General features: G+C 39.5%; 16 protein-coding genes across 22 annotated transcripts; 7 read left to right on the top strand and 9 right to left on the bottom strand.

Moving 5' to 3' along the window:
• Nucleotides 1-1,989: 1,989 nt before the first annotated feature.
• Nucleotides 1,990-52,007, top strand: LOC115060172 (zinc finger protein 385C-like). The gene is made up of 9 exons (XM_029528024.1): nucleotides 1,990-2,051; nucleotides 17,430-17,720; nucleotides 40,510-40,664; nucleotides 42,627-42,734; nucleotides 46,179-46,356; nucleotides 49,279-49,632; nucleotides 49,782-49,984; nucleotides 50,155-50,253; nucleotides 50,681-52,007. Exons 1-9 carry the CDS (start codon nucleotides 2,033-2,035, stop codon nucleotides 50,909-50,911), a joined length of 1,638 nt encoding a protein of 545 aa, XP_029383884.1. The 5' UTR covers nucleotides 1,990-2,032; the 3' UTR covers nucleotides 50,912-52,007.
• A 1,249-nt stretch (nucleotides 52,008-53,256) lies between these two features.
• Nucleotides 53,257-60,138, top strand: LOC115059803 (dnaJ homolog subfamily C member 7-like). 2 transcript variants are annotated; one of them, XM_029527496.1, is made up of 14 exons: nucleotides 53,257-53,340; nucleotides 55,094-55,182; nucleotides 55,419-55,543; nucleotides 55,660-55,773; nucleotides 55,924-55,998; nucleotides 56,239-56,357; nucleotides 56,585-56,738; nucleotides 56,996-57,160; nucleotides 57,358-57,449; nucleotides 57,546-57,619; nucleotides 57,706-57,852; nucleotides 57,960-58,115; nucleotides 58,565-58,639; nucleotides 58,783-60,138. In XM_029527496.1, exons 1-14 carry the CDS (start codon nucleotides 53,270-53,272, stop codon nucleotides 58,818-58,820), a joined length of 1,494 nt encoding a protein of 497 aa, XP_029383356.1. In that variant the 5' UTR covers nucleotides 53,257-53,269; the 3' UTR covers nucleotides 58,821-60,138. The 2 variants fall into 2 exon arrangements, with proteins under 2 accessions (XP_029383356.1, XP_029383357.1); XM_029527497.1 differs by having other exon boundaries at nucleotides 58,565-58,633.
• A 713-nt stretch (nucleotides 60,139-60,851) lies between these two features.
• aclyb (ATP citrate lyase b) lies at nucleotides 60,852-75,831 on the top strand. 2 transcript variants are annotated; one of them, XM_029527020.1, is made up of 29 exons: nucleotides 60,852-60,997; nucleotides 63,314-63,495; nucleotides 63,646-63,768; nucleotides 64,787-64,849; nucleotides 65,305-65,495; nucleotides 65,750-65,829; nucleotides 66,065-66,195; nucleotides 66,334-66,452; nucleotides 66,572-66,708; nucleotides 66,946-67,007; nucleotides 67,235-67,352; nucleotides 67,457-67,611; nucleotides 68,019-68,112; nucleotides 68,929-68,958; nucleotides 70,178-70,319; nucleotides 70,768-70,936; nucleotides 71,032-71,136; nucleotides 71,309-71,505; nucleotides 71,672-71,753; nucleotides 71,885-71,995; nucleotides 72,088-72,215; nucleotides 72,334-72,427; nucleotides 72,737-72,891; nucleotides 73,012-73,162; nucleotides 73,290-73,433; nucleotides 73,554-73,667; nucleotides 73,886-73,968; nucleotides 74,292-74,368; nucleotides 74,446-75,831. In XM_029527020.1, exons 2-29 carry the CDS (start codon nucleotides 63,337-63,339, stop codon nucleotides 74,538-74,540), a joined length of 3,309 nt encoding a protein of 1,102 aa, XP_029382880.1. In that variant the 5' UTR covers nucleotides 60,852-60,997; nucleotides 63,314-63,336; the 3' UTR covers nucleotides 74,541-75,831. The 2 variants fall into 2 exon arrangements, with proteins under 2 accessions (XP_029382880.1, XP_029382881.1); XM_029527021.1 differs by lacking the exon at nucleotides 68,929-68,958.
• Nucleotides 75,832-76,509: 678 nt separating this feature from the next.
• On the top strand, nucleotides 76,510-81,826 carry klhl11 (kelch-like family member 11). Its single transcript, XM_029527022.1, has 2 exons — nucleotides 76,510-77,248; nucleotides 78,619-81,826. The coding sequence occupies exons 1-2, from the start codon at nucleotides 76,698-76,700 to the stop codon at nucleotides 80,204-80,206; spliced, it is 2,139 nt and encodes a 712-aa protein (XP_029382882.1). The 5' UTR covers nucleotides 76,510-76,697; the 3' UTR covers nucleotides 80,207-81,826.
• Nucleotides 81,827-82,309: 483 nt separating this feature from the next.
• LOC115059523 (7-methylguanosine phosphate-specific 5'-nucleotidase-like) lies at nucleotides 82,310-86,585 on the top strand. The gene is made up of 10 exons (XM_029527024.1): nucleotides 82,310-82,459; nucleotides 83,000-83,074; nucleotides 83,204-83,302; nucleotides 83,552-83,621; nucleotides 83,788-83,834; nucleotides 84,005-84,090; nucleotides 84,202-84,291; nucleotides 84,624-84,786; nucleotides 85,242-85,442; nucleotides 85,548-86,585. Exons 1-10 carry the CDS (start codon nucleotides 82,457-82,459, stop codon nucleotides 85,665-85,667), a joined length of 954 nt encoding a protein of 317 aa, XP_029382884.1. The 5' UTR covers nucleotides 82,310-82,456; the 3' UTR covers nucleotides 85,668-86,585.
• A 567-nt stretch (nucleotides 86,586-87,152) lies between these two features.
• fkbp10b (FKBP prolyl isomerase 10b) lies at nucleotides 87,153-91,636 on the bottom strand. Its single transcript, XM_029527023.1, has 10 exons — nucleotides 91,324-91,636; nucleotides 90,985-91,130; nucleotides 90,432-90,621; nucleotides 90,018-90,163; nucleotides 89,614-89,803; nucleotides 89,340-89,485; nucleotides 88,765-88,954; nucleotides 88,515-88,657; nucleotides 87,998-88,161; nucleotides 87,153-87,690 (listed from the first exon to the last, which is right to left on the bottom strand). Exons 1-10 carry the CDS (start codon nucleotides 91,521-91,523, stop codon nucleotides 87,496-87,498), a joined length of 1,710 nt encoding a protein of 569 aa, XP_029382883.1. The 5' UTR covers nucleotides 91,524-91,636; the 3' UTR covers nucleotides 87,153-87,495.
• Nucleotides 91,637-92,815: 1,179 nt separating this feature from the next.
• Nucleotides 92,816-114,137, bottom strand: adam11 (ADAM metallopeptidase domain 11). Of its 3 annotated transcripts, XM_029527906.1 has the most exons (27): nucleotides 113,840-114,137; nucleotides 113,488-113,639; nucleotides 111,425-111,501; nucleotides 110,854-110,920; nucleotides 106,458-106,540; nucleotides 106,047-106,104; nucleotides 104,763-104,826; nucleotides 103,778-103,917; nucleotides 102,656-102,730; nucleotides 102,471-102,542; nucleotides 101,731-101,897; nucleotides 101,012-101,096; nucleotides 100,772-100,862; nucleotides 100,314-100,365; nucleotides 99,936-100,035; nucleotides 99,753-99,824; nucleotides 99,326-99,418; nucleotides 99,126-99,206; nucleotides 98,961-99,011; nucleotides 98,811-98,874; nucleotides 98,605-98,710; nucleotides 98,399-98,518; nucleotides 97,812-97,980; nucleotides 97,585-97,699; nucleotides 96,607-96,697; nucleotides 95,234-95,251; nucleotides 94,467-94,613 (listed from the first exon to the last, which is right to left on the bottom strand). In XM_029527906.1, the coding sequence occupies exons 1-27, from the start codon at nucleotides 113,895-113,897 to the stop codon at nucleotides 94,598-94,600; spliced, it is 2,337 nt and encodes a 778-aa protein (XP_029383766.1). In that variant the 5' UTR covers nucleotides 113,898-114,137; the 3' UTR covers nucleotides 94,467-94,597. The 3 variants fall into 3 exon arrangements, with proteins under 3 accessions (XP_029383764.1, XP_029383766.1, XP_029383765.1); XM_029527904.1 differs by lacking the exon at nucleotides 96,607-96,697 and having other exon boundaries at nucleotides 92,816-94,613; XM_029527905.1 differs by having other exon boundaries at nucleotides 94,487-95,251.
• An 891-nt stretch (nucleotides 114,138-115,028) lies between these two features.
• dbf4b (DBF4B-CDC7 kinase regulatory subunit) lies at nucleotides 115,029-121,214 on the bottom strand. Its single transcript, XM_029528374.1, has 12 exons — nucleotides 121,065-121,214; nucleotides 120,407-120,589; nucleotides 119,916-119,966; nucleotides 119,711-119,780; nucleotides 119,411-119,475; nucleotides 119,235-119,271; nucleotides 119,078-119,123; nucleotides 118,203-118,325; nucleotides 117,878-118,016; nucleotides 117,665-117,798; nucleotides 116,125-117,577; nucleotides 115,029-115,101 (listed from the first exon to the last, which is right to left on the bottom strand). Exons 1-12 carry the CDS (start codon nucleotides 121,212-121,214, stop codon nucleotides 115,093-115,095), a joined length of 2,460 nt encoding a protein of 819 aa, XP_029384234.1. The 3' UTR covers nucleotides 115,029-115,092.
• Nucleotides 121,215-123,585: 2,371 nt separating this feature from the next.
• Nucleotides 123,586-124,944, bottom strand: LOC115059998 (gap junction gamma-1 protein-like). The gene has a single exon (XM_029527786.1). The coding sequence runs from the start codon at nucleotides 124,942-124,944 to the stop codon at nucleotides 123,586-123,588; it is 1,359 nt and encodes a 452-aa protein (XP_029383646.1).
• An 8,721-nt stretch (nucleotides 124,945-133,665) lies between these two features.
• Nucleotides 133,666-138,790, bottom strand: LOC115059896 (probable phosphatase phospho1). Its single transcript, XM_029527642.1, has 2 exons — nucleotides 138,551-138,790; nucleotides 133,666-137,060 (listed from the first exon to the last, which is right to left on the bottom strand). Exon 2 carries the CDS (start codon nucleotides 137,022-137,024, stop codon nucleotides 136,260-136,262), a length of 765 nt encoding a protein of 254 aa, XP_029383502.1. The 5' UTR covers nucleotides 137,025-137,060; nucleotides 138,551-138,790; the 3' UTR covers nucleotides 133,666-136,259.
• Nucleotides 138,791-140,528: 1,738 nt separating this feature from the next.
• LOC115059894 (synaptic vesicle membrane protein VAT-1 homolog) lies at nucleotides 140,529-151,457 on the bottom strand. The gene is made up of 6 exons (XM_029527641.1): nucleotides 150,834-151,457; nucleotides 148,017-148,224; nucleotides 145,857-146,027; nucleotides 145,586-145,675; nucleotides 145,134-145,372; nucleotides 140,529-143,684 (listed from the first exon to the last, which is right to left on the bottom strand). Exons 1-6 carry the CDS (start codon nucleotides 151,227-151,229, stop codon nucleotides 143,499-143,501), a joined length of 1,290 nt encoding a protein of 429 aa, XP_029383501.1. The 5' UTR covers nucleotides 151,230-151,457; the 3' UTR covers nucleotides 140,529-143,498.
• A 2,509-nt stretch (nucleotides 151,458-153,966) lies between these two features.
• Nucleotides 153,967-181,840, top strand: LOC115059818 (rho-related GTP-binding protein RhoN-like). The gene is made up of 5 exons (XM_029527517.1): nucleotides 153,967-154,258; nucleotides 155,306-155,393; nucleotides 174,503-174,612; nucleotides 178,298-178,432; nucleotides 180,843-181,840. The coding sequence occupies exons 1-5, from the start codon at nucleotides 154,154-154,156 to the stop codon at nucleotides 181,095-181,097; spliced, it is 693 nt and encodes a 230-aa protein (XP_029383377.1). The 5' UTR covers nucleotides 153,967-154,153; the 3' UTR covers nucleotides 181,098-181,840.
• Nucleotides 181,841-192,426: 10,586 nt separating this feature from the next.
• LOC115059927 (breast cancer type 1 susceptibility protein homolog) lies at nucleotides 192,427-212,400 on the bottom strand. 2 transcript variants are annotated; one of them, XM_029527684.1, is made up of 22 exons: nucleotides 212,329-212,400; nucleotides 211,655-211,747; nucleotides 211,084-211,178; nucleotides 210,882-210,935; nucleotides 210,674-210,754; nucleotides 210,442-210,530; nucleotides 210,319-210,355; nucleotides 210,111-210,241; nucleotides 207,441-209,960; nucleotides 207,179-207,252; nucleotides 206,220-206,355; nucleotides 205,587-205,644; nucleotides 203,455-203,552; nucleotides 202,853-203,058; nucleotides 202,686-202,773; nucleotides 201,344-201,421; nucleotides 201,124-201,164; nucleotides 200,607-200,690; nucleotides 198,074-198,131; nucleotides 196,003-196,076; nucleotides 195,439-195,499; nucleotides 192,427-192,619 (listed from the first exon to the last, which is right to left on the bottom strand). In XM_029527684.1, the coding sequence occupies exons 3-22, from the start codon at nucleotides 211,155-211,157 to the stop codon at nucleotides 192,525-192,527; spliced, it is 4,137 nt and encodes a 1,378-aa protein (XP_029383544.1). In that variant the 5' UTR covers nucleotides 211,158-211,178; nucleotides 211,655-211,747; nucleotides 212,329-212,400; the 3' UTR covers nucleotides 192,427-192,524. The 2 variants fall into 2 exon arrangements, with proteins under 2 accessions (XP_029383544.1, XP_029383543.1); XM_029527683.1 differs by having other exon boundaries at nucleotides 203,443-203,552.
• Nucleotides 212,401-212,939: 539 nt separating this feature from the next.
• Nucleotides 212,940-217,406, top strand: becn1 (beclin 1, autophagy related). Its single transcript, XM_029527487.1, has 12 exons — nucleotides 212,940-213,081; nucleotides 213,247-213,379; nucleotides 213,477-213,541; nucleotides 214,094-214,152; nucleotides 214,275-214,365; nucleotides 214,504-214,640; nucleotides 214,730-214,924; nucleotides 215,019-215,165; nucleotides 215,322-215,471; nucleotides 215,560-215,620; nucleotides 215,716-215,858; nucleotides 216,649-217,406. Exons 2-12 carry the CDS (start codon nucleotides 213,253-213,255, stop codon nucleotides 216,815-216,817), a joined length of 1,344 nt encoding a protein of 447 aa, XP_029383347.1. The 5' UTR covers nucleotides 212,940-213,081; nucleotides 213,247-213,252; the 3' UTR covers nucleotides 216,818-217,406.
• A 162-nt stretch (nucleotides 217,407-217,568) lies between these two features.
• LOC115059549 (serine/threonine-protein kinase tousled-like 2) lies at nucleotides 217,569-228,279 on the bottom strand. The gene is made up of 21 exons (XM_029527057.1): nucleotides 227,843-228,279; nucleotides 226,386-226,480; nucleotides 225,194-225,265; nucleotides 224,781-224,853; nucleotides 224,560-224,597; nucleotides 224,263-224,355; nucleotides 222,972-223,079; nucleotides 222,436-222,528; nucleotides 221,890-222,000; nucleotides 221,556-221,692; nucleotides 221,317-221,469; nucleotides 221,018-221,084; nucleotides 220,821-220,918; nucleotides 220,629-220,710; nucleotides 220,350-220,441; nucleotides 220,116-220,205; nucleotides 219,774-219,943; nucleotides 219,413-219,551; nucleotides 219,121-219,232; nucleotides 218,890-218,997; nucleotides 217,569-218,583 (listed from the first exon to the last, which is right to left on the bottom strand). Exons 2-21 carry the CDS (start codon nucleotides 226,476-226,478, stop codon nucleotides 218,410-218,412), a joined length of 2,103 nt encoding a protein of 700 aa, XP_029382917.1. The 5' UTR covers nucleotides 226,479-226,480; nucleotides 227,843-228,279; the 3' UTR covers nucleotides 217,569-218,409.
• A 1,393-nt stretch (nucleotides 228,280-229,672) lies between these two features.
• Nucleotides 229,673-245,355, bottom strand: itgb3b (integrin beta 3b). 2 transcript variants are annotated; one of them, XM_029527056.1, is made up of 16 exons: nucleotides 245,339-245,355; nucleotides 245,112-245,225; nucleotides 244,088-244,173; nucleotides 243,447-243,651; nucleotides 243,051-243,303; nucleotides 241,551-241,713; nucleotides 241,140-241,301; nucleotides 240,808-240,903; nucleotides 240,101-240,190; nucleotides 239,371-239,505; nucleotides 237,715-238,159; nucleotides 234,413-234,635; nucleotides 234,211-234,311; nucleotides 233,948-234,067; nucleotides 231,455-231,621; nucleotides 229,673-230,743 (listed from the first exon to the last, which is right to left on the bottom strand). In XM_029527056.1, the coding sequence occupies exons 2-16, from the start codon at nucleotides 245,182-245,184 to the stop codon at nucleotides 230,675-230,677; spliced, it is 2,388 nt and encodes a 795-aa protein (XP_029382916.1). In that variant the 5' UTR covers nucleotides 245,185-245,225; nucleotides 245,339-245,355; the 3' UTR covers nucleotides 229,673-230,674. The 2 variants fall into 2 exon arrangements, with proteins under 2 accessions (XP_029382916.1, XP_029382915.1); XM_029527055.1 differs by lacking the exon at nucleotides 245,339-245,355 and having other exon boundaries at nucleotides 245,112-245,332.
• Between the last annotated feature and the right edge of the window lie 2,374 nt (nucleotides 245,356-247,729).

A 247,729-nucleotide genomic window follows, 5' to 3' on the forward strand; every position in this document is an offset into this window, starting at 1 on the left:
TTATAAACCACAACTGGTAAAATTGCATGTGCAGCGTACCCCTTATCACAACAGAATCGCAACAAATTGCTCTTCCCTAGCACCCAACCTCCCCCACCCTCCCCTGAGCTTGCCTCTCCCCAGACACACTGAAATGGATTTCTGCTTAAGTCCACCATCAAAGATGTAATGGCTCTTGGGCTGTGTCATTACGAGTCAGATGACAGTCTCCTTCACACAGTGGCAGCTTAAACCTGCCTTTGGACTGATAACTGTGATCTTTATTTGGCTGCTTAGAGGTGAGGACAGGGCAAAGCCACCTCCCCAACTCTCTCCTGATCCCTCACACCCCACCGCTGTCAGCTGGAGCCTACAATGGAAAAACAATCCTTCAAGGTGCCATGAAAATGTCAAAAAGGTAACAAAAAAAGATCAATAGATGACATGTAATGTCACATCACAAGCCGGTCAATACTTGGCTATAATAAACTGAAAGCTGAAAAGAGAGACAGGATTTCTGTTTATGAGACACAGTCACACATTTGGTTACACCTATGGTAAGTTGTTTTCTCAGCTCGTATATCACTACACTGACAGAATGAATCATCTTCCCTGGGGTTAGATCGTCAGCATCCCTGTTGGGAAACCATTTGTGTATGGTGTTGGGCTTGTATGAAAGGATCAGGATCCATCTGAAGATAAAGCAGCTTAACCACGGAGTGTAACGAAAAACATATTTAAATGCAGTAACACTAGTTAAGTACAAACTTGACACAAAAACACTTTTTTCTTTCCTCCGTCTCGCACAAGCAAGCTCTTGTGTATATAACAGGGCCTCCTGTCATCCTGTCATCTAATGTCAACTACACAGGGTGCTAAAATATACACAGACGGTACGCATAGCACAGAGAGTCTCCTGATTTCTGAGTGTCCCCTCTTTTTTTTTTAAGAAAACGTTAAGTTGCCTGTCAACTGTCAGTCAAATGCAGTAGCCACAGTATTTCCAAAAAGCTGTTGACTGGTGGGAGAAAAAGCAGCACGTCATATTTTGCTGCATTTTTGAACACAAATGTACATTTGGAAACAATTTGTTGATTAGCCAGTTGATCGTCTTGTTTGTAAAAAGTGTTTTGTTTTTTTTTTGTATATAATACAGCAACACAAATGGGCAGTTGCTCTTTGTGTCCTCATCGTATGCACAGAGAAATGGGCAGACACCTTGCGGGCTGTGTGGGAAGTAGAATTTTTTTATTTTTTTTTTTACGGTCCATTACCTCTTCATTCCTCTGTGGCTGGATTGCAGGTACAGATTCAACACAGCAGGCAGCAGAGGGAAAATGCTCGTCTTTTTGTGTGTGTATGTGTTGTGAATATAGATGTGGGCGCCCACATGCCTATGTGTTGTAGTAGACAGACGTACACCTGTATGCACATTTAGTGAGGATCTGAAATGGCCAGATCATTTGCTTTATAATGGACATGGACAGAATTCTTCAGAAATTGTGATTTTGTATGATTTCACTCCTTTTTTTTTTTGTCTATAAGAATAATTTCAACTGCTTGAAGATCAGAGCCATCACTGTCAGGTCAGTTTCTGGAGATTAACCTTTGAAGCTTTAGGCCTTGTAGTGAAACAGGGTGTACTACAAAAAATCCAGGAAATCCAGGGGAATTATTTAATTTAAATTCTTAGCGTCATTTGGTTTTCAAGGTTAAATAGAATTTAAAATGTTAATAGAAAAGTGCTTATGCTTTGTTTTTTATTTATTATTTTATTCTACTCAATGTTATCGGTAGTGCTGAACATGTTCAGTGCCTTTGGAATCAAAGAGTGTGGGCAAAACTGGCTTTGCTGGCCAGAGGTGTGATTGATGAAACATTTGTTATGCCGCTTGTCTCGTGGCATATCTAGTGTCAGTGATAATCATTCACAGAACCTTTTTAAATTCAGAATGCATCTGAAAACTTGTCTGTTATTGAAAATTTACTTATAGGACAAATTTGTGGAAAAGGCTTGAAGCATGTTCACGATGTACACCAACTGGATGCTTCGATGTCAACAGAAGAAAAATGTAAGACTTGCTACTCCAGGGCTGGTGTTTTGTTTTGTTTTTTTTTTTAACTTCCCAAGTTCTTAGTTATTCCACCAACACCACAGTTACCAGAGCAGGGAAGTGAATCCCATAGAGAAGTATCTTAACGGTGTGTTGTTGCAGAGGAGTTTTCCAACTTATTGCATATTCCATGTACTACCCGGAGGGAACTATCAGTATGCATGTGCTATGTATGTTTCTGCAGTGTAAAATGGGATAATTAATAGAGAGCTGGTAAACACCATTTTATAAAACAGCATTGGTGTGGGCGTTTGTTTTAGAAACAACTCATTACGCTTAAGATACAAGTCGGTACAGTGTTGTGTTTTTTGTTTTTTTTTTCTCTCTCTATTGACACAGGCTAACACAACAAGCTTGTTTATCTATATATAGATATGTACTGCAGGCCAATGATGTTAATGAGAAAGTATTTAATTTTCCTTCAAACATTATGAGAAAATGGTCTTTAAACCCAACAGTAAACCAGATTAAGTCGTGCACTGCTAATGAAATTGGAAGCCAGTTTGTTTTTGACCAAGAAAAGGCGCGACTCAAAGCAATTTTAAACCCTTTTTCATCCCCCGTGGATTTCCATGCATCAGATAATTTGACTTTGTACCTGATTTGTCATTTAGCCCCCTATTCTGTAATAAATTTGCGTTGTTCCTCCAATAAGTGCTGTTATATTCTCTCTAATGGCCATTACTGCTGAACACTGACCAGTCAAGCAGGCCAAATTAAATGGTCATTAATTGGAGGAGCCATTATAGCACGGCTCTGGTGCTTGTATAGTGTTGTCTGTTTCAATCATAGCTGAATCACATAGTGCTCATAAGGGTCTGTCATTACTGAATTAGAGATTTTGTGACATTTTCTATAGTAACCTCTTTATGGGAGCATAAATGTTTGGTATATTTTCTGCTCCCGTACATTTGGAGCTCTTCTTTCCTAGGAAAGCTGACACTGTAGAGCGCTCAGCTGCTGCAGTTGTCTGTCTTGTAATACAACTGAAATATTGCACTTAAAATGTAGATTTCAGCACAGAAGTATGTAGATACTGAATTTCTGCACCTTTTCAGTCTCAACTGTCTTTCATTAATTTTACGTACCACTCTAGTCCACCTAAGAGGTTCAGCTGAAACAGGAAATTCTCCAATGTCCCCACAATATTTGTTTTATTCATTTATTTCTTTTATTGAAATGCCGGTGAGCAGATTTATGAACCAACTCTGCAGTCTGAGGTTTTAATGGCTCGCCATTGATTGTCTTCCTTTTACGACTTGCTGCTTTGTTGTGTATGTTTCCCTAGAAGTTGTTTCCAGATGGAATCAGATGTTTTAAAAAATCCATGACATCTACCAGAGCACTAGACAAAGCGTAACAAGTAGTTAGTTTTCATCAGTTGGCCACTTAATTTAGTTGGTTAATCATGAATTTAACTACTGAGTCCACATATTATCTACTTTTATCATTATACATAAGTGTTATTACTTTTCCTTCAGAGGCCTGTAAGATATTTACTCTAACAGATTTAGACTGATTTATTTTTTGCAAAATCCAGGTGCTCCTCCTTGCTCTGCCACCAGTGAGATAATTACACACATTTTACCATGGGAGTGTAGCTAATTAAAAGTGAATTCAATTTAGCCTGTTAGCTTTCCAGTAGGAGTCAGCACAGATAAGACTTTGCAGGATGGCTGATTAGGGGAACTGAAGCGAGAAAGAGCAGTGATCTTATCTGCAGTCATCTGTCAACGTTGGGATGATTTGCTCCAGAAATAAAATGCCATTGAATTTCTTCAGCATGCGATAAGATACCTCAGCGATTCTCTTTACAGAGCAAAGTAATTTAATCTGAAGTTATTTTGTTTAATTGCTAGTGCAGTTCGCAAGGAATCAACACATTATAACATATCACTCTTAACAGGATAACAAACCTTCACTTTTGAGGCAGAAGCTTGCTGTGTTGTTTTTGTTGTCCGCTGATGGCGATTACCGCCCAGCACTGTTTTCCCCAATACCACATTGGCTCCAGCCCCACATGACCCTGCATAGTAAAGCAGAAGAAAATAATGAATGTGAGCTGAAGCAATTAATCATTGATGAACAGATAATTTACTAGATAACATTTCATTGGAGTAATCATTCAAGCCATTTATTAAGCATTTTGGCTTTGTCTAAAGTAAAGGTTTGATATTTTGAATGTGATCCTCTGCCTCTGGACTGTTGGTTGGATAAAACCAACATTTAGACAACATTTTGTCTGTCATTTTTGTAAAGGACTAATTAATGAAATGATCATACATTAATGTATAATGAAAGTAGTCATTGGTTGCACAGTTAACAAGCATGTGGCAGTGTTTGTACGGTTTGTAAGAGTTTAAATTCCTGGTTTTCATAAAACACTGAGTAGCCATGTTGTGAACAGCACTACGGTTTTTCTGTTGTTCATGCTTCAGATACATACAAAATGAAACATTTACTTGGTATATTGGTGTTTTCTTGAAAGCTCCACACAATGTATGTCTTTGAACTGGCCTAGACAAATCACATGGAGAAGCACCCTGACCACATCTTTAGTCATCCACATTAGTCATCTCTGCCTCCTCCATTCTTCCCTCCTCCCACCACAGCATACGTTTCCCATCCAAATGGAAGGATTATCTGCTTGGTATTTCGTCATTTACCATAAATGTAAAGTTGAAGCTTTCTGATATATCCTCGTCATTGTGATTAAGACGTGCAAGTCCATGCTGTAAAATCAACGTCATTTATGATCTGAGGGCTGTCAAAATGGGCAGAAAGTGGTTCAGTTCACTCTGAGTCTTTGTCAATGTAAATGTGTTCAGACACTCGGCTCAGCACTGGTTGAGCTCAATAGTGTTTTATAATAGCTGCCAGGATTTTTTCATTGCCCAAGTTATTTGAGACTTTATAGAAAAGTGTAATAATGCACCAAACAACATGCTACCTTAACAGGTCGATTTATGCATTTTTTTTTTTTTAAGGTGGCATTTGCAGTATTTGTAAATTGGAAAAAAATTAACAATTAAAGGAGAAATACTTGCAGGAGAGTGGATTGTGAAGACAGCAGAGCTTTCACAATTATGTCTTAGTAAATGTTGATTTTATAGTTTCATTATTTAACATCTGATAGATGTAAAGCAAAACCACGGGACGGCATATTTTGTAATGTAACCAGGGATAATTATTAAACTGCTGAATATTATTGATGGCTATTCAATTCCTCACCTCCAAATGGAACAGACTGGCACTTAGAATCTTCAACACTACAAACTCCCCAAAATTAAACGATTAAGCAATTCAATCTGAAGGAAAAACAGCAAATACCTTTAAACATACATGTTTCCATGGGAAACCGTCCGAATTCTCAAAATATTGAATGTGCTTGTGCTTATTAGCAGGATGGATAGCAAAACCAAAATTGTCACTAACATATCGCCTGCTGCGTTGGATTCACACATTTTATTGGCATCATGTAGCTATAATAATTTTTGCATTAAGCTAAATATATCTAAAACTATTAACAAGAATCAGGTCAGGTCTTGTTTTGAGCGTGAAAGGAAGGAAGACGAGGATTATAGATCCCTTCAACAGCCCACATCTCCCTGTCAGAAAAACAACACAGTTGTCCCAACTAATCCATTTCATTGTTATCTACATTCTCACCATATTTCCCCCAACCTTCCTCAAAGCTATTTTAAAGGAGCCATATTTTTCGTCTATTTAAAGCATTTACTGACACAATATATTAGGTGGTTTAAAATCACCTAAGATAACATTTGATATATGTAAAGCAAAGATCCTCCACCAGTGACAGGCAATTATTTAGGCAATAATTGGCAATTTTATTTATTATATATATATATATATATATAATTTTTTTTTTTTTTTTTTTTTTTTTTTAGGGATGTTTCAAGAAAAAGTTTCCCTTTTCAGTTAATTGGATTATCAAAATTCATATGAATATTAATTTGAATTGAAAAAACTAATTCTCAAATTATCAGAAAAGCAAGTGGCCTGTCCAAAACAGAAAAATATCTCAACCAATTTTTGGCCTGGACTAATTGTGACACACACAAACTGGTCCTACATATGACAACCTGTAAAACGGCATATAGTCAGGTTTGCACTAGTTACACTAATTATTGAACCTCAGATGTGTTTGTGGATTTCTTTACATTTGAACTGAGCAGGGTCAGGGTTTTTTTATTATTTCTAGTCTTTTTGCAGAAATAATCTCACTGTCTGCAGATATGAATTTATTACACGAGTGATTTTGAACTACTTCTCAGATTTTTTTTTTTTTTTTTTTCCAAATAGCAAATCAAGTAAGCACTTCTTCCAAAATATGCTCTCAGTTTACTTCACTATAAGTTCTGACGGCACCCCAGTACTCTGCAGTCCTTCATGCTCGGGTCACATTTGCTTTACTCCCCACTGCAGCCCTAGGGCTCTCCCAGATGGCCAATGACAGATGCCCACAATTGTTGTTGCCCTTGGTTGGAGTACAGTATCTCCCTCCAGATTAAAAAAATCTGGAGGGAGACTGTCCTTTAGCACTTTTCCCTCAATGTCCTAGTTTACCCATTTTCCCTAACTCTGATTTTTAATCATAGTTTACATTCTATCATCTTCATTTTGTTTATCAGTCAGTCTATATAGTGACGTTAGTTTGTGTATACAGAAGAATAGCCCAGCTCATTTATCACATTTTTTCAAAACACCTTTCTTCTTCTGCACCTTCTGACTGCACTGCCCCCTGTCCTTGACTTGATCCCATGTCTCCTGCTTCTTCTTCTTTTTTTATCTCAGAATTTAATGCATACCAAAAGCTTTTGCGACAGTGATGTCAGCTCCTTTATCCCCTATGCCCTATCACTGGGTAAAAAAAACAAAAAACAAACCACATGGCAGAGACTCAATGAATATGCAATGTATTGAAATAATGAAATAATAATGTATGCCACTGCATTGTTATGTTTTATAATGAAAATGCATTTATGTGGTGTGGTAACAGCATCATGATGCTGAAACATCGAACTTCTTTAGTAAAAGTAAAGTTGTCCAAGATAAATTCTGTTGTGCCCCCCCCCCCCTTCATATGACAGGAAATCCAATCTGTCCACCTGGCCCTGAGTTTCACTGACTCCACCAGGGTGAAGGAGATTACATTTTGTCAATCCTAACAATCCTGTGGCTTACCTCAACAGTGTTTATGTGTAGCACAATGCTATCTTGAATTTGAACGTGTAGGGGTTTTTGCCAAAAGGAGATTAGGTGCAAGACTGAGATTCATTTTAAATGAGCATGTCAACTGGATTTTTCTGATTATAAAACAGTTTTTGTTTAAGTGCTAACATTAGGTCAGTTGAAAAGATGCCATACTGTTAAGCTCTGTATTGTTTGATTGTTGCAATTTTAGTTGATTGTTTGTTATTGGCATGTTATGATGATTGAATCTATGGTTTGTTCCTTTTTAAAAAGGGATCATCTATCACTTCAACACAGATAAGTTGGACTCAGATACTTGTGCTTCAGAAACTTAGTCTCCTGCTGAGAGCAGGTCTTTACCTTTGGCATAAGGCTTCATCAGAAAGGCCCTTCTCCATATTGAAGGTCAGAGGTCATAGAGTGGTATGTGCTACCATGCACTGTTCTTTTGTAAAATGGTCTACTTTTGCGCCAGGTCTTTGCATACTCAAAATCATCACACAACCGTTCACAGGCGGCAGCTGCCTGATCTGCGTTGTATGTGAGCCGGACGAGATCGAAGAGACTGAAACAAAGGACTGTACACATTACTGTAGCTTCTCACAGTAATGTGACTGACCAAGGTGGGGGGGGGGGGGGGGTTAGTGCTTGATGGTGTGTAAAGGTACACGTGTCTTTTTATTGAGTGGTTACATGATGGCCTATACTTTCAGCTTGGTTGGTTTAGAAACAACTGGCTATTCAAGGTGTCTATCGTTTATGGCACTTGGCTCAGTGAAAAATCCCGGTCATCAGCAATAATCAGGTACTGAGAATGGGTGATTTCCCAGAGTGACCTTTGGGGATTCATTTCTTAGCATCTAGTTGGTATTGGAAAACAAACAATTTCCTTCTTAAAAAAAAAAAATTGTGTTGCTTATGCTGCATAGAACTATTGCTCTACTGTGTGCAGTTAAAAATTGGTGCTTAGGATTTTACATCTGGGCAGACATGATGTCATCTTTTCTTTTCTTTTTTTTTTGTATTTCCAAACTACGCATTTTCTTCAATAGCCATCACTGAAAAGTTACCATATTGAAATATATATTTAATTCATAAACAGAAAATGTATTAATAAGCAACTGGAGGATTTGGTGAAACATAGATTGTCTATCATCTCAATACCTTAACCATCTAATAGCTGAAAAACATTTTAAGCTTTGGTCATCATGTGTCACTTTTTATGCTTTAAAGATGGTCCTGGCAGATACTTATATTCAGGAGGGTAGTCATGTATGAAAAAGGGGGACGGCTAAAAATGCCATCATAACACAGTTGGCAATGTGGCGCTAGCTGTATGTGACCAGAAGCAACGAGCTAACCTAACAGGATAGCAGGAGGCCAACACATGAACAAAATATCAAAAAATCTGTGTCCAATACAAAGTCCTAAATAAAAATAATTAGCATACAAGTACTATCGAATGTTAAACATTGATGGTGGTTGAAAAGAAAGATGATGTTAAGCAGAAAGCAGTAGGAGAGGAAGCGAACAGCCGCTGTCAGTCATTGCATAATTAATTCATCCAGAGTCTTGCTGGATATTAATGTTCAGCAAGCCAGTTGGATTGTTTGAGTTCCCTGTGTTGGCAAATACTGTACAGTAGACTACTTACCCCAAGAGATGGTATGCAAAGCTGTCTGCTCTGTGGAGCCTCGTAAAACATCTGATAAGGTGGCAGCTGATTGGGTGCTCCACTTCCTATCTGTCACTGTGACAAAGATTACACAAATAACTTATTTATTAGTAACACAAATAATTAACTATGGAAGGAAATTGAGAGTTTGAGCTTGAGTGTGCGCATTCAGACCTTGTTCTCTAGCGTGCGTGCGTGCGTGCGTGCGCGTGCGTGTGTGTGTGTATGTGCATGTAAAGTGTTATCTATGTCCTCAGATACCAGTGGTCTAATTAAAGAGCTGGCATGTTGGAAACCAGCTCTGCCTCTTTGTTTAACATTGGACTTAATCTCCTGTTACAGATAGGTGTGTGTGTGTGTGCGTGCGTGCGTGCGTGCGTGCGTGTGCATGCGTGTGTATGTGCTAGTGTCTGCATTTACATATCACTCCAACACTGGTAACACTCAAGCATCAGTGGACCTGCTAGCCCATCATAGGACATCCAGGAGGTCTACATCAGGAGCAGCAGTCGTGGAAACGATTTGGGTTCAGGTTGGCTTTCATGAACCAGGTAGTGAGAATATGAAGACCTTGGATCTCCCAAAGGTCTCCCTCCTCTAATGATCAGTTTGGCCAGACCTTTCTCTTATTCCCTACGGTAATTGGATTTAACACTTTCTTTTGGGGTTGAACTGAAATTGTTCTTCAATTTCCTGAGGATGACGTCCAAATGAAAGGACAGTCAGAAGCTTTATGAAATAGTCCCTTTATTAAATAGTTGCTTTTTGTAGGCTATAAGAAGGGAGAGAGTGAATTATTACTCATATCTTCTCACAATAAGTTGTAGGAAGCTTTTGGAAATTATTAGAATATCTGTTAGATCCCAGTTTGGCTTTGTGAATTTTGTCCAACACCAGAGTATTTGACCAAATGGCTCAAAGTGACTGATTTTTTTTTTTTTTTTTTTTTTAATTAATAAATTTTTTTTTTTTTTTTGGTCACACATCCGGCTGAGACTCTGGGGCTCTCAGAGATGATGCTCAGGTGTCTGGTGTTGGTAGGAGAGAAGTCTGTCTGTGTCAATGCTGTGAGGTGTCTACAAGATTGATGCCAGACCAGTAATGCACGCCCAGAGGAGCATGTGTACAATTTTCTACTTGGATTTTCAAATATAGTACCCCAGCTGATGGAGCTCAATGGTGTCTTATGTTTAATGCATATTTATATTCACACAGTCACATACATACAATATTAAGATTAACTGAATTACTGCTATTGTTGCTATTATTTTTGTAGAACACACAAAATCTATTATTACATGGTATTTTCCAGAAGATACATCCGATTATCACTTCAGTTTTATTTTAACTGCATACCTAATGAATTTCTGCACCCAATATATGCCACAGCTCGAGTGAGAATTAAAGATATAGTTTGGCATTAAAGTAGCATTCAAGAAAACAGGAACTACTCTTGGGATATGATTCAAATATGAAAACTAAGAACCTAAATTTTGAAAAGATGAACAACTAAATACATATACGTGGTGTCGTTGCCCCATGTTCTTCAACTGGCTGAGTCCAAGGGAAATATAGACTAAAAATATGCACCCTCTTAACAGCTCCCACTCACTTACCTAACAGAGTGAATCACTGCATTATGAGTGGAACATTTGCAAATGACCTTGTCATCATGATCTGACACACACTCATGCCGTGGGATTATAAATGCTACCACCCTTGTCTCTATATGGCGTGCACATACGTATTCAGAATACAGTATATAGGGAGTGTTTTTCTGAGGGGTATTCTGTGTGTTTGTGAATGTTAATGTTTTGTATCTTTTATTCTTCATTGAGCTTTCCAGGTGAGTCATGCTTCCTCTTGGTCATCCTTATTTTACATGCCCACCAGAGAGAAACATTCACACACAACGAAGAAAAGATATTCTAACACTTTGTTACATGGCATACTTTGTTTATATGCCGCATTGGTAGATTACCTTTAAAGAAATTCAGTGTCCTGAAGAAATACTAACCTATATTTAACCTAACATATACTACACTGCCTCACCATTAAGATTGGCCTTGTTGTCAGATCATATATTGTGCTACCGTATCTAGAGAACCCAGCTTCTTGTTTTGTATCTCACTTAATTTATTTATTTCTGCATTTTTGTTGTTTTCTGTGCCTGACTGCTTGAGTCAACCCCAGCCCTGACTAGAGACCAAGTCAGCCCACTTCCTCTGGTTGTTAATAAATTGTCATGGTTAGGTCTAATACTTGATTGAAACGGGAAAGTGAAGGCAAATTAATAGGATAAGTAGTAAAGCTTAAGGACAAGAGTTGACTTTTGAGACACTACACAACACTTCACACTTTACCAAAAATGTTGACTACATGTTCCTCCAAAATTGCCAATAGAATGATATCTTTTGTAGTTTCAGCACCCAGACAACAGCAGCCTGAATATAAATATTAATTTCAAATGAGCAGTTGTAATAGTTTCCTTGAATCTTTAAAAGGACAGATGTTGGGCCAGGTGTTGGAGAATACTGGCTGAAAATGGTCAGCAGATGTGTGAACTGCACAAATATTGCTGTATTATATAATCTAGTTCACGTTACAGACCAGAGATCAATACATCATAAATTTTCAGGCTGTACTTTACGTCCACTCAAGTCCAGCAATCTGCAGCCTCTTTGTGTGTGTGTGTGTGTGTGTGTGTGTGTGTGTGTGTGTGTGTGTGTGTGTGTGTGTGTGTGTGTGTGTGTGTGTGTGAGACGTCTTCATCCGCTATTCTGTACGATTGGGCATTTTGTCCATTTCTTTCTCTTTCCTGTGCAAATTGCAGCATAATTGAGCTGCAATTTGTGTGGAAATGGTTCAAATTCATCTTCACATGGGATGTACTGGGTTGCCTAGCGACCCAATTGTAATTAACTTGAAGACTCAAAAGAACTCTATAGGTGCTGGGGTTTTGTGCGGGGCATTTGTGTGTAAAATTATCAGAATTTTTTGCACTTTGATACACATTTACAAAATATATGCTGCTATTAAGAGCAAGATTACTCATATTACTCTCCTGTCCAGTTTTTCCGTGCTAGACCAAAAGCATAATCTGCTGTCGTCTTTAGTCGACGTAATGGAACAGTGGTGACAGGTGGGGCAGCAAGGGGACTTGTCTTGGCCTCAGTGTCTGGAACAAAGCCATTTTTGAAAGAGCATATGTCCATATGAAAACATCTCATTAACAGCTGCCTTTGTATATCTGCTATTAGGCATTAATCCACCTCCTTAGCACATCTGGATTTGACCTGTTTATTTCCAGAAGTTTCCTAGATCTTTCAGCAGAAAGAGGTGCAAATGTTCACACACGGAGGGGAGTTTATGGCCTGAATTCAGTGTTTTAATTTTTAAAGGCTAGTCTAAATATAGGACTTGATTCTTTGAAATATAGTCGTAGGGCACCTTGATGTTATGTGCAAACAGAAAACTTTGTGTAGCCACATAGCATTTATAGTGTAATAGATATACTGTTTCAGGGAATTAAGGGCAGCTAAATATAGTGCGTGGGGTACTGTGTCTGTTATGAAAAATTATAGATGATGACGATGATCTACATGCTGACAAGTGAGATATATATATATATATATATATATATATATTTTTTTATCATGTGGAAAATGCTAAAAAATTAATGAAAATTAAGGTAACAATACACTGTCATGTTTTCTTAACATTAGCGAAAATTCAAGTTATTCCACATTACTCTTGGACTTAAGTGTTGAAGCTTTTTGAGCACTGAAAAACAAATTCGCCCTCAGCATGAAACAAAAGCACATCAAGGCAGGAAACGCATCATACAGATGGGCAGAGCAGCTTGGGGGAAATGGGCTGAACAGCCAGCAAGGTTTATAGATGCCTGTCAGCTCAGCATCCACTTGGCCAGACTGAATAAAACTGTTGCTGTTTGCTGCTAGCTTTTAGCCTCTATCTCCTCAGACTGTCAGCTTAGCATTGAGACGACCTTCATGGAAGCTTTAATAAAGTAGCAGCGCTAATGTCAATATAAAAGTTGCAAATTATAATTTTTTAGGTTGGCACTGTATTTTGAAATAACATATCTTGGCTTTGACTTCCTGTTTCCATTTGATTCTCAGACTTCTACTTGGTTAGCTCTCTAACTAAATCCCAAGATGTGTGTGTGTGTGTGTGCATTAGATTTAAACTTGGGTTTAAGGCTGACTTTAACTGTCCAACAAAATAAATTCAGTCACAGACCATAAAATAAATTATTAGTCACTTATGAAGGCATTGATGTGGAGAAAATAACACTGGAGCTCTGAGCGAGTCCCTTGATGGAGTAGTTATGAAGTTGACAGGTCATTTCGATGCTGCTATCTAAGGCCATAAAAAAAGGTGTTGAGCACACTGTTGGCAGGGAATGTTAGTGGAGTGCTAAACAGATGAGACATGCAGGCAAGTGAATTTTTTTTTTTTTTTTTTTTTTTTTAGGATCTGCTGGGTTGATTGATTGTTGACAAGAAGAATTTGTCGGAATCCTTTTGACAAAATGCACCATATGGCCAATAAAACCTAAAAAAAAAAACTACCTAATAAAATGTCTCACACATTTATCACGTATCTGGTCAAGTTAGCACACATCTCCTGTGGTGTGATGCATATTCGCTTATGGTTTCGACTTCACAGTATGAGGGGCATCAGGTCAAAGAGACTAACATTATGGAATCTTTATTATATCAGCTCTGATGCAGCTTTCCTCATCCTGGACCAACATCCAGCCAAACAGGCTGATGACTGCTGGTATTTAAAGAGCAGCTGGGGGCCCATATAGCTTCACTACAAAGAGGACAACATGACTGGTAGTGCATTTACAGATAAAATGTGGAGCTGATGGCGGAACCACCTTCAGATGTGTACAACTACCCTCTTAAGGGATCGAAACTGGACCTATTAAGTCCAATGTCGCAATTTGTTTTACTGTGTCATTTCAACACTGACAGAATTTACACAAGTTAAAACTCTAATCTAATCTCCTACAAGATGTTATTTCCTCTGAAATATCCCAAATTGTTGGCATGACAGATGAATTCAATCAATGAAGGACCTAGAGAAACACCTCCAGCACTGCACTACTGTATTTTTTCCTATACTTTTATTATGAAGTGCTGGAAATCTATGTGGAGTCTTTAAAATCAGAATTTGAGTTTATGAGTTCTAAAGTTCAAGAATTTAAGGTAAAAAAGATCATTTCATAACACAATTTAGATGTTTTTATGAACTGGACACTTTGCGCATTATGCACTGAAGAGTAGAAGAGCTGCTGAAAGTAAAAAGTTGAAATATAGTGCTAACCTTTTGTGAAGGAATTTAAGTCTAATTTAATGGGCCATCAGCTGTAGACTGCAGGTGCCACAGCGCAAACTGCGGAGCACCAGTCATTTAAGCCATTTGGTCCTTAGCAGAGGCCAGCAGCCCAGCTGCCCATTCAGGTGCCAAATAGGCAAAGCAGCCCTGGCTGCGGTACAGAGAATCAGCAAAAGCCCAGCAGCTGCTGGCTGCCGGCAACCTGTTAAAAGTTGTCTTGTAATGGGGCTGTCGGGTGATAACTCCAGCTGGCCACATAGAGATGAGTAAGTGGAGCAGCTTGAGTGTTTCCAATGAAAAGGAGGGCTCACACACCCATGGAATCAATGTACAGTATTAGACATTAGCCAGAATGAGCTCAGTTTGCTTGACTCGGCTGAAAAACAGTGCCAGCGCTTAAACCAGTGGCCTGAAGCTCATGTTCCTTCAACCTTTAGATCATACCATAGATAATATTTTACAGATGGGCATTTGCAAACATATTTTACTGTCAAAAAGTCATCAAAGCCACACATCCAATAGATAAATTGAGTCTTTTTTTTGGATTTATTTAAATATCTGTGTTAGACCTCAGCCTGTTTCTTACCATGCATTTGTTGTTGACAGTCTGGATAAAAACAAAATTTTTCTTGCAAATATAGTGTTACAAAGGGTTTTCTTCAGCAAGAAAATTGCACATAGTCTGTACAGTAAATGTCCATTTATTATGTTAAATTTAATTTAACTCAATTTCTGTGATTGCCTAAAAACAAATGCCAAATATTTTCTAATGTATTTACAGGATACTGTGGCGTTACCATGAATAGTGTAAAGACATTAGTGCCAACGAACCATTATTGGGAGACAGAACAGATAAAAAATATTTATGTTTCAGTAGTTTGCAAGCTGAATAAACGGAGTTTCTGTGGCTTTGCTCATGTATTTCATCCTTGAATAGAGGCAACTGTCAATGCAAACTACCCTAAAGTGAGTTAGACGGACCGGACCTCCATCTCACTGACCCTGTCTGCTGTCTCTCAACATCAATACTGCTCTGTGATGGCAAACCATTTACTGACAAAAGACTTTGGAGGCAAGAGTATAAGTCTGAGCTCTTATCCAGCAGCTGTCGGACAGAACTGAGACATATATTGTACTCAGACATTTGGAGAGCAGCTTCATATTTCCTCTTTGGGCCTGTAGCTTGTTTTTGTCTGGAAAACAATTGCTTTATCACGATAAGTGTATCTGTATTTATTGGTGTATAGGGCCACTTCATGTACTTGTACTTGAATTTATTACTCTATCAAGCATAAGTATCAAACAATTTGTGTTTATTTGATTTTGTATTCAAAGATTGTCTTGTTGCTGTTTTATGTTATTGAATGGTAACTTGAAGAATAGTCTTTGTTCTCTCAGATAATCTTTTATTTTCAGTTTTAGACTCCAAACATCATACAGCTGAGATGCTTTGACTTGAATTTGAATGTAAATAATTGAAATTAAATAAATATTTTGAAAATTGGACAGATCTAAACAAATGTTCATTCATTATTCATGCTGCTTGTACGTGCAGGGTCTTGGTTGGGTTGGAGCGAACGACCTGTTCTCGTTACAGATCTCTCAAATAAAGGACTAATGGACTGAAACTGCTTTTTTTTTTTTTTCTCCTTTCTTTTTGCTAAAAGCAATGGTTGTTCTAAACCAAGCCATGTAATCTTGACAGTCTATCAACAAGAAAAAACCAAGGCACTTTACACTTAATTTATTATCCATTACATTTTGTTGAACATGTTTTGTTGTTTTATACTTTTAAACTAAAATGTTTAATCATGAAGCATTTTACAGAAGCAGCAGTCAAATTTAGTTGTATTAACAATAAAGGCATTCTGATTGAAACATTGTACAAGAGCGATGTAGACCCTGAGCAGGGCACCAGTCTATCTCAGGGCTGACATGTAGAGACAACAATTCAGTGACATCTATGTAAATTTATAGATGAAGTATTTAATAGTGGTTAGATTTGAATCTTTAAAAACATAATTCCTAGTTTTGAATGAATTAATAAATGTTGTGGTCAGAGTTGAATTGAACCGGGGATTTTTGTTGAAACCTGTTATTCCTCCACCGGCTTCAGAGTTCCTCATTGACTGTCATATTTTCGTTTCAATAATTGTGTTGGGCTGCAGCTTTGAAGTCCATATCGCTGGTTGGAGGCTGATGAATTCCAGTGAACACATTTCCATTCCACTTTCATCTTTTTGCTGATCAAATTGAATTTTTATAACAGCAAAGATTTGACAAATAATGGTTCCTGTGTGGTGGTGGCGGTGTGGGTTACCTTCAGTCAGGCGGAGGATGAAATGTCCAACACAATGAGGACTTAATTGATGCAATTATCATATGAACAGCACCAAAAATAAAGAATTCAGTTAGACTTTGGGTGACATTTCTACATTCACAATGGAGCTCGCGTTTAGCTGCAGCTTGATTTATTCTGTCGGTCTGCTGTAACTGCTCAGCCATTACAGGTATTAAGGCTGTGTGCGCTCACAAAGAAACATGTCGCTTTGTTTTCCCCCCGGGAACCAGCTTTTATTATCTGATAAATGGAGAGATGCAGGAACATGATACTTATCTACAGACTGTTGTAATGCTGTGACGTGTGAGAGAGAGAGGCCGTCTTTTTCAGCTAATGGATGTCTAATTCAAGCCCTTTGATGGGATGTCAGATTTTTTTTAAACGTGCATTGAAATATATTGAAATTTGTGAGCACTCTGGTTAAAAGATGTGAATAAGTCTAAGTGATGAGTATCCCTTTTGTATGGCTATGAATTCTGGGTTTACATTTGCTCTACATTGGTTGACACATGAAATTGCAGTTTGAATCACATGAAAAAAGAGGTCAATAGTTGTCTGAATGCAGTTATGCTGCTCTGTTGCCCCCCTGTGGGGGCTTCAACAACCTACATTCCACAATATTCATGTAATATCTCGTAACTATTCACAAGAATTTCAACACTTGTTACACAACAAATTTTTTAATCAGATGATCTCTAATTAATCTCTTCATTAATGATAATTTTTCTGCATCCAGATATGAAACATCCAAATTGGCTAGACAGCAGCCCTCCCTGCAAGAATCAGGAGGAGCAACAGGAGGAAGATGACGACGAAGAAGAAGAAGAGGAGGAGGAGGAGCAGGATGAAGAGGAAAGGAAAGTGAGGACAGGATACAGGGTCAAACGGGAGCGACGCCAGAGCAGCAGCGCCACCATGTGTCAGGTGTGCAACATAAGGCTTAACTCCAGTGCCCAGGCCCAGATCCACTACAAGGGGAAGACACACCAGAGGAGACTGCGCCGACTCGCAAAGGCCGTCAGCACAGGTAGGATACGTTATTTCCATCACCTGAAACTAAACTTCAATATACAACAGTGTTGGCATTATATACAATGGTAAGCAGGCCAACAAACACCAGGTGTCAGTCACTTTGGGAGCAGTGTCTCCTAAAAGTTCAGTTAACCAGTTTACTGTTGATGATGGGTAATACTTTTACTTTGTCAGGTTCAATCCCTCGCAGTCCAATATTGATTCATATTAAGAAGAATACTAAATAAGAATAAACTGTCGGTACGCTTCAGCAGACATGTCCTTTCCTATAAGTCAGTGTAATGAGGTCAGGCAGTCCGTGCATGACTGGACCTTTCTGCCCAGGACCTCTCCCCACATTTTCACCTGTCAAAGGAAGAAAACACCAGGTGATGGTAATGAAATGAATGATGGCTCCATTCGATCCGATCCCACTGAGGCATGTCTGTGAGACGTCAGTCCTGCAAGTAGGGCAGGTAGATGGAACAGAGCCACCATTTCTGTTATTAATTACACCTGTTTTATTCACCTGATGGCAAGTTAAATGTCTGCTGCATTACTCTCATATCCTGATATATAATACTGGAGGGACAAGCCTCAATACAGCTCACTGAAAGACTCATAACTTGATATTTGCTTGATGACAATACACCCTGCCCAAAACACAGTTTAATCAACAGCTTTGCTGTAAAACAGCACATTGTCTGTTTACAAGTGGTTGAAATAGATACTGTCGAGTGTCTGACTCTACTGCCTCTTGAAACCTAGAAAATGTATTCCAATACCTGCAAACCATGTGATTGTCGCATGTTGTGGTGAAGATTTGTCTTTATCTGCATCATCAGAGGATAAAAAAAATGCCATAAAATGGCACGAAAACTGAATAAATAAATGCTTTGAAGAAACTGCTATCTGTCAGAAGATAGTTTTTTTTTCCTTTTGGTCTCTGCAGGATTTCTAGCAAGAGTTTGGCAAAAAAAATTGAGAAATAGCTTAGGTCTTGACTATGGCAATGTTATGTCAGATGCTTATTTATTTTGACCAGCAGTGTCTTACAATCTTGTAAATGTTCACATCGGCAAACCATGAGGAGGTGTTATTCATTCAGAATATATTTGATATTCCAGAAGAGCCTCTAGCCGTTTTCAAGCATTTCCAGCACACCTGTTTGGCTAAGGAGCCATTAATCACTTTCACTCACCACCACCTGTGTCATTCTGCCGCGCTGACCAGCTTGATCAGTCAGAATTCAGAAAAAAAATAACCTCTAATCTACAACTGGCTAATAAGAGAGGGCTTTTTAATGTTGATTTATGAGGCCGTCTCCCTCTGTAGGCTTACCACACATATTTAGCTGTTCCACATTAACTTTGTGCTTGGAAAATTAAATTAATACTGCTTCCAATCTTTAAATTCTCCTTCATTTCAGCCTCATTTTGTTATCATCAGAATGTTATTGACTGTTTTTCAGTCAGGTAATGGCATTTGGAGATCATCATTCATCCTTAAAAGTGTGAGACTAATCAGGAAAAATAAGGAGGGAAGTGGCATGTGTGCGTGTTACATATTTGCTAATTTACTTTAATGGAAATCTGGGTCAGTTGAGTGAGACAGACACCTGTGTGAGAGTTACTCAATTTCTATTCAACCTGTATGAGAGGATCTGTACATTCATAATCTAGACTGCTCATCCTTCAGTTTTGTGGAGGGGGCTGGAGCCAATCCAAACTGACGTAGGACGAGGCTGACGTCCACCCTGGAAAGGTCGCCAGTTTACCACATGCTGATGTACAGAGGCAAACAATCATTCATGGTCACACTAAGTCATGGTTCAGTTTGGATTCAAATCCTGCTTGTCTTTTGACTGTGGGAGGAAGCTGGAGTAGCTGGAGGGAACCCACGCAATTATAACATGGAAATTCCACACAGAAATGCCCCAGAGAGGATTTATGTCTGAAATCACCCACTCATCTATCCCTGCTTTTAGCAAACACATACTGATCACTTGACGGCATTTCTGCACCCAAAGCATATCCATTCTCTTTGTCAGTTTGTGAAGGTGCGAGTTTGCTTTTTTATACTTGTGGGAAAATGTTTTAAACCTGTTGAGTAAGAGTAGTGTTTGGAATGGGATTTCATCAAACCTTTCTGTTCTTCTGGGGCTTTTTCAGGCAAGACATTATGCCATGTAAAAGTACGATAAGCCCAAATCTAAAATAAATAATGCATGAATCCCACCTTGTATGGTCCTTGTATTGTTGATGCTCACTGTTACTGCTGTGGAAAACATTCACTCAGGGTTAGAAATAAGTGAGCAGGCCTTTTTTGAAATAAAACACTGTGACACCACACTGAAAACTATGGATTTTCAAAGTGCATGCATTTTATTTTTTCATTTCCCCCAAGTGAAAAAAATAGTCAAAATCTGTTTGAAGGAAGTTTATTATATGAGAATAGGAATAAATAAGACTGGGTTTAGACTGTGTGAGTATTTGACAGAAGATATATGCTAGTGCCTTTCAATGTCGCAACAAACTGAAATACTCTGTCTGGGTGTTATTTATTTATTTTTATGACCTCCATTTTGCTCCAGTTTGGTAGCGAGACTGTAGGGAGCAGTTTGTTTTCTGAGGTGAAATGTAGCCCTTACCAGCTCATTTCTGTAAAACAAACCACATTGAAAGACTGAAAGACTTCCATACTGTACCATAATCAATAAACTCCACATTTGCGCAGAGATACTGATGTACTGCATTTCGACATGTGAACTTAACACCATTGTTTTTAAAAATTATTTGTTTACTGTGCAGACTTTTTGTGGTTTAAACTTCCCACCATTATACTTGAACATCAACAGGATTAGCACTGACAGAGTTGAAGCACAAAACCTCCTGTAGGCCACCATGTCAGGCCCATCTCGTCCACTAATTGACAGAAAGTCAGCCATCGGCAGCTTGTGTCGGCCCCGCGGGTGAAGAGCCTCTTGCTTCCCCTCACAGGCACAGAGTGATTTCACACCTGCCATGTTTGAACTGGTTAAATGAACCCTACAGGGTTTGACCCCTTTTGTTTGGGTGGTTGCAAAATTGGCTATACCACAGCAATCAACTGCCTGACCCTAAAATTATTATGAAAGGGATTATTTGAAGAATCACTGCAACTAGTCTACAGACAGGAAAATGATTTTACTTCTGAATATTCAGTATGTCAGTATTTATTTAAATTTAGTGATAATCTACCAAAAAAAAGAGAAATCTCAAAATCATGGAAATAGACATATGGGGAAAAAGCAATCCAAGAGAAGAAGCCATTGAATGGCTTGTTTTGTTTAGATATGTAATTTATTATCTCATAAGACAAAAAAGTTAAAGAAGCTAGAAGCAGAGAATATTTGTAGCTTTTGATAATTGATATTTAATTCCTTCTATAGAGGAAGGGTAATGATCTGTCCACTAATTAACTGCAAACAACGGTCTTTTGTAGTGTAATGTTGATGATGGCCTAAAGTCATATGCTCAGTTAAACTGTCACATCAAACTGGATAGTGGAAATGCGGTAATCACCAATAAATTTAAATAAAATTCAAATATAAAAAAGCATTTTGACAAACCATCCCGAGGAACAATGTACCTGCAATATAAGGATTTTCCTGTTTAAAGGACAAGGCATTCCCATCATTTTGTGGAACATAACAGGTTTTAACTGGAGTTTAGAAAAATGATAAATAATTGTGTAAACATGTGGGAAGGAAATTCCTACATGAAGTCCCGAGTAATGACAGCTTTTGTACAGAGAGGAGAAAAGGAGGATGGACCAAGTCTGTTAAGGTGACTGTTGGCAGTGTGTGTTGCGATGAAACCAGCCTAATAATACCCACCTCCTTCTCACAGCTGAACTAACATTCCCTTTATTTAGCTTCATGAAGTGATTGCCCAAATGAAAATAGGGTGGGGTGTTTCTCACTGGGGGCTCTTTTAAAAAGAGTGGAGCAAAGCGCTTTCCATTTCGTACATGCCACATTAAAAGCCTGCTCCGTGACTGAGTCATTGCAGTTCAGGGGTTATACTTTTCTCATTTATTGGTGTGAAGAGCATTCCACGGTCCATGAGCATCATGTGTACAGACTTCCATGAAGGGACATTTGTCTCTATATAAAGTATTCAAAACTTGAGGAGGTCAGGAGGTACATTAATGGATAAAACATGCATTTTGAAAGTAAATTAGCAATATTCAGTTTCATTTGACAGTATCAGCCCATTCCAGACATGTAATTATTATTATTATTAAAACTTCAAGTCACCAACTTAATGTACGGTCCTTCTGAGATGGCGATAACTAATTACAAACTAACTAAACTAACAAAATGTCGATCTCATTGTTTCCTCCTGGAGATGCTACTTCCTCTAAGCTTTTAACTCCACATTATTGTCAGACAGTTTTGAATGTTGAGACTGTTCATGGAGAAAAAGTAAGGGGAAGTCTGTTAGTTGAGTTTTATGGACCGGTTAATTCATGGAGGACTATGATATGGTTATAATGTGATACATGCCAGTGTGACTGCACTGATGTGTATTTTTGGCTATTTTTAACTGTGTGCAGAGTGAATCTCTCTGCCCAGAGGGGCGTATACATCATGTATGTATAAATTATGTTCCTTTGTCATATACCATTACACCTCTGGCAAAAACATCCAAGTTTCAGAATAACCTAATGGGGCTTTAGGGAAAGGCTGTTTGAACTTACCTACCCTAAAAATATGTAATTTCCTATACTCTGGAATGAAAATCAACCCTCTCCTGCAACAAAGCTTCCTTTCAGATAGTTTCTTCTGAACACTGAATGTTTTTTTTCTTGTGTATAAAAATACAGTACATACACGGTCGCCCCAAAGGCAGCCATAAAAGCTCTATTCTCATAGACATTACATTTAGTGAGTTAACACGTTTATCAGCTGGAATTTCTGCTGCTTGGCCTCATTTCACATAGCAAGAGTTGCTCAGCGAGATTTTTTCAGCTGTCACTTTATCTGTCATTAGTGATACTTGTGCACAGTCTCTCTGCAGAAGAGAGCATCAGCTGCAGACACAGATGCCAAAACAGAAAAAAGGCGGGCGATGGGAGCTTGTTCACCATTTCGCAATTTTCCTTAGGGGACAATGGTATTAAAGCAGACACCTGTTTTACAGTATTCCCAAAGGCTGCATCCTGTAAGCAGGTTACAAATTACCCAGGGAGCTGAAGCTGGATTTTAGACTGAAATAAAGCAAGTCAGTCATTCTTTCTTTTTATCGTAGATGGTGGTGCTCTGTAGTTGTCTATGTGAACATGAGTCATTATCCTGCATGTGAAGAAAAGTTGCATGAAGCATCGGTGAGTATTTGAAGGCAAAACTGAGTTTAACTTTTAGTGATATGGCTGTCTTTTGAGATCAGATGTTTAGCAAGATTTAATAATGATGTGAAGGTATATCAATAAATTTGTTTAGGGAAGCGTGCTTACTATAAAAACAAACAGGCTTTGTGAATCATTTCCTATTCCCTGACCTTCCCTGAGTTTGATTCACACAAGTAACTATATACGTACAGAGTCCCCCGTAGCTAAATGGAGGTATGCATAGCTGATATATACTGTAGTACGTCCACTGACAAATGAAAGCATGCTGTGCAGAGCCGCCATGACTATTGTGCTTGAGGCTGTCTCCTTGCTCTTTCATTTCAATACAGCAGTCTGAAATCAAGTGTAAAACTGTCACGATTTGTCAGTGTTGTGCTTCCACCCCACACTTATTCAAGTGGACAAGGAGCCAGCAAGGAGCACACAGGGCAGACACAAGCTGTGTCTGTGTGCGTTTGTGTGGGTCTTTGTTTGTATGTGTGTGTTTGTGTGTGTCTGGACAACACTTGCATGACATTTGAAGCCAGGTTTCCAGTGTAGAGACTGTGCGAATAATTGCATTTATTTGAAGTGATTATAGTGACTGTGGCATGAATAACAATGCAGTGAAGGCCAGTCCTCCCCAGTGGCACATATAAGACCCTGTGCTGCCTCCCAAAATATGAAGCTATGTTCTTCTGTGAGTGAAAATCTTCCTCTTCAGCAACTAAAAGCACAGCGCAATCGTGACAAACCATCATAAATGTATTGACATTAACCTTTTTATATGTGTAAAATATTTTGTAGTTCAGCACTTACAATTTGTGGTGGAGTATCACAGTGCATCAAAAAAAACGTCGAAACTCAACTCTGCTGTCTAATATCAACAGAGCGATCAACAAAAGAATAGGCAGAAAAATGAGCAAACTGTTAGTTGAACAATAATCTCCCCCACTTGCTCATTAAAACAAACAGAGCTGAACACTCTTGGTTGCTTAGTCTCAAATAGTTAAATTCAGCACTGAGTGTTGAAACAGCTGTACTATTAATATGCTAAATTTCCATTTGACTTTTGTAATTCATTTGAGTGTGTTAACCTTCCAGAGTGAGTTACATTGCACATTTTTGGAGGCCCGGGGTTATGTTATAATATTGGGAGTGTAGTGTAAAAAAAAAAAAGTAGATATAATGCTTAATTAACTGAAGAAATATATTTTCATGGCTATTGGTTATATTTCTGTAGCTACATATTTGTACCTATGTTATATTATAAATGGCCTGATCTTGGCAACAATTGAAAAATGTATTGTAACCATATGGCTTTTAACAACAATAATAATACATCAAAATTATAGATAATTGTTCTTTAGACAGTCATTTTATTTTGCTCACAAGGAGAAATAACACATTTCTTTAAGCACAAAGTGTTACAGCTACGAATATATGATGACTAATGTTGCTGACTGTATGACTTAAAGTTAAAAGTAAAAGTCACTACAATGGAATACTATAAGATGGTATATTTTGACTTAAAATAAATGCACTGTCTATGGACAATTTATTGATGTGTTCAATTAAATCTGCAACCCATGAACAACACAGAAAATGTGACGTAGTGTACATTATGTTTTCATTAAACTGAGTTTGCTGGAGAGAACATTTTCGAATGATGTCTCAACTGTTAGGCTGCAAATAACCTGTACTTGTTAGTGTTACAGTCACTTTGCTAACACTCCTGTGTCATTACAATCAGCCCAACCCCTCCATCAGATATTGTGAATTTTTATCATTCGGTGGATATGGGGTAAAAAACGTTGAGGGTAAGCCTATAAGAACAATCCAGGAGCTCATGTTACTGAGGTTTACTTGGGCCGAACATTGAGTGGCTGCTGTTTGACTATGGCGGTAATTATGCCAGGCACTAAAGTGTTGGTTTAAGTATATATATAAAAAAAGGCTTTGTGCTGCGTGAGTGACTCAGGTATTTTCACTCAGTGCACACTCAACCTACTCGAAACATAGACCCGAGCACACAAAGAATTGCAATCACACTGCAGGATGAATCATAACGGTATCTAACCTGAGTTTATCAGCTGAGGAAAGCTCTGAAAGCTTTTACATGTTTGTTTGTTTGTTTGTTTGTTTTTTGCCCTTGTGTCCATGATGTTAATTACTCTGGGGAAACAACACAGAATGGCTGCATGTCAAACTGAACAGAAACGGATTGATAAATGGTGCCCATTGTTGTTAAGTAATGCCAGGAAGGAAATTATATTTGAGTGCCCTTAAGGTAGCATGCAGGTGTGGAGACTGAATGTTGTTGGTCAAAAAAAGAGAGGAGGGGGAGATAAGGGATGTTGATGTTATACAAAGTGAGTCCTCTGCCAGATTGCTCGCTCGCTCTCTCCCCATCCCTCTCTCTCCCTCTCTCTCTTCCTCTCTCTCCCTCTCTCTCTTCCTCTCTCTCCCTCTCTCTCACTCTTTCTCTCTCCCTCTCTCTCTCTCTCTCTCTCTCTCTTCCTCTCTCTCCCTCTCTCTCGCGCGCTCTCTCTCTCCCCCCCCCTCTCTCTCTTTCTCTCTCTCTCACTCTCCCTCTCTTCCTCCCTCTCTCTCACTCTCTTTCTCTCCCTCTCCCTCTCTTCCTCCCTCTCTCTCGCTCTCTCTCTCTCTCTCTCTCTCTCTCTTCCTCTCTCTCCCTCTCTCTCGCGCGCTCTCTCTCTCTCTTCCTCTCTCTCCCTCTCTCTCTCTCTCTCTCTCTCATCAGCCTCTTTCTCACTCACTCTCTTGCTCTTTCGCTCTCTCTTACATACGCATACACAGAAGAATACAGACTTGCTCTTCAAACAGCCTCTTTTCCTTTTCCGCTGCTTTTCTCTCGTTCGTTTCATAAAGGGCATTGTGATCAGCAGAGCATGGGGCTTTTAATTGAAGCACACATGTATCATTCTTTAGCTGCAGCTGTTTGGATCAAAGCCAGGATGTGTCACTGACTGAGGAAAGGACTGCCATTTCACCTTAGTTAGGGAGTCAAAGTGGGAGGGGGGGGGGGGGCAGATACGGTATCGACAGAAGGTTATCTGCGAGGCGGCACTTTGTTGGCTTTGGCTCAACTTCTCTGATGGGAGATAAGCTGGCAGGAGAAGCCTAAGTCAAACACAGAAGGAAGTGGCAAACACGTGGAGATGCTGTTAGGTAAGACTGTTGTTTACTCTTACAGTACTGTATGTGTCAGTACCATGTATTTATAGGAATGCAGAGACAGTTTTACAAGCTTTTTTTTTTTTTCGAGGTTTTACTTGTGTTGAAATGTGATGTTTTTGTGGAAGCACCAGCCTAAATGCAAGTGAGTACTCCCCTGCCAATGCGTGTTGTACAACACTGTCTTCAGCATCATCGCTCAAGGGCAGGCTCGGTCTCCTGCAGACCATCTGCCCCCCTCTCAGTTCCTCTGCATCCACAATGAGTCCCTGGACAGTTTGTTTTTCTAATTGACCCCGTTTGATGAAGCCAAGTCTGGAGTTCAGACTGATACAATGTTGTCGTTCCCAGATGTGTCAAGTCATTTTAAAGCCACACAAGAACAGCACTGATATCACTGTGTAGATTGCTGGCAATTATGTCTTTGCCTCCCTGGGGAAATATGCCCAGATTAGCTTGCATAATTGGAGCCTGTTAAAGATAAAGGCACTGTGGGGATTTTCAGTCATTTGTGTTCGTTTTATTGGGACAAAATGCTTATTGCATTTAGGTCTTTAAATTTAGACCAACCTTAGTTTTGCCAATTTTACAAGCACACATTGGCAGTACATGTGGTAAAATATAACAGGCTCAAGTTGCTTAGTTTGACCCCTATATTAATAAATATAAACTAAAGATTTAGCAAGTGCAGAAATTACTAAAGCGTTGAAAAGCAGCAAAAGGCAACACTTAAGATGATTTGTCTCTGCCCAATTATCAGCAAATAAGCCAGAGTTTTTATTTTTAACCAATGTGTTTTATATATTCATAAACATCTCACCTTGGCCTTTTGGGAGCTGCCATGAACTTGTATTTTTCTCCCTTCTGGAATTTTATCAACAAAATAATTAATTGCTGCTTAATTAAAAAATATTCAGTAGAATAATAATCTACATACAGTATTTTCAGCCTCAGAAGGGTGCTTTTAATTTTGGCAAAGGTTCTTGCAGTGTGTGCTTGGATGGTAATTCTGAGAAGTGTCTATGTGGCAGCTCGGGTTGCTTTCTTCTTTAAATGGCAGATTAGGGAGATCAAAGGGAAACAGTTGGAGAGGAGATAAATGTAGAGTTTTGCCTGCCGGCCATGCTGCAGCTGTTCCCACCCCTCCACCCCTCGTCAAGAGCTCGTTTTGAAGCTGCTGTGACAGGCTATGTATATGATTCTCACTTTTTGTTCATCATAATGCATGTAAGAGATGTGACAGCATGAGAAAATCCAAGACTAAAGCACAAATGTCTTAGTCAGGAGATTTATATCTTTCTCACTAGTCTGTTAATGATGAGGAGGCAGTAGAAACTACAGCTCCAAATGTTTTGTCTTACCTCACTAAATGGAATAAAATCATTATAAGGAATCACAGCAGGAGCACAACATTGTAATAATACGCACACTTGAGACTGTGTTTCCATGTATCATACCACGTACGGCGCAGTGAGTGATGCAAATGGTCACCTACAGTACGACATGGTGACTGGTTTTGGTAATTACGTGATCAGAGATGCACAGCACAATTGCACCTCAGTTGGAAATTAACGCGCTCAGTGGTATAAGATGCAGAAGATAATGCACATTGTTCCCTAAAGTCTGGCTGGGAATCTTTTCAGAAACATGAGTTTGTAAGCGTATGAACATGAGACAGAACTAACATGACGAAGCTAAATGGGTAATGAAACAAATCACATGTTCATAACAGTATGAACCGTCAAGATTTAGACTTTTAGAAACCGAAGAACAGGCACTCTTGAATCAAGACAGAACAATAAAACGTTAAAAGCCAGAAAACCCACGTGTTTGATATTTGAAAACACTGACAAATTAATTCATTCTAATATTGCTGAATAATTAATTTCAAAGCTCTGGGGCAAAGTCTTCAGTGGTCGACCCCCTGTTCCTTCTCCTACATGTTTCTCCTCTAATCTACTGTCAACTAGCAAATGCTGAGAAGATGTATTTGAACATGGAAGCAGGGACGGGGCTTGTGAATAGAATTAATAAATGAATGCACTGTAACACAGGCTAGCTTAAGTTGTTGCAACTCACCTGTTTTAATTCTCCATTAAAACAGGTGACAAAGCCAAAGCCTGCAGTCAAATAAAATCCTGTTTGTGTGAAGCTGTACTGTGCAATTTCATGAAAATAAAATCCTGAAATGCAATTTACCACCCACACGCAGAGAAATTATTTGCTATATATTAGGGGTCTAAAACACTGGGAGATGGCTTTAAATTGCTACAAATCACAGTTATCTGATCAGCCTAAAATAACCTAGTGCAAGGTTACAAATTACCTTGTTGATTGTGAGCCACAATCTGCTTTGTTTATCTCATGGTGTTAAGATTTAAGATTTTTATTTTAGCTTTTACCAACCTGAAATCTTCCTTTTAGAAAACACAAAACCGTTGAAAAATATGTACTAAGATCATCCTGATAAAAGGGATTAAAAAATTATTCATAATAGCTAAACACCTAAGTTAAATATTTATTTTTGCAGTGACTAATTGCCATATTAGCACATATTGCTGAATATTTCCCTTTTTTCTGATTTTAATTCACAAAACCTCTCCCTGTCAGAACCATGATGGGTTCTTTATTTGCAAAATTTTAGAACTTGACATAAAAAAAAAGTGATTTTCACTATTGAGTAAAAACACGTCTGTATTTGAATGTACAATACTAACCCTCAGTAAATTAAAAATAAAAGCTTTAATTTGCATTAATCTGATTTATCTTGAATCATAAAGTCCATTCATACAAGTCAAATGTGCCAATCTGATACCCAGCGTACTAGCTGTGAGACATTAATCAGAGAGAGAGACAAATGTGGTTGTTTGTTTGTTTTCAATGTTATGGAAAAGTTTCCTAAATGTCTTAGGAGCCAGAAGTTCATGAGTCAGTTTAGAGGAGACCATTGATTTTCCTGCTGGGGCTCATATTCACTATCCAGCAGTGTTAATGAGTCATTATTCTAATCGAAGGGTAATGAAAATGGTGAAGTATAATTTTAATTGCAGTACTAATAGTTCAGATTATCTTGGAGAGCAAATTCAATTAGTCTGCTGTACTTTGACTCTCTGCCTTGAGTCAGTGAGAGCATTTTAATTTATTTGTGAAGTTTTTGATTCTTGTCAGCAGAACTTAGTTAAGTTTTGAAGTTTGAAGTCAAGTCTTAGTTTTGAAGTTTAATGCAAATACATTATGCATGCCAGTGCAGTTTTGCAACTCCTGTTGTGATTTTGTTAGAGAATACATGCTCTTTCTACTTGTATACATTACATACATTTCACCAATCTTTCAGATTTTCAGGACATCATTTTCATCAAATTAAAAAGAAAAATGTGGCAGGTTGCCTGAGTCTGTGTGTTTTCCAGATCTTTGGCTGATGCAGTAGAGTCTGTGTCCTCCTTTACCTCAGACCTGCTAACAGAGACTGACAGCCCCAATCAGTCATTGATTGATGTGTTGGCAGTGTGAGTTTGATTAGCTTGGCTGTTAATGACTGTGGGAGATTTCTCACACACAGGCGCGCGCGCACACACACACACACACACACACACTTGTCTTAACTTCACTTAAGAGGACATGCAGAGCTCAATAAACTCTGAACCAAACTCTAACCTCAATCTGCAGCTAATCTTAGACAAATTAGACCAATTTTACTTCCCTGGTGACCATAATCACCAGGAATCACCACCAGGATCATGTAATGTAATTGGGCATGTTAGTGACTTATCGATCTTGGACTGTATGACTGTGTCTTGGTAAGTTGCAGGGTCAATTTTTGAAGGTAGAGAAGCTTGAAGTAAATTTGAATTGCAAGATCCTCCTGACATTCTTAATGAATCACACCAGTTAAATCTGATTTATCAGGAGGAGAAAATCTCTTCAGACAGGAATCCCTACAGTTAATGTGATGCAAGGATTTATGGAATGATTCTCTGATGTCCAGGCTTAGTAACTCACATCCTGCATCAAAGTGAGGGGAAAAATTTCCAAATGTATCCTTGGAATTGAGCCTGCATACCATTACCCACTAGATAAGTAATTTTAATGAGTTAATCAAACGCCATGTATTGCCGTTACATTCTGAGTTTGCTTATGCAGCTTCAAGATGTCTGGTGACCTGGATCTGCCACAGACCAGCCTAGGACGAATGCCACCATATGACAGGGCGGTCTTAGGAGACTGTGGAGGCCACGAGGGCACGCTAAAATGTTTTAAATGCTTTAAAGATAATATCATCTCCTGTGGTGTCTATTACTCAAGTCAAATCAGGTTTCTTTATTAGCACAGAGGCAACATAATGGAGATGCAGAGTAGATACACTGTTGACGATCAGGGAAAAAGTGTTGAAATATTAGAATTTATAATTTATTAAATCTGGTTTTCAAATCTGGTTTTCAATAGATTTGATTAAATCTCAGGCCTGCTTCATCTATCACTGATACTTTTTGCCAGCCCATTTCAAAGCCTCCACCACTGCCAAGGTTACTCCAGAGGTCAGTCACAGTGTCGTGATGCACTTCAATGGATTCTTAGAATGAGAAACCATTAGCATGTAACCAGTAAATGTAAAGAGGTAGGGCCATCTCTATAATTCAACAACTAATAAGAAGCTTAATGAAGAGATGAGTGTGTCATGTTCTCATACGATCTGAAATCTTTTTCATCTTTGCGATGAAATTTTTGGTCAACCAAGACACAAGGCTGATCATACTTTTTTGATGCCGCCAAATAAATGTCTGTTTGTTTTCCTAAAATGGACAGAAAATTGGCAGTAACTGCAGACGAGGAGAGTGAGTTACTCATGAATAACACACCCAGGCTAATCCACATCTACTTGTGTCTTTCTAGTGACTTTGTATGCGATAGTGCCACTTATACATTTTCTGTGGCCAGATTGTAAAGGTGCTGAGTGGATGAAAGGTTATTTGGTGGAACACTGGAGAACCCACTTCGGTGTTGGGATAAATAAACAGGGGAGAAACTCCAAATAATCTCACTGTACAAGCATCTGAGGCTCTCCATCCATCCAATCCAACTTTATAATGCTACGTGTCCAAACTGCTTCAGCCTCCTGTGACTGAAATATGCAGCTTACACTGTATGCTCACACTACTTGATATTCATAAGTCTAATTTTATTTATTTGCACAAGTTTTGCACTGCATATGTTTCTTTAAACTCTGTGTGCATGAGTTGGCACATTTTACTGTAATTGACATTATAAAAGTGTCCATGAAGCAAATGTTAATCCCCGCTGGCTGTCAATGCTTCAGAGGATGTTATTTTCCACTGCTTTGGGTTAGATTGTCATAAATGTATTACTGCTTTTTTTTAATTTAATTTAATTTTTTTTTATTTAAGTTCCATATTTGTTTAGCACCTCAATTCAGTCAAAGTTTCACCCCAAACACTTTGTATCTTGGAGACAAAAAGTATAATTTCCCTGTTTATTGGATGTACAAAAGGAAACCACTATTTAACAACTATTTAACACACACTGAATTTTGAGGAAGAATGTCATGAGAAGTGAATCAGTAATATCACATTATCTGTTTGGCTCTTATTTTTATTTACCAAGCAGAATCCAGTGTCCTCCTGAGATGTTTTTCTGATATGAAAAAATTATGTCCAGTTTGGTAACAGAACTTGTCGAAATTGAACGCACTGTGGTAAAATGACAATGGGTTCAGTTAAAGCAGGCTTTTTCTGTGTCGTGACCGCTGGGTGATGAACTCTTGAGGACCCTGGCACTGATAAAATTTCTATTTCACATCCATCAAACTGGAGTTGTTAGCCTGTGGCCTGGCCGTCTACATGAACTTTGAGGTAAAGCACAACAGTTACAGTGAAATCGTTTCTCTTCTTGGATGGGGCACAGCCAGGACTGCTAACACTGCAACCCGTTAACTTTTTAGTATGTCTTCCTCCTCCTGGCCATTGTACATGACCAGTTGCTGACTGAGAACATTCCCTGTGTTGTCTTAATCTGTCTTTGATGTGATGACAAAGGATTCAGGCCATTTGTTACAGGAACTCTGAATTGGTGCAAAATGGGACTCGGCTTCAACGTAAGAAATACTCACACTGTGAGATATTCAGACATGCAAACAACCTGCACATTCTGTCAGCAAAATGCATTCACGTCTTGGTATTTTGCTGAATTGCTGACATGGATGAAAATAATCTAGTTCCAGTTTGGGCAATGTGCCTTGAACATCAGGCAGAAAATGCTAAACCTGTTAAAATACATAGCTGCTAGGAGACATCACATCGGCCAAAGAATTTTGAGCACAAATTGTGTGGATTCCTGCAGCTCATACCAAAATGTGCAATTATGGTTAGCTGTCGTGACTTATGTAAGATTTAAGGTGAGTGGTGTTAGATAAACTGGGTTAAAACCTTTTAAATACACAGCATACAGTATCTAACAGGTCTCAGGCCAAGCATCATCACCAGATGATAAATGAACCAGCATGGAAATAGAGCAGAACTGCTTTTATATTACAGTTGGGAGGTAGTTGGTCCTAATATTGCAGGTTTAAAGATCTGACCGTATTTTATTACTTACTGATATCACCTCATTTGGCTTCTTAGTTTGTCTGACTGGATTTCGCAGTGTGAAACTGTATTACACAGGATTTGTGCAATTTTTAACAAATTTATTATTATTTTTTTTTTTTTTCTCTTTTAGCAAAACCTGTAACTCCAGAAATGAAATTACGTAGTTAAGGGAATGCTTATGTAACAACGGAAAGTAACAAAATAATGGTGAGGTTGTTTACAGCAAACTGGTTAGCTTGACCTGTTAACAGTGTGCTACAGGAAAGATTTCTAAAACCAAGAAGCCACTGTTAAAATCACATTAATCACACTCGGAAAAGGAGTGATAACTTCAGGATTGGTCTACAAAAATACATCTTCCCTGCAGCAATCTATTGCAGCTCACATAAGAGCAGATAAAGACACAATCTAATCCATTTCTTACTCTTCTGTTCGGAAAGAACATCACCCTCCAATCTCTTAAGAAATCGACTCTTTATTACTCTTTATAAGTATATTTCTGGGTGCACCAGTATGCACACATCATGCGATCCTCATCTCGGAAGCCGTTAACGTGTAATCCTTCGAACTGACATCATGAGGCAGCCAGCCGTCCACCTTCACAGCAGCTCTGGGAGAGAGACAGAGAGCTGCTAATTATTAAGTTCATGAGGCGGATAAAGCTGCACACAGACTTTAAATATCGATAAGTATGTGTTGCAGCAGGCCTCATTGGACTTGGGCTTATCTCAATTCAAGCAGATGGTGGCAGTTTGTTTTAAGTGTGCTTGATACAGACTCATAGAAAGCTATGGAAGGGCAGAGGGTGGATAAAGGAAACAAACAGAACACACACCAACTGCTCAGTCTGAGCAGTGCTGATAGTGTATTTATGGTCATTTCCCTAACAAGCTTTATCTTACAGTATTTGTTTGCCCTTTTGCAACCAGTACAAAAGATTCACTGTAAATACATTTTGAAATAAAATCTGTGCATTTACTTTGATTTCCTGTTTACATGTGTCACAAGCACAACGTCTTGGTATAAACACAATATGGAAATAAATGATCATAGTGTGGGTAACACAAATGATGCTTCACCTGCTCACACCAGAATTTCCCAGACAGGGCAAGTTCTCTTTAATGAGATAGCATTAGCCTGCCTCTGCTACTGTTTTCTGCCAGCGGTGTAGGGAAAAGAGCAGCAAAAACATGATGAATTTCATCATCTCATCATTTAAGCTTATAAATGTGTGGACATTAGATCTACTGCTGCTTGCTTTTTGCAGAGAAATCAGTTTCCTGTGATTTTTCTTCCTTGACCAGAGAACAACAGTCCTGGATATCCCATTGAACGAATTCAATAGAAGTTTATGGTCCCTGGGGTGAAAATAGGGCCCACAACACACCAGTTGAAAGTAGGACAGATTACCATGGGGAGCCTGATCTGGGCTGGATGGTTCCCTGCAGGTAGAAATTCTCATTAAGCCACTGGCTCTGCCAGCTGCGGTTGTGTGAGTTTAAATAGACAATGACAGTCAGCGGGAGAATTTGCCTGTTGGCTGCCAGTCGTGGCCTAAATGTACTTTGTCACAATAAAGATGATTTATTTAAAGACCACATAGTGCAAGACGAGGGCAGCATTTTAAGCCATTGTGGAAATTAGACTTTCACTCTCCACCTTTTTGTTTCCAGTGGAGAGAGCTTAGCAGAGCTGTCAATGGCAGTTTTAATGGATGCTAATTCATCCAACAGAGCTCATCATAAATGCCAAGCTCTGCTTGTTGTGTGAGCAATGAATGGCATCACCATTACTGCAGAAGCACCAGTGCATTAACCACTTCTGTTTAAAAAAAAAAAAAAAAAACCAAAAAAAAAAAAAAAACCTGTGAGCTTCTTGCTACTTTGGAGTGGAAAACATACCATTCAGTTTTTCATTATTTGACAATGTGTTTTGGAAGGTTAACAAAAAAGCCCTTGTCAGGAAAGGTCGAACTTTTAGTATTTAAATTCCTCATTCCTCAAGACTTTCTTATTTTACTAAACAATTTGTTATGACTGGGTGTGACACTACAAATAGAAATATAATGTTGTTTTCAGATGGGTGGTAGGGTTTTCTCATTTGAACTGTATGCTCCAAGGACACTGCAGGAGTTGCCTATGATGGCTTTGTGTTGGGTATGAGAAGCAGCTGAGCGGAGGAGTGAAAAAAGTAGTTGGGTTTTTTTCAGTGAAAAAAGCAGTTCACATTCATCTATATCCACGATATAGATGGTGGTCATAAAACTTTTGAGTTGTTTTTGTCTGTGTAACACATTTACAGGTGACATTTACAGTGACGCTGAATACTGCATGCTATTAACTGCAGAACACAACACACTATGTGGCCAAAATACTCCTTTCACATATAAGAATTTTATGAGTGTATTTTCTTAACAAGGGTTGTAAAATATATCGGGTTTGGTTACAGGCTTATTTATTCAGTGCTCAACAGCTCATTAAAATGGCACCATAGGTCTATATTCAGATTTAAAATGCACAAAGGTGATGATTGTAACGTCAAATATTACAGTAACATATTTCCACATTTGTGGTTTCAAAAGGAGGAAAGCTACATGCTTTGTGCATCGATTATAATATAAACTTACTTGGTTAGACCCAAAGGAAATATAAATGTTCAAGTTAGTGGACAACCTCTGGGGTTAAATCAGGTCAAACTGAGCTTGACATTAGAGTCATAGCTCGAATAAATATAATGTGAAAAATATCCCTATAGGATTAACATAATGTGAACTCTGCTGATATTTCCCTTATACGAATAGATTTGCCTGCTTCACACTTTCTCTGGTCTATTGCACTCTGAAAATCTGCTTCCATCCTTCAATCAATCTCCAGAGATGGATGATTAACGTATTTTCACAGTGAGAGTGTTGCGAAACATTTAAGATTCATTTCGCATTGAATTCAGCACTGCCCTAATTTAGATATTTAAGTCACAAATCATTAACATCACACCAAGGAGGCTCATCAGGCCACGTTGGTGTCAGAGAAGAGACTTTGCCTCCACGCTGCCATGATGTTTCAGGCTGAAGACAGAGAGCCTACTTCAGACAGATGATCCAAGGAAATGCATTCACCATGAAATGAGGCAAAGCAGCCTTTTCTCTGATGCTTTTGCTCTGATTTGCAGCTATGAAAGCATCTCACCTCCCCTCCTTTTCTGCTCCTCATGGAAAGATGCCATTTCTCTCCCTCTGTGATTGCTATGATGTTGAGTCACCCAGAGACTAATCCTGAGAATAATAAAGATTAAGCTTTTCTGCCTTTTTTTTTTTCCCCCTATGTACTATAATTTCTCCAGCTCATAATCTTTTAGCCCTTCTCAATAAGGGGAGGTTGGATGCTGTGACCTACACTCCCAGCCTCCATGAGAAAAGTAATCTTCCTGCAAGCCAAAAAAAAAAAGAGAGCGAATACAGATTAGAAAGTGGGAACTGTGGAATAATGCAAATAACATAGGGGGAAATCAAAAGCGACTACTCCCTGCTCGACTGACTGTTTGCTGTGAGCAAATGTGTAACGGTTTAAACGGTGTGTTTGCCCGTTTGAACCTGCCATTGTTATCATGCAGCTAACTAGCTTAGTACCTGCAAAAGAAACAGCTACTTCCACAGCACTCGGATGGTTACAATTCACTCTAAAAATAATTAGCATTTCCCTCCTTTGTGGCAATTATGTTGCTGAATGGAATCAGAATAATGGAGATGAACTCCAGCCAACACATTAGACCTTGTCCTAGAGCTGCGTCATTATAAGTAAAAACAATCAGATTTTACGTTTTTTCCCATTTTGCCATTTTAACACTAAATGAATAAAGCTAGTGCTACACTTGTAAATTCAAGACAGGCTCTCCAGCATATTCACCAAAGGATGCACACTAGACTCCTTCACCAAAGGAACCAAGTGAAACACCTACATCTGACTTCTGCCAACTGAGTGCACTTCTTACCTTTGGCTTTCCACATTCATGTGATAATTTAATATTACGTTCAGTGTTAGATGACAGTGTGCAATGCTACATTTTAATATAATTTATATATTTACAACAGCTTCGTTGTCCTGTAATTGTGAATGGTTACAATGGTTCCTATGCCAAAGTACATCACATGATGAATGAGGAAATTTTGATTCCTGCTCCACCACCAAAATTGCTTGACTGCCATTGATGTACTGTGTTACAGGAATGGGATAATGCACTCATAGATGGCACCAACTCACTTGAAAGAAAATGGCTTGGCTGGCGCATCAGCCAAAAACCTTTTTCTAGCTTTTAGGCTTTGCTTCTGTGCTGTGTGACCACCTGCACGGATTAGTTTTTCTGCCGGTGGTTATAATATTGGTCCCTGAGGCAAAAATTATTTTTTTTGACTGAATATGGTGAGTGACCCACACCAATGCTCAGTATGTCATATTCAGCTTTTTAATATATCAGTGTTCACATCCCGTCTTTGTTATTGGGGGGTGGATCTTATCAAATGGTGGATTTCACTGTAGTTTTTCTTTGTTTGTTGTCCTTGAATGTGGATTTACCTTAAATACTAAACCTTATTATTTTAGGCTGTGTGTGGCATTTTAAAGTGATGAGTGATGACTGTTTATAAAAACTAATCAAAGCCTGCTGGCTAACAAATTCCTAGCATGACTAGATGAAACTAATATACCCACAGCCTTAGTCCATCTTGTCAAATTACTTTGACAGCAAGGCTTTTTGACACTTTCAGAAAACAGACAAGATGGCTAACTTGAGAGGTGCACCCCTGTCAGATTCATGCTGCTCTTGCCGCCTAATGTTGTACAAACTCTCACAGATGATGGCAGTTTCTAGTTTGTTCAGAAAAAAATGCAGTTAATTAAACGTCTCGCCCTGATGTGTTTTGTGAATATATGCGTAGGAGATTAATGAGATCAATTTCAGATTTGTGTAGGAGAGGGAATCAATGTCCCCAAAAGTCATCCTGACAGGCAGATTAAGCACATCAGCCTAGCAGAGGGGAAAAAACAGTCGCTCATCAGCGTGTGGTTGTCTCTCAATGTCTCTCTTTCACTTTCCCTCATTTCTCGCTACTCTGTCATTCGCTCTTGAGTCATTCTAATGCTATTCAATACACTTTACTGGCATCAGCGGTACATGAACAATCCTGGTTGAGCATTTAAATGAAAATGGAATTCATCAAAAACAAATTGAATCTGCGTGTGTGTGTGTGTGTGTGTGTGTGTGTGTGTGTGTTTTCCAGGAGATCTGTGATGCTCATAAAACATGCAGGATCAAATAAATACTAATAATTATAATCACACGTCTCATTTCAAATGCTAATTTAAATACTTGCAGTGAGTTTAAATTTCCCCTATAAACAGAATAAACTAAAATAAGACAAGATTTAAAAAAAAATCTAATCAAATATTTGTTTGATAAAGATTAAAATGATGCTTTTATCCATAAGTCACAACCTTTTAATGATTATTAATCTTTGGTCATCCCCTCGGCAGTTGGGAGATGCTGGACATTAACAGCTGCTCAAAGCAACACTGCACCACATGGAGCTGCTAACATTGTTGTTAGAATTACATTTTAATATTTCCTTTCTATATTCTATCATTTTGGGTTGATCTGAATTAGATTTAAATCAAATGTTGGCAAGACTTTACATGTTTTCTATATTCCCAGCCTGAGAGAAAGAACCCAGAGTCATTTGTAACTGTTGGCTACGATAAAACAAGATGTATTGTGATGCGTAACGCTGTCACTGCTCCATTTGTATTTGTCTGTAGTTAACATGCTAACAATCAAACATCTCGTGTCTGTATTTATTCATTTATTTCTTGGCCTCTTTGAATCTGAAGGGTGTTGTTTCTTTTCTTCCTCCTCTGTTATCTCTGTCCTTGCTCAGGCCACCAGAACCCTTTTGAATTTGAAACCAATGAAAAAAATAAAAACATGCTAATGCTCAAGGAGCTTCAAATCTACCTTATCCATCAGATAGAACATCAAATCATCAGGGGAGTTACTCATCTATGTCCGTTTCTGTACTACATGCTGAAACATTCCTTTACATTATGTATATTTCAGTGAATTTATAGCTCAAATCCAGAGTTAGTCATCTTCACATCATCAGTTACTGTCGAAACTCTACTTTCTACTTTCTGCATTTAAGACGATAATGTACATAGCTCCCCTTCAGCAGAGTTATTTAGATATTTATGTATATTTTAAAATCTTATTTTTATTTAATTTCTTTTCCTTGTGCAGTCAAATCTGTTGCTATTTGTCACGTGCAAATGTACTTCTTAAATCTTCAGCTTTCTACATTGGCGTATCCACCAATCAGACCAACCCCTTCCTACTTTGCTTTAATATTTTTTACTTGATTATTTTCTTGAAGATATTTCAAGCACAGTGAAAATTGAGTCTCGGTGGCAAAAAGCAGAAAAATACTCAACTTTGGATTAAGATTTCTTCTTTGAAGTCAGCTGCTCATAATTCAGACATTCAACAGACATACACAGTCTCCGGTTTTCTCTGCACCATTGCTTTCAAGCTGTGCAGGTGCAACCCAATTTAATTAGATGCATTAATTCTCATTTTCCAGGATTCATTCTTCATTTAAAATGAAGGGAATGACCTACAGAAGTAAATTTGGTTAAAGAAAAAAAATCAACTCATTAAAAAACAACTGAAGAAAACTAAAATGGTCCTTGTTGCTATAATATTGCTTGCTATTTCACTCCTATTGCTGAATATCTAATTGATTCAGCTCATTTATTTAAAAATCCTTTATTTGCATAAATTTGTTTTAATTCTTTATTCTTCTTTATTCCAATTTGACCTTTTAAAAGTAACCTCAGGATGTTTACCATACAGACAAATCACCATACTTATGTGAGACTGAGGGAATTTTAATGTGAGCAGTCCAATGTTTACTTTAGGTCTAGACAAAGGTCAGTACCATGATGCTCTTTAAAGCGTGTGCAGTCTAAAAGCATTTAGGGCAGCCAAAATTAGGTGCAATGAGATGAGAGGTTGTGCGGAAGGAGATTTCAAAGCGAAATGTGACCGTAAATTGCCGTGGGATTCATAAAAGAAAGGCGCATCTGCGGTGAAATTTTGTATGCAAGGGGAGTAGCAAAAAACAAATGTGTGCAGAATGTACCAGCTACCACTCCCCTTAAACGTAAAAGGTAAACTCCATTTACTCTTCATCTTGACTGACCCATCCACAGGATTTCAGGAAGGATCAAAGCACACAATTACACTCACACTAGTGCTGTGTTTAAAGGCCAGGGGCATTTGTCAAGATAAACTATGGACTTGTAAAGCAGTAAAAGGCCATACACCTCACACAAAGGCTCTCATCATTTATGCCCTGCTATTACCAAACACATTAAAGCTTTACTGAGTGAATGATTCACTGTTGGAGCAGCTCCTGATTTCATAGGCTAAACTCTGTTTATCCTTGTCTCAGTATAAGGTTGTGTAGCTTTTGTGGCTCTGCACAAATCCACATATTTGGATTTTGGACAGAGAAGAATATGGAGGATTTGGATGAACAGTAGTCGGACTGATGTGTTTATGTGAATGTCATCTACCCCGATTTAGGTGCACTGTCCCAGAGCCAAGTCCACCCACTTCTGGGTTCCCTGCCTCTGCCGGGTAGGGCCCTGCAGCCGCAGACTCATGCCCAGCTGGAGCACTTCCTGCCGCTCAGAGTCAACACCTCCTCGCCACTCAGCCTGTTTCCCAATTTCAACGCGGTGAGATACCACAACATATTTCTCATGTGCACTCATCATGCAGGAGGCCCAACAGAGCCTGAACCATTTTGGACCATCTGTAATCTGTCCATCTATCGCCACAACTTTCAGCAGGATGGCATGTTTTAGAAAGTCAGCAAGAAGCTGTGATTACGTAATTTGAATTTAAAAATGGAAACAGCAGATCAAGCTCTTGTGACGCTTGCAATCCAAGTGGTTACTATTTGTTTGCAAAAGTGAATTTTAAGAATTTTATTTCATGTTTTAAATAGTTTGATTTATTTAAATCAAACCCCATAAAGGAAATCTGTGAAGCTGAAAACTTGAATTGTTTTGTATCTGTTATTCAAATAACTTTATTTGTGTTCATCTTATAAGGAACTATGGCACTGGCAGAGCCTCAGTGTAACTTGGCTCTGATTGGTGCTAAACATATGATGGAGACATCCCATATACAACACTTCTCTCACACATACACATGTTGTATATGTTTGGTCTGGCTCTGAACAGCAGACGTTCATCGTCTACATTTAGCTTTAACCCTTAATGAGGGAAATGAGAGGCAAGGTGCTAAATGTATCAGGGATGTGGGAGGTTGGGAAAAGATTGCCGTCTGACACCCAAAGCTAAAATTATGACTCAACTAACACTACTGCGCTATAGGGATTAAAAATATGGATAGCGTTGCTATTTCAAATGTGTGAACTTCACTTTTTTTAATAATTTATTTTGAAGAAATATTGTGTGCTTTCAGCAAAGACATTAATCTTTAATAATCCATTAAATCACTAGAGGAAAATCTCTAACCATATTTAATGAAACAAAATGCAGAAATCAGCACTGACAAGTTATTTCTCACTGATCTGATTGATGGTGTTAAGTATTAATAAATAAAAATTACATGGACTTCATTCATATAATTCATACTCCCGTCTGCATGCTAGAATAAAACATGTCAAACAAGGGATGTGAGTGACAGTTACAGAAAGTAATTTTAATTTTTCATTATTTTTTATTTCAATTTGAAAATTAAAAAAAGGTCTTCAGCATAATGACATTTTAATTCAGTCCTTTTGTTACTGATACAGTAAATATTTGTTAGTAGGGGTGGGAATATTATACTATCTCATGATTTGATTCAAAACCAATTTTTGGGGCAACGATTTCATTCATAATGATTTCTGCTTCAATCTATAGGTGTGCAAAGGATCTACTCCAATCTACAATCTCCAATTAAAGTGTCTTTCACATTTATTAAGTTTGAAACATTTATCCATGCTTATTGGAATTGTTGCATAAAAGCAATATCACATATTGCTTAAGTAACAAAGTATCTCTTTATAAAAAAAAAAACACAAAAACATGGTCCCTCATTTTGCAAACGTTGCACACTGTGAAGCTCAACCTGTCTTCTAAACCTGTGAAGCTTTGGTAAATAGGGCCCTATAAAATCCTCGATCACGGAATCAGACATTAAAAACGGAATTCATTATAAACACAGAATAACAGTCCTGGCCGACATTTTACATAAGTTTTTTTTTTTTTTTTTTTTTTTTTTTTTCCCCCCAGAATAAAAAGGAACGTATCTGAACAGCACGGTGGTGTATAAAAAAAAAAAAAAAAAACCATAAGAAGGGCACGGTGTAAATCTATGTGGTGGCCTGCGCAGCACGGTGGCGTAGTGGTTAACACTGACACCACCCAATAAAGAAGGGCGTGGTTCGATTCCTGGTCCATAAATCAATATAACGTGTTATCTGTGATTTTTTTTTTTATTTTTTTTATTTTTTTTGTTCATTGTTCCTGATTTACTAAAAATGTTTGCTGTTTGCTCTTCTCTGTGACACCATAAAATATCACTGAACTTTATTCTGTTATACTGAAAGATGAACTAGAAGAAGCCTAAAGGAAAATGTAAAGGACAACGTCTCCTTGTATTTTGTTTATGTGTGTTTCTCATAGATGGATCCTGTGCAGAAGGCTGTGATCAACCACACCTTTGGCATGTCCCCACCCAAGAAGAAACCCATCATCTCCTGCAACATCTGTCACCTCCGCTTCAACTCCACTGTAAGTCGCATCCTTAATCAATCCTTTGATACCACAGAAGAGAACTGTTTGATTTCTTTCAGCTTTCATCAGATGGAATCTCAACTCCAGGCTTTGATTTTGGTTTTGGTGGAAGACCAAACTGAATTAAGTCTAAGGTATGAAACCAACTTGACCAGATTTTGTTTTGATCATTCCTGCAGTCAGGCTCCTATTTATTTGGACCACATTCAATACATTTGTATTCTGGTCTAAAACCAACCACGAAAATGTTCCTCTTATCAGTCCATTCGATCACCACACTAATATTGCTTCCATTTTCTCATTGACCACTGGATTCCTAAAAGAAAACCAGTCAGCTAATTCTTTGTGGTTTTTTCCTTATCGCACCCCTCTCTCCGTATTAATTTGGTTCCCATTCGTGTGGAGTTTGTTTATGTGTATTTGCATTTATATTGTCAGGAGGAATCTCACAGAATGACAATGACTCTTAAACTTGAAGGAGCAGAGATACTATAACAAGACCAGTATCCTTCACTTACCTCCTCATTTGTCTCTTTCTCTTTCTCTGCTCTTCACTTTTGGATGTACCGTGATCATGTCAGGACTCTGTTTTTTAGCTAACAGGCTATCTCCTCCTCCCCTCTGCGGTGCCTACAGCTGAGCTGAGAGAGCTGGTTGATCCAGGAGGTGGATGCCAGGTTTCAGGCAGGTACCAGGTCCCAAAAGGGGGCAGCACTGAGCGACTGGAATTTGCACCCCATCGAGAAAACTGATTAAAGGAATAGTTCAGAATGTTTGAAATCTATTTGTATTTTATACCTGCCACTTTTGCAGTTCATAGGAAAGGTGGTTTTCTCTGTCAACATCCACCTTCATGTATCATATTGGATATGCAGCTTCAGCTAAATCCCTAAGTGCGTCCACTTAGCAGCAAAGTCATTTGGTATCATATGAAGACAGAGTGACTCTTTGACTTCACTTTATGTGGCCAAAGACCAGGCCCAAAATAAATACTGTTAGCTTCACATCTAAAGTGTGTTGCCAACAAATTGGATGTTTAATGGGAATAGAACATAATGTTATTTGTCAGTTTTTTGATTTTTATGATTTACAGCCACTTTCACTAGCTCCCTTCACGAATATTAACGATGGTATACTGTAAGTACATATGTTTGATTAAGAACTTCGGTCTAATAAAAGCTGAAACTGTTTGTTCAGTATATAGACACAATTTAATGACTACAGTGTTAAAGGTGTGTCTTAAAAAAAAGAATAGACTAGAAAAATTCAAAATTATTCCTTTAAGGCTGTAAACTCAATGTTGTTGCCCTTTTGAGAAGGACGGTGACTGTTCACTGCTTATGAGGAGTTTGGCCGTCATAAAGCTGCTTGAGTTGAGGTCAACAGAAGACTCCTTCAGGTGTCTGTAACTTAGGATCTTTGTCTTCTCTCCTGGGATACTTATTCCAGAATTAGTTGTTGTTTGTTTATTTTAAACTTTTTTTAGGTTACTATGGTAGAACATAGTAAATTCAGACTGGTTGGAATGCCGGACTATTTGGTAGCATGCAGATGAGAACAGCTTGATCCCTCTGAGTCAGTCCAAAATCACGCTGAATGGTTGGTGTGCACTGACATTCAACGTAGCCAAAGGGGTCGTACACCCTTTTGCTCAGCTATTTATGCCCCACCGCACACTTTGACCCACAGTGGTGCCTGTTCTGTTTATGTAGCAGGCCAAGCTTTATGCAAAGTGTTGATGTGAAGCCTTTTTCTCCCTCCACTGTCACAGTCACTAAAAGATCACCAACACACTATGAGTCTGAATGTATGTTAGGTAAGGCTGTACAGTGTGTGTCTGGAAACTGGAATGGATAATTTGAGCAGTGACAAATTATCTAACAGCCTTGTGTGAGGCCAGCCACTTGAAGTCTTGTTGCACTGTTCCAAACTCAGACTTTTTTTTTTTTTTTTCGACTTAGGAAGTGCGTTTGTGTGTATGTTTCTGTTTGTGACAGAAAGGCTCTAGTGTTGCAGAAGTGTGTGCTCTAAAAGAATAAGGCTGGTTATGCTTCTATACTTTCCTTCTTTTTAACTAATTCCATGAAAAGAACAAGACCTAAGTGAACCTCAAGTCCACATTTAATACATAAATATTTAAGAATTTGTCGCCAATTCTACTTCATTTTTAAAAGGGCTAAATAATCTCCCACGTTTTTATTTTGTTCCTGTGATGGATTTACACACGCATTAAATACGGATACATACTGGTTTTGGTCTCTTTTGAGGATTTGTTTAAAGTAAGAAAAATACAGATCATCACCAACCTTATATCCTTTATAACTTCTGCTTCATCTCTACACTTGCTGTTGTGAATAGTTTGCTGAGGCTCGACTAAACGTTTCACCTTTAGAGAGTAGGTCATGGGCCTTTTTCAGAGGTGACTGTGCATGTCAAAGTAGTAAAGTTACAGGTGTAAAGAATAGAAATGAATGATGACTGAACTACGGCCATGTCACATGGAGACTGAACACAACAGAGCTATGGTTAGTGTTACAACTAACACCTCTGATTGTCTTACAATGGTAGTTGTCCTAGCTGTTTGTGCATGATAAAAGCAAAAGATCATGTTTAATGAACTTTGAACCAAGATTAGTAGCAATGATGATAGAAATAAGAGTAATGTTAATACCCTCTTATTATCAAAAATTAAAATATATGAACCATATAAAGTGTATTTGTACTGTAGAAAATGAGATACAAAGCAGTTTAAATGATTTATCGCAGCAAAGCTAAGATGTTCCTACAAAATTGATTTGATGTATTTTATGGAAATAGAAATGTGTGTATGGATTTTCAGATAACTGTGTTTTGCTTCAGCTGCTGTTGTTACTGTTGGTGCACTCCTCTTTGCTGGAAGCTGATCTTTCTCTGTAGAGCACGTCTTGCTTTATCTACAGCCACTCAGCCTTTTTTTGGATTCAAGTCTGCATGCATCTATTGTCACACTGCCACAAATGTGTTTTCTCTTGCTGTTGAAAGGCACGGAGGTTATTTTGTGTTGCCGCAGAATGGACACGGGCCATTTTGTGTCAGAGCAATTCAGTGGAAAGATGATCCTGTGAGCTCAGAGGATGGCCATGAGATGCCATGAGTCCAACTGATGCTCATTTGTGCACAGCCATGACGACGATAGTGATGATCAAAATGGTGACTTCCTCCGAGTCAAATGCTCAGTCGCATATATTTCCTCCCCATCTCCATAGAAGCATGTGAAGCCAGGGAGATGGAACAGATGGAAAGATTACAGTTTACTGATTTCATGCTGTCCATTTAATCACTTTAATTTAATCGTGATTCAGTGCATATAGTCTGTATTGACTTTCTCCTCTGTTTGTTCTACTTGCTTGTACGTGTCTGTGTGTGTCTGCCTGTGTGTGTGTATGTGCATGTTACGGCCAGACCCAGGCAGAGGCCCACTACAAAGGTCACAAACACGCTCGCAAGCTAAAGGCCTTGGAGACCCAGAGGAGCAGACAGAAGAACGGACACAGTCCATCTAAAATGGGAAAAGAGAGAGAGAAAGGGATTGTGGGAGGAGGAACAGGACCAACAGACTCACATTTGAATGACAAAAAAGGTAGAAATCTTTCTTTTTTTAAAAGCACCGTCCTCTGAGTAATTAGTGGTAATTGGAAAGATGTAAGCACTAAGGCCTTAGTTGCTGTCATTCAGCTGGCTAATTACCAGCTATTACCTGTCCTGTTCTCATTGGATCTTTCAGATGGGTAATTACTCCCATCAAGAGAAATGTGAAGCCTTAAAGCGTTTAAAAAGAGCATTCTGACATCTGATGTCTTAAACTTGTCAAAGGAGGTTCATTGGGTTCCTTGTAGGACATCAGTAGCTCCCCACAATACAGAAGTACACAAATCTAATCAATGACCTTCCACCATTATCCATATACCCATACATACCCACTGATTTTAAATTATGAGTATACCTAGAATTAATCTTCAACAAAGTGAGATTTTTAAATGGCTTTTTCTGTCTGGCTGAATCTCATATATTGAATTCATGATGTCATGCAGCAAATCTTAACATGTGATTAAAACCACTAATGAATCTGCAAAACTGATACTAATTCATATTCTTTTTGTCAGTAAATCAATATCCTTTTCAGCTCTAAAGATGAGGCATGTGTAGAACAAGGTCTACAAGTTACTTTGGTGATTCAGTGTGCAACTCAATAAGGAGCAGTGCAGCGAAATGCACTCCAGACTGATGTTACGTCAGGACATGGTCCTCATTAACCATGGGGGGGGGGGTGTTTAGGATATTTTGGGTGAATAACGTGGTTATTGTGACCACACCTTGAAAACACAATCCTAACAGCAGCCTGGGGATGAGTCTGGGGATGGGAATGAGAAACATTGATAAACTGGCGGGTTCATCAATGTTTAGTATCCCCTGGAAACACTTTTATTGTGTAGTGAGTATTTGCAGTACATTTGTGTTGTGCATTTGTGTGTTCAATTCTGTGTATTGATAAAGATGCTTGCACTGTGTTGAGCTGCCAGGGCCACCATAAGAAACTGAGTATGCTACACACAGAATATAAGCTCCAATCAACTTGAACATTACTCTGGTGAGCCTCCTATTATTTCCTGATTCAACTATGAGGGGCCAATGCACATATCCATGTTGGGTTATTATTAAAGGTTTTAAGTACACAAAGTACACATTCCTGTATATTGGTCATTATGACCCTGGACTATGTTCAAAATAAAACGCAGTATATGGGTTGATCCAAAATATTCACAGAACTGAAAGGATGCTCAGGTCTCCAGTTCTGTGAAGAAATCAATGCAAGCTGATTTTTATTTTAACATACTTTGCGGTTGGGATTAAAAAAGAATAAGGTGAATATAACGGGAAATGGTGACCTTGACTTTCCAGAATCTGACACCTGATGCATTCTCAGCATTAAAGCCACAATGTGGTCGTACCCACGACCAGCAGGGACTGAACATTATATGATCCCTCCCCCTCCCCTGAGCTCTGATATTCTAGGAATTTGTTGCTGAGCCAGCACCACGCACTCAGTAGTTTAATAATGATCTTCATAGTCCGAGCGCTGCCCATCATTTATATTGCACTTTAACCTTTTCGTCTGTGCAGAGTGCACTGTAATTATCTGCACCAAATCAAATGTGTGCTATGATATGCCCTCATTGACCTGGTTCACATTAGCTAACTCTGTTGCTGTAATTGTGTGAAAAAGCATTGGCTAGAGTCTATTAAACCCACCATGTAACTTAATTGCGTGTTTAAATCCACAAATTCCGGGACAAGTGTCTTTTACGGTGGCCACAGCCCAGGATCCTTTCCATATTTTTCATGTTAGCCTTCATGGTTCCTCAGCCTCCCTCCGTTCCAAAGAGCTGCTGTGAAACTTTTAGGACTTGTCTTTCATTTCCTTTCAGTCACTTGGCTTCTCATTCAGCCTAACTAAAAATTTCACCATCTTCCTTTTCTATACTCTGTCAAGCTTTCCTTTTCACTATTGATCTCCCCCTCCCATTTTCTTCCAGCACCTATCAATTTCCCTCTAACCACATAATGATAAGGTTGTTACTTTCAGCAGTTGCCATGGTTGTTGATTGATTATGACAGAGGGAGCTTCAGCTGAGGGAGCAAACAAATGACACAGAGAGGAAGAAAGATTGAGACGGCAGAAAAGAGGGAAAAGATATGAAAATTAAAGGGAGCAGAAAATACAAATAAATACATACGGAAGATGTTAAGTTTCATAACAAGGTTATCTGAAAGAAGGGGTAAAGAAAAATGACAGGTTGGTCACACGAAACGACTGCCAAGAGCGGAAAGGAAATAGAGGTCACGCCTCTCTTCTTGCATTAATCAAAGAAGTATTTGGACCTTGTTTGTGTAGAATTCATGTGTTGCCATGATATAAAACTGCTTTCAGATTTATTTATAGGCCATCTCTACTGGCAAGCTTAGGTCACTCAGGCCAATGTAATAAGTAGCAGCCCCCAGTCAGGAAATCACAAAGTTTGTTACTTTGTTAATCACAATGCTTAAAAAAAGCACAAATGCTGGTAGCTTAAAGCTAAATGTGGATTTGGAAATAAATGTATTAATTAGTATATGTAAATATCTAAAATATTTAGTTCCTGTCTTGAGAGAGCATACAAAGAGAACTTGACGTGAGCAATTGATTCAGCACTAAATAAATAAAAAATGACTTGACTGTCCAAGGCAAAGATAACTAGCTCTTGGCATCTGGAGCTATATTTAATGAGTAAACATGATTAGTGACAGTCTTCTAATTTTCATCAAAATGGTTCTTTAAATTGTGTTTGTGCAGAATATCCAAATGGCTAATGGTTTTGTCTCCATGTTTCTGCTCAGAGAACACAGGTATTCATTCCCAAAAAGTGTATAATGGTATATTTTACATTTAGAGATCTTTATCCTGATTTGGATGTACAGCATTGCAATATCACATTAATAGGCTGTTTTATCTTGGCTTTCTCAGGCCTAGGCATTCCTCAACCTGCACAGCTGCAAGCTGAGCCAGCAGCCAATTCTTCCTTGCAGCCTTCATCCAAGGACTCCTCCTCGCTCCACTCCCCTCAGCTGTCCCCACAAGTTTCCCCTAGAGCTACGCTTCCTTGTCTGGCCCCAGAGAACCCGCCTGTGGAAGGCTGCAGCCCAGCCACCAGCTCAGCCCCATGCTCTGAACTCCAGGGAAGCTCCATGGGAGGTGAGGAAGAGGTGGCGAAGGGTGACGAGGCTAAAGCGACCAAGAGTAACAAAAAACAACATCTACACTGTCCTACATGCAAAGTGACAGTTAATTCCAGCTCCCAGTTGGAGGCTCATTGTAGTGGTATGTACTATGTGACACTATATCACTTCAGTTTACATTTCTGAGGTATCTTGCCATTTGATTGTAGTTGGGAAAATGTTAAAGCAATTTTTATGGTTAACAAAATTTCAATCTGACATTGTTCCCTATTTTCTGATTGGCTTAATCAGGCTCTAAGCACAAACAGATGCTGGACGGTCAAAACAACAGCCACTCACCACGCAGGGTCAAGATGACATCATTACCCAGACCTGCCTGCCGAATTAAGCAGCGAATGGGCAGCAAACCCAGAGCGGTTGTTGGTGTTTCCAGCCAGCCCTTTCACTGTGAACTGTGCCAGGTGTCCGTCAACTCGGAGACACAGCTGAAGCAGGTGTGTAGGGTGACACAAAAATGACAAATGTGACTTTTCTAATATGTAAACCCCTAACTACGTACTGCTGAAACCAAAAAAGACAGAAAGCCTCACCTTTATATTTTACAATTTAAAAACAATTTAGTTTGTTAGCTGTGTCCTCTCTGAGTATCCCTGTCCCCTCTTAGCACATGAACAGCAGGAGACACAAAGAGCGTTTGGCTGGGAAGCCTGTCAAGACAAAGTTCACCCCCTATAATAAAATACAGCCCAGTGCCGTCTTAGCGGTAAGAGTTTGTCACTCACATGTGTACACACACACACACACACACACACACACACACACACACACAACTTTCATTTGTATTGTGTTTGTACACAATGTACTTAGAACATGACAGTATGACCCACATACAGAATTCAGTAGATACAAATAAAGGCTGTGTCTGAAACCTGTCGACACACTTGCAAGTATGATAGTTGGTGAGTGGTTGATGGAATTAACAAGTATGTGTCTTTATTTCCTATTTTAATTCAAGTGCTTCATTTTAAGTCAGGATGCTACAAAATGAAGTTTATCTCCAACAGTCTGCTACCCTCATCTTTCTATTCTAAAGACGAGTAATGGAGCAGTGGGTGTATATTGAAATAGTGCTATTTTCAGTTTTCAGTGTGTGTTTGTAGAATTTAAATTAGATCTAATTTATGTCTCAGACTAAACTGGCCCTACAGAAGCAGCTGTCCAAAGGCCTGCCAGCAGGTTTTCTGACCAGCCCCCTCAATCCAGCTGCCTTGTGTACCATGGCACCTGGACCCTTGGCACTAAGGCTACCACCAGGTCCCACAGCCATCATCCAGGGTCCACTGATCAGCCCTACGCTCTTCAGGCCTGCACCCGGACCCCTGAGGGCCACACATGCACCCATTATCTTCTCTCCTTACTAAAAATGAACCGGACTAAGCTGAAGGCCCTACAGTATAGTGGATTTAACCTACCCAAAGCTGGACAAAGCAGGGGACCCACTGAGTGACAGCAGGACACTATGCAGCGACAACAAAGGCAACATATCAGCATGTCAAGTTTGGCAGGTTCAAAACATGAGAGCAGTATGGACAATCTCCTGGTGTGAACTAAGAAATCAGCACTGACCGGCCAGTGTTTCAATCCCTTAAAAATCAAAGGACCATCACTCAGCTGTTTCCTCTGAACAAGCTGGTGCGTGCATGTTCCCCGGGGTCTGCACCCCTCTGGAAGCCATAATGAAAAGCATCTTTAGTTTTACTTATAAGACTGTAATAGACAAATACACTGCGGTGCGTAAATGTTACCATGTGTTTGTTGCCAAAATTCTGGCTTTGGAGAGATTTCTAGTTGTACTCTGGAAGAGCAAGTACAATAGCCCATCGCTGTATTTGTTTTCATAACCAATGTGAATAAGAAAAATCCAGATTGTGTAACTCTGTAATGAATCTGGCTGCTTCCATACAACCCCCTCCACCTGTGTAAAGACAATTGAGATCCATAACTTTGGATTGCTGACAGTGTTGCATCTGAACAAATGTATGTCTCTGCAGCCAGTGTCTGATATGAATGGTTTTTCCTTATAATTTCAGATTAAGATAGATTTATTTTTTACCCCCTTCCTCTCCGTGTTATGAGGTGACAATCAACCACCGCCATGATAGTGATGCCAAGAATAATTGCTGTATGCAGACATGCTACATGTAATGCATACGATCACACAAATTAATTTCAAGCTATAAAGTTTAACATGAGCCATTGTAACATCTTCAGGTGATGGCTAGATAAATAAGTTAAGATTTTACACCAGCTTAATTCTGTATGTGCAATATGAAGAGACAGGCTGATGTTTGCTGTTGTCCAACCTTTTAAAGCTGTAACCACATTTTTTATGTGTCTTTGGCATTATTGAACATGTTTTTTTAATAGTTGTATAAAAAAAGTTATTTCTTTTCAGAAATCCTTCTCCCACCTGATTGTGCTGAATCATCCTAAGCAATATGTATTTTTGAAGTGTCACCTGGTAAAATGAATGATTAGTGTAATTGTGCATAAATTGCAATAATGTAAATTATTATGTGCTAAATATGTCAATATTGTATTCTATATGAGCTTATTAATAGTACTGTTTTTTTACACATTTGTCGTTGTCTTTTCTTTATATGGCCACAGCAGGATATTTACTGTTCACTACAGATGTTTCTATTCAGGCACACTCAGTAGTAACCCAAATCATGAGTATGAACCTGTTATTTCTGATTACTTAATCACAAGCCCACAAAGGGGAGAGGGTCCAACGAGGAAACAGAAAACAAGAAAGAGCCAACGACTTCCAGGAAAAAGAAATCTGAATTTAAAAGACAATATCAGGAGTGCTACTTAAAATAGGGATTAATGGCTTCAGGTGTTTCTGCTGCAGAGCCCGCTCCGCATCATAAGAGGTGGCGGGCTAAGAAACGACAAATTAAACCTTCAAAACTGCTTCAGCACGTGGAGATGAACGCTTCAGCAGCGCTGTGGTCACACCTCATACACTCAGCTTAATGGCGACTTTTATTTTTATACACTTTGTTCTTATTTGTGTCTTTGCCAGTTCGTGAACACATAGTTTTATATGAAACCGGTCAGGACACCGCTGCTTTAACATACTCTGGTTCCCTCTAGTGGTAAGAACTATATAATTCACTTATTTATTTATAACAGCGTAACAAATAACTGTTTATGAATAATACCACTCTTTGCATTCCAGTGATAACGTGATCATTATTAATGCAATCTAAATATCCGTGTTAATACACTCATGGGTAAGTAATATTAGATTATTTTTATGTATTTATTTTTTGTTTTTAGGAGGCATTCGCGGAAAGTTAAGTATTTGGTTGGATAAAAACGATTAAATACTAAGATTAAATTCAGATGAACAGCGATTGTTGACACGATGATGCTTCCACCCCATTCTTCACTGCAGCTACGACTACCATGAAAAGACTTTATGATAATAGTGAAAATAAAAACCACTAATATCTATAATTTATAAAATGTTCCACATACTGTTAAATTGTTAAATGTTCATGGTCATAACTGAAGATTTCATGACTGAATGCATGTATCAGAAGTCCACTATTGGAAATAGTCTGTTCTTATTTTTTGGATGGACTGGTAAGGCGGGAGGAGCCGTGCTGCATTGTGGGAGATGTAGTTTGCAGGTTTACCCGCCTCGGGGATGCTAATCCTGCTTGCGGACGTGACGTCACTCTGCGTTCGTCCTTTCCAGAAAAAAAATGGCTGCTGTTGACATCGACGTGCCGGTGGAAACAGAGCCTAAAATCCACAACCAGCAGGACCTGGAACGGTAAACACGGAGCTGTATGTTGTGATCGATTGTTCGGCGACTGTGAGGCGAAAAGTAAAACCGACTGAATTGAGCCGTCGGTCCCCTGACAGGGCTCGGAAACCGGTCCACGGTCAGCCCGGAGACCGGCTAACGGGGCTAGCTCACCGGGAGTAAGGCAGCGTGTTTCACCTCCGCTGCATCTTTGTCATTTCTCTTTCTATGAATGGCGGCCGTCGTTTGAATTATGCTCGGTGGTTTAAATTATTCCGCAAGTAGTGAACTTTAAAAAATGCGCCGATTGACCGGCTGCTGGATCGAGTCTGTCGAGATAAATGGTCCGTATTGTCCCGACACATGCTCCGCTGTTGTGCTTTAAACCTGTTTAAGCTGACCTTTGACTTTCGGAGCCGATTTCACACCTTTAAAACACAACACTGGAAACAAATCATCGCCTGAGTTTCTCATGCTCTTAACTGTGAGTGACTCACCTCCATCGAGAAACATCCACATGACACATCCGGGCAGCTAGAGCTGAATTGGCCTTTACCCTTAACTCGTATTAAAGTCTGAAGTTGGTCGGTTATTTAAACGTAACATTTCTCAATGAGGCACCGTGGTGTTTGATAGCTACAGCAAAGCTATCAGCTTTAGATGGCTAATATTAATGAATCAGGTCACAGGAAGCACACTTCCCGTTTCAATCCAACGTTGAGGTAACACATTTCTCCCGAAGAAAAACATATAAAACTATACTTGTACATTTACAGAATATACAAACAATACTAGAATGAGGGTGTCAATGTTGTATTGTTTGTCATGGTGTAGGTATGAGGGTTGAATATTGTCAGTGTTACAGTTAAAAGTATATCTTAGCTTTAAGATTTTAGAGCTCAAAACGTTATTTATTATACCTTAATATAACCAATAATTGTGTTCTCTTGTCCACATTATAAATGTCATTAAAGCGTTTACAGTATAGCCTGGAAAAATTAGTTGTAAAAAATGGAGCTGAATCAATGAAACCATAATAGAGGTTTGGGTCAGAGCCATTATGACCGGTAAAAATGCTTTTACATTTCCAGTTCCTATTTACTGATCAAAAACTGCCAAACATTAAGTAGGAAAGAGTTGGGAAGAACTTAGACATTGATCGGTCCAGAGAATTTTGAGTCCAGACACCATGACTCTACTCATGGTAAAACTTCTATTGTCAGCACTTGCCTTGTCACGGGTGTTTAATGGCTTTAATGGCTTTGTCTTATTTGGTTTTTCCTTTGGTTGTGGTTTTGGACAGAATGATACATGCCTTTCAAAGAGTCCTAGGTGCTGAGTCTTACTTGGGCAAGTGTTTTCATACATCATGGCCTTGGAATCAAAACGCCTACACATCTCAATTATTGGTGTGGCTTCACCACAAAGGTTAGCACAACAACAGAACCTTATTTGAATCAGGGTTGAGCTACCCTTTAACACTGTCCAACAGGACTGCAGCAGGAGAATCTCACTGCTATGTTTAGTATCAGAGCTGTCAGGACTATGTGTACCCTCCTGCTGACCCACTTCCAGGTGTAAAACGCCACAGTTGTGTCCTCTCAGACAAACCCATTCGCTGTCCCACCTGGAAGAAATTGAATCACAGATGGAACTAACTAATTGAATAGGGTCTTGCTGAATTGTTTGTTTGATAAGCTATCCATTTTTTTTTTTGTTTTTGTCTTTTCACAATACCGACTCCACCTTGACATACGTTTCATTTTCTTCCTCTTTCTAGTCAAGCTGAAGGCTTCAAAGAGCAAGGGAATGCACTCTACAGCAAGAAAGATTACTCTGAGGCTTTCAACTATTATACTAAGGCCATCGGTGAGATTACCACTTTTTCTGTTTTTGGGGTGGTGCAGGGGGGCAGGTTTGGGTTGTTGTATACAGCACCTGCTGACGTGTCATTGTTCATAGCATTGCGTTTAGAAAAGTTCATAATCAGCAATTGCTGATCATGTCTCAGTAATTCATAAAAAATTATGAACTTTGTACTTACAGATGAGTCATTATTAACATCCTGACATATTTATCAACACAAATTTTTCTCTCATATTAAGATACTTGCCCCAAAAATGCAAGTTATTATGGCAACAGGGCAGCCACCCTAATGATGCTATGTCGCTTTCGAGAGGCCCTTGAAGATTCTCAACAGGCTGTGCGGCTTGATGACTGCTTCATGAAGGTTGGTGCGGGCTGATTTTCAAATCAAGGGCCTCATTCTTTATTCTCAGCTTTTGCTTACTTATCTTAAAAACCTGGTTGTTATTCTGGGATACATGTGCCCTTTCTGTCCCACAGGGGCATCTTCGTGAGGGCAAGTGTCACCTGTCTTTGGGGAATGCCATGGCGGCTAGTCGCTGCTTTGAAAAGGTTCTGGAGATGGAGCCCTGCAACAAAGAGGCCCAACAGGAAGTAGGCATCACATTTTTAATCAAATTTAAAAAAAGAAGCATTCGAGTTATATACCTAGCATAGCCATGGCTCTTGATTTGCATGACTTCATCCTTAAATTCATATAGTAAAATTTTACAGACACTGCTAATAAATAATTGTTTATTTCAGAATAAGAATGCAGCGACTCTACTGGAGTATGAGCGAATGGCAGATTTTGGCTTTGAGAAGCGCGATTTCAGAAAGGTATTTTATGAACATTTCTCATTTCACAATTCACAAAAGCTTTTATGAGTGCTATTCATAGTTTCTTAAGTAGTTGAGAAGTTTTTTGCGAAAAAAAAAAAGACTTGTTAAAAGACTGATATCAATATTTTGTTTCATTGGAAGAGCAGCGTGTAAAAAGTACCATATTTAAATTTCTCTCATGTATAAATGCAATGATGGCATGTAACAGACATATGTGTGACTCCTCTCCTAAACCAGGTGGTTTACTGTATGGATCGGGCCTTAGCTTTGGCTTCTGCATGCCACCGCTTCAAAATCCTTAAGGCTGAGTGTCTGGCTCTGTTGGGACGTTATCCAGAAGCTCAGTCTGTGGCAAGGTAGGAAGAGTTGAGGTTTTATTTTGAAGAAGTTGCTTTACTTTGTTGGGGTTATGGTGATTAGTCTGTTACAGTGACACGTTTCATTGCTTTATAGTATGAACTTCTTGGATTCAGACAAGATTTCAAATATAAATATGACGTCTGTTTTAAGTAGATTTCCGGTAAGAGGACTGAATTTTATTCAGTCTTCACAACAGCTTGTTAAACAAAACTTTCTTTTCCAGTGATATCCTGCGAATGGATTCCACAAATGCAGACGCACTGTACGTTCGAGGCCTGTGTCTTTACTACGAAGACTGCATTGATAAAGCTGTACAGTTCTTTGTCCAGGCTCTGCGTATGGCACCTGACCACGAGAAGGCCCGGTTAGCCTGCAGGGTAAGACCTTTTGAAATTTTGTCTGGTTGGCTTAAGTTTGTGATGCAAAATCTGATTTATGTATTTATTTATTTATCAATCCTTTTTTTGCTTTGAAATGTGTAATGAACTGTTTGAACACACAAACACACATTTTAGTTGTTTACAGGAGAACATCAGAACATTTAAGAAAGAAGAATTTACTGAAAAAGTCAGTTTGTTTCAGTTCATGTATATATTTAAAAGTAACGCAGGGACTTGGTCGCTTCTTCATCCAGAATGCCAAAGCCCTCAAAGCCAAGAAGGAGGAGGGCAACCAGGCATTCAAGAACAACAACTATGAAGCTGCCTACCAGCTGTATTCTGAAGCCCTGATGATAGACCCCAACAATATCAAGACTAACGCTAAACTTTACTGCAACAGAGCCACGGCAGGAGCGAAGGTAAAAGACAAGTAGTCATTTCAAGTTATATACTATATTCATTGGCCTGCACTGTCACCATCTCAAATATTGTGTGCAGTTGTTTGGAAGGGTGTCACTCTTATCACATCTGATCAGTAATACTTCAAAATAAAAACCCTGTGTAGCACATTATCTCTAATAATTTTTTACTGTCATCGCTTCCTCTTCTTCAACAGCTGAAGAAGCTAAATCAAGCCATTGAAGACTGTACCAGTGCAATAAAACTAGATGACACTTACATCAAGGCCTATTTAAGAAGAGCTCAGTGGTATGCTACAGTCAATATGAGTATGATCTTCCTTATTTCTGTTTTGTAGTTCAACTTTTTACAGTTTGTTGAGTGACTTTGTGTGACACTTTGTAGTTACATGGACACAGAACAGTATGAAGAGGCTGTGCGGGACTATGAAAAGGTTTACCAGACAGAAAAAACTTCAGGTAAAGCGCTGTCTTAAATTTCTCATATTAAGCTGCTTGAACAGATTGTAGCACTTCATTGCTTGCTTTTTGTTGTGTTACTGTAGATCACAAGCATTTGCTGAAAACAGCCCAGCTGCAGCTGAAAAAGAGCAAGAGGAAAGATTACTACAAGGTACTTGGGGTTGGCAAGAACGCCACTGAGGATGAGATCAAAAAAGCGTACCGCAAGCGAGCCCTCATGCACCACCCAGGTAGCCCTCATTTTTTTTTAACCTGCATGCAGAATACCATTTGATCATATTTGTTGGCTGTCTTGTCCTATCTTAAGCTCTCTAAGTCCTCTACTATTATCTTGCAGACCGACACAGTGCAGCAACTCTGGAGGTGCAAAAAGAGGAAGAAAAGAAATTCAAGGAAGTGGGCGAGGCCTTCACTGTGCTCTCCGACCCAAAGAAGAAGATCCGCTATGACAATGGGCACGATTTGGATGATGATGGTGGCTTTGATGGTGGAGGTTAGATTTGTGGCTAGATTTGATCTGCAAGTCATTAGCGGAATGCAAGAGAACAGGTTATGATAGGAAGTGGAAGAACTGGCTTGATCACATCACTGGAGAGAATTCCTTATGAATTTTCACAAAGGTCTTAAATTGAATGTAGTCACATGAAAAGAGTTAATTATTTTCACTCACTTTACAAAATGTCATGTCAAGGTTTTTTTTTTTTTTTTTCCCACAGAACTTGTTTTGAGATGTCAAAATAGCTGTTATATGATACCTGAAATATATTTAGCCACTTGTGTTTCGAGGTGTTTCTAGTGTCCATGCATGCTTATTTTGACAAGCTCTATGGGACAGACGAATTTCCCCATTTTGTCCCTCAGTTTATGTCCATTTTATTCTATCTTGTTCCCAAAGTTCATCATTATTTGCTCATCCAGTATGTATCTTTCCTTTCTCACTAGATTTTGATGCAAACAACATCTTCAGGGCTTTCTTTGGTGGCCACGGTGGAGGATTTAGTTTTGATTCCAGTCCAGGTATGTTTACTTTTTTCCAATCACAGACATCTTCATGTTTATTGAAATGTTGAAAAATCTGAGAAGGAGCATCTTATCTTATCTTTTGCTCTCTCCCTCTCTCTCTTTTTTTTTTTTTTTTTTTTTTTTTTTTTTTTGTAAAGACTCAGGGCCTGGAAATTTCTTCTTCCAATTTGGCTAAAGCAAAGGACCATGTGGGATGGTTCATATAATGAAGTTGACCCACAGTAACATTGTGATGCTCATACTCCTGCAAAATCTCCCAACAACTTTCTAATTTCTCAGACTAAATTCACTCCTTATTTTGATCCTAACGAACATTGCGAAGGATGACTCAGAAGCTTTAGTTAAAATTTAACATAAAAATAAGTGCATAAGAAACCTTTTGAAATAGGTTTGGATCAGCTGATTCAGAGCATGCCAAAATTCTTACTTCTAAGTAAATGAAATCTAATTTTACAAAACTGCCTCAACCTTCAATAAGGTGATCATTAGCAAGGAATGCTCCAGAAATAAACGTAGCATGGTTGACTATCTTTTATAAAACATAAGAAGGCATCCATTTAAATAATCTCCTGGGACTGCAGGTCTATTGAGCAAGATTCAATGTACTGTAGAAGTTTAATGTCAAACTGACCTCAGGACAGCCTGTTGAGGACAATGCTGGTGTCTTGCAAATGTTTGTCCAGGTTTTATTTGCTCACTTGCCAAATTTGGAATCACTTTGCTGGGATTTTGTTTCTTTCGCTCTTTTCATTGCTGCATTGTATATTTGATTCAAATGTACAGCATTTTGTATCCATAAACTTTTATTTCTTCAGTCTTCCCTCAGTTTATTTATATTTATTGTACTGTGTATTTGAAAGTGTATGCAGCAAAATGTCATTGTCTCCGTCTTCCTCCTTTTTTTGTTTTCAAGAAACTCATTCATAAATGTTTTACATCATGAGCTCAGATTGTGAAAGTTTTGTTTTTCTGAAACAGGCCAAACTTTACATATGTGCACCTTCAGATTTTGCTCGGTTTAAAGCACCAGCCACTCATCTGTCCTACTGTCCCATTGAAATTAAAATGGTGCCTTACCAGAATGAGCAGATCAGTTTACCTTCTCATAGTGAAACCAACATCAAAAGCAGTAGAGCAAGCCACCAAATGGCAACATTCCCACTTGTATTGCAATCTTTGGCATTTTCATACAAAAACCTTTTGTCACTGGGCAGTAATTTTGCAAATAAATTCTGCATCCTGTCAACCATGAACGATATTCCACTTTGTCATCAAATTGTCCACCACACCCAGCAATCCCCCAACTATACTTGTCATGCATGTTAAATCATTGCAACCCTTTTCATTGTTGTTTTACCTGTTTAAAGGGCACTGGCATTAGGTTGGACGTTTCTGTTTTGTCACTGATCTGTGTATCATTTTTAAAAACGTGTCACAGTATTAACAAGACATGCTTTTCTTATTGCGTAAATAAAGGCTCGTCTTTTACTGTACTCTTGGACTCTTAATTTAAGTAATAACTAATAATTACTATAATAACTCGAGCACTCTACTTAAATGTACTTGAGTGTTAAATGTTTACTCTACTTTATACTCAGAGCTTGTAATGTCTCTCCTTTACCTTAGTTTGACAAAGTTAAACATGGACATGCTGTTGGTTATTAAAATGATGTCATAGCTACTCAACAGTATGTACTGTAAGGAAATATTGTGTTAAATGTGATACGGACCAGTAATAACGACCCAACAGCAGGTAATACAGTTTGGTGAAAGGACCAATTCTTCATTATGAGTCTTTTTTTTATTTTATGACTTATTTTTATGTTGTTGTAGACATACTTACATTATTTTAATTACACTTGTATTCTGAAGTAAAAGTATCCCATCACTGTCTAGAGATTTTATGTTATCAAATTGACCATGAAAAACTCACTGCAATACAGGAGTGAAATTCACTACACAAGCCTTTTTAATTTTTTCCTTAAAGTTGTGGTTTTATCAAATCAACTGAAGTCTGGACTCTAAAACAAGGATAATGGGAGTATATTTTTTTGAAGACCAGTGGTTATATAAACTCACACATTTTAAGGTTTTATGATGATTTATTGTGGGCAGTTTCTCATTACAAAGCCGTGGGTGTGGCTGACATCACACACGTGACCAGGTCTAAACCAATCAGGAGGCGGCAGTGATGTGTAATCGGTCGCCAGATTATGGTGCGACAGGAGGAGAGTGAGGTGACGACTGGCAGGACCAGACTCCGGTACTAGAAGAAGTCACCCGTAATCTGTGCCCTTTCCCGTCGAGACACCGTCCCTGGACTTAGGGCAAGGCGCTGTGTTCACCGACAAGGTAACCCATTTCACTCAGTTTTTGAGAAAATCATCGTAAATTGGCTTTTTTTGGTGAGCTTGCTAGGCTACAGCTGCTAGCCTGCCGAGTTTAGCTCGTACGAGATGCTGCGTGGTGCTAAACCTGCAGGCGCTGTCATCCTGCAGCTGTCTGCTGCCAGCTTTTCCTTACATGTTAGCCTTTAAAACTGACTAGCTACTGAAGTAGAAAAAAAACTGTTAACGTCACCTTAAATCAGCAAAGACCAACCTCTGTCTCCGCCAGTTCCCCCTCCCATCCACCCCCCCCCCCCCGGATGTTATGCTATACCGTCAATGTGACTCAAATTGTCTTCCTCTTCATCTGTATGTACTCAGAGGGAGTAAGTTTTGAACTTGCCTGACACGTTAGTTCAGGGGGTTAGTGGGTGTGGTAGCACAGAGTAGGTACAGAGCCTCATTCATTTTAATAGTGGACTGACGCATATGATGTAGCACGGTGAGTTCATGAAACAGCAGCTGTGTCTGAAGCAGCCCCCCCCCCCTTTTGCTGGCCCCTGTGTTGCTCCATCCTCCAAAGACAGCTTCTGTCCATCTCAGAAAACTGGACTGTGAGACCAATTTTCACGGCTTGGTGGCTTCAAACAATCTACTGGTCCACTGGATTATGGCAGGATAAATACTGGGACATCTGTCCCTGAAAGCATGGCAGGACAAGCTGCTCAGCCAAATTCACCGGGAGAGATCTTCCTGACATCCTGCTGAATTATGTTCTGCCTTAAGTTGCTGCAGCGGGCAACAAAACGTAGTTCAGAAGCTGCAATAAGAGATAAGATGCCATTATCAGGAGTCACTGCTTATCTGTGTTTGTTTTGTGTTGGAGGATTGAATGGGTACTTTATTCACCTGTATGGGCTGTTACCCATGCTGCTCTCAATCCCTCAGGGTTGTTTGTATCCTCTTGTAAATTTCAGAGATATGATTTACTTATGAGTGAGTGTTTAGCGAATGCTGAAACAGCGTTGGTGGCAACTGGCTGGGCAGGTCTGACCACATGCTGTGATTTTTAAAACAGGATTGTCAGGGCCATCATTGCAACAGTTTATCTCTGTGTTGACATCATCTCAGATACAGATATATTTGAAGATTCCTGGATTTTAGAGTTTATGTTATGGGTTAGGGTTAGGGACAATGTGTATGGACTGAGACCTACACTATTAAGAGAGATTCTTGTCTGACTCAAATGTGGCAAAAACAAGATCTTGTTTTTGCCACATCTGAGTTTTAGCTTTGGTAAGATTTAGTCATCTTTTTGGGTTTATGACCAAGATTTAAGGAATTTGCCGTAGTGCATCATAAGTTAGTGTTTATGTAATTAGATAAGGCAGTAATCTTTTATTAGTCCCTCAGATTGGAAGTTTTGTATCTCTGTTGCTGTGTTTTGTGACTGGAAGTAATAATCATTAATTCTTTCATTTAATAACCTAGTCATTGTTAAAACTTGTTGGCCAAAGATTTGGAAAGTTGCAGAAGGCGAGCAAAGTTAACTCTGTAAACATAATTTGAGGTGGGGCTCTGTGATTAATGGGTTGTTTAAGAGGTGTGCCTGCTATTAAAAAAAAAAGAAAAAAAAAAAGGCTACAAATCAGCTTGAGTATTCACTACTTTTTCTTTTGTTAAAGGCAGTTGATACCAATCTACAGTTTCAATTGGTAATCATGACATCAGCAGACAGATTTATTTATAACATGGAACTTGTGACATGTAGATTTTATCTTATGTCTAAATAATTTTTTGTTTAGAAATTGTATTGAAGAAAATTGTTTTCAGGTTGTAATACTCAAAATTATCTGTTTTGAAGTCTCTATGCCTTGCAGAACAGCTGCAAGAAAACGTAGCATAGCATTGCCACTAACCATAGAAAATTATACTATAAACATGTGGCTGTGCAACTGATAGTTGATACAGTGAGTGATAGTGATACAGTTTGTCACAGTGGTGTGCAGCAAGGGATTCATCATGGCAAAATCTCACGGACAGATAAGCATTACTGAAAAGTCAAATAAAACTAGGCCTCTTAGCTGGAGTTCAGTAAAACTTGTCAGCTGTTAGAATAAAGGTATTAAATCAGACTAAGAAACACTAGAGTTTAACTGTTTAATGTGCTAATGTACATTAAATCGCAGCATAATGTAACACACACACAAAGTTTCAATCTTCGTTTCTACCTGCTAAAAATACATGTATTAAACTAACTTGTTGCTAGTTATACACCAGTATAAACATATCAACATGATGCCTGCACTCTGAGGTTAATCATTGGCTCCTTCCTCTGAAGGTCTTGTGCTAACCACTGCTGCCATGTCGGCGAAAGCCATCTCAGAGCAGACGGGAAAAGAGTTCTTGTATAAGTATATCTGCACCTCAGCAGCCGTACAGAACCGCTTCTGCTATGCCAGTGTCACTCCAGAGACCGACTGGGACCGGCTCACTCAGGAGCACCCATGGCTGCGCACAGAGGTAAGGCTGGTGTGTCCTTAACGCCAGAACCTAATACCTATATTTGAACAACTTCTCATGATTTTTTTTTCTTACGACTCTGATATTGGGTAAGTTGGTACAACAGTCTGATACAATGCTGAATGGCTTTTGTGGTTGTTCTTCCTGTAGCGGCTCGTGGTGAAGCCTGATCAGCTGATCAAGCGGCGTGGGAAGCTCGGGCTGGTGGGTATCAACCTGGACCTGCAGGAAGTTCAAGAGTGGCTCAAATCCCACCTCATGAGTGAAACCTCTGTAAGTTAACTGCAATCTGTCTGTCTTAGAGAGCGAATGAAATAAGTGTAATAGATCCATGAGTTTATGATAGGGAAGAAACCAACTTCTCTGGAAATTCTTGATTACTCGGTTAAACACAAAACAGGTTTTTCTAACAGTTGATTCACCCTGTGGCAGCCATTTATTTTTTTGCTTTTGCCTGTGTCAACACAGTCATCTCAATTAGATGACTTCACAGAATTTTTTGCCCTTTTTCCCTACTGTCTGCCTGAACACACCTTCACAGCACAGTATTTCCATCCAAACGAAAACAGACAGTTCCTCTCTAAAGGACTAACAATTCTGTTTCTGTACACCATCCAAAATAAAATAATTAGCAGGGATCCATTGTGTACTATGGTCTGCGTCCATTATCAATTGCTGTGAATTTGCTCTCACTCTATTGACTATTAAACACAAAATTTCTTTATCATTAGTCTTGGCAGCCTTAGTATTGGTAGTGTAGTGTATCTGAAAGGTCTCAAAACTCATTGCATCTTCCTTTTATCACATAGTCCCTGCTTTTCAAATTAACTCTCTGACTAAATATGTCATAAATTATGAATTCATGTGCATCTGTCATTTGACTAAAGTAGTAAAGAACAAGTTTCATATTGTTTTGCTCAGTTAAGGTGTGAACATAAGCTCCAGCCATTTGCTTTTATGGGTATAAATATGCTGCTTCTAGTACCAGAGGCCTTGTGCTTATGTTTAGATCTGCTGAGGTTATGTAATGTCACTGGAGGATGTGATCTATTCTGGTCCACCAAATATATAGACATGCCATCCAGCTCTTCAAACAGGCAGTGGCCATACCTGGAGCAATGTCATTGGCTATTGCATTATTTACGTTATCAACAGCCAAGACAATAAAGATGAGACTGGCATCAGAGTTTGTAATCATCTACTTCTGTACACAGTTGATTTCCTGCGAAGAATAACCAGAATAGTCTGACATGTTTGGGATTTGTGAAATCAAGTTTACTTTCTTCAATAGGTGGGAAAAGCAAAAGGTGTGCTGAAGAACTTCCTCATTGAGCCTTTTGTCCCACACATACAGGTACTGTGTTCAATATTCAGTTTCTTATGTTTGAAAGCCATAGCAAACACACATGTATTGGCTTTAATTGTGCCTAACATCATTGGAGAGCTATACTAACCCAGTCAGTCCACTCTGCAGAGCAATGAATCCCCAGGGCCTTCAGCATACAAGCTTTTGTTATGTGAGTCTTTTATGCAGCTCAATGTGCCCCTTGATTGCTTGGCTGATCACTTTATAAGTTTGTGAAGTGAGCAGAATACACAGTGGAGGTATCATTTTTATTGTCACGTTTCAGGAAGCAAGTTTCTCTGTTTGTAGGTCTGTTGGGTTTAGAGAAAAACTGGATATGGTTGAGGTCTAATTTTCTAAAAACTAATCAGCTTCTGTAAAACTGTGACGAAACACACTCAGAATCTTTAGAAATGTCATTGCGTGTCCTTGTTTTTACCACAACTCTCTACTTGGCCACCCAGGAGGAGGAGTTTTATGTGTGTATCTATGCCACACGAGAGGGCGACCATGTGCTTTTCCACCATGAGGGAGGAGTAGAGGTGGGTGATGTGGATGCTAAGGCCCAGAGGCTGATGATTGCAGTGGATGACAAGCTGAGTGAAGACCAAGTCAAAGAGCAGCTCCTGACACACGTTCCTGATGATAAGAAAGAGTACGTTTTGTTGTGTTTTTGTTTTGTTTTTTTCTGGGGGGGGGGTTGGAAAATAAGACAGTTTCTTTTTTTATTTATATCTCATATGCCACCACCGTAGAGGTAGTATGCTGAACTTTCTTTTATGCAATATTCTTTTCATTTTTTGGATTATTTCTTATTTCTGCCTTTGGAAGCAATGTGTAAACCAAATGTAAATGTAAACTAATGCTCTTCTACGTCCTTTTGTCATTGGTCTGTTTTTCTCCTCAAAGAGTCCTGGCCAGTTTTATTGTGGGTCTGTTCAACTTGTATGAGGACCTCTACTTCACCTATCTTGAGATCAATCCCCTTGGTAAGGTTTTCTTTACTTCAAAGAGCCACATTTCTTAATGATCCAATAACTTACTCAACAAGAGCCAATATTGGTCTTCACTTTTGCAGATAGGAATGTTTATTGCTGTAACAATACCATTTGTAGATGTATGAGTTTTCAATGGATTATAATTTAGGAAAGAAGTTACATATCATTGTGTGTAAATTGTCCACATGATGGTATTTTATTTTATTTGTTTTTTCCTTTTAACCAGTTGTCACTCAAGATGGAGTGTACATCCTTGACATGGCTGCAAAGATTGATGCCACAGCCGATTACATCTGCAAAGCTAAATGGGGTGATGTGGAGTTTCCACCACCTTTTGGCAGAGAGGCCTACCCAGAGGTGAGTGCTAAAGGGCAAAGAAATAGACTTGTTTGTGCCTGAAAATATTTATTGTTTGAAATTCAGTCCTTGTCTCTGTCATCAGCCTTGTCTACTTTCTACACAATGTAAAGCTAGAATACGATTTGTCACTCGCAGGAGGCCTACATAGCAGACCTTGATGCTAAGAGTGGTGCCAGTCTGAAGTTAACTCTGCTGAACCCTCGTGGCAGGATTTGGACCATGGTGGCTGGCGGGGGGGCTTCAGTTGTCTACAGGTATTGATTTGGAGGGTTTTTTTTAAGAGATCTCGTTGGCTGTCAGGATCTGCAGAGACTAATTTTCGTTAATGCACAATGAGGATGCTGTACTTGACTGTGCATCATCTCTTTTTCAGCGACACCATCTGTGACCTGGGTGGAGTGGACGAGCTGGCAAACTATGGTGAATACTCTGGAGCACCAAGTGAACAGCAGACGTACGACTACGCAAAAACAATCCTCTCCCTCATGACACGTGAAAAACATCCTCAAGGTGAGTTCAAACAAAAAAAGTTGGGAAAAATTCTTGACTGCTTTAGATAACTGGGACATTCTATCTGGTGGCAGGTACAAGCTTGTTTGCTTTAAGTCTGCAATCATAAGGCCACTGTTCAATGTGTGTATGTTGCCAGCAATAGACTTTCTGGTTACTTAACTATGTCACTGAGGTGTCAAATTTCAGTCACTGACATATTTTTAACTGCTCACCTCCACTCTTTGTGTCCTACAGGGAAAGTGCTGATCATTGGAGGGAGTATTGCCAACTTCACTAACGTAGCAGCCACATTCAAGGTGAAACACAGTGATATATTAATCTGAAATGCCGTTAGAGGAGATTAGATAATTTTAATTAAATTTTTTAATTTTGAATGTTACTACACAGGACCACATACAGTCAGTTAGATGTGAAGAACCAAGTTTAATGCAATTGTCTTTCTGAAGCTGAAGAAAATGGTGCTTTGATTACCAGTTATTAGAGTAGTAGAGCTGCTACAGCTTCATACCTATCTCATCCTCAGGGCATTGTCAGGGCCATCAAGGACTACCTAGGCCCTCTAAAGGAGCATGAAGTCACAATCTTTGTTCGGCGTGGTGGACCCAACTACCAGGAGGGGTTGAGGGTAATGGGAGAAGTAGGTGAGTGAGATGAGGGTCGTAGGGAAGAGCTGCACCCAATTGAATGAATACAAGTCTGAAAGACTGTAGCTTTTTGAGTGGTTAAACTCTGTTTTCTTCTGCAGGGAAGACCACAGGTATTCCTATCCATGTGTTTGGGACTGAAACCCATATGACAGCCATCGTTGGAATGGCTTTGGGTCATCGGCCAATTCCTAACCAGCCCCCAATGGACGCGCACACCGCGAATTTCCTTCTCAACACCAGCAACAGCGCAAAGGTATTTTTATTTTGTACTTGCTTGGGAGAAATAGGTTGCTACTCTTCAAAACAAATCAGTTGTTGCATTGCTTTAGACATGAATGATGATTTCACATGCTGATAAATGAAATGTTTTAAAGTAAACTGTCCTGCACACCCACTTCAGTAATTTTACAGTTGCTGTCATTTGATTTTTGCAGTTTTGAACCTGAGTTAATGATAAGCTGCTCTTAGCTGATTTTTCTCATTTGCTGTCCTCATTTGTGTTAAACTTTTCTCCTACGTTTTTGTAGAACCGCATGTTTTAAATGTAGAGAGCATACCGAACTATCACTGCTGCAGCTCTATATTTCATATGTTTCTAATATTCTCTTTCTCTAAAATATTCTCTAAAAATGCTTGCCTGTCTAATCAATATTGTTTCAGACTCCAGCTGCTACAAGGACGGCTTCATTCTCTGAAGCTAGGACGTCTAATGATGCCACACCAGCGAAGAAGTCTAAAGCTGGTCTTCCAGCAGGTACCCAATCTCGACACTCACCTCTCCACCGCTTCTTATCAGCAGGACTCCACATGTACTCATATACTTCTGCTTATTCCCCTGTATCCCCCTGCCCCTAATGCTGTCACTGCTGTTTTGCATTTTAATTTTCTTTCTATCTCTCTCCCTGCTCCTCCTCTTCTTGTTTTGCTGCACAAAATGTCCGTTCATGTTTTTCATACTTGTTTTTCTAAGACTCTCTTCATTCTATACTGTGGCCGCTGAAGAATGTGGTCACAGATGATTGGAAAGGTAAGTTTTTAGCTGTGCCATGCCCACACTGTGCTTGGCTGCCCGCACACTCCGTATTGGTTTGCCCCTTAGTCCTCTTTACCACTCAATCATCAAATTTTAGCATAAAAGGAGCGTGTTTGTGTGTGACTCCTATTTGATTGTATCACCTCAGAAGTTTCGTAGGTACATTAGTCTTCAGCAAACAAGATTTTTGTCATTTTTTACAAAAGTTATCTTTTATTTGGATTAGCATTTGGAAATATTTGTGGGTAATCCATAAATTACCATATGATCAGTTTTCTAAAGATGAGGAGATTTGCAGATTCTGATCATAGCTTGACGATTTCATAAACTGCTTTTTACAGCAGTGCATTATAAGCGAGCTCTGTAGTAGCTGAGCTTTGCATGCTCTTTCTCCTTGGCTTTTTTCGAGTTTTGTCATGTGTTGCCACACTGCACTCACATCTGTTAAATGAATAAAATGCAGTTAAGATGAACTCATTTATTTTTCTCTTTTGTTTATTTGGTGATAATTTGGGTTTCCATCGTGTGGGGTCACAGAAGCACAAGCCTCTTCAGGCTGCAGTGGAGGTATGGAAGGGTGTGAAAAACCTGTCTTCCTGCCTCTCCATCCTCTGTCTACTTCCCTCTGCCTTTCCATTATTTTGTCTGCTCTGATGTTTCTCAGCAGTCTGTCTCTCTATTTTGCATTTGGTGGCTTTTGCAACACCAAATTGAAATCAATTGTTTGAGATTTTTATTTTATTTTTTTTTATCTTTTGTATATATAATCGCTTGAAAAAAAATTTTCAATCTACTCCAATCGCTGTATGTGACCAGCTACATGTAAAATCATACTTTTCACTCAAGGGGCAGTTATGAATGCTGTGTGCAAAAATGATAGTAGACCAGATGTAATATCAGGCAGTGAGCCTGGGCAGAAATGAGGAGAGACCTGGGAGGACTGCAACAAACGTGTGAAGTCGTGGTGATTAACAAGATGAGAAATACTTCAAGCCATATTGTGCTCTTAAGTTCTGCATTGAAAATAAGGCTCTTTTCAGATCTGATGCACATTAGTGTCCCTTTTTATGATCTTTTAACTCAGTTTGAACATAGACATTACATTTCTCAAATCAGGAAAACATTTCTATGGGATTGAATTACTTCTGGGTGGCTGTGGTGTTTGACATGTATAAATACAATTACCAGGACCAGCTGTGTCATCAGCACTCAAAGGTCATGCTTTTCAGACAGAACTACACAGTATTCCCATGTGATGATGGGCGAGTGCTGCATTTCTTGAGAGCACAAAGCACCTTTTTACAAACCTATGGTCAAAAAACTTTCTGCAAAAATAATAATCCTTTTAAGATGCACGATTGCAAGTTCTGATTTGAACATTGTGAGGCCTCAAAATTAATCATTTTTAACAGTGTGACTTATAGGGGGTGGACAAAATAATCAACTTATTGATCAATCATACAAATCTAAGTTATATTGGGCTGAATGCTAATTGGAGCATTTGTGCAAAATCATCACAAACTGTAAGATGCATATTCTACAAAGAAGACATGACCTGCTCCAGCTTCCTTTCGAAATTGAGATTTTGCCACTGCAAAGTTTTAGAGTTATTTTCTCTACCTCCTGTGTATTGTCCTCAGAGATTCTCTCTCTACTTTGCCTGTTACATCCCTGTTCCGAGTGTTTTCCTCATCTGGACCTACTCTTTTCTGGGATTATTTTTATCTCTTCCCACAGCTCTGATTTGAATCTCTCTCCCTGTATTTCTGCCATCTCATTCCTTTAGCCAAAGCCACCACTCTCTTCAGAAAACACACTAAGGCCATTGTCTGGGGAATGCAGACACGTGCTGTGCAAGGCATGCTGGACTTTGATTACGTATGCTCCCGGGATGAACCCTCTGTGGCAGCGATGGTGTATCCCTTCACGTAGGTTCTCCAAAATCTCACGCTTGCTTCTATTACAAGGCCTGATAATCCAGACATTCAGGACCTTTTTAATTATAAATCACCACAAAAATTTTGAGAACCATGATGGTGATATTTATTGAAAAACTACAAAGACCACAAGTGAGGTTATGTTGTTTACTAGTGTTCCGACTGAGGATATGTGTTTTTTAGAAACAGTTTTTTCTAAAATTTTGTCTTTGCGTCTGTTGATTATATATAAATAGAACATCCAGGCCAAAAACACATTTTTGTGGAAAAAAAAACCGAAAACATTGTATTCAAACATTTCGGGTAATAATTTAGCAGTTGTACCTATTGATGATTAGGAAGCATAACAGGAATATAGGTGACAGCAGGTCTGTATGTTGGTACATTTTTGAGATTTGTTTTATTTATTTTCTCATCCTTATATGCCTCTGTTTCCCAGTGGGGATCACAAACAGAAGTTCTATTGGGGCCACAAAGAAATCCTCCTGCCTGTCTACAAGAACATGGCCGATGCCATGAAGAAGCATTCAGAGGTGGATGTCTTGATCAGCTTTGCTTCACTGCGTTCAGCCTTCGACAGCACAGTGGAGGCCATGCAGTACTCACAGGTAGAAAGACTGTAAAATCTGTCTATGCATCACTGCATAAACAAGTTACTCATAGACAGACATGAAAGTCATGACTATGATCTGATTGTTTCCAGATCCATACTATTGCCATTATAGCTGAGGGCATCCCTGAAGCACAGACAAGGAAGATTATCAAAATGGCTGATGAGAAAGGTGTCACAATCATTGGCCCCGCTACGGTATGCAGTCATACCCCCCAACACACACACAACTGCACTCTTTTCTGCAGCAAAATAGTTGGGCATGTCTCTGTCTGAGTGGATGGATGGATGGATGGATGGATAGATAAATAAAATTCTACCTTTCAAGCGACATACACAAATTCATTTGATCCTCTTTTCTACTTCCCAGGTTGGTGGCATCAAGCCAGGCTGTTTTAAGATTGGCAACACTGGAGGCATGTTGGACAACATCCTGGCTTCCAAACTGTACCGTCCTGGCAGCGTGGCATATGTGTCCCGCTCTGGAGGCATGTCCAATGAGCTGAACAACATCATCTCTCGTACCACAGATGGTGTCTACGAAGGTGTGGCCATTGGAGGTGACAGGTACAAGAGCCTACTTGCATATGTACTTAGCTGGAGAGATGGCTGTCATTTTGAAGCTTGCTGGGAAACACTTTCATGATAGATTTTGTCCTATTTTCATAGACATTATTTATTATCTATAAGCCTCCCTTCTGTTAGTTCATAAACGTTGTTCTTTTTGTTCCAGATATCCAGGCTCCACCTTCATGGACCATGTCCTTCGCTACCAGGACACACCAGGGATAAAGATGATAGTGGTACTCGGAGAGGTAAGTGTAGCTCTGAATCTTCAAATTTTCATTGTAATACATCAGATTCTGCCTTGCTGTCATATTTTCCTGTGTTGACTTTTTTTTAGTCATGCTCTGTTTTAAATGTTGTTCTCTCTGATTGGATCCAGATTGGAGGTACTGAGGAGTATAAGATCTGCCATGGCATCAGAGAGGGCAGGATAACCAAGCCTGTAGTCTGCTGGTGTATTGGAACCTGTGCCACCATGTTTGCTTCAGAGGTTTGTTGATAAAATAAGTTTGCATCTGCTTTTTTTTTTCCAAGGTGAGGCCTCAGGTTTTTGAGTTCAGTTTGTCACACTGTTGTCTGCAGGTCCAGTTTGGCCATGCTGGTGCTTGTGCCAACCAGGCCTCAGAGACAGCAATAGCCAAGAATCAGGCTCTGAGGGACGCTGGAGCTTATGTTCCCAAGAGCTTTGATGAGCTGGGGGATGTCATCAGGTGAGAAGGTTTATCATATTGCCTTACTACCACTGATTTGTTGTCAGGGTTTGTGTGTGTGTTGTTGTTGTGTTTTGTTTTTTTTTTACTGATATTATGTATGTGTATTGTGAAACAGAACAGTTTATGATGAACTGGTGGCCAATGGTACCATCATTCCTGCTCAGGAGGTTCCTCCCCCAACAGTGCCTATGGATTACTCTTGGGCCAGGGTAAAAAAGATGATCACACCGAATAATTGTTCAGTCTCGTATATGAACCATTTATATACTGTTTTTAATTAAAAAATGTCACTATATTATCTTGTGATATTTATTTATAACCATTATCTTTATGTTATAGTCATTGCTTTAGATTGACATACAGTTGTGACTGTTATAGCTACCAAATGAGAGTTCTGATAGTATAAATATAAACGTGTATAAACACGTAGTCTGTAGAAGTATCTACAACTCACTGTAATTATTAGCAGCATGTTTGAACCAATCTTTTTTGTTTTGCTTACATCTGGGCTCCTTCAGGAGCTGGGACTGATCCGTAAGCCAGCATCATTCATGACAAGCATCTGTGATGAGCGAGGCCAGGAGCTTATCTACGCCGGCATGCCAATAACTGAGGTCTTCAAGGAGGAGATGGGTTTAGGAGGTGTGCTGGGATTGCTGTGGTTCCAACGCAGGTTGGTGCGATTTGATGTTAATAGGCTATTTGGAGAAGACTTGTGGCCCATGTATTTATATTTTAAAAATATATATTATGAATGAGAGAGAAGAATTATGTCAGTCTTCTCTCTGTCTAGGTTGCCACGCTACGCCTGCCAGTTCATTGAAATGTGCCTGATGGTAACTGCGGACCACGGGCCAGCTGTCTCTGGTGCACACAACACCATTGTCTGTGCTCGTGCTGGCAAAGACCTTATCTCAAGCCTCACCTCTGGCCTGCTCACCATTGTCAGTATTGATGACACGCAGACACTTGTCTAGCCCCAATAACACTTTGTCATGGTTAAAGATAACAGAAAACCATTTCTGTTTTGAAACAAGATTTTTTTTTTTTTTTTTTTTTTTTTTATTCCAGGGCGACCGTTTTGGAGGGGCTCTGGATGCAGCTGCAAAGCAGTTCAGCAAGGCATTTGACAGCGGCATGCTGCCCATGGAGTTCGTCAACAAGATGAAGAAGGATGGGAAATTGATCATGGGCATCGGCCACAGGGTCAAATCGGTATGTGGTGCTCAAAGACAAATGATGAGGCAGTGTCATATTAAAGCAGGAAGAAAAGTAAAATGAAGATGAAGCGTTACTGTTCATTAAAGCAAGATGACATTCTGTCTTTGTCTTCAGATAAACAACCCAGACATGCGGGTGCAGATCCTCAAGGACTTTGTCAAGCAACATTTCCCTTCCACCCAGCTACTTGACTACGCTCTAGATGTGGAGAAAATCACCACCTCAAAGGTACTTGTTAACTAAAGGAGCTGTAAATCTGCAACTAAAATGAAATGGTCTTAAAAGATGAGCATGTCAGAAAAAAATGACCATCAGAGCTAGCAGATATGTGAAGGATCAAACATTTTGTTTCAGTTTCCAACAGTGTGTGGAACCTTTCTTCCATTTTATGTTAAATAGAGGCTGGCTAATTAACTTAAAATGTATTTTTATTTTTTTTTTTAAAGAAACCCAACCTGATCCTCAATGTAGATGGCTTTATTGGTGTTGCTTTTGTGGACCTGCTCAGAACATGTGGCGGCTTCACACGGTAAGAATAATGGTGAATGAGCCATGTAAATCCAGTAAAATAGGTTTTTGGTAGATTTCTTCTAAAAGTGCTGGAACAGGATGCACTATTTTGTTTCATTGAATATCTGCTTCTACATATGCCCATGGGACAAGTATAGTTGTTGATAAAAGCATGAGTGGCTAGGTTAATAAACTTCAAGTGTTTACAAAATGTATTATTTACATTTCGGGGAGGAAAGAAAGAAATCTGACGCTAAGAGTTCACTGTCTGCATTGTTGCTCTCTGCATTGATAGCACACTGCCCAGTATTGTTTCTCATGTAAATGTTGAACTGGTTCCAGAGATGAGGCTGACGAGTTTGTGGAGATCGGGGCATTAAATGGGATCTTTGTCCTCGGCCGGAGCATGGGCTTTATTGGTAAGTCCCATGTAGACTGAGCCATGACACTAACTGTCAAAGAATACGAGAGGTCTCACTTGTCTGTCTCGCATTAGGCCACTACCTGGACCAGAAGAGGCTGAAACAGGGTCTGTACCGCCACCCGTGGGATGACATCTCCTACGTGCTTCCTGAACATATGTCCATGTAAACCCCGCAACACAGAATGGGAAGTACTTCCTGATGTGACCGCCCATCTCCTTAATGTGCATTATTTACTCTCCGGTTTTGACAGCTGCCTTCAGGCAGGATGACTCTCGATAGGAGAAGTACTGTCTCACTGAGGTATCTAGGTACAAGTTTTCAATCTAGTTTTTACGGAGAGAAAGGGGACATATATTTTTAGATTTAGTTTTTGACAAATTATTTAAAAAGTCTGAGATGTAACTTATTCAGTTTTGAACAAAGAGAAAACCAATGCAAACTACAGCAATTACAGGGGCACAAAATAACTTGATACTTAAAAGAACGCCAAAAAGCCTGTTTTGCATAGTTGATACGAGGGCAGAATTTAAAGCACATTTCAAGCCTGACTTTGCATTAGAATCTGACTAAATTATATCTACAGCTGCTGAAATGTTCAAGCTCAGCAATACACTAACATTTCTTTTCATCACTTGCAAAAATTAATTCATTTATTTGAATTTTTTCCACTTCTGGGTACAAGAAAGTGAGCTTCAGCATGCTTTCTAAGCATTGCACCTTAGTTAACATACTAGCACATCTCGACTTAATGACAAATTCTTTCTTCAAGTTTCACTCCCACTGAAAAACATTTATCATTTAAAAAAAAAAAACCAAAGTTATTGTAAGCATGTGTTGTCTTTGTTGAAAGTTAAAGCAGTGTCCAGTGGTAGATAATGCAGAGCTAATGTAGATCTTATGTTTTGAGAAGGTAGCATCATAAGTGGAAAAAGGAATTAAACAATCACAATGATCCAAGTGTCACTCCACAATTGCCTTTCTTACAACAATTATGTTTACAACCTCAGTTGTAGACATGTAATTGAAGTATATCAGCTACTGTAAATAAGGTGCAGATCTAAGGATGATCAAGTCTTTTACACCGAATTTAATTTAAACTACTTGTGTTGCTCTTCTGAATAACTGTGAGAAAATGGGGAAATGACGAAGCATCAAAAGAGTTAAAAACAAAACGCTTCATGAATGAGCCCTGTGAGTCTTGAAAGTATCTTTTGGTGAGGGACCATGAAAGCAGTTTGCTTTATTTTGGGAAATGACTGCACATTAAAAGTGTTGTCAGGTCTGTAAAAGAATCTGACTGATGGCACCAACTCGAAACGCTTTGTAACTGCCCACTGTATCGCCTGCTGTGTTTGAGCTTTGTTTTGCTGTTTTTATTTAACTGTGGAAGAAATTCTTTTTGTAACATGCCGTCATATAGTAGTATAATAATAAAAACCTTATTGTTTTACTTTTCATTTTGGCTTAAGTGTGTAATGTCTAGATCTGTGAGCAGATTTGACGAGGCCTGAAATCAGACAGGACATCTGTATTTACTGTAAATGACAGCATTTGTCAGGCGTTATGAGTTCTCCTTGACATATTTTAAATTGTCATACATTAGCCTCTAAATATGAATCATAGGCTCGTTAATACACAGTATTAACTTTCAGCCTGTAAATGTAGCAAGAACACTGCAGATACAGAGAAATTTTTAAAATTAGACCAGATTACATTTTTAAAGTTAAGATATTCCCATTCAGTTCAAAGAGCTGTTTAAATAATATGACAGTAACCATCCTGTGTTTCTCTTCAGTAATAAGCGTCAGGACTTTGCTGGATCATGACATCACTGTTAGGACAGTGTTAATATCTACTTTTGGGTTCTGCCTCTCAATGTGTCGACTTTATTTTGTAATAAATCAGGTCATACAATAATCCATCGTTAACTGGTTTCCCTCCAGAGTGAGATAAGGAGGGAAAAGAGTCATTAAGGAGGATTTTTCACAACTTGGCAACCGGGAAGTTGTCCTTGATAGGCTCATCGCTTACTTATGTGTCAGTAACTGATGTATAACCCAATAATAAAGCCGCTGGTTGCCGTTTATAATGTAAACATTATTGTTCAGTGAAGTTGGATGTGCGCATGTGTAAAGATGGTGAGTCCCTCGAACAAAGTTAAATTTCGCTCAAACACAGACGCGTCTGTGCGTCGCCTCGGCGTCAGAAAGAGTCCGACAGCTGAGCCGGTCGGAGTCGACGTCAGGCCGAGACACCGGCAGGTTTCCCGAAGGCGGAAGTGAGTGTCCGCTTTTCCAGCCGGGGCCGTGAACGCTTCGCATGCATGTCCGTTCTTGATTGTTTGTTTACTTGTGTTGTTTATGCCTACGAGCTGCTGCCGAGGATAAGTCAGAGCTTCCATGCGCCGGTGAGACTCGCCTCCTCCTGCGGCATGGCGGCGGCGGACGGGCCGGAGGACGGCTGTCGGAGCGGCGGCGCGCAGGGAGCGGTAACAGGTGACCGGGAACCGGAGGAGGCCGAGGAGTTCACCTGCCCTGCCTACTGCTCCGAGCTCTCCCGCCGGCAGAACGAGCAGAGAAAGGCCGGGCTCTTCTGCGACCTGACGCTGGTGTTCCGCTCCGGCGGGCCGTCCGGGGAATCGGTGCAGACTCTCTCCGCCCACCGCTCGGTCTTATCCGCGGCGTCGCAATACTTCGCCCTGCTGCTGGGCGGACACTTCTCAGAGTCTCTGTCCGGCCGAGTGGAGCTGAAGGAGTGGAGCTCGGAAACCGGGCCGGACCCGGACACTGTGAGCGGTGTCATACAGTTCATGTACACGGGAGAGATCAGAGTAACCACCGCAAACGTGCACGACGTGCTGGAGCTTGCCGACAGGTAATTTCCACATTTAATCTGAAGCAGAATAACATCTGTCAGGTCTTTGGTTTCTAAAGGTGAACAGGCCACACCGAGACCTGCAGCCAGTCTGGATCAGCAGGTGCATTTGGTCAGATGTCTCTGTGGTGTCTTAAAGGTTATTTGCATTCTTTTCACATCCATTCATTGTTGCCTCACATCCTTTTGTGTCTTTTTTTTGTTGAACTTAGAGGGAACTTTGCCTCTCTGTGTTCATTTAAGTGCACTTGCTTTGTGTGTCTTCGTAGTGGTTGCATGTCTGCTTATCATTCTGTATGTCATCCATGCTGTTGTGTGGATGTCTGAGATATTTTGCAGAAGTCCAGGGTCAAGCTGATCCTTCGGGCCTGCTTAGTCATCCATCCACGCAGTTAATAGAATTTAGACAGTGACAAGTAATCCATTCAATCAGATCATTTTTCCCGCATTAACCAATTGTTGACCCTTTGAGATGTCTAAACATGTCAAAGATTTAATATTAAAAAACTGAAATGATTCATCAATCACCAAAGTAATTGCCATTTTGCTATTTTCTACAGAGACAATAACTGACAAATTAGTTGCATGCTTCAGCTCTATTATCAACGACTGCCAAAGTGAGTCTTCTGAAAGTGGATGAAGCTTGTACTTTATATCCATAAAAACGCATGTGCTTTCATTTTGGCTGAGTGGTTGTTTAGTGTTTAAACAACGTGCTGTACTGACCACTCCCTTATTCTCCGTTGATGTTGGTCCTGTTAGGGTGGAACAAATAGTTTCTGTTTTATTCATGCATGGACATAACAGACCTCATGCAACAAGTAGAACTGCTCCGCCCAAGTTACATAAAACTCATTATCAGACAAGAATCTTATCTGTCAAGATTCAAGCAGCACTGAAAGCATCTTCCAGTCAGTGCTTTTTAAAAGAAACTAAAGGAAAAACACAAAAAAAATCCCTTTTAACACTGTTACCCTGCTAATAAACCGTTCCACAGCAATATTTTCTTCCATCATGAAAGAGATTTCATAATACTGTGCCACCCATTAGGGAAGTTCAATTAGTGGTGACGTTAAAGTGATGTGAAAGTCCAAGTAAATTCTAGGAGTATAGATTCAGGACACTGCAAGAACACCGAGGCAATATGACGAAAATCACAACATTAAGGTTTTCTTACAGATTCTCTTCAGAATCTATGTTTTTACAAAGTTAGCTGTAGATGATGAATTTTTACTTGTCGGTGAATATATAATGTTTCACAGCAGTCAGTTGATGCAGGTGCTTCGTCTATTTTTATATTTTATATTTTACAAATAGCTGTCAAGGCTTTTTTACTGGGTTGTTTGATTCTGACTTATTCATGCTGTCAGGTTCCTGCTGGCGCAGCTAAAGTGCTTCTGTGGGGAGTTTCTGATGAAGAAGCTGACTTTGTCCAACTGTGTGGCCGTGCACAGCCTCGCCCACATGTACACTCTGGACCAGTTGGCCGTGGGAGCTGCTGAGACGATTAGAAGGAACTTCCACAAAGTTATCCGCAAGGAGGAATTCCACACGCTGCCGTTTCACCTGGTGCGAGACTGGCTGTCAGACTCAGAAATCACAGTTGATTCTGAACAGGAATTGTTTGAAACCATCGTAAAATGGGTGCACCAAAACATCAAGGAGCGGGAGAAGCACTTTGTGGAGCTGTTTAGCCTTTTGAGGCTGCCGCAGATCGCCCCCACCATCCTGACACGTGTGGTGAGAAAGGAGCCTTTAGTGGTGAACAGTGCACCTTGTCAGAAGTTGGTGTCTGACACACTTGAGCTCCAGGCTGTCCATTTTGAAAGCCTAAAGTTAGCTGGAGATGTAGAGCTGCATGACTCCTGCACGGCAGCGATCCAGCCACGTTTTGGCCAAAATATGGATGTTATCATGGTAGTGGGGGGTGTTTCAGAAGCTGGAGAGTACCTGAGTGAGTGTGTGGGCTACTTTGTTGCTGAAGATCGCTGGGTCAACCTGCCACACATTCACAACCACCTTGATGGACATGCTATTGCGGTCACTGACAGCCATGTGTATGTGGCAGGATCCATGGAGCCGGGCTTTGCCAAGATGGCGGAACGCTACAACCCCAACCTGAACATCTGGGAGCACGTCAGCAGCCTGGCCTCCCGCAAACACTCCTTCAGCCTCATACATGTCAAAGACATACTGTACAGCATCGGTGGTCATGGCAACTTCAGTCCCGGCTTTAAGGACGTTACCATCTACGAGCCTGAACACGATGAGTGGCAGAATCTTGAGCCAGCGCCAAAAATACTGCGAGACGTAAAAACAGTGAGTGTGGAGGATCGCTACGTGTACGTGATGGCCAGGACCCCTGTAGACATGGACAGTGGGGATGGACTGAGCACTGTAACCATTTGTTATGACACAAAGAGTCACAAATGGAAGGACGTGGACTCCTTACCGCTAATTGATAACTATTGTCAGTTTCAAATGGCTGTTGCATCCACCAACTTCTACCACACAGCCTCCTGTTGCCCTAAGAACTACAAAATAACAGTCGAAGCTGCACAGCAGAAAATCAGCAGGAACATCTCAGATGACATCCTCGACAGCCTCCCACCAGAAGTCCTTGGTATGGAGGGCGCTGCCATCTGCTACCTGGGTGAAGACATATTCATCATCGGCGGGTGGAGAAACAACAACAACATGGACAAGCAATATCGAAAGGAGGCCTATCGATACTGCACAGAGAGGAAGCGTTGGATGCTGCTGCCTCCCTTACCTCAGCCTCGCTGCCGAGCCGCAGCCTGCCACGTTCGCATCCCATACCATTACCTGTACGGCTGCCAGCGTTACCCCATGCCCCAGAACCTGGCTCGACAACGAGACCGCATGCAGCAGATGCAGCAGCTCCACCGACGCACCCTCACTCTGCGGAGACAGTTGCAGTCTCAGATTGAATGTTGAGGTCTCTTGATCTGCTGAGAGATGCCTTGTTTTGCCTTCATTTGTTAGACACATCTGCATGGGGCTGAAGATCACACTGTTCAGAGTTGCCAATATTGTAAAAAAGCAACATTTCTAGCTAATTCTCATCAGTCTCTAATAATCATTTTGGCCTTACACTGTTAGCTTACGCCTTACTTTTACTCTGCTAGTAAATGATACTGTGATTGCTGTGACATTTTATGAGAACAAAGATGATTTCACTGTTGACTTCGCTGGCTTTGCTTTTATATGGCCTTGTTTTGTTTTATATGGCTTGTTTTAGCACCCAAGGGGAAGTGATGTCAGCATTTGTTGTTGCGCAGTTTAGATTATTTAGAGTTTAGAACATTTATAGATGTTAACTTAACAAATGAAATGATGTCAACAGTGATTGTGATGTCAGTTATAATTGGACATACTGTGATAACCAGCTGAGAAAAGAAAGCCTTGAAGTTTTTACTGCTCATGCTACCTTCATCTAATTTCTACCTCAAATTACCTTTTATTTCTTTGGCATAGACAGGATGAAATGTCAGCTTGATAGATTTACGATATTTTGGGTTTTTTTGTTTAGTTTGGTTTTGTTTTTAATTTGTGTGTGCTATATGAAAGGGATCCTTTTTTTTTAAGCAAAGCATATTTTGGGAAACAGGGTGTTCTGTGATTCACCCTCATTTTATCACTTGAATATATGTATTGAAATAGTCAGTACAGATTACAAAACACACAATGCATATGCAACGTGTCTTAAATACCTAAGTCAATCAAAAATGACTTTATTTGATATTCCAGTTTTTGCAAAGCTTAAACGATCAGGCCCAATACCGGCATAATAACAACAAAACCTTTTTTTTTTTTTTTGGGTGCGAGATCTCAATTTCTTTCTTGCTTGCTTTTTCTGACTGTGTAAATTTGATGATGCTATTAACATGGAATTTTAGAGTTGTTTGGCCTGTTGCCTTGTAGACACATATTTCAGAGTTTGCTTTGCATTTTGCTTCAAGTGAATAAGAGCACAAGTTCACTATCTGTGAAAAAGAGGCTGCTTTTTGGATAGTGCCCAACTATTCCCTCAAAATGCACTTGAACTGATTACATTCCCTGAACTAAAGGGCCCTAAGAGTTGACTTTAGCAAAAGTTGTTTAAAAAAAGACCCTGTTAGTGTTGTGTGGACCATTGCTGAGCTCAGTGTGTTTCTGCTACTATAAACGTAGTAAGTGTATGTGTTATCTCCAGCCAAGCTGTCAATAACTAGCATCTCAGTAATTTTTCTGAACCTGCCATTTTCCACAATATAATGTTACCACTGTAGATTGATGAGAGATTTGATTCAGTTATGTATGTGGAAATCACTGGGTTTACTGCAGAATGAGAGTAGACTCACACAGTTAGATTTTAGTTCCTGACAACAGCCAAAATGGCCATCATTTTGGCCAGTATTGGACATTTTAGGCTGGATTTCAAGTCTAGATTTTTGTTCCAGTTTGACAAGAGTTAGTTTTAGGTAATCATGATGTGTCACTGCCATACATTCAGATCTCATGCAGCCAAATGGTGTCATTCCATTTCTATGTGCAAGTGTAATAAATGTTAATGCACTGAAATGTAGTTTGTCATCTCTGAAACACCAACCAATCAATTTATCTAATTAACCTTATCATAATACAATTGAGCTTTCCCAATGTTGTCAGGGTTTGGGTTATATTCCTATATTGCCTAAAATAATGATTGCATTTCCGAAAAAAGAAAGTAAAAGACTACCAACAACTAAAAACACACACTTGGATACCCTCAAAATTAGGAGAACTTTGGTATCATATGGAATTGATTCAGAAACTTGCTTAGATAAATAGCAGTGATTATATTTTCTCCAGTTTTATCACAATTCAGCACTTAGAGAAGAAATTTTCTCACTTAATTAATTTCCAAACAGGACAAGAAATTCAGACTAGACGGAGCCGGAGTTGTTCCGCACTGAGGAAGTAGGAACAATTATGCGTCGGAACCAACGCGCTTGGTACACAGAGAGGGGGGGGGGATACTGCAGGTGCAACACACTGGGAGAACGTAAACAACTCAAAGCAAATAGCTGCCGGCTGTGCTCCGTTTTTATTTACCTGGTTATTGTTTATTTCACACAAAGAAAGCTTTCCCCTTCACACGATGCACCTTTGACGCTGGACTGCAGTTTACGCCTCGCTGACGTCGTTTCCTGTTTCTGCTTGAAAATGGTAATTTGTTACGGCCGGCAAACATGCGATTTAACTTGCCATATCGTTTTTGTGTAAACTAAAATAATGTAATGTGGAGAAATACTTTGGAGATAAAAAAAAAATATGCGGTGTGATAATAATAATAAAAAAAAATTCTAATGTGTTCGAATAAATCAAACATAGTCCATGTTAGCATACCGGACAAAAAATGGTGTGACACCTTAATGATGATCATGACTGTCAGCTGTGAGCGGATTAAGGTGGCCAGTTCAAGTCTTTGTATTTTAATTTGTGATAAATTCGTTTAAATTTTTAAATATGTAAATGTCAATTGTAATTTAGTTGAGGGATATTTGCAGAAATTTCCGTTTTAAATTTTATTTTCGAATTTTTATTTGGATCATTGAATTAAATGCTTGCCTGTGAACAAATGTCACATTTTTTTGGATGTCTAGAGGACAACAAATATTGGATTATTATGTGGTACTTCAGTAATAAATTATCCAGTTGTTTCATCTCATAAGATAAAAGATGAGCTGAATGAGTTTGCTCCTGCAGATCTACCATATTCCCTGGATCTACACACCGCTGCGAACCGTCATGGCCATATGGCACCAGCTGATCAAGACTGAGGTGAAGAGCTCAACAAAAATAAAAATGATTTCTTTTTTAGAAAGCTTGCATAGCTAAGTAAATTATGGTTATATGTGTGTTTCAGCAGGGATTGAAGTTAATTTATCTGCTGTATTTCCTTTTGTTCAGATTCCAGAGCTGTCTAAGGGCTCTGTGCTGATCAGAGAGCGCAGCAGAGTGGAAGAGACTCTCCAGGCCATGAGGCGAGCTGGAGTGAGCAGCCTGCAGGTGCGAGCACATTCACACCATATTTGTTTGGGATTGAGCCCGCTGCAGTGTAAATCTCTGTCCACAAGATCATCACAATGAAATACAGCAAGTTATCTACAAACATTAATAAAGAGCAAAAATAAATGTTAATATTCTCAGAGTTCGACTATAAGTACTGCATATTTAATTTAAATGTGAATTTGGTTGCTTGCTGAGTTTGGCAGCACTTTTAGTTCTTTCACTTTGAAATAATAAATGTTTTCTCAGGTGATCTCAGACTTCGACAGGACCCTGACCAGATTCACTCACAACGGCAAGACGGTGGCCACCACTCACAGTAAGTACACAGGCCACAAAGATTATTTGCATAATGGACAAACAGAGTTCAGACGATTTGGTGAATTTCCACATCTGGCTATTTTGATTTCAAAGATTTATCATTTGACCCAGATTGTGTTTGTGCATGTTTTACTTTTGTTACCTGATTTCTCTGCTTTGTACAGACATCCTGGATAACCGGTTGCTGATGAATGAAGACGCCACTAGAAAGGTAACTGAATTATTGTCATGAATGCAGTTTCCTGACTTTTTACACTAGTTCCTTCCAAGGCAGTAGCTGTTTGTTGATAAATTTGGATTCACATCATAATTTGCTGAACATAAATCCTATGTGATTCATCTCTAGATTACTGTTCAGTGTTTGTTGTTGGCTCTTTGCAGATGAAGGAGCTGTTGAACACTTACTATCCTATTGAGATTGATTCCAACCGGAGTGCTGAAGAGAAGCTGCCTCTCATGGTGGAGTGGTAAGAATCACTCTTTATTTGTTTTCTTTTTTTGGGGGGGGGGTTACACTAAAGTGAGAGGAATTAGCTGAGGATTGTTTAGCCCCTGATGTTCCCTCCTGCTCTTCACAGGTGGACTAAAGTTCATGAGCTGCTGATTCAACAGAAGATTAGAAAGGACATGCTCACCCAAGCTGTTAAGGAGTCTAATGCTATGCTGAGGTACCGTCTGTTTGAGTTTGCCAGTCACATCTACATATTTAATAATGTCTTATAGACTTTTGACATTAGTATTTTCCTCAAATCGTGTGATTAGATATCTTTAGATATATGAGGCACCATTGCCTTTTTAGATTGCTTACTGACTTTGCACAATAAAACTGAAACATCTGAACTGATCTACAAAAAGAACATTTAAAAATAATTTAATAACTAATAACTACAAATACATAACTACAAATCATTTTAACATTGTAGATTATACATGTATTTTTTTAATAGTTGCAATTACGGAATGAGTGTAATCTGATGAGGGGTGTGTGTATTTCTTTCAGGGATGGCTACAAAGAGTTTTTTGAACATCTGGCTGAGCACCAGGTTCCTCTGTTGATCTTCTCGGCCGGTGTTGGAGACATCCTGGAGGAGGTAATCCGACAGAACCAAGTCTTCCATTCCAATGTCCACATCATCTCCAACTACATGGACTTTGACCAAACTGTGAGTTGGGCCACAGCTGCCTTTACATGCATTTTATATTCATTCCAATGCTGTATGAAATTTTGAACTGGCATAGATAACCTTTATTAAAATAAACGTGGGACCAGTGATGCAGCTCATAAAGGGCCAGAAATGGTCAACTACAACAGTTAACAACAATCCAAATGGGCCATAAGAAAGATTCTCTCTTATTTTTAAAACGATACTAAAACCAGGTTTACTTCTTTTCCTTCGGCATAATGAACCTGCATCTGCATCTGCTGATTTGCAGCAAAAAACATGCGCAAGAATCATTTTAATTGTAGTGGCTTCTATCAGAAAGAATTTGTTGTTCCAGTGATTGTGGTAAATTTCTTAGTGAAATAAGAAAGCTGTTAGTCACAGATTTGTGTGCTGGTTGTTACCAATATTAAAATATTACTCTGCCACTATTTCTTGAACATTATGTTCATAAGGGGGTCCTGCAGGCCTTCAAAGGCCCACTGATCCACACTTTCAATAAGAGGGAGGGCGCTCTGTCACACGCCGCAGGCCTCAGGGAGCTTCAGGGCCGGCCAAATGTGCTGCTGCTCGGAGACTCTTTGGGAGACCTGACCATGGCTGACGGGGTGTCCAAGCCCCACAACATCCTGACCATTGGCTTCCTGAATGACCAGGTCAGACCACGGTCACAGATACTCAGGTCGCTGCTGGGATTTCTTATGTTGACGCATTGCGTGGTAGACATTGTGTTCTCATTGTCTGTGGTTTGTCTTTCTCAGGTGGAAGAAAGGAAGGAGCTGTACGCCAACTCCTTTGGCATCATATTGGTGAAAGACGAGACGATGGATGTTCCAAACGCCATCCTCAGATACATTACCTCATCAAGAGACAACAAGTAAGGCACACAGATGGACTCATTCACTCAATTCTCCGTGCTAGCCCGTCACACATCATCATTTACCTCAAAGCAGTCCTTAAAAATTTGACTTTGTAATCTGCCTCCACTCATGTACCATTAAGTGTCAATGGTACAAATCATACAGTCTGTAATTTTTTTTTTAAGTTAATCACTTTCATCTTATTTATACAAAACAAATAGCAGGAATGGAACAGCAAAACGGCTCTCCTCCTGAAAAGAAACAAAAAACACAAAGACCTCTACTACTGACTTTAAGTGAAAGTGCAAATCATTTCTGATATTTTGATTTTCACTCCTGTCAGCACAAATGTGATTTTTTTTTTTTTTTAACTCCATTGTCTAACAGTATAAGAATTTAAAATAAGCTCATCTATGAGAAGAGGTGTGATGTTTGCTAACAGTCTCTAGACCACACATACTGTACTCTACACATGGATCCTCGGTTATGTGCAATGTAGAGGAAACATAACGTTATCAGTCTTTAAGCTATTTCATAATTTTAAGTTGTTCTAACAGTTTTAACTTGTTAGAGTGAACACAAACGTATTAATACGAGCAATAGATGGAAAGATACACAAGATGTGTGTTTAACACTGGCTGCTACACAAGTAAACTTAATGTGAAGCTAGGTGCACTGTACTATAGTTACTATACTTAAAAAGAACAGTCAAAGGTATTTGATCCCAGTAAGATGTATCTTAGTAACAGCTCATTGATTTCCATCAGTTTTATTGGTATTGATTGCCTCCAACATATTCCACTCCACTTGAACTGTATGAGAGACATCATTTAAAATGGTACTGCTAAAAAAAACCATTGATTTTCAATGATGTACTTACCTTGCAGTTATTTTTCTTTTGCAAAAGTCTTTTATGTCACAATTTTTTTTATACGGTGGATGCTCAATTGTCAGATGCTTTTTTTTTTTTTTTTTTTAGCAGGAAGCAATTCTTGAAGTCACACAGGGGCCAGTTAGCTTCCTGTGTGATGATCCTGGTAGGTAAAAAAATCAGAAATATGTCACATGCTGGTGATAGAAATAGAAATCAATATGGGTATTGAAGTTATTTAAGATAGCATTAACTAAGAGCTAATAGAATTAATCAAAGTAACAGTTCATCCAGATTTGGGCTGTAATATTTCTTATCACCACCATGTGGCACCTTTTTGGCCTTTTGGGTGACCACACAAATGTGACTGTTTTACTTGAGAGTACTCAGTAAATTTAGGAGTCCATTTTGACCAGTTTTTGAAAAATGTGATTTTTATTTTTTTAAAGCACAGTTCTTTTAGAGTCCAAAGTAATCCCCACAAACCAGGAATATCCTGTTTTTGAGTTGGGTGTGTTATGCCCAGGAGCAAACAGCCTGTGTGACCTCAAGAAATGTTGCACTGCGCATCTTGCTTTCAGAAGAATTACTTTGTGTATTTTCTTTCCTTTAAAGATGTCTGCCATTTTGAACAGATTGTGTATTAACACTCCTCACATTTTGTTATGAGTACAAAGGTTATTTCAGGTTTCTGTTTTTTTTTTTTTACGCAGTGATACAAGACCATGTTCTTTTTCTTACCGTTTAATTAATGTGACTTTCAGGGACAAATAAAGGTGCTTGTTTTTTTTTTTTCTGAATACAACTGTCAAAGACACTCATACAACATAAAAACATAAAAACATCCTTTGCATTATTTTCTCATTTAAAATACTGTCCAATATTAAAACATTGATGCTGTGTAGAAAACGTCTCTCGTTGCTTGTTTTTAGGGTGTCGGGGTTCATCCCTGAGAGAGGATTGAAGCATTTGTCCTCATTACAACTCCTCGTGCCTTTTTTCTTTCTTTTCATTGTCCTCATCTACCTTCAGTTTGAGCTCTTTCTCTGTGATCACGCCATCTTTATCTCGATCCTGGTTATGGAACATGTCGGCAATCACCTGCTCTGTGGACAGTCCAGGCTTCATACGACCTTTGCCATCTGCCACCTGCATCTTGATGAACTCTGCAAACTAAAAAGGGTCAAAGAAGAATGTTAATAACATATGGTCACAGTCACTCTTTGAAATTGTTTTTGAAATCATGTGTTTGTGCTGACGTGATACTATCAGCTGAGTATAGATAAAACAAACACCAGATGGCACCAGAGTAAAACTGTATACATCTCCAGTTTGTTTTTCCTCATATTTAGGGCAGATTGAGCTAAAGCAGTAATTTTATACTTAGATGTTTTAATTTCATTCTACTTTCTGAATCCATTTACACAAACATAGTAGAGTGAAACCACAGAGCTACTTTGGATGGTCAGCAGGAACGTACCTCCTCCTGTGGAACCTCTTTGTTCTTGTTGATGTCCATGGTTTCAAACAGGTTCTCAGGCGTGTCATTTAGCCACACAAACAGGTAACCAGGGGGCACACCCTTCTGAAAGCTCACCAGTTCAATATCAAAGACCAACACAGCGCTGCCTGGAACACCAGTGGCTGAAAGACAGGAAGCAGGAACGACACTTTTTAAGTCAGTTTAAAGCTTAGAATATATAAATATACACATTCTGTTGACCCATATCTAAAGTTTGTATTGTGAAAGCAGCAGACATCTTAAAATAGAGGCTGCACATTCTCAGCCACTGAGCTGTTTTTTTTTCATACTGACTTACTTACTTACTTTCACGGCTTTAATAAAAAAAATAAAAAAACTTCAACATAAACATGTAGTCCATAGAAAACACAGTTTTATGGGTAAGTGAACATAAGTTGTGGATAGTAAATAATCTTTCTGCTGATTTAAAACGACAGATTGTGGTACAGTTGGGAGCTTTAAGCTTCAGTCCTACCTCCTCTCTCTCCATGGCCCAGATGAGGAGGCACTGTCACCAACCTCTTCTCTCCTGCACACATGCCCCTCAAACCCTCGTCAAGCCCGTCGATGACTTTGTCCATCCCCAGCACGGCCTCTGGAACGTTCCCATAGTCGTGTCTATAGACAGTGTTGATTACATGTTGGGCAAATGAACGTGGGTGTGTGTGATGTACATTTGTGTCTTGCTAAAATTGCAATAATGTGGGGATGAAAGTGTCACTCACGAGGAAAAGAGCACCGTTCCATCCATCAGGGTGCAGTTGTAGTGATAGTGGACGAGGTCGTTCACCTCCGTGGTGTCATTACATTCCTCAGGTCTGTGGATGATCTTGATGTCCACTTTGTCGTTGGGATTGTGGAAGTCGATGACGTGGATGTCAAACACGAGCACAGCTGACGGGGGGATGACATTACCTGGAAAGACCACAGAAAATAAGGGGTTTTTTTGGAGGGTTGGAAATATGATGTACACATTCAGGGTCATACCAAAAGTAGACTATAGATTAATTACAGAATATAATAATGTGTTGCTCTGTTATTCATAACCAGTCAACTCAGGGACTGGTTATATTATCAGTCCAACAACTGAAGATATCAATTTACAATGTATATTTACTGAACAAAAGGAAAAAAATGCACTTTTTATTGTGCATTTACAACAAGAAACTTTTCCCTTTCTGTTACAGCTTAGTTTTTACTCTACTGACAGAACCAACGGTTTTCTTTCCCAAATATAATTAACTGTCACTTTTTGTCTTTCTTAAAAAGAGAGCTTGTGAGGAAAGCTGCAGTAAATCACCTGCTCCTTTCTCTCCATACGCCAGGTGTGGGGGGATGATGGCCCTCCTCCTCTCCCCAACACACACCCCCAGCAGGGCCTGGTCCATGCCTGTGATCACGTACCCCATCCCGATGTAGGTGTTGTATGTGCTGTTCCTCTGGTAGCTGTGGGGGGGTCACAGAGAAAACAGGAAAATGTAAAGACAATGTAAAAAAAAAAAACATATACATATAAATGAATGTAAACACTTGTATTTTCTTGTATAATCATCTTTTGTGTGACCTGAGCTCACCTGGTGTCAAAGGTGACGCCGTTCAGGAAGGTACCGTTGTAGTGGTAGCGGATGTAATCCCCGACCACAGACCTGCGGGTGCAGGACTCCGGCACTACCGGGTCCTCGATGGTGATGTTGTCTTTTGGGTTATGAATGTCCATCAACAGGACGTCATACACCAGGGTGGCCTGGGGGGGGATCTCCGTACCTGGGGAGCAGAATGTGGAGAATTAGAAACTCAAAGAAACCACAAGCTGTTTGATATAGAGAAAATTTTCTTTAGTGAGCTTTTAATTTTTTTACCTAATTCATGTTAAACTGTTACAAGCAAGTGATATATATCCTGAAAGTTATGATTTTTAGGGAACTAGTTTATAAGAGTGGTGATGTCTGCCCTCCACACAGATACAGAAATCACTCACCTGATCCCTTTTCTCCGTAGGCTTTAAAGGGTGGGATGACAATATTTCTGATCTCTCCCACACACATACCCAGCAGGCCTTCTTCTAGGCCCTTGATCAGCCAACCTTCGCCCACTAAGGAATCATGAGTCTGCATCCTGACGTAGCTGCGTAGGGCTCATACAAGCGCAAAGTCAAACACTCAACTTCACACAGACAACATACCTGGATGACAGTACAAAACACACAAGAGCTGTCATTCGGACAGGGCTTTTGTTTGGTAGTCTGAAACACACATCTCATTGTATTTTATCCCACTAAAGAGAGGAAGAAAGATTAAAAGCTCAGTACTTTGTTATATAATTCAGTAAATATGGAAATATGGAGTAGAAACATCTCCAGCAAGCACCAACACTCCCCAGAGCCAGAATTCACCTGGACTCAAAGACAGTGCCGTCGAGCAGAGTGCCGTTGAAATGGTAGCGCACAAAATCAGTGCGCATCACAGAGCGTTTGCAGTCTTTGGGAGTTGTGATGGTTTTGGTGACGACCAGGTCAGCTTTGTTCCACAGGTCCAACAGATGGATGTCGAATACCAGAGTGGCATCTGGAGGAATCACATCCCCTGAAAATAGTCGAGGCACATTTCCATTACACCACTAGTGGGGATCAGAGAGTCATTGACAATTTGTCAAACACCAGGGAAATATGACCCTTTTGGCTTTCCATACATTTCTGTGCCGTGTTGCATTGCCTTGGGATAATTTGGTGCTCCATCATGTTTTATTTTAATCATTTATCTGTATTTACAATTCTCAATATTTTCCCACTGAGTGGAGAATATTGCCAAATAAATTACCACTAAATCAAATGACCAAAAAGTAATATAGATCCTGGGATCTTTTTCCAGCCACGACTGGACAACCTCAAATATGAAAAGGTTGGTGCCGACAGTAAGACAGACCTTTTTCTTTTTCTCCTTCCTTACCTGCCCCGGTGCTGCCGTAGGCCAGGTGCGGCGGGATGGTCACCGTCCGGCGCTCATTCACGCACATGCCCCGCAGACCTTTGTCTATCCCCGCGATGAGCCGCCCCTCGCCCAGCACCCCGACCTTGGCGGCTCCTCTCTGGAGGCTGTGAGGCGTTAAAGACGAACAATCACACACACTTTTCCACCAACAGCTCGTTTCAGGATGATGCAAATCGCTGCTTTTACGGTCCCGCTGCAGCTCCGCAGATGCGTTCACGGCCTAGGACTCACTTAAAAAAAAAAAAAAAAAAAAAAAAGTTCCCGACTAAAATGACACGAAAGTGCAACAACGCTCACCTGGAGTCAAACACTTTCCCGTCCTCAAACGTGGCGTTGTAGTGATAGCGGACGTGATCTCCCTCTCCGGCCTCTCTGCCACAAACTTTGGGGATGAAGTATCTGTCCACGACTACATCTGCAGCCACCGGACTGGGATTACAGTCCACAGAGGACCGAGGGACCAGCAGGAGCAACACAACAACACAACACACAAACATCTCCGCACAATGACTGGGCTGATCGAAGCGGATGGCTGCGGCTCATCTGCAGATGTGGAGGCGTCGGAAGGCTGTAAACGTGGACAACCTCCAGGTTACTGAAAACTTTTCTTTTTTTTTTTTTTTTTAACCAAAGGGAAGAACACTGATTTGGGAGAGGGAGTCGCCTCTGACAAATTCACCAAAATAAGACACGAAGTCCTCTTCCGTTTGCAGACAGCTGATTAACGCCACGTGCATCCATTTGCTGCGAAATTTGGGAAATTTTGAATGAATTAGGAGAGAAATTAATGTTATCATAAAGCCGAATTGCAAATGTTTTTATTAATTTCTGGATCACCTGCTACACAAAGTGTCTATGGTGAGTTAGATTTCATAAGTTGTGTGATTGAATACTTTTTGTCCGTCCGCTTTTATTTTGAAAGGAAGCCGGCCTCTGGTTTCCAGCCCACAGCTGCAGGACCAGACGGATCCGGATCCGCCTCCTGATCGGCCCATTCCTCTGGATTCAGCCTGCCAGAGCCGTAAACTGGCCCGAGAGCTTCACGAGGACCAGCTTTTTCACTGATGCCGTAAAGTTAAGGCAGGAAACAACTACGGGAGCCTGTAGGTTACAATATCACTGCAAAAAATCCCACCAATCAAACCAGCGACCATTTCTGCAATGAATCCGAACTGCAAAACTAAAGTTGCATCACCAGCAGACAGGAAACGGATTGAATGTCAACATGAGCTGAACAAACACACATACTTCATTCAGTTCCTCTGCAAACTCTTAAGACTCATCACTGACTTCCAGTAAATATTTGAAAATATTTACAAATCTGTCTAATCACTCAGGAAGAAAGAAAAAACTATGCCATAGACGTAGAAATGGAAATATCACAGTCGGTGGGATACATCAGGTATCAATCAAGACCACAGAACATCCTGCAGTTGTTGTTGTTGTCTGTTTTAGCACAGCAGATCACACAGCCACTGGTATTCAGATATCTTTTAATATGTATTTTGAAATACAGTAAAATGAGTATTTACAATGAGACCTTATACTGGTGACCTTCATGAAGGACTAAACAAGGTTGACATCCACAATGTACATAAATGGTGCAAAATCCTTGGAAGAGTCCAACTACGATGTGTTATCACAAACAATGGCAACCTGAGCTTTCGGCTTAGTCTGTCCTTGAGTATGTTTTAGGGTTTTTGTACAGTTTAGGGAACATGTGTAGTGCAAGTATGATTCAAAGGATACACTGGCATTTAAATTTAGTTAATGTTGTCAAATTCTAATATTTAAAAGACCTGTATTTCTTTTAAATCATGATCTTATTCAATGAGGAATGACATTGAGCTTTTTTCTTTTTTTTTTTGTTCTATAGACCTGATTTCAGCGGCAGAGACTTTCCCTGAAGAAGTCTGTCTGATAGACTTCACCTCAAAATGTCTACAAATTCCTCTAATGCTACTGTTGGTTGACTGGCAGTGTTTCTTGAATCATTTCTTCTGGCACCTCTGCTATTCCCCTCTTCTTTGTACTTAGTGGTGAAACATCGGAGGTGTATCATCCTCTGATCCTGATATAAGACACTGACTCAGAGAGGATGAACTCAGCCGATGCACATAAAAACTGCAGAATTTTTTTCTAATTTGTTGGGTCACACTGAATCGCAATCAGAAAATCAATTTTAAAATTTTTGAGATATTTATTGCTTGTTAAATGGATCTGGTCAGCCATGATTAATCTTTCAAATTGTGCCACTTAGTGATGGAGCAAATTTGGTTTTAGAAAAAACACTGATTTCCTATTTTATGCATATCTATGGGAGTGCATACAGTAGAAGCCAAATTTAAATGTCTAAACTTAACGTATAGATTTTATGCATATTAAGGGAGGTCTTGTGTTAAATATGGCTTCTGCATCATAACTTTGAAGTTTGAGTCTTTTTCGAATCTCTTGTATGGATATAAATGAAATATAGTACACACCAGGCCTGATGATAAGATAAGAAGCTGACAGCAATTTTGGAAATCTAGAGGAGCTCCAGATGAATTCCCTCGTGCTAATTCAGTGGTTAAAATGAGCAGTTTTAGGCTGAAGGGCAGGAAGAGTTTTCTTGTGCTTCCATTCAGAGTGGCAGTGTGTCACTGCTCTCTAAAGAGTCAACCCTATTATACAATATGTACATCAGCACCCATGTTCAGCATACTTGTATGCATATTGGTTGTATATGTATTAGATTTCATACAGCGGGAGAAAACATTCGGTGTAAATGTGCAACTATTAAGTTTGGCTTCAGTAAAGTACAAAGTACTCAGATGTCATCAGCACAGAGATGATACAAGCTTCCTCGCAGCCTCGAACTTTACATTCATACATTAATGCATATAATGTTAAAGCATTGATTTAGGATGGACTACCACATGATCACTGACAGCATAATAGAGAAAATATGGATATTACTGTGGAATGTTAAGTCCTAGCACACAAAAAGTAAGTAATCTAAACAGCGAAGATATCAGCATTCACTATTCTGTGTGATATTTCTATATTCTATTGCAGTAAAATTCAATACTGAGAGGAGGGGGCTCTTCTCTGTATGAGGTTAAGTATGAATTCTGTGTAACAAGAGGCTACTTTAAAAAGTTCAGGAAACTACCATGAAATCACTTAAAAGGGTAAAGCAGAATAACAGTTGATGTGGCAGAAGATCAGCTCTAACCAGGAGGAGGATAAAGAAAACTAAAATAGCTGCGTAAACACATTTTAGGTGCAGCGTATGTGTCCAGGACAAAAATAGATCTGTTCAAGCAGCATGAAAACATATGAAACATGAAACAGGAGGCAAATTGGACGTTTGTTAATGAAGAGCAGTTCAGGTCTGTAGGAATGTGCCCTCAGGGTTTCCTCTAGCACAGTCAAAAATTAATTGGACTATCCACAGAGAGAAAATACTGATGGAGGCAGCAGTGAAATCAGAAAAAGTGGGGAAAAAATGGAAGACATCATATTTTTTTGTCTCCTCAGAGCAGACTGGACACAGTGTAAGGAAGACAGGACAGTAGAGAAATAGGACTCAAACTCCTGAAGATCTGGAGATTGAAGGAAGAAAGGGACGAAAAAGATTAAAAACGCTGATGTAGAAAGAAACATGTCACATAATTATTGTCACTGAAATTCATGTTCAGATTTTTTTGTGTTGCTAGTGACCATAGTGATGAATCAATGATCATAAATTTGAGTAGACTGATCGCAAAATAATAAGGAAACCTAAAAGATGTTCAAATTTTATTATTGAAATACTTCTGAAATTAATATTATAAAGTCAACACTGCAGCTATATTGTATGAATGGGAGGCAAGTGCAAGGCAAAGCAGTTACAACGCATGAGAAGCAAAGTAAGGTACACTGACATGTTTCATGAGTTGTTGCAGAAACTAAGTTGCGGTGGAGCTGCATTAGGTTTGTGTTGCACACATTACATTGATGTTGTGGTATGTGACATTGCCTCATACTGCTTAATACTTCATACTATGTAAATAAAATGTTAAATAAAAAAATCTGGGAAAGATAACAAAACAGGGACATGTGCGTGATCAGAGGATAAACCTGATAAAACAGGATAAAACAGATGGCAGATAATTTCGACATAATTAGCTGAGATGTTTTAGATGATAATGTTTTGGATCAGGACTGAAATGTGGGATCGTACCTTCCTCTCCGGATGTTTCTGGATTCCGCAGTGATTCAGAGACAAGATGGAGGGACAAGACAAGAAAAAGACAGAACAAATGAAATAGAAAGACAGGTGAGAAAATTTTTCTTTGAAGTTAATCAGAGGTTGAATTAATAAAAAAAAAAGCATGCAACAAACTCTAGGCTTTAAGAAGCAAAGTAGTTACAGCAACAGCGCAATGATTCTCTTCTTGTTCTTTTGTTATCAAGAAACACAGAGCTTGCCAGGCATAACTATCAAGGCAGCAGATTACAGTCAGAAGAAAGATTTTTTTGATTATTTGCATGCCACAGCAAAGGCAGCATGAGGCAAGATAGCATAGTCAAGAATGAATGAAAGAAAATCAGCCAAGAGTCAAATCCAGCTGTGCAGCGAAGACAGGGGATTTGTTACAACTTGCTGATGTAGTGAACCGTTTTTATATATCCATTTATTATTGGGCACTGTAGGACATTTATATAATATGTCAGTACCACAGCTACGGGTGTCCTCCTCTGATTTAGCATAGAATAAGTTTAATGTCATTGCACCAAAAAAGCAGTAGCTATAACGAAATATAACAGCGCCTCCTTAAAAAGCATCAAATGTCCATCAATGACGTCAATCAAACATATCTCAAGCATACAATACCAAACAGTCCAACTCGTGATGTTTACTCCATTCACTCTCTCTCCTTGTTAAAATCCTGTGCCTACATTACCCACAATACAACTCAATGGCCGTCACTGATTCAAGCCACACCACTTAAAGCAATCTATTGGTCTTCGCTCGGCTCCAGCGTGAAAAATTAAACCTAACCCAAACACAGAGATATTCAGCTTACAATTATAAACAACTTGCTTTATAGACTGACAGCAAGATTGAAAGGTTTGAATTCAATTTTGTGCAACTTTATGTCTGAGATATTCAGTATACCATTAGGGAGACATAAAATAAGATACATGAACATTTGGCAGGATAGAACCGGTACATTTTGCACATTTTGCTTCATCATCTTAGCTTATTGCAATTTTTTACAGGAGTACTTCGATAGTTGTTCGATGCATTTCGTAGATACTACACCAATGCCAATCATTTCATGCTATAATGGAAATTTCATTAAAGAGCATAGCAGCCAAAATACTAGTGAGGGTTTATAGGTACAATCATTAATGCTTTTTTTCCAAACCCACATAGAAAACCATCCACTGCACATCCATTCGCATTAATAATAAACCCACATGGTCTTTGGTTAAGTATGGATCAGACAGCAAGCAGAGGAGCATTCAGCAGCGAGCCGCAGGCATGTGTATTAGCTGACAGAGGAACACAGCAGGCACACACACATGGAGGCATGCCAGAGCTCTTACTTAAATCCCCAGCCAGTTCCCCCCAGGACTATCGCTGCCAGCAGAATTGCACCAGCAACCGAACCTATTATGATATTGGTACCACTGGGACCTGTGGGAGTGAAGGAGTGAGCCAGCGAGGAAAACAAACCGCATGTTAAAGCGCTGTGAGTGCCAAAAATATTTGTGGTTATTCTTTTTATATCTTCTGACTGTACAGTATCAAAAAGTGGTGAAGAGCTATGAAATATTGGGAAAAACCAAATGAAAACAGCAGCGGTCTGTGTTAGATAAGTGAAACTTTTATGTAATGTTGAATTCCCAGGTGAAGGTGAAGTTTCATGCAGCAGCAATGTTTTGCATTGTCAATATCTAATAATCAGTCATTTGTGGAATAACAGACGACGGCTTACATATGGAGACATACATGTGTCTAAAAAAATATTTTTTATTTTAGTACATCAAGTATATGTAAAGGATTTACTTTGAGAGAGGTTCAAGCTTCAGTTTCTTTGTTGTCTTTTTTTTTTTTTTTTTTTTTTTTACATAGTAAATTAAGCTTTACAGTGCTACAAAAACTAAATTATCTTTTCAAGATGTAAACATTTGGAACGCTTGGTATACATTACAATCCTTGTAAATGTTTTTATTTTAATGTTTTAAATAAGTTTTGATGTTAATGCAACCAAATTAGCGACTGCCCAGAATATGTGACTCATTGTGTCACGTAAGCTGCTGCAAATAAATGTGACAGGTAACGTGCATGATAATTAGATTTGAAAGGTTTTACTTCTGGATAGTTTTCAGCTGTTCATCCAATGCAGTAGCTGTTCTAACTGCAGTTTTTAGACCACTCTGGTTCATTTTAATTGTTTTGGGAAAACCAAAGGAGATACGTTTTGGTCAGTTGGCAGTTTGTCATCAGAAGTGAGAATCCACTGTAGCTGTCCTGTGGTGGTCTGATGAACGGACTAAAGTGTGTGGGCTCAGTGTGGTTACCTCTGTACTTTTCGGGGCCCTCTGGGGGGGTGGGGATGGGGATCGGGTCAAGCACACTACAGTCCTTCCCAGTGTAGTCTGGATCACAGATACACTTCACCTCATTGCTGCACGTCTGAAGTACAAAGAGGAGAAACATTAGGGGAAGAATGGCGTGTTTCATCTGATTATCTACAGACAAGCAACAGTTTGGTGGAAGCTTTGTGAGGCAGCAGAGATACACTCACCCCGTGATGGGAGCAAATGCGCGAGGATGAGGAACCAGGGCAGGTGCTCAGGTTGAAGGTGGTGACAGGGAGGCAGCGGCGCTCCAAACACATCATGTTTGGCCCACATGGCGTCCCATCCTCCACATAGCCCATGTCCAAACCATCGTCCAGTACTGCATGGCCTCCTCTGAAGGAAAAGCAGAGAAAGAAAATGATGTTCATCCTTTTACAGCTGCACTTTAGTCTAACTGAACTTGAATTATTTCAAGCACCTGGAATCTTATAAGTTAGGATAAAACCAACATATCTTTACTGAGTCATAGTATGCTATAGATTTCTCTCCCATTGTTTCCCTGTGTTCTCTTGCCCAAATGAGGTGACGCCGTTTATTCTACCTCTGAGGCGTGAGGTTTGATTTTGGGATTCATTATCTCTCCTTCACATTGCTTTCTCAAATCACATTTCACCATCCTTCTCTCCTTTCACTTGGACTTTTATTATTTCAATCATATTTGGGATCCATATCCCAACAACAACCTTATGCATTTGTTAACCTTTTACTTGTTGCGCAAAAGCTGAAAGTTACCCAACAAAAGCTACCTCACCTGCAGTCCAGGTATCTGTTCTGATGGTGGATGGTCAGACTAGTGATCTTCCCATGCAGCTCACCAAACCTCGGCTTCTCTGTCAGATTGGTGCACAGCAGCAAACCGCATAAAACATCTCTGATGGAAAGAGAGAAAAGATGCATCAATAAGTAATGATTAAAAAAAAGCTCATTAAGTGTTTAAAGTTTATACTGTTCACTCACTGCTTGTTGCACTGCACCCATCCCTGACCACTGGAGTCTGGGCCACAGTTTCCTTTATCTGTGCCCTCAGAGTTCAGCTTCTCATAACAAAACCTGTCAGCTGAGTCTGAGAAGAGAACAGAATCAGAACTCACTTTAACTGTTACACAGCTCCAATCTGAAAAAAATGAAGCATTCATTCAATTTAATGTCCAATCCAAACCTACTGTAGCCCCACAGAGTCCTGCACTGGCCATCTCTAGTTTTACAGCGTCCTCCATAACAACGACCCTGAAGATGGAGGGGAAGAGGGGACTAATTTTGATGACTGTAACAGGACAAAGTGCAAAAAGGTTTTGATGTAAGCATGCCTTCACCTGGCCTGTATCACACATGTACCCATCCAGTTTGTGGACATTATGAGGACACTGAAGGAGGAAGGAATACACTTTTATCAATTTTTGTGCATATATATATATCTTGATAAATGCACAATGTGTTCATGTTTGTTGTTGAGTTTTTTTTGGTTTGTTTTTATTTACCTGACTGGAGTCTCCTGTACAGGTCTCAGAAATGTCGCAGTCATTAACAGCATCACGGCACGTCACCCCTCTCAGCTCATACTGTCATAGACAACCACAGAGAAGAGAGGATCAGAGACAGATTAAGAGAGCGGAAGGAAAGCAAGCTGTTGGGGGTGGATTTTTCAGGAGTTTAACAGTGATGTATAAACGCCGTTCACCCTGCAGTCCCTGCAGCAGAGCCCATTGCTACACATGGCATTGTGGGTAAGCGTACACTTCTTACAGCAGTTGGCTCCATTTCGAGCACACTCCTGCAGGACAGAGATGATTTGCAGTCAGTCTGATTGAAGTCCAGCACTACAGGACAACACTCACCAAGAAAAGATAATTATTCTTCTCTCCATTTGACAGGAAATAATCGAATCAACAGCTGGTTGAATTAGTTTTGACCGAATAAGCCCCATTTTAGAGTTCTGATTTAAGTCATCTATTAATTATACTAAATTATAATATATTCTCAGACCAACTCACGTTGGACATAACCTGCCATCATGGCAAACATTTGTAAACAGTCATTAAATCTTTTTTAACCATGTACACATGTCTCAGTACAGACAGTTTAATCATAGATTACTATATACTCACCACTAGTGAGCCACAGTCACATTCCTCTCCCACCTCTACATATCCATTACCACACTCTGGTGGGTCTAATAGCTAAAGACAAAAAGACAAAAAAAAAAAAAAAAAAAACGTTGTAAGGAACTTTGAGGATGTCGTGTTGAAACCGTGGAGGAGAATTTCTGACAACAGCTGACTGACTCTCACCTTGCTAGGCTTATTGAACAGGCAGCTGCCTCCTCCCTGCTGGAGGAAACGAAGGTACTCATCTATGCTGCAGCGAGAAAACTTCCTGGGCAAGTAATAGCTGATTGACCAAAAAAAAAAAAAAAAAAAAGAAAAGAAAAGGAAAAGAAGAAGAAATTAATCAAACAAACAGAAATAATATGAATTCAAACAACATTGTGTGAATATTTGTTCTAAGTATTAACTCAAAAGGTCAGGTACTTTTATAAGCTATATTCATAAAAATAAGAATGCAAATAACAACTTATCATTAAAACTTTTAACTAGAATGTTTGACAAATTTAAAATGAATAAAGGGCAAGGCACTTTAAACCAATTCAATATGAAATGGGGACTGACCCTGTATCCTCCATGATGCAGCCCAGCCATGGATCTGGACACCTGCAGTCACCTGGATGGAGACACACACGCACACATTTCTGTGATCAGGACGGGCCATGACAGCGGACGATGCTGACTTCTCACCACTTGAGGGAACTGTTTGTGCAGCAGAGCTGGGTCGTTTTTCAGCAACAAATATAACGTACTTCCCAGTGGAAAACCAAATGAGTGCTCCATAATAAGTTTATACAACTTGTGTTTGGTATCGGCACATGTCAAAGACAGATTACAATATAAGATATAAGACAAAAAAATTCTGAATTTAATCAGACATTCAACAGTCTGTATGTGTTAGTAAAAAGCTCATATAGCCTACTATCAACATGACTCCAACTCTCTGTCTCTGAATCATGAAGAGGATGATGTCTGCTGTCCGTTAATATACCATCCTTGTGCGAAGTTTACTTTGTTCTTACTTGCAGCTGCCCGCTCCTTGTTCCTCAGCATACCAATGTTCTGGCCAAGACTCTGACACAATGTGATGGCCATGGGGCCCACACCGCCAAACTGAGAAAACATACAAAACAAGTAAAGAAAAACTAAAGGGTCATGAAAAGATTTGACACTTACATAAGTAAACACTTTTATACAAGTTTGGAGAACAAAAACCAACGTTTTCTCTCAAGTCCATAAAATGTTAGAGGTACAAGTCTCACCTCATTAACGCCTCCACCCCTGGTGAGTGAACAGATGCCCCCGATGTAGGCTGCCTCACTGCGGCTGCTCATGAACGTCCTCCCACTGTAGTAAAGACAGGGAGACAACTGTAATAATAGGAATAACAGGAGAAGTATATGGTAGGCATGAGGAAGAGGAGGGAGAAGAAGGCAGAGGATAATGTGTTGGAAGTGAAGTAGAAAAGAGGCAAAAGACAAATAAGAAAAATAGAAAAAAGAAGACAAGATAAGGAAAAAGGCAGGAGGAGAAGGGGTGATAAGGAAGAAGAAAAGAAAAGGAAGGGGAAGGAGGGGAAAAGAAAAAGAAGAAAGGGGAGGAGATGATGAAGAGGAAGAAGAAGAATATTAGCACAAGGTGAGGAGTGTTGGCGGAGGAGAAAATGGTAACAGAAGAGGAAGAAAAGAAGAAATGGCAAAGGAAGAATGAGGAAGAGGAGAGGCAGATGGAGAGGAAGGAGAGGGGAAAGGACCAGTTTGAGAAGAGAGTGATTGGAAAAAAAAAGGAAGGAGGTAATGAAGGAGGAGGAGAAACAAATAAGGACAGCAGAAGGCTGCAGATGACAAAGAAAGAGAGGAAGAAGAAGGAAAAAGAGGAAGGGGAGAATTGTAGGGTGAACGTGAAAGAGGAGGAAGAGAAGAATAAAAAGTAAATGGATAATAAGAGCAGCGATAAACTGAAATCTGGGAATTGAACCCACGACAAAAGGTGCACAGCATCACAGCGTTCCTTGATGCTCTCTTTCCTGTACTTCATGAAGTCACGCAGAGTGAGCAAGGCGTCGTCGCCAACGGAGACCCTGTTTTCAGACGACCAGGTTTCCATGGCCACCAAAACGATGCGAGTGTTGAGCTGCTCCTTGTAGATCTGGACAGATCAAAGGGGGAAATCACAAGCAACAATTATGCAACAGGTGAGACTGAAACACATTCAGTCACTTTGTGATTATGGACTGAATGATAGACGACTTACAAATAGGGAAGAAAATGTGTATTTAAGAAAGGGCTTCAGCAGAAACATATAAAAATACAGATATGACTATGTGGACCTATTTCTGCCTGGAGAATAAAATGACCACAAAATACTTTTGATTGAATCCTTTATCACTGTATTGTGGAAAGAAAAAATAAATCTGATACTCAACAGATGTGAAAACAGTATGAGACCAGACCCAAGAGGCTTAAAATAACACCACACAGTTAAAAGTCCTGTGCCTTTTAGTGAATAAGGGGTGGCAGCTGTCCCAAACAGGAATGTCTCATCTTTAGGAGAAAAGCTAAGAAATTTGGCAACTGTCCCGAGTAAGAGATTCTCTACAAAAGATTCCCTGTGAACGGGTGTCACGGCTATAAAAATAGATGAGAGAAAGAGGAAACTCATAGTCAGCTTATTAATATTCCCATTTCTGTGGATTTTATCAGCCATTTTAAAGTCACTCACTGCATCGGCCATGTTCACTACGGCTTTGGCAAAGTTCTTTGTCTGAGTGGTCGACCGGCGGAGCTGCACAAACTGACAAAAGAAGAATGAAAAACTGCGTTAGTGCCTTATTAGGCAAAGAGATAAAGTTAAAAAAAAAAAACAAAAAACAAAAAACACCACAGTGCCATCGGCTTCAAACCTACCAGTTCATGGTCATTGACCACCATCAGTTCGATGTACTTGGTCTCAGTCTGCACAGTGCGCTGGCCTCGCCGCACCTGGAGGGGGCAAAAGAAACCCACACAGCCTGAGTTTTGAGCATGCTGTCGTAATAACCTTCACACAGGACAAGCAGACACATGAACACGACATATACACGAGCACGGCAGGGGAAAAGCATTAATCACACCTGTGCTGATGCCGGTGAAACTTAGTCTTTGTCCTTGAGTACAAAACAATACTTGGAAAGCAAACATCACTCATTCATTAAGAATACTGCGCCATTTCTCAAATGATAAATAGCAGCTTGTCAAGAAAGCCAAGTGTGTGTTCCTAAAAAGTTTAAGTCTAGAAATAAACATTTTAGAAAATATTATTTCAACTTTTATATTTAAAAACACTGATTCCTGAGGACTGTGTGGGTGTTGTTTAATTACATTTGGGCTTTCATGGATCAAACATCTTTACAAAATGCCCACAACTGTCAGATCTACCCAATAATATCTACATTTTTTAATAATAGACTCAGTTTTTCATGCAGACTTTCCATCAACCCATTCTTTCATTTTCCATACCGCCTATCCATCAGGGTTGTTGAGGGACTGGAGCTAGTGCCAGGTGTTATTGGGTTAGGGCCCACCCTGGACACCACGGCAGTCTCTGGGAGGGCCAACAACTCACGGCCAATTTAGAGTCGCCAATTAACCTGAACGTACATGTCTTTGGACTGTGGGGGGAAGCTGGAGAAAACTGGAGGGAACACACACAAACTGAAAAAGCTTAAGGCTTGGAAATCAAACCCAGAACCTTCCTGCTGTGTGAACCTTCTTGCCTTCTTGTTCTTCTTCTTATTTGAACAATTGCATGATTCTATTTTTATTAGCATGAAATCTGAGACAAGCTATTAGCTTGTGTGGAGATTTGGTATCAACTGACAGGCTTCTCTCTAAAATATTTATTGTGTTTGCATATCTAAACTCTAATGTTTCCCTCATGGTGACACTTTCTCCAGTGCGGGCAACGTCTTCTTGGCAGGATGTCTGCCTGGTGCACACGGAGGTGTGCAGTGGGAGAAAGCGAGCTACACAGGTTGCGTGGCCACTGACTTGTCTTTTTGAGCGTTTCAGTCCTGCTGTGACGACGGGCTTCTCTTCTTTAGACCAGACGTCTCCATCTTTCAGCACTCTGTCTCCTTCACTGTGGCCATCTGGCTGCCCCTCGGGCTCTGTGCTGTTCACCCAGCATCCTGGGACACACACACAGATGGTACAGAGGGATTGAGAGGCACGGAGTGAGTGAGAGTGTGATTGAAAAGTGGCTAGTCATCAGTCTAGGGATGGATGTAACCATGTATTTTAGTCCACTGATCTGCAGCAGAAATCAATATCACATAGCCTGCAGAGGAGAGTGGAGGAAAGGGGAGAGTCTAACAGGACATAATGGGGTGAGCGAGGGGGTTAGGAGGCAGGGAGGGAGGAAGAGCGGAGGAGGAGGGGTAACACAAAGGAGTGAGAAGAACCCAGAGACTGTCAGGGTCGGAAAGGAGAGTCAGGGACGAGATGGAGTGAAATGAGACGTTAGTAAGGATGAAGAGGACACTGTACGCTGTGGAGCGGTGCCCTTACTGTGAGAACAGGAAATGGCAGAGGAGGCGACAGGAAGCATGGAGATAGAAGGCGATAACATGCAGCATAGGTCTCCAGGTCAGAGTTTAACCTGGGAAGCTATGATAACACGGCATGCACACTAACCACTTGACTACATGCACTGCCTTCCTAAAAGATTAACTTTGGTTCTGACTTTGAACTACAGCACCAATAAATTAGCTTTTTTAACAGCAAACAGAGGAAATATCTGTCATAGCACAACTTCGAGCGGAGACATTTGAAATACCATAAATAATTTGCATCGAAGCAGGATTTGTGTCACTTAGGCTTCAGATTTAGAAAGAAAAGATATGAGCCAGGGATTTTTTTGCCTTTATCATCAGATCAGGAACGACTGAAGCATTTTCTAAAGCTCAGTTAAAATCAATAACTGTGAGGAGTCTTTTTGTAAGCTTTTCTTTACTCAAGGTGAATAAATTCCTACCTGGACAAGGAGGTGGGAGGAAGTTAATGTCCGGCATACGATACACAATGTGGTCATTGTGTTCCTGGAGTAAGTATGAAGGATGGAGAAAAAGAAGTTTATCATAAATCATATTTTTGAATAACCATTACCTGATTTATTTATTACAACTTAAGCAGAAAAGTATAATTGTTTTCTAAGATTTCTAACTTTTTATCACTCTGTTTTATGAAGATTTAATTATTAAGGGTCCACAGAGTAGCTAGGTTTGGGTTTACAAGTCATTTTTGCCCCAAACAGAAGAGAACTTCATAATAAGCCAGAGAGAAACCACAGGCAAAAGAGAATCACGTTACAATGTCTGTTCTCTTTGCCTTTTTATTTTTTATTTTTTGAAATTCAGCTGTAATTTTCAGTTGAGGAAAAATTACTACAACTTATGCACAGAGGAGCCAGATATGGCAGTTAACCAGTCCACGGCAAATGGAGCGTTGCAGCATATAGTTGTAAAGTTGAACACGTTTTGATAAAAATCTTTGGTTTTAAACAGAGCATTTTGCAGCATTTTATTTCCGTTATAAATTTAAAAAGCATACAAGGCTGTAAGTTGCTTCTTCGTAATCCTGAACTAAAAAGCTTTCTAACTGAGGAAAGTGCAGCCAGTGTCTTTGGAGGTACAGACGGATCAACAGGAATGAAAGTGCTCTGATGCATAATTAATCAATCACCGGGCTGTCATAATGGCAATAACACTGCTGGACACTGTGGTACACTTGAGCTGGGAATAAATACTTTATGAAAATGACCCATCTGATATAGAGAGCTGAGGAGAGAGAAGGAGAGTGAGGGAGTTTGAAGATGAGCTGGGAGGCTATTGATCCATCTCTCCAGTCTGTGTAATTGAGCTGTGCTTCGATTACTGTGGGTCTTAATGGAAAAAATCTCCAGCCTCTTCCACTCTGCTGTATATCTATTTCATTTTAATACTATGGCTTAGGACTAGATTTGAAAATCAAATCTGAACATTTTGGAAAGAGCTAAAAAGCCTATTTTTTTAATTTAATTTTTTTTTTACATGCTTGCCCGCTCTCTGTCAGGTGATGTCTCCCTTTGGATACGAGGCAGATGTGTTTCACTCATGGCAGATTGTGTATCAACTCAATACTTTCCATACAGCAACTCAGATTGAGTAACACTGTCTGGACTGACTAAGCCGTGGAGAGACTTTGACTTTGCTGCTGCTCGGGTTAGATGTGTGTGAAGTCTCTGTTGACTTCTAACCACCTAACCAAAGTTCTTACTGACCTCTCCACTGCCAACAGGTTCAATCCCATAGGAGATGTTCCCATCAGAAAACATCCCTCTGAAAATATGTAACAGTAGGTGGTTACAATTCAATACATAAAAAATTTAGGTCATCTTCGCTTAATTTAGCACAACACCTGAAAACAAAGTCTGGTTCCAGCTTTACAGGCATCCAGCAAACTACTCATTGAATGTTTGTGTATATTTAAAAAAAAAAAAGATCAAGACAAATCATTTTCATTACTTCCATGAAAACTTTTAGATTCAGTTTTTAGATTCCTTAATTTGTAATGTTTATTTTTATTTACAACGATCTTTTAATATTTTATTCCCATCAGTCAAACAAAACAAATTGCTGCCTCGCAGACTGTAAGTAATGAGTGAATTGACAGTGAAAAGTATGAGACTCACCGCAGTCCATGGCAGGTTGACAGAGCTGCCCAGGAGCACGGCAGCCCTCGGATTTGCCCATGGTAGTAGCAGTGCTCTCCCCCCTGACAAACAAATCATTGATAACAGTGAACCGGCAAACCCACCATCTCCAGTAACATGGCCATGGTCACATTTCAGATGAAACCAACACCTAGCCCTTCGCCGTCTTCAAACTTCCGGCCCCACCATAAACACAGAGCAGGTATTTACTGTCAGCCTGAGGCCGTACAGTCAACTGAAAGATATCAGTTGACTACACCTGTGGAGGCTGCAGCTGAGTTGGGTTTCAGCAAGGAAAAGCTGCATGCACGCTATATGTGTGTGGGATCGAATGATGGAGAGATCAATTTAAGTGCAGGAAGTCCAGGGGTCAAGTGAAAGAAACTTTGCAGTGGAGTCCAGTTTCAGTGTAAGGTAAGTGCATGTAAACATGAACACTTTGAATTAAAGCCAGACTTTACCTTAAAACATCACAGTGTCTAACAACAATGGCTCCGGATTTATTTTATTGTCATTCTTCAGAAACTTTAGGGACTTAAAGATATAGACGAGGAGACGAAAAATCAATGCAGCAAAGACCGGGATCTCCTGGCTCCGACACACATCCTGGATCATATATTTAAACAATATGCAACCTGATAGCATCTTTCCCTTGATTGCTCCTGGCTGGTAAACTGATTTTGACTTATTCATTTGGAGCAGAAGCACTTTAATAAAGGTTAAAATAAAACCTGTCGCTGTGTGTGTGTAAGTCTCACATCATTTGGCAGAGCTTTTTGAAGGCGTTATCTTTATTCCCTGTTTACAGATGCCATCACCTGATTATTCATAAACCCCTAAAAGCCTCCACCTGGTTGATTATGTTTTGAATATAGTGTTTCTGAGCTGCTTCTTGCAGTATGGGAATGATCAAATCGCAGGTGTTTATTTATGTGAGCCATCAAAAGCTGCGGAGTAGGAAATAAATTGTGGGTGGTAGACAGAAGTGCACTCAGGAGAGGTTTTTTAATAATCAAACAGGCCTCATCTAAGTGGATGGAGATTACAAGCAGAGATATCACCTCTTTGTTTGTAGCTACTTAGACCTACTGTTTGAAGTGATGTATGAATGTGAGCCTGTGTGTCTTGTGAGAGGGCCGGTTTCAGTTGTTTGTAATGATCCCCAATAATGTCCTGTCTGCTACCTGAGACTGCCGTTGTCTGGCAAAGCCGACAGACCAGAAAGAAAAGAAGCACTTCTTTATGCATCAGCAAACTTTACTCCGAATTATCAATAAAAAGCTATTTCTCATGAACCACATGGCTTCTCTGCCACTCTGACAAAAAAAAAAAAAAAAATAATAAATAAGCTGTCCATCATTTATTCAACCATTTCTGCTGGGATCTAATAGACTAAAATCATACAAAGTCAGCCAGGATCCTGTTAACGAGAAATCAATGGCTGACCTGGTTCTCAGTTAACCGTGGTATTATACTCTGGCTTCACATTAGCACATTTTTTTTAGCTGTGGGGGGAAGCTGAAAATCGGAGATGCCTTATTTTCACATATTAATTCAAAATAGCAACCTCTGAGATCAGGTCCTGGTATTTATCTGAACATATGTTGAGTCAGCACCAGCACAAAGCTGTTTTTTTATGTTAGGAAGGAAAGGACTCATCATTCGTATCGCTTAGTTAGACAACCTACAGCACTTAGTCCGGCGCAAGATAATAAATAAATAAAAGGCAGGATTACAACGCTAAATGGAGGAAAGTGCCTGACACAGCAGACATGCTCTGGCTGTGAGTGTACTTTTCAGAGGAGATGTATGAGCTTTATATAAGGATCATTCAAAAAATGCAAACAAATCATGCTGAAAAGATATTGTGAATTGATATTGTGAAATCTTTTCAGCACTGGAAGGTCAGGGACATATCAGCTAGATGCTACATTAGAAGTCGATAACTACAGTATATGGAATGACAAGATTGCTTCCACACACAAAAGGAAACATATAAACATTAATGTCCCACAGAGACGAGCAGATTGAATTTGAAATCATCAACTCTAACTGAATTAGACAAGCTGCAGTTTACGCCATGTCTGAACTTTGACTCAGCATTGTGCAGCTGAGAGGAGGAAAGAGTGGTGGAAAGGTAATGAAACAACTGGAGCTAATATGCAATCCTGAGAGAATGTGTGAAACATTGTCTATTACTCCATTAGTAAATGATAGGCTACAAATTTGATGCTCTCTCTATTGACATCTTGCATGTTCTGTGCCAATTACAACATCTGATCAATAGCCTGCCTTGTGCTCAGACTCAGGTCATTTAAAATAGATTTTATGACTGAAGACAATGAGAAATTAATCTGCTGATGCTGTCAGAGTTGATAGAAACGTGTATATCAGCAGGGCACTGGCAAATATTTGAAACAGTCCAATCTCAGCTGTTATTTATCCTTAATTCAATTCCTCCTTCAGTCCGAATGAGACGGTCACCAGTTTAGTGGAATAGCATAGATCCACTGGGACCAATAAAAAGAAAAAAGAAAAAGGAAAAAAAAAAAAGTGACTCACAAAAGATGGATGAATTTATAGGCATGTCAATAAAACTAAATAAATCGAGATGGAGAAGGTGGTGGTGGGAGGGAGCGGGACTGCTTCTAGTTTACTGAAAAGAAATTGCATAAGTAAATTATGTTTCCCTAGATGTACAAAGTGAAAATTAGCAGGCATATGTTTTAGCCTGCAAATAGCTTTAAATCTGCTTACTAATATTAATCCAACCATAGTTCTCCATATATTAAACTCTTTTTTGATATATTTCTATTTTTTTATGTTTAAAAATGTACTTACAAACACAAGAGCGATCACTTTGATTCATGGGCTCGTATGCCACTCTGGGGCCAATATTATGCAATACCTTATGTATATATCACCTGTCGAACTAATATAATCATCCCATAAGATTGGCTCACAAAAAATCTTTCATTATTTTTCTAGCAAAGACGTAGAGAGATATTTCAAATACAGACAGCCAACACCAAGTTAATATAGCACTATTATAAAGCTCTATTGGCCCATATTTGTTTTCCATACAACGAAGAACAAAAAAGGTATCTTGCTAATGAAAATATAGTGCTTTGCTGGAAAAACAATAACATTTGTAAATCATAACTTTTTTTCTTATATAATCTGTACATCTATGATTATATGATTTATTTTTTATATAAACAAGATAGAGATGGTGCCAATTTGAAACATTTCCAAAACTCAGGTCAGAGGGTGGCTGTAAGATTTGGATTAGTTGTTTCTGGGAATGGGCATAATTTCAATTCCCCTCACGACACCACAAAGTAAACCCATGTTGCTGCTGCTGCTGCTGCTGGTTACCGTGGCAACCATGTACTGATCTGATTGGTCAGGTGCTCTTTGGCCTAGGAAAATAGGAAGTGAATGAGAGACTGAAAGGGTTAGTGAGACAGACGGAAAGGGGGGCCATCTCCCAGATGCTGTTGAGAGTCAAGCTGTCGGCATTAACTGCGTACACGTCTCGCAGAAACTCAGAAAATCCTTGTAGAGCGGGTTGTACAGATTTCTACTGCATGACAGAAGCAATTCAATCATTAGTCCTTATGAAACTGCTGCTAGATGATTATTTTTGAAAAAAATTCTTAAGATTTAGGATGAGGTGTGTATTTAATGGGCTGAATAAAAGAGTCAGAAAATATTTTCAGAGCATTTCACACCACTCTCCAGTAGTTCTAATAGAATAAATAAATAAAAATTGCACAATTATTATTATTATTTTTTTTTATCTTTCCCTGTAAGTCAACATAGTTATGATTGATTCTTTTCCATTTCACTCAGCAAGAACACCAGAAACATGTTCCAATATACCCTTGACTAGTGTTGTAGGCGCTGGCACACAATCAATTTCTATTAAGTTGACTTGGATGGAAAACTACCCTCTCGACAGTTCTGACAGAAATGTGGATGCTAACATTTAGTAGCAGGAAGAGCTGGGTAGCTAAGCTTTTCAATAAAGGGAACTAGGTAGCCTGCTCCTGTTTTATATATTTTAGATATAATCTCTGTAAACCTGCAAACCATTTCTGCACAAGCCAAGACATAGATTTTTACTAATTTGATGAACAAGATAAATTAGTTGATTAAATTAATTGAAAGGCAAATTTTGACAGCTCCACATGAGCCGTTTCTATGCTGTGAGTTTGAAATGCTGAGTTAAGATGGTGCAGCTGCTAGCTCTAGTGTCACATTAAATGCCAACATATGAGAGTGGTGCCAATTTCCTCGACTAACAGCTGGCAAGACAGCAAATAAGCAAATTTTCTATCATGGTAAAACAGCTCATATAAAATACACCCACCATACTCTGTGACAGCTGCCCATCCTCATCATAGTGACGCTCCACATAGTCTGTGGACAGGAGATTACTGCAGAGAAGAGGAATGAGAAAATTGGAAGAATAATAATTATTTAAACCTGAATTCCACACTTCCATAATAGTTTGAAAAGGCAAGACTGGTGCACCAATGTGATTATTAAAGTCCATTATAGGTCATTATAGTGGAATGCTATTTTACAACATAATATCACTCAGCATCAAACATTGTGACTCTCGTTAGTCTAGAGCAACAAAAGACTGATTCATAGGACCAAAATATGTGAAGATTCATTTATCCTAAGTGCTAAGTAACAGCCAGTGAAAGGTGTTACATAAATGGAGTCCATTAGAGGAAAATATATGGTGAGCGAGAAGAGGGGGAGGGGAGGTGAACATATAAAGTGTCGTTTAGCTGGAAAGCAGTTTGAGAGATTCCAACGCACAGGACATACAGTAGGTGGGCAGTCGAGACACAAAGACACTAAGAGTGTGCATGTGAGGTGACTGCTCTCATCACTGAAATGATGATATTGTTGTGTCTGTGTTGACCTACTGGTTGAGTTCAAGGTCAAGGACAAAGGATGTGCCAAACGCCTTCACCAGGAAGCTGCTCTGGGCCAAATGGACCGGCTGAGGGATGGACGAAGGAAAAGGCGAGAGGAGGAAGCATGAGAGATGGAGAAAAACAGAAGGAGAAATTGATTTAAATACTACTCTGAACTCTGAATTGACAGAAATATTTCTTTTTCTACCCATTCATGGTTTAGAGGAAAAGTGGGCACTGAAGTAGGACAAAATTGTTCAATCAATACTTAGTAATATTATTTTTATAGTGCACCTTCAAAATCCAAGGAATCACCAGAATAAAATATTTTACACCAACAGGAAATTATACAATAGAAATAATTGTACCCTTGGATGTAAATCAAACAGCCACAACCAATTATACTGGGCTTAACCTTTAATTCACTCGTCGTTTTATTTTTTTTTTTTTATTATTTATGCTCACATGCCCTATGCCTCGTTTCATTATAAAATTTTACGGAGTCCCATTGACCTCTTTGCTGTATTTGAAAACCTTGAGACACGCATTACATTTTACATATTTACTTACATATTTCTGGCTGCAGAACAGTATAAAACTGCTGTTTCAAATATTTTTTTAAATGATTTTTTGGTTTAGATTTGGTTTTCTGTGGCGTTGCCTGAGTCATTTCACCACCATCTACAGTTCATTAAACGTTTCCCAGCCAGAGCAGCTTCCCCATCATGTTTTCATTGTGGGGAAAAAAAAACCCCAAACTGTTCTTTTATGGCACAGACTGTTTTTAGAGGGCTATTTTATTTATTGTCATATTACCATCAACACACTACATGCTCAAAGCCAGATAGGAGAATACGGGGCACTCCAATTTTGTCCCTTACTTGTACATCACCTTGTTTTAAATTAATAAACGCAATGTCCTCAGTAAGTATTTTGGATGGTTAACACTTACTTTTATTTTAAAACTTAAAATCTTGTGAAATGCTGACATATACAAGTGACGTGTATCACTTTTTAAGCTCTGATTTGGTCTCCACAAACACTTCAGGAAACATCTGGCTCTTCAACAGCTAGTCACGGCACTGAATTCAGCCAAAGGTGGCGACTAAAAAAAGTAAAGTTGAAAGACACCACCACAAGCAGAAACTTTAATCATTTGGCCCATTATTAATACAAAACTGTCGGTCACTGCACATTTAACTCTGGACAGAAATTACTCTTTTAATGGGCTTATGTAACAGCACTAAAGTGGCGTGATCCTCCCAAAAAACTCTAGTCTCAGGACAACTCACAGAGGGTGGCCCAAGGTCAGACCTGGGTCATATCCACTGACCAGCCTGTCACCTTCTGACTGACAGGCAGCATTTATAGTGAAGGTAATGAGAGAGGACTTGGTAGAGGTGTGAAATATAATCTAATGAGGTGGACTGGAGCTGGTGCCTGCTCTGGTCCAAACGGGGCAGCTTGATGTTGAGGGGCGTCACAGGACTGGTGACAGAGATAGAGGACACCCTGAGGTGAACCTGGACTTTACAAACAGCAGGCCAAGGAGAGACGTAATTCCAATTTGTTTCAAAAGTATTTCTACTAATTATATAACTTTCCTTCTGTCTTTTCAGATATTTATTTTTCTATTTTCAGGTTACAGAGCAAACACTGCAAAAATAGGAGCATGCCCACACTATGTTGGAAAAATAGTATCTTTGGAGATTTACTGACACGCCATTTCCGATCTTCCCATTTCAGCTCCTTTCTGCATAAATAGATTTCCCTGATGTTTCACTGTTGGGGTAATGTGTAAAATAAACTCGAGGAAATCTCTTCATCATCTCACCTCGCTAAGACAATCCAAACCCTCTTTCAAAGGGCGCATCAATCTGCTCCCCTTGAAGCTTAATCAAACTAATGTGATAAGTCCTTGACTCTTAAGAAGCTTGTACAAAGCCCATTTACTGAGGAGACCTTGGTCACAGTTTCATCTGAGCGATTTAGCGTGTGGAATGAGGTTAAATGAAGGGGAATGATAAACATGTTCTCGGCTCTGGTGGCTGTGTGCAGCGGGCAGAACTCACCTGCGCTTTGGCAGTGTGGTTCTTGACTCGGGTGTCCAGGCGGCTGTGGAGCAGTTCCTCCTGGGAGTGGATCTGTTGCAGGAGCCGCTTGGGCTGAACGACCTCCTCTGCAGGCAGCAGCCTTCCGTCGAGGCTCCCCCATTCCTCCAGACCTGCAGAGGACAGAGGAGGCGCCTCGGTGCTCAGCAGGGTGGATCTCACGTTAAACGTCTGCAGCTGATCGTGAGCTGCTTGTTGACACCGATGCAACAATTTCCACACAATTTCCCAATTATCGGAGCGCACAATGTGTGACAGCCATCTCCTCGTTTAAACTAAACAAACTACGTGCGAAGGTGAAGCAGCTTCTTACCTGTCACGGCGCACCGTGCACACACTGCAGCGAACAGCAGGCATCTCACAGCCAGCATGGTGCTCACATAGTCCCGGTGATGTCCCCGGTACGCGCCGTTAGATGGACGGAGAGGAGCCGTGAGCGGAGCGGCTGCAGCGGGACTGTTGTTGTTGTTGGCGGACGCAGACGCAGGGGGGGTCCGTCATCTCTCTCCTCCAGCGACTTCACCGCAGCCCGACGGCGTTTCTCCGCTCAGATCCAGCTGCTGCGCGGTGTGTGTGTGTGTCCGCGCCGCCGAGTTTCCCAGCTCCCTCTGTGTGTGTGTCTGTACCACACACACAAACACGCGCGCGCGCGCTAACGCACACATAGAAATGGGCAGCGAAAGGAGCGGGTGATCAGCACGAGCCCTAAAACATCTGAGAGAGATCCAGGTCCACAGAGGTCCGACCGCCCGGATGAATGAGCAACAACTTAAATACTGAATGTCTGTGGAACCGTTTGGTTGTAGCAAATATTAGTCAGATGGACTCACGGGAATTTGATGACTTGGTGAAGATGATGAAATCAGGGCCTGGACTCCAAAAAGGTCTCATGGATCAAATCTGAAAGGCCACAAAGGAAGAAGGGTATTTTTCCACAAACTAATTTCTTTCATTTTCTAATAGCATGTACTTTAACAGCTCATCTCCACAGTAAAGCTTTACCATGACTGATGATTGCTCAGAATCACAGTCACAACATAAATGGATGGTAAACCAACTTGCAGTTGCCCCCAGTTTTTCAGAAATTGCTACCTTCTTATCATTTTTTTTTTAATTCAAAGCACTTTTCACTCATTCTGCTTATTTACCAATCTGCTGAAACTGACAAGATGGGAAAAAGGGAGCTCTTTTCTTTTTCACCTCAGCATTTGGAAGTACAACATAGATTATATCCAGCAGTTGTGCTTGTCAAGAAAAATGTACTGTCAACACTGACTACTTCAGACTGCAACCCTTCACACCAAATCCTATTAAACGGGTATGTGGACAGATGTGTGTATTCTTAGACCAGAACAGTTGGGATTTTGAGCTTAGCATCTCTGAACTTGAACCCACAGCTCCCAGTTGAAAATAACACAAGACACATTTTTGTTATTTTCCACTTGCCTTCTTTGGAGTGCACACAAACCAAGAAGTCTCCAAAGTTAAAATCTGGGATTGTTCTTCCTTTTGTGACAAGCAGCTGCGGTCCTGTCCAGGGCCACTCATACAAAGGATCCCTTCATTTCACCAAATCTAGAAAGTTAAGGGTTATACAACAAAGAGATTAGATATCAAATATTCTTTGTGTCAGCTGGAAGCTGGACTGAGCCAAACAGGACACGTCGACCCGTTGTCCTTGCTCCATGCCTGACTCTTCTTTTGGCTCTCATTTACTCTGAGCTGTGTCAGCATTTATGACAAGAACTTTTTTTCATGCATCTTCTGCAAAATGTTTGAAGTTAAAAACATTTATTTAAAAACCTCTGTACAAGATTTGACTTTACATTCTCCGATAGGACCTGCACATCATCCACACACTAAAATCATGTAAACCCTTTGCTTGTTGCATTCTGCACCTGTCAAATATCCATTAACTACATTCAAGTTGCGTGATTTCAAGGTGTCACGAGGTTTTGAGTTTCATCTGCTATAATTGGTTTTTAATGGTAAATGACCTTTCGTTCCAAAAACTGACAAATGAAGATTATAAATAATAAAAAGATAATACACCTATAGCTTCAGTGCACTGCTGTGAAGCTCTGTCTCTTTACAAAGTCAGTCTTTTGGCCCACCAACAAAAGGCAGGAAACACTGTTTGAGATTAATCAGACTTTGTCTCACAGGTTGTGCGCAGAATTCTCCACTCCTCTAACGCCTGGCATGCGTGACCATCAACACCAGTGAATTGGGATCTGATCCAGCCGCAGCACTTACAGTAATTGAGTAATGCCCCCTTCAGAAACGCCTCATTAAATTCTCAGTACCACCATGTGTTCCCGGACATAGCTGCTGCTGAAAGACTGCAGTCAGCACAACATACAGAATATTGCCTGGGTTTTGTGCTCAAGAATTGGGGGAGGGTAAAAATAATAATGAACGCTCTTTAAATTCATGAGAAGTTGCAGCATCCACCCCAACAATAAGTATGCAAGTCCAAAAACAGTTGAGTATTACGTTTAAGTTCATACAAAGTTTTAAATATTAACTAATTTTCTTCCAGTAGTATATATTCCAATTTTTTTAAATGATAAAAGACATTAATCATCAGTGCTGAACCTCCACAATCTGCACCACAGTCCTTGAAAACACTGAGGGATCCATTTCCTCCCCACATGATGAAGTTGCTGGAGTCGATGGCTGAAGCACATTGTGCAGACGTGACTCATAGCTGGTGTCGTGCATCCATGTGCAAGACTGGTGAAGGAGCTCCTTGTCGAGCTCAGCCTTGTCGTCCTTCTCAGTGGGTGGCATGGGCGTAGCTGAAGTCCCATCCAGCCTTGACAGTAGGCCACAGTCCCAGTCAGAGTCTGAAGATGAGTGTGTGGCTAGGTCTGGTATCAGGGCTGAATCTATGCACAAGGAGGTGGAGTGCAACAATGAATGCTGTGTGTCTTGGTTGGAATACACACTTGGATAGTTGTCTTTGGGGAACGGAAGTGGAGGATCAGAAGTCTTCGTTTTTGAAAAAGCAGCTACAGAAGCGCTATCATGACCCAAAATGTCCATTTGACTTGAGTTCAAACTCTGTACAGTGGGAATACAGACTGTGGTAAAAGACTGTTTTAAGTTTAGGGTTTCCACCACACATATAGAGGCTTCCCTTTGGTGAGGACTGCCCTGGATGTGAAAAGATGCCTTATCAGATAAACAGCCCTCAGGCTTTGCAATAATATCACTTTCAGGTTTTTTAGATTCATGCCCTTCAGTCACTCCAAAATCTGAGTTAAATTTCCCCTTAATCTTTCTCCTTTTTCTACGGCTGCATTCAGGGCTGGCTGATCGACAGCGTTTTTTGGAGTTTGGCTCTGTAGTTGATGGCTGTGGCAGGGAGCGGGATCTACACAGAAGCAGTTTATGACATTCCAAACTATTTCTCTCTCTGTTCACTAAAATAACATCTTGGTTTGGTGCCTTCACTTCCTCTGCATTTGCCACAGCCACAAGAGTAGGATGTGAGATGACGGATGTAACTGTAGCAGAAGAAACAGACTCAGACACACTCTCTGAAGTATCCATTTCACGGTTGACTCCTTCGACAGCCTCCTCTGTAATGTATGGTTGAGGACTGAGGACAGGCGGCTCAGAGTACAGGCTGTTCAGTATGTATGAGGAACAGGGGAACTGTGGGCTGAGGACCGGGGGAAGGGAGTATGGGTCAGGGGATGGACATGGGTTCTCCGGGAGGGGGAACAGTGGCTGACTGGCTGAGGTGTGAGCTTGTGGTTCAACATCCAATACAGGCATTACTGGGCTTGAAGCATTAGCCTGGATATCAGTGAACTGGCACTTCGTAGGAGTAAAATACTGGATGCTAACAGGTGGAGTTTCTGGATTCAGGTTGGGAAACTGAACTCTTGCTGATAGGTTGTCAGGGCCCCTAATAGGGCTGGCAATGTGAGTATTGAATGATGACTCTTGTCTGCGCAGAGCCTGAACAGCACACTCTGTCTCACCATCTGTGAGAGGTTCCAGTTCACAGACATCCTGAATGGACAAAGGAGTTGATGGTCTAGGAGGGAGAGATCAGAGATGTTTTTCATAAAAAAAAAACAACAAATTGCATAACTTATGAAATAGTGCTAGGTACTAATCATACCTGTTCAATGTTTCATCTGATTGTTGAGGTGGATTGGGGTTGAATCCTGGAAGCATTTCAGCCACAAGTTGGTCCACCCCACTATAGTTGGAGGAATCCAGCACAAACGAACGGTGCTGATCGGACTGCAAGTGCTATAAACCAACAAAGACCCAATCAAAACCATGCTGCAGATGTATACAACAAACCAACAAAACAAAAAAATGGCTTCACCTCCTCCAGATTAGTGAATGGTTGATGACAGCATTCACAATATGATGTGTCCTTTTTGTGTGGCCGCCATGGTGAAGGGTTACAGTCCAGTGGGGTTTGGGAGTTTTCCTGAAGACTGTTTTCAACTTTTTTCTTCCCTCTAATCAACAAGAAATAAACAGTTGATAATGAATCCTTACAGACTGCTCTTAACATAGTTGAACAAACTTTCTAAGCAGATTAAAAAAAAATCTCAATTTTCCCCCCAGTAAACCTGAACTGTTTATCAGGAATAAAATGGTCTATATCATTCAAAAAAAAAGTAAATAAATAAAGTTGAACTAACCTTGCTTGTTCTTTGTGCTGTGTGTTTTCAAACTGAGGAGGGGGAATTTCAAAGGGACTAAATCGACCCAAGTAGCACAGAGATGGGAAGGTCATAGACTGCATATGCAATGGCTTGTATTTCCTGGTTAGATAACAAGATGGCACCAAATAATATTTCAGCATCAAGAAAGACCAGAGGGGCAAAAAACACAATACAATGAAACTACACATCTGAATGCAGACACAATATTATGGCTATAATTATTATCACCATTACTGGAATCTCACTGAAAAAAAATTTACTACTCTGCAACCAACTGGAAAGAGACTACAGATCTGAAATCAATACCAGCTGGACTAATATTCAACTGTTTCAGATGTCATGGGCTTAGTTTCCCACACCAATGGCATGTGCATTAGCCAGAGTACTTCAATTAACTGAAATGAGAGGGCAAAATGAAAAGAACTGTTAACACAGAGATCCCCAGCAGGAACAGGCAGTAAAGCTTGCAAAGCCTCATCGAATAGAAATCGAATCCGCTTGACCGCTGTGCTCCTGGGGAGAGGCTTCACTGGGGGGCATGTCACATTACACAATGGGACTCCTCAACAGTTTCAATTAAGAAAATCATCTGGACTGAAATGTAAACCTCCAGAATTGGCACCCAGTGGGGTAGAAAGGGCCGAAACACAGACAGGTCATTGCTGCACATTGTCATTTCAAGAGGAAAAAAAGAAGAAAACAAACATACAAATTAACCATAATACAATTCTGGCAGGCCTAAAATTGATTAGATGGGGAGATGAAAGAAATTTTTGAGGTAACCAATGAGCCTAGTATTACACCTGTTGTATTCAAATTCCCTTCCTGTGCTGAATGAAGGTGAAACTCACTTGCTTGAGTCCTCAATTTTGAGAAATGGAGACTTTAAAGCTGCAGCTGTGGACCAAGAGACAGAAGAAACAGAAAAGACAACATTACCCCCACAGCAACAAAAATATGATTTTTAACTGCTAATGTTTTTATTGCCCAAAAACATGGTAAACATACCTTTGACAACATGTGGACCTTGTTTGGTGCAAGGCCTCTGCATTGGAAAAAAAAAAAAAAAAAAAGTTGAAAATGTTACAGGTCAAATCCCAATGTCAATATATGACAGCAATTTAAAAACATTTGCTTGGTTTATTCTGTGAAAGTGCATAACCTATCATAAAATGAAATCATACCTCTGACTTCCTGTGTTTCATGCTGAAGCCCTCTCGAGTCAGTTGTTTCAGATATATGAGCACATCTGATATCACATTAAGGAACAACACATTATTTTCAAACACTGTTCTGTCATATCAAAATTGCATTTCTATGCTTGCCCAAAGCACTTGCAATGGTTAGAATAAGAAATAAGCACTGTTATGGCGCCATCTGCTGAAAGAGGAGCTCCACAGCACATACAAGACAGTTAAAGTGTTCCTGTGAAATCTTTTTAACCTTTTCATTAAGAATTCCTCTGTGATTTGACGAAAGGATACCATCCACATATAAAATCTTCACTCCCCATGATCGAGCGTTGGCCAGAACACTGCTACCCCGCAGCCGCTCCTACAACACAGATGCACTGGAATCAAATCAATCATAACTACATCATTTTTCAATATGGCCACTTAAATAAGCAATATCACCAATACCCCACAAGAAGCTCTCAAAGCTTGAAAAGTCCTGGCTAAATTTACTCACATTGTTGCAAATGGCTTTTTCAAGCAGAGCCTTCCCCCGACTGCCACAAACCTGTGGTGACAAATACAGATACACACTATATTTAAATCCATCTTATATTTTAAAGTAACATCCAGTTTAAAGTAAAGTTTTTTTGTCTGCAAAAAGGTCAAAGAGAACTCAGAATTTTCCAACATTACGTTTTTGATTGTCTCACAATTTCACATGACCATGAATTGTACAATTAAAAAATAACATTTGTTTTTAACAGCACTGAATACCATCTGAGCATCTTAGTATGGTAATTCGAGAGCCAGAAAAATTGACAATAAATATAAAGAAATATAGAAATCTGCAATTTTTTCCCAGCAAAACACACACAAAAAAAAACATATACTGTAGCATTTTAAGATGATTTGTCTGACGGCAAGATATATTTTTTTTAGGAAAATGATTCCAGATGATAGATTTATTTATAAAGCTTTTAGACATGTGCTACTGACGTTCAGTACCATTGGTCTAGGAGTTTCAGGTCGCTGTTTTTCACTGCTGAGAAGACTCTTCCTTCCCTTCAGAGGATGTTGGGCTTCTTCACTTGTCCCTTCTTTATTGCCCACACATCTCTCCTTCTTTAGACCTTCTTGGCTTCCAGTCACAACAAAGTTTACATCCTTGTGCAGGAAACTCTCAACCCTCTGCAACAGCAAAAATAAAAAGATGTATTCATCAGTTTCTCCAAGGGACAATAAATTTATAATTGACCAAAACAACAGAATGAGTTCAGTCGCTAATTTTTTGGCTAATACTCCACTATCTACTAATAACTTAATCATAATTATTAATACAAACTATACTTTACTGTTTCAATTAGTTAATATTGTTTCATTCAGCAGGATAAACAGTAACAGAGACTAGCTCAGTCAAATGCTAATTTTAAATCAATGTTGTACTCCATATGCCTTTTTGACTCTTGGGTTTTAATAATTTTAGACAACACTAAATTACATTTTTCCTACTGCCATTTTCCTATCAATTTTTTTTTACATTTAGATTTTATTACAGGGTTTAAAATTTCATATGATAAAGAAAGGCAGACAGCCACACCAAAGTGCTATCTGTGGCATTTTCTGATTCTGTTCACAACATCAGTAAATCTCTACACAGGCTTACCCCTCCTAGAAGACATATGGCCTCCAAAAGCAGGGCTGTTGGGCATTTCTTCACATTGTCCAGGTAAAAAACCTTGCCCTCCAGTATCTTTTCCCCAGGATACAGTTTGCCCAGGAAGCCTCGCTCCTCAGAATATTTCTGCCTGTGCATGGTCCCGGGGCACTTAGCTGTCAAAACACCAGTTCTTAAAAAAGACGAGAAAAAAAACATAATGGCATATTTGACGTATTCATAGCCAAAATAAAAATAAGAGCCATTGTAGCCTATTAAACACGGCTACTGTAATAATTTTTTAGTAATTATTCATACTATTTTTTTACTCTATTTACAATTCTGTAAGTAATTTATTACAAGAACACCAAAGTGAAACATTAAATAAGTCCATAATAGACAGTTAAAAAACAGAACGCTTTTTTAATTTGCCATGGGAATGTTTCACAGAAAAACCCTGCAACATTGACAGCTTTCTGCCAAACATGACGCCAATAACGCCACCTTGTTCTTTGGCTAACACACTTAGCTGTGTGTTAGCACGGACGGTTAGCTTAGCTTTCCTCTTAAGGGACAACGGGCCCTCGGGAAGACAGACGAGAACTTTTCTAACGAGCGTGGCTGGTCCGGTGAACAGCTTTCACAACCTTGGAGAGGGGATCATGAAAGACTTACCTTTTTGTTGGTAAGTTAGAGAACTGAGATAAAGAATCAATCTGAGTTAACTCGCCATAAGGCGAAGGAGCAACCGCCGCTTTTTAAAAACACCGGCAGAGACGTCAGCCTGAAGTCGACGTAATATCCGTTAACATGCTGCGTTCACGTACATCCTGTTATTAGTTTGTCAGGTCATCGTTGGAAGTGCGGCTTCTAATTTCAGGTTAAGTTTTGTGATAGCACCCTAAACGCAACACAAAGACAGTTTTGATTTCTGAACTACTGTCAGGATGAGATGAACTGATTTAACAAACAGAAAAAAGGGGAAATCGTGATTTATTAAATGTGATCAGGTACACTGATTGTTGAAAAATATGTTGTATGAAAGTGACTATGAGGTAAATCAAAATTAAAGTTAACATGAGAAGGAGATGAAATAGAAACTTGACTTGAACAATAAAGCTTGAAAACTGAAAAGATTTGGTAACGGGTGTGTATTCAGTTTTGGTTGTTGGTTTTTTGCTTTTTCTCTGAAAGTCTATAACATGAAACCAACTGGCTGAAAATGTCCTTTGTCAGCTGGAGCTTACCACAAAGAAATGCATACTGTACTTGCCTCTTGCTGTGCAACAGAGGGCAGTGTGCCTGCAAATAGTCACCCCAGTGAGAGGTGCAGTGGCATATAAGGACCCCCTACTTAAAAGTATTAATAAATAAATCAAATATACTCATTATAAGTTTGAAACCCCCCCAAGCATGATGCAAACTTTAATTAGTGTTGTATCTTACAGTCTATCATGTCCGCATTTGTAAAATCACAGGAAACATCAAGACAAATGCAAATTCTTTATTCAAAACATGCATTTTCATGTTCAAAAATATTTTATTTATAAAGTAAACCTTTAGCCAAGACTAGCCTTAATGACACCTGAATATAAATACTGAAAAATATAATTACAGATCAATGATGAAGGATTCTTCATAATAACCCAAGAACTAAAATGTCCTCCATAAATTCCAGACATAATATATTAAAAAAGATAACAGATTAACAACAAGACACTGACAGCAGTCTGAACAATGTCTCTATGGAGTCAATGGAAATTTTCTTTCTCCAAATTAACACAAACATTCTCAAATTACCAGCCAGAAAACATGTTTCTTTATATCCACAGATATTATCAGTCCAAATTAAAGCTGTTTTGTTGTAAATATAACTGGAATCCTGCGTATTTTGACCTCCTATGGTAATGAAACTCATCAATGACTTGGCTGCTGAAAAAATTGTGATGCAGTATGAGTACTAAGCAACTCTTACACTGTAAATAAGGCACATAAGGTTATTTTACAAAAGCCACTGTATATTCATATTGAAACGAAAAAAACATCAGGAACATCCTCCAGCAAATGCAAATTACGTTATTTTGAGCTGTTATACTCAATAGTGAACCTGTAAAGCGCAGTCTAATACTTAATACAGTGAAGTCATAAACAAAATGTTCAATATACAACAATATACAGATGTGGAGTGTCTTCTTTAATCAGAATTAACATGTTTCTATGCTAATGAAACCACACACCTTTTTGCAGACTCATGTAAACTGTATTTGCATCAGAAACAATGTGTGTGATGGATCCACACTAAATATGCTATTTATTATCTGGAAGATGTATAAGTCCAATTGTGTGACATTTTTTTTATTGGATTGAGATATTATTGGGCTGGTAACAGGCAGTTCTTCACACAAATTTTTGTTTGCTATTTTAATTCCCTGGATGAAATTAAAATACAGTGATGGCCCTTATATAAAATCAGTGTGAAAAAGAAGATTTGCTATTGTTTAAAGAATAACAAAAAGTCTTAGTCTGTTCTTCAGATCCACTCAGAGCCCTTTATCACTCCATATTTGCTGCTACTACCGGTGGTGCCGCTGCCTCTGTCTGCATCTGCCTTGCTGCAGCTGTGTTTGTACGGCTGCCGTTGTTTACGTTCACATTGAGGTTTCGTGTGTTGACTCTGAAGTTGGCTGTAGGCCTGACCATCAGCCTCCAGCATTTTCTGAGGTTGGTGGCTGTTCTTCTGAACCCGTCTGGGGGCATCTCCCATGGCCAGGTTGTCATTATTATTCGTATACTGTTGGCGCTCCTCCTGGGCAATGTTCACATGGTTCTGCCGACAGGCCATCTTGGCATTAGCAAGATCGGTAATGGGAAGTGGTTTGTCTTGGTTCCCTGTAGAAACCAGAAGGGGCTTGATGGCAATGTTGTACCCTGGTGGAGCTGATGGTGTATTCCACGAATAAGGGTAGCCACTATAATCTTCTCCTCTCACCCGTGCCTCTTTACTCGCCCCTTGTCCTTGAGTGAGTCCACACAGCTCATCATCAGGGAGTGGCACCCGGCGAGAGTGTACGATCTCACAGATGGTACCAATCCCCAAGTGAAGCATCTCCCATATATTGAGTGCAAGACACAGGAGGGAGACTGCATACATGATGAGGAGAAAGATAGTTTTCTCAGTGGGCCGGGACACGAAGCAGTCCACACTGTGAGGGCAGGGCAGGTCTGTGCAAACGTAGGTGGGAGGTACTGTAAATCCATACAGTGCATACTGTCCACACAAGAAAGCCACCTCCAGTGAGGAGCGGGCCAAGAGCTGAAGTACATAAATGCGCATTAGTCCATCTTCCTTGATACGCTGGCGTCCATCATGTCGTGCCTTGGCCTTTGCTTTTCCCTCTCCACTGCCTTCTTTTGTTGCTACACCACCATCGCTCTCCACTTCAGCCATTTCATAGATCATTGGATCTTCCTCTTGGTCATCCTCAGCCTCTTCAATGCCCCTATGCTGCTTTCTGGCTGCAAGATAGTGCTTCTTTTTCCTCCGTGAAAATCCCCTCACCCCACCACTGTTTCCCCTCTCCTCTGCTCGTGCAATCTTGTTGACAGCATAGCCCAGGTACATGAGTGAAGGTGTGGCCACCAGAATGATTTGAAAGACCCAAAAGCGGACATGAGAGAGTGGAGCAAAGGCGTCGTAGCAGACATTCTCACAGCCCAGCTGACCGGTGTTGCAGACAAACTTACTTTGCTCATCATAGTAGATCGACTCTCCTCCTACAGCTGTCAGCACAATTCGGAAAACAATGAGGACAGTCAGCCAGATCTTTCCCACAAATGTGGAGTGGTTGTGGATTTCTTCCAGCAGGCGGGTCAGAAAACTCCAACTCATGGTCGCAGCATGGACACTACAGAGAGAGGCAGCATACACCTCCTTTTACTGACCTGGGGAGAGGGCAGAAATTGTTTGGATCTTTAAACATATCTACATTAATGCACATAAATGAATTCCCTCCTCATAGTAAAACATTTGAACTGTTTAAAGATTTGGAGACCAGCCCAGGAAACAATTTAAAAAATTAATATTTAATAATCCACCCTGCAATTGACTGGCAGCCTGTCCAGGTTGTACCGCACTCTCACCCAATGTGAGCTCAGCATTTCCTGCTGCCTGGAAACGGATAAGCGGTAGAAGATGAATGAATGAATGAATGAATGAACTATTTAATAATTTGTCTTTTTGTATGTCTCTTAACTGATCTCTTTCTATGAAGACATACAGAATTAATAGACCAATTTTAACTATATAAATACAGAGCTATCCCATTGCTCTACTGTATGAGCTCAGTTTTTTTCAGTCCCCTGTGTTAGCAATGAAGTGCTTTGTCTGTCTGCCAGTAGATAATTTGCACGCTTATAAACTACCACACATAGCTCACTGTTGCACTGGTTTAAAATGCAAGAGACAAGCACTTTGTCTTTCCTATACATGGTTATCAAACTGTGTATTTCTCCACAATAACAACACGTTTATACTCGGTTCTTTTAATAGCTGTCCTCTTGAGCTCATGTGTAAACACACCCTTGGCAATAGTACACAAAGGGAAGAGTAATGGTGACGATGGAATGTCTAACCATAATTGCTATTGTTAAGTGTTAAGTTTCATTTTACATTAGCTGATTAATACATTGAACAACTTATAGTGATCAACCGAGTCATTGATATAACCATTATGAGTGTGAGAGTTTGTGTGTGTGTGTGTGTGTATGTGAGTGTATATATGCATATCCCTGTGTAATAATAAAGAATACAAGTCTTAAATGCTGCCCAGTTTCATCCTAGCACAGTTCTGTGAACCATAATTGGCTGAAAAAGTGGGGCTGGCGATGCTCTCAGGCAGTAGCACACTTGATTATGTGCTACGTTAGTTAGAGCTAGCAAAAGCTGTACATACAATAGGGAAAAAGCAAAGGTTGAACCATCCTGTCTGATTGAAATTTGTGCATCTTTTACACTTTCATTGAGTTCTTGGTTGTACTATTTTCTTGTTTTGTATACCTAAATCCCCAAACAGTCTATGACAATAAATCAGTCAGGGATTTTACTATGGCCAAAATTCAGCACTTTGACAGAAGCAGATCTCACTGCAACTAACACAAGAGTGTACAATGTTCTTCATTTTTCACCCTGTAAAGAAAAACAACTCCAGATTGTCTCATTAAGAATCACGTGCCCCCCAAAACTGCACATCTGGCCATGTTGTGTAATGTACTATTTGGAGTCCCAGTAGCACAGCTATCACCACCCAAACACAAGTCTAGCGGATGACAGAAACTCTCTCAGCTCATTATCAAAGCCTGTCTATTGCTGCACAAAATTACAGTAAAGCAGGTTTTATTGCCTCCCACTAACATGTTTTTTGGTCACAAACATCCTGTATACAATTTTGTAATGCGCTCTTACTACTTGTAAAAGCATATAAAAAACAGAAATGTAGGTCAATTGCTCATATTAAAAGAGCATAATAAGCAACTCAGATCATTTCTACTCATCAGAGAAGAATACTGCAGTTTTTTCATTTACATGCTTATTCCCAAAATCTACCAACTGCTCCATAGCTCCGGTTTCTAGCAGTGCCACAATGTGTGCCTGAAGTGGGTACAATTCCCCCTCTCCAGATGTCTTCCAGCCCCAGACTAACAGCCTCCTGTTTCCTACAGTGCCAGTAAAAGACCCATTTGAGCAGTGTAAGTTAAAAGAGCAATGCTCTTGAAAATTCCTCTCTAAGAAGGCTTCAAGCTGTGAATATGAAGGGCTGTGGTTAAGGTTCTGCTGAGCCCCAAAACTCTTTTGAGTATGAAATGTTTCCCCCATATTACCTTAAAAGCACACAGTGAAATCCTTTTAAAAATATTTTAGGATGTTTTTCATGATGGGATACAGCTCACACAGAAGAAAGCTAAAAGGGTTAGAGAGTAAGTCGCATGCAGCAAAGGACCCTAGGTGGGCTTGAACCAGGTATGCTATGATCATATGATAACAATCTTAAAAATAAATAAAACACCAGTCATGTCATGCAGACATTGTCAGGATACAACAGCAGTGATACAGTTTAGGACTGCATGGCTTAACATTTAAAATTAATAATGATGACTGGATTTAAAAAAATAAAAAACAATCAAATACAGATGCACACTCCACATTGATAAATTTTAATTTCAAGTCTTGCCCAGTTTACTGGAATGAAATTATGATATTCACCAAAGAAAAAGAGCTACAACTGTATTCAAAGTTTAGATTCAGCAGTTTTCACCAACGTAACCCGTCTGAAAGACATGGTGCGCCTCTGGTTATTTTGGGGTCACTCTGTGAGCCATCCACTCAAAATTGTCAAACCATACACAGATGATGCAGTATGTACAAGATAATTTAATGTTGACACACGCCTCTGGCAAAGAGAGGTACTTTGTCTGGCTGTATAAAATCAATACAAGTTCACTATGACTGCAAACCCATCAATTATCCAGCTACATAGCTGCAAACTACCAGTATTACTACAGCGGCTACTGTAAAGAGAAGAAGAGCACCTCAGTAATAATTATTATATAGTCAGCTTACCTCTTTGTGCCTCCTTTGTTAATTTACCCTTTAATTTGAGTACTGTTAAAATTTTTGTACTTGATACACAGTGTAACACACGAAGGCTGATGAATATAGATAAACACTTTTCCAACATGCTACTTTTTTTTTTTTTTTTTTTACAGTGACTGGCACTGGCTCCTCTACTTCTTCTCAACTCCTCCAATGAAGCACGATAATTAAAAAACATAATTAACATGCTCCAAATGTTCATGTCCTTACAGCACCTTTTACTTGGAGTCACCTTATCCTCTTTGTCTTCCTTGCCAGAATATTTTCACAGGGAAATTTCAAACTTCAAGCAATCAAGCAAGCTATTGAAATAAAGTAAGCTTTCAAACAGCATGTGCATTTAACTTTGTTCACAAAATCACTAAATAAATTGATTACTTACGGCTTTGTTTTTATATTATCTGTCTGGATTTTGTTTACAATTCTTTCATTTCTTACTGCTGAAAAAATATTGCAAATATAATGTTTTCAAGTCAAAAAGATCTGTATAGAATTAACAGGTTAAAAGTTTGTGCTATCTCTGATCAAGTCAGTTTTATAATGATAAATAACTAGTGCAAACTTTTATGTGAAGTTTAATTTATAAATGTCACATTGCTGCTGTTACTGATTGCAAATGAATTAGAGGATCAAAACTATTTTATATCAGGGTATATATTTTGGGTTTATGATTTTTATTTATTTTTTTTATTGGCAAAAAGAAGTTTCACAGAAAGATTTAATTTGATTTCACAGATAAATCGCTAAATTGGGACATTCAAAGCTAGCACTGGACCATTAAGCTAATGTAGATATGGCTAAATAAAGACTTAATGAAACTGCTGTAGTACTTTGAAATGGCTATTAATTATTCTTATTTTTAAGTGCATATTTGGTTTTAATGCAAAATAAAGAGCTTCTAACCGAAAGTGACAAAGATTTTTTGGAGGTAACCGAAACACTTATTAAGCTAATTGAGCTAACAGCTAAGTCGAAGTTCATGCTAGGTGACCTGGAGATACACTCATCTCGTAGAAATTACAATACCACACATTTTTTATTTTATTTTTTTACAGCCTGGTGGTAATTCTTCTTTATAAAAGAAGTAACTTGACATGGACATCCTCACCGTTTCAGAGCTGACGTTAAGACTTCGACCATCAACGTGCTGCTTCCCAGCAGAGGAGACAAACCTTCATCCAAGAGTTACAGCCAAAAAGTACAATATTCTCCACAAACACTAAAAATGTCTCCAAAAAAAAATTCAGGTGAGTGAGTGTCTCCTTGGTGAAAATGTTGAGATCAGTTTTGCTGGTGGAGGCTGAAGTGGACGGGCAGAGAGAGCTGGACTGTCTGAGCAGCAGAGCATGGAGAGGCTGGTGGAGAGAGAGAGGGGAGGGGGGGCTGTGTGTCTGTGTGTCTGTGACTGAGTGTGTGTCTGTGACTGTGTGTCTGTGTGTCTGTGACTGTGTGTGTGTCTGTGACTGTGTGTCTGTGACTGTGTGTGTCTGTGACTGAGTGTGTCTGTGTGTCTATGACTGAGTGTGTGTCTGTGTCTGTGATTGAGTGTGTCTGTGTCTGTGATTGAGTGTGTGTCTGTGACTGAGTGTGTCTGTGTGTCTGTGACTGAGTGTGTGTCTGTGTCTGTGATTGAGTGTGTCTGTGTCTGTGATTGAGTGTGTGTCTGTGACTGAGTGTGTCTGTGTGTCTGTGACTGAGTGTGTGTCTGTGTCTGTGATTGAGTGTGTCTGTGTGTCTGTGACTTTGTGTGACTGTGTGTCTGTGTGTCTATGACTGAGTGTGTGTCTGTGACTGTGTGTGACTGTGTGTCTGTGTCTATGACTGAGTGTGTGTCTGTGACTGAGTGTGTCTGTGCGTCTATGACTGAGTGTGTGTCTGTGACTGAGTGTGTCTGTGACTCTGTGTGTCTGTGACTGTGTGTGACTCTGTGTGTGTCTGTGACTGTGTGTGACTCTGTGTGTCTGTGACTGTGTGTGACTCTGTGTGTGTCTGTGACTGTGTCTGTGTGTGAGTGTGACTGTGTCTGTGTGTGACTCTGTGTGTGTCTGTGATTGTGTGTGTCTGTGACTGTGTCTGTGTCTGAGTGTGACTGTGTCTGTGTGTGACTGTGTGTGTCTGTGTGTGACTCTGTGTGTGTCTGTGACTCTGTGTGTCTGTGTGTGAGTGTGACTGTGTCTGTGTGTGACTCAGACAAAGCATGACCTACAATCAGTAAGTGGCTGCATATGCCACCCTTTATACCTGCTGCCTTAATTATGTTTACAAATATCAGTTCTACCACCAAATCCATTTCAGAGTCTATTGGTGTGTGGAGGTTATCAGCTAACATCTTGATCTTTGTCTTCGTTCCTCATTGAAATGAGTTTATCCAGTGACAAATCCAGACTCTGTCTGTCAGACACTTTTATCTACTCCTGGCTGGCAGTCAGGTCGTACATGTTCTGGTTTATGAACGATGCAGGGAAGCATCCAGTAAAGCAGAGCATTTCGAACACATAGATAAACGTGCTAATAACCTACATCTTTTAGTTTGTCTTCAATGCCCTCTAGTCAAGTTGAGTCATGAGTTGGGTTTCATGAAAAGCACAAGAGTTTTCATTCACACATACTTTGTATTTACCACATTGTTTTCTTTAGACTGAGCAGACACCAACAATTTATTTCATCGTCTCCCATCTGGCATTGGATACAAGTCACCGAGCTGTAAATTGTGTTTTATCAGGAGCTTTTTGCCTTTTTCCATCACACAATGCACTCAGAAAACGATGGTGCGTCACAGATACCCCAGATAGAAGTTAGTTTACTAATCACAGGCAAATACAAATCTGAGACATGTAATGTAGTCTGCAGTTCTGATTTACCAAAACTCTTTGGATACTTTATCCAAAATATTTGGCTGTAATATATTTAAGATACATATTTGACCTTCCATAGCTCATAAGATAACATATTGTATAGCCTTAATGTGTGAAAGGGCTCTATTCAGTTCGCCTTGTACAGCTGCAGCAGATAACTTGTGAATACACTAGAGCCTTATTTGTGATATTGAACATCTTCAAGGACATGTAGATACAATTCAATCATTGTTTTTTGCTTGCGCTTGGAAAAAAGAGAAGAAAATGGGCAAAGAAATCTCGACTGTTCACCTCAAGGACACTTATCAAATCTCAGCACACACAGCCCACACGTCCCTCTTCATTCCCTCTCCATCTGTTGCTACCTGAATGTATCTTTCTGGGAGCTTGACTTTTGGCTGGCATTGTATTCCTAAACTATCAGCAGAAGAATCAAGCTCAGAGGATTGGAAACACTCACAATCCTAATCAGCCTGATAGCATTTTGGCAAGGAAGCTCCCATCCTAATTCAGTGTGACCTCGTACAAACCTCAAGTCCCTTAAGTAAGTTATCTTTCACCTCAGAAGACATAATTGAATGGAGTAAAATCAATGAGGTCATCCATAAAAGCAATCATCGGATAGGACTGGCAATTTAAAGCATTTCCACAGTTCAGTGTCGACTGTTATTGGTGGGGGGAAGGGCCGTATTAACTGGAATCTGAGTATTGACAAAGAGGTACAACGAGAAGCATTGACGAGATCGAGATCCTCAAACACGATTCGTCATCAGTCTGTAAAAACTGATGTTGATTGGGTTTTCTATCCATTCACCTCTGGAGGTCATTGAAAATTGGGTTGGGCAGTAAGTTATCTTTTGCCTCTTTAACCATAATAGACACAGCACACACTCTTTCCTTAACAATGTCAGCGTCAATGACTTAAATTGGAGGATCAATTCTGTGTGGATCGATTCAGCTGAGAGTTGCAGAAGCAGAGAGGGTTTCCAAAGACTGACGGCTAAATCATATTGGAAAAAGAAGAGGTTGATGATATGATACATACATAATAGAAACAGAATGAGTTCGGGCTTCAAGTCTTTCGTACAGCCTGCCAGTGGCATAATTTCTTTGTGCGTGCATTGACTTCAGTGTGTGCACAATGACAATGAAAGATTCTTCTTCTATTATTCTGTGTCCTGGACTGACAACAGAAAATATAATGGCAGACAACAGCAATGACGTGGAATCACCTGAGGGATGCGCTGACAGAGTAAATCAGGGAGACCAAACCAGATGTGGGGAGAGAACAATGTTGAAGAGATTGAATCCAAGGATAGATGTCAGGAATGTGTTTTATCTGATCTGACAGAGGCCAAACTAGAAAGGAAGACAGTGTGGGGGAATGCAGAAAAACAGGGATTAACAGGCTTAATGGACAGACGCAGAATGGACCAAACTCCTTACAGGTCAAAAAGCTGAATCAACATGTTACTTGGCTGACTTCAGCAGCTTTGCAGACTCACTCGACGACACAAACACCACATCACTTCCACCACCACAAGCCTTTGAGCCATGGCTGTCATATTGTCAGAGAGTAGCTTTGAGAACAAACAGCAGCACCATGTGTACGCCAAAGGTTACATCATTCTGCTGCAACAGATCTCTCTGATAGCTTGAATGACTGGTTTATTTCAAGAAGTGCTGGAAGCCACTGCCACTGTTTCTGACAAGCGTCTTCAGTTTTTATGCTGAGACACAGATTTAGCGCCATCTTCTGGTCAACAGATGTACACAGGGCCTACACAGTAAGACTTACACAAGCATTAAACCAGTGGCTCTAAGTGAAACAGAAAGATTTACTTGAAGGTTTGAGGCTTTTTAGGCATAAGGAGGTGAAAGTCAAAATATATAAGACAAAAAGAAAAAATACATGAAACATTATGAGAGAGGTATATATTTTTTCCCTCTCAAGTGTTGAGGTTGTTGTTACCTCTCTTCTATGCTTGGCATTCGTGGTGCAGAATGGCTTATGTGGAGAGTTTGAAACTAAAATGCTGTTTGCAAAGCCAAATATGGAAAAGCCATAAAAGACAAATTATTATTTAAAGCAGAGGACATGTCTGGAGGGGACTTTAAATCATCCTCATGTTTATCCTGGAAAAACACCATAAAATCCTACAATGTAAGCTCAAATCTTAAAAGTCAGAACAGAATTGAGGAGTGTTTCATCAAATGATTTTGGTTAACAAATACAATGGTTGTAAATATCAGTATCATACAAATGCAGCTTTAAAATGTTGGGGAAGAAACAGTAAAGAGGCACGTGTTATATCCACATGTCAAAATGAAGCAGTGTCTCGCTGAATAATAAGTCTCATAAAATAACTCATAAAAACAATAAAAGGCCTTTTGTTATTGTTCTGTGTCATCCATTCGCCTCCGATCCAACACTTCATCTGTCTGATGTCCTGCAAGTTGAGGAAGTGGTTTGGATGACTCCCCTCACCGCAAGTCTCTTCTTCCGTCAGCTTCTGCCTCTGCTCCTAAATCAACATGCTCACTGTCACTGTGTCTAAATCACTCCCTCGTCCTGGTTTTAATTATTTTGACTGGATTCCCATTGTCTCTCCCGAAACTTACAACAGAGACAGAAAATACATATCAGCATCATGCCATTTATTTTCCTTTCAAAATGCTAGACCCAAACTGGCCTCATAAGTTATTACTCTTTTAAAAATGCTTCTCCTGTATTTTAATGTTGTCATCCCACACGATTTTCATGCAAACAGCGACCTATGTCCTGCAGCACAGCTTGTAGAATAGGTCCCTCTTCCTGGAAATAAAGTTGCTAAAGTTAAAGAATTGGCTCTTTTACTGGCATCACATGATCTACTTTATTCGAATGTGTTGGTCATTTAATCTATAAAATTTCCCAGTCCAAAACAGAGCTGCAAAAGAAGCAAATGTTTATAGTTAGGATCAATATTTGGATGTTTGACAATTGACAACTGATCTACAGTTTATACCTCTTTCACCTTTGATGTGTGTTATACAAAAAGTATAATGGTGATGATGAATGGTGATACTGATGGCAATGACAATTAGCCTGATTCACACTTCTGGGATAAAACTGTGAGTTAATACTTAAAGAGTCACAGTTATGAAGCATCAACACAAACAGATGAATCAAATAATGGCTTTATATTCCTCTTACAATGATGCATTACATGTATTCTTAAAATTCTGATTAAGGTATATCCAGGCAAAGATACAGAAAACAACATAGAAGGCAGCATATTAGTCCAGCTGAGTCCTAACAGCACATCTAGCTTGATTTGGTTGTTGTGATGTCATTTTTAAAATCATATGAAAACACAATAGTTTGGGGATGTGGGGTCATTTCACATCCCTGAAAATGTAAAATATCAAGTTCTCTTCCTGTTTAAGCTTGCATTTTTTTTTAAAATCAAGTATACTGCATTTAAATTATTGCACAAATCTCCATGGAAGTTTCACTGGTACACAGACAGTTTAAGTCAGCTGTGTTACATTTTCAACAATTTCAACATCAGAAGGAGGAAAGCTCAAAGAACTTTAGTCTCCTAATCACAAAGAATGAATGGATTTGACTTCAATCTCAAAGAATTTCTGGGTCAAACTCCACCTACATTGATTTTGAATCACAAGCAAACTCTTTGTTCTTAGAGCTCCAACCTGAAAGCGCAGATAAACACATTTCCACAAATAAAGATCATTACTTCTTTTTGCTTGATAAAACTGTCTTTTCTACTCCCTGAGAAATTAAAACACTATATAAGGGAAATTTCCACCACTTTTACAGTATCAAGTTTTTCTTCAAGGCTAAAAGTATTAGCACTTATTAGCAAATGCTTTTCATTAGCATGCAAACTTCCTTTGTGATTATTACTTGTTTAATGAAGATGTGAATGGATTTGAATTGTCATAAGTCTTTCAAATACAAATTTAATACAATATACACTTAAGTATTCCTACTAGTTCTGGCCTGAAGTCACTTAATAAGATCAATGTCAGTAACCTTTAGACAGGATGGAAAAAATGTAGGAATTTAGATCACTCATTGTAAACAAGATGAAAAAATGACAATAGGACCCTGCAACACAATATTCCATTAGTCCCTGAATTTTAGAATGGTAATAAAATGTTAAAAACTGATTAACTGAATACATGTAGACTTCTATGTATTTTAAATACAAGTCCCAGTTCCTGTCATAAACTTAAGCAATATGAGGTTACATGTTGAGTTAATCCTGCAAACATAAAAAAGAGGCTGATGCCAACATCATTCTTTCACAACACTGTACTTTAACTGGAAATCCCATCAATCATAGAGAGGATATTCGACATTATGAGATTATATATCTTAGCCAACATAAACCACCTTTTATCAAAACTAATATTAAGTACGAATACAAGCAGACTTTAAAGTCTTCAATTAATTATTTTCATTGCACTACATTTCATTGTTTCAGAGACGGAGAGTGTAGTAGTTGGGTCCAAAGTGCAGGTATATGGCTACAGTGCTCCTCTTGGATCACATGCTGGTGTAGATTACTGCTGTGTAATCAAGCCCTAGACTCGGTATCGGCATTAAGTGGTTGAGTGCACAGGTAGTGTGCCTAACTCTGTCACCTTATCCCTGTACTACATCGTCCTTGTCCTTGCCTGACACAACATGTGTGGTCTTTTGTCCCAGATAGTGCTATAACATCTGATACTTTTTATGTTTCCTTTGTTGAGGCCTTGGCTGATGTGTCGTGTGTTTTGAAAAGAAGTTATTGTTTTTGGTGACAAAAAGGTCTTCCTTGTACACACATGTAAGCCAAAGTTTCACAGGTAGTGCAGCTCAAACGCAGTGAGACACTGTAAAGTATAAAGCAAATATAAAGTAAGGATGTTAAATGAATTGGCTGTATTGTATTAAATTCTATTCCAGAACAAACCACACATACTTTTGGTTAAGGAGAGCTTTTGCATCTTGATCAGGCTTTAAAATCAAAACTTAGTGCATCAAAAATTCAGCACATTTCTATTGATAATCCTGATAATGTTAACTACTGCGTTTATCTATTTGCATTCCAACATTAGTCCTGTTTTGTATACTGTTAATACTGTATACACACTTATTACCCCGTAATTAAGCTCTCTTCTACACTTAAAGAAATACATTTTGGGAAATATGCTTCTTCGCTTTCTTGCTGATGATTATTTTGGATACCACTCTCTTGTCTGAATGCTAAATATACTGCTGATTAGCTTAGCATAAAGACCTATAGTTTAGTACTTGGATGACTCTGTCGTGGCGATTTCTTCACTGGAGTAGTTTCCTGGTTGAGATACTGGTTTTATATCAAGTCTATTTTACAGGTGCTATCAGGGAGATTGTACGACCTGGAGAGCGATCAGGCTGATTGTTTCCCCACCTTTCCATTTTTGTGTAATACTTAGGTAATCAGCTACATATATTTAGACAGAAGAAGAAAATGTCAAACTATTCTTTAAAAAGCTGAATTCAAATAGATGCACACCATTTGGATTTATCTTTATAAGTTACAACAAGTGTGGCCAGTGTAAAATCATGCATACCTGCTATTCCCCTGTACTTGGGTTGGTGCAACTTTTCTATAACTTTGCTATAACTTTGCCCTTTCCACTCTTTCACACACAGACAGACATTTCTCATCTCTCCTTCATTACTTTCTTCAGGCAGTCCATAATGTCTTCACCACTATCCCAAGGTACTATATTTGCTTTGAACTGCTGCATCCCCTGCAGCAGCCTGTGCATGGGGAAGCCCCTCCTTGGGAAGGCTGTGTCCCTGGGCCCAAGAGCCAGAGAGGGACAGATATCATTGGCCCCATCTCCGACATAGAATACTCTCTGGAAGGGTTCACCTCCTCGCTCCTTTTGACGGCCCGCCAGATACTCACGGAGGATCACCTGCTTGCACATGTTGTCAGGGCAATGGGAGCATGAGTGGGAGTGGAAAGGGAGCAGAACAAGCCGGCCAGTAGCATCAAAACTGGCTGGGTTAGTGAAAATCTTCCGAAAAAGACTGCGAACTCCAGCGCGCTCTAGCCACGTCTCTATGAAGTACATGTTGGCATCAGAGATCACCACTAACTCAAAATCATTTTGGTGACTCTGCAGATACTGGAGTAGGTTAAGGAGACCAGGTGTTGGGGGGATCTTCTCCACTGCTGAATGGATGGATCCCTTAGACACGCCCTCCTCCGCCATGTAGGCCAAGACCTTCTGCATGTGCTCGTTGTAATGCCCCTCCCTGTAGCAGTTCTTCAGCCAGTCAGGGAGCCGCTGTCCCGGCAAAGCACGCACCACTGCATCATCACTGCTCTCGTGGATAATGGTCTCATCGAAGTCGAACAGCACCAGGAAACGCTGTCCCTGGTCCGCTGCATGGGTCAGGCTTGATGGCGCCGTCATCTTTGGCGTGTAGTGAAAATAACGAATGTTCCCTTTCTAAGAAAAGGAAATGGGAGAAATTAAACACTGTCAGTGCATTTTTTTCAGCACACTTTTATAACACCCACTCTAAAAATAAGTTGTAAAGACAGGATGCCAAGAAAGCAAATGCCACACAGTTGTGTACAGAGAGTTAAACAGCACTGAGATGGCTGCATGGCTTGATGAAACATGTTAATAGCATGTTGGTTAATTAATTAGTTAGCAATTTTGCAAATACGTAAACAGGAAGTTCAACAAATTCAGTGGGAAACAAACAACCTGCTCAACTTGTTGCGTGACATGAAGCACAGTGATACACTTTCTTTCTCCACGTCGCAAGGACGTTTGTTCATTAATTGAGATTTGAGAAGAAACATCCCAAATCTTTATACATCTTTATAATACAGTATCTCGGCCAGGCCACAGGCCAGCGCCAGCTCCATATTAGCATAGCAGATATGTATTTGTAGCACAGGGTTTCCACTGTTGAACACGTGTTGTAACTTGAGTGAAGAGGGAGCTGTTATGTCACAACATACTTTTACCGTAACTGGAACAAACATCAACGGTCAAGCACACCGCAGAAGTGCAGTAAAATTAGATATCAGTATAAACTCGGGCAACCTGTTTAACACAGAGTGTAAACTTTGAACTGGCTTGACATCAAAATAGGCTAAAGAAAATATCACATATATAACAAGATCTTCATTCATGCTCTTCTAAGCCCCTGCAACCCGGAATAAGCAGTTGAAGATGAATGAATGAATGACTGTTCTTCTAAGGCGCTAGAGTTCACATAAAAAAACATGATAAAAAAATGACACATTGTAGTATATATATATTATACAACACTAAGAGAGTATAGAAGATAAAATAATCTCGACCTCATGCATAGACATATCATTAATCATCACTTGTAATTATAAAATAATGGCATGGTAATAGTCTTCTTCAGGACAGCCTTGCTGTTGGTACACTTGATATCACGCTTACTTATAAGTGACATATAAATATGTCTCTGCTGTACAAATGTCAAGTCATAATTTTGTGGGATAGACAAACCAGATGGATGGATTTTATGAAATATAGGAATTAAACACAAAGACATAACAGAGAAGGGACCTGCCCCTGTCCAAATCCACATGTTTTATAACCAATGAAGAGCTTATTGCTTAGATCTCGTGTAATATACGGATGCATGGCCTGCCGGGACATGATGAAATTAATTGAGCAACATACCATTCAACCGGCAGCTGCAGCTCTCCTACAGCCGAGCCGGTTCTGCGTTATTAACACTCACATTTACTCATTTAAACACAAACATCTCATTTCAAACCGCACAGCGCCGTTTTATGTAAGAGAGGTGGCCATCCAAAGTCCCGATCTGTCAGGAGTCATTAGGCTGAGCGGCTGGAAGGATCAGCCCGTCCGACCGGCACAGATTACGGCAAAACCTCACCGAGTCCCGGCGGCTCGGGAAGAAAAGCGGGAGGAACGGGCCTTACCGGCGGGGATGGTCGGCTAAGCCCCCGGCCCCGGAGACTGCATCCCAGTCGGCACACAGATCTCTGAAGGAGACTCCCTCAGCCGCGCTGGGTTTTCCCACGTAAAGCCACCCTGGACAGCCAGCGGCGGACATCCGGCGCTGCCTTTCAAAGTTAAAGCTCACCGGAAGCACGCGCGCGTTGGAAGTAATTCACCTTAGAAAAGAGAGAAGAAGAAATAAAAATCAGGGGAGTTTAACATTTTATAACATAACAGTGATTTACGATTTAATTGTGTGTATAAAAGCTGCTGCTTTAATGCAAGCAAAGTGGAGGAAAACGACAAAATAAGGAAAAAGGAAATGAATTTTACAGTAGATTCAATTCAGGCAATCCAACATTACTCAGCTCTGACAGTGTTGTGCTGGATTTGACATACATCAAATACAAAAGAAATTGTTTAAGTGAAATTTGAAGTATGAGGCTATTTTTGTAAGTTCTTGAAATGTATTACATTCTCAAACGATCACGTAAATCAAATAATACATTTACTAAGGTCATAAAAAAAAACAAAACACTAAAGGACAGCCGTAGTACTATTTCTCTTTTACCTGAGATTTGGTTTTTACCTACTTAATTTAAAAAGCATACTTCCAATTGTCTTTTGTGTCACTGAGTACTTTTGGATCAATCCTTTACCTCCTTCACAGTGCAGACACTGCAGCTCAGTGCCAGTCGTGTAACAACGCCAAAACGTCATTTATATAGTCTGATTAATTCACATTCGTGGTACGTTTTAGTCCAATAGCAAGTATACCAACAGGCCTAATCGTAACTGACATGATTGAAGATCAAACAGCTGTTGCATTCTTGCGTATACTGTACTTGAAACACATGCTGTCACTTGTGCTTGAAGTGTTCATCTAAAAATACATGACAGCATTTCTTTCAGCCTGAGTAAGCAGCAGCTACAAGTAAAGGACTGTTGAAGGTTTAACAGCTGAGGGTTTAATAAAAGGACATCTACTAATTTCCAAAGACTCGTACAAACAGCTGAAGAAACTGAGATAAATGTTCAGTTTTACCTTCTGCTGATTTAGAGAAGCAAGATAAAGAGCAGAGTCATCGTTATCACCGCATAGCACCATCTCCACCCTTTGACTTCATATGAACTTCATGTTCAGGCGTTCAATGCCACTAATCTCTGACTCTACAACGACATCCGGGAACACTTTGAACAGAAATATAAACTAACATAATTCCATAGATCTTAAATTTATTTTGGATGAATCTGCAGAGGTTCTGTTTGCGACTTTACTGTCTACATCTGAGCTTCAGTGGGAGACAGCTCCTGAACCTGACCTGCACATTTATCAAGGGCAGAAGGCAACTCCATGCTGTTTCAAGTGTCCTTAAGTTACTGGATGTCTGAGTCATCTGCACATATTTGTCTGTACTGTGTTCACATTTTATGGCATTTGTACTTTAGACCTTTAAACGTAACATTATTACAGATAAGCGGTTGAAGATAAATGAATGTAACATTATTTAAATATTGATTGCTATTCTTCAGTTAAAAAAAGTGAAAAGATTTTTCTGCCTCATATAAAAACATAAGAACTTCAGGGTTTCACACAAGCCAATAAATCCAACAAATCTTAATAAAAAATGTGTGGCATTTACGTGATTGTTTCCCAGTGGCACGTTTGTTTTCATGAAACTGCCCAACAAATGAGCTCAAATAGAGGAAAGCTGTTATTGTGCTGAACTGTGGAGAACTGTGACTTTTTGAATTTCTCAAAATTCATAAGTTTGTCATAAGTTGTGTTTTTCCAAGAAGAACAGGAAGATACCTCAGAGGTGGCTAAGCAGATGTGTCAACATTAGACAGAGAAACACAATTTCAAGTCTAGCCAGGTCTGATTCGTACTGCTATATGACCACACTGAACACAGAAACATTCAAAATGGTGTACATGAAAAGCAAAAAAAAAACAAAAAACAAAAACAAACCTGTTGCTTTACTTTTTAACTGTTTAACTATAACAATCCCAACTCAGTTTTATTTAACATACCTCATAGCTTTTATTAAATGTAGGTATATCCTTATAAAAATTATGGTGTTGTATAAAACTGTGTCAGTAAATGAGTCATACAAACATCAGTGTGTCTGTTGAGACGGGACAACCCATCAGCTGACAGTCACTCTGCATGTACATACGTGTAAGAATGACCCCTGCTGGTTGCCATTTGATTGTTATAATCAAACAAAAAAGCAGCTCTTTGTGGGAAAACGGATAAAGGTCATTTAAGTTTGTAAAATTAAATGTCACATTGACTTTGCTTCGATCACATACACCCTCTTTTTCCACTGCATTTTTGTATTTTGTTGATTTGGGATGACTGGGATAACCCTAACGACAAACATAATTTTGCAAGCTTTCATTTAGTGTGGACATATCGATATAAATCCTCTAACTTTTAACATTTAACTAATTCTTAGTGATATGAATGAGAATTGCAGAACAAAGGGGGAAAAGTCATCATCTACTCAAAGCCACACAACAGAGTAAATTCAGATAGCTTAGATTTGAACATCGACACTTAAATATATGATATATATATGAATTCTCACTGAATTTAAGTGTGTATAAAAAATGAAACAGGCACCATTGTTATATCATAAATGCAGTAACATGACAAACCTTTCAGCCCTTTATATGAGTGGTTTAGAATCTCATGTCTACCAACATGGGCACTTTGGCTTTAGTAAAAGCTAAAACAAAAGTTTAATATGAATCATTTCTGTAAGTATGTCTGAACAGGTAAATGTGTGTTATTTAAAAGACTTTATCATGGGTAAATACTTTATTTGGCTCTGTGAGGATTTCATGGTGTATAAAACATTTGTACAGACTCAGGACTATCACCTGTAATAGGCTTAGTTTGCTGTGGACCATATATATATATATATATATATAATTTATTTATTTATTTATTTATTTTTTAAACAAGGCACCGTTTTCAGTTGAACACTAGATGTCCTTCACTGCATGAGTGAAAACTCAGATATAAACTACTTACAGCATCCTCCTTGGAGGAAACATGATATTCGTCTCGCATTTTAGATTTGGATGGCTCGATCTTGACACGAAAGCAAAACCAGACATCTTTGATTTAAATATTACAAACCAATTTGCAGAGACGATTTAGCAGACTCCAGTTCCCCCTGATAGTCCACATCAGGTCTTAGTGCATGCTGTGAGAAGGAAACCTGGCCAAACTTAACAATACATGTCAAAGTGTCCAAAAGGGATAGAAAGACACATATGTAAATGACATAAAGCATTATATGTTACTCTTTGTTACAAGTATTCTTCATAAATCAAAGCAACCTTTCCTGGAGAGGGGATCAGGACAAAAGACAGAAAGCAGGAATGAGAGGGTGGAGAGAGGAATGTGAGGAGGTGGTCTGGTGTAAATGGAGGGGAAAGTCTTTCTTTTGCCTCAGCTTCTGCGTCACCGCATTGAATTACACCCACAGCTGGACAAAGCAATTGCATTACTGAGCCCATACGGCACTATTATACACTATCAAAAACTGAGGCCAAATAATCCATCACTATTTGCTGCAGGACCTTCAGAGATGAATATTGGATGAGCACGGAAATACAAGCTGCATAAGAGGAGTCACTAAGTAACACATGTCGTAGTATAGTTCTGTAAACAGAGCTCCATTCAATTTGAGTTTGAAAAGGCAAGAAAAGCATTTAAGCAGCAGCAGAGCCATAGGACAGATCGGGGGGAGAACTAAACAAAAACCTGCTTTCAAAAGCAGTTTTAGCTCAAGTTCAGCCTGACATTCTTTTGGAAGGATATCTGCCAGTGACTGCCAAGATGTGGGAGTCCCGTTAAGTTGAGGTGAAAAGCTTTAAACTTGGCACAAAGAAGTGAGGAAAGTACAATGAGATAGTGAGCTGGGCATTCCCAAAAGAGACTACAGTATGACAACATACATCAAAGAGCTCAGCATGCAAAAACACTTAAAGACAAGAGTGCACCTCAACCTGTTAAACTGGATTATGAGTGACCACTGTGCTTTGTAATTAATGTCTGCTTCTAATTACTTACATCAAATTTCTACTTTTTAAAGGATTCAGTTAAAGGCTGAGGCTCAGAGCATTAAAATCAATTTACTTATTCGTGAAAAAAAAAAAAACAACAAACAAACAGGGGACCAAGATGAGGAAATATATTTGACGTTTACGTAGAGACTTTTGAAGAACCAGAGCTAGAGTTTATAGGACCGGTCAGAGATGTCAGATGTATCACATGAAGTTACTCCGTCCTTACTCAGATAGTTAGGAATAGGATCAGAATACAGTTCATTCTAACCCTACAGTACTGTGGTTCTGCTCCATGTTAGATAACCTGAAATCAACTATTGAATTCAACTGAATTCAATGAAAAATTCAACTTTGAACTTGCCAGTAAACTTTTTTTATGGAGGTGCTTCATTTTTAGCTCAACGTCTGCATTCTTTCAACAAATTATGCAGATGGTTGAATAATACAGGAAGCCTGTCCAAACAGTCATCATTTGAAGTTGTTATGTCATGTTCACCACCAGATGTACATAAAGTCTAAGGGCTCTAAGAAGTTCTTAAAAGTGCTTTACACATCAGGGCCCATTTAATGTTATCAGTTTTATGTTATAGCAGAGCTGTATTGTTTCTGGACACGTATCAGCTCCTGTGCTAATATACGAGAAAACAGGGGATTTTTTATTTGAAAGTGTTTCCAACACAGACGGCACTTTATAGACATGTTGCACCACAGAACTTTTAAAATACTGAAAAACAATTCATGGCATCTTGCTTCTTCTCTTTTCATTCCTTGTTTTTGACAATCAAACAATATGGAAAATCTGAGTAAGTGTTTTAAAAATACCATCCACATGAACCCTCTTACTCAATCCTTCTCCGCTTTAACTTCCTCTTTGGCCTCTTCTTTTTTCTCACTGACAGCAGCTTCTGTTTTTTCCACAATTTCTCCTGGCTCAGCATCGGGCTTGTCTTCCTCCTTTTTGGGTTCAGGAAGAAGGATGACTTTCCCAATATTTTGGCGCTCATGCATGCGCTTCATGGCATCAGTTACCTGAACAAACACAATATGTGCACAAAAAGGTCATTCTCAATCGAATGGCTGTTGTGACACATTAAAATTCAATTAACTGATTTTTGGGCTTCCTAACTGGCAGAACAAAACTCGTTCATCATAAAGATCCAATGAAGGACCTGCAAGCGATGATGACGATGTTGAAAGTGAATGAGAGCAGTTACAGTAAGTTGGAGGTCAAAGCAATGACTGAAAGATGCTCAAAAACCCATTAAAGTCTGAGGGAAACTGCTGAATCATTTGATAGGTCTTTTATATTATATATCATCATTTGAGCTGTTGTAAACCAGAAAACATTAATTAGAACATTTTTAAGAAGCCATCGATGAGCTACTTAGCGTTTGTTGTACTTGTAATTGTTTGATTTGTCTGTTTTTTCTGTCCAGATTTTAATATTTTGTAACCACTAAAATCAGACAGAAGACCGAAAGACAGAAATGTGTTTTCATGAGACATGTTATCCCCCATAGCAACAGTATGTCCTGATTTTATTCTCTATGCCTTTGCCACATCTGAATTTTAAAAAGACAATAATTATTTGAGCAGCTTGCTCATGAGGAGGGAAGATAAATGACATAACATCAGTGGGTGTCTACTGTGCTGCTCTGTATCTTTCCCATAAATCACCTGCACTCTTTGTTCTTTCCTGCCTCAGTTATTGTCTGTATCCTGCTCACGGACACACAGATGTCTGACAGACTGTCTTGCATCAGACCCCTGCCTATCCTTGAAACAAGCCACAGAAAGTCAAAACACTGACATCCCGACTTGTAATGGATGTCACGGCAACAATTAAGATTGTCACCTAGCAACAACCCCTAAATATGATCATCATCTGCTGGGAAGATTGAGGTTTATACATCTATTGCAGAGAGAAACACACTGGGGGCAGATTTTCTTGAGCTGCGTCGCAGAAGAAGCATCAGAGCAGCTACTGTTCCATTGCATCACCTCTGTGAATAGTTTCCACAGTGATGGAGGAAGTCAGATCCTTTACATATGCAAGTAAAAGTCCTTCGTTGAAAAGTGTGAAGGTATTTAAGCACAATCAGTCTGTGCAACTGTCACACTACAATATATCACCAGGTGGAATACTCCCACGTCAAAATGTTTCTATTATGGATTTGGTTCATTTTTGTTTACTTTGATTATCAAATTAGTCAACCATCAAACTATTTGCAGATTAATTGACATTTTAAGATCTACTCATTTAATTAATAGGAAAGCATCATATTCAGTTAATTCTTCATATGTGTGTGCAATCACTTGACCTGTAGTAGTAACTACAGCAGACAGATAAATGTGGAGTAAAAACTAGTATTATTGCTGTTGTTAAATAGCATTCTTCTCTTTGAAATGTAGTGGAGTAGAAACTGGCTGTTTCTGGCCTTTATCGCCGTATTTACAGTAAAACATGATCAAACAAACCTCCTCAAAGTGATAGCAGGAGTCAATGCGGGGCTTGATCTTTCCCTGCCTGTAGAGCTCCAGCAGCGTCACCATAGCTCTGCTGATGAGCTGCTCATCGGTTATGTAGCCCAGGTGGAAGCCACAGACGGCTTTGTTGGCCTGCATCAGTTTGAGCATGTTGAGAGACAGCTGGTTGTACCAGGTCTTCGCCATGGCCAACAGGTTCTTCTTCTGGCCTGTCATACAATTTGCTACACCTGAAAGGAAGGACAAAATAATGGAATCATGTTTGCTGTGCCGTAGAAAATTTGTTTAAAATATGAGAAATTCTTCCACATAATCACCTTCTACACAGTTAAAAATGATGGGAAAAACTATTACAATGAATAAAACTGAGTAAAATTGAAGTCGTTCGGGTAAAAGCAAAACAAATGTGCAAATATATTAAGAATTGTTTCTTAGTCTCTTACCAAAGACTATAAGTGTTCCCAATGGTTTCAACAAATTAAAGCCTTTCTGGGTGTCTGAGCCACCAAGAGGGTCAAGGACGATGTCCACACCTGCAGAGAGACAAGGACACAAAGTGAGAGGATGTGGAGAAGAATAAAGGTGAAGAGCTTTTTATGTCTCCAAATCAGGTTGATATGCAAAAGAAAGCAAGACTGGTAAGTAAAAAAAAAAAAAAAAAAAGGAGGGAGGGAGGGGGGTGTTCTCATTTTGTGCTTAGGAGTCTTTTCTCACCCTTCGGGCTGATTTTGCGGATTTCCTCCACATAGTCTTTGGTGCGGTAGTCGATGGGGTGGGTTACCCCTCCCTGGGCAATGGTCTCGTGTTTGGAGGCTGATGCTGTGCCAAACACCGTCACGTCAGGCACCGTCTGGCACAGCTGGGTAACAGCAATACCTACACCGCCTGCAGACATGAGAACAGAAGCAACTGTGGGTTTTTTCCGCTTTCAGCCGCAGAGCTTTCATCTGCTGTGTGATCCATCTGTGATTTAATCATCAGGTAATGAACTTAGACTGGCTTTAAGTGATGTACTAACAATGCTGATCTCATAGAAAGAATCATTTAGTACAGCTACTTCCTGCCTGACTCAAACTTGTTCGTTTTTCATTGAGTTCAGTGACTATATCTTTCCACTACCTTACTCAAGGACGATAGGGGAAGTCAGATTCTTTCAGTGAAGGATCTCAACTAGCTTTTTGATTTCAATGTATTCTTTGCCATGCTGTTTTGATGAAAACACATATAAAACATGGAGAGGTGTACAATAGAGCCAACTGCTACCATAAAAACGCTATACTCTTTAGGAAAATAATTCGTTTTTGAAAATCCCAAACTGATTTGGGATTTCAACAGGTTCGATAATCATTTTTCTTGGCTGCAGGGAAACTTTTAAATATATCAACTGCAAGAAGTCCAGCTGAACTTCGGGAAAATGTGATTACAATCAAGCACATGAAATGAGGTGATCATAAAAACATCTGCAGATTTTCCTCTGGATGAGTATCATTTAGCACTGAAACAAAGAAGATATTGAATAGGCTGACAGTCAGAGTAAGATGAAGGGAAAATAAAAAGGGAAAGGTGGACTTTAAGGGCTTAAAGTCATCCATGTATGATAGTGTTTTGGTTGACTAACGAACAAACAGCATTTCCTGGTCTGTATGGCCTTCCAGCATTGAACAATGAAAGATTTTCCTTTTCACTGTGACGACTGACTGGTTGTGCAGAATCCCAACTAATCCTTTCTGACCCTTTCTTGACCCTGAGCTCATGTGACCAATGTGTGCAGGTCAGCTGACAACCACCAACTCAACAATAACTCATACACACAAAAGAGCACCAGACCATGATGGCGCATCTTAACATGCTCTACACTTTGACAACAAGTTGGTGTCCAAGCTCAAAGGTCGCTCCTACCCAGAGGCTGTTAGACCGCTAAACTCCATGCCTCATTGAAAACACTTTCAATTAGTATAGGATTTATTATTAGATTATTTTTGTACACTGCTGGACCTGAGTACAAATTGTCATATGCAAGTATGCAAATGTCAATAAATCACACTTGAACCTTGAACACTGACCTCAGTTGTAAAAGAAGATGTACAGACCAAATACATCTGGGACCACTATTTCTGTTCATCAAGCTATTATTTTAAAATTCAATTGGCTCAGACACCATTGTCTTATTAAGATACTTTTACACATTACAGTGAGAGATAACTGAGGATATGAAGAATTGATATTTTGTTAAAATAGCTCTATGACTTTTAAACACATGGCAAAGCAACAGTGTTTGCTTGCCATATGGTCTCCCAGATGATTATTCCTCATCACAGAGATGAAGCTACATTTAGAGGAAGGCTTAGAAACCTGGAGCTGTTTAACTTGAGCATGTTGCCCAGGAGACTTGTGGAGATGTTTGTTGGATTTATTAGACTGACACAATTAAACTGTGGGGTAGATGTGAATGCTGTAGAGATAAATTCTCAACTTCGATTAATTTCTCAAAAGAGTTTTAAAATACAGTTATTGCAAATTTGAAGAACCCTAAAATGTTTTCCATTTGCTTGATTTTTTTGGTTATTAAACCCAAGAAAATGTCCCAAACAAATATTCAGTCATCAAAGTTGTGGCCTAAATGCCACAAATTCTGTAGAATATTTCAAATATTGAAAAAGAAGCAGTCAGAAGCAAAAGAAAGAAGATATCTAAAATTGTACTCAACTTTTGACATAAATTCTGACATAAAATTGTCATGTGTTCTGTTTTTTGCGTGACACTGATCAGAGAAGAGCGCTTCATAATTTGTTTGCACATCATGATGTCAGACAAGACAGGTTTTATTTTGAAAAAGACCAGAGGGAAATAATGTAGCATTAAATACTCAATTACCTGCAGCCATGTGCACAAGAACACTTTTGCTCGGCCTCACATTGGCCATCTCAAATAGCATCATGTACGCGGTGATGTAGTTGACAGGAATAGCAGCTCCTTCCTCAAAGCTCATCTGCTCGGGCATGGGGAAGGTGTAGTTGGCAGGCACGATGACCAGCTCCTGCCACATCCCGCTGCGGCTCATCGCTATGACACGGTCACCCACCTAAGAGAGGAGAAGCAGGAAGAGATCCATTAGAGGTGTGAAAACATGACTGTTCTTCACTCCAGGAGAAATTAACATCGACACAGATTATTGAGTATTAGACAATGTTATGTGTTCATGTGAAAGAGAAGTAATTGCTTTTTCTATTAGCTCAATTTTTCATCATGTTGCTCTTGAGTATTGGAGAGCGAGAAGCAATTTTTCTTCCCACTAACAGTTCATCTGGTGGCATCGAATACCAAATTGAGGTCAAGGAGGCACGAAGCAGGAAGTCACCTGAAGTGCCTTTGCTGCTGAATGACATAAAAACAACAACAACAACAACAACAACAAAAAAGGCCCAGATTCAACCTTATAGAAAGGACCAGTAGATGACAATAGATGCATCATTTTACTGTAATTAGTGCCATAATGAATGGTCACTGCCATTAATGATTACTTTTCCCGTTTAATTGTTTTTTCCTGCACAGTGTGCTGCTTCCTCTCACAGAGAAGTGTCACTGATGGAGCCAAAAAAGTGCAGGGCACAGGAAGTAAGTCTAATCTGCCTGCAAATACTGCGCTGCTTCCTGTTAAAGCAGCTTCAAGAGCTCTGAGACACACCCACTTCCTGCTACACACAAACCCACGGCCACAAATGTTTTTGTACATAAATATTTTAAAACACCTATCTATCTATCAAAAATATTACTACTACTACTACTACTACTACTATACACACAAATACAATCTGTAAATGACAGTTGCAGTGAGATAGCCTTTCATGGGTAACCCTCCATCCTGATGACAGGCAGATTTTTAGGTTCCTGACATTTCACAACTCCTGTGAGATGACTGTATGAATCATCACTCTGAGAATGCACCCACATTCTCTCTAACGATTCTCTCCTATTTTATTCTTAAGTTTATCTGTTGTTGCACTTGCACATTTGAAATCATTTGCCATAACTCAATCCATGTGCTAAATTTCACTCTGCTTCTCACACGGGTCCATCTAGTATATTTGCAGTTTCTCATGTTTTTCTGCTTCCTTCCAAAAAAGAGCTGTAGGAATGCACCGCTCTCCTACAGGATTCCTGTTTTCTGAAAATGCAGAGATGGTTGAAACAGGAATGAGAGTGGGACAGGAGGAAGAGGGGGAGTGGATTCCACAGTGACACTGAAGGATGGGGAGGGGTAATAAAACTACTGGACCAGTTTGAACCGCTTTGGTATTAACAATAAATTTGATTACAGGATTTTTAATTCCCAGATGCTCTGCCAAAGTTTAATAAATCAGGAGGGTCAAAACTTATCACTGACCTGAAGACTTCTACAAGAATCTGGATGAAAATATATTCCACTGGTAGCAAAGTTTTCATACCAGTTCATGATTTATTTCTAAATCCTGTTGGATATATTCTTCATTTTGTTAAAGATACAAACACAAATGCATTATTTGGAATGTAAATATAAAATAATGGGCAGTAACATATATAAATATACCAATATTAGCTATCAGGAATCTTTTCATTTCATTTCAAGGTTGTGAAATGCTGAGGCACAGACCAAGGTAAGATGCTGAGATCTCCATACACAGCAAATACCAAACCTCCTACCAACCAGTGGTACAGCTGAAGAGTCCTGTTACGTATTCAGCTGTGGCTGCTTTCTGTCTTTCTTGTGCATGGAGGTGCCAGAAAGCACCTCCTGTTCAAAATCAACAGTTGTGGTACGACAGATCCTCGTGCAAAGCAACACACCTGAACCTACAAAAACTAAGGCGCTTCCAAAAAGCAGACAAACAAACAAACAAACAAATTAGTCACTTTTCTTTCATCTTCTGTATGCTGGTTTAACCTGTGCTGCCTCGGGTTTGGAGATCAGCTCTGCGGTGACTGTAGAAAATGTATTTAAACTAAATTACAACTCTCCTCTTAAAAGAGAAATGAGATAAAAACAAGTTCAAAGCTCTTATGATTGTACATTCACAGGAATCTAAAGGAGGCGTGGAAACACACCCAATACATATTCTGTACCTTTTCATAGACCTAATGAATTAAACACCCTTTGGTCTTATCATGGCACATAAATGTAGGCCATTGTTCTGCCAGATAAAACGCTTCAAGGACACATTGTAAATCAAACACGAATATTTCAGAATGGTGGGATGTCACATTTTCCAATGAGACAGCGACTTTCCGCTAAGTTTTTACAACATGGAGACGACATTAATGGACTGGACAGATACAGCACGTCTGCTTTTTCACACTGCATATTAAACTATTACATACACATGTTCTGGATTTTGTATACATTCTTGAATCTTGTTTGTGGTTTAGAGAGGAATGAAGAGTAATAATTGGGGCATATTTCTGTAGGGAAGTAATGATTTCCTTCCCAGAGAAAACAATGAATGGCTGTTGTTTTCAGGATTTTGCCACCCAAGGCTAAAAATGTTTGTTGGCTTTGACTCTTTGAAACCTCTCACAAAATAAATGAAGCCATTAGATGAGAGAAGCACTCTGAAGTGGTCAAACCCAGCTGCACTCACACCGTCAGTGAACTGGCCCAAACCTCCATCCGGTCCTCTGCCCAGCACCTGTGGGTGCCCAGCTGGCCTCACTCACCTTCCTGTCCTTCACACCCTCCCCGACCGCCTCGACCACCCCGGAGCCCTCCATGCCCATGGTGACCGGGGGGGCGGGCAGCAGCTCGTACAGCCCCTGTCTGCCCAGCAGCTCGGCGAAGTTCAGCCCGCACGCCTTGACCCGCACCAGGACTTCTCCGGCCTTCAGCCGCGGCCTCTCCAGCGTCTTCACCTGCAGCCGGACTTTGTCGTAGCCCCCGAACCCGGTCAGGACCAGAGCCCGGCAGGAGAGGGGCTTCTCCTCGGCTGCTGCAGCACCGGACTCCCCGGGAGCATCCGAGGTGGCCGCCGGTGCAGACTCATCCGGTTTGTTCACCTGCTCGGGTTGTTGTTGTTGTTGTTGTTGTTGTTGTGTTGGAGCCTCCTCACCGGACATGATCACTGCTGGAGATGTGCTCTCTGTAGCTCCTCAGTCCAGATCAAATGTTCGGCCTGACTGGGGCCTTTCTGAGGAAATACAGCTAAAAACACAAGGAGGAAAAAAAAGCAAATAAAAGATGCAAGTCAAAGGAAAATGTCCTTCTGAAAACACTTTCTGAAATCTCTCCTGCTTCAGACTGCCAGCTCTTCACAAACTGAGTTTGAAACTGCGTGGTTTCCTGTTTGAGCTGCACTCAACAAGTGTCCAAGGTCAAGACACACGCAAGAAAAATACTACTTCCTCTTCGGCTTTTCACAATAAACACATCCACTTGCCACAGCCCGCCTTTTGATTTCGATGAAGAAATCCTAAAAATGCGACGAATGGCTCGCCTCGCTTTCGTTTCAGGGCGATAATCTCTTAATTTATCCACGATAATACAAAACAAGCAAATCATTAACGAAAGGAGGTGTGCATCCCACCACAGAGGCATCCCACCCAAACATGGAAAAAGAAATAAAAATGCACAGATTTTGTATATGGCACCATCTCTGGTCTCTCAATAATGTCGTAAAGTCCTGAGCAAAACCACACCAGACTTCTATATATATATATATATATATATATTTCCTGCTGAGTTTATGTGCTGAGAAGTATATATATATATATAAAGGCTTGATAACATAACATTGATAACATAAACCACAACCTTCATGATCAAATGTTGACAGCGGGTGTTGAATCAATTTTAAATTAGAAGAGTAACCAATTACAATCCTGTCAAAGTCCAGTTACAGATGTTTGCCATCCAATGTTTGTGGAGGCTCCGCGCTCAACGCCGATCTGGTTTTATTTTGAACGTCAGCTTTGGTAACTTCCTGTCCATTTCGAGCTGTTTTCAGTTGACTTGATTACAATTGGTTAAAAAGTGACCAGCCCGCTTCATTGGCAGAATCTTAGAGATGCAGAGCCAGTGATCTGCGGGAAGATTAAAATCCCGGACAATGGAGCCCTGCAGAGAAATTGGATCTTTTGAGTACACGTTTAGTTCAACAGCTGGTGCAGCTATGCAACTAATTTCAGGACATTTTGATGGGATATTCTCTGAGGGGTGTACGTGAAAAAACTTCCACAGATGTTTCAGAAATTCTCCAACTGTATTCACTAAATGTGGCAAGAAATGTTTCTTCAGGCGAATTTGAGAAAGTGTTTCATGAGGTTCTCTAAAGGCACCAAAAATTAAACATCCAAAGAACTTTTATTGAGCCTTAAAGGCAAACGTTATCAGTTTAACCTTTAACCTTTCAGAGAAAGTTCTCTGAAGTTCGTGAAATGGTTTTCTGAAACTCTTTGGGAACATTCACTGAGGGTTAACCTGTAAGGAACTTTAAGAGATCGTCACCTGAATCTGGACCTTTCTGCACCTTCAGGGAACATTTCCTAAAGTTTCATCTTCAGTTAATTCGCCCATAAGGTTTTTTTTAATGGCTGAAAAAGTTCAGATTTCAGAGAACAATTACACAACCTTTAGGGAACTTTCTCCAAAGGTTTCAATATAGAGTCTAGAACGTCTAACTTTCAGGGAATGTTGTCAAAAGATTTTATGAGCTTTGCACATTATAACTTTGTGTACTTCAAAAACTTGTATACAACCTTGAAGGAATGTTTCCCTCCGAAGGTTGGACCAATTTTACCTTCAGGTTCTCTGAAGGTTGCAGAAATGTTACCTTGTATCTGACATCAATGATGACCTTGAAAATTATAGACGAAAGTCTTCAAAAGTACTTAAAATTACACATAATGATTTTTACTAATGCATACAATTGAATAATGAAGTGCAGCAATATTATACAAGTTAACTGCACACTTTAATTTTGTAGGAGTTTTGAAACGAAGACCTGGGCAGGTATTTGTAATTGTGTATTTTCCCATGGTGGAAATCGTGGAAGATCCACGTTTCCTTGACATTGTTGTGTTTACCTACTTTTGACCAGAAGATGGCACTAAGGCTCTTCTCTGGTTTGGTTCTGTTGAGCAGCACCAGCTCACTGATCTCATTCAAGCGACAAACTGTCGACGATAAATCGAATGATGTTGTTAGACGTACAGTTATTGAGCCATAAAAATAATCCAAACATAAATACAACCAATCCAATATGTTCCCATGTGCCTCTGTTTGTGTGACCACAGCAGAAATATATCAGTTTTTTCTTTCCACTTGGCTCATGGTGATAATGATAAAGCTAAATCATTCTGTAGATAATCTCATATTAAAGGTTTTAATTTGAAATCTGTCAGATTGTCAGTGCTGTGTGAACTGTGATCAGTCTACCTGAACAGCAGATGCACATTCACATTTCATCTGATACTCTAAACTGGATGGGACAGTTCATATAAAAACAATAAATAACGACATGCCAATCACTTGTGACGACTACATTAAATCAGAACCAGAGGAAGACCAGAGGTCAAAGGATTTTCCAAGTAAAAGCATTATTACTGCCTACTGTAACAGCGACGGTAATAATAAGAAGAACAACAATAATTCTCATCATCACCGTCGTCATTCATTCACCCATTCATCAACCTCTCTCAGCCTCAGAGATACAAACATCCAAAACATTTGGCGAAGGCATTACAAGCAGCTGACTTTTAGGCATCAGCTTGCAGCTTTTATTTTGAAACCTCCCAGAGGAAAGCCGCTTTTAAGGGACGCTGGTTTGACAGAAACCGTCCACATGCCTCTGTGTACCTGGAGGAGCGGAGGAGCGCAGCATTACGCAGAGCATGTAGCCGAAACTACATCAGTCTGTTCACCTGAAGTTCCAACCCCGATTCCTCCACAACATTTCGACCATTTCCCTTCGCCCCTCAACTTGTTGGGAGCTAAATGAGAAGAAGGCAGAGACACGGAGGCACTCAGTAATACTCGGGGCACGATGGAGAGCAAAGGATTACTGCGCTGTAAGGTCGTGGTGGTCGGTGATACGCAGTGTGGAAAGACGGCTCTCCTTCACGTCTTCGCCAAAGACTCGTACCCAGAGGTGAGAACACTTCACAAACACATGAGCGATGACCGCAGCAAGTGCGAGAAGTCCCTGACATCGCAATCTGGTCTGACATTTGCTGCAAAACTTTAAAAAAAATAAATAAATAAATAAAAATTAATAAAATAAAATAAACCTTTTCACGTCATCAGTTGCGAGCGGAAGAATAACATGTCTTTATTTATTCTGTGTTTCTTCCTTATGTGGAGCTGACACTGTAAACTAAACCAGATGTCAAAAGGTGGCTTCCTTTAAGGTTTTATCTTATTATTTATTTATTTATTTGTGAAAATTGGCCAAATTAAATAATGATAGTCTCCTTCAGGCTTTTTCTTTTAAATCCAGTTTGTGTATTTGCCACAGAAATCTGGACTCGGTGCGCTTTTGCGCATCAATCTGGTCTGTAAAATACCAGACCGACACTGAGTCACCGCTGTTTTCATATGAAAACCAAATGTGTAATCACAACAATAAGCACACACCTTCCTCTCCAGGAATACTTCATCCTCACTGACGGACTGCTCCTCTTCACGCTTTTTACTAAAGATAATAAAAATAGAAACACAAGACATTAATCAGCGTCCAACTTCTGAAACAACATCGACAGATAGATAGTGGAATATCTCATTTTCATCAAATCTGTGTTGTGCTTTCGCCAACAGCACTTACTGAAATCACTCAGCCAGTATTGAACTGAAAAACATAGAAATTGTGCTCTTGAAAGACCAAAATGTCCTTTGTAGCCGTTGAGATTTATTCATTTGTTCATTTCTTTCAATTTAGCTCTCAAATTGTTGACAATAATGAAATCGGGGCTTGTTGACCTAAATTTCTGAATTGTGAAATAGGGCAAAGCTGAGAGTTGGCTTCATCTACTGTCCAATCACCACTGCACACCACAGCCATTTGAATTAATTTGGGTTTTTCCCCCACTGTCACATTATCTTGACATCCTTGTATCATGTTATTGAAATCACAACAAATATCCCAGGCAAGTAACACACCATCCACCTAATTTTAGCCATCCCTAATGTGTCATTGCAGAACTATGTCCCCACGGTGTTTGAGAATTACACGGCCAGCTTTGAGATTGACAAGCAGAGGATCGAGCTCAACATGTGGGACACCTCAGGTAGGACGTGCTTTTGTGTGGCGAGATTATCATGCCAATGCGATGACAGCTGAGCCGCAGCACCAGCCTGCCGAGCAGAAAAGTTGTCCACATGACTCTGCAGAGTGTGGGCACGAGAACACGAGCTGCTGCTGCTGCTGGCATGTGTGGAGAGCACCGAGCGATATTTCTCTTGGGATGCAGACGGCCTCTGTTCGTACTGCATTCATATAAGTCCAGCTCCTGTCATCACCTCCAGAGTCAGCGCCACACTTGCGGTTCGTTTAGCACAGCCACTCCACAGTTACATCAGCTGTGTGAGCAGAAAAACAACTTGTCATTCAGCACTTGGCTGCTCAGAGTAGCTGTCACAGCACAATCAATACTTAGCAGCATGTAAAAGTGGCCGCACGTTCGACTTCATTACTAACATTTGGTATCGTGATCAAACACTTGTAGCATGGCAGATTTTCTCGTGTTAAAATTAGTTGATTTTGTGGTTTGAGTTAACTTAAGCTGCTTGTTGACTCTTAGTGATATGGCTTTGGGTCAAAAGGCTTTGGCTGTAAAAAAATATAAAGTTAAGGCGATTATTTGATGCCTTGATGTTGATTTCTAAACACAAAGTCAGTTGTCATTTTGTATGTCTGGGAGAGAGAGAGGGAGAGTTTGTGGAGCTCGAACAGTCAGATTCTTTGACTTACTCCCTTTGTCAGCCTTTAGGCCCTTTCACATTTAATTTCCACTTCCACCACACCACCCGAAAACTTGTTCTCACACAACCAGGGAGCAGCTTTAATGCACAGTGCTCTGTCAGCCTCCACCCATGCAGACAGACAGAAAGACCAGCTAGACGAGCTGGAGATTAAGAGCTGCGGCGACCGAGGCCGGTGCTGGCTGCTGGTTCTCAGTGGGTGAGGCGGCTCCACTCTGTTTGAACAACACCCATTTAAAATGATGGGTTGTTTTACTTATATACACACACACCTACCTTTCTCCAACTGTTTAACAAGGGCTTAGATAGTAATTTACTCCTGCACACTGAAAAATTCCATTCACTCTGCCGGAGGCATGTGCCATTCATGATTTTAATATGGGATATTAAAACAATAGCGACAGTACATAGTGGACATTGCATTCGCAGGTGTGATGATACTTTTATGGGGAAGATTTAAGGTGATTCTGGAAAGGAGCCTGCATGCTCAGCGCAGCTTTACCAAACCATAAATACCTTTAACAACGGTCCATTTCGATCTGAGCATGTGGGCTTCTATGAAACAAGGTAGACTTTACTTTTTAATAAGTAATATTTTATAGGGGGTTTTGTGATCATACGCGTTAAGCTATTGAATTTTACACCCTCACGACAATGTTGAATTTATTAAAGGCTTCTTACTTCTTTAGCAATAATAACTGATTAATTCAAAAACCAAACCAAACTGGCAAAGTGAACACGTTGGACCGTCCCTGCAAGCTATTCGGGGTCAGTCTCGGCAGACAGTAACTGTCTTTTCATACTAACAACTGGATGACAGTCACTTGGCTTGCTTACAAAGATGGTTTTGTATAACCCCATGGTGCCCTTGAGTTTTTATGCCTCTGCATATTGTGGGTGACAGCCAAGACAAGGGCATCAGGTTTTCTGAAATATACCACTTTGTTAGTTCGTCTGTTCACCCCAGTCCAGTAATAGCTCAAGGTCCTTTCTTTAAATTTGGCACAAACATACAAACATTGACTGAAAGATGGACTGATTAAATTTTGGTGGGAATAGATCAAGGTCAAACTTAGCTCCTGAAACTAATTTTTGTCCACAAGTAAAAAAAATTCATGGCCTTATTATGACAGGTTACCACACATACTTAACATGTAGAATGAAATTAAGGAAGTGATGACTGATATCAAAATGGTCCATGTGGTCAACTTCACATCATGAGCTTCTGTTAAACCACTGACCATCATTAAATGCTGAAAACTTGTGACCATATTGGGTGGTGGTGGGGGTAATGGGATTTAACTTCTGGTCCTACATTCATTTCCTGTTCTTATGTATTCATAGTTTTGTCTGTGTATGTGTTGCGTGTATATTCACAAACATGTGCAAGCATGCGTAAGAGACAGGCGGGTAAATGTTTGTAAGCATTCATCTCATCTGTGCGAATTGCATATCATTGTGAAGTTTGCATGACAGCAGGTGAAGTGGAGCAGTGGAAATGACGGCGTGCTCAGAAACCCGGACATCCAACAGTAATCACAAAAAAAAAAAAAAAAATCTGTTGTTTTCATCACCAAATGACTCAAATAGTTTTTTTTTTGTTTTTTTTTGAGTGTATGAATTGACAACAACATCATATGAAGCTACATTAACAAACCAATTTCAGTCTCAGTGCTCCATGAAATTTCCAATTAGTACTGCTACCAGTAAGCTGTTCAGTTCACTCAGAAGGTGCCTTTAACAACAGAGGCTTTGGAGGATCTAAAGAGAGAGAAAAAGATTTTAAAAGGACACAAATTTCCTGATTTTCAGATGTAAGGTGTGTGTGGATGTCAGTAGGAAAGATAAGATTAGACAGGGCAGATTAAGAGGAGCACGCTGAGGGTTGCTGTAGTTGGGCGAGGTGCCAGGACGAGCCTCCGAGCCTCTGAGCTCCCCGCTCATCGTGCAGAAACAAACAGTGGATTTAATTAATCAGGCACTTGCTGTGCGACCACACTTGGCCCCTTTCTCCCTCGTTCTTCATCTTACTGCACCACCCACTGCCTCCTCGAACCTCCTGCCTCCTCCCTTCACATCCTAACATGCTCCCTGCCTCGTAGGTTAAACTCTACTCCTTCATTTTTCTTTCCTCCTGCCAAACTAAATTTCTCCTTCATTCTCCTTTCGATCCCTCTGCCATCTTCATCCCTCCCTTTCCTCTTCTGTCTTTCCTGTGCGGTCGGTGGCACTGACTTGAGATTAAAATCAGAGCAATACCAGTCAAGCTGAGATTCAAAGTCCATCCTTGGCCTTGAAAACAGCCGTTGAAAAAACCGCCTTTGTTTCAAGGTCACTTTAGATATTTTTTGTGGCACATTCAGTCGTATCACAAGACCTCACCCTGCAGGTAGCCTCTGTAGAGTTTTCATAGCATTGCAGATGCTTAAATGTTCCTTTTACCAAGAAATTGAAAGACTTTTCATCCATGCTGGGATAAAAATTGAGACTTAAAAAGTTCAAAAATGCTACTGTGACTCGTCTGGCCTTCTTTTGTAACAAGAGGTTCAAGTGCTCCAATGCCAGGATAACTGAAAAAGCTACACTGGGAGGAAATAAAGCTTTTAGCCACGATTTCCTCATTGGAACTTTGAGAGCCACGGCCTGATTATCACAAAAAAATGACACATACATCCCACAAACCCTCATTGTCAGTCAGCACAGGGAGGGACAGATATATTTGCTGATGCTAAAGTTGTTATTCCTGTACTCTGACTTGCCAGAACCTGTCAAGTTGCATCGATGTCATTTATATCTGCTGCCATTTTTGTGCCATTTTCTTTTACGTGACATTTCACTGGATCTGCAAAAAGAAAAATTCTACAGTAGGAGTTTTTATGACTAAATAGTTTCATTCGAGTGAAATCGGACTGATGGTGATTTGGGGGCAATGGAAACCTCTGAAATATTTAGAGCTACATTTGATTTTGTGACCAAAAGCAAAAAGTTGTCAATGTCGAAAAAAAAAAAAAAAAGTGCTAAAAAGAGCTGAATGGAGGAGGATGTTGTTTTAGCCGTAATGTGCTCGGCCAGTTCCATAATCAGGACTAACACTGCCTTGGCTGAATAGGAAGTTAGCATGCTGTAATGCCAAAGTTTAGTGTCACAAAGTTGCACAGAATGGTTTTACTGGCACAATGTCTTCCTCTAACTAATTACTCAAGCAGTAATTCTCCTCCATCAGAAGCTTTTACACTTTTTTCTATGTGCAGTTGGCCTCATGGAGTCGTCAATTCAAAGCTCATTGTTAGATCAAATAATCATAAAACAAAAAACTAATTAGGCTCATAACTGCAGTCATTGTTGATTATGATCACACAGGAGTCGTGCACTGAAGAGTTGCTGCTCTCCGAATAAAAAAAATAGAAGAGCCAGATCTGAAAATCTGAACCCAGCCAACCTCTTGTGCCATAGTGGAGTTTCCATTTCTTAATTTTCTTGTGTCTGCAGTTTTTTCTCCCCCCTTTTTAATTTCATCTATTTCAAATATCCAATTCTGCTGCCAACCTCTTCCCAGTCTATTTCCTTCAAGGTCAAGAGTCCCACTGTCCTGGGGCAGTGCCCTCTCAGCACTCTTGCACATGATTAGCTTAGCTTGCGTTTTCTTTGTCCATTTCTCTGTCTGTTTTTATGTCTCTCCTTTACTTCTCACTCAATCTTTTTCTCATTTACTTTGAAAATCCCATTCTCCTTTCCTCAGTGCATCCTCACACCTCAGACACCCTGAAAGCTCCCTCTAATCTGTCTTGATGTCCTGTAACTAAAACAGAAAACTTGCTGCTGAGGATTGTTGATTTGTTTCTGGCTGCTGTGTAGCATCAAATGATGTATATGAAGCTCATGAAGACGTGTCTGAGGTGTTTTGTGGACACCTGTGAGCTGCTGGCTGTCAGGTCTGTTATCTATAAGCTCATATTTTTCACACAGTGGCTTTCATGCATTTATTCCCCTTGGTAGCTGTGTTCGAATCAGAGCTGCTCTGACTTTAGCCTAAAGGAATTCACTTTTCACAATGTGCCAATGTGATGCTTCAAAAGGTCATAAATTACATTAATACACTGACTCCAAGGGTGACCTTTAGAGTCTAACTTAATCATCTAGTGCTGACTTTGAATATGCCCCGAGATGGCTGTTTTCCGGGATAATTAGAAGCCATCACAGACGTATTGCGGCACCAACAGGTTTTGTTGTTTGTTTTGTTTTTTGTTTTTTTTGTACACAGCACATTGCACAGGAGAAAATGTGTTTACAATGTGGTGCAAATGCCACCACATGTAGCTCTGCCTGCCCCATGTGTGAATTAGCAGCTGTTTGCCATGTGATATTGTGTACGGTCATAATAACATGTCAGTGTGATGCTTTTAGAGCTTATTTCCACTGCTACTGAGGACAAAGGAAAAAAAGCAAGTTTAAAAGACAACTTTACTGAAGCTCATTTTAGCAACGTAATTTATATTTCACCTTTAGTCGAGTGAATAATCATGGTGAATAATTAGTAATTATCAACTTTGCACGTGATGAAGTAATGCACAAAACAGCGAGTGGCGATTTATTTTCATTTCGTCTTTTTGGATCCATGAAGAACCAGCGCGAAGAATTCTGAAATATGTTTCCCGCTTTGGCTGATTACAAAAATTGCTTTCATGTCTGCAGGATACCTTTGCTACAAGAACAAAACCTTCCAACAGATGCAGGGTTCACAGCTGAGAATGTGAAAGTATGAGTTAACAGTCAATCCACAACTGGCTCAACCTGCAGTGTCACATCTTTAAAAAAAAAAAAAAAAAAAAAGCAAATACCGTAGAAACGCATTGATATCTGCCGCCATGAACTCCTCGTCCTCCAGGCAGCTTCATGTCTCGGAGCATGAAAGCTGAATTTTCAGTGATATTTTCTTCAGGGCCAAGCGAGTCAATAAGAACATGTCCCAACATGTTTTCAGACACATGTATTATGCACATGCAGCTCATTCCAACCCATACTGTGCAAACATCGCCAGCTCTGTGTGCCCTTTGAAGACCCTCCGGCATCCCTCAATCCATCCATCCTTCCCAGGTCAACAGAGTCTGTGGCAGAGATTGCCTTAACAATCCATCATTCATTCATGAGCAGCTTTTATGACTCCAGTTACCCATTGGCTCCTTGAAAGCACTATCCAGATGTGCCCAGACCGAGCATCTGTGTGTGTGAGTGGCACCTGGCTCCATGACAGGAATGAGTGCAGAAAATGTCTTGTTGTGTTGAAGCGTTTCAGAGGCTTTTTGGATACAAGTGCAGAGAACTGGGTCTTCAGTCCAAGTACTGTTGAATTTTTCTGCAGGCTGTGTGCATTAGTGCGTAAGTTAGTGTGTGAGCGTCAAAAAGTGTATGAATAAGTGTTCAGCATGATGAGAAGAGTGCAAAAATATATAAACAGAAACACTGAGGTAGACAGGGATATAGTGTGAAAGTCAAGTGCTCACTTTGAAGTGCTCATAGAGAGGAGGGAGCATGCTGAGGGGGAGTTAATGAGAGTCAGTTGGTTTTCATGGTGTCGGTCTGTGGTTCAGTCAATCTGTTCTGTTTCCCTCCTGCTCATGCAGCCCATTAGAAGACCAAGAGTACATTGAAAATCAATGGCCTAGATGCATCTCCACTCTCATTCCCAGGGGACACTCCAGTCTGTCTTTCAGCACTGGTGCACATATAATTCAGCTAGTCTAGAACAGCGGTCCCCAACCTTTTTTGCACCACAGACCGGTTTAATGTCAGATAATATTTCCACGGACTGGCCTTTAAGGTGTGGCAGATAAATGCAACAAAATAAAATGATACGATCGGTATAAAAACTGTGCTATTTTCTGAATTTCATAATAAACCTGAATCCACTGTGCACTCGTATGCAACTTTATTAGCAGCGTCCTCGTAATATCCCGCCAACAACATAACACAAGTAACATCCTCTCTGCCCCCTGACCCCGAACCTAAATGAAGCTTTCTTTTTCATGAAAAAAGACGGTGACCGAGACAAGCGTCTTGACGTGTCAAGAATGAGTCATAGACGGATGTAACGGAGAGAATCTGATGATTTTTCAAAATAAAACATAGTTCAGATTCAGATAATAAATAAAACATAAATAATGTAAGTTATTTATTCTTTCTGCGTGGCCCGGTTCAAAAAAGACCACGGACCTGTACTGGTCCACGGCCCGGGGGTTGGGGACCGCTGGTCTAGAAGACACCAAGTCTGGATGGACATGCACACAGTAAGACTAACTTTTACACATGACCAGCATGAGACTCTTCAACAAAACAACAAACATCTTTTTTTAAATTATTAACTTAAAGCTTATTTTACTCATCGGTGCCTAGAACACTTACAACTCACACCTGACAGATAGAGGACAGGTAAGCCCAGCTAACATTATACCCCAGAAATCTGCTTCCTGAACTGTAAACTTACAATCTGTTTCCAAACTTTATATGTGCCACAAAAATTATTTTTAGATATATTCAACCACCAATCACAAAGACCCAATCCAACATATCAGGGTTTGGTCCAAGAATAGCCTAACATAGTCAAAGTAGGAGTCCTTTATAGTCATGCTGGATATAAATGCCAAGTTAAAAAAAAGTATTTAGAAAGTCTCCAGGCTTAAAAGGAAAAAGGGAGAGACATGAGAAGATAACAGATGACAAATTCAAAACCAACACCAACTACCAACAGCTCACATGATTTAAATCATTAAAGTAATTATATATTTTTGATAGTACATCATTCAAAATGTCACCAGGACTTGACTGCCATTTGTCATTTTTCAGAGCGGGAGTTAAAACCTCAGGCGCTCTGTTGTGGTATTACATGACTGGAGAAGGGTAATTAGACTTTGTAGTGCACTTTCTTTAGACACACAAACGCACACAGCGGGCAATCGTGGTGTCCATCCATCCACTTAAGACTGTCTCTCCCTTATCTATAATGCAAGACATAACTATGACCACTCTATTCAGCCCCCAACACCTCAGCTGAGATCACTGAGAGGGCAGGAAGAGTTGGAGTGGCGGTGACCCCGTTTTCGACTGTATGGAGACAGTCTATCATGTTTTACTGTTCAGAATAACTGGTATTTTCTTTTCACGTTTCTTTAAAAGACTCATATATATATATCGCAATCAGTGACCAATAATGGCAGATCAATAACGGCTCAAAACAGTCCATGAGCTGTTGGAAAAGGTTAGCAGAAAAAAAAATCAAAAAGTATCACAAATTGATCCATTACACAGTTCAGTCTGGTAAAATGAGCTTAAGCACCTCCTCATTTCCACCATCAATATTGTGATACATTTTTTGTTTGTTATTTTATACTGTTGATCACTGCTCTATTTCTAAAGTAAGAATCTGTTTGTCGTGAGTTAAAATAACACTGCAAATAACCATATTTTTTATTATATATTCACCATTATAGTTTTTATTCTTTCCCAGTCCATTACATCGGAAAACAGATAAAAACACCCACCATAAATTTAATGTCATCAGATTTTGTTTTGTCCAAGCCAGACTATTGATTGAAGTCTATTGATTTACGGACCAACTAGCAGGGCTACAATAATTGGTATTTTTAAGATAAAAAATAGATACAGCCCAGAAGCTTATATAATTTCTTTGGGTTTGAGCTGACATTCAGGGCGACTTCAATGTTCTGAGCACAGAATCACAACAGGAGCTGTCAAGCTTTAATGTGTAAGGGCAATGCCCAGATGCCAGTCACTTCCCTATGCCATTAATTTGAAGGAATCTTGCAGGATTGCTGCTGATTTCAGGCATAAGTGCACTCGCTGGCATGGCTTCTGTGCCAACTGTGCTGGAAACATGCCAGAACATCCCATAGAAACTCTCACTAAAAAAAGGTCTGATATTCAGTTACTGATCTCCTCTATACATCCAAAAGTTTTAACACTTTGGTCAAACTTAACTAATCTGATTAAATTTAAGAAAATCATAACGGAGATTTCAGCGATGATTTATCAAACTGAATAAAGCCCATAATATACTGCCCACATCTGCAACATCTGCGTGTGTGGTATGAAGTTAGCCTCTAAGTCACGTTGTTGACAGGCACATTGTGCAAACACTGTTTGTCTCTTAATTTGATTGGCAGCAATGCATCACTCATTCCTCCATGCTGCTTTTCAGCCTATTGTCTGCTCTTCAAGCACCGAAGTGAACATGACAACAAGCACAGTTTAAGTTTGGTGTAACTACATTTGGTAGCTGCTGCAGGAGTATGGGGTGAGAGGGTCACTTTTGAGGGCCATAAGATCTCTATTTGCTCAAAGTGAGAGTTGTGTATATATACTCATTGGCCTCTGCAAGGGCTGTGCCTTGTCTCTAAGTCTGTTTGTGATATTCATGGACAGAGTTTCGAGGTAGAGCCGTGGTGAGGAGGGGTTGCAGATCAGTAGCTGAAGGACTGCATCGTTGCTTTTTGCCTTTGGTCCTTTTGGCACCATCAGCCTTAGATCTACAGTGCTCACTGGATTGGTTCACAGCTGAGTGTGAAGCAGCAGGGATGAGGAATAAATTAATGAATTAATGAATTAATTAATGTGGTGACTTGAGTTTAGTGGGTGGGGTTCGGTTCCTGGTGGGGGCACCTGACTTAATTGGTACATGAACATAATTGGTTAATTGGTAACGAGTGATGGACTGGGCTACAGCAAGGAAAGGCGACTAGACCAGATCAAACCAGATAAGAAACTGGACCATCCAGAGACCCCACCCCAGAAGAGACTAGACTAGGGACCAGACCAGACCAGACTAGACCAGACCAGACTAGACTAGACTAGACAAGACTAGACCAGAGACGGGACCTCCCCAGAGACTGGACCCCTCCAGAGACTAGAGACTGGACTAGATCAGACCAGACTAGATGAGACACCAAACGCCCCTTCAGAGACTAGACATCAAAGCACAGATCTATCTATATTGGTAAAATTCTCAGATGGGTCACTAATAATGCACGCTCCCACCAGTGAAGCAGCCGTCTGAGTCAAATGAGAGTCACTCGCTGAGTTTAACACAAAGAGGTTGACCATCATGTACTTCAATGGAGATGTCAGTAATCGGTGGAAGACGTATGTTTCATTGTTTTATTATTATGTTTTTGCTTAAATGTGTGGAATCATCACAGTTTTCACATTTAGGGTTAGTGTTAACCCTCATGCAAAATGGAGGCAGACAGGCTGTGGATTTGTTATATTTTTTAAAATTAATTTTGAATTCTGAATCGTAGTAAATGAAAGTCGCGATTCTTATATGAATCAATTTTTTGCCACAACCCTAATATATAGGCAGATGTGCTCTGTCATTTCCCACAATGCAATTGAATGTAATTTTTTCACCCTTATCTAACCTTACAAAAGTAAATAAAGCTTACAAAGCTCTCACCTCATATGCCCACTTGTCTGCCAGGTTTTCTGTAAAACATTTGAAAAACAAAAATGGGAAAAATATCTCAGTTAACAACTTAATGTTAAAATTAGGTTTGAATGTAATTGTGTGCAGACAGAAAAACAAGCAGCACATTGTCTGCTCTTCACGGCGTTCTCATAGTGTTTATGCATATACACTGAATGATTAGCCACATTACGATAATCATCTGAAAGTACAGACTGATTTCTCCTCTGTTATTTACCAGACAGTCATATTGTCCAACGATTTCACGCAGCGCAAGTATGCAGCAGTAATCCTAAATCTCAGTAGGTGGCATTTCAGGTGGCGGGGAAAAAAAAGATTGAGAATATTAAACTGTACGGCCATGTCCTCTCTGGATGCATTTCAGGAAATGAAAACCTTAAAGAAGGCACTATTTCTTTATAAGGGCATAGCTGGGACAAACAGGATTTTAATATTAATGAACATGCCTCTGCGGTGATGGAAGCTGGCATACAAAAATGCTGTAAGAGAGGATTAATAATGATTTTGTCTGCACCCTAAAGTGTGTGTGGTTTTCCTGAAGCACACGGTGCTATGAACACTGAGCTACGTCATGCAGTCTCCACTTCGCGGCTTTGAGCTTGACTAACGAAATAAATTTCCTAAAATACAACAGTGGATGTTTAATAATGGACTAGAAGTGATTAAGAAAAGGGAGATATATCCAGAGCATTAAAAATCACTAACAAGATTTACCATATTTAATATAGAATAGATAATATGACACCTCATTTCATGATTAAGAAACCTTCCCCTGTGGGACTCATTAAAGGTGGCTCATTAAGAAAATTTCCTTCATAGAAATCTTCTCTACCTCCAAGCTCAATTTGCAATACAATCCTGAGCATGCACACACCTTTTCACACAGTGTTGTCAGTGTTGGAATCATAGATTTAGGAAGTTGTGGGTCCAATATGTTTATCTTTATCATGCAACATGTGTCTGAATATAGAAAAAGCTCTTACTTGCACCTACTTATTTCAATTGTATTCTACACAAACAGAGGTTTGGTGGTGTTCTGCTATTTTTTAAAATATCTTTTTGTTTTAAAAGGTTCATGGAAAAGGGACCACAGACTATTTAATAAATATTTATTCAGATTTCTGAACAATTTGAAATTGTTTATATTATCCCTTTTTCATTCTGTATGTGACAGTAAGCTGACTGTGCCTTGGGCTGTTGGTCAGAAAAAAATAAGCTTTTTCTGTGTGTCACTTTCAGCTCTAGGACATCAGGGTGATGACAGTAATAATTTTTTTGCAGCCATAGTTTCCTGAATAGCAATTTCATAACATTGACACATTCTCTATATCCCACCTTTCTACAGTAACACATTTTTTCAGCTTTTTTTTTTCTGGTCAGCATCTGTTGTCATTGTCAAGTTTAACTTTCTGCCACACTTGTGTCCTGCACAGAAAGGATGATGAGGATTCAACCAACTAAATACGAATCTTTCAGAGGTAGTATTTCTCTGTTTCTGCGCAACATACCGGGCTCTGCAGGAGAGGAACTTCTTCCTGTATAGCTATGAAGACGCAAACACAGTTCTTAGATTGAGATGATTATACAGTAACAAAAACATAGAGCAAACCATCCTCCATTCCTGCCAGTAGACCCACCTAAATCTTACAGATTGGTCCCTTAGGCCTATGTGTGTTTTCACTGGCATGTGGCAAAATTAAAAGGATCTCAACCAAAAGGAATCGTGTTACACAAAGAAACAGGACATACAAGCCCTGGATCGAAATACCAAGGGGAATGAAATACGACAAAAACTTCAAAGTATGATATTGACTCACCTACAGTTCAGACAAAACATTACAAGTCTTTAGATCAGGGGTGTCCAAACAGATTTGATGAGAAAATGAATAGGCTTTATCAACCGGTTTCATAACACGATTATATTTGAGATGTTTGGTGCTGAGAACTTGGTGAATAATACAAAGGAGTTTCATATCTTTACCTGCTTCCTGGCTTGTTTACTTTCTTTCAGATGAGGGTTGATGGCAGCTGATCCATCCGTAATAATCCCACCATAGTTTCATGTCATCCACGGCCGAAAAGACAGAAACCCGTTTCTCTTGTTTGGTCCATTGTGCTCTGAAGTTTCATTTCATCATCCACTCCTCTAAAAAAAAGAACAAAACAAATAGAAATAAAAAATCTGTCATTTAAGCGGTGCTTTCATAGTAGGTCTAAATCCAGTCTAAACCCAGTTTTAGATAAATTCCCCGGCGGTGAAAGGTTTGCAGTATTCAGCAGTTGCCTCAGTTTAATGTCTCTCTCCTGCTTTTGTGGAGAAGATGCTGTGAAGTGAAAACATCCTCCAGCTGCCTGTTAGCTGTTAGCATGTTCCGGCCGGTGGCGTCTCCTGACGGTGAACACCTCATAAACAGCCACAGTCTTTTAGAAAACTGTGAAAGTACAGTTGTTTCGTATTACAGAAGGAAAAATACCCCAAAAGTCCACCTGTCCCGGAAGCGGCGGCCATTGCTGTCAACTTTATTATTATTATTATTATTTTTATTTTTTTTTTTTTTACAGTCGCCATTTTAGAAATCGCCTGTAAGGGTCACGGTGGGGGTCAAACAGCCGGAGGGCGGCAGTGCAGTTGTCTTTTGTTGAATGCTGAAATTGTATTTTGTACGCGTGTGTTTTGCATAAAAAATTATCCATTTATTATCCATATTAACGACAAAGGCTGTATGAATTTGGTCAGATTTTGGATGTGCCTGCCTTACAGGCAGGACACAAGTGGATTACATAAAAAGGACAGAACACAGTACAAGCCTACTACTGTGTTGTTCACAAAAACCAAACAGACAGGAGAAAAAAGGAAACATGGTTTTGGTGGCATCACATATCAAAAGTATGACAGCTCCATGTGGAGTAAAGGCGCAAGGATTCGGTCTCCCATGCCACACATCACATTGGCTCCTTTTTGGAGAAGCTTAAATACAAATGTTTATATCTATTGGTAATCAGTTTCAGGTCAGTTATAATGCTAGCAAGCATTTAAAAACATTGCTAGACAAAATTTTAATCCAATCCAGTATGGGTGGCGTGAACATTGAAGCAAACGAGCTTGGAACATTTTAAATGGCACTCCTGTCGTCCCATGGGAGGAACTAAAGACATGCAGCGGTCTAGAGGCTGAGTGTCTTTTAAAGGTTTGTGCTGGATCAGAGGGTTTCAGACAGAGACAGATGGGTTGAAGTTTCTTTGTGCTGCTCCTACAACAGCAGGAATCCTCCCATGGGGGGCATCGCACTACAGGGCTCAGAGAGGGTCGCAAAAAAGCTCACAGATCAATACACATTAGCTGCTGCTCGGGTGCTGAACATGGATTAGTTGACATCATGGAACCTTGAGGCTCAGTCTTGAGAGTGTGTGTGTGTGTGTGTGTGTCATTGTGAATTTGTGCTTTTCATGAAGAGTCTAGTAAGCACCACTGTTGTCTATGATTATGCTAATAGCAATTTTATGAAGAGAAGTGAAGCTGACCTTATTTCATAAGCATGAATGATTTCCTGATTGTCTACATCTGAAGTAAAATTTCATCATCAGCAATGTGAAATGGTCCTTACTGTAACCTTAGACTTTTCCCCTCAAACATTCTGTTGTTAATGGCATTAAATGGAGGCTTCACACACACATCATTTGGGGAAACATCACTTTTTAACTTAGAAAATGAGGGATTGATACCTCTCTCTTTAACTGTTGTAAAGCCAAAAGTTGATGGGTTGAAATTTGCATAAACGCTCAGACCTGAGTGCCAGAATCTGCACATGGCAATTTTATTTTAAAGCTGTTATAGCAGGTTATTCATCTTTAGACCACAAACCAAGCCAACCTGTGGACCAAATAAACTACAGACCAAAGGACTGGATGCGATTCAGTGGTGCCCTTGCTCTGAAAGCATTCAGTGGCTCCTTCCCTGGGAAAACCACTGACATGAGCAGTCTGGACTGCTATGGCTTTGTATACTGGTGTTGCCAGATAATATTCCCTGGAGGAACAAAGTGGCCAAGAAGGAGCATAAGCCTTTTAGACTGAGTTTAAGTAGATGAAAGGAGACCAAAAAGTCTCTCTTACGTCAAGCCTTAGTGAGTTGAATTTGATTTGGGCAGCGATGGATAGCCAGTGTGGGTAATGAGCAGTGGGGTGTAATGATGATCTGCAGCGTAGTGGACTGACTGTAAGGATTTTATTGTAACTGATGGGACGCCAGACTGACCAAGAGTAGGTCCTGCAGCCTATTCTGCTATAATCCCAAATGCTTTTCATGTGCAACAAGGCTTCTTCTGTCAAACACAGCACTTACATGTGTCACAGTTGTGAATTGCAAACCTGAGTCATTTCCCCACGTAATTCCACCGAAAGAGCTCCACAACAAATGTACCGTTGGCAACCAAACAGTGTTGGTTTTGAAATCCGCTCCGCCTGAATACTTTCCTCATGCTCATGTTGCAAGAGGTCTCAGGCTGTGGTCTGAGTCACGAAGCCCTGCTTCTGTCTGTCAGCTTAAGAGGTATTGGTCCATAATCGTTTTAGTTTCCTGTACACTAATCTAAAAATTGCGGTTTCGTGTCTATACTTGCGAGGCCCAAAACGATCCAGAAGCTGTGGAGTAACTTAAGTCATGTTTAATGCCACCTAATGAATGTAAGTGGGACATCCACGTTTCTTTTTTTTTTCCAACTCAGCTGCCACATGCTATACTCACCACCTAGTTGTTAATTTTGTTTTTGCGGTTTTGTTGTGTGTGTTTTTGACTTTTGTGAACGGCCAAGAAAGCTGATAAGAGTAATGAGCGTGAATCACAACAGTAAAGAGAGTTTGCCACAAAGCCAGAGTGCTGAAAGATGGTGTAAAGTACAGCTGAGGGAAACCTGTGATTATTTTCTGCGGGTTCATCACAATAAGAAATTTATTTCACACACCTTTTAGACACATTTCCAACATCTGTGCAAGCTCTTGCAATTTGTCAGGATGGTTGACGACCCAAACCGAAACCCTTTTGACAGCGTAATTTAATGTTTAATTAAATGCTGGCAGGTATCTGTTTTTTGGAACCACTGAGGAGAAGAGGAGGAGGATTGAAGTGCAGAGGGACTTTAATCTCAGGAGGGTCTTGATGCTTGTTTGTTCTGGCAGGGGTAGGTAGACTGAACAGAGGAGGACTTGGCAGAGCAATAAACATCTATATTACTTAAGAAGGCGCAGCTAAATTACTACACCAGAGAAGCAATCATCTAAACTTGACAGACAAACTGTTAAATAAACAGAACATGTCTTTTTTTTTATGGGCAGCACAACTGAAACTGAACCCAGAGTCCCACACAGCTGTGTTAGAAAGAACACACGGATCCCGACCAACCTCCTCAGGGCCGATTTTATTTTCTTTGGTTTAGTGACAGTTGCCGCTTGAAATCAGCACCATGGACAGCTCTTCTATCGTTCATCTTCTACTGCTTATCGACGCCTTCTTAAAATAATCGGCTAAATCTTTTTTTTTTTTCAGATTGTTCAGGAAACTCAAAAAACCGAACCATTTGGGCAAAAAAAATAATATTTGTAAAAAAAAAAAAAAAAAAAAAAGACTTCTTATTTTAAGAGGGTGGCGTTATCCATTTCGTAGGGATGCTGGATCCAATCCCAGCTCACATCGGTCCAGGTCGCCAGCCCATCACAGGGCCAACATACAAAGACAGACACAGAACAACCCCTCACGCTCCGACCTACAGTATGGGCAACCAATTAAACTAAACGGTGGGAGGAAACCTGGAGGGGTACTCGGGGCGTACACGGGAACACCACACACCACCACCACCTCTATCCCGCCGTGCTGCCACAGCTCTTCAAAATCAAATTATTTGAAAACATAACATTTCTCAGCCATGTTGTTTCCTACAAATGATACCTGTTGTAACATTTCTAAGAGAAAAGATTTCCACTTTCATTATTTCTGCTTGAAAAACATAAAAATGCCAGCAGGAAGCAGCTTTTCTTTTATAATTACATTAAAGCATAATAGTGTACCACCTTGTTATTATTCTGCATTCGGCCATAGTTTTTTCATCCCTCTTGCCTTTGGAAGATTTGGAGGAATTAGTGGTCTTGATCTGATGTTTATAACACTGAAAATTACGGGTATTGAACTGAGTAAAGATGTTTTGACTCATTAAGTTGTTTTTCAGCATCCCACACAACAATATACACACACACAAGATCCACTCACCCATCTATTATCGATAGTACTTATACATCAGGGCCTCATAAAAGATCAGGGCCAAGCTACACAAGAGTGAGTCATGTTATACAAGACCTGAGCTAAAAAAAAAATACAGAAAGTACATTTGAAGTTGCACTTTTCCCTCTCAACTGATTGCTTGGTTGTTGTGTTGATATCAAACAAAAAATTACATGACTTCAGTCTGTCTCTGTTAAACTTGTATGAACGCTGTCTGCTATGAAATGTGGTTGAAAACAATGGAAAACTCAACCTTGACCTTCCAATTTACCATCATGATTTTAAACAAAGTTTCATGCTCAGTTACATGAAAAGAGTTTTTAAAAAGAGCTTTTCTCTGATTAAAATGTTTCTAATCAAAATAATCAAATTAAAGTGCTATTGATTTTCTTTGAGTACCCATCATTTTGTGGATGCATTTAAGGGCAGATTATGTGAATACTGAAAACACCTAACTTATCTTTTATATGGGTTATCTCAGTGCATGTAAAACTTTGAACTGCGTGGGCATACACATCATTTATTTAAGTATTTTCCAATAGTCTGCTCGAGTTCTGATGATAGCAACTGACCAAAACACATGACGCTGCATAGCTATAACCTATATAGGACTGGACTACTTGTAAAAGTGCTTACTAGGCAGTTTTGGAAAATGACTTGTTTTACAGCTTCCCATCCTACTACCCTGAACTGACCAACAGTTTTTCACAAATATAGTTAATATTTGTTCAGGGGGCTGAAATGAAGACTGTGCTTTTGATGTTTTTGATGTTTGCTAATTTTTCTGCTCAAACCATATTTCTTGCACCAGCTCAAAAGTTAGGATTTAAAAAAAAAATAAATGTTTCAGTAATACTCAAACAGAAATGTTTGGAGTTTCACGGACTCATAGAGGAGTAATTTAAGTGAAAGAAAAGTAAGTTTTCTTCTTAACACTATCAGTGATCAGAGTTGCCAGCTGTTGGTGAGGTGGAGCTGAAGTGTGAAGCTGAACTATGACCGATAGACTCGCTTCACTGTAGTTGGTGGGAGTGTACGGAGGCAGTGGGGACGCACAGGTGGTTTATGGAGACTGTTGGCTACACCTCCTGCTGCCTTCACCGGATAATGAATGAATCATCCTGATTTTCTATGAATCTTAAAAGACTTAAACTGCACCTAAAAATGCGCAAACACAAATTGAAAAGATTGTTTCTGTGTGTGTGTGTGTGCGTGTGTGTGCGCGCGCATCAAGGAGCAGGAATTAGAGAGACAGGGAAAAAATAGTTGCAGTGACACGTGCACAAACACATGTTTTGCTTTAGGGCAAAATTTGACAAAACACAAATTAGGGAAAACGTGGCTGCTATTTGTTGGCCTATGACTTGCACACGTACTGTAAAAGGGCCCTGCAGGCATGTTGATGTTGCATAATTACATTTTAAAAGGATTTGGCCTTTCCTGCATAGTGTTGGTCATCCATATTATTGGTTATGATAAGATTTTACTCCCTAATTTTACTGCTAAAATTGGGAGACGGCACGAGAGAGGTTATAAACAAAACTAATTTGAAAAGAAAAAGAAAATCTTACAGTATGGATTCATTAAGAATGATTAGTCAATCTTTATAACACAAGCTGCATTTTATGTTGTGAATAACAGTTGCACTGGACATTTTGGTCCATTCGTCTTATTTCAATATCCAAACTATTTTATACAGATGAAGTAGAATATAGTAAATACAACAGATAAAAGATGGTCAAAACCCCCCCAAAATAAGGTTGTTTTAAAGTCATAGTGAAGGCACAGTTGTAGAATGAAACTGATCCAGATGGGGAGCATTTGACTAAAGTGAAAATGGAAGTGAATTAGAAAAGCACAGTGATTTGGAGCCAATCACATGTTTGTTTCTTCTCATCTCTTTCTATACATCTGTAAATGGAGGAATTGTTTCAGATGTTGTTTTTTTGTAATTTCTCACACTCAAATTTTAAATATATCTATCTATAAAATATCTTCTATATGTGAGGCACATGGATATTATGGACTCTGTCTTGTGTTTTTGTTATGTGTGTGGTTCTTTAGGAATTTTCTGTTGAACCTTTTGTTTTGTGTTAAATTGCCAAAGCCCTGTGTATGATGACAAAAGCACATAGCGCTGGAGACAATAATGGAAATGGAGAGGGAATGTGACCCCCCCCCCTGGTAGGAATGTGTCCCCTTGCCCAGGTCACAATGCTCAATTCAGCCTGGGCCCCCCCAGCGGAAAAAAAAAAAATCCCACCACCAACAACAATAACAAAAAAAAACAAAACTTGCCATTCTGAAATACCAGGTGACGCTTTGTGGGAGTCATTCATTATACCACCATAACACGTCTGTCTGCTGGCTTATTCAGAACTATCAGACAAACAGACCGGGGCTGTGGACGAGGCCCCTCTGTTCGTTACAAAGGCAATGAATCACACCCACTCATTGTCATCTGCAGAGTAGCATAGTTCATGGTAATTACATTTAATCACAGTTATTACTGCCAGTTTTGCTCTGTAATGACTCACTTTGTGATTAAAAAAAAAAAAAAAAAAGTTAACTCTTCAGCGAAGTGACTAAATAACATATAATCCATCTGGAAGTACTCATGTCTCTGCTCTTTTTTATTTTGCCCACAGGTTCAGCATACTATGACAATGTGCGGCCATTAGCTTACCCCGACGCTGACGCTGTGCTCATCTGCTTTGACATCAGCCGTCCGGAGACTATGGACAGCGTGTTGAAAAAGGTCAGTGCCACATTAACAGGAGCGCGAATGTGTTCTCTAATATTTTTTTCCCGTCACAGTAGAAAGCTGTTTAAAGTACATTTTGTGGTTTATCAGGACAGAGAGGAGAGCAGCCGTAAAAAAACAGGTTCTGATATTTTCATGCCTGTCATAATACAATACTTACAGGCCAGGTGTACGCTGGCAGAGTTATGAGTGGCTGTCATCATTTCTCCTTTTTTACAGGCTGTGAAGTGATTGCTTTGTAGCACAATTACACAGTAAGAGACACAATCTGGTCCCCACTCTGTGGAAAATGCCTTTTAAGTCTGAAATTATTTTCATGGCTGAATGAACAATATATCTCTGGATTTTCAGTTTCTAATGGGAGCTTGTCAGCAAACAATTGTTTATTTGCACATCTGGCAGGTACAGAAGAACATTATCATTAACATGGAAATGGGTTTCTGGCTACTCGATGAACAAAGGTCTGATGTTTACGCTCCTTTTTGGCCTCAGTTTTTGGTCTCTATCACCTGCGGAGGAAATTCTTTTCCAATACATCTGGTAGCTGCTGAACAGCTGGCGCATGCTGGGATTTTGAGGCCTTTTCACAAAAGAGCTGTTCTGGTTGAAATCAGCGCCCTGAGAGTGCCGATAGTAAACTGAAATATTAAAGTTAGACGTTAATAAACTTGATACAAAACTTCGTAAACCGAAGGGCAACTACAAAGCTAACATGGGAATCTCAATTAGCCAAATGAAGCCAGTCTGTTCATTAGCAAGAGTCAAGAAATGTCCAAAAAGAGCTGTGGATTTTGTCCATTTTACTAAAGCTTACTCAAGCTACATGACCGGTAAGGAATGAAGAAGTGACAACAGGTCATGTTTTAGAGTCGGGTGGTTTCATTCGCCTGGAATCACTGGTACCATTTTAGATACGGATACATTTCTGTGTTCATAAGTGCGAAGTCGACATCGAGGATCGTTTCTCAGGCCGCAGACATTTCTGCTTCATCATCCATCAAAGACGTCGTCAATATAAGACAAAACACCTTTCTTTCATGGTGGGTGGATTCTCACAACTGGAGGGGGTCCACTTGAGAACTAACTTGAACTTTGACCTCAGTAGTGGTGAATAAACTGACCTCACATTGCATGCACGAGATGCCAAAGTGACACATTGAGGAGTCACTTCAGTCAAAGTGAAGAAAACAAATGAACTTACGCCCAAGCGAATTCTGAAGATTTCATTTATGTACGGACGTCTGGCACTTTGCTTTCATGTCCTGTTACTGCTTCTGTGAGTGTTTTTTTTTTTTTAATCTTATCCTCCATCTTCATTTTCAACTCGCAAAAACACCTATTGTATTACATAGCACTTTTATCTGATAACTCTCTGAGTAACCAATTTTTGTGCACTCCAATTTTTCTTTTCAGTAGACATCATCTTTCTCAGCTGAATTACAAAAATACCCCTTAAATCCATGATACATCCTTTTCCCTTTTTGTGTCTGCTCTCTTCGGTCCAATGTCTTTTCAAACGCTCATCAAATCATCCACATTATGCTGTCTGTATCTCAGTCTATTATATAGCATTACCCAACGTAAGATATTATCACAATCTCTAACTAGCTATTATCCATCTTTAACGCTTCAACCCAACTGGAAATGCTTTCTCACCTTTTTTCCCCCCAACTTTCTGCATGTATAATTTCTCTGTTTCAATGAGAAATGAAGTATCAAATGTTTTGATAATTGTTATGAGGCAGTCATGCTGCCAGGCTGAAACACAGCGCTTCCCCAACACATGCACAGATCTCTCATTATGAAGGCCGGGGGGGAAGACAGACAGACACAACAGGCAAAGCTCTCCCTGATAATGTGAGGGTGTGTAATTGTAATCACAGGTTTTACAGCTGATGTTTCAGTATCCGCAACTCGTCACCGCTCTGATGACACTCAGGGATGTAGCCTTCATTTTAGAGGAGCTGAGGAGCTTTCCAAACACAATTAAGCTATCAAATTCATTTTAAATATTTATTATTTTATCTTTTTATGTTTTCAAAATTAAAAAAAGACAAAACATAACTATGTGTCATCTTTTCATTTATGCTACTTTTATTTCTCAATATTTTAGTCTTAATACAACATACAAACTAACTCACATTTATTGGGACAACACTCAAATGCTAATATTTAGGGGGTATAATGTTTACATTGATCGCTGTCTTAGTTCAATGTATTGGATATTTCCTATTTGGCAGTGCCTCCTAAAGCCCAGGAAATGTTTGTGTCCACACAGTCACCACAGTTCAGATATATTTTCAATCTGAATAACCAACTGCACACTTTTTTCCTTTGATAAAGCAGACTCTCTCCACCAACAGCTCACATTATACATTTTATCAAGGACAAAACTCTCACCAGTTCTTAACATTAATGCAAACAATAAGCCACTCTTCCCATGGGTCCTTTGTGACTCATTTAAATTGTTGCTATTCACCAGTTACACAATGTTTGGCGGAGAGGCATACTGAAAGGCAACTGCTCGCTCTGCACAACAGCACAACACACCAGAGCCCGTAACAGCAGAGACACAGGCATCCGGGAGAAAGAATCCCTTTGTAAGGGAGAACAAATGCGGCAACAGTGCTCAAAGTGGTTGCCTGTGCCATGGTGTGAGGAGATAATGAAAAGAGTCTCAGATAGAGAGGAAGAGAAAGAGTTAGATGCTTCTGTGTCACGTCTGTGGTCTCTAATGCATGTTGTCTGTCTCTTTCTGACCATGAGCATCACGCTGTAATGATCTCATGCTGTAACACACAGAACAGCTATATTGTGGATGCTCCGTCACATTATTCGTTTTTTCGTCTGCCCTACTGTGGTCTGTTGAGGAGCATTTTCATGCACAAAGCTCTGCCAAATTATAATTTTACGATCTAATGGACCACGACTTCTAAGCTTGGGACATCAAATGATCACACTGTTGTTTGTTTCTGCACTTTAGGCCGACAAACAGCTGGGCCACTTGAGAAAATACAAGGAGCAGTTGCAGTGGCACACAAATATTACTAGTTCAATCCAATCCACAAAATATTCTTTTAAATTTAATATGAATTTAAATAGAAAATCAAAAAAGTCCTGTGTCATGAAATTATTACTTTGAATGGCTATCCAAATAAGATTATAACCTGGACAAATAGTTTTTATACTAGTCCTACACATTTTTTTTTTTTTTTATTTAAAATTGTTTCATTTTCTATGAAATTGTCAAAATGTGACCAAGCATTAAACAAAGATGTTGGTCCTTAACAGTTTTAGATATTGACGTTTGGCTCAATATTTAGAAAGTATTCAGTTCTCAGACTGAGAAGTTTTGCTGCCCTCCTTGGTCCACAGTTTCACCTCTGGGTGTGGTCGAATGTCTGCTATTTTTGCCAACAGTGACGTCACAGGGACTTGGATGACACTTGTGCATCACTGCATCAAAGTGAGAAGTGGAGACAAAGAAAAAGGATTTTCATGGGAAATTAAGAAATTATGAGCAGCATCTTGACAAAAAAAGACAAAAAACAACAACAAAAAAAAAACCTTTCATACAGTAACTTATTTTATAACAACACATTAATGCTGCAACATGTTGTATATTTCATATAAGGACACTTATAAATGCACTGATATATGTTTATCTTTTAATATGCAGTGGCAAGGTGAGACACAGGAATTCTGCCCGAGCGCCAAAGTGGTGCTGGTCGGCTGCAAGTTGGACATGCGGACTGATCTGAATGTCATGAGGGAGCTGTCCAAACACAGACTCATTCCTGTCACCCATGAGCAGGTGAGGAGTGCAGAAAAAAAATTACACCCAGCTTTTAAATTTGTTTATGTTCTATTCCCGTCCTTTTCCAGGCAGTGACCATCTGCAGTGTCAAACCGGGTTTAAACTGAGCTGCCGACAGAGCCACAGTCATTTTATGTGCGAAGAATTCAACAGTATTCATTTAATTTACTTAACAGTATTTGAGACATGCATGACGTATGGTTTTACGTACAGTTATTTGTAATTTTCCACAGCAGCGACTTTCCTTTGCCTATGGTAATGCTGATTTACAGTCAAATTGAATAGTATCATCTCCAGCAAATGACACCTATTACTTTGTTCTCTTGTGCACATAAACAAAACCTCAGAAAATGAATTTTGAGAACGGCTTTTGCTTCAGATCATAACTTCCAAAAATATGGAAACACAAGGAGTATAAAAGACCTGGGACTGAACAAAGAAGGAGACAAACAGCAGGATGTGCGATAATACAATTGTTTTGTTTGTGTCTTGGAGCGATGAACATTGGCATGCATGAATTTTAATAGCCTATTTTCATGTAAATGCGAATTCCCACACCTTGGCAGCCTTTTGTCAACAAATTAATATTTTCTCATAGCTCCGACAAAGCAAAGGTAACAACCTTTTTTGTCCTGTCAGTAATGACATCAAAATTGGTCCATCAAGATCTCAGATTAGGTTTCTCTGCATGAATTGATTTAGCTCCAAATTCACAAAAGCTTTTGATTAAACCAAAACATCTATATGTCTGTCCTAAAATGAAACTGTGGCCACTTTCAACTTTGAAACTATTTTCTTAAACTTTTCCATTCAGTCTTCTTTGTGAAGCCAGTGCCGCTTTGCTCTGAGGGTAATTTCTATTTGACACCTAAATGATGACCCATACTGGCAGCCTAACATTGACATGCTGTTATATGCGTAATGTTCTCGAATTTGAAAGTATTAAAAAAGTTAGTTGGGAGAGGCACGTGTGTCATGAGAAAAAGGTCAAGGAGGCTGTTGGACATAAACATGTGGGATGAACCAACAGAGCTGTCAGACACTTGAACAAACTGATGTGATGGCTTGAGGAAGAGCCGTCACAGGACCAACTGCACAGGTCAAGTGCAATCAATGATGATTGATGAGCCCATTGAACACCTTTCATATTTTTCATTGAGGAGGGTTAACACTGTTTAATCTAGTCTCACCTATGTCACATCAAGCAGATACTTCAATGATTTAAAAAAAAAAAAAAAAAAAAAAGGTACTAAAACAAAGTGAGGTACATGAAAGCATAGCACTTCCTGTTAAAGGGTTGTTTTGGGGATTTGAGTCATGAAGTTGTTCAGATTATCAAGCCTCCTGAAGTATATGTGGAAGACTTTATTAGATCAGCATCCTAAAACTTTTTCCTATCACAACATGTACTGAAGCACGCAGCCGCATGCAAGTGGAACCAGTCCAGATTTAAGATGGTGCCACCCACCACTGGGCATAGACCGAGCTTTTACCCTTGAGTTTTAGAGCCACACAGATAGGACTTGAATATTTCACAGCTGTGTGGAGTATCCTGGCTATCTGAATGCCCCAGCTACATATCATGTTTCTGAGAGCGAAGGCTTTTATTAAGTGGGGCATTTTTACTGGACAGGGCCAAGTACAACAGTCTGATTTTCACAAAAGCAAGGCCAGCATCATGTTGTGAAATGATGCTGGCTGTGTCGCAAATCAAGTTGTGTATGTTTGGATTTAAACAGGATTGAATAGATTTTTAACATTTTTCAGATGTTCAATGTCGTCTAAAACAAAAAGAGAAATGCAAAAGCATTATTTCCACCATCAGATCCCTCTTTCTCTGACACGCACAACTTTTCTCTTCCATCATAATCGTAAAGTATTTTCTCTCAGCAGCTCCAACAGTGAGTCACTCAGTTATGAACTACAAACAAACACAAACTGAAGCTGGGGGCTAGATAAATGCTTGAATTTTAAAAATGCACCAATCAATATTTTATGACAATTACAGATCTAAAAATTGAATTGCTCATAGTCAAAAGAGAAAAATCTTCAGACTTTAGGCTCTTTCAGTTTAGTGTTTTAGTTAGCAGACCTGCAGCTTTAACATTTATCTTTTTAAACTTTGTCTAAATTGCTATTTGGATTTGTAAGTTATCTGTAAAAATAACATTCTGTGGTCGCACTGACCTGCACAGCTACAAACCAGTGAACCAATCAGAGGACAGCTACAGTCCAACCAATTATGATATAGCCACACATCAGCACATCAAAATACAGCTACAAACCAAGTTACACATCACCCAATCAGAATACCACTAAGACAAAAGCCACATCAGAACTTAAAGCTTGAATTAATGTAGGTTTAAGTCTTAACTTACCCATAGTCCGTTTCCTCCTGTGTTTCCAGGGCACTAACTTGGCGAGGCAGATCGGGGCTGTCGCTTATGCAGAGTGCACCTCAAAGTACTCGGAGAACAGCGTCCGTGATGTTTTCCACGTCACCACACTGGCATCTGTGTCCCGCATCCATCGGCCTCAGCTCAAACGTGCTGGCTCACGTCGCGGCCTCAAGAGGGTCTCCCAGCAGCCACCTCGGACTGAGATCAATGAGCACCCACCTCCCATCAGAAAGGACCGGGCCAAAAGCTGTGTGCTCATGTAGGACCAGTGAACCAGTGACCTGACCTGACCTGTGTGTGCTAATGGACATGAACCATCAAACACCTGGACTTAATTTATTGATGAATTTTTGTCAGATCTTTGCACTGCATAAAGGACAATGTGATGAAAACAAGAACAAATAGCCTGATATCTTGTGGAGTTCTTTAAGGAAATGTTTGTCCATCCTCAGCAAAGCTCTCCTTGTTATTTTTCTCTGTGGCTGTGGTCTCATCATGGGGAGGGGGGCATATCAGTGGGAAAAGCTATTTTACTTGAAAAGTGCACAAAAACTGGGCAAGGACAGAAACAGGCAAGTAATCAGATGAAATAAAGTGTGTGGAGGGAAAAGGAAAAGAAAAATAATTTGAAAGATTTCCTTGAACAGCAGTAACATTGATGGTCTGGGCTTCTGTTAAATGGATTCTTTCTCTAAAATACTTTTCTCTCTCTTTAAGTGTTTAACTAAATAAAGCACAATACAATGCACGTTAACCATAAATGTCAGGGAATGAATTTCCTCTTTATATGACAAGTTGAAAAGAAAATTTGGACAGACAAAATATTTGTGGGGTGAGATGACACTAATTTTCTTAAACCACAAGTGCTTTAAATATTTAAAACTGAATAATCACTCATCACATAATACTCAAGTGTTGTGAAATTAATACGTTCTAATAATCCACACTGGGAAAGAAACGTCACAGAGGAAGTGAAAGAGGGTGACCATTACGTTGTACATGTAATAATGAAATAAAAAAAAAAAAAAAAAACTTGCTCTGCTGAGTGTTGAAACATTTTTAATATGTTAGATCGATATTTTACTTTGATAGTTTTAGTGATTTTCGCCTTCAGCCTGAGTAATTATGCTTTGAACAGTTAGGTGTATAAGTGAGAAGTATTTCCACTTTTGTCTCGGACAGAATTTCCCCCTGCATCTCAGTTCACTGGAGCAAAGAGCACAGTAGTCTGCACCTCTGAACATTTGTCTCAGGAAGACACGAATATTTCTCTATGAAAAAGTTTCGGCTGTATCTTCGGTAAGAAGTCATTTTTCACTTCAAAAACTTTTCCAATTGAAACCAGCACATAAAAGTAAACACAAATACAAAGTGAAGGGCTGGAAAAAAATAAATAAATAAAAATACACGCACACACTGTATGCATAAGTTAGCTTGCCTACATTAACGTGAGCCAAAGATGTGATCTTAATGACTCTCAGTAAATAATAAATTAAACAGACATCTTCAGATATATTCCGAAGCATGATAGCATGCTCACAATGATCCTGCTAAGCAGCAGATGTTAAGTATGCTCATCATATTCAAGTTGACACTTAATCCTCAGGTGACCTTTTGGCCTTTTCCTTATTTGCGGAGGCCGCAACAAGTCAGCTTTGTGACTTGCAGTGTTGACTTGGATTTGACTTGACACTGGATGCCCTTCCTGTCACAACCCTCCCCGTTTATCCCGGCTTGGGACCAGCACAAGCCTACCACTGGTGTGCATCGTGGCTAGAGTTTGAAGGCCTCAGCTGACCTTGAATATCTGGCCCAAATACCGCAGGAGCCGACTCCAGCGGAGGGCCTTCATCAATGTGCTGGATGGACAAACCATCAACCAACAAACAAATACGAAACTTAAGTCCTCAAAGTCATTGTGGTGTCACTGTATATAATTTAAAATATCAACAGTCCAACCAGCAGTTGTTGGTTGTCGAAGGGGAACTATAGTGTTACCATAGTGCCTCAATGCTAAATCAGTGAGGCAGCAGCAGTTTTGCTCCCTCATACAGCAGGAGTATTTTTTTCATCATAAGAAAGTCTGAACTGTAATTCTCTGAAAATAAGAGGAGCTGCTAAGCTCCAATATGGAGTTGTGAACTCAAAGCAGTGAGGGTAATTACATTTTCAGTCAAGTCTTTCTCACCAGGCTAGTTATAAGAGCAACTTTCAAATTGCCTATTTATAAGGTGCAGTATCAGGGTTGTAGTTTATGTCAGTCCTGCAGGTATTTTTTTTTTTTTTTTTTTTTGCTTCCGTCTTTGAGATTATAATAAAATGCAAAGCCGGAGCTAGAAGTATCAGTCATCTCTGTGACTGATCTGTGCTGACCTATTCTCCTTTACAGGCCAGAGAATCATGGGAGAGATTGCATTTGAAAGGCAGGAAGGTCTATTAAATTGTAAACTTGCGCTATAACCGATATTTTTTGCACATTTTCTTTGCTGAAATGACAGAAGGTGTGAAAATGCCCCTTTTCCACGGCAGTTTGGCTTATACTGATGTTTTCTTACTTTAACCAAAATGGACACATTCCAAAAATGTTTATTTTCGTACTGCCATTATGCTTACGCTCATTTAAACATCTAGAATTCACTCAGCAACTCCACACATGACGATATTTTACTAAAAATGAATACAGCTGCTCTAAACTGTATTCATGAGCTTTGCAGTTTGATCTTTAGCTGTGACTCGTGTTCCATATTTTTCCCGCCACCATGGATGAGGCCCTGCAGCATCTCACTCCCTCTGTGAGAAGCGCCAAAGTGACCTTTCACAGAATCACTGCCATGTTGCCAAGAGGGGAGGGTGAGGTTGCACCACATACCCAAGGCGAGGCCAGGGCAACACTCCAGCCGGGGGGGGGCAGACACAGATATACAGCATATACACAGTACATGACAATGTCTGCATAGTAATTTCATCTCGAGTGCAGGTGGCGGTTAATAGTAGCTGGCCCAACTCATGGAAATTATTCTCAGTTGTGAAATGTAAATCTGAATACGGTGCATCAATTGAAAGGTTAATAGCCCCATACAACTCATGTTTCCATCATCATTAAGGAATAAGCTTTCTGGCTAACTGTACTGACACAGTATAACCGAATTGTTCTTTTATTTTGGACTTCCAACTTTAATACTTTACATTTTCATTCTCTGGATGACCTTCAACACTTCTGAATGACCAGCGAGGTCAGAAAGCACCCAAATATACACACCCCATGAACCTTTGCCTCAGGCACTTGTGTAGCCACAGCTTTGGTGTACAAAAGGCTTTTCTAGCTTTGGGTGAGGTGAGGTAACAGAGGATTATGTGGTAAACATTCCCTCTGCAGCCTCACCTCGCTCGGTGACATTCCTCTCAATAGGAAAGTGTTGCGGCAACTGCAGAGCACACAGTAGCTGTAGCTTTCTGAGCTTTCTGTTGTTTCAATGACAACAATTTTTCATCTATTGTCAGATGCTTCCCATTTAGGTGAGGCAATCTGTTTGAGAAACGCAGCTCATATAAGTAGATGTGTGGAAGAAATAAGTCAAAATGACCCGGAGTTATAAAACTGAAGACCTCAGAGGGAAGAGGGCCATTAGATGCTGAGCTTTTCTCATTTTGTTTACCTCAAGGTGTAAATTTCACCTTTATATTACAGGTTATGTTATCTATTATAGGTATCATAACCAGATTACAACCCAGTGTGATTAACAGTGGTCAGTTCACCTCAGATGGAAGATGTTATAATGTTCGCATTTAGCCAACATTCAGCCAGAGGCATTTACTCTGAGTGGAATATAATGTAGTTTCTGCATAAATGAGTCCTTTCTATCACTACACACCGACCTCGGAAGTAGAAGGTTCAAAGGGACAAAAAAAATGTGGCAAAACAGAGAAACAGAAAGGGTTCAGTGCAAGAGAAAACAAAAGATGTGAGAGAGAACATAGCACAACTCACTAGAAGCAGATTTATGTCTTTGTCTTAAATGACACAAATAGAAACACAGAGAAACACCTCGCTATGCTGAACTGTTGCATTTGAGTGTCAGCGGTGTATCGAATAAACTGGCAGCTAAGTATGACGGTGAAACTACAGACAGAAACTGAGCATTATTGTCTTTTAAGGAGATAAAACAGCGCAGGCAACAAAAAGGTGTTCCAAGCCAATCAGGACTTCCATCACAGTTGGTTTTACATGCAGCAAATGCCTTCGTAACTCATGCATGAAATTTGCAGAATCGTGTTAAAAATTGAGGGCCTTGAAAGTACCTTATTGATTTCTCCAGGGGCAAATTCTCGTTATGCTTATGGTCGGGACAAAGGTTCGGCTGATGACAGCAAGTCTGTCCAACCAGATGAGTGATGCTTTGTTCTGTTCGTCATGTATTCCAATCTTGCCCTCAAATCCAGCGTTTACCTGAAATGAGAAATTAATGTGTCACCAGGAGGCAACAATACTTGCATTGTTGATTTCTTCTGAGGTCAGGCAAACACATGTAAAATATTGCAAGGTCAGAAACGGTCATGTGGTAGTTTCACTTGTAATTATGGTAATTTTAACATTTAAAATACAGTATGTTTTTTTCTCCAACTCAAGAAAGTTCGTTTGTGGACTTTCGAATGAGAGCGGAATCTATCTATACATACTGCTTTAACTACATCATTATTATATGCACCATTATGTTGATACAAACACACTTTGCAGGGGGTCCATTTTTCATTTTAATTCCACTATAAAGTAGTACTGATCAGTGAGCACTGAGGCTCAGCCCTTCTGCATCTTTAATGCGCTTCCTGCTTGCACAGTATCAGTGGCCATAAAAATATTGCCTAATGCTCCGAGGGTGGGAGACGGCTGACAGGATTGCTCTATTATCAGCTCAGTTTTGCCTGAACTCTAGCTTCACAAAAAAAGGGGGGGGAAAAAAAGAAGGCATTTCGGTAAAATAAGGCTGACAACAAGCATCAACCACCAAATACAAGCAACGCAATAGTAATACAAGGATAATGGTTGCCGTGTCAGTGGGAGAGAGTGAGCCATTAAAAATTCAACACCCATTTAAAGAGTATGTAAAATTGAGCAAATTAAAAATATATGTGCCCTGTGTCCATGAGGGGTAAGACTTCTCCTCCTGTTTCCTCTGTGCAACAATGACGGCGGCAAATTTGTGGAGTTGGGGCTGGGGAACGGCCATCTATAAAACAAAAAACATCTGCGCATACAAGCATATCTGCACCCACACCAAATTGAAATAAATAAACATGGAAATAAATGCTGTCTGAAATTGGATTGTTATGATGGCGGATGTCTTGCAAATTTAACCAGTAAACAAGGCTCATACTGATACTGATACGCCACAAAAAAAAAGACAATTTTTCTGACTGTGTCATTTCGGTGTCAAGGGAAAAAGTTTGGAGGCAGCATGGACTTGTTTTTGCAAAGACACCAAACTCGTTGGTTGTCTAAATAGTTTCTGCTCATGACCCGGCTTTAAGGACTTTGTTGAAGAGTCACTTGCAGACAGTGTTTGGGTGCAACCAAAATGCTGTTAAAATACTCCCGGAGGCTTCAGGCCAGCAAGTAATGAGAATCACAGCTGCAAAGTGTGAGAGCAGTCAGGGTCATCACGGACAAGTGCACTCATTATTCACAGCTACTTGACGACAGCGCTGACATGGTGTTGTTTATAATGTGCACAGGAGTGTCTTAAATCTGCTATTTCTTTCAAATTACAGACATTAACCAATAAAGAGACTTCTCTGTGTCGACTACACGTTTGTTATGAGAGTCACTGTCTTTTAACTGTGGCGACGTCTCTGTTAGAGACTCCTATTAATCTACTGGCCCATCTTCATCTTTAAGGCATCAATCAAATCTCCATTCTCATACTATGTAAAACTGCGGGAAATAGGAATGGATTCAGAATAAACCCCTGTGGGGCAAGTTTTGGCATTTCCATCTTTCAATGTGCCGACCCAGGTTAACCCTATAAATAAAAACCCCAAACAAGAAAATAAACATTGTAATGGAAAGCTGTGGCTATTGATTATTTCCACTATCAATAACTCTATTAAAATGTCACTGAATTTGAATGCTCATTGGGTCCTTAAATGTGAAAATAAATAGAGAAATACTTGTCAAAATTCAATTAAACATCTTTACATGTATGCTTGGGTGTCTGAAAAACAGTTCAAAACCTGAATACCTCCAAATTTCTATAAAGAAGATGACGAGATGGAGTAGGTCTTGCTGGAACTGGGGAATTGCTGTCATTTTTGCTGAAAGAGTCAACAACCCTCTGACACGATAACATGACATCTGGGTCTCTCTGGTGGGCCTGCCTTTGTACCTTCTCTCATAACAGATTATGATGTTGATTTAGCTCTTGAAGGAGGTGCAGAACAGTCGTAAGCAAACTGCCTCTGTCAAATAGAAAGAAAGAAATAGCTCAGGTTGAATTTAGCTGCAGGTTGAGTGAATGCCCTCAGGTGTTGTCAAATGTCAGTCTGCTTGTAAAGGTTCACATACATTTATACACACACGCGCATGCATGCATACACAGATGTGCAACTTCAGAAACAAATAAGCGCACTGAAATATTCCAGATGGCCAAACAGATTGTTCTGTGCTAATTTCCCCAGTGAAACATACGAACAGAAATATCTCCCATTGTGGGATATCATATGTCCATGCAGACACATTAACTTTGTACACAAAGATTCACGCACCCAGACATAACTCAGTTAGTCAAAGGGGCCCTGCCATTATGGAGTGAAACTCCATCTTGTGAGTAATAAATTATATTTGAATTAGTTATTCCCTATTCTGTAAATAACCTCAGTTATTATTGACCAAACCACAACAGTTTTGTCAAAAATCTGAAAGTTTTAGATAATACATGGCTCTTGGGGTGTCAGTAGCCAAACCACTTCAGTCTCAGGCCAGATTGCCATGAAAGGATTCGCCTTTTATGTGCCGGCCGGTCAACATTAATGTCTCAATAATGTGCAAGCTTGATACCCCTCTTAGGATGAAATGTAATGATGTTGGCTTTACCCTGAAATTTTTAGGGCCATGTTACCTGCAAAACGAAACTGTACTTTTATCCGTCCATCTTCACCTCCTTATCCCGTGTCGGGTCGCAGGGCCGTGCTTTTATACTTTGAGAATTTAGATACTGATACATTATGACTACAATGTTAGCAGTGTGTTATATTTACTGTTAGACACGAGTTCAGATTGGTAAAGCGAATGACTTGGACATCTAAGAGTCAAATGTTATACTGTCAAAACAGTCATTTCACTCATTATAACCATTCAGTGATTGTATTTTAAAAGCAAACAGTGTCACATTGTGAAGCGCCCGCTCTGTGTCATCCTGTAATCCCATCACTCATAAAGGGTAACTGAGCTGAATGCTCCACTGCAGCGCTGCACTGGGGAGGACAAAAAAAAATAAAATAAAAAACAACAATCAGCTGACTGGAGGAGCAAAGCAATGTCCTGTCACTCTGGCATCTGCCAAAGCACATCTGGCATTTAAAAGGCCCCAGAGAAAACGTGCTGACATTACTGTTTCGTTGGTCCTCTTTCATTTGTTTTCAATCACCTGCTTTTTTAGATATCTGTTGTCCTGTCGGCAAATTACACTTTATCCAGCATTTGTATCTATGCTGCAACCAAATGCTATTGACCCCCAACTGCTTGACATAGTATTTATTTATATAAAAAACTTATTACTCTGTTAGAGCTGCAGTGAAAGATGATAGGCTTCAAGTAATGTGGTAAAAATAACAATAACAATAATGAGTCTAGAGGCAGAATTTAAACATGCAAATGAACATGAATCCATCCTTCAGCATTTACATCACTCACAGAATATCATGTTATAATCATCACTTTTGCCTGAAAGTCAGCATCTATATAAATCAGATTTAGAGATCAGTCATTTAAGTACAGACGTGTCCTAAGGCCATAATTGGTCCAAGCTCGCTCTGTTAGAAAAGCTGAACATGGCTGCAGGAGAAGAATGTTGTCTCGTCCACGTCACTGCCCTTCATATACTCTCATTTCCATGTCAATTCAATTCTGAATATATGATCCTACCCCATAATGTTGATTGTGGTTGTTGTGTGGATGTAAATTCACCACTGTGCAGACCACCACCATCTCCTGAGGGGCTTTGACCTAGTGCTATAAATAGAAACATACATAATTAAGGCGGTATGATTTCCACATGCAAAGAAACATAGTCTACATATTGTACATCTCCTTTTACATGAGTGTGAGAGTGAAGAATTGAGCTTATGAATGAAACGCAGTGACATACAGAGCTCGCAAAGATGAAGAAGTAGCTTGAGACCTCTCCATCTATGGAGCTCAAACCAGTAGCTTGTTATTTCAACACAACTGGAAACAGGGGCACAACCAGGGTGGCTCTGTGTGAAGGTAAAAATAATCCCCCTACCAGCACCTCTAGGGCTTATTGAAAGTCTTTAGTTATACAGTCCCAGTTTGGTTTACATAGACAACTAATGATGTGTTACATACTGTATGCCACTGAAACACTGTTTGTTTTTTGGTCTAATGAACACCACTAATGGACACTATCGCACCACGTCAAAGAGCTGGAGCTGGTGAAATGGACAATTTGATGAGGCTCAGACAGTAAAACTATGTGGGTTTATGTGTAAATGTGCAAATTGTCTCCTCAGAACTATATATATATAACTAAATGTGCTGCATTTCGCATTTTGTTTGAGAGGAATATGTCCTTTTGTTAGCGATATGAGTCTCCGAAATGGTATACACGACACTTCAGGCCAGCCATTGATTTCTAAATAATATTATAAAAGCAGGAGCAGTCGCACATCAATTGTGACAAACTGGAAATGTCTGTCCTGTTGCTTGGCTTCATGAGCACTGGAAGAATAGAAAGTATTATATAAAAGTGCATTTCCAACATTTGACAGCAGTGTGAGGCTTTAGCTACACTTAGTCTCACTGAAAACAGAAAACTGTACAGGTAACATGGCCATTTAAGGAACAAACTAAGTTTTATTTAGTGCAGCAGTGAAATGGATTTTGTTGATTTGATTTGAGTATTTATAGGATACTAACAACATTTACAGTTCAACCTAAAGCGTAATGCTGTTAATAAACCAAGTCATAGTTGAGTTTGTCTCATGAAAAGTTCGCACTCAGGATGGAAATTGGAAATAGCTGATTTGGTTTTAGTTCCTCTGCAGACATTCTGGAGCAACATTAGGATTTCTTCTCTCACATTTATTGTATCTAATAGCAAACCGATGAGCCTGGGTGTTATTGCCTGTGGGACAAAAGAAGCAATTTAAAGTTCATATAAATTATCTTCTCTGCTCTGGATTTCATTTCTCCTTCAGATCATTACAGAGATAATTATTGTTTGCTGCAATGAGATTTTTTTTTTTTTTTTTTAAGTATGTTAATCCATCAATCCATCTTCATCCACTTATCAGGGATGGCATTGTGGGGAAGTACGTTAATGTGCTGTATAAAATACACATTGCCTTTAGAATCTAGTTTACAGGACATTCAATCGTATTGTGATAGATTTTTAATTGACAATTAATTGGTCAAACGAATCAAGAATATATTAGCATATTATATTCATTATAAATAATAATTATAATAAAAAGTAGATACGGGAAATTTTACTAGACATAAATCACTAGAAGCATTACAGTTGCCACTAGTATTATTCTTGATGCTGTTACTGCTGCTATTATCATTACAGCATTGTGGACCATTTCCTCCAACTGGTCAGGACTGATGGCTCCACCCACTATAAATCTTATGCTTGAAGTTTCTGCCTCTTAAAAGGATATTTTTCCTCACCACCGTCACCAAGTGCTTGCTCTAGGTGGGAAACGTTGGCTCGCTGTAAATATTATCAATAGAAGGTCTAAACCGGCTCCATTTAAAGTGCCTTGAAATAAGATCTTATAATGAAATAATCATTATATGCAGTCCTAATTTCAGCCCCATCATATCTTAACTAAGGTGAAGGATCTTAATGTCATCAGCCTGTTTTACCTAATACCTAAAAACTGCTGCATACAAAGTAACAAGTAACAAAGCCGTATGGTCCCCTACAGCGGAAATCTATGTGGTTTATCTGACATGCACTATTATTACCTTGTCTTGAGATTGCATGAAAATGTGTTCTCAAAGGGCTCGAAATACAAATAGAGGGGGTAAGAGGGAAGCTCCTCACACAATCACTGATCCATAGGACACTCGTCATCTCTGCGTGCAGAAATCAATAATCAACAAAGAGACAACAACAGTTCAAGCTAAGCCAGAAAAAGAAAAATATTTTTCACAATGAAATGTATAAACATGCGGGGAAAAAAAATTTAAACCAAAATTTCCTGCTGATTTTGCATTACTGTTTTGAAGCAGGACATTTCAAGGTGTAGCACAATAATAAAAACACAGACAAAACTCCAGCTGTTCAGTACAATCTACTGGTTTGTTTGTTAAAACCATGTTCCTATCACTTTACTTCCAAATTCCTATGTTGCAGTGGTGAAACTGCAGGTAGGAACTTCTAACAAGCTGTAATTTATTATTAATTTCTTAATTCATAATTTATAATGTAAAAGAATGTATTATTAAACAGAACCTAGACTAAAATAAAAACATGTATTGACTATTTAAATAAATAATAAAATAAAAAAACGTGAGAAAAATCTCACATTTATTTATCTCAGATCTGCGTCATTAATTGAGGTTATAAGCTTTGCAGATGGGCCTCATCTCTCTCACTTCACCGCTGACCTGAGCTGACCTGCTGCAAATACAAACTGTGGCGCTCACTCCTGGAAACATAACCCCTGGAGAATTCAAGCTGCTGGAAGACTACTACCTGGAGGCTGGATCCTACTAATGGAGCAAAAAAAAAAAAAAAAAAAAAAAAACCAACATCTGGATCAAAGGACCACAGGGGAAGACCCAGAAGACCACCCACCATCTCCAGCAGGCCTCTGCACTGGGGAGGTCTCCTGACTGCTGTCGCCCATGAGCTGGACAACCACCAGACAGGTGAGCCTGTTTTCTTTATTACAAATTCAATTCTATATCTTTCTAAACACATTTAAAGCTCCCTCAGTAAAAAAGTATTACTATTTTTTTTTTTTTTTTTTTTTTTTACAATTAAAGCTGGACAATTAACGCTATGTTAATCGAGCTTTTGGAAAAACCAAAACATACACACATTTTATATATATATATATATATATATATATATATATATATATATATATATATATATATATATATATATATATATATATATATATATATATATATAAAATGTGTGTATGTTTTATATATATATATATATATATATATATATATATATATATATATATATATATATATATATATATATATATATATATATATATACACACACACACACACACACACACACACACACACACACACAAGAGAAAGAGAGAAACAAAACAAACAAACAAAGAAACAAAAAACAAAACAAAAAAAAAAAAACTTCAATTCAAACTCCTATTGAGAAACTTTATATACACGGTGTCATGCCCATACAACACAATAAAATGTAAAATCGTGGCAAAACAGTGAGGACATGTTCTTCACTTTATGTTGAGTAGTTGTTGTAGTTTTGAAGGGTGTAGGTGGCAACTGTATCCAACAGCCAACCACGAGTCACAACAGTGGCTTGTCTGGAGAGACCTGTGGGATGGACAATGTGTTAAGTATGTTTGAAGAGAAAAGAATCAAATTATGAAGAAAACAACACATGACTCCTGGGTTGGAGCTTTTTGCAACAAATAGGTGTGTGAAATGTTATCAGCTGTTCAGTACTTTAGTCCCCATGAGCTATAAAGAGCTACCAGTTCTGACAGCTTGTTCGGACACTTCATGAACTGACAACCTTCCTGTTTTATATTTAAAGGAAAAACCTGGTGTCCCTCTGTAAATATTGTACTGTCAACAAAAACCATCTCTGATGCCCCTACTGTCAGTACCTCTCAACTAAAAATGGCTCACATATGATTAGTTTTTTTTGGTTTGTTTGTTTGTTTGTTTTTTTAAAAGATTTCCTTAATCATTTTGGGTTTGTGGATTAATACTTCCTCCTTAATATTTCCTGTTGAGACCATAATTTCTATGTGCTACTGCCACAGTATGATGTATGCAGGACCGTATAAAGGCTCAAATATCTTATTGGTTTTGGACAAGAGGTCACACCTGTGGCTTTTGGTGAAGATGCAGAATGTGTACCAAAATGTCCCCAGTTCAACTCCAACTCAAAACCTCACGTCCTCCCTCATTCCCTGTTGTGACTCTGCTCTCGCTGCCTAATTAAGGCATAAACATTCCTAAAAACGTATTTAAAAACGAATTCTGTGGCACAAAGCAATAGGCTTCATCAAACTTAAACTACACTGGGGACACACACATTCACTGAATAATTTCATTGCTGATTTGGGCCTTTTGCGGATTTTCTTTTTCCTGGAGTTGAATATGTATAATATAAAAAACATGATGAATGATGATCAGTACAGATAAACAAAGATCAGTGTCAGGGAAAAATTTAAACAATTAACATTTCAAAACACTGACCCGACCAAACGAATATAAAAATTTCAAATATGCAATATGTTCTTTCAAGGGAATAATCATAAACAAGTCCAGGGCTCTTGTTAAACACAATCAGCCCCTATGGATGGTGTGTACAGATACTCACATGTTTCCATTACATCAGAATACAGTTGAGAGACAGGAAGAGATGTATGGGATTTCAATCAATGGTTCAGTGGAAGAGGATGAGGGAGGAAAGAGAAGAGGAGGGGAGAGGGGCTCCTCCATTACCTGGTCTCTGAGTGCCAGAGGAGGTAGAAGAGGCAAAGCTGCATTAAATATGCAGGGGTGCAAATTAGGATGCCACGAGGAGGAAGGAGGGAGGGGGGAGGAGGGACGAAGGGGCGATTTGGAGCCACTTGCTCCCTCTCTCTTTAAAACTGTCAGCTGTCCTTGTGCTATAGCTGCCTGCCTCTTCTGTGGCTAACTTGTTTTGACATTTCCCCCCGCTCCAATCTGACATTTTCTCTTCTGCTGCCGAACTTCCTTCACACTTGCTTTCCTGGCAAATCATTCCCAGCTCTCTTGTTGGAATACTGTCTCGTTTTGGCTGGCAGTGTCTACCATTTCACCATTCTGTCACCCTCCAACTGGCCCTCACACAGACACAAATGCACTGAAATCTGTGGCCTAATGAACTGACAGGTGCACAGATATGAGTGCCAGTCGAAACAGTGAGTTCTGTGAGGTCTGCCTATTCACTACAGTGTTTTCAGAAAAGGAAACTGACATTAAACAATATTTCAATCCATCATCAATACAGAAAATTTTTTTATATGTACCGTATTTTGCGGAACGTAAGGCGTACTGCATTATAAGGCGCCTTATCAATGAACGGGTCTATTTTCATGCATAAGGTGCACCGGGTTATAAGGCGCATGATAAAACATAAACAAACAAAGCACAGTATGTACCGGTATTACAAAAAGTGGCGGAGGTAAGCGTACTGCATACTGTTCTCTGATTGGTTTATCATTGCCAGAGATAGCAAACACCTGAAGTTAATGTGACGTTGGAACAATGTTGTATGCCAACATTTGATTATAACTGGATTATGTTACAGATTTTAAAATTGGGTTTATGTTTAAAAACCTAACGTTGGCTTGATGTCTAATTATAGAAAGGTAACATTGACTAAATGTTGGATGATGGTTGGTTGCCAGCACTACATAATTAGTTATCTAACGTTGTCTGACATTGCAACTCACATCCAACCAAGGACCAACGCTAACACAACTCCCTGTGTCAGCTGGGAATGCTCCAACAATCAATCAACCAGAGCGGCTTCGTCGCTGACCAAAGTTGCACTAAAACATTTTGACAGATTTTTGAGCGCAGTGTACCACATAAAATTGGTTTGATGTCAGTAAGCAAAACAAGAATTCATAAATCAGGCACATTGCTGATTTTTGAGAAAATTTTAAGTGTGAAGATTTTAAGTGTGCCATATATTGCATAAAATCTCACTCCCTTTTCTAATATGTTATTTGCCATCAATTTGTGAAATTATCATATTTACATATTTTGGCAAACCAAATTTGTCTATCATCACAATAATTTTTAATGACCAGCCTGAGTGAAACCCTCTAAGGCGGTAACTGGATATGTTGTATTACATTGTGAAGTGCTGAATGTTAAGGGAGAAATTTTACAGAAGACTTTGCTTTGATTCTCTCAGTCTCCTGAGGTCGATGCTTGGGTCAGATTCCTACCCCTACATGAAAGTAAGATTCATTTTATTTAACCACCTGCTGCTGTCAGCTGAATCCCTGTCTTTATGAACTCTGTGTGAAGGCATGACCGTGTTAGTATTGTGTGTAGGGGAATGAGAGAAAGTATGAGGTATATTATTTAGTGGCCTGGCAGTAGTGGGTGTAAATGAAATAGAATTTTTAGATTTGACTCACTGCTGTATGTGGATGAAGATGACTCTGATCCAGGCTGTACAACAATTAGATGGTGCGACCTCTGTGCAGTACAAGGACAGAAATTAGGTCATTAGCACAACGAAAATAGCAGTATTTATAACATACACACACACTTAGAGCAATGTGAATTAAATCAAAAGAAAATTATGAAGTGGGTTTGCAAAACCGACTGCTTTAAGGACAATTAATTAAACTGCAGTGGTTTTTATAAACGTGAACAACACTGCATCAATAACCTCATTATAAAACATACAATTGCACACATATACACAGTCACACACTTCACTGAGGGGCACTTATTCCCTGCAGTAACATTGGCCACAGGAATCATACGTGAATTGGATTCATTAAAATTGAAACACTGTGTGCAGCAATGAGAAAAAACTTTTACGTAGAAATAGGAAACATGTTCCATGGTGATAGCCGATTAGATTGATAATTGCTCATATGCAAACACTCAAATGTTTTTTTTCTTTAATGACACTGACCACCTACTTTTTTGAGTTTTTGTTTTTTTAAGTGGAAGCGACTTGACACTCTTACCTGTTCACTGTCAAAGTGAAATGGATCTTTAATGACAGCTGCTCCACAGAGCTCCACCATCCAGCCCATTTCATCTAAGATAGACACAAACACACACACCAAATACTGATTGAATTTGGGAGGGATTCTGTTTGAAGAACATGTAGGTGTGACCACCTACATGTTCTTCGTTCTGCTCTCACCCCTTAGAGCCTGAAGGTTTACAGATGCATTCATTTCAAGCTCAGACTTGATTTGACCAGAGGACCAGAGGAAAACATATCGTTAATTTGGTCTCTGCTCAAACCAATATGTACATCTTAGACATTCAACTTGGTTCAGGAAAATGTGTTGATATTCATATATGTCATAGCTAGCACCCAACACCCTAGAAAAAGGAAATCACCTCCTTCTTTTGTTTATTAGTCGAAATATAACATATAGAAACTTCAGCAATTGAATAATAGATGAAATCCTCTTAGAGTAAAGGAAAAAGACTCTACCCAAATGTTTGTGCCATGTAAAAGAAAGTCTTTAAGCTCCTCACGCAAGCTAGCAGATGTCAACCCATTAGCAAAGGTTCATTGATCCAGCAGTCAGCAGGAGGATGCTGCAGGAGCACTTTAAGAGCCCCAGGAAAACGGAAACTAAGGAATGCTGCCTTGTGGGTTTTTAAGCAACTTGCCCCCTGAGTCCTCCACCCATGATCTATCTGTCCATTCATCCATGGAGGGAGGGTGAAGCAAAGTATTTTATGCGGAGGACAACCAAACTCTGCTTCATCTTGAACTTGGAGGTCATCAGGAGTTTAAATTATTAAGATAAAAGCTCACAAAGGATTGTGAAGAAATTGTGGGACCAACTTATGCCAATATTTTTTAAACAGAGGAGCTGCACAAAAGACTTCAGCCACAACTGAAAGCTTATTTCCACTTTCTTTTTAAAAATAACCTCCGGGCAGTGAACCGACACCATAGCAACTGCTGCGTAATGACAACACACGGCAAGTCCATATTCCACCCACTTGGTGGAATTGCTTGTCATTGTTCTCCAGTGCTGAAATGACAGGAGTTTAAAAAAAAAAAAAAAAAAAAAAAAGCTCTTGTTTCAAAACCTATGTGAGCTACTTTTTAAGTCCTTTTTATTTCAGTTTTTCTCTTAATAGCAAGGCAGGTGTCTATCAAGGGCCTGCAGGACACAGACATCAATAAAACGGCACAAGTCGGGCTGAGAAAAGTTATTCTTGATTGAGAAAACTGAAAAGTGCAAAACAGCTTGAAGGCCCGTGGGCTAAGACAACAATATTATGAAACAGCATCACAGCTTTGAAAGAAAGAAAGAGAGGAAAAAAAAATGTATTTATATTATATTATTTATATTATATTTTTTATTTTTCTTATCGACTTGTGACTTACTCCTCACCCTGTTACAACTCAAGATTTCACACACCTCTCAGAGCTGTCATTTACAGAGCTCAGCTAATAGCGAAAAAAAATCTAACTAGCTACAAATGAGCACATCATGACATCATGACATGGAGAAGGGAGAAGTGAAGTGGCAACATATTTGCAAAATGTACTGTGGATTTTATGGAAAAATAATTCTACCAAATGAAACTTTTGAAATAAGCTTAACAGATTTGTTCAATGTATCAGACAGCCTGTAAATTGACACCAAAGAGATTTAAAGGAATTCACAAAATTTCAGTACTTTGATTTTTCCATTTATCAACTCATTTTCAATTGGAAATGATCTCAGTCAGTACATACAGTATACTTATATATACAAAGGCATTGATCTTTTTTGTTTTTTTGCTTGCTGACCCAGGTTGTGGCTGCACCACTCATATCTGGACACCAAAAAGGAAGCTATAGCCACTTCCTCACCAACCAGTGTGACACAATCCTTATAATTGACATTTCATCATCCAGCTCAAATATCAATAATAACTGTAGTACGGGTTGACCTTTATGAGAGAGCTAAAGAAGGAGTGTTAAATTATGAGCAGCTATGTGATAGCATTGTTTCAAACAGGTTTTTAAGGACGGAAAATTGAAGGTGTGCAGATGGAAATGTATTGTTGATGGTTTACCTGTGGTCATGTCTGTGAAAGGTCCCTGGAAGCAGATCTTGTAGCCTCTCAAGAGCAGCTAATGAGAAAAAGAGAAGAGGGAAGTATAAAATCATCTCCTGTGAGATTTCTGTAAAACTACCTGCAAAAAAATTCTGGAAAGCCCATTCACTGAGTGACTCTGACCCCAGACAATGTTCAGAGGCACAATTTGAGAACAGCCATTGAAGTTGAGTGTGTTTCTTAACTTTTCAGATATCTGAGGGGTTAAAGAGGTGGAGCTGAAGCACTTCACTGAGCGTGATTTCGAATTTATAAGAGGTATACCTCACCTACTGGGTAAAGTAAAACCTTAGGACTCAGTTAATTTCTTGCTCTGGCTGTAATACTGTAAATTCAGGAATGAGTCAAAACAGAACAGAGCAAACAGGACCACTTTCACAGAGGTATTATCACACTTTAAGCACGCAAAGAGAAATGACCTGTCTAACACCAGGGATCTATTGTTTTATTACACCCGGGGTCAATAAGCTTGAGACAGGAATATAAAATTGTTTCCTTGAACCATGGTAACCCGCAAAAAAAGGAAATGTGCAACTTGCATCCCAGTCTCATATACAGTGTGAGATTGGATGCTCATGTTTGGAAGATGAATGTCCGAGCTGCTGGAGAGAAAAATACTAATTTCTCACACCTCCCTGTCTGTCCACAGTGATCATTAGCTAGAGTTGCTCGGTGAGATGAATAAGTGTCTCGTTTACAGATTTTTAATTTAGACAACAGCTAATGCCCTTCAGGAGGTATTAGAGCGTGTAGGTAATACCATCCTAACCTTACAAACACACACGCACACAAATAAATATACAGCTACACAATTTCTGACTGATTTCCTAAGCATCACCTAGCAGGTGATAGACTCCCTGTCCATTTCATCTATTAGTCTGTCTGTCAGTGGTGCAAGTGGCAGGACGTGAATATGACCAGAACAATCTGTCTGGCTTCATCAAAGTGCCGATGCAATGTTGAGGCCACTTAAATAAGCCTGAAATTACTTGCTAATTCAATTAGCAGAGGTTCTTCAAAGGCGGCGATACGGCCAACATGACATCAGGCCATTTCTAATTTTCCCCCTCAGTGGCAACAGAATCTGTCCTGCTGGCCACACACCAGGGGGAAAATTACAATTAGATTCCTACAACAAAGTCTGTGCTAAGAGGCTGATGCAAGAGCAGGAAACAGGTTAAAGCTCTTTACTATCACTGCTCCTTCCTTCCTTTCCTCCTTTATTTTGATACACCCTTCCTTACTTCCATACTTATTTACTTCTTTCCTTTGTTTCCCTTATTCCATAATTGTTTTGGTTCCCTACTTACTTTCTTATCCACCTCCTTTCCTGTGTCTTCTCATCTTCCCAACCATACCTTCTCCTTTTTTCCCCTTGTGTCCCTTATGTCCTTTGATCCTTACAACCGTACTCCGTCTTTCCCTTCCATTTAAATATACATATGTAAAATGTTGTACTAATTCCTTCCTTAAAGATGTTTGCAGTAACTATGATGTGATGTCAAAAGTAAATAAAAATAAAGAACTAATCGTTCTGATGAAGACCTTTGCGGATCATGGAGTCAATGAAACTGACAGAGGGCCACTTCATTTTCTACTGTATGTGAAATGCTTTCACTTTGCTTCATCAGCTGTTGAATTACTACAGGAATGGCAATGTCCTTGTTGCCCAGTGGTTGACTGAGTCCAACTGGTACAATTGATTCCCTTAAATATCCAGTTTTTCACTTTTCTGCCATCTAATAAAGGCAAAATGTCGCAAAACTGTACTTTCATATTTTTAGGAGTACTTTGAGTGGTCTGGGTTAGGTATTGATGGGACAGCATGTTTTTTTCTGTCTTTAGATTAACCTGGGATCCAACATATGGTTCAGCACCATAAAGGGCTGGACGAACACACACACAGTTTTGAGATCACTTGAATGACACCCGTCTCACTCAGAAATTGGCTTGAATTCTGACCTGACTGTCTAGAACTTGTAGCTCAGTCCATAACAATGTTGGATATAATGCCCGACATCAATGTGCTAAATCCTTGTTCCTTGTCACTGTCTAAGCTTTTCTCACTGGCTTCAAACAGACGTTGGGCTGTTTGCTAATGTTTCCAGTCTGATCAAACCACAACCAGACATTGCCCACTGAAAGCAATTAGCTTTTGAAGATCAAACCTTAATTATAATACTGTGGATAAACGTCAATAATTTACTCTGGAATATTCTTTGTTATGCTTGTTTTTAATGTTGTGGCTGAACTTTTCTACCATATGCAAAAGGAAAAATTCTTATTTTAAAATTTTCATGATTCTTTCAACACATAACCATCACAAACATATATTCTGAAAAAAATAAAAAAATAAAATTATATTTTGATTCTAACATCCAACTGTCAGGTCCTGTGTCATCTTACCATGCTGCTGTTGGCTTATCTTTTACCTTTTTCCTAAGATCAAACAAGCACTGTATGATACAAAACACATGCATGACATACTCACATTATTGTCTTCAGTGTTACGAGCTTTCGACGGGCCCTGGTGGTTCGGTCCATTCACCACATCACCTTTCACTTCAAAAAGACTCTGTTGGATAACAAAAGATAGCAAATCTGATCACAAGTCTCAATCACAATTTACAATAACTTTCCTATAACAAGTAAATGAGTTGAACACATTATTTACTCTCATCTGACTGGAAAATGATGGACAGTTCATATTCATTTAATCTATTTTAAAATAAATTATTATAAAATTATTGACAGTTTGCTTGGACAACAAGGAATTATTTTAAAATTAACAGTGACACTAAACTATGCTCAACAAAGGAATTTACTTCCATAGCAAAGAAATAGTTGCAGGGATTGCTTAAGCAAATGGATGGCAAATAATTTATGAGGTATCAACATGAACTTCAAGGAGAAATTCATCATGCAGCATTAATTTAGCACCAAGACATACAGAGTTGTAACAGCAAATCTCCGGCACGCAAATTCAAGATGCACACAGGCGAGCATACCTCATCTAAGAGTTTCTTTTGTTTGAAGCACTCTGAAATCCCTGTGGAGAGAAAGTAGGACCAAAAACTTATGAGCCTATTGTCAGCAGCACACACTCTTCTGGTGGCTACTGTATCATGTCTTTTCATTGCAGCTGATCCCTCAATCATAAAGATGTTTTTTATTCAGACTAATTGGTTTTCAAACCATCGCTTTCAAACCAAGGGAGTCGAGACTTACACTGGAAGCTAACCACCCACTTCCTGCCTGCAATGCCAAGGAAGTACTTCAGTGTGCGTTCACATACCAGCTGTTCATCTGGCAGAAAGAAGAGAACAAGTAGATGAACCCGTCACTCCCCTGAGTGTCTTAAAGGACTTCCGATGTAGCAATTGTTTGCATAACCCTTATTTACATGGAGGAAATCAAGCAAAGCTTAGTAACGTTAGTTAAAGCAAGAGTTGACTTTTTCTCCTCTGGTGTTTGAAGACAGCTCACATAAAGATGATTACGATCATTATTAGTTGAAATTGTGGCTTGACTTCACGTGCAATTGATATCATAACACATATGACATATAAAAAAATATATAAATGAAGGGAGCAGATGAGGTTAAGTGGTTCCCATTATCAAGTCCAGTTAATCTGTGTTGTCAAGCTTTTTGATGCAAAGATGAGGTCTCATGAATCTGAATGTGTCACAAAATACAATTTTCTGCAGGAGACATAATGTTATGATATTGAACCTGTTACATAAGGTCACAACCAAGTATTACTTAATTTTTAAGAGCACATGGCCAAAAAGGATTTGAAGAAGACCAGTTTCAGCAACCAAAATGAATAAGTGGTTCATTGAACCTGTGCAAAAGAGTATAAACATGGCCTAGTATATAGTGATCAGCTTTGCAGGCAAATCATGGACCATCAGCAAGATCAAGGGTTATTCTTCCTTCAGGACATATTGTAATTAACAGTTCATTTGTATTCCATTGCCTCAAACATAATTTCAAATTATCTACATTGTTTTTTTTTTTTGTTTTTTTTTTTTTGGGGGGGGGGAGGTTATAATGACCTTTAACCACAGATTGAGAAGACTCTTCTTTCCATGTTTTGGTTGCCTGGGAAACAAGTTGCCATTTAAAAACAGTCATCTTATACATTGACAGTTAACAAGGTACTTTAGAGACAGCAAGCTTTGAAATTAAAAATACTCTATCGGTGAGGGTAATTACCAACACGTGGATGAATGAGGGAGAGAATATGTAGGTGAGAGAGAAACAAAGCACTTATCTCGAAGGAGCATTTGAAAAGATGCACAAAACAAGGTGGTAGTAAATGAAGAAAGAAACATGTTACTGAAAATTAAAATGTTATTACTTCAGAAAATATTTTAAATGGGGAACTAGGAGGATCTAAAGTAGAACCTTAAAGCATTTTTAATTGCTTTGTTGTGTAACCAAGCTAATTTTGAGGAGTTCATGAAAGTCCAGTGATTTAAGTCATCAATTAAAAAACACATTAACAGCTGCAGACCTTAACTGAACAAAGCTATTACAAGATTGCCTGCATGTGAGCATACTTACCAGTGCGCATTACAATATGGGTAACCTCTGGAGTCACCTGGGAAACTACATGGGCCCCAACTCGCTTGGCAAACTTTTTCACCATTATCTGTCAACAACAACACCTGACTGGTTAATGCGCACTACGATAGAAACTGCCAACTACACAAATTCATTGTTCTGTGTACCTGTTCATTGAGACCCAATCCAGATGACACTAGCACGAGTTTAGTTTTACGTCTGTCTATTGAGGGTGTGTTGTTTTCTTTGTCTTCTTGCCCATCTGTGGGTGGACTACATTTCTTCAGTGTTCTGGTTGCTGAACTTGAACCGGGTGTCTTTGAGGCTTCAGCGCCTCTGACATTCAGCGCTGTGTGAGTCGAGTGCTGCACAGCTGAGGAGACAAAGAGCATACAATCATTGACCATAATAAAGAACATAATCTAATCAAACCCAATACAATAATCTAATTTCTTTGTTTTATCTAACGCATAACCCTAACCCAATGAACAAAATGAACCAAACAACAAGATGCCCTAGATGTTGTGGCATTTTGTGGCATACTACACATTTTGGAAAGCAGTGAAGAGCTGTTATCCCCAAGGCAGATATTTTCACACAGCACTCCAAAAGTGTCGCTCTGTCATGACCCCCGCCCAACTAAACCCAACTAAACAAACAAACAAAAAACAACAAAAGGCACATACACTGACTGTCTTCATTAATGTTACTGACTTTTAGCTATATATTGAGGCTTCTACCAGGATACACAACACACCAGTAGCCTTACTCATGTCTGCAATGCTGCCATGCTTTGATGCACTGGGCTGTACAACCACTTTGCCTTCAGATGATCTGAGCTGTTTGACTGCTTCTGGGACATCTCTCCTGGAAAAGAGGCATTGATATTAACTTTTGCCGAAGAGTTAAGTAAAGAGCCAGCATGATGTAGAGCATAAAACCAGTTGCCAAAATTAGTGTGTTTTGTACTGAACAATTTCTGTATTTCCAGAAGCATATTTTCATTTCTAGGTGATCCTGCTAGGTGATGATCTTTGTTTGACAGCTGAGCTCCACCTACTCTCATTTGTTACTTGCATCCAGTTTGGACTGCAGCCAGTTAAATACAGCAGACTGAGCTCACTGTGACTAACTTTTCAAAACAGAAAGACCTTTGAAAAAAATAAAAATCCAGGGGCCCATCTTGTCTGTATGTTTATGGTGACGGTATTGCCCTCAAATAAAGAGACTGTTAATTAATAAAGTATTGGATTCACAGCCTCACTCAAAGGCTCTTGACACTAGACACTAGAAACTGGCAGCATGCCTATACTTAAATCACCTGAACCAATGTGATAATGTCTCATTGGAAACTTGTCATATATTCCAGTGCCAACTATTTTGTCCAGTTTCAACAATGAGCTCATGGAAAATGTAGCTTTTAATTCAGAATTTGTATAGCTAAGCTCCTCCATGTTTTCATCTACTGTCTCTTTCAGTCTCTTCCCCTCTTGCCTGGAGGACGGCACTTAGAATCCTGCGAAGCAAGAGGTTGGTGGGGGGAGGTAGTCAAGCGGGAGAGATAAATTACTGTGGCAACACAAGTTTCCCTCTAAGTGCACTAAATGACATATAAGATGCAGTCAGTAATGACTTTTTTATTCTCCACAGCATAAGCAGATTCTGGGTTCATTAGTGAGATTATCCGCCTGTCCTCTTGAGATGCATCACCCTCTGAGAACAAGACTAACAACACACACACAGATACTCACTAAGTTTCTCCATCAGTTACAGACTGAAAGAGACCAATTACATGCCACTTGCTCCACTTATTATTCTTCTTAATATGGATGTATTGAAATATAGCTGCATTTAAAATGTATTATGTATACAAGTCTCTGAGGAAAGAAATGCAACGCACTGGGGCTGATATTATTTAATAAGATTGGTCAGGTTTCACTTCAGGAATTTAGGCTCAGACCATGTGACTCTTTGCTACATGGTTTCAGGCCAACATCGGACAATCTGATTGGTTAACTGACCAAGTGGATAAAAACTTGACTCAAAAGTCTTCTGTGTCCACAAGAGTCTCTGATCCACTCCCGTCTTAAATTTTTTTTTTTTTAGTTGGAAGGTACTTCGATTAGTTAGCATTATTGCCTCACAACAAGGTCACAGGTTCGATTCCTGGCCTGGGGCCTTTCTGTCCGAAGTTTGCATGTTCTCCCCGTGCTGGCATGGGGTTCCTCCGGGTATGCTTCCTCCCACCATCCAAAGACATGCGTGTTTAGGTCAACTGGTGACTCTAAAATGTCTGTAGGTCTAAGTGCGAGTTGTAACAATTTTCTCACCAAACGCTCTTTTTTCTGCAAAAAAATTATTTAAAGTTACATACACACTACCCAAATATGCTAATGACAGGACCAGGAAGATAAAAAAAAAAAAAAGAGGCTGTTTTTCCAAATATGATATAATCAAAGAAAGGATTACATTCTCTGGAATAAAAACTGTTTTCACACAGAACCGGTTTCTAACTGCCCACTTCCTGATACTCATTTAGCTGTTATATAATCAGCTACACTATCATTTCCTGCATACCACAAAGAATGACCTAAAGTCATGGAGCGAGCTTTCATGTCTTCATGCCATGTCAAAAGCATTTATTTATTTGGGATTTGATTGTAGTTATATACTTTGCCTGTACTTTAGTTTTCTACATGTGAGATTAAGCAACAACATCAAACTAAAGCAAACACACTTGCTGTACTTTTACTTGAAAATTTTTGTCTATTAATAATGGTTTAAGCTTTTAATTAATTTTTTTTAATATTTTCAGGGTTTTATGCACTTCTCAAAATACATTCACAGTGAAACAATTCTTTACTTTAAAATATTAGTGGTACAAAAACATGCTTTACTTACTGGTCCAAATCCTGGCCTACATGCTGCTGACCCTGAAGAGGTTTGTGAGTGTCTGCAACTGGAAAAAAAAAGAAAAAAAAAAAGGTACCATTATGCTTAGGTCGCATTTGAAAACTTGCACAAACTTAAGAAAAGTATTTACTGTAAAATGACAAAAAAAGAGAGAAGAAATCGGAAAACTAATAATGTAAAAAGTATCTTTGGTTAAGTATGAACAAAAATGTATGATCAAATATGGCTTAATCAATTATGTCATAAAAATGTAATGTCTTAAAAATTTGGGCTGCAATTGATGATTTACATTATCAACTTCCACATAGATAATATTCAATTACCATTCTTGTCCAATAATTGTCAGAATATAGTCCAGAAAAAAATTATTAAATAAAAATGATATAAAGAAATAAAATAAAAATAAAAATTTACAATTTCCAAACTTCCTCTGACGTTTGCTTGTTTTGGTCCAACCAACAGTTCAACCCAAATATGTTGAGTTAAATATAATCTATTATTCATATTTTAAACTATGGAAAACAGCAATTGTTCGGCCTTTCACTAAGAAACATTAAATATTATGACCTAATCAATAAACTAACTGATCATTTCTGATATAAATAAATACAAATTTATCACCTGCAATCACACCGCTTTGATTTATTTCTGGGGGTACTTCTTTTGCAGGACTACACTCTTTCTCATGAAGCACCTCTGACACCAGAGCCATCAATTTCTCCAGCCGCACCAACTCCTTCTGCATTTCTATCTTTTGCTTACAAAGGAGAAAATAAAGTAAAGAAGAAAAGCTCATAATTACAAATGAGTCATACACTTTAATAAAATAATAAAGCATAAGGATGGTTAAGCAGAGAACAAATGCTGCAATGCAACGTTTAGTAGATAAAATAAGAGGATACACACTGGCTGCACATTTGATGTTTTGCACTGCACGATGACAATTAAATAAACAAATCCTCTAAATCAAAGAGGGAGACACAACCAGCCAGTTAGATATTAGAAAAAGTTCAGAAAGCTAGAAAGAGAAGTGACATCAGTTTAAAGCTGCTTTGCATGACTAGAGTCTACAAATTTACAATGCAAATATTGTGATTGTGAATAGGGACACAGTACAATGCTACAATCGCTCTGTATTCCCAGATGTGTGTAATCCCGCTCCTTTTCTAAACCCCTGGGTATGAAACTTTAACTCACAGTCCAATACAGTCGACAGATAAAAGTGAGAGAACTGGAAGATGGATGAGGTAGAAAACAAGAATCATCTCTGAGGCAGCATTTCCTCTAACGTAAATGAAATGCAATTTAGAAAGCTGCTGAGGGAGACATTTTTTACTGAGCGTGGTAGTCTGTCATCCAGGAGCTGACAGTTTCTGCTTCCAGAAAATGTGGTGGGTGCCCTCTACGGGGCATAGCTTGACGGTACATCACTGAGAACACTGCAAATACCGAATGCTGAATATGTAATTGGACAGAGTCAGAAATCTGTTTGAATTAATTGAAAATCTCACTTTGACAAAAATGTGCTGTAAAGCAGAGGATGCATTTCTGCAGCTACAAGCGGAGAAAATAACACCTACCTGAGTAACAAGGACTTCGCTTGAAAATTGTGATGATTCTATGGAAACACCGGTATTGTTTTCTGGGACATCACCTGAAGAAAATAAATAATTTTAACTGCTTTATGCCTGAAAGATTGGTTTTCCTCCTTAGATCCCTAAGAGACACAGATTCTTAGAGCAGGAAAGAGAGCATGCACATTTTTTACAGAACATTGCAAGAGAAGATTTACTGTTGAGCGGGCTGTTTCTGTGGCGCAAACCTAAAAATGACTGTACTTACACTCATCTGGTGTGCCAAATAAGTCCACAGACGCTTGGCTGGAATTAACACAGTCAGGACTGGAACATGCAGGTGAACGGCTCAACTGTTCTGCAGCATCAGCTTTACATGCTGGCTCACATCTGTTACCATCACTGCAGTCTCCCTGATCCTCAGTCACAGTCCCCTGAAGAGCTGATATTCCGAAGATTTGAGTCAAGGTTGGTAATTCCTCTTTGGATCCATTGCTGTCAGAGTCAGACGAAGACTCCAGCCTCTGAACTTTTCTCTTCTTCCTTGAATTGCTCTTGATAGATGAATGTGCGCTGAGCTCTGCGCTTCCACTGCTGTTTGGTCTTGTTTCGTGGGCCATCTGGACAGCAGGTGACATGAGGCCATCAGGAGTTAAAGAGGACTCAGCAAGTAGGGTGCCCTCAGCTGTATTGACTGAATTTTTGCCAGTACAAACACTGTCTCCTACCCCCTTCAACTTGCCAGCATCACTTATTGTACACTCAAGCTGGCTGTTTGAGATTTGAGAGCACTTTGAGGATTTATTGAGCTCCTCACGTTCAATGACTTTGAAGCAGTGCCCAGAATCTACCAGCTGAGGAACAACTGAATGTTGAGGAGTTATTTCATGTTTCGACACTTTATTAGGGCTGAGTGCACTGTTAATAGTACTCCTGGAATGACACTCAGCACCAGCACTCTCCTGACTTGTATGGGTGTTGGTGATTGAAGATTCCAACACCACTTGATTTGGCTTCTCAACAAGTGTTTTTTGCGCCTGAGTGGGTGAGAGAGTAGGGGGGATCAAATCACAACAGGATGAATGTTCATTGTCTCTTAAAGCCTCCTGCTCTTCAGGTGCCTTTGTATCTGACTGTTGTTCTGCAGCTTCAACACCAGAACAAACAGAATCATTTTCCTCTGCTTCGGCACCGTGTGCATCTTCTTGTTCTAAGCTGCAATGTCTTTTCAAATTTGGACCACCAAGATAGAATGATTTCCTTTTAATGGATTTGAAGCTCCTTAGAAGTTGCTCCGTATCTGCCTCACTGTCGTTCATGTCCTTCACATTTTCTGTTAATGGACATTCAGTAGCGATTTCCATGTCAAGATTTTCTGAGAAGAGATTTGCCGGTTTATCACTCTTAACTGCTTGATCCACGACAGCTGATTCAGTTGAACTTGGTACCACTGGGACCAAACAGGCAGCACTAGCTTCAAGCAGAGTGCAAGCATTTGGCACCTCAGCAGCGACCTCTTTAACATTATCGTTTGGTGTCAGATAAGATGTTCCCTCACCAGGCTCCATGTCTTCAATCCCTTCTAATTCTTGATGATAAACACATCCATTTCTCTCGAACACCTTAGTTGTGTCTCCATTCTCAGGTGATGCAGTGTTATCCAACACTCCACCTTTAATTCCCTCCCACTGCTTTGCAGCATTGCTGCCTTTTTCACCCACAGTGGTTTTCAACTTGGCATTCTTGTGACCTTTTTGAATCTCTTCAACAAAGAGTCGAAGACTTCTCCTTCTGCCGGTGCTCTTCCTAAGAGGGGTTTCTTGGTCCCCGCTGCTCGGATAGTTCTCGATTTGAACTTGAACTTCTGATCTGAGCCTCGTCTTTGGACTAGTTTCTCCATCTTGTACTTCAACCAAAACAAGAGGCTTGGGCACTTTAGCAGGGTTCCCTTTCCTTGGCCTTTTAGTGTTTTTACCTTTACTCTTGCCAGTTTTATTTTGCTCAGTACTTTTTGACTTTGCCTCAGGTTGCTCCTGCAAATCACTGTCAACCTGCTGCAGAGCACTGCGCAGCTTTCTCTTTGATTTTTTCAGTTGCTGCTGTTCAGTGTTAGACCCACAAGAGGAAACCTCATCTCTGCCTTTATTTTTGTCATTTCCTGGTAAGTTGTCCAACTTTTCCTGACTCTTGTCTACATTACTTTCCTCCATGACTTCCATCTTTTCTGCTTCTTTAAAAATATCTCTGCTGCTCTCTTCCCCCGAGTTACTCTCATTCGTATCCTCTGTGCTTGTTTCATGTTTCCTAGTTGTTGGAATAGCGCCGTTCCTGTTCCCTCTTCTGTCTCGTTTATAGACAGCACCGAACACTTGCTCTTCTAGGGCTTTGGCACGATCCTCTCTCTTAGGATTCATGTCGCTAATATGTTGTTGAATATCTATTGTTGAGGTGGAAGAACAGCTGTCATCAGCATCTTCATCTGGTTTTTCTAACTCCAGACTTCCTTCAGTTGGAACTTTCATGAGCCACTCAGCAACTTTTTCTAGACTTTTCTTCTGTTTCTTATCAAGAATCTTGTCAGGCTCCAAATCCTTGTTTTGTTTCTTACGTGATGACTTTCTCAAATTTTTATGTTCAGTCTCCTGTAGAATTGCAGATGAAATAAGGGAGACATCATTCTTATCAGATGTTGGTGGGACATCACCAAGGCCACTGTCCAGGCGTTCATTTTCTGCCGTCAGAGGTGTTGACCCTTCAAGTCCCATGAGTCTTGCAAATCCATTTTGGGCTGGGGGGGTCAGAGGAAGAAATTATATATAATGACCCATTCAAAATATGACAAAAACACAGTTTTTTTTAATCACAAGAAAATAGCTAGCTAATGCTAATGTGGTAGCTGATTTAAGGTAATATTTCAAAAAAGACCTAAAGATCCTACCTGCAATAGTTGAAGAGGGGGACCTGGGAAGATCATCATGGTTTGGATTTTCCATATTATCAAAGTCAGTTACAGCGGTATCTCCAGATGACATATTATGAGGATGTTCAGCAGTCTCATTATCTGTACCACTGGGTAGAAGAAAATACCTAATTACATTACAGTTGAATTAAATATTATTTTAAACTTAATGGTACTAATTTCTTACTCAGATTGTTTTCTTTCAAGTGCCATTCCAGAGAAGTCTGAAAACGTAAAAGTGCTTTTGTTAGCTGATGCAATGAAGATCAATTCCAGAGTGTTATTTAAGAAGTATGCAATTCATACTTACAGCTTGTTCCTGTGTCATGCTCATATGCTTGGATTATATTCTGCAATCCTGCCACAAGACGCTGAAATCCTGGGCTTTCCTGCAGGCTTCTGATTTCAAAGCACACCCACCCATAGTCAAATATTAATATATAGTAAGATTATAGGTAATAATCTTATAATAAAAGGCTTATAATATAATAATAACAATGCCCTTTCAATGTTATACAGTCATCTTAATATTGTCACACAACCTTTTAGTTATCTTGGTTTTACACACTGGACAGCTGGCTCTATTTTGCTTAGAGTTGTCCAAAAGTTTCATTATACAAAATCTGGTGGAATAAAACAAGAAATATATTATTCATAAATATGTGGAAAAAGAAAAAAAAATAAACAGAGTTTAATTAACAAAATAACATAAATGATCTGAGTAAAGACATTACAGCAGATGTTCCTTACTTGCAAAACTGATGGCCGCACTTAGTCGTCAGTGGTGCCGTCATTAAATCCAAGCTACAGGTGAAAGAAACTATGATGTAAATTCAGAGCTCGACACTTCTTCCAAATGGCAATCTTCATCTTACAACAATACTCTAAAACATGTAAAATATCAAGCAGATATTTCTATTGAATAAATCATATTATTCTCAGCGATACTTACCATATGGGGCACTGCAGAGTCTCCCAAAGGACTGATATCCCCTTTTTCACATCTGTGGCCTTTGCGGTTTTCATGATGATTTTTCTTTTTTCTAACTACAAATAAAAAAAATCAGAACACACAAAAGCACTAAAAATAATATACTACTTGCAATATTTACAACCAATTTGGATAAAACAATACAGTTCACATGTCACTTGTATTATTGACATATGAAGCTATTTAGCCATTAATTTTATTCAATGATGAGAAACATTTTTATTGTGTTTAGTTTAGCTTATCTTGTTGCAATGTTGTGTGTTCTATATTGTGGTGTGCTATTTTTCACCAGAACAACATATTCACTTTGGAAAATTTCTCCCAAACATTCACATTGAAATTCAGCTGAAAATGGGAAAATGTGTGATCAGCATTAAATGCATATGTGGGTTTACTAATGGCCCATAAATCAAACATGTCATTATCCTCACTATCTTACAGGTTATTCTAACAAATCCGAACATACAGTGACATAACCTTAATTACTATTTACATTAATATGCACTGTATAAATGCTTATATTATTACTTACTGATCAGCCACAGTGGTCCTATTGTTGACTGAGTGGTGACCCTCTTGGTCCAACCTGCCCTGTCAGTGTGACAAGCCGGTCCACGCCACTAAGCTGTAAGAAAAAAAATAAATAATCATAACTGTGTGAATGTTGGTCATGTCACATATTCAGTGCACACAGCTAATGCAATCCAACTATGATGAGCTATTTAACCAGGAAGTAATGCATGATGTAAGGAATGCACTCATGCAAAAAAACCAAAACACTATCTTATACTCATCAGGCTCAAAAGCAACAAAAACTCAGCAAATGAAATGAGTTTCTCTGTTAATTCATTATCTCTTAAGGTTTATCAGACACTCCATCAATGCAAAGATCTAAAGGGTGTTTTGGAGGCGCCTTTTTTTGACTTTAAAACGTCAGCAGCAAAAAAAAAAAAAAAAAGTAAAGTTAACATGGCATTTAAAAACGCAGTGTGAGGCGGTAGGTGGAATAAAGTGACACTGGCTGAAGCCACACATCTGCTGCCATGATTCGCTTTTGTGAAACAACTAGTTAGTTAGCAAAGCTTGTTTTCCTCTGACAGAGGACGGACGACAGCAAACGAAGAGAAACGTGGATAAAAATAAAGAGACGGGGAGCTTTGGAAATGGCCCTGGTTGGCTGTGACGGTGAAAAGTTAGCATCATTACCTTATTTTTTCGCAGTTTGGAGACACTAACTCGGGATTTATCAGCTTCAGTTTTCCCGCAACTGTCATCTTCTTCTACGGTGTAAAAACAGCACTCAGACGGAAGCTGCTGTAGCGCCGCCTGCTGCTCCTTCCAACACAACTGCCTTATTATTGTATCTGGTCTTTAAGTTTAAGGTGAAACGTCAAATTAGTTTATTATTTTACGTTATATGCGATAGTTCTGTATTGTTTTCTCTGTCTACGACATATATTTCATACTAATCTCACTATGACTACTCTTGTGGTCTACTCTGTCTCTTAAACTTTTACTAATTGCAGTAAATTTATGTTAGTGCATTGAATACATTAACAGTCTCAACCAAATGCTGTCAGTAATGTAAGGATCTACATTTGAAGGCATTTATCAAAAAATATTGTCCGTCTAAAGGCTATGGGGGCAACATTTTAGGAACACATTGGAAAATAATGAATGTGGTAGATGAAATAGCATGAATTGTTAAATATTTCCATACTAATAATAAGAATAATAATCCTGAACTTGATCAAGCCTGGTTCTCTCCATGTGACTTAATTAAACGCTGACGTCAAACTGAAACGTAAACAACAATACGGAAGTGGAGCGAGAGGAATGCCTGATGTGCAAAATGCGACTGTCACGTTAACTATATTGGAATTGCTTTCTTTTTTTCGACCTGCACAGTTCAGGACTGCAATGAAATAGCTTTATTTTATTTCACTCAGCGAGAGTAGAGTAAGTCTATCTTATGCTAGCACACCGTGACTGTTTGTGAAGCGCAAGCTAACAGCAAAGCTAACCCTTGATAACCGGCTAACTAGCCATCAAGCTACTAGGTTGAACAAAACATTTGGCAAAAAGCTCTCAGGCTTAACATTGTGGTTTTATTTCTTCCTATAGTTAGCGATGGAGGGATCCAAGTCGTCGAGCACAACCATGCAGGTCAGCTTTGTGTGTCAGCGGTGCTGTCAGCCCCTGAAACTGGACACTTCCTTTAATGTGCTCGATCGGGTCACCATCCAGGAGCTTATTGGTATGTGTGTAGTTCAGTATCAGTCATCGGTTGTGTAAAATGTACTTTATATGCTCAATCTGCGTCATCTGTCTGATTAATCGTCCCTTCTCCTCAGCTCCGTTGGTCACGGTGACCCCCAGCAAACAGGCTGACAGCGGTGAGGGGGAGACAGCACCAGAGGTAAACACAGAAAAAGCATTCAGTACAAGTCAAGGTTTTTGGCACTTCAGTGAAGTTATATCTGAGCTGAGCTGCAGCTGTTGCTCTCACATGCATACAGGTTTTATGGTACTTGGCAGTTTGGTCGTTGGAGAACTGTTTTATGCTTCTTCATATAACCCCAGACTGACAGACACAGTAATGCTTAGAGCAGAGCTTTGTGGTGGATCAACCATCCGTTGCAGGACTCCTTATTGTTGATGAAATTAGTTTTTTATGGCTGGCTGTATATTGGGGGTTGTTTGCCCTGCTGCTGAATGAATTTGGCACTGATCAGACACCTCCTGGATTCCCCACAAAGGAGGATAACAATATACAATAGCTGAAAATTAAAAATTGACAGTGTTATTAGACTTAACCACCATTATTTATTTAAAGCGAAAGATTAAATTGCACTGACATACATGTGTTTTCAATAAAGCAATCTGAAAGACCTTACACTAAATAATTTTTTTCTAATGTAGTGTGTACATATTTTGTCAATATATTTGATTCTCACAATTACTCTTCTAGGAAACCTTTGCAGAGAGCAAGCAAGATGGAGTATCAAGAAAATATATCCCTCCTGCACGGTGAGAACCCAAATGCTTTGATTCAGGGAATGAAACTGAATTCCAATGAATGAGGTTTGTATGGGCTGAAAAATGTGGGACACCTCTACATTTTAACTGAACTGCTGAATCTTGCTCTACAGGATGATGTCCACAGAGAGTGCCAACAGCTTCACACTTATTGGAGAAGCATCTGATGGAGGCGCGATGGAAAATCTTAGTCGTAGGCTGAAGGTAATGTTAGATTCAATGATTTCCATGTTTACTATGATCATGTTAGTGTGACAAACCAGCTCATTTGGGTCTAAGAGTTACTAATACCTCATACTCGTAATCTATGCCTAAACCTAAAGTGTCGGATATTTCACTCAGGTGACCAGTGACCTGTTTGACATCATGTCAGGCCAGACAGATGTGGATCATCCACTGTGTGAAGAATGTACTGACACTTTGTTGGACCACCTGGACACACAGCTCAACATCACAGAGAACGAATGCCAGAATTACAAGTTAGTTGTGTACAGTCAGTCAATTTTTTGTCAAAACGATTTTCTGGTGTTTATAATATTTGTGTACACTGTATATGACAAATTTTCAGGCAGTGCCTGGAGCTGCTGTCACACTTGCAGGTGGAGGAAGAGGAGACCCTGCTAGCAGAGCTACAGCAGCTGAAGGAGGAGGAGGAGGCCCTGGTCCAGGAACTGGAGGCTGTGGAGGAACAGAGGGCGGCTGTGGCCCAGGATCTGGCCCAGAGCAGGATCCACTCTCAGCAGCTCGACACAGAGGAGCTACAGTGAGTGGCAGAGCAGTAGAAGGATGAAGATGGAATATTGTAGATGATACAGCCCCTAAAAGCTGTCACTGTTTATGCTGCCTTGTGTTGAAAGGTACCAAAAGGAGTACAGTGAATTTAAACGACAGCAGCTGGAGCTGGATGATGAGCTGAAGAGTGTCGACAACCAGATGCGTTACTGCCAGATTCAGCTAGATCGGCTGAAAAAGACCAACGTCTTCAATGCCACATTTCACATCTGGTAAAAAAAAAAAAAAAAACACTCACACATTACTGCTGGGTATGCTAAGACTAATTAATAAAATTTTCCTTTACACTAATCAAATATGATTCAGCATAGGCCACAGAACAAAAAATGTTGATAGATAATCAGAAGTTTGGACCTTCTCTTGTCCAGGCACAGTGGTCAGTTTGGTACCATCAACAATTTCCGCCTGGGACGACTCCCCAGCGTCCCTGTGGAGTGGAATGAAATTAATGCAGCCTGGGGGCAGACTGTGCTGCTGCTTCATGCTCTGGCTAACAAAATGGGGCTGCGCTTCCAGAGGTAAACACGCAAAGACATTTCAAATTGCCTTGTTATTCATGTTTTGCTATAATGCAGCATAAAGTTCAGTTCCGTCATCTCTCTTCAGGTATCACCTTGTCCCATATGGAAACCACTCTTATTTAGAGTCACTGACAGACAAGTCCAAAGTAAGACAAAGTATTCCAGATCCCAGCCGGCTGGTCATCCTTTAACACTCATCCGGTCTCCAATCCTGTCCTTCCTCTCTGTCTTGTTTGTCCAGGAGCTCCCTCTCTATTGCTCAGGTGGCCTCAGGTTCTTCTGGGACAATAAATTTGACCATGCCATGGTGGCTTTCCTGGACTGTGTCCAGCAGTTCAAAGAGGAGGTGGAAAAGGGAGAGACGGGATTCTGCCTTCCCTACAGGTTAGCTGCAGACCAATGCAATGCTGACATATTCCCCTTTTTCCTTTTGCTCATTAATGAAGGTGAAGCTGTAAGTATTCAAAAAGTTTGAGTGCAAATTATAATAGTTATCTCAACTTATTCTGAAGGGGCAGAACTTTTGCCTCCTTTCATTGTATTAATGAGGCCAACAATCAGCAGTTGGGAAACTTGTGGCTCTATAACCGTCTGAATTATTAAAGCGTGGCCTCCAGGACATTAAGCAATACACTTAACTTGTCTAACGGTCCTTGTTAAGCTGACAGTGCATCCCACCACTGTTGTAAAATTCATTTCATTAGTCCGTGCTCTTGGATCTTTAGTGCTACTAATGGCTGAACCAAGGTGAAATATCAGAGCATTAAACACTATTTTAAACAAAAAGAAGAAGAGACTGTTGTCCAACCTTCACCAATTCATGATCAGTCCAATGAAAGAAGTTAAATTTGCAGTTCTATATAACTATTTGCTTTTGTATGTTGTACTTATGTGCTTTTTTATTAGTTCTTTTGAATAACAGGATGAGTTGTGCAATCAATTTAGATCTAGATCTTAGATTACTGTTATTATAACTAGTTATGAAATCCATAAATCTAAATCCCAAGATTTGTACAGTCCAGAATCTGTGTAATGATAGAAATTATGTCCTTAACTACAACTTTTAGAATTGTTAGGTATTTGTACGAAGTTCCCCTCAATCCACTTAATGTCATATGATACCTGTGCATCTATCAAGCATTAAAACAACATTACAACTGATGGTTTATTCCAGGATGGATGTGGAAAAGGGCAAGATCGAGGACACAGGTGGCAGCGGTGGCTCCTACTCCATCAAAACCCAGTTTAACTCTGAGGAGCAGTGGACCAAGGCACTCAAGTTTATGCTCACCAACCTGAAATGGGGACTAGCATGGGTCACCTCACAGTTCTACAACAGATAAACCTGCTGGACACATACCTCGGCTTAAGGAGTTTTGTGTGATGACTTCGGAATTTCACTTTGATATTTGGCCGAAGGAAAGGAAATGGTTATGTCCCCACCATTTTGTTAATCTTTTTGAGATTGAGTGCAAAAAACAAAGTAATGTCTAAAGCTTCAATGCAGAATGTGTTTGTGCAAGTTACAGAGAAATCATGTAAATCTTCACACAATTTTACACTTCCTCAGATTAGAATGTACTTCAAAAGAAATCTTCCCTTAATTCAGTTAAGGTCTCCTGTCTTGCACATCTTTAAAATTACTTTGTAAAGTTTTTCAAGTCAGTGTCTCAATTATGCTGGAAGAGTATGAGGGGATACCTCTGGTCAAGGAATAATGTTTAGATGAACATTATAAAGCACTGCGAAAGTCAGTATTTCATTAGCCTTGAATAAGGTTACCACGCTTCCAGTTAGAAACATACTTTGCAGGCTGTAATCAGAGGTGCACTGGTAAAGCTTCCGTTAGTACTCTGCATCAGCCCATGAATCTGTTTTAGATATAATACTTTTAATGGTGGGCCTTTAGTTAATAAAGATTTTATGATGTGGAAAAAAAACCTGGGGTGGATTTTTTTTCCTCAGCCTCAATGTAATTGACATGTCTGTAATTGCAACACTGAAACACATTTATGTAACAGCGTCAAAGATTCAGAATATACCCACATAATCCACCCAGTGAGTCCAAAATCAAGGAACAATCCAGAGTTAATCAAATGTTTTTTAATGGTTTCATAATTATTTCTGTTGAATCTTACCTCTCATCACAACACTCACTCAGTCACCCCCCCTTTGGGCTTAACAGAAACATAAGGGGTACATTTCATGGAAAAATATGGACTTAAAATAATAAGCTGACTTCCAGTTATCAAGTAAACTATTTAAAATAGGTCAAAACCAGCTACTCTTTCCAGAATCAGCCCTCTTCTGTATTAAGTTATTTAAGATCCTCTAATGGTGCCACATCATCAAGGCAGGCCTTAAACTTTGGTCATCAGTCATTCCTCATCACTTGCAGGAGCCCTTCTTAAAAAGTCTTAGGTTCAAACCTGTAGGGTTTGAAATTCACCTAGTTCTGAAAAACTGTTCTGATGAAGTTCATATAATGCATTTCAAGGAAAATGGGATGACATTTAATTAATGCGTCTTCTAAACTGTCCAGAGTGCAGGCAGGTGACCTTCCACACATGGCATACTTCTCAGCCTGTCAGTTGTGCAAATTTTGGGGTGCTTTTACTATTTACCACATAAAAAAGCCCCTTGAAGTGAGCCAAAGTGTTGGTGTTAGTGCATGCAAATGGGCAATATCTTTGGGTTCTGAGCCCACAGTCAGAGACTGGCCATTAAATTTTACCACTTGGACGATGGTGGTGGGCACATTTACTACTACATCACCATGCCATCAATTTGGTTCCACTCACACTTTTAGGATCCCTCCTTGTCATCATGCTCTCTGCTTTCTCATTAAGAAGAGCAGAGGAGGAGTCTCAAAGGTGTAATGTCTCCATGTGGTTTGTCGTTACAGAGGTTTTACTTCAGTTTCTTTCAGCTTGCTTCAGTCGGAGGCACTGCTGCTGAAGCAACTGGAGGTGGAGGGAAGAGGAGGTGCCACAGGGGTGCTGCTGCCAAGGGCTTTTCGAATGTGGGGCATTAGGAAGGGGTCACTGGCCAACTGCAGCACATCCACACGGTCCTCCTTATGATAAGCCAGGCAACGTCGAATGAAAGCCTATGTGGGTAGAGAGGGCCAAAAACTGATTCACTGTTTCCAAATCTAGTTGCACATTTTCTTCCTTCGACTTTCTCATCCAATAACAATTTTTTCCACACCTGTTCGATAAATTTCACTCTATTTTAATGTCCTGCTCATTAATAACAATGATAGTTCCTTCTTGAGGCTTTCAGACACAAAAATAATAAAAATTACCTACTGTCCCAAATCAAATCAGGCAGTAATGTAAACTATCTCACTGATTTAGGATGGCGAGTTCAGATATTTAAGAAAAAAAAAAAAAAAAAAAAAAAGGTACCACACCTTTGCTTCTGTTGTGACCACAGGTTTTGGGGGAAACTGCACCTCAGTTGCTTTTAGTATTGTGTTTTCTTGGAGGATATCCTGTTGGGACTGGTTATGACCAAATGGCTAGGAAAAAGACCAACAGCAGATGATTAACACAAATTTTACTTTCATCTCAATTAACCAACCCTCGCCCCCCAGAAAAAAAAAAAAAAAAAAACAAACGTCACAAGAAAAATTTGTGGTTACCTTTCGTCCATATAAGCTCTGGTAAAAGATGACCCCTACTGACCAAACATCCACTTTGTTAGATATTTTTGGAGGTTCCTTCCCAACCACAAAGCATTCAGGAGGCAGGTACCTGTAAGTCACACAATCACAACTTGAACTGAACTAGGGTTTCCTCAATATTTTCTGTAAATACTGCAGCCCTTTGATGAGGGGAATGTGAATTATCAACACTCCCTGTGTTTTTTTTATCCACTTGGAAAATTACATTCGTTGTCTAGTTGAAAGTGCAGTGAAATTTGTGTCTATGTACCAGTAGGTCCCTGCTCCTTGTGAGGTCAGTTCCATGCCATCTGTAGAGTTGTAGCTATCATCATCCATGATCTTGGACAGGCCAAAATCGGTGATCTTGATCTCTCCACAAGCTGTGCCATTAACCAGCAGGATGTTTCCTACACAGAAACCAGTAAGCATTCAATTAAAATGAATAGTATTCATATGCAAAAGTTAAATTGTTCTGTATATATCTATATCATAGCTTTGTGGTGTTTCCTGGCAGTTCACTAGAGGAAACAATTACATTTTCTGTGAAATGCTACTGAAAGCATTTGTATTTTTTTATTGTTCTCTGAAGGATAGAGATTGCACATTGACAAAGCAAAACATGAATGTACCAGGCTTGAGGTCATAGTGAATGATGGGTGGCCGAATCTGGTTGAGGTACTTGAGGGCGTTTACAATCTGCATGACAATAGAGCGGCCCTCCTTCTCTGTCATCAGTTTATTCTGCTTCAAGTAGAAGTCCAGATCATTGCCTTCACAGTACTCCAGCACTGTGCAGAACCTGTGAGAGATAACACAACAGAAAGGTCATTTGGTAAAATGTCAATATAGTTTTCCCGCTTAGTCTGTTGATCAGATTGTATTCAATCTGAAGTGCTGGATGATTTAATATGTGTACAAGGGTACTAGATTATTATTATTAGCAAACAAAGTAATTTATACGATTCACTTACGAGTCTGTGTCAAGTGAGAAATAATCATAGAGTTTGACTATTCTGGGATGGTCAAGTTCTTTGTGGATTCTGTACTCCCTGCAGGCGTGTCTGAAAAAATAAATGAATTCATTATTCAGGGTTAGTGTTCATTAACTTTTTCAATCACAGCGTAAAATGTTTGTTACTGATTAAAACATTTCTACTACTCTGCACTAAAAGAACAAAGGGCAGTGAAGAGCAGTTCAAACTCACTTGTGATAGTTTTCTTTTTTCTCTTCCCTCCAGTTCTTGTTAAGTTGATGGATTTTAATGGCCACATATCTTTGCTCTGTCAGATCAAAAGCCTGGAAAGGGAACATTAGACATTATCAACACAAGTAAGTTTGAGAATAACTCTCAACGGTGTACAATAACTGATTACAGAGATGCTCCAAGTGTCACTACAAAACAAAGCATTTTCACAATAAAGTATTTTAAAAAAGCTACAATGAAAACTAGTGCTCATAAATAATGTAAATTGTACATGCCTACCTTGAATACTTCACTAAAGCCTCCTCTTCCAAGCAAATGTAATAGCAGATATCTGTCATTCAGTGTGGGGTGGTCTTTAAATCTAGTTGAGACATCATGCTTCAGTTAATTTGTTAGATGTTTTTAAACAGTGCAATTTAGTTAAGTTGACTACAGTATATGTAAAGCAGGTTAAACGGAGATGATGCATACTGTGAATTGTCCTCATTATGGATTCTCTTCAGCTCCCGAATGTGCAGGTTTCTTACTCTCTCCAAATGCTCCAGCTCTGCCTGGATCTCTGCTTCTTCCTGTGACCAAATGCAATAATCAACCTCAGCTTTTTATTGTCAGGCCACAAAAACAAATCCCAGTAGAAGAAAAAGCTTGAATAAGGTTTGAACTAGTACCTTTTTCAGATGACCAATTCGAAGTTTGAAAATTTCTTCTTGCTCATGATATTCTGCCAATGACAAACTGTGTGGGATAAAGTAGCAAAAATTCAGTTGTGAGGTCAAAAAGGAAGTCTCCGCCTAAAATAACCACCCAAGACAACCCAGAAAACTACCCCATTAAACGGGAATACTTCCTCCTTGACCAGTAGACAATGCCATTTTTAAGATACTCCACAACAATCAATTCCTGCTTCATTATGGTCTGGTCCATGTTAAACATCTCTATAGTGAGTGGTCTGTTTTTGTGATCTTACGTTTCATTCTCCTGGCCATTGCTTCTGCTCTTTCGTTTATTCTGTTCCAGGCTGGGTGGAGGTGTCTGGGCCATGGAGGGAGGTTTCCTCTTCCCCAGCAGCTTCCTTTGCCTTTCAATATCCTCACGCTGTGAGTTGATCCTCTCTTGCTGTCTAGAAGGGATTAAGAACAATTTAGTGTGAGCACTCATATGCAAAAAAGACAAAATGGAAGTGTTTGCTTTTAATTTCTTACTTACTTGATGAGGTTCTGGAAGGCATATCCATCTGTCCATTGCTCGGTGAAGGAGGCTCCATGTCGTACAGTGGTGAAGTGACCCAGACGCAGACGGTCCTGCATGCTCTTGTCCCTGCAAGCCAGCTTCTCCTGCTTTGACTTTAGAAAAAGATGAATGCATAAAACATTTTCAGTTTCACAATAAACTGTTATGAAACAAGAATGAGTCAAGTGCTCAGATGTAAAGAATGTAATTAAGAGAAAACACTTTCAAAACATTTCATAGCTGAGGTAAGACATGCTTTTTGAAATTATATACACATTATGTACATGTCCAAATGCAAGCGTACACTCACCTTCTCAATTAACAGCTTTTTGCTCATAGTCACACACTTGTTGAGACGCTCTTTATAGCGCTCCAGCATCTTCTGTTGTTCATCTATTTGCCGCCTCAAGTCACAGTTAACCTGCCAAAAAAAAAATGTACCATCACACTGACATCTAGCTCATATTACAACAAGGATTCAAAGCCTTATTGCATGTACACTGACAAGACGCAACACCTATCAGTGTGCCAGTTTGGTTTGCTGACATTTTCTCTAAATGTCATTGAAGCTACAATGGCATTTGAAAGTTAACAAGTACATTATTCATGATAAGCTGCAACCAGACTGTTGCAGGTTAATTGCTGGGGTTGTTATGACAAGTGGCAGCATATTTGTCAAAATTGTCAAATGATTATTCTTGACATTTATGACTAAGTATTTTGTATTACTTTATAATTAGACAGACCATATATCTGACACTGACTATTGAGAGTGGACTATTATTTTTTCTTTGTTGTTGTCAGTTCTACACACGAAGTTCAACTTGTCAGACTTCAATATATTTTCTCATCTTACCCTCAGCAGGTCGTCTATCCTCCCCTCTTTCTGCTCCAGGTCTGAGTTTTTGTCTTTCTCCAGTGCTGCCAGTTTTAGAAGTGTGAGTTCTGACTGACAAAGACAAAAACAAATCATATGTAAATATCTTGTTCCTCTGAAAATTACGCAAATTTGTAGCAAAACACACAGTTTAATCTGATCTAATCTAATTCAGATGATGGTGTGATATATATTAGATGTGTAGTAAAATGTTGACCTTTAATCGGGCTAATTAAAGTAATTTGTAAGGATAGTTGGAGGCATGTACAATGTAGAGTGCCAGATGAAATGCAGCAGGGTGCATAGTTCGACCTTTTGTAGCGTCCACATCTTGTCCAACTAGTGTCATTTATTAAATGGCAGAGTAAGGTGTGAAGCTGCCTCATCCATAAAGTTGCCAATTTAGGAAGATGCAGTTTATAAAACAAAATGCTCATCGCAAACCAGGATGCTTCAGTTCTGTGGGCGATAATAAAGGGAAGGTAAAATGTTGAGTGGCGATTTCGATCTGTTACCTGGATGGCTTTGTGTGAGCAGGAGTGTGTGGGGGCTGTCTTAACAGAGCTGCAAGATGAAGAGTCTGTGTGGGCTGAGCCTGTGGACGACGGACTACCATGCTGAAACTGTATTCCAGAGAGAGAAAGAGAGAAATTTAAAGAAAATACTGAGTAAAATAATGGAAAGCATAAGGAGATTATAAAGGAAGGAAACAATAGAAAAGGAATTACTATTGTTAAGCGGAAGAAAATTAAGATGTTGAGGAACACGCCTTTGCAGCGGTTATTGTAGATAACAATTAATAATCAGTGTTCTAAACTCCCTCTGTTTTAGTGAAAATATGTCATAGGCAGTAAGTCAGCAAGAACAACCTTTTAGAAATATAATTGCTTTTACAGTTTTCACTATAAAGGCCTCTGATAAATTACATTGAAATCTGCTGCTTTCCATGACAATTCTGGAAAAAATACTGTAAATATAAAAGATCAAGCTCTAAACAAACAGACCTCATAACAGCATCTTCCTTTCATTTCTCAGGAAAAATGTGTGACATCACTATGTTGGCCCTGATTCAGGATATTGGCTTGCCTTGCAATTAAAGGTGATGGCTATGAAATTAATGCAGTACATTGATGCAGTCTGTATTTTGTGGTCCAAAAACCACCCTGATTTACCGATTTAACCAGGACCAGCTCCTTCCATTCTTTTTTATTTCAACATTTATATAAATGTGGGGATGTTTTTGGTTTTGGTGTAAAGAAATGATTATTATGTTTGGGGCTACAATTTGAACAAGACAATGAGTTCTGAAAGAGTAAAACAGTGGATTCTGATATAATCCTGAGATCAAAGGTACTTTACAACATTTGTGCTCTGGGAGGACAAGTCACTTATTACAGTACATCTTTAAAAATGTTTAGTTGGTAGTGATCGAAATGAATGAATGAAAATGACTGGTGAAAAGATTCTTATTCTTCTATAGAAGCTTAAGCCTTTCAGAAATATAACGTTTTAGTAACCACCACAGATTTAACAGTGCACACTCTCAGTTGCTTTGACTATATGAAAGTTACCCACTTTGTCTACTTTCTGCTTTAGTCAAAGTGCAAAGTTTCACTAAAACTGACCAAATCTTAAAAACTAACAATGAAAAGGACAATTGAAAGAATATTGGTGCTTAGAGAAAATAGACAAAGGCCCAGATAACCATCAGACGAATTTGACAATGGCTGCAGATTAAACCTGTTCAACCAACAGTAAACAATGCGCTGAAGGAGGAGAGATATGGAGATGGAAGCTGGTGCTCACCAAAGGATTAGACAGTGAGTGCTGTGGAGAGGAGCGCACCAGCATGGGGATGCCCCGGGCAGGACTGGTACCAGAGCCACTGCTACCAGCAAACTGGCCACAGGGCAATTAACAGAAGGTGGAAACAGAAGACAGAAAGAAGACAGAGTTGTTATTTAGGAAGAGTTTAATGAGGGACCATAATCAGCACAGTGGGAACGTGAAGGTGAGACATTGTGCTCAAGCTAAAGACAGTGAGTCAGTGACTAGAATGAAAAATGTTTTCAAAAGGGTTAGTCCAATTTAGTTTGTACTCACCTCAAAATAATCACTTATTTTGTATCCTCTTCCCTTTCCTAAGGAACATTAGATAGGTACATAATGTAAGAAAATTTGATAACTTGCTTTGAAACTATATTTGCAAGCACAAACATTTAGTAGAGCATAAGAATAGCAAAACATAAAGCATCATTTAAGAGGATTCTCAGAATGAATGAATCCAAATTTCTAACCATGGAACTGAAACAGGTCAGACCTACCCTGGCTATTGCTGTCAAAGATGTCTCCTTTTCTCTTTCTGCTTCTCTGGTCATTGGCTTTCTTCTCTGGTGTCTGACATGAGCAAAAAAGCAACCCATCTTAGATTTTTATTTTTCTCCATATTTTTTTTTTTTCACTAAGCACATTAAGATAACAGCAGAGAGATTTAATTGACAAAATGAATCCCTGTGCCTTTATATTGTATAGGTATTTAATAAGATTGAGGGCAGTGAATTATAAAAGTCATGCTAACTTCTGATTATTATAAAGAGGCATGGTGGCTTATTGCTCTCAACTCAATCATGATTCTTCTCTTTACATGTTTGTCTCCAGAATGAACTGTTCTGATGTATTTATGAGGGAAGTGAACATATGGTCAAAGAATTTAGATTTATTCTTTACTGTAAACTACCTCCAGTTCCTTGTCACTCAGTGATCCTGCACTGCATAAAGACTGGTTGGATGATTCACTGTTGGCTGAGCTCTGAAGAACAGAACAGAGACAAAAGACCTGATTGATTAGATGTGTTAATTTTAAGTGCAGCAGGAAATTAGACATGTACAATACTTTCTGGGGAAAAAAAAGTCAATATTCTTTGATTTGTTATGAAATGTGGCGTCCTAGTGACAATGCAGATTTCCAAATATATTCCAAATATTATATATATAGTATAAACTGGGCGAATTGGTATTGATCCTAAATATAATCCATGTTTATAGCAATTTAATAAAACACTGGTATATAATGTACATCCCCTTGTTGATCTTCAAATTTTCACTTTACATCCACTTGGTAGATTCAGCTGATGTCATACATTCATGAGCAGCTGCACAACATGATGAGACGAAGAAGAAACAGCAGGCTAATTGGTGCAGGAGGCTAATGCTTTTAAGGCCTGTCAGCTTTCTGTTGCTCAAGGTCATACATGCAGCCAAGTATGCAGCCAATATTCAAATATTTTTTTCTTAAGATGTACACTACAAATAGTCATAGCAAAGTCAACCTTTCCTGAAGTCTACTTGCTCATAGCCTTAAATCATTAGCATTCTAAAACCAAAGCAAGCAGGCCTCACAATTCATTTGAGAGCACAGTACAGGCCGGAGCATGAATGATAGTGATTGCTTTCTCAGGGGTTGCCATTTTCTGAAATGCACACCCACACACAGTAATAACCAGTTCAACTGCAGGGTTGCAGCACAGCACACAGCCTCTACTCTAAGCTTCAGCTGTGGTGCCATTTCAGTGTCACTAGTCTCCACTCAAACAAAGAGCTGCTGGCCAGCTCCCATGTCAGCTAAAACAGAGCTTGTCTTGTTTTAGCTTTTAGCTCAGGAAGACAGGATCATTCTGCTGAGGGGAAACTCCAAAACACAACATCAGTAAATAATGGAAATTGAGACGTCAATGCGACTTTAGATTGAAACAAACATAAAGAGAGCTGACCAACTGTTCATGTTTACATTTCATAAACAATTGCGGAGCTGTGGGATGTTCGCCTACTAAACCAAAAAAACAAAACATGCGACATCTGCACAATTGATTAATGAAACAGTGATCATTCTGAACAAGAAAACAACTACCATTCTATTAATACACACTTACCTTGGCCACACCAACTCCAGTAAAGCGAGCCTCAAGCAGTTCCTGTCTGCGTGGGTCCAGGCTTATAGCCTGACTATGAAGTCCTTCCATCATGCCTAGAAAAACACAGTGAATTAAATGTTAATTTATGTGCGCTAGTTTGGTTGGGTTATTACCAAAACAGAGTAGTAGGATACCAAGACCACAAATGTAAAACATTTTTCTTGATTGGGGCAAGCAAGATAAAAAGACATTTATATTCAATCTGAGACACACCATGGATCTTGGAAACTCCTTCACTCCACACCTTTCAAATGTCAGATTGGGGTGACTATTTCATATCTTACAACCTTTTAGAACAAAATCGATTTAAAGTTAAATGCCAATTTCATTCAGTCAAGGACAGCCAACAGGAATAAAAAGGACAGATAGACAAACCAGCAGACTTTTAAAACAGCGCAATATTTTGTATTTTGTTATGATTAACAACTTGAATCAGTGCCACAAAATTACTGATCCTAAATCCTATATTTTATCAGACTCTGTTACATATCTAAGCCATGTTGATACTTCCCAGTCAAATCCTAATTTCATTAACTGTAGCAGATATTCTCCTCCATTATCAGATGCCGGTACCTCAAATACCAAATCATGCCAGCAGTTTCAGGAGAGCCGTTGATTCTAGACAATGCTGGTGAGGGAGGTAACTAATTTCCTACAGTCATTACAATATAAATTCAAGTCCCTAACAGATAGTACGCCACAAACACAGACAACTCTCCCCACCACTTAAATGGTTGTGACCACAACCATGTTAAATGGCAGGGACTGCCTTCCTTCTGTCATCAGGACCTCCTACCTCAGAGGGTATCCATTACTTCATGACAGAGTCGTCCAAAGGCACATACGCAACAACTGATGGTGATGACAGCTACTTAGAGGCAAATCATAATCAATCACATATCGATGGGCATTATAGTTTCAGCAAACTGGTTAGTTTTGCTCAACCAGCCCATCAAGTTGCCTATCAAAACAACACCGGCCAAGAAAAGATACCTAGCTACCAAGAACATGCAGCCTTGGAACAAAACCATAAGCACAACTTTATCAAAGTTAGCCGATGTTAGCCTTTTGTTTATTTTGTGTAGTTTTTATTTTATTTTTATTTTATTTTTTTTTACAAGCGGCAGAACAACAGTCACCTCTTTGCAATCAACAGACAACATGTTGACGAATCCCAAACTTGGCTAATGCTAATTAGCTAGTTAACGTTGGCAAACACCAAGATGCTAATCGACCTTCGCCATGCTCCGTCGACTTATTGTTAATCAGTTAAGAGTAGCTTTGGTGTACTTTAACATCAGCTGAAATATCACCGATTACTAAACAGCAACAAAGGTCAGGCGTTTGGTTGCCCAAGCCCAGTAGCGCTGAGTTATTAGCGACCAAGCTAGCATTAGCTGATACGTCGGTCTCACCTGGAAACCTCCGGCAGTTATCAGTCTGTCTCGGTCCTAAGAAGGATTTTCTGTGTCCATCCGGTGACAGCTAACGCCTCAACAACTCCCGGTCCCACCCAGTTCAAGTAAAGCTGTTCGAATTGAAGTATCCATTTAAAATTATTTCAAATTCAGGGAAGACATTGGTTAGCTTAGCCAATGCTAGCTAAGGAGAGCAGTGTGGCTGGCTGCTACTGGTGTCATCCGGACAGGAGGCCCTGATCCTCGGGGTTTCCTCGTCCGTCTTGGTGCCCCTGCCAGGGGGGTTAGACTCGGAGCTGTCAGTGCTCTGAAGCCTCTGGACAAGTGCTGTCACATATCTGCCTCGCTCGGTCTTTCTTTTGTCATTATCGAGCGATGTACACGTTTACACCGGCAGGAGAAGTTCGGCTACCTTGTTAGAGTCCATTATTTAATTGTTAATAATAATAAAAAATAAAAAAAAAACAAAAAACCAAAAACAAAGATAATAACCCCCTCGCAGCGAGGCCGCACGGGGCTCCACGGAGAGCTTTGCGGGATGCTTCCCATCCGCCAGTTTAACAGATAATGTGGACTCCTCAGGTCAGGAGCTGGAGCACCAGCAGCCGCCGGGGCCCCGGACCTCCAGAGGCCCCAGAGAGCCGCTGTTTTCCGTCATTTCACACAGTTCAAGCGCTTTTTCCCCCCCACCACTGAAGTGAAAATTTCATTTAGATCTTGCATTATTATTTAATTTAGTGACTCTGTGTTTGTCTTTGTTGAATCCCAAGATCATGTAATTATGTAAAAAAAAAAAATCTGAATGGTTTTGCAATTGCCTATTTGAATGAATAAAATATCTATAGATAAAATATATATATAAAACTCATTTATCCCTCCAAGATGTGTGGAGGGTTAACCATGTATGTGCATGTTTGAAGCAGATTATTATGAAGGGGTAGTGATGATCAGTGATGAAGATATTTGGCTAATAACATCAGTCAGTTATATCCATCTCCTGTTATATTTCAATGGCACTATGCTGGGAATTTGTTGAACTCACCAAAATCTGAAATAAATTGCATACAACAACACAGTGAAGCATGACTTAAGGCACATAGATCTCAGATCTACCACAAAGCTTTTTCACGTGTGTTAAGTTTGCCTTGAGTGTATTTTACACACAGCACTGATAACAGATTATTTAGTGAGTGTGAGTTTTCAAACTGCTGCACATATAATTCCTCTTGAGATATTTTCTCGCAAATGTTGGATCATGTGCTGAATGGCTTTAGGGCACACAAGGATCGGTGCAGTAAACTGTACTTGCAATTTAAGTCCAGGAGATGGAAGCAGAGCATCGCAGACAAAAAGAAGTGACAGTCTGAGAGAGCTTGTTAGACACATGTTTAATGTAACAATTTTAAAAAAAGCAATAATTATCCTTCTGGGTTTTAAATGAATTCATTTATTTATATTAATAATTAATTGCTATTTAACTTGACCCACAGCTGTGTGCTCAATACCCACGAGTAAGCCAATTGTTTAACAGGGTGCAAAACGGACATGAATGAAATGATCAAATGGGTGCTTTAATATAAAGTCCCTACAGACTCTAAACAAAAAGTATAATCCAGAAGATCACAGCTCTGTTTTTACCTTTGGGTATTTTTCTATGAAAACTCATCCTCAAAATGTTTTGCAAATTTTCAGCATTTAAAACGACAAAACAGAAGGAGAAATGCATCACGGCTGTGCCAAATTAGCTCATTATTTGAAAAAAATATTTAATCTGTATTTAAATGTCTTGCAATGTCAGATAATCTATAAAGAAAAAAGCCCCACAAGTTTTGGGTTGTTTTTTTTTTTTTTTTTTGTATTTTGTCTTTCACATCTTAATCCATGACACCGTTTTGTGTTACCCTAATCAGAGTGAACTGATGTCACTATCATTAGTGACACGGACAACACTTATCTCTTAGGGTCCATACATGATGCTGCACCAGTTTCCAGGAAATGAACTGCTTCCTCCAAACCATATCACATCTCCAGAATGTCACTTGGTTCATTTAAAGACAGTTTACCCACATAGTCCCACTTTTTACCACTGACAGGAAATCCCAACATTGTGAGCAGGAAATTAAGTCCGTTTTCCATAGCATTCTCTTCCCTCCAGTTCCTCCACTGACCTCAAGCGTGAGTATGCACACTTTAGTGGTGCATTTTCTGCCTGGGCCTCTGTGGTATCCAGTGATGTCGTCGTATTTTGGGTTTGATTTGCTAAGAAAACATTTTTCACTCCATAAATCTAGCTGACTGTAGTTCTCTTTGATACTATTGTCCAGCAAAGATAAAAAATAAGTAATGAAGACTGTCAATAAAGCCAAAGTTTGTAGGTTTTCCAGTGTAACAAAGACTAAAATGTAAATGCAATTTTTAAATGGATTTAGCAAATGAAGTTATATTTGCCTCACAGCAATTGTGACTGAAGAGGGGATATATTGTCTAAGCTGCACAAGTAAAAAAAAAAAATCTATTTTCAGGAGTGAAGTCTTATCATATTTGCATATACATGACTGGATATATTGGATTGGTGAAAGTTCTGGGTTAACTAAACCTTTATTTTGGCCCACACAGCAAAACATTTCTCAGTCAATCACACAAGTCAATACCTTAATTGGATGTTTATGACAAATCCCTGATGAAATGTGTCCTCAGAATCATTTCTACATATTTACAAATACAAATAATTAGTAATTGTCTTGTGACAGTAGAGGCCTGCACATGATATGATGCCTTCCCACAAAGTCTGTTATTTCCTCCTTTGTTCATCATCTTTGTTCAGTAGCATCAGTCTTTTCCTCTGTATGTGATATTCGTAAAGGTAGAGGTGGCTCCTTTGTACAGAGGATTGTGTCCCTGTTTACCAAATACACATAAAGAGACATACGTTAAAGTCAGTTTGAAATACACTCAATAAATATTGTGCTCCAAAAATACAGTCAACTCCAAAAAGTCACTTTAAAAGTCCAAAAAGAATTTCATGATAAATTTGTAAAAGATGTTAATAGCTATTGCTTATCCTTACTTAAATATAACACCCATCCTTTTCTGGGATCTTAATTTGTGTTATAATTTTATTGTGTGCATTGTGTTCTCACTCTGGTTACTAAGTGCCATCCTAAAATTACTGTGACTCTTTGTGGTTGCAGGCCTGTGGGATTTGGGTGAGTTTTTGAGGCCACAAAGAGGCCTAATTCCAGTAAAAGCAAATTATCTAATTTAAATCCAGCCCTTCCGTTGGCTGCCTTTTGTTCTACTGGGAGTAACAGCATGCCAAAGAAAAAATAAAAAACATCTTCAGAAGACAAGCGTGATAGACTGTGTGTGGCCTTTTGTGTGTATGTGTATGTTTGTGAAAGCATTTGTGAGTGTAGACACATTTGTGTTCCAGAGTGATTTTTAAAGAGAGTGTTGTGAAGTATTTTATAAATCAACAGGGACAGACTGAAATGAAAAATTATAATTTTTAATTAAAAAAGCTATAATTTCCGTCTTAGTAGTGAACAAATATATCAGTAGTTTTGCAGCATTTTCACACACATGCCATCTCAAACTACTTTCACTGACCGTGTCCCATTTGGCACGAGCCCGTTCTTCCTCAAATTTGGCGAACTCTCGTCTGTCATGGATAGTGACCAGCAGTTTCCAGATAAGCAGAGCCGCCAGGCCGAGGAACAAGATTGCTCCTGCCACCGACAGAAGCACCACCAAAATGTCTGGACCTTTGGGACAGTCTGGATGGAAGGAGGAAAAAAAAGAATGAATTGTGAAGACATGCAGGAGAAGATAAGCCAGAAGGAAGTCTAATTTTATAAAATGACTTCCTCACTGTCTTCTACTCACTACTTCTGCCACCACTCACCATCTGCTAAATGTTATTACTTCTGATACTCAAAATACAGAGGGCAGTAATATTGCCACCTGCAGTAATGGCAGGCATAGGGCAATGAACCTTGATGTGGTTCCTTCTTACATGAAATACAATCTTTGACGTGATGTGCAATGATGAGCTATGATGAGCAATGCAATTTTAAATACCAAATAGGACAGACGGATACGCTGAAGTGGAAAATAGTAACTTTGGTCAGCCAAGCCACAAATCACCAATCCCTCATTGTGGTCTGGGAAAAACCCACCAGGCATCTGATTTGCATAGTTTCAGGAAGACTGTAAAAAAGATGACTGACAGTAGTCTCTGGAATTAACATGAAATTGTAAAGCACAGGAATAACGCATCTCTTGTTGTGCTCTCCTTGGTCATTTTTCCATCTTTCTCTGTTCTGGAAAACTACATTAAGCAAGGTAACCATCAAATGCGTTTTTGAAGTGATCTTAATGATAGACCGTGTGCTGAATCATGTTTAATTTCATATCTGTAGCAACTAGTTTACGTAGTTCACAAGGTTTGGGAGTTTCAGGAAAAAGGTGAGTCATTAATTCAGTGAGTCTTTTTTACTCTAGCTGCCTTGCTAAATTATTTCACGATGCATGTTTTGGGAAATACAATCTTATTGTAAAACATTTTAGAACATTAAGATGGCCTTGGGAGCAAAAAAGGGTGAAGGTCAGGGTAATAAGCTGACCTAAAATGAATTTTCTCTCTTCAGTATGTGTGGTAAAAAGGGTTTTCTTCTGTGCTGTCCATAATGATTTGAAGCGGGTGGTTCTCACTGTACGTGCATGCTTGTGTGCACATACGTAGAGAGGAGCTGTGTTGGGTAACCTATGGAGGGAAACTACAGTGAACTTTTACAGCCAACATCAAAGTTTTACTCCTCTTCCTCTCTCCTCATTTCTACTTTCCTCTATTTCCTGTTTTCAGCGGACCCTTTTGATCCTCTGTGCTACCACTTCTACCACAAATCGGAGGGCAGCACAGCGGCGTAGTAGTTAGTGCTGTCACCCCACAACAAGAAGGTCGCAGGTTCGGTTCCTGGGCCTGGGTCCTTTCTGTGTGGAGTTTGCATGTTCTACCCGTGCTTGTGTGGGTTTCCTCCAGGTGATGGACTGGTGACCCTGCCCTCACCCAATGTGAGCCGGTATTGTCTCCAGCAACCCCCCCAGTAGAAGATGAATGAATATTGGGTTGGAGCTCATTTATTAACTTTAGTCAACTTTAAGAAGCCTATTTATCATCTCTCTCTTCTCTTCCTCTGATTTTTCCTTTTTGTAATACAGCATTATTCCACAGTTTCCTTTGTAAGAATTTCCTTTTCTATTTTGCTTACTTAGTTTCCTTTCTCTCCCACTATCCACTTTCTTCTTGAGGATTTGTCGTGTCAGCAGGCTCCTGAAGGAGCTGGGCAGCTGTTTACGACCCTCTTTGACACGGCAGGGTGCACTGTGTTCAAGGCAAATTTTGGTGCACTTCCCTGCTACCCAGTTGTGCCTAAATTAAACACACGCATTCATTAAAAGCAAACCCAGGGACAGGCTTTCTCTGCGGGCACTGACGGTCATTAAAGGCTGTTTTAACGCCCCACACGCTTTCTATTTGGCCACTTAACAAGCAGATGAAGGGCATGTAGGGAAGTGACAACTTGTACTTGGCTGTAGAAAAAGCACACCGATTTCTAGAGGAGAGGAATTTGCTAAAACCAATATAGCTTAGGTTAAAGATGCATTTTTGATTGCATGTTTTCTGTTTTGTGTGTTAATTTACAGGGTTTGTCATTGTGGCTTCCCTAACCTCTTTTTACATTCAGTATATTATTAACCAAATTTCTAAGAAACTGTCTGTTACAAGCTGGTCTGCACCTTTTTGGCCAACTAAGGGCAGTAGAATTACGTGTTAACACAACACCGGACACAGTATTTTTGTTTAAACACAAAAAAAAGAAACATTTAATAAATAAGGTTCAGCAAATTATTACTTAATATAAGTATTATTTTATTTTTGTGTTTCTGGCACGACAATAATCTTTCATCTTTTAGCTCTGTGTTGGTGTTCGTCAATTAAACTCGTAGCTAGTAGTAGTTGTTGCTGATTGCATACACATGCTTCACCACTGCAATAAGCAAAACAGTCAAGTCTCAAATAGGAGGATGAATCTCTCGTACCTGGTTCTTTGACGACAAACAGGATGGACTTGCCGCTGGCGTCTTCATAGTACTGGAAACGCTCCACACAGTCGTCCTCGTCTTTGTAAGTGCAGTTCACAGCATTTGTATCATGGAGTACTTCATGAAAACATGAAGAGAAAGGGGTTCACCAATTAATCAAGACATGTATATCTCTTTTTTTCTTTTTCTTTTGGTCTCATGGATATCCTCAGTTAAGTGTTATTTTTCTGGCTGGACTTTTGCTCGGCTGATCACCTCACCTATTTCATCCACAAGCTGGATCTCATCCTTGCAGATTCGAGAGCAGGTGTTGTCCTCAAACAGCTTTCCCCTCTTGAAGTGCTTACACTCCACACACTCCCTTCAAGAAGAAAAACACAAGTCATAAGCTGATTTTAAGGGGGTTTCTGGGTGTATAAGCATGACAAATGTTTCTGTCAGCTCACTTGTGTGCAGACTCACTTCTTCATTGTACAGGCATCCGGACAGGTGGGACACTTGTCGCATGTGGCTCCATACGCACCAGGCTGGGTGCACTCACAGGCCCCGCACACACACTGGCCCCTCCCACTGCACAGCAGACCCAAGCTGGACATGCAGGTATCGGTACGTCTGGAGCAGTTGCAGTTTTCACCCTGCCAGTCTGGTGCACATTGGCAGAAGCCACAGTTACAAACACCATGGCCTGGCAGAAAAGAAGGGACAGCGAAAGAATATGAGAAATAATTAAAAATAAACTATTTACAACCACAATAATAAGTTAAAGAGAATTTTTTACAGTGTTAGGCCTTTAAAAGATTATACCAAATAATTTGCCTGTTTATGCATTATTTTTCATATTCATTACATATCTGGGCCAGTGTGTCACTGAAATTAGATGGCACTAATTTGAACTAAGTGTTACATCTGTTACGTTAAATTTTCATTAATTTATAGAGCGCTTCTCTCATAGACACGAGTCACAAAGCACTTTGGAAAACATGGAAAACACACAGCACATATATAAGTATATTCAGTAAGTGTATAAGTGTATTCAGTAAACAGGGAGAGTAATTCCACAGCTTACAGCTTCAAAAGCTCAATCACCCTGCATTTTTAAAGGGATGTGAAGGACTGACAGTAAATTTAAAAAGAGGAATTACATAAACAGTCGGGGAGAAGAGTGCAATGAAAGCAAGTAAAATTGGCATAAAAACCCTAGAAGGGTCTCATGGTAATAAAAATAAAAAAATAAGTAGTGCTTAGTGGATAAAATTATTATAATTTCAATTGCTGTGTATCAACCTCAGTTTGATATATTCCGCCTGACACATCTGACTTTGGAAAGTTTGGTGATTCAAGACTCAAATCAAATGTGAATACGACTGTAGAATTTGGGTTTGGTCCTCAGCTGGCCTGTTGAGAAATTATGAGTAAAACCTTTGTCATTCTCTTGTTGCATCCTGTTTTAATGACATGTTGTAATGTCCTTTCAAGGTTTCACTGTATCGTGAGGATTTTCTACCATTTTTTATCCAAGCTCGCCCAACAACAGTGTGTTTACAACATGTAATTTTCACAGTGGTTTGGTAAATTACTTGAATTTTGACCCCTAGCATTGCGAAGCAGGAATAGCACATCACCATCCTGCAACTGTTAGACTCATTTCATTGTGTGTCTGGAGGGCTTTTATATTTCGAAGCCTGATTCACTGCATGTGTGCACATTAGTTTGCTGCTATTCCATGTATCCATGTGTACAGACGAGAGTGTACACAATACAAGAGTGACACTGCAGAAAACATTGAGGTCTATCGCTGACACACAACGCCCAGATAAACAATAAGACAGGAAGGTGCTCGGAACAGTCTGACTGGATAAAATGTGACCCATGAAGAAACTGTCATTACCCCTTGACCACAGGGCAGCTAGCTTTTAATTAGACCGTACTGTGGGGGGAGAAGAATGGTGTTTGCACTGAATAAGGCACTTCAAGACAACAGCAGACCATGTTCTACTCTACAGAACATTTTCAGCACTCTTTCCCTGGGCCCTTTCCTGCCCAAACATGGGTTTATTTTTAGCCTTATAACACCACACTAGCCAATGAGTAAGCAGAAAGGTATTTTCATGTTAATTTATGGACTTTGGGGAATAGAGCAAAATGTTTCTTTTTGAGGGCAGCAGGGGGGGAGCTGAATGACATATGAGATCTGATGATGTAATGACACCAAAGAGCAGACTGATATGACTTCACCTGATGCAATTAGCAATGCTCAATTAAATATCCCTAGAACAAATTTCACATGTTTGACTAAGAATATCTTACAATGAAGAATTGCCTTAATAATGCAGACCACTTGTGAAAGAGGTGCCCAACTTCCTGACACTGTGGACATTTCAATCATAGAGTGTGATGAAAAACCAGTATCACTTTCACGTCTGATGGAATGATGGATGGAACCATGTAGTAAAGAGAAATGGGCATAAAAACCTAAATTGCTGGGAAGTCAGAACAGACTTGCGTCATTAGTTTCAAAAGTTGTTGTTTTTGGTCTGATATTTCCTGTTATGACTCAAATGACATGAACTGCATGCGCATCATGAGAGTGGTATCAATCCTCTTTATCCAACTCTCAAAGGTAAGAGATGAATCCTGTTCCAAATGTCAAAAACATTTGTTTTTATTTGTCTAGTTTTAGTATTTTATAGTTTATTCCAAATATTAATCAGGAATATAACAATATAGAAAAAAGTGCATGACCGTATATCTCCATTGTTGATGGGTTTTATTTCAGGAATACAATGTGTTTAACTTCTGTCAGAAAAGAAGGGGAAAAAAAGTGTAACGCTCACTTGACAGAGCTAATCCCAGGTTGAAATATTACTTGTAAAATCTGCATTACAAGTCTCAGGGTAACAGAACTTGATGACACACTGTCTCTAAAAGAGGAGAGTCACGAGGCTTTACCAGCTGCCAAAAACAAACTCATTCTCAGAGTTTAAAAGTCTCAGCCACAACAGAGAAACTGGAGAGGCCCTGACAGGACAAAGCTACCGTCTCACCTGAAAAGTTTTTTCTTTGTGCATAAATTCTGTTGAACTCTTTGGTACAAAAGCTTGGCTTTGCTGACACAAACACACAACCTGTGCACCACATAGGGCACACATCAAACCATGTGTTTATTGTGAATGGAGCCCATGTCCTGAGCCAAGGGGGGTGTTGTTATTGTATGTAATTCTTCCCAGATGAGGTGGGTGGTAAGTCGGTCTGGTAAGGGGGACTACCACCCGCTGCTCTCTGAATCTCAGACACACAATGTTTTGAAAGCCCGCCGCTTTTCAATTTTGCTCCTTTTGTGGTGTGGTATGTGAGCATTGTGTAATGATAATGATGATAAAAAATGTAACATTTGTGCTGAGTTAGTTGCGGTTTTGGATGCCCACTGATACGAAGTTATAGCCAACACCTGGCTATTTCAGTTCAGCATTGAGACTGAAAACAGGTTAAAACAACTAACACTGGACATTATTTTTACTTTCATCTTCAACTTTTCTGTGAAAACCATCAAAAGGATTAATGGATTAGTTAATCAATAGCAAAATAAGCCATTAAATGGCATGATCTTGGACTTTGCAAAATAATGATGAAACTTTTCTACAGTTTTCTGACATTTTGTAGACAAATAATCTATTAATTGAGAAAATAAACAATGGTTAGTAACTGTGCTAATTAAACATGTAGTTATTGGTTTATGCCTGCTCAATGAGAGGAATGACGCTTACCTGAGCAGAGTTCTCCTTTGTAGCGCAGGCAGTTGAAGTCGTCACACTCGCACAGTTTGCCCCAAACTTTCCCAAAGTCACTGTTGTGACACACACACTGGCCACACACACAGTCTCCACGGCCGCTGCAGATGGCAGAGTGGGGCCCACTGGAGCCTGAGGGCCCACTGCAGCGGCCCTGCTCTGTGGGGCTATAGTCGCCCTCTGCACACTCACAGTGCGGCCCCAGGCGGCCGGGGTGGCACAGGCAGATGCCGCACTCGTAGGTGCCGTTGCCATGGTTGCATTTTGGACTGTTGGGTTGGGCTTTAGCCTGGCACTTGCAGTCACACTCAAAGGTGACAGTGACAGACAGAGAGTCCTTGAATCCCACAGGTTTTATGACAAAAGTTTTCTTCTTCTGTTTGGGGCAACCACGAGCTCTGGCCTCAACACTGAAAGAGACCTGCAAGGGAGGAGGAAAATGAAATATGTGCCATGTGAAAGTCTTTCAAGAAGAATACTTTTTCTACCAAATATACACATCATGTCACATCATTTTTGTGGATAGTACAGTACCTTGACTGTCCTGGTAGATTACAAATCCACACACACTTTGTAAAACTAGCTGTGCAAACTTTGGAGTAGATTAGCCAACATGTAAATTTACTTGGTTTTAATGTCTCATTTAATCTTCATTTAAAGGCTGCTCTAATATTCAGCATTACTGTGCTGTACAGGATTACATTATTACCTTAGTGCTGGCAGAAACAGCACCAAGATGTGACACAGGGAACGCTTCCATATGTATTTACTCAAAGTAATTGTTCAGCATTGCTTGAAAATCTGGTAAATGTCCAAAAGTGGGCAGTTACTACTTCTGGTAAAACAACCATATATGGAAGAAATGAGGGAAGCTGAAGCAGAGAGAAAGAAAGAGGCCAAAAATGTCACCTGGAGTGAGGAGAGAAAAAGGCAAAGAGCCAAAGAAGCTGCGATAGAGAAAAAATGCAAAAGAGGGATGGGAAAGGAATTCTTTAAGTGGAATACTTGCTTTAAACAGATTTGACCGAAGACATGTGCAAGGACATGCCAACTTAGAAAGAGTTCAGAGACAGTGCTGATCCACTTCTTTCCATCATGTGAAAAAGGGGAAAATCCAAAGAAACACATTGATAACGTCAAGAAGGGAAATGGAAAGAGACCAAATGGACAATTGGAAAGAATAAATGGAACTAACTAATGTTGTTTTTAGAATCAGGACATGATTGTGCCTCAGTGACATTGTTATTTTTAATCAACAGAGATGTTTTCACGACAACTATTACTGCACTGTGCACTATGGATACAACAACATATTCAGCTTGTCGTGTCCTTGAACCACAATTTCTCTAACTTACAAGATGCTGACTTAGGGAATTTATGTAAGAAAGGAACTACACTAAAGGGTGGATTTATCTCAGATTTGCTTCGTAGAAAAATTATTCTTGCAGACATGTCTCGTTGAGAGTCACTGTTTCAGGCAAACCATGTGAAGTCCTTAAACAAGTAGATACATTTTCATAATCACAGAAGAGGTCACTCTTATTCTAATATTCTGAATGCTGAGATAGGACTTTAGTACAATAAATGTATAGATTTCAATATTTTCTAAAACTGAAGTCCTACAAAACTGACCGTATCTCCTATTTTGAGTCCAGAGCAGGACTTGAGGCCCGGGATGAGCTCTCCGTTCAGACAGGTGGCATTAAAGGACAGGGACAGCTCCTCTGGGACACCTTGAAGCTCCAGTTCCACCTTGGAACGGATTTTCTGGCAAAAGTAAAAACAGAAAACACACATCCATGGAAAAATAAATGTGTCAACTAAAATCCCCTTTGGGTTTCAAATTCAATGTAAGGGTTAGGGTTAGGGTTATAAATATGAAAAGAAATAATTTCGTTCACTTTTCCAACACTTGATTGCAAGAGTAAGTTAAAAGTTAATAACAATCATTATATCATGAGTATAAGGATTTCTCTCTGTCAATTTTTATGCACAGCACTTTTAATTTCCCTCTCTAATTACATGTAAGCCTCTACACAGTGTTTATTTGGGTGTACAGACACTCAAGTGTACACAGCAACACACGCCTATATACGCACCTGTAAAAACACAAAGTCCCAGCCAGAAGTAGCTAATAGTAATAGTAAATAGTAATTTCCAGCTCCTTCACATCTGTTCTACACAATAAAGCTGAATAAAACACTCATCTCCATTTGGTCAGCCTCACTCTTGAGCCACTGTGGAATTTCTACTGAGACTGTGGCTCAACTGCATGTGTGACTCAGACAGAGTGTGTGTCAACATGTCATCCCCTCAAACACTGTCTAACCTCGGGTGTGTGTGTGTGTTGTAAAACACTTACAGCGTAGGCCTTCAGAATGAGCTGAATAACATTGCCCGAGTCATTGGAGAGTGTTCCTACTGTGGTGCCAGGAATCAGCTCGCTGTAGTTCTACGAGACCAAGAGACAGACAGACTTGGGCTGTTGTCACGCTTTACAGGGGAAACATGCCTCTTAATGCCTCTGCCAATGAGACTAGAGCGGCAGATTGCACCTCTTTCTATCCAGAGTCAAGTAAAATATTTACCATATGTGTGAAATTTTGTCAGAATTGTCTGTCCTGGAGTTCAAATGAACATCAGCACCAAATTTGAAGAACTTCCATCAAGGCATTAAGTTAATATTGTATTCACAAAGACCTTTTTTTTTTTTTTTTTGTGAATGCACACATCACCATATGGTTGTAACAGCAAAAGTTAGATTTTGAGTCTTGTTATGTTTGAACAGTGTATAATAGTGATTAGTTCTGAATTTCCATTCTTCCAGTGCAGGATCCAAGACTCACATTTTAAAACCAGTGAGGTTTGGAGGATACTACAGTATGTTCAACATGAGATGATTATAGACTGGAAGTTATCATCATCTTCATTTCATTTCAAAAACATTAATTTATGCATTTCTGTTTGTCAGATTTGGCAGTGTGCATTCGGTATTTTGTATATAACAGTCTGGACGCGAACGTAGGAACACAAAAAAGGGCTGAATGCTTGAACAGCAGGGCTACTGACCTGGTACAGGGGAACCACAGGATTGGTGACAGCAAAGATGAGGTTGATATTGTTCTCTGACATCTTCTCTGTGATCAGAGCAAGAGATGGGTAATCCTAATGGGCCAAATGGGGAGGTGTGGTTAGCACAAGCGCACATTAACACAAAAATCTTTATACAAGTTTTTCATTCTGTCTGTTTCTCTCTCATGCCTCAGTTGGTGACTGAGAGGTCAACGCACCGACTCTTAAGAAAACACATGCAAACAGACAAATTCAGAAAAACAGTTGCAGTGCGTTGAACCCTCCAGGCCAGTACCAGTATGGTGCAGTACAGTGCACTGTACACTAACCATGGTTGTCGACATGCTGTACATGTTTTCAGAGTTGAGGTGACACTTCCCGTCGTTGGGTTGCACAATTCCAGCCAGACGGCCATCCAGAGCTACGTGAGTCTTCGCATCAGAAGTAAAAATAAGGAGGTGGGATGCCCCAGGACGCCAGCCGATCCGCTCCTTCGTTTCCATCAAACCGCATATGAAAGGAGGGAAAATTATAAAATGTACTTTTCTGTCTTAATTCACACCCATCTATAGCAGCAAAGCACTTTCTGTCCAACTGTTTTTAATCTAGTCCTTCATATGGAAATCCTGAAGTGATTATTTGTAGGTAAGTGTGACTGAAGAGAGAAAGAATGGAAAACAGAATCAGAGGTTGATGTGTGAAATAATGAGTGTGTATGCACATGCAGCCCGTTTGTCCACCTTGCACACAGCAGCCTGGATGATGGCATCAAAGCCTCCCTCTGGGGCATCTCGGTTCCTGGACACCATCTGCTTTTTCACTTCCTCTGTGAAGCGGCTCACTTCCTCCGTCAGAGACAGGACGTGTTTGTAGCCAAATTGGGGTAGACAGGTGGTGTTTATACTGTCAATGAAAAAGAAGTTGGTTCATCAATTGTTTAGTCATCTGATCATCTGTTTAGTTTGTATTCTGCTGCCAAAAAAGAAAAAAGAAAAAAAAATCACAATAATCCGCCCTCTCTCAACAGCCATCCAATTATTTCTATTTTATTGCAGGTGTTGGAATTAAATTTATGTACAATCAATCCACTTGCCAGTTTGAAATGAAAACTCATGATTTTACTGGGTGACACATCTAATTATGACACTAATCATCATGGCAGAGGCTAAAAATGTCACTAATGAGACTAGCTTTCTGCACAAACTTAGCAAAATGTTGCTAGCATTCTCAGAAACAGGTATCCAAACATTCAACATTATGTTCATTATCCTTTCATTTGTAAATTAAAACTAAGCATAAAATTAGGATACTGGAAAAGTAATTGGTTAATTGGTTTAAAAAACAAACAAATAAACAGAAGGTTACTGTCGTTAGTAGAACATTTCAGCTGGGAAACAGAATGTCGTGTACATCCACATATTTTGGATAAGGTTAACTAACCAACGATGCCATTCTTCGACATGCTACTGGTGTTGCTACAAAAGGTTAAACTTTTCAGAAACAGCTCAAAAAGTATTACACAATTGATTTTTTTCTCTTCTGCTTCCAGAAAGCACTTTCTTCCTGTCTTAATCACTTCTAGACTGAAATTCTCCATTTATCTTATCTTTTATCCAAACATTTATCCAAAGGCTTTACATCAGCAGACTGTGTGCAAATGGGAGAGTAAATGACCCCGAGGGACCTAAAACCACCAAATCCACCGCAGAGGCAACTTTGGAAGGGGTTATGGCAGCTTGCAGTGGGACGCTGTTAGATTACCTGTGGGTTGATTCAGAGCAGCTGACCAAGCACTAAAGAGCCGCCGTAAGCTCATAACAAGTGCTGTGACGCTGAGCACTGCATCCGTATTTACTGTGTGCTGTATTTAAAGGTGTCCTCACCAAAATGACATCATCTGAGTCATAATGAAGCTACTTTCCACATGCAGACATAAACAGCTAGTGAAATCCACACCAGTTGGTACACATTAGGAATTTAAAACACGGTTAAATTTGAGAACACAGCCACTAAAAGAAATTTTCCATTACATAGAGGCTTGGATTCACTTTTATTTTTATGTTTAACAGCAAGGAAAAACATCAAGAAGGCAAATCTTAATGCTCTTCTTGTCATTAAGAGTGTCCAACTTTTAGGATTAATTATAATTACACAATTAATAAGTGGAATTACAATTAAAATTGCTGTAACTTGATCATTCTTCCAACAGCTTGGAACGTCCGGCACTGACTACTATTTACCTGAAGCAGGGGTTCGTCACAGCTTCTTTGGGGGAAATGTACATGTAAGGAGAAAGCGGCTTGTCAACAAAAGCTCCAAAACCCATGCGGAGGTTGCTGGTGGTGCGGTTCATGGCCTCAGCCAAGCCTCTTCCCAGCGTCCTCAGGCGGAAGAGGTCGTCATTCATGGAATAGGAGAGGTCCATGAGGTAGTAGAGATCCACGGGGTAGTCCTCTACCTGGCGCACCTTCACTGTGAACCGCTTAGCATCATCTGGGAAGCATCATAAACAAGTATCTCTTGTTTACATACTTACTTGACGTGATGAGTATAACATCTGAAAAATGTCCCGTGACACTTTGCTCGAAAACAAAACCCTATTTCACAATCCTGTAACCAAAAAAAGGAAAGCTGACCTGGCCTGAGGCTGATGTGGAGTTTCTGGGGCTTGATCTGAGTGACGTCTTGTGTGGCCCCGGCTGCCTTGTTACTGAGCGGCCGGTCCTCGATCACCTGCAGTTTACTGGTTGGATACTCCAGGGCTGATGGAGCGCAGCCAGCTGCCACCAGGTTACTCTTCAGGTCACAGCGGGAAGAACTGGTAACTCCCTGGCCAAAGTCCTGAAACACTCCAACATGTCTTCAACAAATTCTGGACTTAAAGGCATATTAAAATGAACTATCTGAACAGACCTAAACATTTCAGCCAGTGATTCAAAATGTTAGGTCCTCAGTGTGGGTCAGTAAGTTTTGCAATATTAAGTCATTACGCAAGGTTGAAGTAACGAATATGACCTCTTGCAGTGACAGGATGTCGTTTCAAGTGTAAGGAATACAACCAAACCACAAGTTCACAATATATTGTGTAGATTTGACTTTAACACTCATCTAAATCTGTTTCATGTTATCATCAAAAGCATTTACACAAAATAAATACAGCTCCAATCCATCTGCAAACATTCTTCACCAGAAGATTATTTGGCTGATGAGGTCTGTACCACCCAGCACCAACACAAAGCTCATTGCTCAAAAGAAGTGAAGTGGAAAAGAAACCCACCTCCTGGAAGCACCACGCACAGCTTGGATGTACAGCCAGACATTGTTTGCATGTACTGGCTCCTCTGGAGGTGCAGACGTTTGAAGCTGGAAGCAAGAGGAAGATTTTTTTTTTATTTTCAAAATTACAGTAACTAGAGAAGTTCTCGAGGATGTTCTAAATATAATGAAACCCATCAGAGAGGTTGGCTGACAGCTGGTGGAAAGTAACTAAGTACATTTACTTGATTACTGTACTTAAATACAAATTAATACTTCAACTACATCTGAAAGGGAAAGATTGCCCTTTTTCTTTTTGAAACTTGTAGTAACTGCTTATATCTCCTATATCTCCTATATTAACTTGAATATCCACAAAATTGTAGAGGCACAATTGGCCTGAAAAAAAAAAAAAAAAAACTACACTGAACCAAAAACAACCATCTAATGACCACACAGGATTATGATGTGGCTCTCTGTTGGGGCTCAACCCATAGTTTGGACATCATTGGGCACCTGAAGCAGTAAAAACGAATTCCACCTGGGCCAGCTACAACACCAAATTCACATCATATTTGTTGATGTATAAAATAAATACATGTTTACATCTGATACTTTGAGCTTCCAACATTTCTGGAGCTACTTTTCCTTAAGTAAAGTTTCAAATCCAGGACTTTTAGCTGGAATGGAGTAGTTTTTGCCCCGATGCAGCTACTTTTGCGTTTGGATTTGTTTTTGTATTGAGTTTAATTACTTACTAAGTAAATGATATCAGTGATGGAAACAATTCAACTCTACAAATTATGTGCTTTTGCTTTCCCTCTCTGTGCCAACATCAATTCTTTTTGCCAATTGTTGAAAAAAAGAGGAATCTCTGAAAAACTGATCCATTTTCCCAGAAGCAAACACTTTAAGAAAAATCTTAATAGGGCTGAAAACTTCGCTCCAGACCATAAAACAAATCATCATACGTTTTCCTCGGAAGATATTTCTTTCAAATACGGCCAAAAATATGGAAAAACAGCAGAACATAAATTACAACTCACCGCAAACTTCTTTTATTCCAGTAACGATCAAAACACACATCCATAAGAGCGGGTACGCCGGGAGAGCACCCATCCTGGTGCGGGCTCAGTGAGCAAGGAGCCTGCCAAGCAGCTCTGGAGGGAGAACAAGCAGATCAGGGGAAAAATAAAGAAAAGAAAAGAAGAACAAACACTTCTGTAAGCGACAGAACTCCAAATAGAGTCAAATGCAAAACCAGCCCCCCCACCTCAACACCTCACATTACCATACTGTTAACAACAGTGGGCGGGATGTGCTGCATCCGAAGGCTGAACTGCGACTTTTATTTTGAAGGCTCGCAGGTCTGAGAATCAAACATGTGGCATTATTGGACTATGTTGGTTCAGAGACTGCTGAGTGTTTCAAAGTTTATTCTAGTGAATGTGGATAAGATTGAAAGAAACTCTTAGTGACAATTCTCAACAAAAGAAAACTAATTACGTTATTGCTATAACACTCAAGTAAAAAAAAGAAAAGTTATAATAGTGGATTCACAATTGAATCAAAATATGATTAATTATAGTGTTTTGCAAAATAACACTAAGAATTTACTACTATCAAGTTTATGTGAGGTTAATCTTATTGCACACTGCCCACTAATGGACACACCATGTAAGGTCAGGTGTCCATAGAATACATCACCCCATTGATTATTGTCATGCATTGAAAAATACCAATTAATGACTCTAAATGAATCTCTTTAGAGTCAAGGGTCAATATAGGAATGGCAAAACACAAAACATTTTTTAGCCATAACCTTTGTGTGAAATTTTCTCAGAAATTTTTACACAAACTAATCTGAGTGGCAAAAATATTAAATCTTAATTTTAATGATACATATTCATATCACTAATATAACACACTGGGATTTTCATCACTCTACATGGGATTAAAACTTCATTAATTCAGTTGTACTTCATCCAGTCACCTCAAAATATTGTTTTAATACGTAATGCTCTGCACAACTTAATAGTTTGAGTTGTACACAACTCTTCAGTGGTGTGCTTTCTAAATCACTGGTGTTCCCAAAAAACTAATGAAAATATACATATCTGATTAAACTTGTTCTTCTAGATGCATGAAGCCATTGAGTGTTAAGCAATTTTAGAAAAAGAAAATGTTTAAGTCCTTCCATAAAAAAAGCCTTTCAACCTCCACCAAGAAACAACAGTCTGGCCATGTAGTATATAAATGTAAAGCTGAAACTCCGGGGCTCATCCACCGATGCATCAGTGAACAGGAGGCCCGTCTCCTCCATCAGCCTGAATGGCTGCCGTATCCTCCGCTGTAGTTTCTATTCAATCCACAAGATGTCCTTTTCTTACAAGAAGTCTTCTGTCGGGCATTTGAAAGCAAGTGAATGATGCATCTTCATGTGTGGAGGTGTTTCACATTCTTCACATCGTCAGCTTCGTTTCAGTCTCTCTGAATTTTTGCCGGGGGTTTGGATGGGAATGAGGTGAAAACACATTTTTAGATTTTCAGCTGAAAACAATGAAACGATTTTATCAATTTCAGACACAGGAGTAAAGTTAAAACCTTAAAAAGATTTTTTCCCTCTCCAGATTTAATTTAGAAAAAGAAAATGGCCATAGTTCTCAACTGCTTCTATTTGGTTACGGAGTCTCAAGATGAAATTTGTGAGGGGGGATCTAGAGATTATCTGAAGGGTGTTTGGGGACATTTAGTTCATGCTTGTTTATTGTGTCTTGTTGGCATTGTTTCATGGAACTGAAGGTCGCAGCTGAGAGTCAGCAGCCAGGCTGCTGGGATGGCAGTGAGATGTGAGAGGGATTGGCGAGCGGAGCAAATCCTTGAGGCGCCCCAGATGTAAACAGGGAGGCAGATGAAACACAGTCACCACCAAAGACAGCCAGGACCAGGACTAGAGCAGTGCCACTGACTTGGCAAGGATGCAGAGGATATGACATGTCCTACAGTTCCAATATGTATTTACAGGAAAATCAATTCAAAAAGTATGTTTCCACTGAACAATACAGTTCAGACTAGTTACATTTCACATACATCTCTGTGCTTCATTGTCTCTCATCCTTATGCTTTTCCTTCTTCTTTCCCTCTTTGTATCTACTTTTACATTTCTCTTTCTTGAGCTTCATGTTGCTCAGTAATCCATTTTCAACTCTTCCTTTCTTCTTATTTGCCTTTCCTTTTGTTTTTTAGACATCTCCGTTACCAGTTGCACAATGTTGTATGAGGAAAAAGCTCTTTTCTCCCGCAGGTTTGATTGACAGCACCCCTTGCACACACTGCAGCAGTGAATGTGTGTGTGCGTGTTTGTGAGGAGGGGTGCATGTGTCTTGGCATCAACCAGTGTCTTCAGAAGTTTAATTGCGGCATTTGGTTTTTCTTCTCTGGGCCATGGGAGCATGTGTGGGTATGTTTTCCTGCGTGTGTGTATGAATGTTGCTTTGGAGAAACAGCAACAAAGGTTGCGAAAGAGCTCTCACACTGATTCATCTGACGAGTGCAGGCGCATGTACATGCACGCACACTGACACACACACACACACACACAGGGGTTGTGTGTTGACTTAAGAGTTAATGAATGGATGATTGAGGGCTGTAGGGGTTGGGGAGA

Source organism: Echeneis naucrates, chromosome 19 (genome assembly GCF_900963305.1).
Source record: "Echeneis naucrates chromosome 19, fEcheNa1.1, whole genome shotgun sequence".
Classification (NCBI taxonomy): Eukaryota; Metazoa; Chordata; class Actinopteri; order Carangiformes; family Echeneidae; genus Echeneis; species Echeneis naucrates.

What these genes read in the sequence shown, in the direction of transcription:
- aclyb (XM_029527020.1), top strand. Translation starts at nt 63,337, where the DNA reads ATGTCGGCGAAAGCCATCTCAGAGCAGACGGGAAAAGAGTTCTTGTAT. An exon ending in ACCTCATGAGTGAAACCTCT is followed by an intron (nt 63,769 to 64,786) that starts GTAAGTTAACTG and finishes TTTCTTCAATAG; the next exon opens with GTGGGAAAAGCAAAAGGTGT. An exon ending in TCTTGAGATCAATCCCCTTG is followed by an intron (nt 65,830 to 66,064) that starts GTAAGGTTTTCT and finishes CCTTTTAACCAG; the next exon opens with TTGTCACTCAAGATGGAGTG.
- fkbp10b (XM_029527023.1), bottom strand. Translation starts at nt 91,523, where the DNA reads ATGTTTGTGTGTTGTGTTGTTGTGTTGCTCCTGCTGGTCCCTCGGTCC. An exon ending in GGCACTGTCTTTGAGTCCAG is followed by an intron (nt 90,164 to 90,431) that starts GTGAATTCTGGC and finishes AGCCCTACGCAG; the next exon opens with CTACGTCAGGATGCAGACTC. An exon ending in GGAACGGTGCTCTTTTCCTC is followed by an intron (nt 88,658 to 88,764) that starts GTGAGTGACACT and finishes CACTGTCTATAG; the next exon opens with ACACGACTATGGGAACGTTC.
- klhl11 (XM_029527022.1), top strand. Translation starts at nt 76,698, where the DNA reads ATGTCCGTTCTTGATTGTTTGTTTACTTGTGTTGTTTATGCCTACGAG. An exon ending in GTGCTGGAGCTTGCCGACAG is followed by an intron (nt 77,249 to 78,618) that starts GTAATTTCCACA and finishes TCATGCTGTCAG; the next exon opens with GTTCCTGCTGGCGCAGCTAA.
- adam11 (XM_029527904.1), bottom strand. Translation starts at nt 113,897, where the DNA reads ATGCTGGCTGTGAGATGCCTGCTGTTCGCTGCAGTGTGTGCACGGTGC. An exon ending in ACCACACTGCCAAAGCGCAG is followed by an intron (nt 111,502 to 113,487) that starts GTGAGTTCTGCC and finishes TCCATCCCTCAG; the next exon opens with CCGGTCCATTTGGCCCAGAG. An exon ending in AACAGATACCTGGACTGCAG is followed by an intron (nt 97,981 to 98,398) that starts GTGAGGTAGCTT and finishes CTTTTCCTTCAG; the next exon opens with AGGAGGCCATGCAGTACTGG.
- LOC115059818 (XM_029527517.1), top strand. Translation starts at nt 154,154, where the DNA reads ATGGAGAGCAAAGGATTACTGCGCTGTAAGGTCGTGGTGGTCGGTGAT. An exon ending in CAACATGTGGGACACCTCAG is followed by an intron (nt 155,394 to 174,502) that starts GTAGGACGTGCT and finishes TTTTGCCCACAG; the next exon opens with GTTCAGCATACTATGACAAT. An exon ending in TGGACAGCGTGTTGAAAAAG is followed by an intron (nt 174,613 to 178,297) that starts GTCAGTGCCACA and finishes TTTAATATGCAG; the next exon opens with TGGCAAGGTGAGACACAGGA.
- LOC115059894 (XM_029527641.1), bottom strand. Translation starts at nt 151,229, where the DNA reads ATGTCCGGTGAGGAGGCTCCAACACAACAACAACAACAACAACAACAA. An exon ending in AGGGTGTGAAGGACAGGAAG is followed by an intron (nt 148,225 to 150,833) that starts GTGAGTGAGGCC and finishes CTCCTCTCTTAG; the next exon opens with GTGGGTGACCGTGTCATAGC. An exon ending in TCTTGTGCACATGGCTGCAG is followed by an intron (nt 146,028 to 148,016) that starts GTAATTGAGTAT and finishes TCATGTCTGCAG; the next exon opens with GCGGTGTAGGTATTGCTGTT.
- LOC115059549 (XM_029527057.1), bottom strand. Translation starts at nt 226,478, where the DNA reads ATGATGGAAGGACTTCATAGTCAGGCTATAAGCCTGGACCCACGCAGA. An exon ending in CTGGAGTTGGTGTGGCCAAG is followed by an intron (nt 225,266 to 226,385) that starts GTAAGTGTGTAT and finishes TCTGTTCTTCAG; the next exon opens with AGCTCAGCCAACAGTGAATC. An exon ending in AAAAAAGAAAACTATCACAA is followed by an intron (nt 220,206 to 220,349) that starts GTGAGTTTGAAC and finishes TTATTTTTTCAG; the next exon opens with ACACGCCTGCAGGGAGTACA.
- itgb3b (XM_029527056.1), bottom strand. Translation starts at nt 245,184, where the DNA reads ATGGGTGCTCTCCCGGCGTACCCGCTCTTATGGATGTGTGTTTTGATC. An exon ending in CCAGCTTGTGGATGAAATAG is followed by an intron (nt 234,068 to 234,210) that starts GTGAGGTGATCA and finishes GTTTTCATGAAG; the next exon opens with TACTCCATGATACAAATGCT. An exon ending in CTCGTGCCAAATGGGACACG is followed by an intron (nt 230,744 to 231,454) that starts GTCAGTGAAAGT and finishes TTTGGTAAACAG; the next exon opens with GGACACAATCCTCTGTACAA.
- LOC115059523 (XM_029527024.1), top strand. An exon ending in CTGCCTCTCATGGTGGAGTG is followed by an intron (nt 84,091 to 84,201) that starts GTAAGAATCACT and finishes TGCTCTTCACAG; the next exon opens with GTGGACTAAAGTTCATGAGC. An exon ending in GAGTCTAATGCTATGCTGAG is followed by an intron (nt 84,292 to 84,623) that starts GTACCGTCTGTT and finishes TATTTCTTTCAG; the next exon opens with GGATGGCTACAAAGAGTTTT.
- LOC115060172 (XM_029528024.1), top strand. An exon ending in CGGAGACACAGCTGAAGCAG is followed by an intron (nt 49,985 to 50,154) that starts GTGTGTAGGGTG and finishes GTCCCCTCTTAG; the next exon opens with CACATGAACAGCAGGAGACA. An exon ending in AGCCCAGTGCCGTCTTAGCG is followed by an intron (nt 50,254 to 50,680) that starts GTAAGAGTTTGT and finishes TTTATGTCTCAG; the next exon opens with ACTAAACTGGCCCTACAGAA.
- dbf4b (XM_029528374.1), bottom strand. Translation starts at nt 121,214, where the DNA reads ATGCACAGGCAGAAATATTCTGAGGAGCGAGGCTTCCTGGGCAAACTG. An exon ending in CCATATGTCTTCTAGGAGGG is followed by an intron (nt 120,590 to 121,064) that starts GTAAGCCTGTGT and finishes TTGCTGTTGCAG; the next exon opens with AGGGTTGAGAGTTTCCTGCA. An exon ending in TCAGATGAAACATTGAACAG is followed by an intron (nt 117,578 to 117,664) that starts GTATGATTAGTA and finishes TCTCCCTCCTAG; the next exon opens with ACCATCAACTCCTTTGTCCA.
- LOC115059998 (XM_029527786.1), bottom strand. Translation starts at nt 124,944, where the DNA reads ATGAGTTGGAGTTTTCTGACCCGCCTGCTGGAAGAAATCCACAACCAC.
- becn1 (XM_029527487.1), top strand. Translation starts at nt 213,253, where the DNA reads ATGGAGGGATCCAAGTCGTCGAGCACAACCATGCAGGTCAGCTTTGTG. An exon ending in CACCATCCAGGAGCTTATTG is followed by an intron (nt 213,380 to 213,476) that starts GTATGTGTGTAG and finishes CCTTCTCCTCAG; the next exon opens with CTCCGTTGGTCACGGTGACC. An exon ending in AGGGGGAGACAGCACCAGAG is followed by an intron (nt 213,542 to 214,093) that starts GTAAACACAGAA and finishes TTACTCTTCTAG; the next exon opens with GAAACCTTTGCAGAGAGCAA.
- LOC115059896 (XM_029527642.1), bottom strand. Translation starts at nt 137,024, where the DNA reads ATGACGGCGCCATCAAGCCTGACCCATGCAGCGGACCAGGGACAGCGT.
- LOC115059803 (XM_029527496.1), top strand. Translation starts at nt 53,270, where the DNA reads ATGGCTGCTGTTGACATCGACGTGCCGGTGGAAACAGAGCCTAAAATC. An exon ending in CTATTATACTAAGGCCATCG is followed by an intron (nt 55,183 to 55,418) that starts GTGAGATTACCA and finishes TCTCATATTAAG; the next exon opens with ATACTTGCCCCAAAAATGCA. An exon ending in CCAGACAGAAAAAACTTCAG is followed by an intron (nt 57,620 to 57,705) that starts GTAAAGCGCTGT and finishes GTGTTACTGTAG; the next exon opens with ATCACAAGCATTTGCTGAAA.
- LOC115059927 (XM_029527683.1), bottom strand. Translation starts at nt 211,157, where the DNA reads ATGAAAACCGCAAAGGCCACAGATGTGAAAAAGGGGATATCAGTCCTT. An exon ending in ATTTGGCACACCAGATGAGT is followed by an intron (nt 207,253 to 207,440) that starts GTAAGTACAGTC and finishes TATTTTCTTCAG; the next exon opens with GTGATGTCCCAGAAAACAAT. An exon ending in GTAACACTGAAGACAATAAT is followed by an intron (nt 198,132 to 200,606) that starts GTGAGTATGTCA and finishes TTTTCTCATTAG; the next exon opens with CTGCTCTTGAGAGGCTACAA.